Below are 276,512 nucleotides of genomic sequence, written 5' to 3'. Positions count from 1 at the left end.
GGGGCGTCACGTGGGTGGGACGTGGCGGCGGGTCATTGGCCCGCCCAGCCTGGCCCGCCGCAATCAGCTGTTACTGGGGCGAAGGGCAGGAGGCGGCCTTAAAGGGGCACCGCGGCCCCAGCACTCGCTGACCCCACTGGCTGAGCAGCCTGGTAGGGAACATCAGTGTAGTGGCTGTGCGCGAGACAGTAGGTGAGCCCCGCTGATCGGGCCGGGCCGGGCCGGGCCGGGCCGGGCTGTTGTTGCCCTGCGCTCTCCCTTCCCCCGCCGCCCGCGGCGGGCGCGGCCCCTTTAAAGAAGTTGTCCAGTCATCGCGCGGCGCTGCCAAGTCATCGGGGTCACCCGAGTCCTCGCGGCCACGCCCCCCGCGCCCGCCTATTGGCACGCGCGCCGAGCACTCACTTCTGATTGGTCCGAGGACTTGGAGCAACTTCTCGGAATCGGGGCTGTGTCACCGGCCCCGGGCGCTGGAAGGCGCCGCCCGAGGGCGGCCCCCACGGCAGCGCCGCACCCCGCCCGGGGCCCGCGGGAGGGTCAGGCCCCCTCTGGGGCCATCCCGTCCCCGCCGCCCCTTCCCCCCTCTTGAAAATGCCAACTCACAGCACGCGGGGCATGCCGGGAGCGCCGCGCCGCACTACAACTCCCGGCATGCCCCGCGGCGGCCCGCCCGTTTCCAAGGCAACCGCCGGCCCGCGAGGCGGGAGCCAGACTCTTCCCCAGCGCGGTGGGCAGGGCGGAGGGATGGCTTCCGCTCCCCATTGGCCGGGCGCCGGGTAGCGCCGAGCCTCCATTGGCGGGAGCGAGCGTCAATCGCGGCGCGGGGGCGGGCGCGGCTCGCGGCGGCGGTGCCGGCCGGCGATTGGCCTGGGGGCGGGGCCGGGGGCTGAGGGGCGGGGCCGGGGGCGGCTGCGTCATGACTCTGCCAGCTGATCCGGGACGGAGCCGGCGCGGCGGGGGAGGCGGCGGCACCGGCACCGGGAACAGGGACCCGCCACGGCCCGGCGGCACCGGTGGGACCGGACCCGCGGGTAGGTCCGCCAGCACCGCGCTGGGGCGCGCGGTAAGAGCGGCCGAGCCCCCCGCCGGTGCGCCGGGGGTCGAGGGGCTGCGCCCCACCGGGGACGGGAGGGGTCGGGAAGGGAAGGTGACCTTCCCCCCGGAGCAGGGCGGCGGTGGGGGCCCGGCGCGGCGCGTCCCGTCCCTCCCCTGGCCTCGCGGCGCCGCCCGGGCCGGGCGGCCTCGCCCCCGTTGGTGTCGGGGCGCGGTACGGGGGGGTTTGGGGCCGGGGCCGGTGCGCGGCCCCCGCGCCGGGGGGTGTCCCGGTGGGGCGGGCGGAGCCGCGGCCGGAGCTTCCCGCGACGGGCGGTGGCCGCCCCGGGGGTGACCTTCACTCCGGGACCGGGCTGGGCAGACTTTGACCTGAGGCCGCTCCCGCCGCGGGCACGGGCCGGAGCATCCCGGGCGGCGGAGGGGCGGGAGGGGCGGCGGAGAGTCCCGGGAGGAGCGGAGGGAGCGGCTTGGCCGTGGAGTGGCGGCGGCGGGGAGCGGTCTCGGTTAGAGGGGGATCGGGGGTGTTGGTTTTACCGGGAGGAGAGGCTCTGGTGGAGGGGGGTGACCCGGTTATACCGGCAGGGGGGCACCGGCTGTGGGCACAGCGGGTTTTATTAGCGGGGCGAGCTCCCAGCGGGGCCCCTCCCAGAGCCGATGGGGTCTGTCGGTGCCGAGGAGGGGTGGGTGGGAGCCGTGTTACCGTCAGCACCCCCCCTCATCAGCCCCCGGTGCCGGCGGGGCCGGTGGCTCAGCGGCGGGTGCTGATTCACGGGCCGGCGGGGGTGGAGCAGGGCCGGGACCAGCTCACTGGAATCCGGACCAGATGTACCCGGCACGCCAGGAATGCTCGGCATCCCCGCCGGGCCCCGCCGCCGCCGCTGCGCCCCGGCCACCGGCCCCGCACCGGGAGCCTCCTCGCAGCCCCGAACCGGGGTCCGGCCGCACCCGCCGCCCGCTGAGGCCCGGGGCCAGACAGGGTCCCCCGTACCTTTGGGGTGACGCCGGCGGGAGGATGTTGTGCTGGCCCCCAGGGAGTTTCCCGGTGTTGTCTGTCCCCCCACCGGGTCCGTCTGTCCACCCTGCCAGGCCCGATTGCCTGGGGGTTTTCCCAAAACTCAACCCCCAGTAGCTAAAACGCTGGGTTGGTGTGGAAAGGGGACTTTTCCCGGGCTGAAGGGGAAGCAGCGGGGTCTCACACCAGCCCTGGGGGTTGGCGTCCTTGCCCTCCAACAAAATGACTCGGGGTGGGAGGGCGGGGGGAAAAAAAAGCTGCACTCCCGAGAATTCCCCCACCAGTGGCTTGGCAGCAGCCGCCTGACAAAGTGTCTTCCCCGTCAGGAGGCTCCTGGCCTCTGGCCAGGTGGGACCCTGCCAGCGCCGATGGATGCCCGAGGTGAGCCGACAGGGAATGCCATAACCCCTACCTGCAGTGGCCTCCCTGCCCTGCCTGGAGCAGGCTTTCTTATCTCTTATTTTTCCAGCAAAAACGGCCTTGGGTTTCCCGTCGCTCGTGGTTTAGGGCCGGCTGCAGGTGCTGGAGCTCACGCACCACCTGCTTTGGGAGAGGGAAGGGTTGAGGTCGGAGCTGCCTCTGGATTCCACGCGATGGGGGGGATTTCAGCCCCGAGGAGCTTCCCTGGGGGGAAGACAAGGTGGTAGATCAGGACCTGGTGTTGGAGTGGGGGAGAGGAGCAGTCCTAGTGCTGTGGGTGATGGCTTGGTGTGGTTTGATCCTGGCTCTGATCCATGTATTTCCTTTCCAGGTGCTTCCATGCCCCCTTGCTCCTGGCTAACCAGCACCAGTTCTTCAGTGGCAAGCTTTATGTCCTTCTCCAGTAGCTAAAGCTGCCAGTTGAAGAACTGTTGAATGTAGCCACTCTCTTCTTGTCACTGGGACCTTGGATGCCAGCCAGACCCGTGCCCTGAGTGACCAGGATCAGCCAGTCTGAAGCGTCCTGTGGATTTGAGGGCTGAGGATGAGTCCAGCCAGGATGAAGAAGTCTCTCCACAGCCTCCAGACAGAGCCTTGGCTGGGGGATTGCCAGGCAGCCCTGTCAGCGGGGTCCTGCTGCAGTGGGGTATCACTGAGCTGAGAGGAGACCAAAAGAGGCATTAAACTTTCTGTTTTGCTCAACAGTTCAGTTTTAGGAAGTTTGTTGCCCATGGGGTGCCCGGACTTGCCTGGTGGGTAGATGATGGGGGTTGTAAACCCTTTGGGATTCTGGGGGGGCCACAGCACCAGAGCTCAATCCCTGATGCCCTGTTGGGGTCTGCAGGTGGAGGGTTGGTTGTTCAGGTCCCCTGGGTTTGCCCCGAGCCAGAGGTGAGCCAAGGCTGGGCGTAGCCCACAGGTTTGACCTGCTGTTGAGCTCAGGAGCTGGATTAATCCTGTGACATGCCAGGCAGTGGGATGGAGCCTGGGGAGAGGGCTGGCTCCACACCCACGCTGCCCTGGTGCGGGTCAGGGCCGGCTGCGGTGGGGCTGGGCCACTGGGAGAGGGTGACTCAGGTCCGAGTCACGCGCGGCTCTGGAGCCTCTGGACGTCTGTTCCCGGAACCACTATCTGTCCTGTGAGGCTGAGCAGCCCTGACTGTGGCTGGCCCTGGGGCAGCACCAGGATTCCAGGTATTTTGGAGCCAGCAGCACTGAGAGGGGCCCAGGTGAATCTTATGAGGCTCCTCCATGGTCCAAGCTCTGCCTCGTTGGTGGATAGAAGCAGAAGACTTCTCTGAAAGGAACCTGGAAGCTGCTCTCCAGGGATGGTGACCCCTCCCTGCCTTGCACTGAGTGAGAGAGAAGCTCTGTGTGGCCACAGCAAGGGCTCCAGGGAGCCTCTGCACTCCAGGAGGTGCCTTTCCCACGGGTCTGCCAGGACCACCACCCCCCAGGCTGCCTTGGTGGCTGGGAATCAGAGGAGTGTCCAGGCACTGCTGCTCGGGGCCTGCCAGGAAGAGCACAGCTCATCCCAGCTCTGAGGGCGGGCAGGGAGGAACGGCCTGTGCTGAAATGTCTGCACAATCTCAACTAACTCTGCCTGCCTGGGCTCCAGCCGCCCAAGGCAGGGCTGTTCCCAATTTTGGCACCCAGCAAAGCACAGAAAGCAGCCTGGTGTCCATTAAGTGGTAGAAGTGGAGCAAATCTGTTGTCCTGGGGTCTTTCCTTCTTACACAAAGCTGCTCTTCTTGGCTTGTGCTTCCTGATGGCTACGAGAAGCTGAATTTCTTTGGGGTGGTTGTCACCCAGAGGGAGTGGGGCTGCTGAACCCCCCTGGGATTAGTTCCTCCAGCTTGAGGCAGAGCCTGTCTCTTCCACCACGGCTGCCCTGCTGCAAGTCCATACAAAACAACTGGCACCTGCTCAGTGGCCAACACCTCCTGGAGTGCACTGAGGGGGCAGAAAAGCGTGGGGGTGTGGGGGTGTGTGCAGGGTGCCCAAGGGCAGGGAGGAGCAGCTTCCTGGGCTTACTCCCCTTCTTATGCAGCACAGCTTGATAGGGATGGGAGCTGGTGCTCTAGCCACCAGCACCTCTGCCCTTGTGTGCCTCGGGATACAGGGAATGCATAAATTTGTCATGAAGGAATAACCTGCACTGCTGAAACCCCATGGTAAGATGTGGCTATTTCAGGGCAGAGAGTTGCCCTGAGCAGAAGCACGGAGTCCACGGGGTCAGGAAATGCAAAACGTCATATTTCAGGTCAAATTCATATGCGAGAAGGTGCCAGAGGGCAAGTTTGTGTATTTAACACAAAACCAGTTCTGCAGTATCTCACCTGCTGAGCAGAGGGCTCAGGCTCTGGCTATCCTGCAGCTCATGTAAAACCAGAGGGGTTTTAGGCTGACAATAAGTGTCCCTGTGGGAACTTGCCCAGCTCCTGGGACTTACCCTTCCTCTTGCAAAGCCCCATGTGACTGCTGAGTAAGTGCAGGGTTTCCTGTAGAAAGCACAGCCTCGCTCGCTGTTGCCTTGCAAAAAACTGGATGACTCTTTCCTCCAGCATCTGTCCACCTCCCCGAAGCATCCAGCACGAAGGGACGTGGCAGGAGAGGGGATGCTGACTGGAGCTGGGATTTCTCTGCCGGAGGCTGGCTGCTGTCAGGGGTGGGAAGCGCTCGCTGCGGCAGCTAATGCAATATTCAAGACGGCAGTGACAGTGCCAGCAGGTGCTGCTGGCTCAGAGGTCGGGTGGCATTTTTGTTCTTAGGGGCAGGGTATTCCCTGCGAGTTCCTGCGCACAGACCACCCTGTTCCCAGCCGGGAGAGCAGCTTGTCTCGCTCACAGCTCCCCTTGCTGGGGAAATGTGCTTTTGCAAAGGAGAAGGTCAGCGTGACCGGTGTGCTGGATGAAAGCTCCCTGCCAACAGGGAAGGAACAGGAGGAGCTGGTTTTATCTGTGGCGGGTGGATGTGTGGTGGCTGCTGCCTGCACAGACTCCCAGCTAAGCCTCAGGCCACAGGCAACCTCCTCTTTTCCAGCCCAGCAGATCACTAGAAGAAGAGGGAAAGCTCTGCTGTGCTTTGCCCCAGCACACGAGTGAGGAGCGAATCTGCAAACGCAAAATGCAGGTGCTGATTTCGGCTTTGCTGATGGTTTTATTTCTCCAGGACAGGAGGATGTGGAGCTGTTAACCCTTGGGTATGTGCCCCTCACAGGGGCAGGTACCAAGCTCAGGTTTGTGCCAGCGAGGAAATGTTGCCGATGTCACAGGCCCTGCAAACAAGAGGAAGGTCGAGGATTTGCGAGGATTTGCCGAAACTCATCTGGGCTTTGTGTCTTTCAGTGGGCTCTGCCAGCATGGGGAGCAGCACAGAGCCACCCACCAGCTCAGCCAGGCTGTCACTTACTCTGCTTCTTCTTTGGAGATTAGTTTCCCCAAGTATAAAACTTCTGCAACGAGAGACACCATGGGGTCGCAGTTCAGGCTGGCAGCTGCTGTCACATGGCCATCCCTGAGAGGGAAAGAGGAAGAATGTGGATCTCCTCAGTGTACATAGCTCAGCACAGCAGCGTCCTCGTGGCACCCTGACTGGAGACCAGCTGTATTTCAGAGGGCTCAGGGCAGAGTGGTTGGTGCTGCAGGATGCACAGGGACTTGTGGCAGATCGCCTGGCACTGCTGGGAGCTGGGCACCGAGCCTTGGAGCAGCGGGGCAGAGGGAGAGGAGACGTGTCCCAGGCTCCCTGCCCAGCTGGTGTCTTCATTGAAGCTCATCCTCTTCTCCCTCCCTGCCCTGCTTTGGTTTTCTCTGGAACCATCTCACTGCTGGTTCAGCGCCCAGCAGCCACAGGAGGTGATGTGGAGCCTCTGCGGAATCTCTGCAGGCTGTAAGGGAGAGAACCTTGCCCTGTTCCCGCAGCAGTGCTGTGTCAGGGCATGGACTGGCTATGGATTCACTCACTTGAGGTAAAAGATCAGGAACTTCCGTTGCTCCAGGCTGCCCTTCACAACAGTGTCCGTGTATCCCTTTCCACAGCCTGTGAGAGAGAATGTCACAGCCTGCTCGGGGAGACCTGGCACAGCAGCTGCCACCCATCCCACCTCAGAGCCATCACAGGTAGGGACAGAGGGCACAGTGACTGGCTGGGGCAGAGCTGGGGAGCAGGCATGAAGGCCCTGGGCAAGCAGAACTGATGCAGAGCTGCACAACTGCATCATGACCCTGAGCCTTTCCTTGGCTCAGAGGGGGAGGTCCTTCCTCCTTTGTGACCTCTAAACCACTTGAGATCAGCGAAGAACAAGAGCTCTGGGTAACATTCAGGCCCAGAGCTCGAACTCGCCGAGGCAGCCAGTCCAAAACTTGAGCTGCTTCAGGTGAACTCTGCAACCACCGTGTTTACAAGCCCAGACCCAGCTGGTGGGTGAGCAATGGGCAGGGAAGAAGTTCTGCTGTTCCCATCTCTCTGCCCCCTCCTACCTGCATAGCGGATGCTTTTCCCAAGCAACGTGGTCCAGAAGAAGGGAACGGTGTGCAACTCCTTCTCTTTCTTCAGCATGTTTAAGGCAGCAATGTGACCTGTGACGAGCCAACAGAGGAAATATTTTTCTCGAAGGTGCTCAAAGAAGTGTTCTCTGCCTCTTGTTATCCTGCCCTGTCCCTTCTGCCCCATTCCCTCCTCCAGGGGAGCTGGAAAGTGAGGTGGCTGAGCTCTCACCGTGGGCCTCAGCCACTTGTTGGTGATGGATGCTGGACCGGTCCCCGTTGAGAAGCGCTACTGGAAAGGACACCACGTCCCCCGCAGCGAAGACATTTGGGATGTTGGTTTGCATGTGCTAAGGGGACAAAGAGCAGTTAGTGCAAGGATGAGAGTGGAGGGATGGGGTTGGCCTCGGAATACTCAGCTGGCACTCACCAGATCCACCAGGATGGCACCTTTGTCATCTCTGGCAATGGAGGTGCCCTTCAGAAATGCTGAGCTGGGGGTCGACCCTGCAGGGAGAGGAGCAGGGACAAAAGGCAGGGAGGAAATTTGGTCCCACAGCAAACATGTGCCCGTGCTGCCTGCTCAGCCTGCTCAGGGCTGAGCACTTGCTCTGTTCAGCACTCAGAGCACGAGCTGTGCTTGGGCTGGTGCTGAGCTAATCCAGGGGCAATAAAACCAGGGCCCAGGACACGGCACGCTCCAGTAACACAGCAGTGACCTATGGAGCTCAGCAAGTGAGCCAAAGGCACTCTGAGTGTAATTGGCTCCCTTCCTCCAAGGCCAAGTGCTTGTTCATGAACTGCTGACTTTCTGCAGGTGTTCGGGGCCAGGAGGAAGGGCTGGATGATAACAGAATGGGAAAGAGACTGCAGGGAATGGTGTCCTGGGAATGAACTGTGGTGTTCTGGGCTTGCAGACTGTTCTCCCCATTCCCAAAGAGCCTCACTCTCCCAACTGTGGTCTCTTACCTATTCCCACCACTACCACATCTGCAGGTAATTTCTCTCCGTTGGCAAGAACAGCCTCTGTGACCTAGGAGAGAAGGAAGAATCATTAATAAAGGGTTAAAAACACTGTCCTAATTCCGGCAGCCTCCCTGCTGCTTCATTCTTTGCTGTCTTTTTTCTTCCCCAGGTTCGGATCACCTTGTCCAACTAACGTGCGTTGCTGGGAATGTAAAAGAAAATCACAGTGCTGTCCCTGAGAGAGGAACACTTACTGGTGCCCTTTGAGCCCAGAGCTGTACTCATTGAAAAGAAAGGGAGGGTCTAGACATGGGAGAGGACAGTCGAGATGTAGACACTGGGTTATACCTCAGTTTGGGATTTTTTTTCCCCTAAAATTAGCAGTTCAGGGATCACAGAGGCATGACTGACCTTTCCATACTTTCCTTTCAGCTCACAGAGTTCTGATTTCATGTGGAACTTCACCCCTTTATTTTGCAGCATCTGAAAAGGACTGGTTTCAGTATTCATTAGGAAATTCCAGGCTGTACTGCTATAAAAACAGCTCTGCCCAGCCAAAACCCAGGCAGACAGCACAGCTGCTGCTCCAGGCTGCAGAGAGGTTTCATTTGTGTCCCTGGCTGTTGCAGGGACCCTGGAAGCCTGGCTTTTCTCTGCAGTCTCAGTCAGGACTGGTGTGTGCGGTGGGTTTGGGATGAAGCAGGGCTGGGGAGTGTGATGTGTGCGTGGGGAGGTTGGGACCAGCCATGTGTGAGGCTGGTGCTGGGCACACAGAGTTATGACTCAGCACAGGGGCGAGGTTTCCTGGGCTGTCGTGGATCACTGGGCTGCCTGGATAATGTGTGTTCTCCCTCCTAGAATTTAGTGCCAGGTTTTCCTAACCTTCATGGCGACTCCTCCAACCTGAGGACCCAGAGCGTGCTGGAAGGGGAACTCCTCTCTTTCCACCACTGAGATGGTACCAGCCTTGTCTGAGAGGAAGGCAGCCACCTCCATTCCTGCAAGGGAAAGGCATGCCCAAGGTAAGCCTGCTGCAAGCATCAACCTGTATCCTCCTGCTTGGAAATCTTTTCCCCTTCCAGGAGAGCAAATCTGATGTGTTGCCAGTGCTTAACTGCTTTGCTATGCATTTCTGGGCTGAGGTATTTAGCTCCCCACTGTCTTTGTTCTTGTGCACTACAGACCTGGATATTAGGAAATGCAAAGAGCAGCTCCTGGTTTTGAACAAAATAGCCCCCTTCCTGTGCCTTGCCTCCTCGCTTTCCCAATGCTTCTGAGGAATCCAGCTCCTCTGAAGGACAGTGACCTTTTATAAAGCACATTTCCCTCTGTCCTTGTGCAGGAATTGTTTATAGCTCTCAAAGTTTCTGGCTATCAGAGGAAAGAATGAGTGGGTGCTGTGTAATGCACACCCCCAGCAGCTACAGGGCTCCAGGGAGAATCCCAGCTGTGTAGAAAATGAACATCCCTTCCCTGAGGGCCTCTGGTTCATCTGCACAGGCAATAGAAGTGCTCACTGATAGCTTGATACCCACTCCAGCCTGCTACCTACGAATGAAGCTCCTACGATCACCAGATTCTTCCCGGTTGCCAGCTCCAAGATTTTGCTGGAGTCTTCTGGGGTTTGGAGAATGCACACGTTCTGCAGGTCTGCACCTGGGACTTTGAGGAAGCTGGAGCTGAAAGAGAGAAAATCCAGATGCATCTCATGATCAGAAATTAAACAGAAAGAACGAGGAGGGAGCACAAGCCTATGGCTGTGTCATCCCATCCTGTCCTTTCATCTCATTTCCTACCACCTCCCTCAAACAACTCCAATTCCGCGTCCCAGTGTTGACCCATCCTGTCCTGCCTCTAATTCTGTGTGTGGCAAATGCTTTGTGCACTCACTGGCTGCCTGTTGCAATGAGCAGCTGATGGTATTTCTGAGAGGAACCATCCATGAAGTGGACCTGCTGCTTCTGGAAATCCACCGACACTGCCTGCAGGAGAGAGGGGTCAGAGATCAGGCAGGCACCTCTGACCCACTGGTGTCCTGCCTGTCTTGCCTGTGGCTGTGTGCCTGGTTTCTGGACACTCAGGTGAGATGAGGGATGCTGGGGTCCTCTCTCCCACTTCCTAAAGGTCCATCCATGGGCTGCACAGACCAGTGTTACACCCAAGGTATGGACACCATCTGTAGCACTGGCCTGGGAATGCTGTCCCAGAAGATAATACATGTATTTAGGAGAGCTCTAATTTATAGTATCATAGAATGGTTTGGGTTGGAAAGGACCTCAAAGACCATCTCATTCCACCTCCCCACTGGGGGCAGGGACACCTTCCACTATCCCAGGTTGCTCCAAGCCCTGTCCAACCTGGCTTTGAACACTTCCAGGGATACAGGGGCAGCCACAGTTTCTCTGGGAAATCTGTGCCAGGGCCTCACCACCCTTATAGTAAGGAATTTTTTCCCCTCACCATGGCAGGAACAGGATCAACGATTGAAGACTAAGCTCAGCTGCTCTGGTACCTCTTTCTCTGTCCAGAACTCTATGCCCTGAGCATCAAGGAATTCAGGTTTCCTCAGGTAGATGTCCTCAGCTTTCAAGTCCATTTCCTGAAAACACAACAGAAATGTGAAATAAAGCACTTCTTACAAACAGCAATTTTCCTTCAGTGTTTACTGGTAAACCAGTTTACATAAGAGGTAAATTTCCCATTAATCAATCACAGCTCCCCACACTGCCCCATCCCCAACCTCTTGTTCTCCCTCAGAAAAACCATCAACTCAAACTCTAGCGGGAAGAACTCAGTAAAAGGAGAGAAAACCATCAACTTGTGGGGGACTCTGATCAAAGACTTCCTGGGAGGGAGAAGTGAGATGTTTTCTGGAATTTTTACCCCTGTTCCCTGTGAGTACCTCAGCACTCCTGCTTTGCCAGGACGGCTCACTCAATTGCTCAGCCTGGCCCTCAGCGTGGGCCACGTCCCACGTGGTGCCCAGGCACAGTCCTTGCCCTTGTCACACACAAACCTTGCTCAGTTTGGACTTGTCGTATGGAACATGTTTCTCTTTAGTGGCCATGATGATCCTGCCAGTAAAACCCTCCTGGCGAAGCGTCTCCGCGCACACCAGGGCAGCCACACCTAGAGGAGATGCTCATCTCAGCCCTCTTACACACCACCGTGGAGTAGGAGGAGCAGGTAAGCCCTCCCTGGAGAAGAGAGTGGCAGCTCACAGCGTGTGTGGAGAGGGCACAGCACAGACCCCTTCACTGACCTCCCCCCAGCAGCAGCTTCGTGTTCTGGTTGACAAGGCACCGCCTGCTTCTGTCCTTCACCCTCAGGCTGTTTTCAAGGTCCTAGAAAAAAATGAGAAAAGCTGAAGTCATGCCCAGCCCAAGGTGCTGCTCGTGCTCAGTGGCAGCAGGTAAGGTCAGTACCTTCTTTTTTGCTGTAACAAACACCTTTCCATCTTCCACTGTTACCTGAAGGGGGCAAGGAGAGGGCATTTAAGTGCTGCATCCATGGGGTTGTGGTAGGAGCTCACCTAACTCTGATCTTAGATGTCAAATGATGCTGAGCTTTCCTCCTCATTCCAAGAGCACTCAGGAAGAGGTGTAAATCATTTTTATTTCCCACAAGAGCTGTGCTGGCTGTGAGGGACACCAGGATATATGGCATCACCTTTGATTCAAAGGAGCTTTAGGGCAGGGAGTTACAAGATCCCGAGAAATCATCCCATGTGTTGTAGCTCTGTATGACCTGGACCACGGAGGGGTGGCCAGGGACCACTTTCAGTTGGTGTCAGGAATACAGAGCTTATGAGAGAGAATGAATGTGAGAGGTGCAGAGGACACAGCCCGAGACGGGAGGAGAAAAAGCTGAGAGGTCACCTTAAAGCAGGAGATACAGTCCAGAGAAGGGTATTCTTCGATGTCTCCAGTTCTGATGTTAAAGCAGGCGCCGTGCCAGGGGCAGCGCAGCCTCTCCCCTCTCAAGACCCCTGCAACAGAAACCCCCCACAGCTGGGCAGTGAGAACCAACCTCCTCAACGTGGCTTCTCCCCCTGCCCCGAGCTGGGGTTACCTTTGCTGAGCGGGGCACCATAGTGGGGACATTTGCTGCCCAGGGCGCTGAACTCCTTCCTGTTCCTCACCAGCAGCACTGGGTAACCAGCCACCATCACCTCCAGGAGCCTGTGGGAGAGGTGGGGAGGTGGGCACACAATCACCTGGCTCCCCACCACCACCACCAGGTACTCACTCTCCATCCCCAACGTCGTCCTCCCTGCAGACCTCGGCGGTGACGGTGTTGGTGTCATCGCTGTCCATGCCGGTGGCTGCTGGGAGCTGGTCAACACCAGGCACTTAAGGGGTCCCAAACTCCTGATACAGCATGAAAAAGCCCTCAGCTGGTGGAAAACACCCATTTCACCCCCTTTTTTAACTTTGTGTCCAAACCTGAAGTCCATTCCTCTGTCCTTTTCTCCTCTGACTTAACCCACTTTTTGTTTTCAGCCCTGTGTCCCATTAAACTGCAGTACAGGGTTAGTCAGGAGATATGATTAATGACTGTTGTAAATAAATGCAATTATTTATGGGGAGGTGCTGCTGCCTTATCCCCTGTCTCCCCCAAATTGGGTCTAAAGAGCCACTTCAGCATCTTGAAAACCTCTCTAAAATTTTTGCAGAGATGTTATTCATGCTAATTGCCATGAAAGCATTAATCCCCGCCCAAAATACCTCTTGGGCTAGAAAAGTGAGAAAACCCTCAGTCCTTAATGCTCTCCCTGCCTTAGCAATCAGTTGAGAGGCTGATTAGGAATCTCCCTCTCTGTTTCGGAGAAAAAAAAGCAAGAAATGGAGCAGAGTGGGGGCCATTTGAGGCAGGTTTCGGTACAGGGTGGTGACTTGCTCCTGCAAATCCCTGCTGCAACACTGCCCCGCTCCCAGGGCCCTTGGGAGAAGCATTGGTGGGTACTCACCTGGTCCTGCTGGGGGGGTTCTGTCACCTGTCCCCCGGCTCAGAAAGCCACCACCGCTGCCGTCTGCGACTTTCTCCTCTGAGGTGACACCCTGGTGTCTCACCACAAGTGCTCTGCCCGCTGCCAGCCCACGGCTGGTGATGCTCTCCCCGCGTTGCACAACGTCCCCATCTGTCAGGAGATGCATCTCCTGGAAGCGGCCTCCTGCCAGGGACTTTTATCTGATTTCTGCAACTGGTCTGTGCCTAATTAAGTGCATTTTGCTTGGGTTTAGAGTTGCAAAAGAACTGAGGACACATAGGAATTATGGTGCAGGTGTGGTGTAAAGACAGGGTGCGTCATGGGCAGCATGAACAGAAACTCGAGTGGATGCAGTGACATCCCACTGCAACTTTCCACTGCCCCTTCTCCCCATGGAAAGCACTCTAGCTCAACAAAACGTATTTTTGCAGCACTTCAGAATGATATTACTACTTTTTACATACTTCAGTAACATTTAAAATTCCTTAATTCGATATTTCAGTGAGATTTTTCTCCGCTGATTTTAAGGCACGTGAAGTGTTCAGCACCTTTGCACGTGCCTTATGGCCCAGCTCTGCTCCTGGTTCAGTCACCAGTGTCCAGGCACACGATCCCATCGTTGCATGGAGCATGAAGGATGGCATGGAGCAGGGTGCTGCTTTCTGTACTATTTTTTATAACAGAGTGGGAGTTGCAAAAAACCAGGAGTAACGCCTACGCTGTTTGTGTCTACTCTCGTTCTTATCTCTATTTCACAGTCAGTATGTTTCACAACTTTAAAATATGCCTTAAATATTAAGGGGGGGGGAAAGTTACCAACAGCGTGCTTCCAGCATCTCCCTTGCAGAACCAGACGTTCGCAGGGATCAGCTTTCTGCACGTGGCACATTCCCAAATCCAGCAGTGGGGGGGATAAAAATCCTTTGGTGGGCATGGCCTGGAGAAGATGGCAGGCACAGGTATGCTGGGTAAGTGCAAGCTGGCTTGTTTGGGAAGCAGGTCACTTTTTTGGACCCACCAAGCTGTGACCACCCTTCCTTCAGATCCAGGTGCTGGGACGCTGCCGGGTATGGATGATCCTGGCCCACGGGGGATGCACGCCCACGATGGGCACAGGTACAAGGTATTTTCTCACAGCACCAATGAGCAGCTTCTGGGCTCTGCCCTTCTGGCCAGGAGCCTGAATGTGAAGCAATTTTGGCTGCCAAACGTCCGTATTTAAACTCTCTGTAATTATTCCCCCAGAAGCGCGTTCCCACGTGGAGAAGCAGCAGCCCTGGTGGAGGCATTCTCTGACTCAGCAGAAATCGCTGGAGAAACATCTGCTCGGGGATGAAAGCTGCAGTGCACAGGCAAAGGGGCAGGTACAGAGGTGTGCAGCTTTGGGAGCCTTTGGGATGAGCCAGGTGGAGCTTGATCCTATATGATGGCACTGATATTACGGGGCTGGTTTGGCCGCTGGGTGCCCATGGATGCTGCTGGATGCTGCTGGATGTGGCTGGATGCAGCTGAGCACCCAGGGAAGGGCTTTTGTAAAATGCAAAGGGATAAAAGGCAAAACAAAAAGCCCTTCTCTGATGAAGGCAAAGATGATGGGAAAGGACAGAAAGTGGAAAAGGGCATTGCATGTCAGAGGGCAGGTTTGGGTTGGCTGCAGGGATGCTGGGTTAGTGTGTGTGAGAGCCAGCACTCAGGAACACACACAGTCCCCTCGAGGGATTCAGGCAGCGGGATGGGATTGGAGGCAGATTTTCAGGAAGATGCTCTGTAAGCATGTTTTGGCCCTCTGTTAGGTAACCCAGAGGTAATTGCTCAGAGTGATTTAGACCTCTGCTTGTAACACAGATCAGGATTAAACATAGGAAGGAAGAGAGCAAAAGGAAGTGGTGCCCTCAACCGCAAAGAGAGCCCAGGTGGGCATCGAATGTCTCCAACCAGACCTGCCACCCACATAGGTACTGACTCACATGGGCTGCTGAGCTGACTTTGTGTTTTATTAGATATCTTCATTTTTGCTCTCCAGTGTTGCCAGCGCTCCAGAAATTCAAGTTTAGAGGCGAAGATTTAAGGGGTGTAACTCTCCTCCCTTCAAGCCCCCTGCTACCTCCTCCCTGCTACACCAGCTGGTGTAGCACATTTTTTCCACGCTGTAAAGCAGTCGTGGTTCTGTGGATGTGTCCCTGTCCCAGCTTTGCCTGTCCCCAGCTCGCCCAGCTCAGGGCCCTTCCCTGCCCTGGCAGACCTGCCAGTTTTAATGAGCAGTACCCACAGAGTCAAATCATATGAGAACTGTGCAGTCACAGGAAGAGGAAGCGAAATGAAACCTGCAGCAGAGCTAAAATGATTAATGGGGCACTGCTCTCAGAACAGCTTGGTTTGTGATATTAATAACGAGAGAATTCAGGAGGGAACCTAACCTGTTCCAAGCTGCAGAGCTGGCAGCAGCAGGGATGCAGTTAGGAAGCTCCTGTGCTTATATTTGTAACACAGGGGGAACTGAGTGGGCTCAGCAAGGTATAATGCTGCATGAAGTGGGTGTAGGGGCTGGGACATGCTTCCACCTTGGAGGACTCATTCTGAACCTGTCTGAAATGCAAAAAAACCCATGTAATCATGTATACATCATGATGTAACCTTAAAGCACACACATATTCATCAAACATTACTTAAGCTTGAGACTAGTGAACAGGTAAAAAATGTTTATCCCGCAAGGGAAGAAGACAAGGGAAAAGAAATATTTAGTGGGAATTCATTTGCTTATAGGGTAAACATGTGGTGTTTCACATTCTCTTCCTAAGCATTCATGTCTGGCAATGGTGAGAGATGGGATACAGGCCTGGCAGACACCTGGCCCCACCACAAGGAAAGAAGGAACCCAAAATCTTACTAATAGCAGAAGATAAATAGTTCAGAAAGTAGACGAATCTGGGGCATGCCATCTACTGGAAGCAGAGGAGGACTGTAAGGATCTGCCTATTCTGCTGTGCTTGAAGGAGTTTTGGCAGTCAACGCATCTGCCAATGGAATTTTTTTCATCCCATGGCATACCTGTGCAACTGGAGTGAGGAGAGAGCACATCCTTTGTGCCACTGGATCATGACAGCTGGTGCAGCCCAAGCCCTTGAGAAACAGTTGAGCCTGCAGCATCCTCAGGGATGTGCTGCTGACACAGGTTTCTTCTTCAGGTCCCTCGTGTCCTGAGAAAAAAGGAGTTCCAGTCCTGGGAAAAAGGAAGAAGGCCAAACACAGGAGCATCCAGAGCAACCTGCCATGGGGTTGTTTATCACGTGGGTGGTTTGGGGGCCATTCCCACATGCCAGGCTGTAGAAGGCAGCTGCTGTGCCCGGTCTGCAGGTGGTATCTGGCACCAGAGCACCCCAGCCCTGCAAAGCTCCCAGGAGACACTGTATTATTCACGGAATGCTCTTGGGAAGGATGGCCAGCCTGGGCAGCAGAACACCTGCAGAGCTGGCCAAAACACTGTGAAAAGGAAGGGAAGAGACTTCCCTCGAGAGTTTGAGCTCACAGACTTGAGCAGGGTGAACAGATGGGCTGTGGTGCAAGGCCAGGTGATTTCTTCTGCCAGACAGGTTTAAGTCCTGAGGTCAGTGGTAAAGCGATGCACACCCTGGCATTTCTTGCATTAAATGCTGGAGCTGCTCACCACACTCACAGAGGCTGAAACCCCTTTTTCCTGTGTCTACAGCAAGTATATCCCCGGTTCCACCTGGAGAATATCCAGCTTCCACATCAGGAGAGTGCTGCTGGCTGGAAAGAGCGGATGCTCAAGTTTGCATTGATTTCAGCTCTCTTCACAGCTGCCTCTGCAATGCCTGGGCATGCTTTGCCATGCAGAACATGCATTTTGCACAGCAGATCCTTTCATAAGTGTGGAGTTACAGACTTCCTGAAAGAAGATGTGGATATCTCAAGAAAAGCATTCCTATATCATCTGACTTCCTATGGCCTAGCAGACAGAGTGGTTACACAATTTAGAGAGGGATGGAGACAACAGCTAATTAAAGTTTGGAAGCCAAGCTGTTTGATTTGTTTTGAGCTCTTGGACTCCTCAAATTATTTCAGGTGTGAGCCAGGTCTGGCATTAGATGAGCAGATGGGCTTTATGACTCCCTGGATGCAGAGAGGTAGATTAAGAGAATGAGGCTTTCCAAAAACAGGAGCATAACTTTTGCCTCGTCAGAAGCTCCCACATTTGCTGGCTGTGGAGAACCCTGGATGATGTTTGGGAGCAGAGTGGGCTCCTCCTTGTGTAAAGGGTGGTGGAGCTGCAAAAGCACACTTCAACTCTCATCCAAGAGTACTGGGGAGCATCTGGGGGGACACAGTTTGTGTGGAAGAATACATATGGTGGGTTATCACTAAACTGATGGCTCTTTATTGTGGAAAATGGGTTCTCCCTCTCAAATGTGCTGCAGAGAAACACCAGTCTGGGAGAGGGAGACAAAAGCCACTGTTTGGTTATTGAAAAAATTGCTGTACCCCTCGATTTACACCCTGGATGCTGCTGGAAAACCCCGCTATGGGATCAGCTGTGGTCCCCACGGCATTATGGGATGGACCTGGGCACGTCCTTGCTGGCGTCTGTAAGGAGTCCCCTGTCCTGCTGGGAACAGGCAGCAGCAGCGACCCGTCACCAGGCTGAGCTGCCTCCCTGCAGAAAATGAGGTCGTTTGGGGACGCTTGGAAAACTTCTCGAAATCTGGGTGAAAAAGGCAATATCTCCAAATAAGGTGTGAATGAAGAATCCCATCGGATCGGGCTCCCAGTTCTCCAGCGGGCGTGCAGGGACCTCTTGTGGCAGCTCGAGTCCCCGCTCTTCTGTGCGGGTTCCTTTGGGACAGGCCTGGACGACAAGCCTGTGGCATGTGGCTGAATATTTGGCCTGATTTGGTGTCAAGGGACTTGTTTGTAACTGGGCTTGGAAGTCTCCAGTTCCAAAACCGCCCCCGGTTAATGCCATTGCTGCAGAGGAAGGAAGACAAGGAGAAAAGGCTGGAAACAGGGCTTGTAAGAAACCACAGCTCAACGGGAAGTCCTGGTAAAATTAAGTAAAATCTGGGCTAAAATGATCCAAAAAGTACTTTGCATGTACTTTGCACTGTTGCCAGTGCTCCAGCAGTGGGATCAAAGTCCCTGAACCAGAGGCTCAATCAATCACGGTTTAAATTCCTTCCATGCAGAAGTGGTAGGTAAAAGCTCTCCAGTCTCCAGAAACATTTTAACTATTCCTGTTCGTGATCCGAGCCAAATGTTCATCTTTAGAACCACAACACTGCGAGTGGAGGAGCCTCTGGGGCAAACGGGGCCGGGCTTTCAGGTGCTCCACGGTCTGGGATTTTCCCTGAAGGCAGGTGAAGGGCAGAGCTGTCTCCACAGAAAAGGGCAGCCGAGAATTTTGAGGCTAAAGTACCGCAGATGACTTCTCATTCGGAAATCAGCTCTCTGCAATTTTATACTCAATTAATTGTGAAATGATTTTTCTCCTCGGTGCCCTGAGCAGCCCAGCACGTCTCCAAGGCATGTCTCTCTTTCCTCAGCATATCTTATGCTAAACAGAAATGTCTTTGCATTTGGTCTTCTCAGTAACAGATTAGCCTACGTGATCCTTCAGGTCCTAATACACGAGATTATTTATAATCCCCCGAGCACTCAGGGCTGCAGATTACTCCAGGCAGTGTCTCCCTGCCATGTAACTGTTATGAAATTACATTGTCTTGCTCGGCTTTTAAGCAAATTTCTGCAGCATGAACAGATGCTTTTCTATCAGTTGAGATTGTCATAGAATCGTTTAGGCTGGAAAAGAACCTCACCCCTCTCCTGATCTGATTTAATTATTCCCCTCCTCAGTGCAATTACTCGCAGATGTTTTAGTGTCCGTCACCCCAGAGCCAGGACAGCGACTGAAAGCTCAGGCACCACACGTTTCTGTTTCAGCAAAGAGGAAGTAGAAGATTTCATCCAAAATTAATACCTCAGAGGAGAGGCAGAGTTTGACATTAATCGGTGTGTACACGGTGACTCATCCTGCCGGCAGAATGGAAGCGAGGGCTGTGCAGCAGCTTCTGGTGGAGACATCAAAAAGCAACAGGGGAGCGATCAAATTACGGGAAGCTGGAAAAGCAGCGTAGTCGTAGGGTAGAACTAAAACTGTGGCTACGGGATCGTGAATTCCCACAATCCCCAGACGGCAGAGGTGGGGTATCCCAGGCGTTGGGGAGCTCCTCTCGCGACACGGGACATGGGGGATGGAGGATAACAGGGCTGTGGGCAGAGCATTATTTTGGCAGGGCAATCAGATATTTTTCCTTGCTTGGTGTGCGATCAGCCCCGGTAGTGTGGTCTGTGGGGATCCTGACTCAGGGTGAGAGGTTTGGAAACCTCCAGCCCAAGGAAACGGTGACGGGCATCACCTGTCGGGGATGCTTTGGGGTGAAGGACGCGGCCGCAGCACCTCATGGGTGAGACGTCTGGCCGGCCGGTGTCACCGAGGTGGAGGAGGAACCTCAGGGCAACGAGGAAAGTGTGCCCAGCTCCCGCACAGCGACAGGACACGTGTGCCCCGCTCCGTGCCACGCTCCCAGCCGGCTTTTGGGCTGGCGCCGCTTCTGCCGTGCGATGCCGGGGAAGGCTGACGCACCCCCGGGGGCTTAATTCCCGTCTCCCCCCTCCCCTCGTCCCACGCCCCGAGGGGAAGCGCTGCCGCCGCGTGTCCGCATCTCTGCCCGGGGGGATGCGGGAACTGCCAGCGCCGGCAGCGGGGCGGCCCCCGCAGCCCCCAGGCCCTTCCCCTCGGGGGTGATGCGCATCCCGGCCGGGGCAGGGCGGTACCGGCGGGGCGGTGCCCGTGCCCGGGGCGGGTCCCGGGGCTGGGCGAAGCAGAGCCCATCGGGCAGCGCGGCCGGTCCCATGGGAGCCCGGGGGTGGCAGCGGGCCGGTGGATGCCCATGGCTTTCAGCCCGGGGCTGCTGGTGGTGGCCGGCTCCTTCGCCGCTTTCCGCCTGCTGAACCGGGGGCTGGAGCGGCTGGTGCCGCCGCCACCCTCGGCCCGGCGCAACCGCTGGAAGTGGCGCAACATCTGGACATCGCTGGCGCACAGCGTGCTCAGCGGCGGCGGGGCGCTGGCCGGGTGAGCGGCACCGGGGGCCGGGGTGGGCACCGCGGGGCACCGGGGCACTACAGGGCGATGGGGACGTCGAGGGACCCCGACGGGAACCTGCGGCCGTGGGGGCACCGAGGGAGGTTGAGCCCACCGGGGAGAAATGAGGAGACCATGAGGAGTGTGGGGACGTGGAGACTGGGGGGCACCGAGAGATGGAGGAAGGTCCGAGGGACAGGGAGGCACCAAGCAGCGGGGGATAAGGAGATTCCAGGGAAAGCAAGAGGAGAGAGGTGGCTATGGGTGGACCAGCAGAACAAGGTGGGCACCGAGGGCACTGGGAGGGCACTGGGGAACCAGAGCCACTGCCCATCACTCCCAACTTCTCCGCAGGTTCTACCTCCACCCCGAGCTGTCCAAGGACCTGGTGGGCACACACCCGCCCGGGGCGCACAGCCTGGTCGCCGTGTCTGTAGGTGAGGTGGGGGGAGTGGGCTTCCCCCTCTTCTGGCCCCCGGGGGAGGTCTCCCTGGGCTCGTCGGTGCCTGACACCAGCCCCTCAAGCCACGTCGCAGGCAGCGATGCCTCAGGCACCTCAGACAATCGCCCTATTCTTGCAAAGGACAGTGGCTCCTTTCTGTCCCAGGGCACCCTCGGCCAGGAGGTACAGGGCACCAGGCTGCCCACCACTGCCCTTGGGGGGCAGCCAGGGCTTGGGGCATCCCAAAAGTGCCCATATGGTGTTGGTGGAGTTAGTTAGTGCCTCTTCCTAGAGGCATGTCCTACAGAGTGGTTGCAAGAGGGACCCAAACCACACTGATTTCCTTCTCCTGCTGTGTGTAATTGTGCTCTGTGTGTGACTCACCACTCACACAGCTCTGGCCATCACTTCCCCAGAGGGGCTGCCCAGCCCAGTCAGGTGCAGAGCCCACTGTGGCATGGGGGTCCCTTGGCACAGCCCTTCCTGGCCCCCTTCTTTGCTCATGGCTTCTCTGATCCCAGGTTATTTCCTTGAAGACTTTGTGGACATGTTGTGCAATCAGAAACTTCACCAATCCTGGGAGCTGCTCTTCCATCACTCTGTGGTGAGTTCACCAGCACATGCAGCACCAGGGAGGCTGGGGCTGGGGGACATGAGTGGGGCTCCTGCTGTTGTTAATGTGGGTATTTGCTGCCTGTTACAAAAATCTGACAGATTTTTCTGCCTGGGGAGGGGAGACCAGACTGCAGGACACACATACTCTCTGAGGATCTGCAGAAAGACACCCAGGGATTGGGTAGGAAAAGAACACGTGTACACAGCATAGGGTGAAGAGGGCTGGGTTGGGGGGGCTGATCCATAACAGTGATGTGGTCAGGCTGTGACCCAGGTGTCCACACTGGCAGCACAGCTCCTGTTGGCTCTCAGCCACTTGAGCATCTGCCAGGAAGGGCTGCACAGCCCCTGCTTCCACCTCACACTCCCCAAGGTGCTTTCCCATCATCTGGGGCTGGGGTGGCTGGAGCAGCTGTGGTGCAGGACCCCCCACACCAGCGCCTTCTGGCTGCACCCAGCATGGCTTTCTCTTTGATCACCTCTGATGTCCAGACACTGGAGTGTTTTTCCAACCTAAACAATTCTATGATTCTAAGACTGGGGGTGCTGCAGGGCAGGGGGGTGGCACAGCCTGAAGCTGAGCAGCAGAGACACTGCGGGGTATGGGGAGGCAGAGGGGTGTGCAAGGCCTGGGGTGGGGGACAGGGACAGCGCTGAGACCTACCTGGGATGAGACAGGGGAGGCAGTGGTCAGACCTGCTCTCTCACAGAGCCCAGTGAACCAAAAGTTCATCTCCACAATAGAGTTAATTCGAGCCAAGACAGTGACTTAACAGGGAGTAGATAATCTCATTACAGAGCCCGTACAGAGAACAGCATTAATGGCATAAACCAAAGAAAGGACTGAGTGTGCTGGAGTGTGGGCAGGCAGAGCCTGTATCCCTGCCTGCAGGGAGGGTGCGGGGCAGGAATTGTCCACTCTGCCCCCAAGAGCCCTGTCCTCTGCTGCAGCACCCAGCAACCCCAGGGTGCTTCAGGCCACCCTCAGGGCATCCCACGGGGCTCTCTGATACACCAAAGCCTCTTAATCCCTGCAGCATACCCGGGAGAATCCCAGAGCCAGCTCCAACTGTAGCCCTGGGCTACACGTCTCCCTTCCTGCCCATTCACTGTGTGTGGAAAAACCTGCTGGGCCACACCCGACTGCATTCCCTAGGCCACAAAACCAGGGTTAGGTCAGGCTGCTTTGTCTCCTCTGCCAACCTGGAGCTTATAGAATTGTTTTCCTTCTCCTCCCACTGGAACAAAAAAAATCCACTCAGGTTTCATGCAAAGGTCGAAAGGTTTTACTTTATTCCTGAGGCTGCAGCACTTTATTCCGGAGGCTTTGATGCTGCAGAGATGTGTGGGGTGATGACCAGCGGCCTGGCACTGCTGTGATAATCCTTTCCACCTCTGCTCCATGCTGTGCCCCAGCCTAGAAGGTTCCAGCTGTCAGCAGCCGAGAACAACCAGCCTCTCTTCCTCCTCCTTTCCAGGTGATTGTTTGCTTTGGAATTGCTGTGCTGCTCCATCAGTACGTCGGCTTTGCCCTCGTGGCTTTGCTGGTGGAGATCAACTCCATCTTCCTGCACCTGCGGCAGATCCTTCTCATGGCCAACCTGGTGCACACCACCTGCTACCGCCTCAACAGCATCGTCAACCTGGGCACCTACGTGGTGTTTCGCATCGCCACGCTGGCCTGGATGACCCGCTGGCTCTTCCTCAATCGACAGAACGTGCCCCCGGTGACGTACGCGGTGGGCACGGTGGGCATGGCAATCATGACACCCATGAACATCATCCTCTTCTACCGCCTGCTGCGGAGTGACTTCCTCAAATCCAGCCGGGACGTGCAGCGGGAGAAGGAACAATAGCCCCCCCTTCCCTGCGGGGTCAGGGGGATGAGCTGCTCTGAACCCACAGCAAAGCACAGTGGAGGGTGAATGTGGCTGTTTCAGTACCTTGTGTGGAGGGTCTGCACTAACAGAGCATCCAGGCTTTTCTTGTGGCTGAAGGTTCTGGGCCCTGCACGACAAAGAAGGTGCTCATGGAACAGGCACTGTGGCTCTGCTCCCCAAAGACCTTTGGATGACGTGGTTGAACAAGTGGGAGCTGCTCAGAGAAGCCTCGACAGCTCTCACAGCTCCCCGGGGCACCACTGAGATGAGAAGGGAGCAGTGGAGCACTGTTTCCTCACTGCTCCTCTGGACATCCAGACACCACAGTGTGTTCCTAACCCCGTCAGTGCTGCAGCCCCCAGCGTCCCATCAGTCACAGGACACTGCGTCCTTTGTGGCACTTCCCATGGGAGCACCACCAGGAAAGAAGGCCTTTGAGGCCAGTAAAAGCCAAATCCTGCACTGATGGACCCTCCCCGAGGAGATTGTCCCAGGTGGGTGATGGAGGGAGAGGCTGAGACCTGGCTGGGTGGGCTGCTGCCCACGATGGTGTCCAGGTCAGGGGGAAAACACTGGGCAGTGGGTGCTACAGCACCACCCTCTCGTGAAAACTGGAACATTTTTCATGTTGTTTTGTCTCACATAGTTGAAGTGCCCTTAAACAAGCTTGGGAGAGTGCAAGTTGCTGGAAGGATGATGTTATGTGATGGTCACTTCCCACAGATGTGGAGTTTTCAGGCATAGGCACCTTTAGGATTTAGACATCTGTTAGGAATGACAAGTTGTGCTGCAGAGCCCGACACTTACCCACCAGCAAAGGCTCTTACTAACACCAGCTTTTAATAAATGGCTGTAAATGAAATGGCTTGAGGGGAAGGGACTTAGAGGAAGAAAGGACTCAGCATCGCAGCCCACTCCAGGGGTGTCACTGCTCAGCACAGTCCTTATCCCATGTCTCCTTGCCATGGAGGGAAAATACACTGCACACTGGCACACTCTACCTCTCTTGGGTTTTTTTTCCCCCCCTCTCCTTTCTATGGAGGAAGATGAAGGCTTCTTCTGTTCCCGCTGATGTTCTCCTGCCCTCCTAGGCAAGGGAAGGCTGCGCTTTCCTTGGAGCTGGCAATAGGGAGGCTGGATGGTGGCAGGATGGGAGCCAGCCCTGCTGTGGCCCTGCCTTTAGCCCTCCTGCACCGAGTCACCTGTGGGGGTCAGGGTGGTGCTGGCTCTGAGCCAGGGCGGGCTCTGGGCTGAGCACCCAGCCCGTGGCTTCACTGCTTCCATTCCCACTGAGGGATGCTGGCTTGCAGCAAAGCTTCCTGCCTTCTCACAGAATCATTTAGGTTGGAAAAGACCTCTGAAACCATCGAGTCCAACCTATGACCAAACACCAGCACATCAACTAGACCACGACACCAAGTGCCACATCCAGTCTCTCCTTAAACACCCGCAGGGATGGTGACTCCACCACCTCCCTGGGCAGCCCGTTCCAATGTATAATCACCCTTTATGTGAAGAATTTCTTCCTTATGTCCAACCTAAACCTCCTGTGACACAGCTTGAGGCTATGTCTTCTTGTCCTATTGCTGGTTCCCTGGGAGCAGAGTCTGACTCCCACCTGGCTCCACCCTCCTGTCAGGGAGCTCTAGAGAGCAAGAAGGTCCCACCAGTCCCCCTTTTCTCCAGGCTGAGCCCCCCCAGCTCCCTCAGCCTCTTCTTACAGGAGTTGTGCTCCAGACCCTTCCTCAGCTACATTGCCCTTCTCTGCATATGCTCCAGCACCTTCCTGAATCGAGGGACCAGAGCAGGACACAGCACAGCATAACTATTTCCATTTCATTTGCTCTGCCTGTCCCTGGAGGCTCCCTAGGACAAGGAATCAGAATTTTTAAATGTATTTTACTCCACGTTTCCCTTTCACCACAAATTCTCACACACTGAACTGTTCCCTAGCAGCCCAGCACTGTGTATGTAACGAGATCATCCCACTTGGAGTTACGTGTACCAGTTTGGAGAAATCCACTGCATGAGTCGCGTTTCCTGTGTGGCAAATAAGCTTTAACACAAATTCCCTCATTTGGCTTGAAAAGCCTGGGGACAAGCTGGCACAAGGAACTGCTCAAGGGAGGGTTTTGAGGAGGGAGACACATTCCTGCTGGGCAGGGAAAGACGAGTGATCCATGGGCAGTGGGAGACAATGCACAGCCAAAGCTGCTTACGTTTCTATTTGAGGAGAGCACAGGGAAAGCTTCCAGGTGCTGCACACACCTACTCCACGTTTGGGTTTGTCACCTCAAGTGGTGTTTCGGTGCAGTGTGCTGCTCACAGCTCCCAGCTAGAGTGGAATTGTCATCCAGGCATTTGTTTTGACCTGTTTATGCCCAGTTTTCCCAGAGCTGCTCTGCTGATCTGTGCCCTGCCCTCCAGACTCTGCCCACACCAGGAAAGTTTCTCAAGGCCTGGATTGTGTTGCCACATTCCTGCTGTCACATGGATGTTGTGAACCCCAGGCACGTGGGGTTGGGGGTCAGGGGAGCCTGTTTTGGAACCTGTAATCCACCGTGATTTTCCCGCAGGGCTGAGGTGGAACAAGCAGCAGCTTTGCATGTCACAGAGGCCAGACATGAGGATACCCTGTGCTTGTCCATCCTGATGAAAAGCGCCACAGCCTTAGCTTGAAGGGTTTTGGGAAGGACCTACCCCTCCCTTGCCCTCATTCAGGGGATCATGGGGCTGGAGGGAGCAACTCCATCAGGGAATTAGTTGTCAGGGAGACACGCCCCAGCCTGCCACCCACTCACAGCCCCTTCAGCCACATCCCACGGGCCGATATCCCCCCAAAACAGCTCCCTGTCCCCATGGGGACCCCCAGGGGACCCTCCATCCTGGTGGGGTGTGAGTGCCCGGCTGCTGGGTGACCCGTGACAACACATTAAACCCAGTTCTGTGCCTACAGCGAGCTGAACCTCGTGTTCTCACAGACGAGGGGCAAGCTCTGGGGGCTGGGGGGCACGCATGCCCCTGGTGGGGGCAAGAAGGGGGCACCAAGGGGGGGTGGCTACTTGCTAGGGCATTAGGGGCCATAGTATGGCCATGGGGGCAGTGCTGGGAAGAGGGAGGCATCACTCCCTGGGGTGCAGCATCCTCCTGCCCGCCGGGGGTCGCGGGGTGGGGTTCAGCCCCTTGGGGGGGCGCGGGGGCTGGGTGAGGCGGGCTCTGCTCCCATTGCGGGGATGTTACAGGCCCCGTGGGGGATGTCCCACGATGAATGTCCCCGGGATGTCCTCGGAGGGTCCCCCCTGCCATAAGCCCCTCACGGGTGGGGTCCGGTCCCTCCCGTCCCGGGGCGCCGCACAGCGCCCCCTACCGCCGGGGCGGGGTGTGACGAGTCAGGCCCTGTCCAATCAGAGGCGGCGCCGCGCTGTCACGGCCGTTTCCCTCCGCCAATCGGAAGCAGCGAAGGGCGGGACCCACAACTTCCTCCCCTCTTCCGCCCTCCGTCCTGCCCAGGCCCCTCCTCCGCGCTCTGATAGGCCTGACCTGCTGTCTCTCAAGTTACCCGAAAGCTGATTGGGCAGCGCGCGGCCGCGCGTCCTGCCCACATCCGGGTCTCCGAGGCGCGGCGGCGGGGCCGCCATTGTGGTGAGGGGAGCGCGGGGGCCGCGGCCGCCGGTGAGGGCGGGCGGGGGGCGGCGGGGCCGGGGCGGGCCCGGGGCGGGCGGGGGAACGGCCGGGGGGCGGCCCCGCGGCGTTCCCACACCTCGCCCTGAGCCCCTCTCCACCCTCCCCGCAGGTGCGTCGCCATGGCCGCCGTGTTCCCGTACCGCGGCGGCTGCGCCCCGGTGCCCAACCCGATGGCTCCGCTGCCCGACTACATGTCCGAGGAGAAGCTGCAGGAGAAAGGTGGGTACGGCCCCGGCGCCCTAGAGCCTCCCCGGGGCGGGGGGGCCAGGCCCTGAGCCGCCGCCGCTCTGTGTCCCCGCAGCCCGCAAGTGGCAGCAGCTGCAGGCCAAGCGCTATGCGGAGAAGAGAAAATTCGGGTTCGTGGATGCGCAGAAGGAGGACATGCCCCCCGAGCACGTCCGAAAGATCATCCGCGACCACGGCGACATGACCAACAGGAAGTTCCGGCACGACAAGCGCGTCTACCTGGGGTAAGGGACCCCCCCATACCCTGGGATGTGGCACCTGGGGAACCGAGGGCATCCTCCTCTGATCCTTCTCTGACGCCTTGTAAGAGCTCCTTGTTAATGGTTTAAAGGGAGAGACCCTTCTCCAGAGGGCTCTTCCGTGTTAGTTGTAGCTCATCCGTTGCCCCGAGGATTTGGTGCAGAAGAGGATCAGCAAAGAGAGTTGTTGTTTTGAATTTATGAGAAAAAAATCTCTTAATTACCCATTACTCTGGATAATAACACATCGTTGAATGACCTGTTACCCTTTGGAGAAGGGGCTCTCCCTGTCAGTTGTAGCTCAGTGAGGATGTCCTGAGGTATCAGTGGAGGAAGCTGTGGCTTTGAATTTGTGAGGAAAAAGTTACCCAGGATAATACATCCTGGAAAGGAAAACCCCTTCTCCAAAGGCCTCTCTTTGTCACTTGTAGCTCATCTGTTGCCCTGAGGTATCAGTGCAGAAGAGGATCAGCAAAAAGAGTTGTTGGTTTGAATTTATGAGAAAAAACTTTGCCCTGGGCAATACAGTGTCTTAGAAGACATTGAGGGAGAGTTTGAAGTAGCTAACATACTTTTTTTCAGGATTAAAAAGCATCCTGAGTGTATCTTTGCTGTTTGGGTTCAGGGAGCTGTCTCGTGCACATCATAATCTGTTGCACTAACTTACCATTACCCATAAAAACTCCAGAAACTCCCTTAAAAAACTTAATCTTTGTTCATAACATTCTTGGAAGCCAAATCAGTAGAAAGCCTTTTGGTAGTGCAGTGCATGAAGCACAAGGATAGAGTGGGAAGTTCGTGGATTTGTCACTGGGAGCCTTTGTGAACAGGTTGGATGAGCAGCGCGCAGGAGGGAAGGGTGTGAAGGTTTGTGGCAGGATGGCTGTTCTCAAGAGCAATTCCAACCCTGGTTTTCCTTGATTTCTGACTGTAGAGCCCTGAAGTACATGCCTCATGCTGTGCTGAAGCTCCTGGAGAACATGCCGATGCCCTGGGAGCAAATCCGAGACGTTCCGGTCCTCTACCACATCACCGGTGCCATCTCCTTTGTGAACGAGATCCCCTGGGTCATCGAGCCTGTGTACATTGCTCAGTGGGGGTAGGTGCCTTCTTCCCTCATTCAGGGGGGTCAAACTCTTGTGCTTCCACCCTAAAAGCCTCGTTTAACCATCTCTGGGTTCCTGCAGGTCGATGTGGATCATGATGAGGCGGGAGAAGAGGGACAGGCGTCACTTCAAGAGGATGAGATTCCCCCCGTTTGATGATGAAGAGCCCCCTCTGGATTATGCTGATAACATCCTGGATGTGGAGCCCCTGGAAGCGATCCAGCTCGAGCTGGATCCCGAGGAGGATGCCCCTGTGCTGGACTGGTTCTACGACCACCAGCCGCTGAAGGACAACAGGAAGTACGTGGCTCTGGTAGCACAGTTCAGTGGGAGAGGGGAAAACCAAACACACCACGTGAATTACCTGTGCACAGCAGTGTGTAACCTTTGGTTGTGTTGTGCTGAGCTACCTGTGATGTTGGTGGGGAGAAAAAAAAACTTCCCTCAAGGATGAGAGAGAGAACCTGATTGATGTAAAGCTGTTATCTCTTGTCTTCAGGTTGCTCAGAGAAGCAGGGGCTGCCCCATCCCTGGAAATGTTCAAGGCCAGGTTGGGTGGGGCTTGGAGCAACTTAGTCTAGTGGAAGGTGTCCCTGCCCATGGCAGAGGATTGGAACAAGATGAGCTTTAAGGTCCCTTCCAATCCAAACCATTCTATGATTCATCATCCAGCAAGGGCAGATGAGGCCCCTCTGCTCCGGAGGGCTGCTGCCCACTTAAGTGCTAAAACTGGTGTTTTTTACCATGCCATAAAGATGACAACCTGGATTATCTAGTTGGAATTGGAAATTGATATTTGTTGAAGGTGCATGGATGTTCTGTGTCAGCTTGGACATGGAGGAGGAGAGGAACTGGAGCAGTTGGCATTTTCTGGGCAGGAGTCTGTAGTGGTCTCTTAACAGTCCTGCAGTCTTTCATTCAGGCTAGAGGGGCCCATGTGCTACCTGTCCTTGATATTTTGCACGAGTGAGAGTTATTTCTGGTCCCAGTTTTCCTCCACACACGGGATGTCCACGCTTTGTCCTTCACAGGTATGTCAACGGTTCGACGTACCAGCGCTGGCAGTTCACCCTGCCCATGATGTCCACCCTGTACCGCTTGGCCAACCAGCTGCTTACTGACCTTGTGGATGACAACTACTTCTACTTGTTTGACCTGAAAGCGTTCTTCACCTCCAAGGCACTGAACATGGCTATTCCCGGAGGTCCCAAGTTTGAGCCCCTTGTTAGAGACATCAATCTTCAGTAAGTGTTGGGTTTAGGAGAGAGAGAGAAGTGGTTATCTAGGAAAGGGTATTTTCAGGCACAAACTGCCTCTCTGTCCCCCTCAGTGCTTGTATAACAGTATATTTTTGTCTCGTTTAAGGGATGAAGACTGGAATGAATTTAATGACATCAACAAAATTATCATCAGGCAGCCGATCAGGACAGAGTACAAAATTGCTTTCCCGTACCTGTACAATAACCTGCCGCACCACGTCCACCTCACCTGGTAAGTGCAGCAGCCCCCAGAGCCAGGAGAGAAGGGGAAGGCTGTCAGGATGCTCTAATGTGTGTTTTGTGTTGTAGGTATCATACTCCAAACGTCGTTTTCATTAAAACAGAAGATCCGGATCTCCCAGCTTTTTACTTCGATCCGCTGATCAACCCCATTTCACACAGACATTCTGTCAAGGTGAGTCACTGGCCAGGAGAGTCTGTAGTGAACCCTACAGTGGGGAGGTGATGGGGCTTTAGTATCTCGTTTGTAACCTTGCTTCTGATAGGAGCACACACGCATAGATATTTCAGAAGGTCAAGCCCTTTGACAAACAACCCCACAATTGTCATTTGAGGCTTTTTCTATTTCTGGAGTTGCACAAAGATGTTTCCTATGGCCCCTGTAGGATAAAGCCCAATGCCTAATTAACAGTATTATTTTAGAGTCTTCTGACAGCTCATTTATCTGTTTGGTTGCCCTGGTGTAACCTTCATGGAGCTGACATCTCCCCGGAGTTACCTCTGTAGCACCTATCTCAGGGTCTAGTAGCCAGAGTTTGCCTTGTTGAGTGCTTTTTGCTTCTCTGATACTCAACACTGCCACTTCCATGAGAGCAAAGAATTGTTTTCTGCTTGGTTAACTCAGAAAACTGAGCTGAAGCAACCAGGAAACACGTTTGGTGCTTCTGAATTTCAGAGCCAGGAACCGCTGCCTGACGACGATGAAGAGTTTGAACTGCCAGAGTTTGTGGAACCTTTCCTGAAGGATACCCCACTCTACACAGATAACACAGCCAATGGCATTGCCCTGCTGTGGGCCCCACGGCCCTTCAACTTGAGGTCTGGGAGGACCCGGAGAGCTCTTGATATCCCACTGGTCAAGAATTGGTGAGTTCTTTCCTGGGCAAGGGACTGTTCTAGTGATTGTGACTTTTTGTCAAAGTGGTTCTTTGTTACTGGAAATGAAATAAATACATCCTGCTGTGACTGGTTTCTAGAGATTTTAGGAGAGTTTCTGGAGACTCATTCTGTAAGGAATGTGAGTTACCTGAAACATTGGAGTGTGGTTTATCCATAGGTACCGTGAGCACTGCCCGGCAGGCCAGCCAGTAAAAGTGCGAGTCTCCTACCAGAAGCTCCTGAAATACTATGTTCTGAATGCTCTCAAGCACAGACCTCCCAAGGCCCAGAAGAAGAGGTGAGTGGGGTCTGTTCAATGGGGGATTGCTGGTCTGTGTAGGGGTTTCAGCTGAGTGTAGTCTCTGCTCTCTCCAGGTACCTGTTCCGCTCCTTCAAGGCTACCAAGTTTTTCCAGTCAACGAAGCTGGACTGGGTGGAAGTGGGCCTGCAGGTGTGTCGCCAGGGCTACAACATGCTGAACTTGCTGATCCACAGAAAGAACCTGAACTACCTTCACTTGGATTACAACTTCAACCTGAAGCCCGTGAAGACCCTCACCACTAAGGTATCAGTCCATGTGCTGTTGTACTCAAGAGCAGAGTTTACTGAGTAGCTGGTGTGGTAAGACAGGCCACAGTGCTTCAGCTTGTTCAGTTGTTGTACGGGCTGATCAAGTTGGAGTCGTTTCTTCTATGACATTGTTACATAAATTCTGGATATTTTGTCTTATCCAGGAAAGAAAAAAATCCCGTTTTGGTAACGCTTTCCATCTGTGCCGAGAGGTCCTGCGGCTGACTAAGCTGGTGGTGGACAGCCACGTCCAGTACAGACTGGGAAACGTGGATGCATTTCAGGTAGGCTCTTTTTTTTTTATATCTAAGGTGATGAGGGGAAGTTGAGAGGAGGATTGGAATATCTTATATGGCAAGTGGCATATATGGGATGCACAAGGTGACTGAACGTTGCAGTGTTATGGAGAAGAGGGGAAAAAAACATGCAGCGTGGTGTGAAATTCTGCTTTTATACTAGTTTATAAGAATTGATCATTGTATGAGTCAGCATTAGGAACTTTGTATGGCCTAATACACTGCTCCTGGCTGCTGGAGCAGTGGATGAGGTGTTTATTGCTATCCCTGACTGTGCTCTGTGTTTCAGTTGGCAGATGGTCTGCAGTACATCTTTGCCCACGTGGGTCAGCTCACGGGCATGTACCGGTACAAGTACAAACTGATGAGGCAGATTCGTATGTGCAAGGACCTCAAACATCTCATCTACTACAGGTTTAACACAGTAAGTTCCACCTTCCCACGTAATGGTGGCCCCACGTAAAGTGATCAGCAAGGGGGGGATTCTGGAGTGTCAGTAATGACCTACCCTTACGGTGTCTCTCTTCTTCCAGGGGCCTGTGGGCAAAGGTCCTGGCTGTGGCTTCTGGGCTCCAGGCTGGAGAGTGTGGCTGTTTTTCATGAGGGGCATCACCCCACTGCTGGAACGCTGGCTGGGGAATCTGCTGGCCAGGCAGTTTGAAGGTCAGCATCCTTTAAATCCTGGATGTGGGAGGAGTGTGTGGTAAAGATTAATAGTGTTTACTTGCCAGCTTGTTTTCTATTCCCACTGTCTTTATCCATGCTCCATGTCAATCCCAAGAGCTATTGGCTGGTTTAGAGCTCTTAAAAGATCAGTTTCCCCAGAATAGATTCCAAATGGGAGTGGGATTCCCTGCTCCATAGCACTGTGGGGTCCATAGCCTCCTAATCATCTACTCCAAACTCATCAGTGATGTTGTGGCAGTGTAATTTCTTGAGCCATCCTGCACTTCCATGCACTCCTGTGTTAGGAAGAAGGAGGATCACTGCCCAGTGGTGTCAGAATTCCTGAAGGACTTTGGTTTTTCCAGGCCGTCACTCGAAGGGCGTTGCAAAGACTGTCACGAAGCAGCGTGTGGAGTCTCACTTTGACCTGGAGCTGAGGGCAGCCGTGATGCACGACATTCTGGACATGATGCCAGAAGGAATCAAACAGAACAAAGCCAGAACCATCCTGCAGCACCTGAGCGAGGCTTGGCGGTGCTGGAAGGCCAATATTCCCTGGAAGGTAAGTCTCTCGTTTGGCCTTTTGATTCAATTTAACGTGTCCCAGGTGGAACTGCTCTTGGGGAGGTTCCCACTCCTGCTCCCCTCAACTTACTGTCCCTGCCCAGGTGCCAGGTCTGCCAACTCCGATTGAGAACATGATCCTGAGGTATGTGAAGGCAAAGGCTGACTGGTGGACAAACACAGCTCACTACAACAGGGAGCGGATCCGCCGCGGTGCCACCGTGGACAAAACCGTCTGCAAGAAGAACCTGGGCCGGCTGACCAGGCTCTACCTAAAAGCTGAGCAGGAACGGCAGCATAATTACCTGAAGGTACTTCTGTCCTCCCTGAGGTTGCCCAGATTGGTGCTGTTTCCATGGGGAAGCTTTCACTGACTGACACTGGTGGTGTGGTTCTGCAGGACGGGCCGTACATCACTGCGGAAGAGGCTGTTGCTGTGTACACAACCACAGTGCACTGGCTGGAGAGCAGGAGGTTCTCCCCCATTCCCTTCCCCCCGCTGTCCTACAAGCATGACACCAAGTTGCTGATATTAGCCCTGGAGAGGCTGAAGGAGGCTTACAGGTAAGCAGTGGGAAGTGATTGTGATCTGCAGGGGCACTGGGAAAGGGTCCTGAAGCTGTTCTGTTATCTGTTCTCCTGAGATTGAATATGGTAAAATTTATCCTGATGGACTAGTAAAAGCTGTAGGTTATGGTACTACCAACTTGACTGGGAGTTCCTTGTGGACTCTCACTTGGGCAAAACCAATGCCATGCTTCTCAGCTTGGGGATGTAGATTGTGAAGAGTTACAGATCTTGTCTGGATCTGCTTGGTTGAACATCAGTTCAATGCAGTGGCCATTAGTCTGTTCATGCGTAGGTGCTGAGCTGCTCTTTCTTGCTTTCAGTGTGAAATCACGCCTGAATCAATCACAGAGAGAGGAACTGGGATTGATTGAACAGGCTTATGATAATCCCCACGAAGCTCTGTCCAGAATCAAGCGACACCTTTTGACTCAGAGAGCCTTCAAGGAGGTGAGTGTCTGGTGAAAGCCTGACCATGCTAAAGGTTATGCTGCATGTAGGAGCTGAATGTTCTCTTGTCAACTGTAAGCCTCAGTTTTTTCTCTTCTTTTTTATTTTTAGGTGGGAATTGAGTTCATGGATCTCTACAGCCATTTAGTCCCTGTGTATGATGTTGAGCCCTTGGAGAAGATCACAGATGCTTATCTGGATCAGTACTTGTGGTATGAGGCTGATAAGCGAAGACTCTTCCCTCCGTGGATCAAACCTGCTGACACTGAACCTCCCCCACTGTTGGTGTACAAGTGGTGCCAAGGTTAGTGGGGTCTTGGATTCCATGGAAAAATTATTTTTCCTATTGCAGGCTTTGTGTCTTATGAGTCCCCTTGGGAGCTGAGGCTTTATATTTGCAACCTGCAGTCAACAGTCATTACAATCACAGACTGTATTTTGTAGGTTATATATACATATATACTGGGGAAGGAGCATTCATGGTTGATTACATATTTTTGTTCCCATTTCTGGATAGACTGCAAAGTCCAGAGTCTGAAAAATCAGGCACTTGCAGGACCTGACCGTGCCCAGGGGATGCTTCTGCACTCTGATGTGACAGATAACACAACAAGCTTGTTTGTCTCCTCAGGCATTAATAATCTGCAAGATGTTTGGGAAACAAGTGAAGGTGAATGCAACGTGATGCTGGAATCTCGATTTGAGAAGATGTATGAGAAGATTGACCTGACACTGCTCAACAGGCTGCTGCGTCTTATTGTTGATCACAACATTGCTGACTACATGACAGCCAAGAACAACGTGGTCATCAACTACAAGGTGATGGTTGCTGTCAGGAAAGGGGTCTGTGGTAAAAGGGACCCATGGGTGGAGGATGTTTTGAACCCATGGGGGAGGAGGGAACAAAAGACCTGCCAGAGAAAGAAGTGATGAGGGAGTAAGAAGAGCCTTCTGCATCCTGCTAAAGAGCAGCTGCTCGGGTGAAAGGTCTCTGATGTGTTGTGACAGGTTCTCACAATTCCCCTTCATTTCCTCAGGACATGAATCACACAAACTCCTACGGGATTATTCGTGGGCTGCAGTTTGCTTCCTTCATTGTCCAGTATTATGGGCTTGTGATGGACCTGCTGGTGCTGGGTCTGCACCGGGCCAGTGAAATGGCTGGGCCTCCCCAGATGCCAAATGACTTCCTCAGCTTCCAGGACATTGCCACGGAGGTGGCCCATCCCATCCGCCTCTTCTGCAGATACATTGACCGGATTCACATCTTCTTCAGGTGAGATCTCTGGGGCTCTGCTTTCCTCAGGTGAACTTCTGTTCTGGTATCTGCCAGCAGATGCTGTGAAAGGGGGAACTGGTGTTCTCCTACTCCAGGCTTTTGTGCCCTTTGCTAAGGAAGATCAGGAATATTTGAATTGACACTTCCCAGAACAACTGTATGTCCACATGGCTTCTCTTGCTTTCTCAGTTCGCTTTTCTACAGCTTCAGCGGACCAGTAGAAACAACAATATCGACAGTTCAACTGTTAGAGATTTGATAAATTAGAGACTGGTGAAATAAGTTTTTTCTGGATTCCCAACAAGGGGACATAAAATTTAATGTCTGTTCATGGAAAGTTAACCCTGACAGTCTTGGGTTGCTCTATGCTAACAAAACTGAAGCTTCCTTTAGTGGGAGGATACAGAAATGTGATAGTTACCTCAAAAACGTTGTGATAAACAGCTGCCCATTAGCAAGTCCTTATCTGTCTGGCCAGACTGGTGTTCTGAGAAGTTAATGTAATTCCAGATCCTTTTCTCTGTGTTTCCAGATTTACAGCTGATGAGGCAAGAGACCTGATTCAGCGGTACCTGACAGAGCATCCAGATCCCAACAACGAGAACATTGTAGGCTACAACAACAAGAAGTGCTGGCCCCGGGACGCTCGGATGCGCCTCATGAAACATGATGTGAACCTGTAAGTGTTGCTGCCAGGAAAAAAAAGTGGTGGGAGGGTGGGAAAATTAGTTGTGATAAATAACTGCTGGAGGCTGATGGGTGCTCAGGATGAAGGAAGTGAGGGCTCTGTGCTGGAATTGTGACAGTGAGTGGTGGGCGTGAGAGACTGTAGTGTTAGGAAAGCTGTGAGATGTGCACATCTTGTTTTCCAGGGGCCGTGCTGTATTCTGGGACATCAAGAACCGTTTGCCTCGGTCGGTGACCACGGTGCAGTGGGAGAACAGCTTCGTGTCCGTGTACAGCAAGGACAACCCCAACCTGCTGTTCAACATGTGTGGCTTTGAGTGCCGCATCCTGCCCAAGTGCCGCACCAGCTACGAGGAGTTCACCCACAAGGACGGGGTCTGGAACCTGCAGAACGAGGTGGGATGAGGGTTTGATGGGGTGGGAGAGCTTGGGATTCCCTTACAGTCTCAGGAGGGAACTGATGGGCTCGTGCTCTTCAGGTCACCAAGGAGCGCACAGCTCAGTGCTTCCTGCGTGTGGACGACGAGTCTATGCAGAGGTTTCACAACAGAGTGAGGCAGATCCTCATGGCATCTGGCTCCACAACCTTCACTAAGGTAAGGTGGGAGAGAGGTGTGTGACAAGAGCTTCCTGCAGATGCTTGGGGGACAAGCTGAAAACTTAACCTTTCCTTTCCCTTCTAGATTGTCAATAAATGGAACACGGCTCTGATTGGCTTGATGACATATTTCCGGGAAGCCGTTGTAAATACTCAGGAGTTGCTTGATTTGCTGGTGAAGTGTGAGAATAAAATCCAGACTCGAATCAAAATCGGCCTGAATTCCAAAATGCCCAGCCGTTTTCCTCCAGTGGTGTTTTACACCCCTAAAGAGCTGGGAGGGCTGGGCATGCTCTCCATGGGCCACGTTCTCATCCCGCAGTCTGACCTGAGGTGAGCTGTGCTGCTCTAATGCCTGCATGGGTTGGGTGTTCTCCTAGATGCTCTTTCCCATAAAAATATCAGAGTGCTAAACCACAGCATGTTACAGAGATATGTTGCCTTTACAGTAACTCATGGCAGTGACCTGTGAAGCCCTATACCCCTTACCTCGCTCTTGTGCCTCTTTGCTCCAGGTGGTCCAAGCAGACAGATGTTGGCATCACTCACTTCCGCTCGGGAATGAGTCACGAGGAGGACCAGCTCATCCCAAATTTGTATCGTTACATCCAGCCATGGGAAAGTGAATTCATTGACTCTCAGAGGGTGTGGGCAGAGTATGCCCTTAAGCGCCAGGAGGCCATAGCCCAGAACAGGTGTGTTGCCATGTGTGTCTGTGTGTGAGGACAGGCAGCTGTGCTGTGTGAAGTCTTGTGCTGTCTGGGGATTTTGGAGCCCTTCAGGCCTTGTGGTACCAGCCACAGTCTGCCTGCAAAGCTGCTGCCTTGCCTCTAGAGGAGGTGTGGACTCTGCAAGCAGCAAGTGCACCCGTGGCACAGCTTAAGAGAAATGGTATGGCCATTGGTGCCAGGGAAAGCTGATATCAGACCCATTTACAGTTAGTTTTGTGCACTTACAAAGGCTTTCTCTTTTGCCTGTTTGATATCATTGTGCTCATAGTGATGGTTGCAGGCACTTTGCTGAGTGTTTGGCATTTTAGAATGTCCCCTGCCAGAGCCCCAAGCTCTGTGCTATTTCTGTAATATCATCAAGTGATGTTGTTATTAATAATTAATGCATTGCTGTAAAATTGAGAGTAACAAAGTGTGGGGACTTTTTTCTTCAGGCGTCTGACGCTGGAGGATCTGGAGGACTCATGGGACAGGGGAATTCCTCGTATCAACACCCTGTTCCAGAAGGACCGGCACACCCTGGCTTATGATAAAGGATGGAGAGTCAGGACTGACTTCAAACAGTATCAGGTACTGACTGGGGATTTCTCTTCACCTGAGTGTGAAGTTCAAAGATACCTCTTCCAGACGAAGTCCTTTCACTTTGCACTATTGCACGTGCACTTGTCTGTCTGCTGCAGGAAGAACTTAAAGCCATGTTGGGACTGGTAGAGGCTGTTGAGAACCAAATGCTCCAGAATTCGTAGCTACCCACTTTCGAAGCATTTGGATTGATTGCAGTGTTTGGGGAACATCACACTTAGCACAACTGCGTAGTAAGAAATCGGTTCTGGAGAGAGGAAAAAAATGGTCCCAAACCAAACATTCAAAAATATTAAATTTTAATAACATTGGAAAAATGCGTTATTTAAAGCCTCTAATGACAGAAGGCCAGTTCCTGAAAGATGAAATCATCACCTTAGATTCTACCCAGTCTGAATTGCATAGTTGTACTGACAGAACTCATGTTGTAGATGAGCTATGTCCTCCAGAACTGAGGGCATGAGGGTTTTTTACGTGTTCGCGGACATCATCGTCACCATCATCTTGGTTGCCACACTAAGTGCAGCCAGTGAAATGATGTGAACACCAGGCTGCTCACTGGTGCACTGTCATCTCCAGGTGCTGAAGCAGAACCCGTTCTGGTGGACACACCAGCGCCACGATGGCAAACTGTGGAATCTGAACAACTACCGCACAGACATGATCCAGGCTCTTGGTGGGGTGGAAGGAATCCTGGAGCACACCCTCTTCAAGGGCACTTACTTCCCCACATGGGAGGGTCTCTTCTGGTAAGAGAAAACTTCGATGTGGCCTTGTCTTGCAGTCTGGAGCTGCAAGACTGTGCTGATTCTGTTGAGTTATTGCTATTTTTCAGTCATCATGTGAGCACATTGTGTAGTTCAGTTGTGAGTGCACCTGGGATGAGGCTAGGGTTGAATTTCATTGAAATCCATGGAAATTTCTTTGCATGAAACAATCTTCTGTGCTCCCTGTGTGTTCCCTGTCTTTATTATATGTGGCACATGTCAGTCATCAGAGGTGAAGGACTGCTAGTGCAACTAATGGCCATCCTCTCTAGGGAGAAAGCCAGTGGCTTTGAGGAGTCCATGAAGTGGAAGAAGCTGACAAATGCCCAGAGATCGGGTTTGAACCAAATTCCAAACAGAAGATTCACCCTGTGGTGGTCTCCTACCATTAACAGAGCCAACGTAAGTACCTCCAGTTTGTACCTGTAGGAGCTTCCCCTGAAATGAGAGCGTTTAATTGTTCTAATTAATCTTCAGAACATCTCTTACAGATGAACTAAACCTCCTTAAGAGGAGCTGCTCCATTTTTTAAACTTCACCAGTTGTGCTGTTGCGTGTTCTCACACCTGCTTTTCCTTTGCAGGTGTATGTTGGGTTTCAGGTGCAGCTGGATTTGACAGGCATCTTTATGCACGGCAAGATCCCCACCCTGAAGATTTCCCTCATTCAGATTTTCCGAGCTCACTTGTGGCAGAAGATCCACGAGAGCATTGTAATGGATTTGTGTCAGGTGAGCAGTGTGGGCTTGGTTTGTTTCTGTGCTGTGCACAGGCTCTTCTTTTCTAGCAGGGCGAGTGCTTCTTCAACAATTTGACAGAGGAGGGAAGGAAATGGGATTTTCCTGGCTGCCTGTTTTATTTCCATGTTGAGGACAGATTCTTTAGCTGGGTTGCTTGAACACAACTCACCTTTGCCTTTTCCCCAGGTGTTTGACCAAGAGCTCGATGCTCTGGAGATTGAGACAGTGCAGAAGGAGACAATCCATCCCAGGAAGTCATACAAGATGAATTCCTCGTGTGCAGACATCCTTCTCTTTGCTTCCTATAAGTGGAATGTGTCGCGTCCATCATTGCTTGCAGATTCCAAGTGAGTGTTTCCCTTTTCCCTCTCCTTGATCTTGCTGGAAAGCAGAGCTGCTGAGCCTGTCATCCAGAGCCCCAAAGCCTATATCCCTTGGGCATTTAGGGTTGATTTTCTTTAGGGGACACTGGAGGAAACAGTCCTGCCTGGCAAAGTGCAGGGCTCATTTGGGTGGGTGGTTGCAGCACCTCCTGTCACTGCCCTCTGCAAGACACCAAGACTGTCTTTGCTCCTGTTCTCTCCTCTGGGTGACCTTTTCCCTGAGCCCATTGCTCAGGAGCTCTGAAGGTTCTTTTGGACACCCCACAAAGCTGAGCTGTCCCAGGGCCAGAATCTGGAGCGAATTCTCACTAAATCCTCACCACACCAGGAGAGATGACCCTCATGACTACACAACATCAGACTAACTACTGCTTTGTTTAAACCTGCAGCTGAGCCCCCTTGGTTCTGTTACCAGTCTCTGCATTTGCCGCATGAGGAGAGCAGCAGAGTCCCTTTCCAGGATGGAATGGGAATAGTAGCTGGCTGCAGCGTCCCTACTTGGTGGCAGTTACTCTGTGTCAAAGACACGCAGCAACCGCAGAAAAGTTTTGTGCAAGATTAACTTGTTCTGGCTTGCTTTCTCCCTAGGGATGTGATGGACAGCACCACCACTCAGAAGTACTGGATAGACATCCAGCTGCGTTGGGGAGACTACGATTCCCATGACATCGAGCGCTACGCGAGAGCCAAGTTCCTGGACTACACCACAGACAACATGAGTATCTACCCATCTCCCACTGGGGTGCTCATCGCCATCGACCTGGCCTACAACTTGCACAGGTGAGATCTGCACCTTCTCTGTTCTAGTTTGTAGTTTTGTCATTGCTGGTTCATGATTGTTGTTAGTGCATCTCCTAACCGGGTTGTATTCCAGGCAGGAGCTGGAGCTGTGCAGTGAGTTGGATAGGGCATTTCAGGTTGCCCAGTGTCTGCTCATTCAATACTAATGGTTCTGTTCCCTCAGTTCATTAATAATTTATTTTCTTAGATTTCTGGCAGACTGTTCTTGGAGCTGAAGGACAGGCCTTTTTTCAAGGCCCCTACAAGTGGCAACAGCTTTTTCACTGGAAAATGAGGGAGGAAGTCCCAGCAAGCAGCCCCTGCTGCAGTGTGCTTGTTAGAGAAGGTGCAGCTTCTCTGGGACTGCAGCATGTCTATGCTGTGGCTTCCCACTAAGGAGATGTAGGGAAAAGCCATAGGTGAACAGCTCCCAGGGACATGACAGAAGTCACACAGCAGTACAAGTTGTTGTACGTTCAGCAGGTGCAAAGGTACCTGGTTGCTGTGTGGAAGAACTTGTGTGTGGCTGTTGTCTCTTCATCTCACATCTAATGGCAACAACTTGGCCTTCTGTTTGTTTTCTTCTTCAGTGCTTATGGGAACTGGTTCCCTGGGAGCAAACCTCTGATCCAGCAGGCCATGGCCAAAATTATGAAAGCAAACCCTGCTCTGTATGTGTTGAGGGAACGGATCCGCAAGGGGCTGCAGCTCTACTCCTCAGAGCCCACGGAGCCCTACCTTTCCTCCCAGAACTACGGAGAGCTCTTCTCCAACCAGATCATCTGGTTTGTGGATGACACCAATGTGTACAGAGTCACCATTCACAAGGTGAGGCCAGAAGTGTGTCTCAGGGAAAGGACAGGGACTGTGATGTTTTTGGGGTGAGGGGGCGGGCGGAGGTTTCCATGCATGATGGAAAACTGGGAGTCAACACACGTTCCCAGATTTTTGCAGTGTGCACAGAGCAGCTCTTAAAAGTCCTGTACAGTTCCTGCTCAAAGCACACAGCGAGTCAGCTGTTATGTAAAGGTGTGGGCTACATTTATCTCCCTGTATTTCTCACTTCTGCTTATTTTCTCAGACTTTTGAAGGGAATCTGACCACAAAACCCATCAATGGAGCCATTTTCATCTTCAATCCCAGAACTGGACAGCTCTTCCTGAAGATCATTCACACATCTGTGTGGGCAGGACAGAAGCGTCTGGGACAGGTAGGGCCTGGCTGTGCTTTGGTGTGAGCTGGAGGTGGGCTCTGACTGCTTGGGACTAACTCAAGCAGAAAACACCATGAAGATCTTCATCTTCCTGCCTCTTAATGAGTTTGGGTCTCCAATTTCCAGTGTGTGACAAGTGCTCAGGCAGGCATGAGCATGGGATATAAAAGTGAAAGAACAAAGGCATTGCAAGGATTTGGAGGCTCTGAGGTGTAGAGACCCCACATCATCAAACAGGGCTTGAGGAACAGTGCAGTGCTCCTCGTTACACAAATCATGTTGCACTTGGCCGTACATCCAGTGCAGTGAGGAGACTCTCAGGTGGCAAATCCAGGGAGGTGGAGTAGCCAGCTGTTTTTGATGATCCAGTCAGGAGTAACTGAGCTCCAGGAATGGAAACTGCCCTCTGTGATCAGTAAGGAGGAAATGCTGGGCCTTGTCACTGGTCTGGAACAAGCCATAAATTCCAGTTGTATTTTTAGAATTTGGTTTGCATCTCTCTGATTCCCAGAGATGTGGGAGCACATGGAGACTGTGCTGTCAGCAGGGAGATATTTCTCTAACCCTGCTGTCTTTCTGTAGTTGGCCAAGTGGAAGACTGCTGAAGAAGTGGCTGCCTTGATCCGATCCCTTCCTGTGGAGGAGCAGCCGAAGCAGATCATAGTGACTCGGAAGGGCATGTTGGACCCACTCGAGGTAACAATACAGATCCTGCTCTGTGAGGATGTATAATATCTTTGGGAGGTGACAGGACACTTCTGCGTTCCTGTGATGTTCTGCAGTAGTTGTGAGCTAATTCCTCTTGATAAATTCCAGGTGCACTTGCTGGATTTCCCCAATATTGTGATCAAAGGTTCGGAGTTGCAGCTGCCCTTCCAGGCCTGTCTGAAAGTGGAAAAGTTTGGTGATCTCATCCTGAAGGCGACTGAACCCCAGATGGTTCTCTTCAATCTCTATGATGACTGGCTGAAAACCATTTCTTCCTACACGGTGAGCACAGATGTCTCTTCTGTAATTTTGCTTTGCTGCTGGTAAATGAGGCAGGAACCAAGGCTTCAATTATCCCTCATGATTTGTTGTTTGGGAGCACTTAGCTCTGAATCTGCCTGGATTTTCCTTCAGATCAATTTTGCTGGCACTTCCCATGCAATGTCTGCTTGTCCAAACAGAGGAGAGCTGTACTAGGGCCTTGTATATTTGGTTTCCTTCTGTTTAAGTGCATCTTTTTTTCATCTCCAAGGCATTCTCCCGTCTGATCCTGATTCTCCGAGCACTACACGTGAATAATGATCGAGCCAAAGTTATTCTGAAACCAGATAAGACGACCATCACTGAGCCTCACCACATCTGGCCAACCCTCACAGATGAGGAGTGGATCAAGGTGGAGGTGCAGCTGAAGGATCTCATCCTTGCTGACTATGGCAAGAAGAACAAGTAAGCCACTGTACAGCTGCAATAATCCTATCAGCCTTTCCTTCCTGCTCTTAAAACTGGGGCACCAGTACTCCTTGTGAGAAGGACCTGTGGTAATGAATCATCAGCTTTGTAGGGAAATTGGTTTTTATTAATTGCTTTCTAGTAAGGTATGCAAAAACATTTGCACCAAATGTTTTCTGATCGAAGCATCATGTGTTTTGGCCCCTTCTCTTGTTTAGAAAGTTGTGGTTTCATTTTTCGAAGCACCCTGAGTGGATGTTCTGAGCTTGTGCCTTGATGAGAAGGGTCCAGAATGTATTTTCAAGTGCCTGACTTGAGTGGATTTTCTCTTCCAGTGTGAACGTCGCATCCCTGACACAGTCAGAGATCCGAGACATTATCCTGGGCATGGAGATCTCGGCCCCATCTCAGCAGAGACAGCAGATCGCAGAAATTGAGAAGCAAACCAAGGAGCAGTCCCAGCTGACAGCCACACAGACCCGCACCGTGAACAAACACGGGGATGAAATCATCACCTCCACCACCAGCAACTACGAAACACAGACCTTCTCCTCCAAGACTGAGTGGCGGGTCAGGTAGGAAGGCAGGCAGGGCTTGGGGTGGTGGGAAGGGTCGGAGTGCTCAGGGAGGGTCAGTGCTCGGGAAGGATCTGTGCACCCTCTAATCATCACCTCCTCTTTGCAGAGCCATTTCTGCCGCCAACCTCCACCTGCGGACAAACCACATCTATGTCTCGTCAGACGACATAAAGGAGACGGGTTATACCTACATCCTTCCCAAGAACGTGTTGAAGAAGTTCATCTGCATCTCAGACCTGCGGGCCCAGGTGAGTGCTCAGCAAATCTCTTACAGTTGTGCTTCACACTGCTGGGCACACACCGGTCCTGGGCACTCAGGAACTGGTGGTGAAGGGCTGGGAACCTGCTGCTGTCCATGTGAAGCCTTCTGTGCTGGAGACAGGCACTGGCAGTACATCTGAGCAGCCAAGTTCTAGCCAGGTCCTGATGGCTCCTTGTGGCCCAAGACTGTGATGTTCTCTAATGAGAACCTGCCAGCCAGGAGATGTTCTCCTAGAGAAATAAGGAGTTCCCACTCTCACATGATTACGTGGAGATCTCTACTGGGCCTCTAAGGCATGTGTCTGTTCCTAGATTGCAGGTTACCTGTATGGAGTGAGCCCTCCAGATAACCCCCAGGTGAAGGAGATCCGGTGCATTGTGATGGTGCCCCAGTGGGGAACACACCAGACTGTGCATCTCCCAGGGCAGCTGCCACAGCACGAATATCTGAAGGTGAGTTGAGCTCCCAGGGTGGGTGGAAGGTCAATAACAGGGACCTGGCGTGGTGGGGCAGCTTCCCTTGGTCCCTTGCAGATGTGGGACTGAAAGGGCTTGGCCTGAAGCCAGCCTGAGTGGGGTCAGGTGAGGGGAAGCCTGCGGTCTCTGTGCTTTTTGCCAGGTTTGAAGTGGTCCTGTTTTGGACATCTTTGATTTCTCTCTAAACCGCTGCCTTTTTGTCAGGAAATGGAACCTCTGGGGTGGATTCACACCCAACCAAACGAGTCCCCTCAGCTCTCACCGCAGGACGTCACCACCCACGCCAAGGTCATGGCTGACAACCCCTCCTGGGATGGGGAGAAGACCATCATCATCACCTGCAGGTGAGGGACAGGGAGCTTTTCTGGTGCCCCTCTGAGGGGGGCTGTGGGTGCAGTGCTTGGGAACACGCTGAGGTCTCAAAATAAAATTTGGCAGAAAGGGAGTGTTGGCTCATCCCTGGTTTCCCTCCTCTGCCCCCAGATGAGTCTGACTTGCCCCATCCCTCCTCCCTTTCAGTTTCACACCTGGCTCCTGCACACTGACAGCCTACAAACTGACCCCGAGTGGATACGAGTGGGGTCGCCAGAACACGGACAAAGGGAACAACCCCAAGGGGTACCTGCCCTCCCACTACGAGAGGGTGCAGATGCTGCTGTCCGACCGCTTCCTCGGCTTCTTCATGGTCCCAGCACAGGGCTCCTGGAACTACAACTTCATGGGTGAGCTGCCCCGGGAAGGGGATGGGAAAAGAGGCAGCGTGAGTAGCCTGTGGAGGAGGAAATAGCTGCTCCTCAGGGAAACATTCCTTACCCACTCCAAAGCTTGACCTTCCTTGCAGCAGCTGGCAGGGATACCAGCACTGTGGTCTGACTTTTCCTTGGTGCCAGCACTGGGATGTCAGTTCTCAATGATTTTTTTGGTGGCAAGAGAACAAACTGATAGAGAGGAGAAATAGATACTGTGTCTGTCTGGATTGTAGTGTCTGGTTTGTCACCAATGAATAATTAATCCCTGTCAGGCAGAAGAGATAATGGAAAATGTAAGAGAGAAGCAGTTCCCAGTAGGGAAGTGAGGGGAAGTCCTGGCACGATGAACACCACAACCAGCTGGAGAAGGGGTCAGGAAATGAAAGTGACAGACAGAACATTCAAGTAGAGAAAGGGACTGTAGATCTCTTGGGGGGGGGTCCAAGAGGTGATAATTTTGTGGATTTAGAACTCTCCCTTCTAGCACGGCTGTGCTTAAAAAGAGATTCTGTGAGGGTAGGGAGCTTCAGGAGGATGGTGGAGGCAGGAGGGGCTCTCAGGTGGGTGACAGTCTCTCTCTTCCAGGTGTTCGCCACGACCCCAACATGAAGTACGAGCTGCAGCTCGCCAACCCCAAGGAGTTTTACCACGAGGTCCATCGCCCCTCTCACTTCCTCAACTTCGCGCTGCTGCAGGAGGGGGAGGTTTACTCGGCCGACCGCGAGGATCTCTACGCCTAATCCTGCCCGCGCCCCCACTCTTAGTACTGTTGATATTCAACAGCGTGTTTGTGTGTCCCCCGCGCACCCCACTCGCCCCCCGTAGCCCCCCCATCCTCCCCGCACCGTCCCGGGTTGTTGTACCCCACCTCCCCCGTGGCTCAATAAATTTTGTACGATCGGGAGGCGCTGCCGGTGAGATCCCGCCCCGGGGGCGGCCCCGGACGGGGCGGGCCGGGCCGGGCCGGGGCGGGCGGAGCGTGCGCGGGGCCCGGGCCATGGCGGAGCCGCTGTGGCGGACCCCGCCGGGCCGCCTGGCCCCGCCGCACGTCTATCGCATGGCGGGGGCTCTGGGCGCCGAGCTGCGCCGCCTCTCCGGCCGCTTCGGGCCCGAGGCCGTGGCCGGGCTGGTGCCGCCCGTGGTGCGGCTGCTGGAGCTGCTGGAGGCGCTGGTGGCCCCGGCGGGAGCCGAGGCGGGGGAGGCGCCGGCCGGGCCGCAGGAGGCGGAGGTGAGCGGGGCGCAGGGACCTTCCCCGGTGCCACCGACCCGCGCGTGTCCCCGCTGGAGCGTCCGTGGGGACGGCTCCGACCTGGCTGTTCCCGGGGGATGGCTCTGAGCCGGCTGTTCCACATCCCGTGGGACGGCTCCGACCCGGTTGACCCCATTCCCCGTAGGGACGGCCCTGTCCCGGCTGTCCCCTTTGCCCAGCGGTTGGCTCTGACTCGGCCGTCCCGCATCCCCTGGGACGGCTCTGACCTGGCTGTCTCTGTCTCGTGGGATGGCTCTGGCCCGGCTCTCCCACATCCCCTGGGATGGCTCCGACCTGTCTGACCCAATTGACCCCCCTGGGATGGCTCTGACCCGCTGTCCTGCTTTCTCGGAGTGGTGGCTCTGACCTGGCTGTCCCGCATCCCCTGGGACGGCTCTGACCCGGCTATGCTCCCCCCCTCCCCGTCCCCCAGGACCCGGAGCAGAGGCTGTGGGAGGCCGAGCGCCAGGAGCGAACCCTGCACGGCCGCCTGGCCTGCCTGGAGGAGCAGAACCGGCAGCTCCTGGGGCAGCTTGCGGAGAGCCAATCCCAGGAAGGTGGGTGTCTCAGCGGGTTTGGGTCCCCTGATGCCACAGGGTGTCCTTGTGGGGGATGGCAGGCTGGGTGCAGGGCTGAAGCTGCTCTCTGGAGCCTGGAGACCTGGTCTTCAGCCCTGCAGACCTGTCCTACCAGGGAGCATGAGTGTTACCTTGTTCTGCAAGGTAACACAGGGACCCCAAACCCCCAGAGCAGCCCCAAGCCCCCAGGACCAAGCTGGGACCACCCCCAGGAGGGTGGTGGAGGCAGGCATAGGGTGTGGGCTGCTTTGCCAGCACAAGGATGTGTTTGGAGTGGTCTAAAGCTCTCAGCTTCCCTCTTTCCACTGTTCCTACTCTGAGATCTACCTGGAATGTTAGTGTCTGCCAGAAACACTGAGAAACCTCGCAGTGTCGAGGGACTGAGGGAATCCATGGATCCTGGAGGCAACTCATGCCTGTGTCTGGTCTCAGATAGCACAGCACGGAAGGAGCGGGAGGTGATGCTGCGGCTGAAGGAGGTGGTGGACAAGCAGAGAGATGAACTTCGTGCCCAGGCCCACGAGATTGTTTGCAAGAGCCGAGACACGGAGGCGGTGAGGGGTGTGGGAGCTCACGGGTGTGGTGTGAAGGGCCTGGGCACCTGCTTTCATGTCACATCCCCCCAGGGCTGTCACGGCTGCTGAGCCTGCTGGGGTAGTGCCTTGCCCGGTGGCTCTGATGTCCCTGGGTGGGGACACTGCCTCACTTTTGGCTGCCCTGGGCCCTCCAGCTGCAGGAACAGCTGCATCGCTTCATGTCCATGAACGAGGACCTGCGGCACAAGGTGGCCGTGGTGCAGGCTCAGCTCAAGAGTGCTCTGGAGCAGAAGTCGGACCTGGAGGCTGCGATGCTGCAAATCCAGAAGGAAATGAGCAGGAGGAGCAGGACGGCCCAGGAGACCCAGCAGCCAGAGCCTGGCCTGGTGAGTCTGAGCCTGTGGCCTTGCTGCTGCCAGGCATCACTAACACTGACCTGACATTCCCAGCCCTGTGTGGAGCTTCTGGCACACCCAGAGCACCCAAATGCCAGCAGGACGTGGTTGTTCAAGTAACCCCACAGCTGAAAATTGAACAGTGATGCCAGTAACATCTTTTTCTGTAAAAATTGATAGAGGTGGAGCAAAGCGAGATGACAGGAGGAAAAACCAGGCGGGACTTGAAGGATGAGGAGGGTTTGCCACATGTGGTGATGGGCAGCAGGTGCTGGCCCATGGAGGGCTGCAGCAGCAAACTCATTCCTGAGACTTCCATCTCTGCCTGCACGTGGCACCCAGCCTTTGGGTGGGGGTTTCAGGGTCTCTCTTGCCTGCTGACTCTCTTTCCATCCTCCCAGGAAGGAGCCCCATCGCCCACGGAGGAGCCACAGCACCAGGAAGGGGACAGGAGCCCTGCTCAGTGCTGCTTCTCCAAGGAAGAGGTGCAGCAGATCCTGCAAGAGCGGAACGAGCTCAAGACCAACCTGTTCCTGGTGCAGGAGGAACTGGCCTATTACCAGCGGTGAGTCCTGCTGTGGTGGTGGGGGCAGTGAGCCGGGTCCCTCCCGTCCCTGCAGCCACCCATGGCCACGAGGCTGCTCGTGACTCAGCTGGGGTGGAATCTTTCCCAGGCTGTTGGTTAACCAATTGGCTGCTTTTTGCCAGGGAGCTGCTGAACGAGGAGAGAATTCCCGGCTTCTTCTTGAATGCGATGAAGTCAAATATCAAAAAACAGAGAAAAAAAATCAGAGCCAAAATGCTGGGAACGACAGAGGAGTCAGCAAGCAGGTGAGTCCAGCTGGCCGTGGCTGGCAGGAGCCTCCCGTGCAGGGTTGGTGCTGGCTGGCAGGCTCTGGTGTTTCCATGTGGTATGACACCCTGGAAGGGAACTCCCCCAGGCCCAGAGCTGCCTCCTCCCTCCAGAGATCAAAGGTTTAATGTCTTAGGTTGGTGTCTTGCTCAGGTGTAGCCCTGGGAGCACCGCAGGGCCTGAGCTCTTTGCTGCAACCCATGTGTCCCTGTCACCAGTCACACATGGCCTGGCCAAATGCCACTGTCCCTGTGTGTGTGACAAAAGGGAGGCGAGGTGGTGGCACTGGGAGCACTGGACAAGGCAGACTGGCCCCTGCACTGTATGGGTGCAGGTTTGTCCAGCTCCAGAGGGAGCCCTGGAGTGGCTCCAGCACTCACTGCTGTGGTGTGTCTGTGGCTCAGTGCAGGTTTTTTCCCCCTATTTTTCTGTCCTGCAGTGATGAAGATGAGGGCTCCTGGCTCCCAGCTCATGGCACAGACTGTGTGGATGCTCAGCCTCCTGAATCCAAAATTAGGAGCTTGTAAGTTTGCTCTTGTGCTGGGGTGCTGGTGGGGACAGACAGCTCTGCAAGTGAGGGCATTGGGGCTTAGCTGGGACCTGGCACTTGCTGAGCTTGGGTATGACGGGAAAGGAGTTGGGCTGCCCCGTGCAGGGCTGGCAGGGATGCTGCCAAAATGGGGGTCGTTGGTTTAGGGAGGATCTGCCTTGTCCTGGGCAGGGACAGGGCAAGCCTTGCTGCTGCCCCTGCTGTGCCACACACTCCCAGGGCCTGCAGCCAGGCTGTGTCCTCCTGCTGCCACCAAAGCAGAGAGAGGTTGGGATCCAGCAGCTTCCCTGGGAAGGTTCTTCTCCCCCATGGCCATTATCTGCTCTCTCTGCAGTTTTGGGCTGTGGTATCAGGGCAGCAACAAAGAGCCCCCCACATCCAGCTGCTCCGGCACCTGGGAAATCATCGACTCGCTGGACACGGAGGTGGAGCCAGAGGGAGAGAAGGAGCCGGCAGCCAGTTCCCCCAACAGAGCCACGGCACCCCTCTGACCCCACCGGAACGAGAGCTGATCTGACCTCACAGCAGCACTTCCTGACTTCTCTTCTTCTGGTGTCTTGGAGAGCAGCACGGCAGCCCTGGCCCCTTCCCTGTGCCGTGGTGATGGCGAAGCCAGAGCGTGGGCAGATTGCTGCAAACCCCCTGGGGCACTCGGGTGTGGGGTGCCAGCCTGGCATGGGACACCTCAGCACCTCTGGGCATCTCTGCCCATCAACCACCCTTTCACTGTGCCCATGACTTAACTATGGGGGGTCCTGCACAGCTGTGCCCCCCACACACACTTCTCCCTGCTTGTAGCTCGGTGTGGTGAGGGTCTCCACCACAAAAGGGCTCTTCCCCTCCACTGGTGGCATTTTCTGCCAAACCCCCCTGCTCAGAGCCCAGGATCCCATCGCCCGATCCTGCTCTGGGGGGGGGTTTCACTTCACCCCTTTCCATTCATACCTCCCCCATCCCTGCAATGTGAAGGTTGAGGTGGAGTGTCCTGGGGTCACCACACAGCTGGAAGGGGCTGAGCACACTGCACCAGGTGTCCAGGTGCTCCTGTAGCTGGGACAGCCAGGATCAGCACTGCCAGTGCCACTCCTGCACTTTTTAGGTATGGGGTGAATCAGTTTTGTACTGGGACTTCTTCCTGCTACTGCTGGGACAATCCTTGTGTTTGTGGGGGCCAATTGGTCCCCTCAGGTCAGGTACTTTATAGCTTTAAAACTGGAGTTGGAAATAAATTGATCACTTGTTTCTTCTCTGAGGTCCCCCCTGCAGCCTCTGCTCTCTCCTGGCTTGGGAAGGGGCTGGGTGGTGCTCCTGGGGTTCACTCACCATTCTCCAGTGTAACCACCATGACTGTGCTCTACCAGCCCCCCGAGCCCCCTTTGGTGGGTCAGCAGCGATGGGGAGGGGGCTCCAGGGGTGTGATGCTGCAGCTCTGGGCGTGGAGGAGTTAAATCCTGCATGGCCAGGGGAGCAGTTGTGCTTCCAGCCAGGAGTCCCCCCAGGCTGAGCCGGCCTTGAGTAGGAAAAAGGTGTTTCCTGTGCATCTGCTGACACAAAGCTCCTGGGGACATGGCGAGGTGGGACAGTGGCCAGCAGCCCTTTGAAGGCCAGCATAGGTCAAGCTGTGTTGCAGTGGGGGACATGGGGACCCCACCTTTGAGGCCCTGCCAGGGGTTGGCAGTGCCATGGGGTGGCTCATGGGGGTCGGGGCAGGGGGAGGCAGTGGATGTCCTGCTTAGGTTGGGGGGGCATTGGCTAAAACAGCTTTGGGGGTGACAGAAGGAGGCACAGGGGGAGCCAGGTGAGATGCTCAGGCAGGTACCAATGATTCAAAGAAACCTTTGAACAATCTGAAAAGCACTTTTATTACGGCCAGGGAATGCAAAGGGGCAGGTGTTTTTCCCCAGTGCACTCCGCTGAGCAAAGAAATACCATAGCTTTTCATACAGTTTGAAAGAAGCAAGTTTAAAATTATCTATACACACACTCTTTTTGCAGTCTGCCTTATCTAAATAGGCACTTAGTTTTACCTCTTATTCTTCCCATTATAGAGTAGTTACATAAAGTTTTATCATTTCAAAGAGTTTCAGGTTCCCCACCCCTCTCTACGTGCTAAAAAGCCTTCCCTATTCTCTAAGCCATTTTATATTAATTGCCCACAGTTTGGGCAGAAACTTTTAAGCAGTTTTACATTTTGCAAAGTCACACTTACATAGCTAAATAGCTAAATTTTATTTCATTTTCTATTTCACCACCCCCCCATGTGGTTGTGCCAAGCCCTTGGATGCCCATTTCTGCTGGCAGGGTGGCAGCAAGGGCCGAAAACAGCCCTTTAGTGGCATTCCCTGCTCCCCTCCCTGCCGTACTCCTGACGTCTGGATTGGGGTGACTCCTCCCGCGTTTCCTCAGGAAGAAACCCAAGGCTGGAGGGAGGAAGAGGCCGCACCACGGGAGGGACGGGACAGACGGACGCCAGCGTGGGGCTGGGGAGCCACCAGGACTTGGGCCCTGGTGGTGATGGGGAGCATCCAGCCCATCCTCTGCCTCCAGCTGTGGCTGTGGGTGCACAGCTCTGCCCAGGAGCTCGACCCCGATGGCAGGAACGTCTGCAGGTAGGTGCCATGGGGGTCCCCGCTTGTGCCCCTCCATCTCCTGGGCTTCTCAGCAGCCCCAGAGGTGTATTGTCCATCCGTCCTTCCACAGACGGAGATCTGCAGCCCGGCATCATGTGGGTGCAGAGACTGGAGTGATGCTGGGGACCGTGGTTGGGGCACTCGGGGGCACTTGGGGCACCCAGACCCCTTCTCCAGGGGTTATTTCTCATTCACCCCCAGTGCACAGGGCAATGGGGTGATACAGGACCCTTGGCAAAACTCATCGTGGGGAAACATTGGCATAGCAGACCCCAAAGGGCTTTGGGAGCTGATGTCCCCTAATTTGCTGCTGTGTTGCCTCTCCCATTGGTCTCCCATCAGCAGTGGTGCCTTTTGCTGCCTTTGTTTCAGTGCCTTATTTCTGCGTTTCTGGTGAAGCTTTGAGCCGTTCCCAGGGCACTGGGGACCCGTCACGGGCTCCATAGCGGCATTCCTGGCAGTTTGGGCAGGCCAGCCCCACCACCCACTCAGGCTGCAGGCTCCTAAATTTCCTTCTATTTTGCTGGTTTCCTTCCGGAGCGTTGTCCTTGTGGCCGCACTGCCATCCCACCGCTGGGGCGAGGGATCGCTTCGCCTTGGCTGAAGCCACAAGCAAAGCTGTCCTGGCCCCAGCACCCCCTGCCCTGGCTGACAGACCCTCTGGGTCTCTCCCACAGGTTCCCCACCGGCCTGGAGTGCTGCCCTGGCTGGAAGCAGGACGGGCGGGAGTGCACAGTGGGTGAGTGTTGGATGATGACGAAACCGGACACTCAGTCCCTGTTCTTTTCCAGGCAGCTCCTCCACAGTGCTGGGTGTTGGGGGGAAAGCCCTGCAGCTCTGCTCAAGGGACAGTGGTGGGGTGCTGTGCCATGGGGACCCCCAAATGCCCGCTGAGCAAGCTGCTGGTGGTACTGTGGGCTCAGGTGGAGGGATGGAGCGGGAAGTGGATTCCCCGGGAAGTCTGTCTCTGCAGCAGTGGGTGGCAGGTGGTCTGGCAGAGGGGTGTGAGCCTGGGGGTCCATTGTGTGCTGATGTTTCTGCCCTGCCATGACAGCACTGTGCGAGGGGAAGGACGCCTGTGGGGAGGACGAGGTTTGTGTGAAACCTGGAGTCTGCCGCTGCAAACCCGGCTTCTTCGGAGCAGACTGCAGTTCCCGTGAGTGTTCCCGCAGGGCTCAGCCAATCCCACCATCACCTTTGCCAGCCTGGATGCTCCCGGGGGCTGCAGGACTTCCCCCCATTCCTCACAGTCTCCTTCCCCCCGCAGGCTGCCCCGAGCAGTACTGGGGCCCCGACTGCAAACAGAGCTGCCCGTGCCACCCCAACGGGCGCTGCGACCCGGAGAGCGGGCACTGCACCTGCGACCCCAACCACTGGGGACAGGTCTGCCAGTTCCCCTGCCAGTGTGGCCCCCACGGCCGCTGCGACCCCCTGACGGGCGCCTGCCACTGTGAGCCGGGCTGGTGGGCACCCAACTGCAAGAAGCAATGTCAGTGCAACCTCGCCAGCTCCCACTGTGACCCTCTGACCGGCCTCTGCCGCTGCCTGCCGGGCTGGTGGGGCAGGAGGTGCAGCTTCAAGTGCTCCTGCTACCACTCTCCCTGCACCCAGGAGACGGGCAAGTGCGAGTGCAAGGCCGGGTTTTGGGGGCCGGCGTGCCAGCGGCGCTGTGACTGCGTGCACGGCTCCTGCAGCCCCGTCACCGGCCACTGCACCTGCGACCCCGGCTACCAGGGCAGGAGCTGCCGGGAGCCCTGTCCGGCGGGGAAATACGGGTCTCAGTGCGTGCACAGGTGAGCTGGGGGCAGCAGGGGGATCCAGTGAGTACCCCCGGGTGGCAGTCACACCTTGAGGGAAGTCATCACGGTAGTGTCTGTCTGGTCAGGGAGACCCATCCTGCGGGATTTAAGCATCCCTGGTTGGATGCAGCATCAGCATTGTCCCAAAAGAAACATCTCACTAATGCCAGCAGAAACCGCTGGTGCCACCCGAAAATTGCATTGTCCTTAGTCCTGCTCCCCAGGGTGATAAAACAGCATCTCCCTTGTCTCTTCCAACCAGAATATTCTGTGATTTTGCTCTCCTCCTATCCTCTTGCTACTACAGAGTGCTTGGCACTACACAGTATTTCCCTGTGGCCCAAACTGATGCTCAGTGCTGGTGTGGGGTGAAACCTGCTTTTTGAGGGGCCAGGGGTGGGTGTTGTGACTTCACTGCCCCTCTGCCCATGCAGCTGTGGGAGCTGCAAGCGCAGCCAGCCCTGCTCACCCGTGGATGGCTTCTGCCTGGCCTGCCAGCCTGGTTGGAACGGGACTCTCTGCAAGGATCCCTGTGCTCCCGGCTTCCATGGCGAGAGCTGCCTCCAGCCGTGTCCCCGCTGCCTGCGTGGGGAGCCCTGTGACCCTGAGACGGGGTCCTGCCTGCACTGTGATCCCGGCTGGACAGGACCCAGGTATGCCCAGGATGGAGTTACTGGTCCTCAGAGGGGTCTCTGCTCTGAGGTGCAGCTGGCTGATGCTTCGCTCTCTGTCTTGGCAGCTGCAACAACTCCTGCCCCACAGGCACCTTTGGCGATGGGTGCCAGCTCCTCTGCCCCGAGTGTGTTGCAGGGAGCTGTGATCCCGTGACAGGAGTTTGCATCTGCCAGGCAGGCTACTGGGGAGACAGGTAACGCCAGGATAATTCTGGGAGCAGGGCAGGGCTGGGGCCTCGCTCTCTCCAGGGGCATTTCCCTCCTTTCCTCTCTCTTCCAGCTGCAACGACACCTGTCCAGAGGGATATTTTGGAGTGAATTGTTCCGAGCCCTGCCAGTGCTCCCGCGGGACCTGTGACCCTGTAAAGGGTGACTGTGTGCTGAGTAAGAGCAACCTCAAATTTACTACTCGGCACTGGGCAAGGGAGGGTCACATCCTCACTGGAGAAGGTGCCAGGAGGCTGGGATGCAGCTTGGTCCTACCTGGTGCTTCCTGGCCCAACCATGAGTTGCCAGCTCCTGCATTCTCCATGCAGGGCAGTTCTCTGGGCTTCACAGCCACAGGGCATTCTGCACTTAACCCATGTTCTCCACACAGGTTTGAAGGACCACGGAGCCCTTGCAGCCGCCATCCTTGTCCCTCTCCTGCTGCTGCTGCTCTGCGTTGCCTGCTGTTGCTGTGGAGCCAGTCCAGCAGATGCTAGAGACAGGTATTTTTTCATATTTTGCAACCTTTGACACAAAGCCCATCTCCTGTGTCCCTTGATGTCCATCTCTGCTATGCAGGGCGGCTGTGCCGGACGACGATGTCGTGGCCAGGATGAAGCACCACGTGCAGGGGGTGCTGGCGAACCTCAGTGCTATGATGCCCTGCTTCAACCTGGGAGGCTCTAAACTCCCCAAAGTCACAGGTAAAAAAAGCAGAGCTGTCAACAGCACTTCCAGAGGGTCACCCCCACCCCGTGATCTCTGCAGTGTCAGGGAAGCTTCCAGCTCCTCTCCCAGCCCCGCCCTCAGCACCCTGGGGTGCCCAAGCTCAGCTGGGTGTCTTCTCCTTCCCAGTGTCCCACCATGACACGGAAATCCCCTTCAACCCCAGCTTTATCGAGTCGCCGTCGGCCGCGTGGGTGTCAGACAGCTCCTTCTCCTCCTTCGACACCGACAACGAGGGACCTGAGTACTCTGTCCCTCCCAGAGAAGGTGACATCCATGGTTGCTCCTCCTCTCCCTGGCCACCCGCAACCTATCCGGGCTGCCAGGGTCAATCCTGCCCCACTACCAACCTTGGCTGTCCCAGGGATGGGTGCTGGGCCCAGACAGTGTTTATTTCCATGCCCTTGTTTTCTTGTCTGCAGGGACACACCGGGGCTGTGCTTGACCTTGTGTGGCAGAACGTGCCCAGCGTGGGCAGTCCCATTTCACAGCCTCCTCCCTGGGAAACGATCCCAGGGACAATCCTGTTGCCCCAGCCCCTGTCCCAGTGTCCCCAAGTGTGTCCCTGGGCAGGGCAGTAGCTCTGGCAGCCGTAACTCTTGTCGCCTTCTCCCACAGGCATCCCGCTGCTGGGGGGGGCTGAGCTGCAGGATGGGGCATCCCCCCCTGGTGAGGTGCTCCCGGACCCGTCTGCCTTCGACTCCGAGGATGTGTCCCAGCCCTTCGCCATCCCTCGCACCTCCAGCATCGCCAAGGCCAAGAGACCCTCCGTGTCCTTTGCCGAGGGGACAAAATTTGGGGCAGTGGAGACCCCCAGCCCCAGTTGGAAGCCCAAGACCCCATGGGGCCCATCCAAGCTGACCCAAACAGCAGGGGATGTGGCAGCGGAGCCCCAGAGCGAGCGACCAGCCAGTGATTGCTACGAGAACCCCGAGCCCCTCAGCAAGGGGGAGGAAAGCCACCGGCCATCGCCACGGGCCACCCCGGGGGGACGCAGGAGGGTGGTCTCCAGCACCAGGCACGTGGCCCAGAGAGTGGAGGCACTGGAAGCAGCTGCAAAATCTGGCAGCTGGGAGGCAAAGGGGAAAGAGCCCAATGTCACCACCATCTACATGATGGTGGGAACGGCCGGGCAGGACCCCAAGGCAGAAGGAGGTGGTGAGGGACCGGTCCAGGCTGTGCTGAAGCGTCTGGGCAGCTTGCAGAGGGGCAAGTGGGCTGCCAAGGAGGAGCCCAAGGTGAGGAGGAGCATGGAGGCCATCCAGAAACCACCCCGCCGGGCCCTGGCGCAGCGCAGAGACTCGGTGAACAGCTGCAAGCAGAGGGAGAGTGTCCCAGGGGCTCCTGCCGAGCCATCCCCCAGCAAGCACCAGCATCTCCCTGCGAAGAGACTGTCCCTCCTTCTTGCAGCTCTCTCATCAAAAAGCACCGGAGCCCAGGATGGGGCCAGCGAAGCTGTGGGTGCCACTGAGAGGGGCAAAAGCCCTGAGTTAGTTGTCAGCCTCGAAACAAAGGGACAGGCTGCCATGGAGGAAGAACCCAAATATGAGAATGTGACCAGCAGTGGTGCCAATTCACCCTCCGGCCCTGGCAAGGAGCTGCTGACCACCCCTGCAGCCACCTGAGCCACGACTGCCCGGGCTGGGACAGTGGGAGCCCAGGGGATGCCTCCAACCCCATCTTGGGGGGAGCCGAGATCCCGCTCCGAGCTGTGAACTGGAGAAGCATCGAGCCTTTCCCTGACCCCCTCTCTTCCCTCTGTGCTGTGTTGCTGGACCCTCGCTGGCTGGCACAGCCGGTGAGATGGGTGATGCCAAGAGCCACAGTGGTGGCAGCCTGTGGGATTGTGGTGCTTCAGAGCTGCTTTCCTGCTCTCCCCTGCCTTACCTGCCACATCTGTGTCTGCAAAGCCTGGGGGCACAGCGATGCTCTGGGTGTGATGGTGACACCTTCAAGTCCCTGTCGGCAGTGGGCCTGGGGACATACATCCTCTTAAACAGGAGCAGGGCGGCTGGAGGCTCAGCTGGGAAATGCACAGGCAGGAAAGAGTTTCACCCCATCGGCTTTTGCTTTTCCCTGTCCCAATTCCAGCGATGCTGCTCGGAGCCTCCTGCTATAAAGGTGCCTCTCGCTGAAGGGGATTATTTTGTGGAGCTGGGCTGAGGAGAGATGATGGGCTGTCACGAGCAGCTTCAGAGAAAATTAATTTTAGCTGCTTATCTCAAAGGGTATCTGGGTCTGCAGGGGTTTATCTGTGTGGCTTCTGTGGCAGGCCCTGGCTGCCTTTGCTTCTACGTACTTGTGTAGCCCATGGAAAGGCTTGTGGCACAGCATGGGGTGTAGCCACGGCCTTTTAAACTGCACGCAATACCAGGCTGCAGTTGTGCAAGAGCAAACGTGGCAGCTGGGCAGTGCCCATCAACTTGTGCACCTGGCGCCGTGCTGGTCCTGATAAGGATGAAAGTTGCATGGAAAACAGGATTTCTACGGGTCCCCTGAGCTCCTGCCACCTCTCACGCCTCGTTCCTGCTGTAAAGGCGGTTGAGATGTCAAAGAGGATTTGCAGCCTGATCTGGTTTTAGATGTATCTAAGTGGTAGAAGGTTTATTGTATATTTTTCTGTTATTTCGCGTGGCGTGAAAGCCTTGGAGTGAAAATTAAATGTTACCAAACCCCTTCAGGAGATGGGTTTCCCAACCACCCTCTGAATCAAAGACATGGCCAGGAATATTCTCCAAAGTGTGGAAACAGTTGGCAGCCTTAGGCTTTTGGTTTTTTGGTGGTTTTTTTAACATGTTCTGGTTCTGCTGAGTTCTGAACTCTCACTCAGTGAGCCGAGTTCTCCACAGAGCTGGAGACAGGAGTGCAGGGGGAATGTGAGTGAGCTGTGAGCATCCAGAGCACCTACACTGCAGCCTGAACCTCACATGTGGTCTCCTTCTGATCTGGCACTGCTCAGCTGGGGTTCAGGGTTTGGGGTGTTTCAGAAAACACAGTAGGTTTTGCTTTTACCCTTTTGCTTTTCGTGGGTGCTTCTCCACAGTGCAAAGCACCGAATCCCCACAGTCCTGATTTTGGCTGGGAGGCTTCCAATTTTGCAGCCAGCATGAAGCACCCTTTCCTGCAGTGGAAGCACCCACTGCCACGATTGTAACACCAAATATTCCTGTATATAAGTAAAAATATTTGCTCATCCTGGCAGGACCGGAGCAGCAGCCTGGCCAGACCTCTGCTCTGCACAGGCTGGTTTTTGTTTTGACAGTTTTATTGCAGAGGCAGGGACAGTCCCACGTTGGATTTACAAGCAGCCATTTTTTTCCCTAATCGGGTGGATATTTTCAGCCTGTGAGCTGAGCAGTGTTGTGCCAGAAGTGAACGTCACGTGAGCTGGTTCGCCCTGGGTACAGCATGTAAATAGCTGACAGCAACCTGACAGCCTTCCTGCCGCTGAAAGGAGAGAACGCTGCCGCTGCGAGAACCTCTCGTGTTCAGGGGCTGAGCCCGAGGCTGGATGTTTCCCTGGCTTGAAGATGAAGCATCTTCGCCCTCCCTGGGCGGTGCAAGGGAAACGAGCTGTGGATTTCCAGCGTGTGGCTGCCCATGCACACACCGGCAGCGTGGCTGCGCTGGTGTCTTCTTGCCGGGGATGCTTCCAATCAGGCTTTGCCATGGTTTTAATCCTGGATGCGGGAGACCTGCAGAGCGGGCGGGCGAGGGAGGGTTTGATGTCTTCCCATGCTGGATCTCTGACTTTCCAAATCCAGCTGCAGTGGTTTTAAGCCAGACAGTGGGAAGTGATCCGTGTGCAGGGCCTGTCTGTAAGCAGAGAGGTGTCTGTGCTCTGCTGGGGCAGCTCTTGGCTCACAGGTAGGAACAGAGGCTTGAGCTGTACCTCATTGCCACAGGGGTCTGTCCCTTAGCCTGCAGCCTTGTTGTCTCCATTGCCAAACTTCCCAAGCATTTGAAGAGGACCATGTCATTTATTCCAGTGGCTCCATCAGAGCAGGAGCTGTCACCTCCCTTCCAGCCTGAGCTCATTCTTGGCCAGTTTCTACAAATGTGTCTCTGTGTCAGTACTGTTCTTCAGCTCCACTTTATTTTTTTTCTCCCCATGCTGTTTACTTAGTCCCTGGGGTATTTATGGCTGATCACGAATCACCTGATAGCTTCTTTTCTCCTTCTAGGATAGGACACCCAAGCCCCCTCCATGCTCTCACTGTGGCAAAGGGTTCCTGTGTCCTCAAACAGCCTCTGAGCCCTCCTTGTGCTCCCTCCTATCGCGGTTTGTGTTTCTTGGACACAGCAACCAGGTCTGGGTGCTCAAGTCTCCCAGGGTCTCGTGCTGCCTCAGCCTTCCTCTACCTCTGCTAAACACGTGGCACTGATCCAGGCTGCCTTGTTTTCTTTGGGCTTTTGTTTGTTTGTTTGCATTGGCTTAAATCCACTTTCCAGCTGCTGAAGCGTTTGACCCTTCTCCCACAGCCAAGGCTGAGGAGTTTCCTCTTCCCACCCACCCCAGCCTGCCCTTTCGCAGGGGTGCCGTGGTGGGTACACGTCCCTCTGCTTCCTCTGGGGTGTTTACCTGCCCCAAGTGCTATTTTCATCTCCTTTGGCTGAGAAAATATTCCCTGTAATGATTCTAGGGATACATGGACACCTCCTCTGGACCAGGACCTCACTAATGAGGGCTGGGCTTATGGCAGGACTAGAAATCCCACAGAAGGATGCTGTGAAAATAAATTTAATAGAAAAAGAGAGCAGAGCTCTGGTGAGCTCGGGTGTGAAGCTGCTCTTGTGGCTGGTGATGATTTTACTTTTATTTAATGAAATTGGGCTGCATCCCCAGCAGTGTGACCAGCAGGTCCAGGGAGGGGATTCTCCTCCTCTCCTCTGCTCTACTGAGGCCCCACCTGGAGTGCTCTGTCCAGCTGTGAGGAGCCCAAAATGAGAAGGACACGCATCTATTGGAGGAAATCCAAAGGAGGCCATGAAGAGGATCAGAGGCTGGAGCACCTCTGCTGTGGAGGCAGGCTGAGAGGGCTGGGGGTGTTCAGCCTGGAGAAGAGACTCCAGGGAGACTTTATAGCACCTTCTAGTGTGTGAAGGGACACCAAGGGAGCTCAAGAGGGACTTTGACAGGATAAAGGGGAATGGCTTCCCACTGCTAGAGGGCAGGGTTAGATTAGATATTGTGAAGAAATTCTTCCCAGTGAGGGTGGTGAGGCCCTGGCACAGGTTGCCCAGAGAAGCTGTGGCTGCCCCATCCCTGGAAGTGTCCAAGGCCAGGTTGGATGGGGCTTGGAGCAACCTGGTCTGGTGGAAGGTGTCCCTGCCCATGACAGGGGGCTGGAACTAGATGATTTTTTAGGTTCCTTCCAACCCAAACTGTTCTGTGGTTCTATGAACGAGCTGACTGGGTGCCTGCTCCCAAACTGGCCTTTTAACGAGGGAAGAGCAGCTTCTCTGCTCCCTCTTTGATCAAGGGAGCAGGACAGGTGGGATTTGCAGGACAGGTGGGTTCACAGGATGGATCCAGTGCCTGTAACCACGGCAGAGGAGCAGTAGCACAGGAGCTGTTACCGACACGGCTCCGTGTGCCCGGCTGGGCTGTGCGGGCAGGAGCCGCTCTGCTGTCGCGCAGTGAGAGCGCTGCGGCTCCTTCGGCTCCTCCGGCTGCCCCGAGGGCACCGAACCCCGCGGGGCCGGGCGGGGCAGCGGCCGGCGGGGCTCATCCCGCATCACCTCCCGCCGTCGCCGCCGTCCCGTTTCTCTCCCTTTTCCCTGGAAGGCGGCGGTGCCGGTGCGTGTCACGGTCCCCGCGGAGGGTCCGTGCGTGTCCCCCCGGTGTGTCCCGTGCCCGCCCCGCACAGCGGGTGTTGTGTCCCGGGGGCGTGTGGCCGTCCCGGGAGAGACCAGCTGCGGCCCGGGGCGGGGGTACGGGGCAAAGGGACCTGGAGGATACGGGAGGAGTGGGATATCGGGGAAGGTACCTGGATACCGGGTGGGGGGCACCGGGCGGGGGTACCAGGGGGATCCCGAGGGGTATCGGGGGAGATATCGGTGGGTATCGGGGGAGGGGGGGCACCAGGGGGGTACCGGGTGGGGGGTATCAGAGGGTACCGAGGGGGCAGTATCGGGGGGAGATATCGGGGGGTACCAAGGGAATCCCTGAGGGTCCCGGGGGCAGATATCAGGGGGTCCCGGATGAATCCCGGGGGTCCCGGGGGGGTTCCCGGGGGCAGGTATCAGGGGGTCTCGGGTGGATCCTGGGGGTCCCAGGTATCCCAGGGGTCCCGGGGGGGTTCCCGGAGGGTACCGGGGGCAGATATCGGTGGATCCCGGCTGGATCCCGGGTGGATCCCGGGGGGGTCCCGGGTATCCCGGGGGTCCCGGGAGGGGGGGCGCGCGAGCCGGCACGTGCCCCAGCGGCACCGGCGCGCGCCCCCATTGGCCGGGGCGGCGGCCAATCAGCGGCGGCGCCTGTTTTTGCCTCGGAGGAGGGATAAAAAGCCCGGGCGGGACCGGCGCGGAGCGGAGCGGGCGCGGCACCGGCGGTGAGCGGGCTCGGGGGTACGGGGAGACGAGGGGGGCTATCAGGGGGCGGGGGGCTCCGGGGGGAAGCACCGGGGCGCGCCGAGGCCTCGCAGGGGGGCGCGCGGGGTGGGGTTTGCACGGGGGAGGTTTTTGCGTGGGGTGTGATCGGGGAGGGGTTTGCACGGGAGGGGGTCGGTGGGTGCTTTGGGGGGGGAGGCTGCGGAGAAGGAGAGGGGGATTGGGGGGTAATAGGGTGTATAGGGGTACACGGGTGCATGGGGGGATTCATGGCAGGCAGCGGAGGGAGAGGGGATGGATGGGGAGAGCCGGGTGGTGGTGGGTGGGGGGGCTGCATGGGGAGCGGGATGCAGCGGGGCTGTTCGGGGGAGCTGGGGCACGGGGATGGTGCAGAGCATCAGTGGGGTGTGCTGGGGAAAATGGGGTGTGCTTTGGGGGCGGCTGGTAGGGGGAGAGCGGGGATGCACCTCTTGTCGCAGAGAGGGGCTCTGGGCCGGGGAAGGGTACTGGGACTGGGGAGGAGGCTGCGGGTGCAGCGTTGAGGAAGAGGAGGAGAGGTGATGGAGGAAACGCGTCGTGGGCTGCACTGGGGCCTGTGCCGTGGGTGGGTGGGTATGGGGGGGGCACGGCTGCAGACTGGCTTTTAGGGCAGGGGTCTTTGAGCCAGTTTCCGTAGCTGGAAGGGGCACCACTGCAGGGAGCTGGGTCAGACCCCCATCCCACCAAAGCACCTCGGGCTGGGGCCTGTGCCCCATGGAAAACCCTGGGAAGCTGTCCTGGCCGGGCGTGTGGCCAGCTGGTTTCCCCATTGTGCCGGATTGAGATGTGCTCAGGCTGGGAAAAGCCTCAACTTCTCTAAAATGGTCACGTGCCTTGTGACCCAATGGTTGCCCCCCACCTCAGGGCTCCCCAGAGCTGCCCCTTGGCCATGCAGGTCTGCTCCCAAATCTGCTGCTTGCTCCCATGGGACCCAGGGGCTGGGACAAGTGGAGACAGTTAATCAGGCCACAGCATCTGTGGGGCAACCTGGAGATGCCAGTGATCTGTCTCCCAGCTGGATGGTCTGGCAGGTAGCAAAAGGCACTCCTTGATGAGCCATGGGTGGTATAAATTGCATGTTTAGGACCCTCACTCACATTCCAGAGCAGATCTGTGCCCTATGGGGGGCAGAGCAGAGCTGTTGGATAGTTTAAAGCCACTATTAGGGATGTGGGGCTGTGTCCCAGCCTCTGCATGCTGGCAGCAGGGAGATTGGGGTGCTGGCTGAAACCCCCCCACTCTGGCATGTGTTTCCTCACTGCCTTATCAATGAGCTGCCTGCCCAGTACAGGTGATGGGGGGTGGGCTCGGGGCAGTTGCTCTTTGCTGCATTTTCATACCTGTTGCTCAGGAAGTGGAACAGAGTCCTTGAGCGCTCCTGTGTCATGTGGAGTGCCCACTGGAGGGGCTGTTCCAAGGGCACCTGTGCTCCCCCATCCCTCCAGGTCACTTGGCAAGCTGGTACCTGCAAAAACCAGTTTTACACCCGAGTGCCTGACACTCAGCAGGCAGGTTTGCTCGCGTGCTTCTAGAGAGGTTTCCTGTCAAACCGTACTCAATTTTAACACTTTTTGTGCAGCACGTGCTGTGTCTGTGGACTCACTGAAGGTTGTTCTGGTCCCTGCAGGTTGAGACTGAAGGAGGCCACCTCCCCAAGCAGCCATGGCCCCCACACTTGCCACGGCCCACCGCCGGCGCTGGTGGATGGCGTTCACAGCCATCATCGAGAACCTGCTCTTCTCTGCTGTCCTGCTGGGCTGGGGGTCCCTCCTCATCATGCTGAAGGCAGAAGGGTTTTATTCCTACCTGTGCTATGGGCAAGGTAAGGATGCTCTGGGGTCTCGTGTGAATAAGTTGCTGCTGAGCTTTGCTGGTGTGATTTCCCTGGTTTAGGGTGCTGCAGCAGGGCTGAGCTCAGTGTCAGTGCTGGGATAGAAGGAAGGGATGTGTGCTCTTTTCCAAAACCAGTGGCATTCTTGTGATGGTGCAATGTGCCTGTAGTTGCTCTTGCTCTGCAGAGTGATTGGAAAAAGAAGCTTTAATGATTAAGTAAAGCTTTTCTGGATGGCCTTTTCCACTTGACCGTGAGTTCTTCCTCTGCAGGGAAAGGCTGGATGGATTCTGGAGGATGATGATTGGTGGGCAGGGTGTCCTGAGTTTATAGGAGGAACTATACAGGCACTTTGTTCTTAGTGGTAGGGAGGAAAGTAGTGTGAGTGGCGATAAGATTAGAGGAGTCCAGTGCTGCTGTTAAGAATAATTTGCAGAAGTAAATGCTGCTGATGTTCTGTTCCTCTTCAAGCACCCAGGATGTGCTCAAACCAGGCTGTTGTCTCTGTGAGGGCTTGAGATTCACTCTCTGCCCAAGGCAGAGGAAGTATCTGTCCACGTTGCAGACACAGCCTGGAAGGGAAGAGGCAATAGTGGTGTGGGAAGGATAACCCTGGGAAAAACAACCTGGAGGTAGATAGATATCCCCAGCCTGGGCACAGGGAGAATTGTGGTCTGGGGAATCCCACAGTGTGGTAGGGTGGACAGTGAGGTTAAAAGGAGCTTGAAGGTAAAGGTGTGGTGTGGATTTGGAAGCTGCTGTACTGACTGAAGTTTTGCATGTGTTCAGAGAAGGGAAGAGCAGAGTGAAGAGAGGCAGGAGGAGTTTGGGTTCCGTCCAGAGATGTGTGGTGGTGGATTAGACTGGATCAGCCCCTTTGGGGCTGGAGGAGGAAGCAGTAGGGGAAGAAAAAGAGTTGGAAACAAGTACATGGACCCACAGTGGGTGATGGCTGAGAATAGTGGGGGAAACCTCAAGTGTGGGAAACAAAGTCCAAGCAAAAGGTGACTGTGAATGGCTGTGATGGTTCTTTGGGTTTTGCTCATTCATCAGCTGCTTGTTATCTCTCCTGCTTTGTGTGCCTGAGGGTGGCTGCCTAAGTCCTGTAGAGCCTGGTCTGGTGCACCTGGTAAACACATGTTTGAGTCTTCTACCAGCCATAGCTTGGCTGCTTGATCTCCATCCTGTGCTCAGCTCACAGTGCGGTGCTTCCAAGTGTGTCACTCAGGTCTCCAGTAGCATTGCAGACTGTGAGGAGAGTCCTCAGCAGCTGGAGGCTGTGTAGGGCTTCTGTTCAGAGCTGTGCTCTCCAAATCATGGAGACTTTGTCATAGGCCTGTGTAAGAGATCACGTTAAACCCATCAGGTGAAGACTCTCTGCCACCGAGATAAAGCACATGAGAGCTGATAAGCAAATGCTGACTGTCTCTGAGAGCAGGCATTTGCCTGTCTGCTTCCTGAGATGTGCTCTGCTGGCAAGAGCTTCACTTGGGGCCCACCTCCTGCTCTTTGATGGCTCTCAGTTCATCTGCCTTTGTCCTAAATGGCTGAGATTCACCTTGGCTTCTCACCCCTATTTGCTAATCTGTGGCTTTTCTGGCTCTCCCCGTGGGAATGCCCGAAGACCATAGGGAAAATGCAAATGTTTGGACTGCTGTGAAATTTCTGCCCTGGGGGTAATAGCTTCCTCCCAGTGACCAACTTGTGCCCTGAGGCAAGAGAACCTAAACCTTGAAAAGAAATTTATGTGGTCAAATTGTTCTCAAATATCTGGCCATCACTGCTGAACTTGTGATGAGCAGCACATTCATCCATGCTTACTCACTTTCCTTTCTCTGTTTTTGTCCTCATTATAATGATTTGGTGGGGTCCTGGCTCCAAGTGTGGGGAGAGCAAGCTCTCAATGACCAGCCTCAAGCTGAGTTTGACCTTTGCTGGGATTAGGATGCCCTAGTGGTTGCCTTTTTTCAGGGCAACCTATTGAATCCTGCAGCCAGTGGGTGCTTGGCTGGAAGGCTGGTGCAAACAAATTATAACTAGTAGCCTTTGGGCACTTGTTGTTCCTAATGCTGCTGTGTGCATGTAAGTATTGCAAAAAAAATAGACTTTTCCTAATGAGCCAAAGGTTCTTGGCAGGGCTTTTGGTTTGTCAGCAAAAGCTCTTGCACTTTGTGATGCTGTCCAATGAAAGGGAAAACTAGACCTTGTCCTTTCTGCAGGCTCTTCTCTGAAGGTAACAGCAGCTGCCCAGAAAGTGGCTGCAGTTCATGAAGGGCTCCTTGTCTTCATATTGAATCACCCACTTTCCCTGCTTGCCCTTAGCTTCTGGTGCTGGATTTTACTCAGCCACTGTACAAATGTGGGGTCCAATGGACTCTTAACTCAGTTGCCTGAGGGTGGAGGTGGACACCTAGGAAAAAAAATCCAAAATAACAAATATTTGTAAAGCAGTTGTGCAACAGGGTTTGAGTGGGGGGTTGTACCAGTTTGGCCACCTCCTGAGAGGTATGTTTGAAATTCGCTGACAAGGAGTCTGGTAGTAGCACTTTGTTCCCATTTTAATTTTACTACACTACTACTTGGCCTTTAACCAACTGATGCAGCATCTTTTATTCTGTGCAAGTGCTGACTCCACAGTCTTTATCGGGATTTGGGCTTTATCAGCTCTTGGGGAATTTGATCAGTTCAGGGTCTTGCATTGCTGTGATGTTTCTGGGATTGGGAAGCTCAAGGCTTGGGTCTGAAACATGTTTGAAAAAAAAAAAAGTCCTGAACTTGATAATCTGCTCACAAAGAGCAGAGATAAGGGGCACAGAGGGCTTTCCTCTAAGACAGGGCTGCAGAATACCAAAGGGATGATAAGCTAATTCACTTATGGCAAGTTAACGAGCTTTAACACAGGCATAGGGGGAAGGTGCTGCCTTGCAGTTCTTTCCTCTTATTTGGAATCTGTGATGGGGAATTTGCAGTCTGAAGGTCCCTTCCAAGCTGAGAAGATACAGCAACGCTTTGTGGAAAGGCTGCACAGGTGACCCCGTAAACAGGAAGAGAGAAAACGTGGTAAATGTTCAATTTGTACAGGAAACACACTGTGCCGATCAGCAGCTGCCGGGGGAGCTGCAGGGGAAGGTGCTGCAAAGAGGAAACCACAGCTGGGGAAGGAAGGGAGTTTGACTGGAGGTTGTGCCTTGGCTCTGTGGGGTTTTCAGCTGGGTGCCCAGAGTCCTGGAAGTGCAAGTGGAGGGACAGGGAAACCCGAATAAATTGCATTTGCAGTAGAAAGCAAGAACATCTCCTCCCAGTTCCCAGAAGTATGACACCATCCTGAAAAGACAAAACATGTTCTTATGTGGGCAGACTGCAGATCAGTTGTTTGCACATGTCTTTCATGGTGATATTTTTTTTTTAACCAGTACTCCCAGTTCTTTGGCCCCAATTTCTCTCTTTTTCCCTCCTTTTTTTTCTTTCTTTTTTTTTTTTTTTTAATATAAAAAAAGAGGAGGAAAGTGAGGGTGTGCAAGCTTGGTTCCACAGAGCTATTGCCAGGGTGGCTGGGGGTGTCTTCCCTGCTTGGCACAGTCTGATCCATGAAACAAGATGAAAGGAAACCTCCTCTCTGCCATCCGAGATGGCAGTCGCTCCTGAAAAAGCCAGACTTGTTCCTCTGGTAATGTGGTGTGTGTGCCTGAGATTTGAAGAGGTCAGTAAAGAGTAGTTAATGATTGACCCTCTCATGGAACCTACAGCACCTAATTTGGGAGAAAGGGTGACTTTAAATGTTCCAGCCTGAACAAATCTCAGCGATGATCTTGACATAAATGATTACCGAGGCAGCCTTGTTCTCACCTAAGCTGTCATTCCTTAAATAGTAACTTGAACTACTAATTGGGCAGTAGAAATCCTGCTGCTTGTATGGGGAGTGCTGTAAAAATAGGCAGCATGTTCTTGTAATTGCTGGTAAAGACTTGCAGCTTCTTCTGGCTTGTCGGTGAGACAGCGGTGAGCGTGCTCAGCCTCTCTGCTGCTCCTTGCCCGGGTGTCTCTCCTGCCTGTCAGACCTGGCAGGTGGACTTGGCAAGAGAATTTGGGGAGGGCACCACTGTGGGCACAGAGCCAGCCCTTCCCCAAAGCACTGCTGCAGAGGGAGCCAGGCACGTAGGAGACTTTCCCCAGGAGTGTGGCGTGCACTGATCTGGAACAGGATCTGTGATTGAAGGGAACTGCTGTTTGCTGTAACCAGGTGCCTTAGGTAGGTGAGTAGTTAGGCAGGTTCTCTGCCCATTAAACTCCTCCTGCATGTCCTGTGCTGTCACTCACTCTGCTGTGCTGATGACCTGCTGGCACCTGAATCTGTGCTGCTGGAAGAGACAGCTCTTGGCTGGACCTTGTGTGTGCTGCAAACACCTGCAGCCCCTCCAAAATGTTCTATTTATGGAGGTGGCTCCAAGGATCAGAGCATGTCAGGGTGCCAAGGACTGCTTGAATCATTTCCATTACGCCTCAGTGGATCTTCTCTTGTTGCTCAGAGGCTGATTCTATTTTCACAAACAATTTGTATTTCCACATAGCACTGTTGCCTGGCCCCTCCTTGGAGCTGGCACTGAGCAGCCGTAAACAAGGTGGTTGGTACAGGCAGGGACTGGAGTTTTGTGCCCTATTCCAAGCCTTCCTGGCTGCAGCAAGTCTTTGGAGAGGGCCAAGTTTCCTTGCTGTTTCTGAGCTGTGCCCTCTTCACCTCCTGGTGTTGGTGCCCACCGTGAGTGTCACTGGAGGGTCTGCAGGTGTGTGTGGGAGCTCCTTGGGATCATGTCACTGCTGTACACAGCAATACACTTTCAGGAATTCATATACTCCAGCTTTAAATACTGAATATTTCTGTTTTGAGATCTTTTAATGTGGAGGGTTACAGATGCTTTAACACACGCAGCCAGGAGTTAAAAGGTCACTGCACTGTTCATGGCCCTCCACCCTTCTTCCACTCCACAGCTGAGCTATCTCTGTACAGTGCTGACACAGAGAAACTGCTACTACTTTCTCAATTCTCCCTCTCCCCTTGTTTTCCCGAGTTTAACCTCTCACCCACATCTGTTTCCTATGAATTTATCTTTGTGGAGAGCCCAAAAAGCCTTGATGCTGTGGGTGAAGCTGTGAGCCTGTGCCTGCCTTACAGAGCTGCTGTCTCAAGTCAGTATTTAAGATCTTGGACCACACCAAGAGGAGACTGTGAGGGAAAGATGGATGAAAAAGATTGAGATGTAGCGTGAAAACTGCAGAGAGCCTCCCAAGTCTGTCCAGGACAGACTTCTAAGGATGTGACTTGGGAACCTCAGGCTGCAGTGCTGCCCTCCCTGCCAAAGTGATGCTGCTGGTGGGACATGTGGTGTTTTGGGGATATTTGTTGCTTACTCAGACTATCCACGAGTAGCAGGGCAAGAGAAGGGACAGATTAAATTATCAACCAGGAGCACATGGCAGTGGGAAGGAACAGTCATTGCTGCCTGAAGGCAGTTTGAGACCATCTTAGCAAAGATGTTGGTGGGAACAATGTACACGGAGAGAAATGCCTCTGCCTTCCCTGGAGTGCTGGGAGGGGACAGAGGAAGGTTTGCAGGCAGCTCAAAAGCCTTGGATATCAGCTGAATTCCTGCTGATACCTGATGGCTGGAAGGTGGAGTGAGGTTTGTTTACAGTGGACACAAAGCTGGGAGGGTGGTTTTGGGCAGCTGGGAGAGGCAGGGTGCAGCCAGTAACTGTAGTGGTGCTGAGGCTTGGGTAGAACAGGAGGAGTTGCAAGATGGGGCTGTGTGATCTCTAGAGATGGAGGGAGGGCAAGAGCAGCCAAGGGAATCTCCTCTACGAGCCACACCAAGCAGTGAATCTGAAATCACTTGTACGTGAGGGATTCCTGCTAATTAACTAACTAACCAGGGCTCACTGGGAATCTCTAGTCTCACTGCATGCTGATGGTTATGTAGGTGACTTCTCTCCCTATTCCTCCTTTAATATTGAACTTTGTCAGACGAGTTATTAAATATGGAGGAGAGTATTTTATATCACTGGCTTGCAGCAGCAAGAGAGCAAGTGCTTTGTCATACCAGCAAAGGTTACTTACGAGTCAGATAAGTGTTGGGAGAAGGAGAGGTGGAGTGCACTGGAGCTGTGGGTTGATGAGAGTCTAAAGGCACACATACTCACTCAAGGAGTTGTAAGCAGCCTTGGGATAGGCATGTAACAGGAGAAGAGTTGACATGAGGCAGTAAAAGGGAACTTCTTTCCTTTCATTTTTTTTTTTTTTAAACTGTCCTGTTTCTGTCTCGGTTACACAACGTGGGCTCTGTTCAGCGTGGGAGTTTGCGTGCAGAGTTCCTCATGTAAGGGCAAGAACAGAAGGCTGGAGTTATTATTGATCTGTACGACCTAAACCCGCTTTGAAAGAATAGAAAATGCTAATTATGGGGCAAGAGTTAAAGATGCATCAATCCTTTAACAAATGGAGAAGGCAGGTGAGCTGCCAGCCCTCCTGGGAGCAGGGTAGTTAAATCCAGGAAGGATTTTTCAGAGCCAGGGCAGCCAAAGCAGGGTGGCTACTGCAAAGCCATTCCTCATCCTGATGCCTGCAGTGAGGGTAGGAAGCTATTCATTTGAGCAGGCTGTTGCTCAGTGCCAGGCCTTGTCAGCCCAGTGTCTGGAACCAAAATAACTGATTTGACTGTAGCTGTCACTAGTTTTGTTAGGGAAAAATCTGTGATGAGAACATGACAGCTGTAAATTAGGAGGAACCTATTTTTGTGTTAGTCCCTTCAGGTTCTGCTGGGTTTAGTCCCCTGTAATTGCCAGGCCCTCGCTGTATAGTTGTTTCAATAAATTAATGAATCTCCATCGTTAGGTTTTTATCCTGCTGCTGCATGGGATGCCTATCCCCTGGGAGCCTGTGCATCCTTTTCCTGCTCAGGTTTCCCTTGTCCTTCTGCTGCTCTCCTTCTCCATTTCTCACTGATTATAATAAAAGATGGAATGTGGAGGCTGTATGCCCAGCGTGTTGTGCCACCCCGTGTGCGGAGCTTTTCTCTTCCCTCCTTCCTGAAATGCTGCAGACCCCATCCTAATGCACATTCCTCTCTCACCCCATATAGAGGACACCAACAACAGCTCTGAACACGAGAACAGCACAGCTTCAGAGCACAAGTGGCCTTCCTGCAACGCCCAGGATGAAATGCTGAACTTGGCCTTCACCATCGGGTCCTTCCTGCTCAGTGCCATCACGCTGCCCTTGGGAATTGTCATGGACAAGTACGGCCCTCGCAAGCTGCGGCTGCTTGGCAGGTGGGTGCCCTGGGCTCCCCGGGTGGGCTGAGGGGTGAATTCCCACTTTGTCTGGGTCAGATGGGTGCTGTTTGGGTGCTGTGCCTGTTGTGGTGTCCCTGCAGCATTGGGAAGAGTGTGAGGGATGGGATCTGCTGGAAGCTGGTGGCCGTGCACAGGGCTGGGATGTTTTCAGCCAGCACAGTGAATTGCTCCATAAGGGAAGGGCCTGGAACTCCATGTCCACACTTCTGCTCTCCAGTGTTGCTCTGTGATCCCCGTCCAGATGGAGCCTGGAGGGAGAGTCATTTGTGAGTCATGGAGGGGAGCTTTCTCCTTGAGCTGGGAGCTGTGTCCTGAGAGGCACAAAACCAAGATGTTACATCATTGTTTGCAGGCTGGGGAGTTAACTTGGGAACAAACAGATCCTGTTGCCTTTTCTAGGGCCCTTCTCTTCCATGTGGTGTATGTTGCTTTATGCCTTAAATAACAAGGTCTTAGCTGCTTCCATCATGGCATGTAGGGATTAGTGACTTGTTGGGCTCAGTGGACCCCAGCACTGTTTTAATTGTCACGATTTTAATGCAGTGAACTTGATCAGAACCCAAACTGGTCTGTAGGCAGAGTGGGAAAAACAGGGCAAGTCTCTGACTCAAACCCTACCAGAGAGGAGCTGTGAGTGCTGTGACCACAGCTGGGGCTCAAGACAAAGGCTGCTGCTGTCTTTGGTCACCTCGGGGTGAGGGCTGGCAAAGCTCTGCGGGGAATTTGAGTCCAGGCAGAGCTGCGTCATTACTGGGAGGAAAGGTTCCTGCCTCAGCCCTTGTGCAAGGCTTGCCTGTAATATTTGTTTGTCTGTAACGTTTGGGTATTTCCCTGGATTTTTCTTCCCAGATTGCCAGCTTCCCTCCCTCTCACAGAAATTACACTGCGCTTGCTTAACGAGGCGCTGAGGAGAAGGAGGCAGATGAATTTTACTGCATTTAAGGCTGTCTGTGAGAAACTCATGGGTCTGGTTCCCTTTCAGTGCCTGCTTTGCTGTGTCCTGTGTGCTGATCGCGTACGGTGCCAGTAACCCAGACTGTAAGTCAGTGTCTCTCTGCTGAGCCGGGAGGACTCTGGGGCTGTGGCTTGGGGTTTTTGGGGAAGCAGACAAGTGTGCTCGGGCTGTCACACCCCCAGTGCTGCACTAGGGTCTTGCTGAGGACACGAGCCAAGCCTCTGCCAGCCTGAGGGAGCCAAGTGGCTCTGGGGAGGGCTGATGTTTCACAACACTAAAGTGGAGAGCACAGTCAAGGGCCAAATGTCTGAGATACCCAGGTCTCTTAGCTTTGTGGTTGGGCAGGGACAGGTCCTGTAAAGGAGTAATTGCAAACAAGTTCATGGCTTTTTCAGGGTTGGGAAATAGGTAATAGCACACAATGTGTAGATTGTTTTCTTGCCAGGGATAGATGGAGCTTGCTCCTCAAGACCAGATAGTGACATGACACTTTGAATCCAGCTCTTTCAAGTAAATCTTCCTTTTAAGACCCATCAGACAAGCTGAATCAGCAATTCTTTTCCTTAGAGAAAAGAAACCCTTCCATTCTGGGGAAAGATGATCCCATCCTGAACTCTGTTTTGGAGGAAAGCCCTGTCCTTCCTGGTCTATGTGGCTGGGGAGATGGGTGCTGGGTCAAGAACAGCGTGACATGTCCTGAGGGTGTTGATCCGCTGGTTTTGTGTGTCAGGGCCAAAGCCCTCAGGGCTCTTTTCTCCTTTCCCTCCCCACCCTAGTGAAAGCTAAGGGCAGGTTTTTTATTGTTGCAGCTCTGTCTGTGCTGATATTCATTGCACTGGCTCTGAATGGCTTTGGTGGGATGTGCATGACCTTCACATCGCTCACGGTAAGTGAAGAGTTATTACCTGACTGTTCTGTCCCTTACTGTGGCTGTGAGCTGGGCTGGCAGGAAAGAGCAAAGTGGATCTTCTGCCCGTGGCTTGAATAGCACGTGTTTGTGTTTGGTACAAAGGGTCAGTCACCCTTGGGACTGAGAACTAGGTTGTTATTCTAAGGCTTGTTTTCCCCAGTCCTGTTTTTTCACCTGCCTCTTGTATCTCAGGTGAAGCTTGGGGAGTAAAAAGGAAGTGGTTTTTGTCTAGGACTCACACTGTCATATGCCTGTACATGCAGTGCTCAGCTACTTGGCAGAGGCTGGACATGTGTTTGCACTGGATTTAGCACTGACATACTGCAGGAGGAATCAGCAGGGCACAAACCCTTTGCAGCTGGGTATGACCAGCTTTCTGCAAGTGCAGTTTGCATCTTGCCTCAGGAGAATGGTTGTTCTTGAGCACAAAAAGCTTTTGCTTTCAGAAGGGTGAGAGTCCTTTGCAGGTTTCCTTAGAAATGCTCCATTGTTGAATGTGTCCAGCTCCATCTGTGCAGCCTTCTTGGATATGTTTAGTTTATGGATTGTATGGAAAGCTTTGGTCAACAACTGTCAGCTGGATCTCTACATTTTGGGGTTCTTTTTGCCTGGAGGCAGAAGCAGTATCATTCTCCAAATAACTGCTTTATTTTCTGCCTCATTACCCTGATTGTTGTCAGCATGGCTGAAACAGGGCTGCGTGGAAAGTCGCCCAGAAAACAAGTCTGGGAAGCACTGATGTTTTTTGAGCTGTGGTCAAAAACTTTCAGATGTGGACTGCGCTACCTTGAACTTTGCTGTTGAAGTAAAACTTCCTATTAAAGTTACCACTAATTTAATAGGGCTTAGGCACTGGCTGAACAAGGCTTAGACACTGGCTGAACTCCTGAGACCTAAATTTGGCAGAGGCTGGGTTTCGAGAGCACTCTGTGTACTGTGATTTTGCTGCTGCTGTTGCCTTCGTGTATTCAAAGCTTTCAAAACTCTGTGCAGATGTTGCTCTCTCCTTTGTATGGGGTGTTCTTCACTGTGGTCCCAAGGAACTGTGGGGCAAATGTCATCCTGCCACGCTTCAAATAAAAGCAAGGAAGAGAGGAGCACATCAGTACTGCTGTGGGAGAGGGGAGGATTCCCACCCTGCTGCTGCCAGCGTTGGTTATTGTCTCTCTGGGTGATTATGAAGGGGTCACAGATTATTTTAGAACCACTGGTGATGATGGGAGTGAGGGCAAGGATAAGGAGGAAATATATTGGATGTGCTGTACTGTGTGTACTTTTAGCACCAGAAGAAGTGAGCAAAGGCACTTATTAGTGCCCTCATTAGTGAGCCAGTTCCGCAGTGCTGAGGAACTGCAGGAAAAAGGTCAGACCTGCCCAGAAGAGATCCAAGCCTTGAGGAGGTCTGAAGCAAGTAGTGATGCTGTGAGATCACACAGGGAGGCCTCAGGTGGAGCCCACCCCCTCCAGACATCAGTGTGTTTTATAGAGAGCTGAGGTGGCTTCAGGCCTGCCTTCTCCAACCCAGAGTCAGATGTAGCTGCTCGTGCCGCCCTGCACAGCTGCACAGAGGCATTTTGGTACCTGAGGCGTGTGAACGTGGTTAAAAATAATCTAAAGTGGGAGGGAAGCACTTCTTCACCTGCATCACAGCGTAGCTGTGCTGGTGACGGTTGGAAGCAGCTGTAGTTTGGTTGTTGGCAGATCACTGTGTGGTTCTGCCTGCAAGCTGGGGAGCTCACAGTTGGTGTGCCAAGAGCCACCTTCTGTGGTGACACGGTGATACCTTGTGGGCTCCTTCCAGCTGTGGCCCACAGAGACAGGGAGTGTGACAAGGGAGAATGGCATGAAGCTGAGTTGGGAGGTTTAGGTTGGGTATCAAGCACCCAGAGGGTGGTTGGGCACTGAACAGGCTCCCCGGGGCAGTGGTCACAGCACCAAACCTGACAGAGCTCAAGGAGCATTTGGACAACGCTCTCAGGCACATGGTGGGATTGCTGGGGTGTCCCTTCTAACTCAGCATATGCCATGATTCCATAGGGATGACAGCTCCACGGCTTGCTGGCTGCAGGTGACGTGGCTCGTACACACTGTGCCCTGCGTTGTGCCCAGGAGAGGTTGGAGTAAGCACTGAAAGGGGGAGGCTCAGAGACCTTTGTAGGGACGTTCATTGCCAGGGTGGTGAGCCCTGAGCAGCTCCTGGTGCCAAGGGAGCTCGTTCTGGCTGACACAGGCCCTGGCTGCCAAGCACACACGTGCAAGTCACAGCAAGGTGACTCCCTTCCCCTGCCAGCTGCCAGTGGCCTGAAGTGCTCCAGGAAATGGGTCAGTCCCAGTGGTGCATGAGCTGATCTTCTGCCACCCCGGGTGGGTTACGGTCGCTGTTTCATGGCCGGGTGTCCACAAGGGAGCCCCTGCAGTGTGTGGGGTTGGGGTGCTCACCCGGGGAGCTTCATCAGGGGTTGGAACCTCCTGGGCCGCCTGCGTGGCGTGATCTGGTGGCAGGGCAGGAGACTGGGATCCTCAGTGCCTCTGCAAGAGATAAATGGGATCTCTGAGGATTAGAGCCTGGGACAGTACTGCACAAAGCTTTGCCTCTTGAGTTTAAAAGCCTTTTTCAGTGACAAGTCCCCAGGGTATCATGAAAGCACATGGCAGGCTGTGGAGCCAAAACAAGCTGCCGTTTCTGGGTGCCTTGTCTGTGGCTTGGGGAGGAGGGGGAGCGAGCAAACGGTGCAGTTCCCAGTTCTGGGAACAAGGTCAGACTGTGCCTGTTGTTAAAATGCAGAGGGGAGATTTCTGCCTCGTGACTTGGTCTTAGCCAATATAAGTGAAGATTGGAAATGGAAACAGATCTGTGTTGGTGGCTCTGACAGCAACACAGGGATCTGGCGCTGGTCCTGCTCCGCAGCTATTTCATGCAAAGAAATAAACATGTGTGATAAATTACCACAAAGAGCCTTTTATAGATTGTTCTCTGTCCTGTTTTCCTTTCAAAGAATTACAGCTGCTTTGCTCTTTATTTTCTGCTACAAACAACCCCCTATAATCAAGGCGGGGGGAACATCTCTGTATAGGGAATCTGCTTGGAAATATTAGGAAAACTTAGGGCTCTCTGAGCTTTTGTTTGTTGGAGAATGGGAACAAGAATTTCCATATGCTTTGAGCAAAGCAGGCAGTTTGAAGCTTTCCTGGAGAACATATTTTTAGTGTCTGTATAACTTCCAAATACACCCCCGACAGGGAAAACAAAGTTTAATTGAACAAAAATACCATTCTCCAGTAGTCAGGTTCTCAATCCCTTGACTTCTTCCACTGTTTTTCAAACAGTCCTTGCAAGAGAAGGGAAACTGGGTTTGGTAGTACTACTGTGGTATCTTCTGCATATGGATTATCTCCAGGAAAAAGCTGAGAAAATTATAAAAGGTGATCTCAAACTCACTATAGGGCAGATGAGAAAATAATCTGCAAGAGGAAATTATTTATCAGTGTAGAATTACACACCTGCAATAAAGGATTCCAGGAAGAGTTACATATGGAAACATTCAGTTAGTGTCTTTCTGACGGGACATGAAGTTAATAGTACATTGAGTGTTACTGACCTTTAAACAGGAGGCTGAAGAGTTTCTGTCGTCATAGGTCTTGCAGAATTGGAGCTGTCATACCAGAATGGGCAGAACTTAGTGGAGGAGTCACTCTGCAGAGATAAGACAGAATGAGGATCAGATCTTTTTGGTGGCAGAAAAACAAAGAACCCACTTGCTCTCTGTGGCTTGTGTTTTTTGTAGGGTTTTTTTTTCTTCCCCGTGGTTCATTTTTTCCAGTGCTTGCTACTATAAAGACAGCATGAAAAATGACTTGGTAAATACTGTGTGTTATTTTAGTAGCTGGTCTTTAGCTGAGACCTGCCCAGGCCCTGCCAGTGCTGGCATTCACAGTCTGAGAGGTTTTCTGTCTGGGTATGGACTACTTTTTCCCTTCACCTCCTCTCTGCCCCTCCAGGTAGTCTCATATTTCCTTTCCTTCCAAGTGCTCAGTGTTTGCAGTTTCTGTTTTGATAGGGTTGGATAAGACCTTAAATCTCTTCTGGTTTTTTGGTTTGTTTTTTTTGTTGTTTTTTTTCTTAAGTCTAGCTGCTTGCTTGGTGCCAAATTGGATTTTAGGAAATCTTTAGCCTTTCTAGGACTTCTGTCCCCGTCAAGGCAGAAGCAGACTTGGGTTTTCCCAGGCATAGTTGCCTGTTCTGTGTCTCCAGTAGCCCTCAGAGCAGGAGGATCCACCTGGGAATTGCTTGTCTGCTGTATGAAAAGGGCTTTTTGTGGTGTTTTGGGTCTCTGGGGAGAACCACCCCGAGCCAAGAAGCAGCTGTGTTTGTGGAGCCCTTGCCCTGCCCCGAGCTCCCCAGCAGGAGCAGCTGCTTGTTGTCATTTCTGGAGATCGTTTTAGGTGTGGGGTGTTCGAGGTGAAGCGAATGCCCAGCCCAGTGACAGCGACCAGCCTTTCTGCAGCCTGCAGACGCCGTATCCTCTGCAGATGCTGTTCCCTGGGGTGTGTATTTAGGCCACTGCTTCCAAGGAGAGATTTTTTCGAGCCTGGTAACAGACCTTTGGATCCTTTGCCGTTTCCTGCCTGCAGCTCCCGAGAGCAGCCTGTTGGCAGCTCTCCCGCATGCGGGGATCTGGGATGGGTGTGGGGATCCTCTGCAGAGCAGTGCAGCGTTTTCTGCCCGGGGTTCACCGGCACAGCATTCCTGCTGCTCCCTGGCCGGGGTTATCTGAGGACCTGGAGGCTGCAGTGCATAGGAAGCTCTGCAGTGGGACACAGGGATGATAAACAGCCAGATGGATCCTGGAGTGTGCCTGCACAGGAATACTTGCGTTGTAAACACGCCGCTCCTGCCGTGACACAAGCCAGATTTGCTTGCCTTATATGCTGCTCCTGGGAAAGATGGATTTGTTTTTCAGCGGTGGAAGGGGAATGTGATGGCAGCATTTGCTTGCTCAGGCTCGGTCTCATGTTCTCTGAATTGTTCTGTGCAGTGGCCTCTTTACACAGATAAAATGCTGGTTGTGCTTTCAGTCCTAGAAGGCATCTGCAGTGCCCTGCTTTGAGGTCCTCTGAGGCTGATGGGTAATGATGCTCAAGTGAATTTGGGGAGTAAGTGACCCAAAAAAAGGAGGTGGGAGGGAAATCTGCCTGCCTGCAGCAGAATCTCTGCCTGTTGACCAGATTCAGGAGGTATCAGCCGAGTTCTCTGTAGCCCAACAACTTCAAAGCTTCTCCCTGTAATTTTCAGTTTCCAGGGCATCATTGGTGAGTGATGGAAACTTTCTCATGGCTGATTGTTTAGGAAAACAGGGAGTTCCTCCTTTGAAAAGAGGTGGGAAGGTCTCCCAGCTCTTTCTGCCTTTTTCACTTTGCTTTTGGGTCCTGAGTGGAAGCAGGGGCTGGTGAACCAGCCTGGGAGTGATTTTTCCTGTTGAGGTGGCAGAAGTGGCTGCTGTGAGCTGCTTCTAGCTGTCCCTACCAAGAATCTGTCTGCTTTCCCAACAGATCCTTGCAGAACCAGCCTGGTCTGCTCCCAGCAATGCCAACACACCTGATGGGAGCCCAGGCAGTGAAGTGGGGCGGGTGGCAGGAATGGCAACATGAGGTGCTGTTGCTTGCTACAGAGTGCAGCAGCTGTGTAGCTGTGCTGAGCAATAAATCCTTGGATATCTAGTGTTTGTGATTGCTTTCCTGCACCTAGCTCCAATATAGGGTGCTTGGGCATCTGAGCCATCCAAATGATGCAGAAATTATCAGCTTTAGGTAGAGTCTGCTCTCACAGAAGGAGCCATGGAGATAGCTGGAAATGGAAATGCAAACAGCAGCACCGTTTGTGTTTGTCTCTGTTCCTTCTTGTTATAACAGGAACTTTCTGGTCTGCTGGAAAGATTTGGATGCTGACCCCAGGTGCATAAACAAACCTGGCAGTTCAAGGTGTTGCAGGGTGTGTTAGACTGTGGCAATCAGGGGCTGTGTCTAACAACTTTTGACTTAAAAAGAGGGCGATGCACAGAGAACTTGGGCTCGGGTTTTTTGGAGAGGAGAAGAGGTGGTGGCTGCAGACTTTGGGTAAGGAGCTCTTAAAGAAAGTGCAAGAGCTGGAGCACACGTTCCTGTGCTAAAGGTGACCAATGCAAACTATGCTGTCAGTCTGGAAAGAAGCAGTGTCACTGAGTACATAAATCTTGGATTATAGACATTCCCTGTCACTGGAGACACCAGTGCAACCTGCAGAGTAATATCCTAAAGAGCTAAGTCATTCCTGAGTAAAACTGGCTGCTTCACATTCTGGTATCCAGGAGCCTTAATCCTAAATGCCGATATTGTCCCAAGAAAGCCTCGTTCCCTTGGCACCAACCTGTTTCAACCGATTTTTTCTTTCCCCAGCTGCCCAACATGTTTGGTGACCTTCGTTCCACGTTCATTGCTCTGATGATTGGCTCCTATGCTTCCTCTGCTGTGACTTTTCCAGGAATCAAGGTGAGGCCATGGGATCAAGACTCGTGACTGGGGGTGGTGTGCTGGCGTCTTGCACCATTTAGCAATAATGTGGCAAGAAAGAGGGACTGTTTGCTAAAGCACTTTTTTAGAGATGTGCATTTGCAAGATTCAGTTCCTGTCTGTATTAAAGGCTTCCCAAGTGACTACCTCGAGAATGCAGCAAATAGGAAAATTTAAAAAGTGCTAAGTTGAAGTAACAAGTTTCTTAAAAAAAGATCTTAAATTTTTCAATCTCCGAGCCATGTATATGTATTTTTTTAAATCCACATATGTACACTTAACCTCTGTGATTGTCACCAATGGTTGGCTTTGAAGATAATTTATTGCTAGCAAATGGCACTGAGAAGACAAGAGACAGTCACCTGAGCTGCCTGGATAGATCACTACTGGTTCTGAACCAGAGATGTTTGATTGCAGGGTTAGCATAAGGGGGATATATAAAGGTAAACCAATCTCAGGTGTGCAGGGAAGTTCCTGATGGCTTTCCAGGAAGAAGGTTCTTGTCACAAAACTGTTTTTTTTGTTACCACCTGAGTTTAACCCATTTTAAATGTAGTATGTTCTTTCCCACCGGTTCCTCTCAGACCTCATTCAAAGAATATTGAAGGATCTTTCTACTCTTATAGCCAAAACCACTTTCCCTTGTGATTTCCAGGTTATATACGACTTTGGGGTCTCCTTCATCCTTATTCTGCTCGTCTGGGCAAGCTGTGCAGGACTTGTTTTCCTCAACTGTTTCTTCAACTGGCCCCTGGAGCCTTTCCCAGGACCAGAAGACATGGACTATTCGTAAGTTCCCTCTATCCTGGCCTTGAGGGCTAATCCTGTTCTTAAATCTCTAGAAAGTGCTGGCACAAAGAACTTGGAGGAGAGGACAGGGAACTCCCTTGCATGTTGTTTATTGCTGCCACCTCTTAGGCTGAGGATTTATGTCTGCCATTACCATTATGTCTTTATTGGTGAATACCAGTGGAAAGTGGAACTTTCCAAAGCATAGGAATTATGGAAAAATAATCTGTCCATAGTCATAAGCATTCCTACATTGACCTGTGCCAAATTGGCCTGGGGAAAGTATCTCTATGTGCTCTGGATCCAAACCATGTGTGGGTTTGTAGATGGAAACTAGTGCCTTAAATCCACAAACAGCCTTTCTGACTCTTGCAACTTTGCTGCCTCAGGTTCCTCACCCTGTGTTGCAGCTCTCATGCCCTTTGCTACCCAACAGGGTGAAAATAAAGTTCAGCTGGCTGGGATTTGACCACAAGATCACCGGGAAGCAGTTTTACAAGCAAGTGACGACTGTGGGGCGCCGTCTCAGCGTGGGGAGCTCCATGAAGGGCCCCAAGGAGCCGGCAGCCTTGCAAGAGAACAACAAGCTCTGCCTGTCTACAGTGGACCTGGAAGTGAAGTGCCAGCCTGACAGTGCAGGTGTGGTTCCCTCAGTGCCCCAGGGATGCTTGTGCTGGCACAAGCCCATTGGCCTCTCTGCTCTGCTCCAGACCTGTTTGTAAGAGTGATACGTGATCCAGGTGTTGCCAGGGCCGTGTGCCAGCCACCCTGACGGAAACACGAGTTCAGTTATATAAGGAATCCTGTCCTGGTATCCCTGCCTAAATACAACATATGGAGTAGCCAGTGGTGGGGACACCACCATGGCAATGGGTGTGGCTGCAGGAGGACAGGGCAGTTGGTCACTGCTGTCTCTTAGGTGGACTGTTGCCATCATAGAATGGTATGACTTTCAGGGAACCTTAAAGATCATTTAATTCCATCCCCCTGCCCTGGGTAGGAACATCTCCTACTAGCTCAGATTGCTCAAAGTCCTGTCCAACCTGGCCTTGATGGTGAAAGCAAATGGTTTGAAGTTTCCTTTTGTTCCAATCCACCGAATCAGGCAAGTCTTCTTTCCTGCTTCCTTGCCCCAGTTACTGGCACTCAAACTCCAAGCATCCACAGCTCTTCATTATGGAAGTTTGTAAGCTACCAGGTAGTTAACTATGAACTTCTTGGAGCTGCCACTGGCACACAGTGCTGGAATGACTATTGAGGAGAAGACTTGCTAGGCCAGAGGTGGAAGCCTCTTCTGAAATGGTAAATGTTTACCGAGGTATATTGCTTTCTTCAGACTCTGTTATTCCTTCTGCAGCTTCTCCCTCCTTCATGAAGAGTGTCTTCAGCCCTATCTTGTTGCTCAGCCTTATCACCATGTGTGTCACTCAGCTGCGGCTCATCTTCTACATGGGAGCCATGAACACCATCCTCGAGTTTCTGTCTGGAGACCCAAGTCAAGGTAGGGGGATCTCTGAAGACCTTTCTTTATCTGCTTCCTTGGAACTGGTTGCTGCCCCAGGCTTGGTCCTTACAAGAGGCCAGTGAACCTGATTACTCAGCAGATACACCGTGTGTGGTGTCCGAGTGCACTGGCAGCTACTGGGAGGGTCCAGCCGAGGGCTGGAACCAGCCCAGGACAGAGGGGCAGCGAGGCAGACACTTGAATGTCAACCTAATTTTAGCCCTGTGTCTGTCAAATACTGCTCCATGTTATTTCCCCGGGTAGGTTGTTGAAAGCAGCCTCTCAGGGTGGACTGTGATAATTTTTATTTTCACTGGAAAACCTATTTCATCAGGTATTTGCTCTCCTTACCCTAAGCAAGCACAGAGTGCAGAGCAGCTGACTCTCATGACTAATGGTTGGACTCGGTGGCTCAGCCCAGCAGCTGGGGGTGGGAGAAGTGAAGTCAGAGCTGTTTTGTGCAGCTTGGTGTGTGCTGGGGAGGCTCGGGGTGCTCCCTGCACTGGACTCGTCTGTATTTATAGTTCTGATGCAGCACATGGAGCAAACAGGAAAGAGTACATTAGTTTACTGTTGTTCAAAAGACCCAGGGTTGCAAAACAAGACTTAAGACTTTTTTTTTTTTTTCCTAAAGTTGTTTTTGTCCTTTGTAGTAAGATCCAGTTTGAACTTGTTCAATCTGGATTGCACGGAGCTGATAAATCAAGAGGCACTCCTCTGAAAACAGGAGTGAGCTTTGGGGGAGGGAAGGAAACTCAGGAAACTCCAAGTGCCCTGGCATTCCCTGAATTGCTTTGTTTCTTGAGCCTCTGACAGCCTGCAGCATTCAGCTCTTTATCTCCTGGCTCGGGAGCCAATTTAGACATTAAACAGTAAACAGGACAAACTTCACACTGCCTACCTTTCCCAAAGGTGCTTAGTTTTCTGCTTACCTTGTAACTCTGACACTGGGGGTTTTTTATTATTTTTATTTATTTATTTTTACCCTGGCTTGCTCCAGTTATTTCTCTTTCATTTTTTTTCCTCTCCTCCCCTCCTTGGAATTTTAGAATTAATACTAACTGTATAAGCTGCCAATTCTGTTTAGATCAAACTCTGTGCTAGAACAGGGGTTGTGCCCCTTGAGTATATTGCATTTTTTCTGTGCCACCTTTAAGATTTCTTCCTTTTTTTTTTCCCCTCCTCCCCCTGAATTAGCCTGGGCTCAATGCAGTGCAGTCGCTGTCTTGGTGTTTCCATGGCATCAGCAAAACAGTGGTATTGTCTACTCGCAGCAGTGTCAGGCTGCAAGAGCACTTCCAAGGCGCGTGCAGCTCCCTAGAAATGGAATCTGTGTGGATCAGGAGAGGATGGGATGATCTCCCTGGTCCTTCTCACATTTATTTACTTGAGTGTGATGTGCTGAGAGAGCTCCCTCCACCTGCAGCCGCCCTCGGGAGCACTGAGCAAGGGAAGGAGGGAGTTGAGTCAAATCCTGCAAGTGTTATGGTCAAAGAAAACTTCAGCGTTCCTGGGAGCAGAACAGGAGAGAAGGATGTGGGGGAAATCATGCAGATAGGTAGCAATGCCTTTAAGTTGCAGCGAGGCACAGTTCTGAAAAGCTGTGAAAGTTCTTCCTGTGCAGATTATGGTGACTTAGACCTGTCATGAAACCTAGAAGTGGAGAGAGCAGTCAGCCTGTGGCTGCTTAGCTTCTGAAAACCCTCAGAAGGTGAGGAAGAAGCTGAGGGTTCAGTAGCTCTGTAAATGACTGCCTAATTGTGTTGTGGGAAGGCAGGAGAGAGTAGACCTGTTGTGTCTTGAAATCTGGCTGCGCTTTTCATAAATTGTCACCTTGGTTTCAAGTGTGGTGATACTGGGAGACCTTGGTTAGAATCAGGGCTGGAAAAACTCAGCTGTATGAGGTGATTGCTTAGGATAGTTTTGAGGACAAGATGTGTAGAACATTAGATGTTAAGGATTGTGCCCTTGTGTGCTCCCTTTGCCGGGATAGAAGCTCTGTCCAGCCTTCCACTTCTGCCATGTCTGCTTGTGGTGGTATTTGATAGGTATTGTTCTGGCTTTTTCTCCTCAGGAAAGAATGTTCTTTTAAGATGATCAATAAGTTGAGGAGGCCCTGTTTTGTAGTAGCTACTGCCTTTCATTCTCTTCTCTTGCTGACCCCATAAATTTCATTCCCTAATTCAAGTTGGCCTTTGCACTTGATGTTTAGAGCCCAAGATTAAGTGTTCAGAAGAGCAAGAAGAGGCAAAACATGACAGAGTGGCTTGCTTCTTACCTTCTGTTAAAAAATAACCAGACAACAGTAAACCAGCTCCTGGAGTGTTCACAGAGGGTGATGCCACCCGTTTGTCTTGGCTGCAGCAGTTGCTATAATGAGAGGGGATGTGGGGTCACTTCAGGGTTTGCCTTTGTGGGAGTAACAGGGGTTAGTTTGGAGACTGGAGTTGGAAGTTCCTCTTGGTTCTTTTGCCAGCAACCAGAGCCAGGAAAGTATCATCAGGTGCCCTGCTGAGGTTTGCTACAACTGGATAGGAAAGAAAGGCTTGTTGGGAACTTGTCTCCATTACTAAGTTGATTTGGATGTAAATCCTGGCTATACTGCTTTGGCCAGACCTAGAAATGCTTTGGGAGGGACAAACTAAAATTTAGTTTAGTTGTTTTGCTTGCAGTGCTGTTACTTGTGCTCTGTGCTGAGAGGGGCAGTTTCAGAACTACATCCTTATTTCAGAGCTGTGGCACACCATGACTCACCAGCCCTTCTGTGCGATGCCTAAATCATCACATGGGCTGCTGAGAGGAAGTGGAAAAAGCATTGCAGGGTGGGGGAACTGCTCAGTAACAGGAGGGGACAGTTCTTCTAAGTCTGCTGGCATCAGCTTTCCCTTAGCAAACAATGGAGACACTTCTCTTGTCTTTAGCGTGTGGGAAATTTCATCAGTTTGAGTTTTTCATGATTGCTCTCAAATGCTGTGGGTTTTTTGCTGCTAATCTCCCCTCCTCCTCCCTCCATACTTGTCCATTCAGCACAAAATGGGTTAGTCCTCACCTTCCCAGCCTGATTGTCCTTGCTGGAGCTTCCCAGCTGGAGGGGATGTAACTGCAGCTCCCAGCAAGGCAGGAGAGGAGATGACTAAGGCAGGTCTGGCTGTGCAACACATACAGCTTGTGAGAACTTTTCCTGTCTGTCCTAGCCAGAATAAATCTCCCTGGCACTAAGAAGTTGCTGTGTCCCACTTTTGAAGCCCTACCCGCTGTTGAGCTGCTGCTGCTGCTCAGGGAATACTAGTGCAGGATCAGAAAGGCTGAAGGAAATGTGCCCAGTATGTCAAATCTCTGGGAGGCCAATTGATGGAGTGGGCTTTGGTGTCCCAGCTCCTTGAGCTCTGCCTGTCAGCCTGTGAGTCCAGGGGGTCTGGGTTCTTCAACAGAGAGGTGATCAATGGAGAAGAGCAGGACTTTTTTGTTCTTTTTTTTTTTCCTATTGCTGCTACGGTATCGCTTGGACTAATAATTATTTTTAATTTTGTTTTTTTCCCTGCAGTGGCTCTCTACACTTCCATTTTTGGGGTATTGCAACTACTGTGCTTGCTGACAGCGCCTGTGATTGGGTGCATCATGGATTGGAGAATGAAAGAATGTGATGATGGCTCAGAAGAGAATGAGGAGAGCAACGCTGAGCAGTGCGTAGTGTGCGCCACACGGGACATGCAGCCACGTAGCAGGCCCCCCCCGCTCTGCATTATGTGTTTTGTGATGAAAGACTGAAAAGAATATTGGCTCTTCAGTATAGAAAAGAAAGCCTGAAGGAAGACTTGATAATTGCAGAGGAAAGGAGCAAACTATCTTCCGTGTCTGCTAAGATCAGTCAAGAAGAGCGAATTTAAATTGTAGCAGGAGAGGCTCAGATCTCCCTCCTAGCCTAAGAGTAATAGTAACAGCACTGAAATAAGTACCCAGATGTTCCTCAGCTTCTACTGATGGAGATCCCAGCCACCTCCATAGGCAGACCTCTAGCCAAGCTGGTTTAGATAGAGTTGATGTGATATGTGGAGAATCTTGCTGTGAGTTCCAGTTGCTGCTGAAAGTGCTTTTGTAACACAGGTTTTGCTGTCCTTCCAGAAGTGACAAGAAAAAGAAAAAGCGTGATCGTCAGATCCAGAAAATCACCAATGCCACCAATGCCTTTGTATTCACGAATTTCCTGCTGGTTGGATTTGGAATCACCTGTCTTATTCCTAACCTACCGTTGCAGGTGAATGAGTGGAATGGATGGGGGTGCTGGAGGGGCTGGCAGAGTGGGGCTGGGCAAAATAACGGGCAGGACAGTGCCAGGAGAACGTGCTAGTGGCAGGAGGGCTTTCTGGCACTGCTGGGAAACTTCTGTACTGCTTGGGAACCCCAGGAGTTGAAGCAAATAGTACCATGCAGTTTACATACCCTTGAGAGAACCAAAAGAAGCAGCTCTAGTTAAAATGTCAGATTTGATCCAGAATTTATTCACACTTAGAAGCTTCTGCAGCTGAGCTATGTAACAACAAATACTTTCCTACCAAGATCCTCTTCAGCAGTGCCTGTGTGTTTAACCTGGGCTTGATTTAAGCTGCTGACAGTTGGAAAATTTGCTGCAAGAAGCACAGCACAGGGTTATATACAGCAGGTTATTTCTGCGTCAAATGCTGTGCCCAATGGTACATGTGGGATTGTAAACCTGTTAAAATATTTATTTTGTGGCACCACCTATTTTTGGCAGAGGAGTTTAGTGATTTTATGCTATACTTAAGCGTGCCTTGATGATATAGGCAAACAGATGTAATTTGCTCCTACTCGCGTGTTGTCCGCAATAACTTGTGGAAAATTAACTAAATTGGTCGCCATGAAAAACCACTTGTGATCCTGGTCACAGGTTGCTGGGGACACATCCTTGCAGCAGTGCCATCTGCAAATGAGAGAGGTCTTGTGTGTGGTTAACCTCAGGGGCCTCTGCAAAGAAAGGAAAAGCAGTGCCTTGAGACAAGTGCAGATTTCTTCCCTTGTGGTGATATTTTGGGTTTTGGTTCTGGGTTATCCAATCCCACCTTTGTACTAGAAAGAACAGCTTTTAGGAGTGGTTGTGTGTTGGGGTCTGGCACGCCTGGGTGGTATCTCGAATGTGATGGTTTTTTCTGCTTCTCTTTTCAGATTCTTTCGTTCATTTTGCACACAATTGTGAGAGGATTCATCCACTCAGCTGTGGGAGGCCTTTATGCTGCTGTGTAAGTCTCTGGTTACCTATCAAATGTGGCTGGCCAGATAAACTGTTTTGGGATGATAGGCTGTCCAGGTGAGAGGCAGATCAGGAAGTCTTCGTGGTCAGAGGGGAAAAATGATGCAACTTGTTTCCACAGTCACCACTAGACATGACAGTAACTAGTCTGAAGTCCCAGCTGGTGCCTTCCTTGTTTAGCAACAGCCAGTCCCTTTGGCATAGCTACTGCAGTGAGACAGGCACAGCTCTGTGTGGGCCTCAGGTGAGACTATGGTATTGACACTAAGGTTATATAGTAAAAGCTCAAGGCTGTTTTTGTCTTACAATGAGCAGATGTGTGCATGTGCCTGGGTAAAACATTAACGTAACTGAAAACATCGCCGCTGCTCTGCTCTGAAGTTACACTGGTAAAGCATTGCTCAAGATAGCATTAGTGATGCCTCCTCCCTTTCCCAGGACAGATCATCCATCCTGTTTCCACCTTATCAAAATTATCGATAGCTGAGTGTAAATACTCTCTTCCTTGTTAAGCAATGTGTTTGGTTTTGAAAACAGATCTGCCCCTCTGTCCTGAGCTGTTGGGACAGAGGAACAGAAAGGAGATGTTCTCTTTCAGGGAATCACAGAATCGTTGAGGTGGGAAGGGACCTCTTGAGACCGTCTAGTTCATCTCTCATGCTTGAGCAAAGTCAGCTAGAGCAGGTTGCCCAGGATTGCACCCGGTTGTGTTTTGAATCTCTATGGATGGAGACTCCACAACTCCACAGACTCCTTCTGTCAAAGGTTTTGGTCCCAGTGTCTGGGGAATCCAGACTAGAAAACCCATCTAAGACTCTGCTTCAAAAATGCATAAACTTTTGGTTTCCTGGCAGCTAGAAGTGAAAGATTTTGTCTTGGGCAAGGTAAATAAATGTATGTTGCTGTACATATCAGCTTGCTTGTAAACTAATCCTGTTTGGCCATTGCAACTCTCTGGAACTTCCTGGAGTGAGGTATTTTTGCTTTGAATGTGACTTATTTCAATATTTGAAGGTTTTGACCCACTTCTTTCTGTCCTCCCAAGCTTAGTTTAACCTGACCCTTTTTAAACACTGCTCAGTCATGGAAAGAGAAAGATGGTTTCTGAAATTTGTTTTTCCATTAGTATTATCTGATATTCATCAATTCAGTCAACAGTGTTATTTAGTTTGACATAGGATCAGACTTGTCCTCTAAAAAGGAAAACACATACCTGTTGTGCAGGTTTCACTCACTTCCAAAGGGAGCAAATTGTTGTAACCAGATAAAAACAATTGCTCAGCCACAAATGGTGTCATCTGGATAAAGAGGCCCTGCGTTCAGCTTATAAATATCAACACTCTGCTCCCTGTGCAATAGGAACAGTAGTTGTATAAGCACTTCCACCTGCCTACAGTACAGCTGCAAAACAAAACAAGTTCTGGATTTTATATTAAAGTTTGAGAGCTTAGGATGAGAACAGTCTGGAGAGGAAGGCTCCAGCCTTGGCACCAGGGCCACCATCGGGTATAGCCAAATACCCTGTAAAAAGGTAGCTATACCTGGATAAGTCCAGGAGAGAGAAGTCCTGCACATTATGACTGTCTTGACCATGCTCTCAAGTTAGTCTCTATAAATTAGTCTCTGTTAGTTGACTGGGAGTGTAATCTGATCTGGGTGATGTGAACAGTCAAGGTGACATATTATAATGCTCTTGCTCTCTTTGTTGACAGATACCCCTCTACTCAGTTTGGCAGCTTGACAGGGTTGCAGTCGTTGATCAGTGCCCTCTTCGCCCTTCTGCAGCAGCCTCTCTTCATGGCACTGACAGGACCTTTGAAAGGAGACCCCCTCTGGGCAAGTTCTTAAATTTCATGTGAAAGCTTGGGTGGTTAAGATGGTTTTTGGCTCGTTTCTTGAAAAACAAAAGGACTCCTGTGCATGAACCAAGGTTAAAAAACAGCTGGACTTTTACCTGTCCCTTAATCTGCTGTTACCTTGGTGCTGTCCAGGAGACCCTTCTCTGTGTGAGTAATGACTCACTGAGAGGGAAAGCCATTAACCCTTACGCTGATTTATGGAAAGGGGGAAAGGGAATGCTTTCCACTAACAGTTTATTCAGTGAGTCAAAATCTGTCAGGTCAAAGTGAGTGACTGTGAGGAGACCTCAAAATACGATAGAAATACTCTGACCCTTAAGAGCTCTTAGCTCCATTTACCAGTAAATTTTGGATTGCTGATGCTAATGTCCAAAAAGCCAAATGGCTGTTGAGGGGTAGGGGTAATGTAGTGTCTTGCTGAGAGTCTGGGCAGCTCAATAAAATAATGACACGGGTGGAGAGTTCTGGTCTCTAGGCTACATGTGCCCACGCCAGCAGCCTGTTGCTCTTCAATCAGCCAACTTGGTGTGAAAGAGCTGCAGCTTTTTCTGTAGAATGAGACTCCCACAGCCATAATCCTGAGCAACAAACTCTTACAGTGTGTAGCTTGTACACATGGTGCTCTGGGCACAGGAGTGTAAATATAAAAACAGTGGAGGATGTTGCCAATACACTGAGCAGGGCGTGTCCTGGTTTGCCCACAGCTGAGTGACGTGGGCTGGGTTCTGACACTGCAGGATGCGTGACTGAGCTGTCGTCCTCCCTTGCCTGCCTAATTTTGGTTTGCTTTTTTTCCTGCAGGTGAATGTTGGCTTGCTTGTCATGAGCCTCCTGGGTTTCTGCCTTCCTATCTACCTGGTCTGCTACAGACGCAGGCTAGAGAGAGAAAAAAAGCAGAAGATGGAAGATGCCAAACTTTTCTTCAAAATCAATGGCACTCCCACTGAGGAAGCCTTTGTTTAAACTGGTGCTTCACATACAACCTCCCCTGTACAGGTTCCTACCACATCCGTGGGTTCTACCTGTGGTGTAAGCCAGGATTTTCCTCCCCTGGCTCTGCCAGTCTTTGCTCACCACTGGAGTGAGGGCCGGACATCATGACTGAGATTTCCTCAGATATATGGCAGGAGGAGACTTCCTACTCCTTACTCCAAAACACGGGACACTTTTTCTTTTTTTAAAGGCCACACAGATATTGTGTCTTAAATTATCCCCTGATCACGCTCTCCAGCAGCAGAGAGTTTGCATAGGAGATTGGGGAGAGAAGGAATAGAGGGATGGGAGAAGAGGGAAGACAGACCATAGTTTGAGTTTGCAAATGTAACGCAGTGAAGTCTTTTTTCTCCCCCTCTTCCCCCAGCCTCGGCTGACAGTCTCAGATGCAAGCTGCACTCTCCTCCCTTCCTGAGGCTTCGTAATGGTCTTTCTGCTTGATGTGTAGCTGGACCCGGTGGTTTTACTGTCTATTCAGACGTACCCTAGACTGTTTCTGAGGCAGGGAAGGGGATTTTATTCCTATGTGTATGAGCACAGCTTCACTGTGTTGCTAAATGTTGGCTGCTAGCACTGACAGCTCCCAAACCTTTTATTACTGCAAACGACACAGACTGTGAGCAATGGATCTGCCTTCCATAAAGAAATGAAGAGCCTATAGTGGACTGCTGGTCCTAGACCAAGCCTTCAGAGGCCTGGAATTCTTCCTCTTCCTGGTTCACAAACCACCTGTATGTGTTTTAAACTGTCTGCAGTCCTGGAACCCTTGAGATAGGAATTGGATCTTGTTTACAGATGAAGTGCTTTTGAGACTTGTTGCCTTTTGCCTCTTCTTCCCTTCGACATGACCCTGGGAGGGGAGCAGCAATGTGTATTTAGTAAAGTGGAGAAACTTCTTGAAGCTGAGTTCTGGGGCTCCAGATACCTTGGTGTTCACGTGTTGTGAGCTGGTGAAAAGAATCAAGAATGCAGAACACTCCTTTGTGCCTGGTAACTGGATCCTGTGGACAGGGCAGGGTGATGTGGTGATGTAATTTTTCCTTTAGCCATAGCTTATTTACATTGCTCTGACAATAGTCACCAGGTTAGTGTGACTGACCAAAATGCTGCCAGTTTGGCTGTACTAGGAGCCTTTTTGATGCTCTGTCTGGACAGAGCACGTGGTGATTGATTGTATGGTGAAGCTGACTGTCAGAGCAATATGCATGGGTAAAGGTGCCCCAGGCCTGTTCACTAGGGAGGGAATACAAAGGGAATTTTTAACCTGCTTATTTTTATAGAGGTCTTGTCTAAAGCAGACTTTTCTGCCCTTAACCTCCTTGCTGAGGTCAGTAGCTCAGGCCCTGTAGCCTTGTGACTTGTGTTAACACTGTAGGACAGTGTTCACTGCTCGGAGCAGGACTGTGCAGGGGTGAGGATGAGCATCCCCAGCAGGCACACTGAGCTGAGCTGGTGGCTGCAGAAAGGTTGGGGCAGAAACAAAATTATTATGAAGATGTGGTGGTGTTTTACTGCAAAGCCTGGCAGGGGGTAAGTCATTCAGCTTCTCTGTCCGGTTGGAAAAGTACAAGACTCAGCTAAGCGGAGGATTAGAAACAACACCACGCTCAGACCTTCCTGAGAGAAATTACCTGGAAACCGGGTGTTAACTCCTTCTCCGACGGTTCAAAGCCTGCAGATGCTCAGCCCAGCCAGGGCTTCACCTTTCCTAAAGAGCAAGCGTGCACAGAGCCTGGGCAGGACGGCTGGAGCCCTTTGCCAGCGCAGGATGACGCGGCAGCTCGGTGGGACGGCAGCGCCATCTCGAGTCACTGCTCCTGCGAGCAGTTCCGATGCTGCTCCACGGTACCTTTCGGTCTTCAGCCACTCGTTTCGAAAGGACTCGCCACTTGAGCATTTGACACATTTGTGAATTATTTTTTTTTTTTCTTAATGTGTTGCCTTTATTAAATGTGTTTGTTCCAAGACAGCCTTATTGCCTGCTGTCAACGCTTTACTCTTCTGGAACTTTTTGTCTTTTGGTGTTGATTCAGTGATCTTCCCAGCTTTTCTTTCTTTTGTGTCGAGCAATAATTAAGGAGGCTGAGTTTTGGTTAATTTTCCTGTTCACCCGGCGTACATGTTCAGAGACCCACCTGCCTAGGTTTCCAGAGGGCTTTCTGCAGGTTTCTGCATTCAATATTACAATACTTCTAAATATTTTGAGAAGAGTCCTACTCTTGCTTCAAGGTATTTGTGACACGAGAATGACAGATTAAGTACCTTTTTTTAGGAATAGCTCAGACAGGTGAGTGTCTGAGCCACCATCCACAGTCTCAGTGTCCTAAAGCAGAGAAGCTGCTGGAGGGTGTCAGTGTGCTAAGTCAGCATTACTTCCACCTCTGTTTCAGAACATTGAATGTGATTGCTTCCACTCTTATGTCACTTGAATTCCTGTTATAAATGTCTCTGCAAAATAGTGGAATATAGAGTGGCATATTTTCATGAAGTCACAGTGGAGTTGCTGCTGCCTTTTAGTTTAGCTGCACATACTTCAAAGAACACCCCTTTATTTCTGCCATCTACCTCCCTACTGCAGTTCCCGGTCCCTGCCCTTTATTAGGAATACCTTCAAATCCAGTTTCATTTGAAAAAACGGTGGATATGTGACTTTTAGTGTCTCTGCTGATGTGGCATGGTGTTTAGAAGCTGCTGGTCAGCTGTGAGGAGCAGAGCTCATGCCTTGGAGTTGCAGTCCTAGTGGGTACACAGGGGAGTTTTAGCTATTCAAAGTTGAACAGACAAGTGGTGTCACCTTCTCAGGCCTTGCAACAAACTGTGGGAGTCATTGCTACAGAATGTAGTGGGGAACAGAAGTATAAATTATTTTTTTTTTTTTTAAAGGGGCTGGTTAAACAATGCTCTGCATCCACTAACTCAGGGAGATTTTAAGTTGCTGTAAATAAGAAAGTTGTGCCAAGGAAAGATTATTGTTCTGTCTACATATTCTGTCTTTTGAGAATTGGTCACAGATGAAGAAAACATGCTGGGCTAAGGTAAAACACTGGTCTGACACTAGTGGGGTTTAATTTATTCTGACAGTTGTGAACCAAACTAATTTTAAAGCAGTCTCAAATATATCTGCATGCAAGATGTGCAAATACTCTACTGATTGTGGCGTAACTGCTTCAGTCCTGCACCTCCTGCAGCAATGGGCTCTTGGAGGACAATATTCTGCCTTCAGCCTCTTTAAATGTTGTCATGCACAGTGCAGAAACAAACACTGTCAGGGTGGTCCTGTCACCTGGTGGATCAGGGGCAGTTTGCCTCGTTTTTTGAGGCTCGGGGAAATGTAACTGTGGATTATGTATGTTTGGAGTGGAAAACAGCATTGCTGCCTTCTAGCTGAGAGATGAAGGATCAAGAAAATTCCTGGTGCACTCCCTGTGTGCATGAGCCACCTTGTGGGAAAAATAAATGGGCTACCAAAGGCTGGAGAGCCCCAGCAATTTGAATCAATAATGTGTTTACCTTTATAACTCAAGTATAGGTCAATGTGTTTAACTACTTTCATAATTCCTAAATTATGAATTTGTAGGTCTTGGGGGTTTTTTATGCCCCTTGTACCCCCCTAACCCTCATTCACATGAGAAGTGCAAGGAGGGTGGTCGTGGGAAAGACCTCCATGGAAGTATCCCCAGTGGAATGTAATGAAGCAGAAACCTCATCTGTGAGTACTTTGCTGTTTGTAGGGGCCCTCAGAGTCAAGGGTGTTGCTGTGTAAAGGTGATTGCACCTTCTGAAAACGCTGCTTCTGACCTCTACAGACTCACATGCATTTAATGTGCATCCATGCTAAAAAAATACATATAAAAAATTAAATTCACAGAGTGGGGAATGGAGGATGACAGCTTTTTGCTTTCACTAATCTGTCAGTGCCTAAGCCCTGTTGACAGAGTCATTATAGCACTAATGCAATGATACTGTGTCAAAAGTAGCAGAGAAAATCTGTGCTGTTCTGCTTTAATAGGACACTTTACACTATGACAGTAACTGCATAAAGCTATATCTGGATCCTCGAGATGAAACTGGACACAGATGTATGCAAAAAAAAAAAAGAGCAAATCTTGCTGAGGCTCCAACTTAACTGCAATGCTGCTACAGCAACTAAAATGTTCAACTCCCACAGCAAAGCCTGGTCTTTTCATGCTCCATCTACAAAGGAAAATTGCAGGATAATGAGATTGTAACTAAATCAGTAAATCACTAAAATGTTTTCTAGTAGGAGATTTCCCTCCTGACATGCTGATGAATTTGGAAAATATGCTACAAAATTTGAAGCAGATCGCGTAGGGTAAAAAAGAAATCTTAAAACTACAAATTTTGTTACTTTTTTTCCCCCCTTTTGAGTCTTTTCTGCATCTGCAGAGCTTTTGGTATTCCCTGTGCCCCAATTTAGAACTGCAATGTACTTCTTTTCTAGATAATGGAAATGAGTATTACAGTAGGATTCCTGATGGGAAGGGACTGGTTTTGGTGGTTGTTTTTTTTTTCTTTTTTTTTTTTTTTTAATTTAAAAAAAAGCCACTTCTGATTTATAATTCACAATGTTATCTTCTCTGGAGTAGCTGAAACAATGATGTGTTATGTAGCTGCATTCTTACATGTTAATTATAAACCCCCGCAGCTCCTTGTTTTTCTGCCTGTGCTGCCAGCCTGTCTCTGTGCAATCTGTTTTTATCAGGTGTCCTCTACTCCACGTTGTCACCCTACTGCTGCCTGTCACTTCCTTGTGCCTGACCCTCTGTCACTCACTTTTTACTCTGGAGACAATCCCTTCTTTCAGAAAACCCCCTCTTTAACCCAAGAGCATTACCTCTCCCACCTTTTGCTGTCCACAGAATTTTTTGTGGTGTTTGTCAAAGTTGAATTGTAAGCTCCTCGGGGCAGGCCTGTGTCATCTTCTCTGTGTTTGTAAGGTGATGTGCACTCTTGCAGTACTATCTCAAAATAAAGTGATATTAAGTTAATCATTAGTTTTCCTTCTGAGGCTGAACACAATAAAAGCATTGCTTGCTTCCTAATGAGACTATGGAAGCGTGAATGCTTTACAGGGTGTCACCTGCCAAAGGCCAGGACACAGATTAAATGTTTCCTTGAATTTTTCTTCCCTAGGTTAGGAGCTAATAGCTAATGCCAATTAAGCTCTACTGGAGAATTAAAATTTAATCTCTGGAAAAAGTCCCCAAACCGTAGAGGGCAGGTTGAGAATGAGATCAAGCTCAGTTATGCAGGACAAATTAGTGTCAAATAATGAAAGATGAACAACTGACCTTAGGTGGGAATGGAGGTGTCAGCAGGAAAGCTGCACATCTCAGTTATCCCCTCTTGAGCTTGGTGATGCTAAATCTATGGTGGTTTACTTTCCCAATCCAATAATGACAATCCTTGCTCTGTGATTCCAGTGACAAAAGTGGTAAGATTAGCACTCCTCCGTGTTTTTTACTGAGTACAGGTCACAGAAAAGGGTTTTTGCTATCGCCTTCTAATAAGTATCTGGGGTTCCTCTTGATGCCAAGTGTAGCCTGGGTGACTGCAGCTCAGCAGTAATATTGAAAACTAAAGACTTGAAAACGCGATAAATCATGACCTGGTGACAAGGTGGAGCCCATTACCTGAGGACACTCACCCTGTCTGACTGTAGCACTGACTTATCCCCTGGATATTTGCATTAATACCCTGATCACTAGTCATTCCCTTTCCTCACCCTCCCAAAAGAGGGGGGTCAGGAGCTGGCAAGAGGGCTGGAACACCTCCCCTGGAAAGACAGGCTGAGAAATTTGGGGCTGTTCAGCCTGGAGAAGAGAAGTTTTTGTGGAGACCTCACAGCCCCTTCCAGGATCTGATGGGGCCCTACAGGGAAGGCAGAGAGGGACTCTTCGTCAGGAACTGGAGTGACAGGACAAAAATAATGGGTTCAAACTGAAAGGGGAAATTTAGGTTAAATACATGGATGAAATTCTTCCCTGTGAGGGTGGTGAGGCCCTGGCACAGGTTGCCCAGAGAAGCTGTAGCTGCCCCATCCCTGGAAGTGTCCAAGGCCAGGTTGGACAGGGCTTGGAGCAACCTGGGTTAGTGGGAGGTGTCCCTGCCCAGGGCACGGGGGGGTTGGAACTGAATGATCCTTAAGGTCCCTTCCAACCCCAACCATTCCATGGTATTATGATTGTAGAACCTCCCTAGTGGCAGGAGGGCTTCGTGGCACTGCTGGGAGACTTCTTGGGAACGCCAGCCTTAAGAGCTGAAACGATTAACACCGCGCAGTTTACATCTCTTGAGAGACAGACCCTAAAGACGCTGCTGTAATTAAAAACATCGGAGTCGACTCAGAAAAATCCGAGGGACTGCCAGCGGACTCCGGCACTGCTGGGAGACCGCTGTACCGCTTTGGGAACCCCAAAGTCTCGGAGAGCCGAAACAAACCGCACCGGTGCAGTATAGTTTTACACCTCTTGGGAGAACCCCTAAAGGAGCCACTTCATAGCCCAAAAAACCCCAAAAAAATCGGCGGGCCGCGCTCTCGCCGCGCTGAGGGGGGCGGTGGGCGGGGCCGCGCGGGCCCCTCCCCGCGCGCGGCGCGGAGGTGACGCAGCCGTTGCCGCAGAGACGAACCGCCCCGGCCCCCCCGTCCCGGCCCCCCCGTCCCGGTGCGGCGCGCTCGGCTCGGCTCGGCTCGGCTCGGCTCGGCTCGGCTCGGCTCGGCTCGGCTCGGCTCGGCTCGCTCGGCTCCATCGCCGTCCGGCAGCGGAGCGGCCCCCGGGGGACGCGCCTCCTTGTCACCTTCAGCGGGGCTGGCCCGGCCGGGAGGCGCGGCGGCACCGCCATGGTGCTCATCAAGGAATAGTGAGTGCGGCGGGAGCCGCTACTACCCCCCCCCTCCCAACCTCGGCCCCTCTTCGTCCCTCCGGTCACCTCCGGGCCTGGCGCGGGGGCGGCCGCGGGTGGGCGGCCCGGGCTGGTCCCCGCAGTGCGGCCGCGGGGAGGGAAGGGAAGGAGGGAAGGGGGAGCGCTGTGAGGGCCGCGGCGCCGGTGGGGGCGGCAGTGAAGGTCACGGCGGGGCGGGGGCCGCGGCTGCCGGCGGGCACCGGGTCCGCTCGGCCCCTCGGCGGCTCCGCGGGGCCCCCCCGGAGCCCTTGGCCCCGCACCGGCGGTGGGCTGTGGGTTGTTCCCGGTGCCCTGGTGCCGAGGGCCTCGCACCGGTGGAGTGTCAGCCCCGGTGGTTTCCGTGGGGGGGTCTGTGGGAGGCTGGGGCGTCTTGGCCCCTCTGCTCGTTGTAGCGGGGCCAAGTGCCAAGGCTGGGTTTGGTCCCCTCCCGCCTTCAGCTGTGGAGTCCCCAACGAGAAGCTCCTGGAATAAGGTAGCGCCAGAATATTTTGGGATGTTGGAAACCGGCCCTTGGAGTTCTTTGCTGACCCTGAGGCTGCTGCGGTTGTTCTGCCCCGCGATGGGGTTGAAGGGGTGGAAAGCAGGCGAGGGTGTGGAACTATTAGTCACAGTTGCTTTTCGAAGTCTTCGGTTCAGCGGCTTTGGGCTTGCTAACGTGGAATATGCTCTTGGAGCGGTGCACTTTGGTTGGGTGTCTTCAAGCTCTGCACGCTGCTGCACATAGTTCTTCCCTGAATTCTTAAGGTTAACTCAAGTGCGTTCTTAAGTTGAGTGCATTCCATCATTTTAAACTCCTTTTGGCTGATGGAAGAGGCTTTCTGTTTATATTTTCCTCTCCCCTTTGTAGGATATATCAGTGATCCCAATGATAAATTAGGTTTTCAGGTCTTCTCTTAGACACATTTACCTACATGACTGTGCCCTCTTTATAGTAATTACTTTGCCAGATTATGGACCATGGGTTGGATTTAAATATTAAAACTATATTGAGAGTTGTACTGATCCTTGTACTGGTCTTTAAACTTGATTAACTTTTTTCCCCCCAATCCTTAAACCCTTGCTATTTTTATCCAACAATAGGAGTGTAGAATTCAAGAGCAGCAGCAGGACTGCTCTTTGTAACACAGAGACATTGTTACCTTCTGTAGCCTTAAACTGGATAACAGACAGAAACCTGGGCTAAGTGCTTAGTTTCAGGTGCATGAAAATATAATTAACTCATTCTATAACCTCTGTTTTGTTGATATTTTCCTATGAATTTACTACTTTCCCTCTTACAGCACCTTGGCTCGTTTTTTTCTTTCTTTTTCGTGCTTCTGCTCACAGCCTCTTGCCCTGTACCACAGTAAAGCTCATTGCCAGGGAGCTGTGCTGTAAAGGTGGGATCATCTGTCCTTGGAATTTTCAGATTTCTGAGCATATGAACAGTTCATTTTGATGAGCATCACTTCCAAAAGTCATTTTACTCGGTATTATTTACCTCAGCAAATCAACACGTCTTGTGGTCTTTCACACTGCCTGTTTCAGAAACAAGATGTGAAGTGTAAACGTTAAGACTAGAGGTTAAAAAACCAGAATTCCTACATCTGTTTCTTTTTACAGGCTTCCATTTCTATTTTCAGAAGGGCCAACAAACCTTTTAAATGTTGTCATTAGTTACATTGTTCTGTTCCCTTTCTTCCCTTCATTGTGTCCTTAGTAAGACATATGTGGCTCTAAGGACAGTCAAGGTTGCTGCTGTGCTTTGAAATGAGCATTTATTTTTCACTTCTTGGGATTCCCAGCCGTCTCTAAGGGTTGCACATTCTGAGCTGTGTCACTGTATTGGTTCTGATATGTATTTCCTTGATGTTGTATGTTGAAGTTGCCCATTTTTCATCCTATTTGAGATGTTTGTTGATGAAATCTCCTGTTCCGGGAAGCAGTTGTTTAAGGCGTATAGAAACCACTTGTTTTTGGTGTGAGCTGGCTATTTGAAGTACTTTGCTATGACTGTTTTTGCTGTTATTTATATTAGTTCTGCTTGTCCAAACACTGCATACAGGTACCTTACAGCCCACCTAGTGTAGATGGTAAAAATATAAGTGGTCTGTAACTGCATGTCATCTGAACAGATTATTCTTCCGTCTCTGTGACCCCTTGTCACATTCTCCCTACTCAATCAGATGGGTTTTATTATCTGCTCCACAGGTATTTTAGGAGACATTACAGATATAGAGCAATATAAAAAAAACCTGATGTCACATATTTTATTGTCAGTGAGTCTGTATCATCATTTTTGTGCAGATTCCTGTCCTGATGGTTATGCAGTGATGGCTTTAACTTCTCGTTTGATGTCCTATCAGACTTTCAGACTTACCTTTTGTTTCTACCCATCCGTGCTGCAGATGAGCTGCATGGATTTTGTTCACTTGTTTGCATGTTTTTGGTTTCAGGGTTGGTAAATGCTGGTTGAAGCCTTGCTTGCTCTCCTTATTCTCCTTTAAGCTGCATCGGAAGAGCTTGAGGAGAATCAGAGTCTGGAGACTCACTTCCCTTTCCTGTGAAGTGATGATGATGGCACTGACCTTCTCTGCAGCTGTACTTCCCTTTGCTGCCATTTGAGACAGATTTTAATCTGAGAGGGATCTTAAATGTTTGTTCCTCACCATTTTCAGGCCAACCACATTGTATAATTTCTCATAAGTTGAGCGAGTTCTGTCTTAAACTTAGTAATTTTTGTTCCCATTGCTACTCCTGTGAAGCTTTTCCTCCAGATCCTCTTGAGAAGTCTTTCCTCCTGCTTTATTACTTGACTACCTATAAGTGTTATTCACTCCTGCGTTCTTGGCTTGCTGAACAAATTGTAAACCATTGAACTTGTTTGTGTTTCTGTTTCTTTGTTGATGAACATTGAAGTCTAAGATAAATATTCAGATCTAGTGTCTTCCTGTTTCCTAAATGGAATTTCATTAGCCTACATCAGTGTTTTTACACCAGGTTTTCTAAAGACAAATATTTTAACTCCATTCCAAAGCCACTGTTTTTTCCCTTTTTCTTGATCTTTCACCTTTACATATCATCCTGTCCTTCTTTTCATTCCTGCTACAGTTTTATCCAGGTAACTAACTAATGTCATGCTTGATGACAAGATCTACCTGTGAAAATCCGTTTCCTTTTTTTTATCCTCCCATATGTAAGGAACACCATACTGAACTGGACCAAAGATCCTCTTCCATCTTGCCTTTTAGCAGATATTTTCAGGAAACAATATATAATAGTGAGTACAACGATGGTTGTTCAGTGTATCCTACCAGTAAGTGGCATGTGGATTTCCATGACTTGATCAAATCCCATTTAAAAATTGCTTATACTTCCATGTCTGGCAAGGAATCCCACGACTTCAGTAGACATGATGTAAAGAAGTACACTTGATTTGGTCTAAAATTTGTTGCTTACTGATTGCTCTGTTGTAAGACAGCCACTGTTCCTTCTCCATTCACTTTTTCACACCATTCATGGTCTCTTGTGGTCCTTCATACCTGAACCCTTTAGCTGTTTTTGATCCCAAGCTGGAAAGGCCAGGTCTAACTGCTTTCTTCTCACATGGAAGCTTTTTCCCATTTCCAATTATCTTTTTTCCCTTCCTTCACTTGTTTTTTTATCCTCTTTGAGGTGAGGTGATCAGCACTATGTGCAGTATTCAAGACATCGATACATGAGAGATTGCAATGACATAGTTGTCTCTTTGTGTGTGTTTGTTGTGATGTTGGGTTTACTTTTGAACTGCCGCTGAGCTGATGTTTCCAGATGCTTTTTCATAAAGACACAAGATATTTGTTGGCAATAGCCAATTTGGGGCTCAGTAACTCCATGTGTTTGGTGAAAACAAGTGCCTGTAGTGCATTATTCTGCTTTTATTGACACGGAACTTCATCTGCAGTTCTCAGTAGCTCTTTCTGCAGTACTTTGCAGCCAGCATAAAGCATTGCTGTCATAAGTAATCTTACATAATCTGTAAACTTTTGCCTCTCTTGCAGTTTGTTCTTGTGGTGTCTTGCTGGCAATATGTAAAAAAATAATTCAATTTTCACCAGTACTGCTTTTTAAAAATCAGTTTGCTAATAAAGAGGACTTTTTTTCCTGATCCCATTATGTCCTAGTTTCTTTGAGGCTAATTCCCAAAGAATTGGGAATTCTTCCACCCACAGTAACTGTATCCATTTCATATCTGTATCTTACATTAGTTCCTTGTTCAGCATCAGAAGTTTAATACAAATCTAGTTTTTTAGACAGATACAATATTTTTAAAGGCCTCGACACATGTGCATTTTTGTCAGCTTTACATTCATTCTTTTTCAAAAAAACCTCAGTGTGATTTCTGGCAGTTTTTGCTCTGCTGTCCAGTCAGTCAGTTCTAAGAAGCATTCAGGAAACCACCAAAAGAAGTGACTCACGTACAGAAGTGGCAGCACCTTCCTGTGCAGTGAGCTCTGAGAAAGCCTTCCCTCTGCTCTCTCTTCAGGGCTGTTTCCTGCTGCTTTGGGACATGTGAGCAAACCGTGCAGTGCCTTGTGGCTGTGGCAGAGCTCAGCAGAATTGCTGAGGCCCAGAGCAACCCTCTGCAGCAGCTGGATGAGAAATAAGATGTGACTGCTGAAAGGATGGATGAGAGGGAACACACGACTGTGGTGGTGCTGCGTAGATTTGTAGGCCAGTGAGGTATCACCAGGGAGGGTCTGTTGAATTACAGAGTTTTAGGAGAGGGTTGCAATTATGCCCCATCTCGTGTTGGTTCTCTTTGAGGTTATTGTATAAATAGTCTTGGGATTAAAGAGTAAGGGCTAGGAATGGTAGCACTGGGTGGGTGCTGAAATACTGGGTGGAGGGTAGAGCTGTGCAACCATTGCTGTGAGGAATGTGCCGTGTAAATTTTGGGATATTTGTTAACATTCTGTTTCTGTGTTCCCTTTCAGCCGCGTTATCCTGCCTGTGTCTGTGGAGGAGGTAAGCTCTTTTCTTCTTGCCTCCTTTCTTTAGGACTGTAAATAAACTTGTGATCAAAGCAGTTTGTATGAACAAAAACTGGAACATGCAAGAGAAGGATATAACTGTCTTCAGGACCCCTGTGAGCTGTTATTCATTCGCTATCATTTTGACCAAATTAAAATCTGAGAGCACTGATCTCTTATACTTTCAGATATGCTGATTATAAATCTAGAGTTGACAGGCTATTTTAAAGTGCAGTTTCCTTTTGATTAGTACTATTGTTCTTTACTTTTCTAACATGAAGAGGAAGCTTCAGTACAATTTAAAGTTACCCTTTGAACTGTGTGTTGCTGGAGCTCTTTGTTTTTAAACTTGTAGGCAAAGATCAAGAATTTCTCCTGATTTATGAGGCTGGTTTAGCAAAAAAAAAAAGATTGTGTATATCTTTCCTAGGACTCTTTAAGACCTGTCCTCTCTAGCTCTTACAAACAGAAAACTTCCTTTTTGTTTAGGTAAAGCTCTAAATGAGAGAAGAAGTCTAGTTTATAATGGGCGTGGTGATTTTGATCACCAGACTGACCATGGAGTAGCTGTGCAGAGTCAGTGGCTGTTTCCCTGCTCTTTCCTCTGAGTTGCAGCTTGCCTTTCCTTCCTCCCTTCTGACTGAACACCACTCTTACAGACAATCTCACCATATAAATGTTTTGAATTTTTTAACCTTCATACTAGCAGAGTCTACAGGACCTCTGCAGTAGATTTCTTCTTCTGGATGTATTTTTTTGTTCTTATGATCCTTGGCTGTAAGCCTTAGGATTGTGAGCTCTGATCAAGAGCTTGTTCTAACTCTTGAGGAGAGCTGTGATAACAGCACTCTTGTTCATTTTTCTTTCCTCTGAATATAGCAGCTACTGTGGCGTAGACAGTGGTGGGCTGGCTCATGGCAGCACTGTTTTAAGCATATCCCTTTTATAACTCTCTACTCTTTCGACAGAACACAGTTTAGGAGTTGGTGTGGTGCATTCCTGCAGCCATGGGGCTGGCTAGTAAAACAAAAGCAGTGTCTGAACTGAGTTTCTTGTTCCTGTGGATCAGTCTGCTGTGACAGGCATCACATGCTGATGGAAAGTCTAGGCCTCTGATCAGAGAGTGATTTTAGATCTATGTTATAATGCCAGAAGTCTGTCTGTTGCCAGCTCCCTACCTGTAGCTTTTATGCTTTCTGCATTCATCTGTTTCAAGCAGTTTTAACAGAAGTCAGACTGAAGTGTTACAGTAGGAATGTTTGAGTCTTTTATTGTACCTGAGTGCTATTTATGTGGGGAAGTCCTTGTCAAAGGAAGGACTAACATGATAACCTTCACCAAGTAAGCAAAGGATGCAAACTTGCAGGTTAGACAAGGTAAATGGCAAGGTACTCAAGCCCAGTGGACAGAAGACCTCAGCCTGAATAACAGGAGCCTGCCTGGTAGTGATATGGCTCCTTGGTATCAAGCTGTGTAAAAAGAATATGCAGGTCAGTATAGAAATTGTTTCTTTGAGGGGGTTAGATTGGATGGAACCCAACCCAGGGTTTTTCTGAGTTCTCTGATACCAGGATTAGCCTTCATCCAGTTAAAGTGAGTCCCTGGCTGTGCTCTTTTCCCTCTGTGGCTGTTCAGTGCCAGGCACGTTTGAGCCTTGTGTGTGGGCTGCCTGGGTGGGGCATTGAGCTTCTGGGCTATAAGTGAATCTGTTGCTCTCGAGCAACCTCCTTGTGTGAGGGTGCCCCGGGGTTATCTGTTTTCAGGAGGTGTGTTCCTCTACCCTGGGTCCAGTGCTTGGATTGCAAATAGATCCCCAACTTGACCAAACTTAATTTCTCCCGAAATTTGTGTAGCGTCACCGTGTCCCTGAGTGATGCCTCATTTCAAGGTCTGGTGTTTTTCCCATGATAGACCAGATTTCAGGAGCCAGTTCCATGAGTGGAAAGAGTTCTAAAGTTCACTTACCTTTGCATATGTACTTGGGTGACCTGACAGTGTTAAAGGTGTGCTTAAGAAGAAAGGTTATTTCCAGTGTTGACTCAGAGGATGACTACTGCTCTGCTTATTGCTTCACTCCCTTCCTGTGTGGAAAGATGCTGACACATCTGTGCATCACTTGGTTACCACACTTATGTCTGTACTACAAACCAGCTGTTAAAACTTCATTGCTTTCAAGGATTTCCTTGTGTACAAAACTCTTAAATAGGGCTCTGGAGACTTGTTATGGCTCTTGACTGTGTGGCTGTTCATTAAGCATCTCTGGCTAGCAAGAGGACTTCTGATTTCACTTCAATATGGGCCATTTTTGCTCCAAAGACATAAGAGTTCACACCTTCTGCATGCAGATTGTTGACAGAAGTCTGATGCCAATGTGTAAAATAGGGAATGAAATTAATTGTAACTTTGGGGCATCATCAAAGGGTTGACAGAGCCTCCTGTGTGGTTCTGTGATATGCTGAGGATTCTGTGTTCAGTCTCCTCACCCCTGGCAAATGGAGCTTAACCAATAGTACGGAATTCAAGGGAAAACTAGTGATTAGGAGGGCACTGAGGAGATCAAAGCTGACTAGTTAGCCAAGTAACTGCTAAGATGGGAATAAAATAGGAGAAGAGAAGCCCTGGTGATGACTAAAACTTGAAGGCTGGGATGTAGGAGTTAGACTGTAGCAGACTGTCTTCTACAAGGAAACTCTGCCAAAATGTGGTCCTGCTCAAGTGTGGGCTGCAAGCTGCATTCCCGTGTTTTATACATTGTCCCACTTCAGGGACCAAAAGGAAAACACCTGTTGTATCTTGGGTGCCAACCTTTGCTCTGACCAACGTTGTGTTGTGTGGTGCCAACTTTGGGAGCGTGGACTTGAGCGGCTGTGTGGGTGTCGTGCCAGCTGCCACTGAAATTCTGGTATGGATTAGAGCTGTGTGTACACATTCTGTGCTGCCTCTTTGTTCCTTTCACATGGGAAGGAGCTTGCCAAACGCAGAGGAATCTTATTTATTAATTGTGTTCAAAGCTGCTTTTGGGAAAACAACTGTTCTTGGAGATGGCTGTGTTGAAATCAGGCCTTCTAAAAGAGTTTTGGTGTAATGAAGATATCCTGTCAGCTACATAAGAGGTGTTGTGACACAGATCAAGAGGGATGATTTCTTGCAGAAGAGAAGAAGGTTATTTTGGAGCTCTCAGATTTGCAAGGATAGGTCTGTCAGGAGCTGTCTGGAGTCCAGATTCATGGAGCCAGGATCTGTTTCTCTGTTAACCTTTGCAGGCAGATGCTGTGGGATTTGTTCATTGGGACAGTTTTATTTGGGCTTTTTTATCAATACGATTAAAGGCTCAGAAATAACAGGGAAGTTTAAACGGTGAAGATGTTAAACCAAAGGGTTTATCCTCTTAGTGTGTGAACTTTGACCCACATATTTGAAAGGGAGAAGGAATGAATGAGAGCTTGTTACTAAGAGGAATAAGTTTGTACCCCTGGAGACCTGTCCTGGGACCTGCTGCAAACCAGTCACAGCCATTCCGTCCTCCCCTCTAATACTGTATTTATCAAACTCATCACAAACTCTCTTCACTATGAATGTGTGACTCTAACCATGCTAAAGCAACTTTGCTTCTAAGGTTTCACAACTTTTCATGTTTTGCTCTTCTGGAGGGAGGTGAATATTCTTTTCTGTATGGGTGATATGTAGGGAGTCATAAGGAAAGCAATGTGGTGTATGAAATGTCAGAAGTCCTTGTATTGCAGCCCAGAATCCAGCCTGAAACCCAACCTGCTGTGCCAGTGCAGGAACTGTCCAGCCAAGCAAGGGCTGCTCATATAACCTGGGCCAGCACCTTCTGGAGAGATCCAGCAAAGCTACTCTTCCAGTAGGAATAAATGTTTCCATGGTCTTTGTTAGCACCAGATGGTACAAAACACCGGAGAGCTCGGGAGCTGTTGTTATTTTGGATACTCCGACAACAAAATTTAACGACTGTAGAAATCTTCCGTCGTTGCTGAAGATGTACCAGCTCAGTGGAGTATTTCTGGGTTGTATTCCACTTTTCCAGGCTGGGTTTCAGTGTGCTAAGTGTTATTCCTGACTCTGGTGCAGAGCTCTGTGCTGCAGAAGACGGCCTAAACAGTGTTCCATTGCTTTGTAGTTATGTTTTGGAGGTTTTTTTGATTTTGGTTGGGGTTTTTTAAGTCATTGCACTTCCGATGCCAAACACTTTGTGGATTACCCTTTCAGATTGCCTCTCTGTTCTGTTGCCTTTGGCAACAGTTGCTGTTTTGCTTGCTTAAGAGTTCTGAAGACTTAACTCTTTTAAGTTAGAACACTTCCTTTTGACTTAGTGCTGTAGCTTCTTCATCCTCAAACTTTGCTCATCTAACTCTGCCTCAGAGAGACCTGAGTGAATTTTCTTCATTTGATCATGTTTCTTTTGAGCTCTGCATCCCCTTTTGTAGCTACTAGAGGCAAGAGTGTATTAATCTTAACATCTTATGCAGAGAAGAATGTTCTTTTTTGTTCATGTTCTTGGTTTTTCTTCTGCTCTTCCCTGTGCAACATTTGTGCAAATTGCCTCTTATGAAAGCAACTGTATAGTATCAAGTGGTTTGAGTGATTTCTGGCAAATAATGTGCCAAGTGAGTGTCAGTAAGAGACTGAAAAATAATCTTAGGATAAAAATTTTACTGCATGTTGTAATTCTGTGCTCTCCCTGTTAGCGGTTTAAACTTGTGGTTAAGAGGAAGTGTGATACAGAAAAAAACCACAAGCCAAAACAAGGATCATAGGAAAAATAATAGGGGGAACAGTGACAGCATTTTGTAAAAAAACTTTGTGTGAAGTTCCCCAGGACTTTTGTGGATGCAGTACTGTGTGCTTATTGATTCAGGACTGGCAGTGCTTTAGTCTCCATTTGACTTGAACAACTGGGACACCTGTGCCAAAAAGAGTGAAAACAAAGGATTTTGCTACAGTATTCCTGAATTCATCTGTGTTTTCTTTAAATGTTATCCTGATGCTCTTTTAATCTTTTCTGCTTTCTCCTGATTTTGTGTTGGTTTGGAGCTTGAGATTTAAGGGATAAAGGTAACTATTTTATTGGCAGTGCTTTCCTCCTAACTACCACTCAAGCTTTCTGTATCAAATGAGATTAAATGAGCTTCTTATCTAGCTGTACAAGTGAGTGTCCTTTTCTCTGCCCTCTCCCTAGGTAATGAATTTGTCCTTGGCATCATCTGGTGAAGTTATTACTTCTGCTAAATTATAGCTGTCATAATACTGTGTCTTTAACTTCCTCAGTATCAAGTGGGGCAGCTGTATTCTGTGGCAGAAGCCAGTAAAAATGAAACTGGAGGAGGCGAAGGAGTGGAGGTCCTGGTGAACGAACCCTACGAAAGAGATGGAGAGCGTGGGCAGTACACACACAAGATCTACCACTTACAGAGGTATGGGAAGAGGAACTGGAAGAAGCTGCAATAGGGTTGCACCAACTGTAAATCACAGATTATGTAAAGGCTGAAAGACACGCAGGAGTGTAACAGCAGCTGGCAGTGAGCATCGCTGGTACACCTACCCACCCCTGTAAACGTGGCTGTTGTCCCAAGAAAATTTGGCTTTGAGCTTTTCAAAGCAAGTCTGATCCTGTTACCCCATGTTTTCATACTTGAATTTGGCTAAAGAGCAAAATACCTCCTAGATTTCAACCTGCTTTCAGCCTCTGATACTTTTTTTCTCCTTTTTTATATCCTTTATTATGTAAAGAAGGTTTATATTAACATGTCCAGTTTGGCATCTCTAGAAAACATTGTACTGGGGGTGGGGAGAACTCTACAAATTCCACCAATGTGCCCAAGTGCATATTTCTAGCATTTGCATTCCAGGTGATGTCCTGCCTGTCTCACAGTGTCTGGGCCAGAGCTCTCATTACATGAAGTCCTTATCAATGCCTTTCTTCCTATTTCCAAATTCTGCAGCAAGGTGCCAACATTTGTGAGAATGCTGGCCCCTGAAGGAGCTCTGAATATACATGAAAAAGCATGGAATGCCTATCCCTACTGCAGAACTGGTGAGTGCCTGAGGAAGGACTGTTGGATTCTGGCTTTTTGGTTTCTGAGGGTGGGGACGAGGGTAGGAGGGGATAAGGAAGGAAGCAACCAGTATGGAAGCTGTTTCAGCTCTTAAATCTTGGATTTCTGTTCCTCTACCACCTTTCTGTGGTCAGGAAAAGCAAAATATGAGGACTTAAAAGAAGTGCCCTTGTCTGTTGTGCTGCTACTGAGTGACAGGGGAAAAGAACAGACTGAGGAACTTATCAGTCCTACTAAGGGAACAGATGTGTAACACTAATGAAATAAATGTGAGGGATGATTTTATGTACTCAAGTGCAGGTGTAGCCAGGTGGGAAAAACAGTGGAAGATGCAAGAGGGGAACAGGGCAGATCTCAGTTGCCTCTTGCTTAGTGCAGTTTGAAGGGAGCAGGTGTTATGTGATGGTGTTTGCTCAGTTGCAGGGTCTGAGGTTGGTGAAGGCTGAGCAGGTAATGCTACAGTTGTCCAAATCTCATCCAACAAGCACGAAGTGAATCCATGTGTAAGGCAGGGGTGAGGCTCTGGAAGCTTTATAAAGTGGTGAAATAACATCAAACTCGTTTTCTACAGGAATGTTTAGTATTTTACTGAAGTTACCAGCCACAGTGTTTAACTACTACTGTTTTTCTGATCTTTGCTGCTGTAGGAACCGAAAATTTGACTTTGCCTCCAAACTTCTGTAGTGCTTTTGGCTGCTTTATGCTGTTTGTATCTTTGAAGGACTAATTTTCTGCTAGTTGGTAGTGGTACAGTTGCTATGGGAACTAGAAACCTAAAAATTCCAACTGTACTTGAAACTCAATATAGAAAAAAATATTTTTCGACAGTTTACTTAAGAGAATTTTAAATGAAGTGTTTTAAAAGAAGGAAAAAGCTTGCAGTGGGACAGGATGGTGTTACTTAAGTATGTGAAATTACATGTAGCAGTCTTGTGGAATGCATATTTCAAATACAAAATTCAGATACTGTGAGCAACTGCATGATACATTTTTAATGTGTCACATAATTCAAGATGTGGAAACAAAGTTATTTGCAACCTTTCTAATTTTTAGGCAGTTTTCTTGCTGCATATTACTTAAATGCTCTAGTAAATGTCTAGCTTCTTTCCATGTTAAGCACACTGAACTGATTTAAATGTCTGCTTTATCCTCCTCCCCCTCTTTTCCTTCTCCACCAATTTCTGAAACAAAGGTGTGGAGTTACTTGGTTTTTCACTCCTACCTGCTTATCCTTCAGTTACCCACTGCTAAAATTCTACTTAAGTAAAAATCAAAAGAAAAAAGCGATACTAAAATCAAGTACGAGACTTTCCAACACAGTCAAAGAAATTTCAGATTTTGATATGCTAGAAATGATAACAAAGCCCAAAAAATCCTCAACTGTAATAAACAGCAATATAATATGAGATAGAAAGGGCTTTGTTGTGGGGGTTGGAGCAGAAGGCAGTTTTGATGCGGAGGCTGATAAATCTGTTTAGAGAATCTGCCAGCCTGACATGAATCAAGAAAAGCTCAGAAAAGTTGCTGAAACCCTCCCTTGCTGGTATTGGGCAGGAGGGAAGAACCCATGGATGTGCTGTAGGATTCCTTGTGCTTTACCATTTTCCTTTGGGATGCTCTCAGGTGTTCTGGTAGTACGTGAGAAGCCCTTGGATGGCTTCATGTGAGTCTTTGGGCAGCACAAAATGCCTTTCTGGCTTACAGTGAGTGGCAGGGCTTTCATCCCTCTCACCAGTCTGGAATTTAAGGGCCAGGGACACAGTAAGAGCTAAGCCTGGTTTGAGTGTAGGAGTTCCTGGTGTTTGTGCCTGTGTCCTCCCAGATCAAGGGGGTGTCAGTGTGCTGCTCCCTGAGGCACTGCTTGCTTGCACATCAGCTATTACACAGAGCCTTCTAAACTGGAAAAAAGCAGCACTTTTAGTTAATTGCGCCTCATGGTATTTTGTTTTTATTATATAAGATCATCCTTCTTACATTTCCCAATATGTCCCCGAAAAGCTCAATTATTACTTTAATATGCATATTATGTGCCATTATCAAAGCAGTCCTGCAGATTGAGGGGATTTAAATGCCTAGTTTATAACTTCCTGCAATTCTGCACACTTGTTTGTGCTGTAATATGTTGTTTTTATGTGTTTCAAATGGAAGCCTTGCTGAGCTCCTTTGAGAGTATGAACAGTAAATGAGATTGTTGTTGTGTGCGTTCACAACTTCTACAGTAAAAAGTGATAAGGATTGTCTGATAGTTATACCTGTGGGCTTGTGCCAAGGAGAACAGTGTTCTTGGGTCTTTTCTGCAGTCTGATGTAATGTTGCTTAAATGTTTTTAGAAAAGCAATTTGATGTGTGTTCCACTCTTCTGAGTGTAAGTGTGGCCTGTGGCCAAATGTCGAGAAAGTGAGAAGTTACAAGTTCAGCTGAAATGTGTAGGAGCTGTTGCTGTAACACCTCAAGAGCAAGTCCTAATTTGTAACAAGCTGAGCATCTAAGTTTCAATGGACATTTCTAAAGAGATTAATTTGTTTGCTTTACAAATGAGGAGTCTTCCCCACAGGGAAGAAATTAAGAAGGTGAAGGAACCTGTTTTAAAGCAGCTGCGTAGTCATGGTACGTAGTCACGGGAAGGTGGGAAGGCCCTGATTTATAATTATTGCTGGTTTATGCATTATTTTGTTGGCACTAGCAGGAAAAAAATCCTACTTCCTGCAGAAATAATGTTCTTGGAGATTAAGTTCAGCCTTTTAAGAATTAGCCTCAGCTCTGCTTCCTTGTTCTCTCCCTCCACCCCAACTTGTCAGTCTAAATAATTGGCCTTCTGTAAAATTGCTGTAAAAAGCAATTTTCAGACTGCTGGGGGTTTGGAACAATCCAAGACCCAGCAGTAGGTAATTAAGGAAGCTGGATGTGCATGGTGGGTGATTTGGGATGGTAACTGTCTACAGGATGTTGGGTTGGAAACTCACAAATTGCAATCGTACCTTTAAAACCAAATTGCTCTTTAATAAAGCCCTCGTGTTAAACTTCAGAACAGAACAGTGAAGTTCCACTCCCGCTTCAGGCTTCCTTAGTCTTGAGTAGAATTGCTAACGTGCCCTGATGGCTCAGGTGGAACAGATGCTGACTGTTACAGGATCTTTAATGGCTTTTCTGTGTTGAATAATTGAGCCTCTCTGTCGGGGGAGTTTGGTTACCATGAGCAGTAGAGATGCAGAGGGTCTGGTTACCCCGTGCAGGAACAGTGAGGTCTTCATTGCCCTGAAATCCAGCATGTGTTTGCTCCAGAACTATGGGGAGGTTTCTTATCTGCAAGCTGAGAAAGGATTGGTAAAATGCCGTCAGCTGAACATACTTATTCCATCTTCTCATCCAGCTGGCTGGAGTCCAGAGAGCACAAGTGGAAGTGCATAATTAATTGCTGCTCCTCTGGGTTTCTCCAAGCCTGAGAATTTCCAGAGGAGAAGGAGGTGAACTTCACTGTTTTTTAACTACTTCCATGGTTTTTTAACTCAGTAGTATCTGCAGCCCCTTGGGAAGCTGAAGCTGCCCCTGTGTTGCTGATAATTGGGAGGAGGGCAGTGGTTGCTGTACAGTCTTTTTTCACTAAAGTACTGTATCTCTTTCTTTTCATGTGTTGATTTCTTGGACCAGTTATTACAGTAAGTATTGCTTTTACTAATGATCTATGGAATAATGTCTGAAATGTTCTGGATATAAGAAGCTCTTTAGCTAAAGGCACTTCAGCTTTTATCACTGTAAGATCACGTAGATTAACCCCCTTCCCAACACTTTGTGACCAGGGACAGGGATGTGTCTGTGCTGCAGCAATGCTCAGCTTTACAAATGGGAATGTACCACTGCCTGGGGAAACTGAGGAAAAGGCACTTAGCCCATGCCAGGATGTCCTTTTTGAGTAATCTGTCTTCTGAATTTGATATTTCCTTTTTACATGCTGAGTGTTTCACTGGCTTGTGCTTTTGTTTCTGCTCCCTTGAGGGAGGATTGGGTTACCTTTGGAAGTCCTTTGCCACTCACAGTAATAGTGAGAAATGGAAAGTTTTTTGCTTACTTGGCAGAACTGTGCTTCTTGTCCCTCCCCTTTCCAGTGTCAAAAGCTCTCAACACATCCGTTTAATATTGTTATTAATTTGAAGAATTGCATCAAAATATGTACTCAGTGCTAGATCAATAATCTCTTTGAAAAGATGGTTTCTGTCTAGTTAACTTATGTTATCCCTTCTAAACTATGAAAAGAGTGACAGATATTGTCCTTTAAAGAAAAAGATATTTGTAAACTCCAAATGTTTCACTAAAACAATGGAACTTATGTTTTTTCAGTGAACAGCCTGTGCTTTATTTGATCTTAGCAAAATTAATTGATCACTAATTCCTTAAAAGCAATGATGTGTTTACAGAGAATTCTGAAATTCCCTGAGACCCCAGTCAAATTATAATTCTTGGAGTTGACTCTCCTAATGCTTATCTAGCTAATAAGAAGACAAGTTACATATCCTGAGAATAACAAGAAGCTTTATTTTGATGACAGAATGAGTATATGAAGGATGACTTCCTGATCAAAATTGAAACCTGGCATAAATCAGATCTTGGAACACAAGAGAATGTAAGTACTCGTGTCATGTCATTTTACTCATCTCTTTAATGTCACAATGCTGCTTTCTGTGCTAGATTAGAGAATTGCTGCGTGGAACTATCTATTCACTGTGTTCCTGGATTTGAAATGCTTATCTCACTAGCAAGGCAGAGCCTCCTTCCTTTGGCTTCTCACATATGTGAATAAAATTGGCCCCCAAACACTTGTTCTGTGTGAGCACCTTTGCTTCTTTAGAAGATCTCTCACTGTGTGTTTACCACAGTGTCCTCTCTGTGCGTGGAAGGGGAGCTCTGGGTGTCTGCATCTCCTGCTGGCTTTTTATGATCTTAGAATGGGAATGTTCTGTAGTTGAACCAGTTAAATTGGTCTTGTTCTTTCACTGCAGGTCCATAAACTGGAGCCAGAGGTATGGAAGAGTGTAGAAGCCATTTATATAGACATTGCTGATCGGAGTCAAGTACTTCCCAAGGTATGGTAGGTGGGTAAGAGCTCCCTAGTGTGGGAGGCCTTGTGCTAAAAGAGGGATAATGTACAACTTGTGTTCCCAGGAATGGTCACAGGTAGCAGGACAAGTGAAGACATTCCTTAAAAGTTCCAGCAAGCTAGAGGAAGAGCTCTTGTAAAAGCTCTGTCAGCACTGTCTGTAAAATGTGTTGCCTTCTTACAGTGCATGTGACAGTGTAGTTCCACAGCACTGCAGCTGGCTGAGTGTTTGACTGGCAGGGAATGACACTGCCCTTTCCATACAGGATCTCTCTGAACCTGCCTCCTTTTTGAACCTGACCCATGGCTTCACAAGTATATCTTGAAGTCATGTAGCTAATACTTTGTTCTAAGAATCACTACAGTTACTGTAAGAAAGTGAGGGATATTTCTGTGCTGGACCGGAAAAAAACCCCAACTGCATGAAAATGGGATGTTGTTTGAGTTTCCCAACTTTAAAACAGTGTTTGATACCATATTTGGTACCTGTTCTCAAACTTGGTCTTGGGTATTAAACCAGAATGGGTTCTTATTTTAGCTTTTCTTTCCACTAAAGATGAATTGGTAGAACATAAATAGCATCTGAATGCTGCAAACTTATTTCCAGTGCAATAAGGACCATAACTGAAGCCTCTTTCTTTTTGATGGTGCTATGAGTTTGACTGTACTTGTCTTCTAGTGTGCAGCATGTGAGCATCACACTGATGCAGTGCTGTGAAAAATCCTGGATACCACAGCTCCAGAGTGTGTAGCTGTTTTCTGGAGCAGCAGTGTTTAGCTCCCAAAGAACAAGTGGTTACAGGAAACATATCCTGAGGGGTTACAGATCTTCTGATAGCCTTACAAAGGTCATATCAGTTTGATACCACTTCATATAGGTCTAGGACCAGCACAGGGGGAAGAAATATGTTTCCTTTAAGAGTGCCTGACCTAGTGTTGAAGTCTCAAAACAGTAGCTCTTGAGAAGAGAAGTTAGAGGTTAGTTCTTTGCACAGAAAAATACATCCTTTGTGAGAGTGAGTGGCTGGGTGACAGTAGATAACTTGTGTTTAATCCTGTGGGTCTGTCCAATAGGATTACAAGGCAGAAGAAGATCCAGCAAAATTTAAGTCTGTCAAGACTGGACGTGGACCTCTGGGTCCCAACTGGAAGGTATGTATTGCTGAGTTCAGGAGCTGTATCAGCTCTCATGACTGAGGTACAGATGCTGGGGCTTGGAGCCAAAGATATATCTGTAAAATGTTGGATCCACTTTTGTAGAAGGAAACAGGGAACTCAGCTGTGAATCCGTTCTGAAGTTAAAGGAATTTGGTACAAAGAATGAGTTCCAAGAAATCACCAGAGCTGTCTGGTGTTCAGCCCAAGGGTCCACCCAAGAGAATTCAAGGATGAAATAGCTGAGTAATGACCAGCAGTATTTAACCTTTCACTGAAATCCTTGGAATGGGAAGACTCTACAAGTGCAAATATGATACTAGTCTTTAAAAGGGACCCTGAATGAGATCTGGGGAGCTATGGGTGTGCAAGTCTGATCTCTAGGAGGCAAACTTGGCAGAAGTTGAGGCTGATACGATTCACTTGGGAAGAGTGTATATTGCTCCTGTAAAAGGAAGTAGGAAACCTTATGGAGTTTTCTCTAGGGCTTAATAATTATGTGGGTGACTCATGATATAATCTATTTCCAAAATGTTTTAGATAAGGACACTTTGTCAAGAGACTTTTAAGGAAACCAAGTCGTGTCATAACAATGAAAATACTGAAAGACATAATTTTAATTGAATTAAAAATGGACAACAGAGGAGGGGAAGGAATAGTCCACTCTCAAAATGCAGGGAAGGCAACCTGTGCAGAAAACCAGGGTCTCTTTTCATCATGCTCTTCTATACCCTGAAAAAGGGATGAGAGAAGATGTGACAAAACTAGTCAGTTAAAGATAAGCAAGGTGTAAGGATGCAAGAGGATTGTGAGGAATTGTGGAAAGACTTCATAGTTAGGACTGAAGGAGCTGCTTTCCTGGAGACACTTGGCCAGAGTCTTAATGTGAATATCTTTGTGTCTTTGCAGAAAGACCTGGGGAAACAATCAGATTGTCCATACATGTGTGCTTACAAGCTGGTAACAGTCAAGTTCAAGTGGTGGGGCCTGCAAAATAAAGTTGAGAACTTTATACAGAAGGTGAGTTATTTCATGAAGAGAGTTGTTGAAATGGGGCATGTTTCATCTTCTACCTGCTGTAGCACCTCAGAAGCTTCTAATATTGTGTCCTGCCTGGAGATAGTAACTTGAAATCCAGTCATATCACCTTAGGCAGTGTAGTCAAGGCCTCTGAAATCCTGCAATGAGTTAAACGTGGATTCAATTTGTTGCTAATGCAAGGGCAGGGCTGGCTGATTTTCTGTGAATTGGCTATTGAACCCTTTTGACTCCAGTGTATGAAGGTAAATTGGCTGTTTTGCAGTGTTTAATAGATCAGCCTGAGAATTGCAGTCACTTGGTAGTTGGTTTGTGAATGAAGAGATGATGCCATTTATACTAGAATTACTTTGCTTAGGGGCAAGACATTTTTGTGGGGGGATAGGTACAGCTTCAGCTATTTGATCCTGATCAGCTGAGGATCTTTCTGGCAAGTCCTAGCGCTGTAGTCATGTTTTCCTCTCCTAGTCTGCTGCTTGAAAAACAGGCAGAGGGTAGGAAACTTCATTAACTTAAAGCAAAATTGGTATCCTGAAAAGAGCTTTTTCTGTAGCAGAGTCCATAACCCATGAACTGCACCAGGATGCTGCACCTGGGAATCAGTGTGTGTGATTCTCCAGGCAATACCACGTTCATAAAACACCAGTGCCTTCAGATCACAGAGACTTCTCAGTGGTTAATATTGATAAACTACAGTGCTACTTCTGCAAAAGCAATTCTCTGGTGATATAATCTAAGGAGAACTCCAAAGGGGAAGGACCATGGTGCGACAGGATTTCAAATACCTGTGTAACAAAAGGCCTGAACAAAGCAGTGTCTTCAATCCCTTTCTTCTTATGAGCATCTGCAGGTTTGATTCAAAGTAGTCGAGCTGCTTTTGATAAGAGCAGGTTATCAGATATGAAACCATAATGGGTAAAACTGAAGTGCCCTTCCTTAATGAGGACTTTCCAAGAGGCATGTTATATCCCTGTCTAATATAATGCTTTTGTCTAGCTTATCTCCTATAAAATGGAAATAAATTGCTTCAAACCTGAAGCAGCTTGTGCACATTAGTTACCTCTGCACAAAGGTTTTCAGCTGTGGAAAACAAGTTTAGGCATTTTTTTTAGGTCAGTGTAAAAGAAAAAAGCAAGATAGGTGCATGTCAGCCCTTTACATTTCCTAACTTCCAGTTTTTAGCAAGTTTAAGGATTATTTTAAAAATACCTGTTTCTCCTGTTTTCTGCACCTTCAGGCCAGCTCTTGTGCTCTAAGTAAACCCAACTTGGAGCACTTTTTTCAGTCAGAACAATACTGTCAAGTCAAAGGAAATTACTAAAGCATTCACTAATTCTTTCAATGCAGTGTGCAGACTGCTGTCTAGGCTTGAGGGAAAAAAAAAGGCGTTTTCTCTGGGGATTCAAGGCTCTAGATTAGATATTCTGTTAAAAGAATAAAAATTAGCTATCTCCAGTTTCCAATTGTGGCAGCTATATAGAAAGGTGGGCGAGAGAGCTGATTCTTCAGTGTACACATCTCTGAAAACTGTAACAATCCGGGTAGATCCATGGTAATTGCCCTGTGACTAAGCTCGTTTGTGTTTTATTCCTCCTCTTTTTGCAGCAAGAAAAGCGTCTCTTCACAAACTTCCATCGGCAGCTCTTTTGCTGGCTTGATAAGTGGGTTGATCTGACTATGGAGGACATTCGTAGGATGGAGGAGGAGACCAAGAGACAGCTGGATGAGGTCAGTGGAAAAGCAGGGCAGGTGTGGGTTGTGTGAGAAAATGCTTCTCTCCAGTACAGTAGAGAGGAAAGACTGGTGCACTGTCAGAGCAGAGTGTGTACTGTCCTCCTGCTATCTGGGTCATGCTGTGTGTGGTTTGAATGGTTTTGCCATGACTCCATCGTGCTGGCATCTCCTTCTGATCATTATGGGCTTCTGTTCGTTGTTGAGCCAGGAAATGTATTGAACCACAGGTAATGAGGGTCTGAGTGTCAATGATTCATTTACTGCTTTAATATCTTCTGTTCGCTTTTACCCAAAGCTGAATGGTCAGTTTTGTCCTCCTTCATTGCCAAAAACCAGTTGAGTAAAAGGTTTTTTAGCTCTAAGTACTATAAGCAGGTAGTGAGGGTATGTAACAGGATTCTTACTCTAAGAAACACAAGTTAGGTAATAATGAGAACCTTGTTCTGTGATTTGTGTCCTGCACTGCACCCTTCTCTCCCTTCATGCCTCAGGATATTTCATTATAGTTTCAAGTACACTCTGCCCCTTGGATAATGGTTCCAAATCCTGTAGCCAGCCTGCAGCTTAACCAGAAATGGTGCCTGCCTGTGCATTTCACAACCACTGATTTGGGATGCTCAGGTATAATCCATGTCTTACATACAGGAGGTAGCTTAATGTGTTCCATCCTGATACATTTTGAGATAACGTGTGTGAGAATCACTACTCAAATATTGTTTCCTCTTTCAGATGAGAGAAAAAGATCCAGTGAAAGGAATGTCGGCTGCAGATGACTAATATGACTCCTTCCTTGTGCACTGTAGGTATCAAGGGAGTTTGACAAACTCTGTATTGCTCTATTATTTAATTAAAAAAAACCCCAAAAGTCTATGTAAGAAATGATCCTGTTTATAGCTTCTGACAGGCAAATCTGTGGTATTGATTGTTTTTATAGTGAACTCGTTTCACTGGCAGGTTGATGAGCGAGTTTACTGTCTCGTTTCAGATCTATTCTGAAGAAATGTCTGAGTGAGAAGTGTAAGAAAAATGTGTTAGAACATTTTGTAGATTTTGCTGCTGTTCTTATTTCTGTAATGCATGTGTTACTTTCCATGACTTGAAGAGAAACTTTTGTGTCTCAAAAAAAAAGAAGTTGGACCTGCAAATACTTAGATACAGTTGGAAATTGAACATTCCAAGAGTATTAGCAAGGAATTTATTTCTTGCATTGCTTGTTAGCAGTATTTACTAATGGGCCAAGGCCTGGAGCAACACTTCATGCTGCAGGAGAAGCAGCAATGACAGTTTTAATGCTTTTGACTTGTTCTCTTCCTATTCTGTTAAATTATGTCATCAATTTGGGGCTCGGTTTTGGTGAATTTTTCTTAGACACTGTAGAAGAACGTGGTATAGTGTTAGAGAAGTAAGAAGGCAAGGAGAAAGAAGAGATTGTCCATTTATGTTGAGAAGTCCAGGTAACTAGCCTCAACTTTTCTAGGGCAGTAAAATACCATCCTAGTTATCCCTGGGAAGAATGGGGTGGGGCAGAACCACATCCTCCTGGAGCACTGACTGTTTACCTCTGCTCATCCTCTGTTAACTACTGGTTAGTTGGTGGTAGGTGGTGAGCAAGGTGAGGGAGTGCCTGAAGGGGTGTCTTCTGATAATTTCTGATGAATTCTGATGATTTTTTTAATGCAACTTCAGTGTTTGTATTTCCTTCTTCGTTCACATTTACTCTGGGTTTGTGCTGCAATGTCATGATGCAGGGCTGTATTGCCATTGTCTGCCTGGTGACAGCGTGACTCACGTTTGCTCTCTGAAGGTTGTCTGACACTTCTCTTGGCACACTGCTCTTCCAGAGTTGTTCTAAAATGTTTCCCTGTTGTCTCTTTGTTTTAGTTTCAAGACAGTCATCAGGAAGGCCCAGGGAATCCACACTCTTGACTGACGGACCATCTCTGGATCAAGCCTTTCTCTATCCAATCGGCAGGCGATTTTAAACCTCCCATAGCTAATTCTAGATGCCCCTTAATATTGTGAGCAAATAGACCGTCTGGTACTAAGCACTCCAGTGTTAGCACGTGTATCCCAAGGAGGCAGCTCCTCGGAGACGTGTGACTTAGAGATCGCTGTATTTACAACTCCTCCCTCCTCTTTTTTTCATTGTGTTCAGACCAACTTCCATGTGGCCCTGTTTGATTTCCAAGTGACATTTTTAGCTAAAATAGTCTTGTGATGTGGTGACTTAGATTTTTTCTTTCTTTTTTTTTTTTTTTTTTAATTTTTTTTCCCATGTGGGATAAACTGCCACCTTTGTTTCTGCCCAGCCCTTCACCGTTCTTTGAATGTCTGTTTGGAGAGGGAAACTTGTCAGTATTTTAGAGTGCAAAATGATTCCACAAAATGCTCTGCTTTGGCTCTTGCTCCCAGGGGGAGATATTTAATGGTGGGTAATCTGAATACATAATGAGTAGCAGCCAGAGAGAGTTCTTGGTCTGTGATGAGTTGTGATCCATGGCTCCTGCCTGGCATTACTTTGTTCTGTTTTAGCATCCATGGATTAAAGACTGCCCAGGAGCTGTGATCAGCATCCCCGTGCTGGGACCTTCAGCACTTCCCTGTTGAGTTTCAACTTAAGGGGCCATGGTCCCTTTGGCCCATGTAGCTCTGCAGTCCTCCAGCTGTGTGTCAGTCTTACAGAATCTTTCTTGACATATGTTGCAACTTCCTGGTTCTTTGTTTACCAAGATTTCCCATAACTTACAAAGCTGAAGTGACTGACTAATAATAATGTGATTCTCCCTGGACCAATTGGGATGTTGCAAAGGCTGGTGTACAAGTAAAGTCTTGGTGTCTGGTTACATCCAGATGCCTGGGGTGGTGGTTCTGCTCAGCAATAATATTCTTCCCATTGCAAGACTGACTGAAATATCTGCTTTTGTGCTATAAAAAAATAACTTACAAAAACCTGCAGTTGTTTTCTAGGATATTTGTTGGTGATTATAAATCACAAAGGATACTGTTAATGTAAAGAGCTCTGGTTATTTAATGAACTCAAGTACTTACTGTAACTATCCTTATGTTGATAACAGCTTTAGACAATCAACTAAGCAGAACAAAGAAATGCTGCTTTCTTAAATATGAGAAATATGAGGAAAAAAATCCTACTTCTTTGCTAATGCCCTAAGGCACAATATTTGATTTTTCTTTTTTTTCCCCTAGTAGTAATAACTTTATTTTCCACTTCTGTATTTGGCAGCACTAACATGAAATACTGAAATGCCAAACAGTCGTGGGTGCACCACCACTTTTGAGGAGTCTTTTTAGCATTCTGTAATGCACCAACTCCTCCAGCCTTTCCTGCTCCTGCAAGCAGGAGATCCTGAAATGATCCCATGCCATGCTGAGCAAGGGCTGGGATCAGAACTGTTTGCAGAGCGAGGGAAGATAGGAATGCTCTGGAGGGAGAGGATGGCATTTGGTTTCTGGGAAGGGGGCAGTTTATCCCTTTATTTTTAGTTTGTTATTTTGCCTTACTCATGTCTAAGTGCAATAAGCTCTGAATTGTACCAGTAACTCTGGCAGGCTCTTCTCAGTGACCTCAGACGGTTCTGTGGGGTTGGGGTGGGGTTTGAGGGGTTTTTAGCAATCTCACCAGGCAGAAGTAAAACAAATTTATTGTAAAATAGGTAAAGAAATTAAATTTTAATCTGTGAGGCTATTTGGGACCAGGATGTTTCATGGCATGTTCTGTAGCTGTTCCAGAAGTTTTTTAGGAGTGTAAGCCCCAGTTAGAGTTCTTTCAGTTTGAAGTATTTTTAACTGAGAATTTATGCACTGACTTCTGTTCGTGTTTGTTGGTTACGTTTTGAGGGATTCTTACACTTGAGGGCAATCTGAGAATACACACAGCACACTTGTTCTTTCAGTTTGTGTTATCCAAGAGGCTTTCCATCCGATGACACTAATCGCCGTGGAAGCAGATTGTAACATTCCACCGTGCAATCCTTTTTTGATCCTCTGATTTCAGAGTAAGAGCTTTTACACAAAGCTTTCCTGATTAGTGGAAAAACTTGGAGGCGGGGGGAGGAAAACTGCAGGAACTTCAGCCTGAATACTCCCCCTCCGCCTCCCTTGCCCTGTGTTTTCTTTCCTTCCAATTTGATCCGAAGTGGAAGCATCCCTCAGCCTTGGGATAGACAAATCCTGTAAAGACCCTTCAGTCTCGATGCTTGGTTCCTGCTAGTGAGCATAGCGAAGATCACGCAGCGTTCCCGTGCCGTATCTCTCATCAGCTTTGGCAAGAACCCCTCGACCTGTCGGCTCCCAGCGGGATTGGCCCTGGGACATTGGCCCATCCAGGGGCGATGGATGTGCCGGGACTGTTGCTCCCATCTGCTGTTGGTCCATCCAAGGTGGATGTATATGCTGGGACCCTTGCTCCATCCTCCATTGGTCTGTCCAGGGGTGATGGATGCACTGGGACCCTCACTCCCATCCAGACCAGGTGGGTTTGGGGGTCTGGAGGCAGGTCCCTCACCCCAGCCTGGGTTAGACTGGTTTGCTGGCGGGGCCGCTCGCCCCCCACATCCCACACCCCTCTGGGTTCATCCCACTGGGCCTCCCGCCACGTCCCGATGGGTTCATCGTGCTCTTTTCCTTTGGCAACACACTTTGTAGAAAGGGTTAGATTATCTCGTCGTTTCTTTAAATGTGAGTTTGTGCCTTTTTTGTCTCCTAAATCTTCCAATACAGGCATATTGGAAACGAAATCTAATAAAATACTAGACAGAGCCTCCCGCCTCCGCCTCCTTTGTTTTGGGGGTTTGGATTTTGAGGAGGGGGGGAATGGTTCCCCTCGGTGCTGCCGCGGGTCCTCCCGCCCGCCTGGGGGCGCCCTGGCGCGGCGCTGTCCCGGCCCCGTCACGCGCGCCAATGGTGTCGGAGCGCTGAGGGCGGCGCGGAGGCCGCGGCCGGGCCGGGCCGTGTGAGGGGACCCGGGGGCTCTCCGCCGTCCCCTTCCCCGTCCCCTCGGCAGCGCTTCCCTGCGGGAACCCCCCGGGCATGGAGCCCGCTGGCCCTTCCGTGAGGGAGCTGAGGTGAGCGGTGAGCGCGGAGGGGCCGCGGGTCTGAGGGCAGCTCCTCCGAAAAGTGTAGCCAAGCGGTTACGTAAATTAGCCGAGAATTAGCGAAACTTGTGTTTGTGCTTATTAGCGGGGTGTGTGTGTGTGTGTGTGTGTCACAAAATTGGCGGCGTTGCGCAGTCATATGAAAGAGAGGAGAAAAGCTGATTTTCTGTTTTGGGAGGCCGGTGCTGGGGTGGTTCAGGGAGGCTTATGGGGCATTGCTGGGTCCCCGGGGCTCCCCAGAGCCCTCGTTGTGTGTAATGAGGGCACGGGCATCAGCGCTACATTATAGACATTATCTGTCCCTAACGTACCGGGCGTCTCGAACTTGTCGCTTTTTGTGAGGAAGAAGGAGCTTGAGTAGGTCTTTGGCTTCTGCTTTCACGATGTTTATATGTTGTGTTTTCCCCCGTCAGTAAGCGATGTCCTGTAGGCTCGGTTCGCTACAGAAACCTGCTTAGAGGGTAGTTGGGTGACTGTGACACGAAAATTAAAAACACCAACAAACACTGGCATTTGCTCAAAGATCCTAAAAATCATCTGAAGGTGGTATTATAAACACTCTGACCCTAAAAAATTCTCTACTGAATCATTTGAGGAGTCGGTGACTCTTAAATAACTTCAGTACGTTCCTTGTATTTAGGACAGTGTTAGCAGAAAGTGCACTGAAGCTTTGCTCCAGTGGGACTGGGAGCTTCCAGGATGGTTTCATAGAATCACAAGATGGTTTGGCTTGGAAAGACCTTTAAGATCATGTCCCAAACCCCTGCCATGAGTAAAATCCTCCCTGTGGTACAAGCTGTGTTTGTGACATCTGGTGGAAATGGGCATCACTCAAATCCCCCCTCCTGACTGAGGGCAGTGCTTGTATGGCCCCGCAGTGAAACTGCATAATTAAGGATGTTCTTAAAAATTTTACAAGTGTTTTTGCTTTTGGTGTAAATTCTGCCCCTGCAATCTGTGTTCTTACTGGTACTGTAGTCACTGGGCACTTTGAAGAATTGAATTTCTGTCAGTAATGACTGATGGCTTCAATATTATTTCGGTTTTGTTTAATCAGGTAATTGTCTTACAAAATTAGTAGCTAGAGAGCGTTCCCAAGTGATACTCTGATGGCAGAATTAGATCTGCAGTGTACCTACATTTTTTTTTCCCCTATAAATTCATTTTAGAATAGCTTTTGACTGACTTCAGCATAGTCTTACAAAGAGAAACTATTGGTGAGGGAAATTATAGACCATTTTAGTGTAATATGCAAGGTCACTTCCCAGCTCTTCCACATACATTGTGTGTCACCTTGAGCTGATTGGGGGATAAAAATACAGCCTTAATAATGGATGTATTGGTGGGATTCACTGTTTAATTATCAGTGTTTATAAGGTCCTTATAGGCCTTTAAGATGGATGGAAAATTAACATTTATTGTATTTTTAAGTCAGTCTGACATGTAGCAAGACTGATGGTTGAGTGAATCTCTTTTTATAAGCTCTGACATTGAAATCACCACCTCGTAAAGAAACCAACAGACGAGTTCTATGACCTGCAAATGTTTCTGACAGTGCTCAGGAGGAGCAGTAACTTTGCTTGGTTTTGGTCAGAAGTTTGTATGTTTGGGAGCCGAGGATTATATTTCTTCTTGCCTACAGACAGGCACATGATCGATTCAAATCAACAATAAATTCTTTTAAATCTCGAGCTTATATAATTAAACCACATTAAATCTATTATGAAGAAACAATTCCCTGTGTGTGGTAGGACGTGATTGCAGCTTTTGTAACAACCCAGTGAGCGCGGTGGCAAGGCCAGAGGTTGTTTTTTTTTCCAGCGTCGCTGCACCTACATTTGTCCTTTTGTGTTAGAAGCTATGCTGAATTCCACTTGGGTTTTTTATGCACTTGGGATTTTAATGGGCCAGTCCTTCCGAGGGCAGGTTTGATTTTGAGCAGATGGCATCCCTCAGCGGCGAGGATGCGTCTCAGCATTGCGAGGGGCTCTCCCTGAACGATCTGGAAAGCCTGCACAACTTCCGCAGCCGCTCCGGCAGCGTCGGCAGCACCGGCTCCAGCGGCCGCCTGCAGCTCCGGCAGAGAGTAGCCCACCTCATGGCCTGTGTGGAGGACGTCAGCTCGGACGACGAGATCCACAAGGAAGTGTCTCGCACCCTGGATGAAGCTTTCCTCATCTGCGGGAAAAAGCTGAAGTGGCAAGAGTTCAGGTTTTGTTCCCCCCAGCTGGTTGTTTCTTCTGGCGGCGCTGGGGTTTTTCTTTCAGGCTTAGCTGGCAAAGAGGTTTCTGAGTGATGAAAAGTGACAGAAAATCTTTGTTTTCCGCAGGCAGGAATTCTGTGGGGAAATCAGAGCGTTCTTAGGGTTGGTTGCCTGTCCACGCTTCAGTTTTAGCAATGGTTTTGTGTGATTTTTGTTTGTTTGTAGACTACACTTAGTTACCTGGAACGTGGGCACAGCTTCTCCACCTCCCGATGTCACAAGTTTACTTCAGCTCAATTCACTGGGCCCGACTATGGATATGTACGTTATAGGGTAAGTATATATTAAAGAACTTGCTTTGTAAGTTTATTGCAAAGCTGCCAAGTCTCAACAGGTTATGGTTTGTTTTGGGAGGACTGTGTGATGTGAATCGCTGTCTGGGAGATGGTTTAACACTATCACTACCAGAAGGTGAAGACTAACTTAGTCTAACTAACAGAGTACTAACTGACAACAAAGATGATTTATAGCAGGAGAAGCTTCTCTTCTTTATGCTCCTTTAACTTTGTTTTTCTTGGTGTTAGATGTGTTAGACCTGTGGGTGGGTTGAACTGCTTGTGAGTGAGAAACTGAACAGCAAGAAATTTCTGACTTAAGCTTAGGGTGTTGTGATCTGTGTTCTGCAAAGGTTATATGAATTGTGTTGAAACCAACTGGTACAGTGTGAATAATTGTGATGTATTCAGCTTACAGGAGGTGAACTCAAAAATCACCAATTTTCTGTCTGACTTGGCATTTGATGATCCGTGGAGCATTTTTTTCATGGCTGTATTGTCTCCCTTGGGATACATCAAGGTAATTATTTACATCTCTTCAGTGTCACAGCACTGAAGGAAAGTGTCTTTCCCAGCTCCATTCAGATTTCTTTTCCTCAAACTCTCTATAAAAGATTAGTTGACGGTGTTTTTTGCAGGTGTCGGTCACTTCCACATTTATTAGAAGTGATTTGTCATCACACTTGTGTTTTCCTGTTTTGTTGATAAGGGCAGTTTTAATTTTTCTCTATTAATACTAGTGTCCTTAATTTTAGCAGTAAAAACTGGACATGTGGTTTTTCATGTCTCACTTGGAACAGTTGGGCAGTTTTGATGCTTTTGCAGCTCAGATGACACACAACAAGAAGCTGCTCAGCTACAATGGCAAGGGCAGGTGCTGCAGAATCATGTGATGAGTAGAAATACTCCTGTCTTAGTAAGAACACACTCTCAAGGAACAGAGTCATGAAGATTATTTAAAATGAAATGTGATGTGAACTTACACTCAACAGCATATCTCTTGTGGCCACAATATCTCTGTCTCTTGTTGTAGAACGTTTTCTTGCTCTGTGCAATATTGGGGAACTCCATTGTGATGTTTCTAATGTAGTCTTGCACTATAAATATCCCAAGCAATGGCAGTGATTTTTGTTAAGATTGCTAAGGTTCCTTTTTCTTTTCTTTTTTTTTCCAACCTGTTTGCAGGTGAAAATAAATTGCATATATGTAAAACAGGATTTTAGTGGGTATGTGTATTTATCTGAGGACTTCAGATTTGGTTGAAGACCTACAACATTATATGGTAGTTTGAAGGACAAGATTTTTGGGTAATATCTGGGGCATAAGACCAGCTAAAGTGCTGCCTATTTTAATAGTGGAAACAATAAACATAGGAGGATATCCTGAATTTCTCTAATAAAGAGAAATTAAAAGCCTTTTGAATGTTGTCTTGGTTTTCTAAATCAAGCATTATTTCAGGGTGATTTTGCTGAGATGATTGTATTATCTGCATGCTAATCAGACTCAGCAGTCGTGCTGTTATTTTAATTGTGATTAAACAAAACAAAGGACCCATTGGGAATTATGAAAAGGAAGAAACCCACATTGTTCATTCTGGTTAAGTCACTGCTGATAAACATTCAAAATCTGGCTGTGGGCTGACATTCAGGCCCTGCATACAGACAGTTGAAAGAATTCCTAGTGGTATGCCTGGCTGATTTTGAATTCCAATTTAGAAATGTGGCAGTTTGGACACACTAATGAATGGATGCTGCCACCTAATGGCTTTCAGCAGGACTGGATTAGCTCCAATAATAGGAGGGAGCTGTCAGGCCAGGTCATAATCAAAACAGGCAGCAAGGAGAGGTTATCCTAGGACTTAGCCAGGAGGGGAGGAGCAGTTACCCCTTGGCTGACCTGTGACGAGATTGGATGCAGAGAGGTGGGTGTCATCCTTGGGACTTTATGTCCCTTCAATGACAGGGTCTGTTTTCCAAGTGTTAAGTTGGTCATAGTCAATTCTTTCACCATCCACAGGATCATGTTCCCTCTGTGCAAGGTCTTTGCTGGATTTGGCTTTAAGTGTTTGTGGGACTAGTGCTGGTTCCAACAGAGGAGGGATTGTTGTCTTGCAGTGTTCAAGACCTGGAGAGAGAGGTGGTTTCATATGGATCTTGAGAAATGTCTGGGGATTGGCCACAGCAGAGCAAAGTAAAGCAAATAACAACGGGACTGGCAGATCTTGGTGTCTCATGAATGCAATTATGGAGAGGAGAATGGTGGCTACTGAAATATTTATGCATCATCTAATAATTGCAATCCATCCCTTCAGTATACTGTTTAATATTTTGTTGGTTCAAGGACAATGTGAACATTGACATACATTCTGAAATCATTTAATTGTGTGGATATGGAGGCAAGGAAAGGAGGAATTCCGTTTTAAATTTTGGGCTGAATGTATGTACTTCTCCAGCAGTTGTATAGTCAGTGTTGTTCTTAACAGGAGGCTTTATTTTAAAGTAGGCTTTTTCTAAGTTAATCCAGCATAAAATTGAACTGCAATTAATATATTTCAATGCCTGTATTTTAAATTTAAATTAATTTAAAATCATTAAAACAAACAGTTAAAATGAATTTTGTGTCTCATGCCAGGAACATTGTAAAGTCCATAACTTTTTAATGAAGGGTATCTTTATTAGACTATTTCCACACACACACAAAAAACCCTAAACCACAAAAACCCCCCGTGTCTTATGTGCTCCCTGAGTGTTGTTGCTTTGGAAGTGTTTGGTAAATCAGTTTTACAGGCACTGCAGGCAGGGGTTGCTGCTGTTTGCAGCTCATTGTTTTTGCAGATGTCTAGAATTACCTGCTGTGCTTCTTAGGTGTTTTAGTGACATTTAGAATGTTTAGTGATCTGCTGAAGGATGGTTCAGTTTGAAAAACTTGCTGCTGTTGGAGGACTTGTAGGTGTGAGCTATTAAGATTACAGGTGAAAAGTCAAGGATTTGGTTCTTTATGAACAGGATTCTTAAAGATAGACAAGAGGCTGGGGAGGCAGAAGTAAAGTCTTTAAAGAGATTTGGGCAAGGTCAAATTCAGATTTGTAATATGATGTTCCAGCTGTGTTAATTAGTTGAGGGATTGATCAGATTTGTCTATAAGCAGGGAACGTGTTCTTCACAGCACTGGAACGTGCCTGTGTTTACTGTGTCCCAGGATCAAAGCCACGCTTGGCGAGGGAATTGCATGACTTCTGCTATGGTGTTCTTCACCTAAAAGCTCCTATGGAGTAAACCCCAGTTATTCCAAATGCCTCCCTGGAAATGACCATTCCCTCTTTCGTCTCTCTTCCAGCTCTCCTCCGTTCGCATGCAGGGGTTGCTGCTTCTGACCTTTGTGAAGCACATCCACCTGCCCTTCATCCGGGACATCCACACCCAGTTCACACGCACGGGCCTGTACGGATACTGGGTAAGGAAGTGCCTGAGACTCGGTTGCCCTGGTCACTTATGGTGGTGTGTGTGCCTCTAAATGGTTTCACGCTGGGAGAGAGGAGATAACAGTTCAATTAAAAATTTATAAACTGACAAGCAGCGAGACTCGTTTGTCTGAGCCGTGTGTGCAAGTGCACTGCACAGCCCATAATTCTGCTAGTTTATTAGCTGACGGGCAACAACTTCTGTAGGATGAAATTGTATTGATTTAAACCTAAGTAGCAAAGATTTAGGTGTTAACAGTTACGTTTGGAGGCTCTGAGTGTAGGTTCAGGGGATGTTGTTGATCTGCTGTCCCAGGGGAACAAAGGAGGAGTCAGCATTCGCATGTCCCTCTACGGCCACACGATCTGCTTCCTGAACTGCCACTTGCCAGCCCACATGGAGAACACAGAGCAGCGACTGGATGACTTTGAGAAAATCCTGGAAATGCAGTTTGAAGGAGAGAATATTCCAAGTACCTTGGAGCACGAGTGAGTTGTTCACCCACTTGGTGTTGGTTTTATCCGTTATATGGTGAACTCGTGCACTGAAGAGTTTTGGGTTTGGAATTTTTCATCCGTCATTTTTATTTTAAGTGTCCCTTCAACCTGAATCCTGGGGGGAAACAGATAACCTGAAAGGTGGAGATCTGTTTTACAAGGCTGTTTTCTTCCTGTCTTTAATTACATAAATTAGTTAGCATATAGACTGTACAAGCCATGCAGGAAAGCTTTAGGAAGCCTGTTTATACCAAAAATCCTTCTGATTGCTGTTCAATGTTCAGAGATGCAGATCATTAGGAGGCTCAGGAGAAGTTAATATTCAGGCAGTAATGAGCAAGCAGCAAGAGTGCAAGGGACTTAATTTACTGTTTCAATTACTTCAAATTTTTGGTGTAGCAGCAGGTTGTCCCTGTGTAAGCTTATCTATAACTACTTAATGTTTGTTTTTAAGCTGTTTGCATTAAGTAATATAAGTGATTAGGGCACCTAATTAGCATAATGGCTTTTATTCGGTTGAATTCTTCCCTTGTGTTAGTGGATTCCTATAAATCTTCCTTGGTTTTTTTGCATTTATTGTTTTTTCTTCTTCTTCTTAAGTGTTCTCTTCTGGTTTGGAGATCTGAACTTCCGGATAGCAGACTATGGCATCCACTTTGTCCGGGAATCCATCAATAACAAGCGTTACAGTCTGCTCTGGGAAAAGGACCAGGTACGTTGCCTTAGTCTGGGGGGGGTTTGGTTTGGTTTTTAATGCATACAAACACAACATGTTAGTTAACATTACCTCTGGAGTTTCTAATTTCTTTCAAAGAACACAGACTCAGAGCAGGCATGAGGTGGAACAGGTCTAGCTGTTCATTCTCTCACTTCTCTCGGTCATAAGCCCCAATTAATTGCCAACTATTTCTGCTTTTGTTTAGTTTCTTACTTTACAATGCTTGTGTTTGACTGGAGCTTTCTTAGAACTTCATGTCTTATCTTGATTTCTCCTCTTCTCCCAAGAATTATTTTTAAGAGAACCTTATTCTGGAATTTGTTTTGAGTATGACTGCCTCAAAACTTGTAGACAGATCATGTCAAGAGTTCTGGCAGTAACAGAGGCACTTCTGAACTTACCTTTCCAATTATGTTGTACTGACCGAGATGTTGAATTCTTGGAGGAGCTTTCCCAATCACCCTTTAAGCTCTGCATTTTAAACATGAACTTTATAAAAACTACTTTTTATTTCTGCAGCTAAATATGGCCAAAAAGACAGAAGCATTTCTTAAGGAATTCATAGAGGGTCCTTTGCAGTTTAAGCCCACCTACAAGTTTGACCTTTACTCGGATGTGTATGACACAAGGTAAAAGATGAGTTAAGATGTGGGATATGGGGGTGAATGTGGGCTTGGTGAGATATCACTGTAGTAAGTAAACCTGAATTTCCTGAAGGTACTGGTTGACTGGGGCTGTTGAGCTACTCTGTTAGGCTTGTTCACTGATCAAATCTGAATAAATTAATATTGCTGGCTGATGAAGCTGGAGTCTGCTGATTGCATGAGGGAGGTAGTGAAACAACCCAGCTTCCTTTTTGAAAAGACTGGATTAACAGAATAAATGAGCACTTGTTTAGGCCACTTCTGTTTTGTTGTTTACGGCTAAAAGTGCCCACTGGTTGTCAGAAAGGAGCAAAAGAACAAGAGTAATTGTCTGCAATTTTTGTTTTCCTTCTCTGTTTAAGCATTTTATTTGGTATGCTGGTATTTGAAAGTTAATGTAAATTTGTCTTCACTGATTATTTTAAGTTGAAAATGTAGTATCTTAAGTTTCTGAAGTTTTTCTCTGATGCTAAAGTTTGTTGTTAAGTATTAGTCTTATATTTTAACAGGAGGATAAGTTCCTGTCCAAACAGGGGTTTTGTACTGATCTTTTTCTTTACTTCCAGAGAACAGAAGTCCCTGTTTTGGTTTAAGTAAGAAGAGAACTTTCTGAATTTTGTAGTTTCGTAAATATTTCAGAATCAAAACAAGGCTCTTTTCTGAGCTTTTGATTTGATTTTTGTGAAATATTTGAAAATCAGACGACAACTGATTTTCTTTAGGGACTTTCTGAACCTGTCTGAAAGCTGTAGTGTTATCTACTCTGCTGTTGCACTTAACATTGGATGTTATTCCTTTATATCCAAAGACATTTTGCTCCCTAATTGAGTGTAAAGATATATAATGAGACCAACAGTAAATCCAGTTAACAAAAAAGACTTATAATAATCCGAACCCAGACATTCTACAAATGATTCCTAGCCTGGTAGTCTGTACTGGCTCATTTAAAGAACAGAAAGTGTGCTTACACATACTCTGTGTGATCTGCTGCTGTTCAAGCAAGCAGAGAGACTTTGCTCAGATGGGGGGAGATCAGCAGGCTTGAAAAGTGTGCTTTTAATGAAATCCACAGTGTTTTGTTACTTTTTGATACTTTTTCAGTGTGAATTTTGAGGTTTTGTTTCCCATCTAATCTGCCATTTTCTCTAAAATAGTGAGTGTATTAACTTAAGCTGTTTCTTTGGTATTTTCTTGCACAGCAGAGCAGACATATGGCAGCTCATAAAGATTTCTGTCGGTTTATATAATTACTGGAGTAAGTGGGATAAGGGCCCTTAGTCATTTAAAATCTTTCCACCTTACTAAAGATGAGTCAGACATGCATATGGGAAGGGGTAAAATAAAAATATGTTGAATATTGAACTAAATGGCATTGGTTTTGATATTCAGAGTTATTAAACTGACAGTTTTCCTTACACATCCTGCTCATTAACTGTTATAACTCAATCCAGTCCATTCTAATTCCTCTTCCATAGGGTATGATCTTTTCTCCATTTCAATTTGAAGTGACACATCCACACAGAGGAGTTGCTGTTAAGTCTTCCTCCCCCTGCAGAGGGAACCACGGAAGGCTCGTGTCTTCTGTTGTTACTGATATGGAATAGGAGGAAACTCTGCATTATGATTACAGTTTGATGTACAGCACAGTTGCAGGCACAACTTTCTTGATCATGGAATTTTGAAAGCCTGTTGTTTTAAGACCTGCAATGCAGGCTGGTACAATTTAGAGGAACTTTTAAATAAAGCATTGCTGTGGCACCTGTGATTACCATAAGCTACCCAAGTTTGTCCCCTTTTTTTGTTGTTAAAAGAAACTTGTCCTCAATCATCTTGAATAATTTTGAACATCATTCACACTCTTCTACATATTCCTTATGTTTATGCCCTCATTTCTCAGAATATCTATACATTTGAAGCTTGGGGCAGTTGCTGTATTATCTCAATGTTCTTGAATTTATTTTTTTTTTTTAGGAGAAAGTATCATTTCCTGTATGAAGTCGACTAACCCACTGAAATGCCCTTCTCCCCTTCATTTTACTCCTCTTTCAGAAACCCATGAAACTGGTCTGTGGTTAATGGAGTTCAAATTGAGGAAATGTTGGTTGTAAAGCATTTTGAATAGAGCTGTAAAATGAAGCTTGAATGCGATTGCCCTCTTTTATTGATACGTATCTGACTGTCTTTGAACTCTGAGTAGATTTTGCACAGCATTCTTAGCTTTTGCCAACTTGTTTTTCTTCTCATTTCACTTTTACCTTGCATTTTTGCAGTGAGAAGAAACGAAAGCCAGCATGGACTGATAGGATTCTTTGGAGAGTGAAACATCTCTGCCAGAATGCATCAAAGGAGGGCGAATTCTCTGAAGAAGAGCAGACAATTTTTGTTACTTTGAATAACTATGTCAGTCACATGAGCTATGGCATCAGCGACCACAAACCTGTTACAGGAACATTCGGGCTTGAGGTGCTGTCCCAGTTATGTTGTTAAGAAAAAGTTTGTTTTACCAGGTGTTACCTTACAGAATCTGGTTTTCTGAACCAAAATCTCTGTTTCCTTCTATTTATAGTGAAGGCAGCAAATTGGTGTCAGTTTATTTCCGCTCAGTTAGGAGTCCCACAGCAGGTGTGGCAGAGAATAACTTGAATAACTAAAAGAATGACAGAGTTGACTGACTTTAAAATCTGTTCTTTTGCCTAGTTGAAGCCTCTTGTCTCAGTTCCTTTGGTCGTGCTGAATCCTGAGGGTGAGTGGAGTGCAGAACACGATGTTATCATCCGCTACTCCGCAGTGCCTGAATTCCCCAGCAGTGCTTGGGACTGGATTGGGCTCTTCAAGGTAATGTTCTCATATCATGGTTCTTCAGCAAAGATGGTGAATAGGACTGGAGGAGGTAGTTGCTAGTTTTAGGGCACTGTGATTCTTGCCAGTGCAGAACTCTCTGATTTAGTTGTCTCTCCTTGATTATCGTTAGTTTCTGTGCCAACAGTTTAGCTCCATAGATGTGAGTTCTTTCACACCCTTAGATTCTCTGCTAAGATACTGTGGTGATTTATTTAAATAAAATGTTAAAGAAGCTATGGAGAGGAGTTGTCCTCCCCTGATGTCTGCAATTCAAGAGATTTATGTAGCAAAGAAAGAACAAAAATAAGTTAGTGGAAGGGTGAGAGAAACAAAAGTTATGTGCGTGCCCCTAAAATGTTTTTGTCCTAAAAGTGCAGTGTTTTAATTATGTCAGTGAAGTAGTAAACAGCTCTCACAACTTTGAGTTTTCCATGTAATATGCTTTTTGTTTCCTTCAGAAGGCTGATGGTTTGCATCTTTCTCTGCAGGTGACTTTCAGGCATATGAATGATTATGTTACTTATGCTTGGGTAGAAGATGATGAAATCTCTTCTAACAAAGACAGTAAACAAGTAAGTCAGTTGTATTTCTTTCTAATGTAGTTTCCCACAGAGTAGCATTGAAGGTCTGTTTGTCCCATATCCCTTTCCTCTGGGGGGTTCTGTATCCTCTTTCCCAGCTGAAGCTAATTGGGAGCGATATTATTGTTTAAAATCCCTCTTCCTAATTCTTAGTAATTTTCAGGTAGTCTGGCACACCTTCTCAGTGTGATCATGTAGCTTAAGGGAATTGATGAAAAAGCAATTTATTCCTGTAGTGACTTTTCACTGTACTAAAACTACTGTCATTTTATATTTTGATCTGTTTCTGCCACTGCATTAAGTAATGGACCATTTTTTCATCTGATTGTCCAACTTGCTCAATGTATCCTTAGTATTTATTATTTTGGTTACAGTTGTAAGTATTTACACAGTTAGTTCCAGGTACCTAATACAGCTCCAGATTGAGGTTTCTTAGACTTTGTGTTTTGACTACTGAATGTTTTGGTCCTTCTTTAAAAACTGCTGTCTGTTACAAAGCTTGCTAGTAGTGATTACCTAAAGTGATTGAAAACAAACAAACAAAACTTATTTGGAATACAGATGGTGTGTTGCCAGAGATATTTATCTGAGCAAACAGAAATTAAAATTTAATTTTGGAGACATGGCGAGTGCAAGGATGGATAAGATTTTCCAGACAAGGGAAAGCAGTTATTTCACATTAAAGATTTTGTAGGTTAGCGTCAAGTTTACAGCAGGAACCCAAATTGTATTGTGTAAATACAAAGCTTAGAAATCTGAGCACTGTGAATGTTGTTTTAGCAGGACACTGTGGGGTGCAGTCTGGGGACGGGAGTGGTTTCAGGACCGGAGCAAACCGAGGTGGTGCTTTGCTCTGCTCGCTGCCACCAGGAGGCAGCTCCGCTCCCTCCCTGCTGCTCCGTGGCCTTGTCCTGTCCCCTGCAACCACTCTGGGCTTTTTCTTCTGCCTTCTCACTGAACCAACTCATCTTGCTAACATGGTGAAGGATATTCCTTTTCCTCCTTGACTTAGTTTTCAGATGGTTTCATAAGTTATGTTTTAAAACCTGCTTATAAATAGTCAATACTGATTTTTAAGGTGTCCTGAATGGCAGAGAATGATTTTTTGTAAACTTCTTTTTCTGTGGAAGTTGCTCATTGCCTGTTCTTATTCTTGTTGCCAGGTTTACATGAGTGCTTCAGAAATACCTACTATGGGAGGAGAATTTTTGCTGTGTTATTATAGCAATAACTTGCAGACAATAGTTGGTATCAGCGAGCCTTTTCAGGTAAGGTATTTGGAAGCACTGATTAGTGTTGGTGTGATCTTTTCAGTTTCTTTTGCTTTCACCTGCATCTGAACATAGATGTGTGCAACTGTGTTAATACTGGAGGAGGTGGCAGCAGAAGGAATTCTAAAAATTATATGTCCTGGCTAACATCCCATAAAAGAATTTGCTGATGTGCTAAAAGACTCTTGAGTAGCTGTTATGGCAACATAGCAGTGAAATAAGACAGGTTTCTTCTCTCTCAGCTTTTACTTTTGGAACGTCAGGCTCTCATGTTAGGTCCTAGTTTCTATAAAAATGAGAACTCAAGTGCTGCCCAATTTCTGGTAGATTATAAGTGAGCTCTTTGTGCTCCGTTCTGTGATAGATTTGCACAGAAGTGTTTCCTGTATATTAATCACTTGAATTTGGGAAAGACAGCACAGCTGGAACTCAAGTTAATTGTTTAACAGGCTTCATTTAATTTCTGAAAGGATCACTTAACCTGCACAAGCAAGGTGAAGCGACCAAGCATTGCTGCTTCTACACAAGCGCTGTTTTTTCCAAAATAATTTTGTTTGTGCATAATTTTCCGTGCTGTCATAGCTGTGCTAATGTGTCGTGAAATGATTGAAATAGAAGTTCTGCACTGCTGTTGGATGAAGGGGTTTTAAAAGACTGTGGAGCTGCATTGCCTTAGGGGATACAGTAATGAAAGTCACTGGGCTGGCTGATATATCTCAGTGCTGCTGTTCCTGTTTTTCTCTCTGTTTTGGTGAGAAACATGGCAGTGTATTTCTGTTGCCTCTGAGCTTAATATCTACCAGAGACTCTGCAGGATGGTTGTCAGTTGGACATGGATACAACATCCAATATGCCTTTCTTTTTGCATGACACTTAATGTTTTGGTATCAGTTTAGTGGATTTTTACTAGATTTTTAAATTTTCTCAATTCTTAGCAAGTATGACAGACATCTTTATGTAATGGTATATTGATAGTGCAGAGCAAAACGGTGGTTTTGAGTTGTTAATTTGTTTTTTAATTTGTTTTTCTCCCAGATTCTGCCCAGCAAAACTTCAATAGAAAAGGATTTGACACAGGAAGAGAACAGCTGGATGCAGAAACCTGATGATCTGGAATCACGTGATGAGTCTGAAGACAGGAAGGGCATTTAGTGGTCCTGATTCAGGAGTCAGATGATTCTTTATATCTTAGTGATTGTAAGCTTTTACTCTTAGAAGATGGAGTAAGACAGGTAGGATTGTTCAGAAACTTTGTAAGCTCGTGGAAGATAATTTATTGTGGAAACAGATATTTTTATTATGGGGAGAGTAACTCTCTTGCACTGGATGAGAACTGTAAACATAGCACTTAATGAATGCTGTATGTTTTAAGGTGATAGACATTTCTAATACAATGATTTAACCTAAGGAAGTTGCCATGTTTAATAGATTTTTAGGCTCGTTCCCTTTTTTGTAGAGGATATTTTATTTATGATGCAATATTTACTATGCTGTAACCACTTAATAATTGATTTCCAAATTTTGAGTTTAAATGAAGTTATTTTAAAATATTTATTAGATATGGCCAGTTAGCTTGTTTTGAAATTTTATTTGACCTTCAAATGTAAGCTAATTACCTTTTGGGAAACATGTGTGACAACAGGTCACATGAAAACAAAATCCTTGGAGTGTGTAAGGTCTCCTTTGGTAGATCCTTTCCTTCATGCCTTACTGAGAACTCTCTGTAGGATTTTCCATTTTTAATTTTTCCAAATTGAAATACATTTATCAAAATGTATTTTTCCTGATTTTTTAGAAATTCTTCTTTTATAAAACAATTAAGCAATTTGCCTATTGCCTTTCTCCCCCTCATTAAAAAAAGTAAAATGACACCATTTTTATACCAGTCCCTGGCTCGGAGTTGACCAGGATCCCACAATTTCTGAAAGAAATGCTTTGGCATAGGTGAGGAGCCCATGATTGTGAAGAATTTGGCATAATCTGTGCTATAAAAATTGTAAATCTCTTCCATTTAGAGCAATCAGTCTTAAAAATTTCTGTTTTTCAAAGGGTGCTTAGACCTTAATACATCCTGTGCACTTGAGGGTGGAGATGCAATAAGAAACTTCATGTACTTTTAGGAACCTGAAAGGTAGTTAGCTTCAGAAATGGTTTTGTTTCTTGATGAGGAAATGGAGATATTTGGAAAGGATTGGAAGAAGCACCAACATTCCACAGAATCTGAGACTGCAGTGCTGGAAAAGAGCACTTGTGAGTCTCCCATGTTACAGATACAAAGCTTCCAGCTACCTACCGTGTGTGGTAAGTAGAGTTAGTTACTAATCACTGTCTTGGTGGTCAGGGATGGAAAAGAGCCAATTTGGTTCAAGTGGAAGAGCAAAGGATGTTGGTGTGTTTATGCTGGAATGCTGCTTCAGAAATGAATCAACTCCTTTTTGCTCTCTTTCTCAAAGCCTTATTTTTTTCAGGATTGTTTCGAGATAGAAAGTTAGCACCTTGGTGTTTGTTTGGCGGTTACTTGCTTGTATCATTCTCTGTATAAAATCTTTTGAGGGCCAGGTGTCTTTGTATGCTGTGGAAGCTCTAACATAGGTTATCTGGTTAGGTAGTTGCAGTGGGGGTTAGGAACACTTGGCCTCTGTAGGTTTTAGACATATTCAGCTTAAAGCTTGGTGTTGGGAACTGCTCCCAGTTGTGAGTAGTGAGGGCAGGTTCAGAGGATACTGTGTTCATTGCCTGGATTAACACTGCCTCGAGGTTTACAGTTTGTACATTCCTGTTACACTTTGGAACAATATTAGAAACAGTTTTCACATTTGTACCGGTCTCGCAACAATTTGTTTTGCACTGAATCTTTCAGGTATGTGACTTCTCATGGCAATTAGGGCACCAGACAAATCCCTGCTGAATTGCAATAACTCTTGCAGTTCTCGAGTTGTCCTCTGTTTCTGATTTCACTTGTGTAACCATTACCATACTCCATGCAAGGAGATTCTGTGGAGAGCCCAAAGAACAGTGGTCTTTGAATTCCAGACCACAGCTGGTGATTTATTGTGGACCAAGATCCAGTTTCTTCCAAGCAGGGTGCATCTGCTGTTCGGGAGCAGCTCAGAGGGGGAGCCACGCAGCCGCTTTGCTGGGGCGAGACACTCGAGAGCCCTTCTGTTGTGTGGGAGCTGATAACCCTCTGTCACTGGACACAGAAGCTGCATTTTGTAAACTAATCCTTTGAACCACAGGACTTCACTGAAAATGCCCACGGCAGCTGGGATTGGAACTGCTTGTTAGTAGGATGCTGCACAGAACTGTACTTCTTTCTTCAGTATTATGCACACAGAGGCACTTTTGTTTACTACTGTTACCTATGGTAGCTTTTCAAACTATTCCATGACCTGTAATGATGCAATTTCTGATGAAATTTATCTTTCTTAAAACACCTTTAATTGGATGTTATAATCACTGGAAATGTTTTTATACTCATGTATTTTCTTTTCATGTACCTCTAAAATAAATCCTGGCAGTGAAGTGTTGTACATGGCCTCTGTTGATTTGAGAATGAGCATATTGGTTTGGGTGGGGAGGATTAATTTGTGCACGGTAACCTTTCTCCAGGAAACTTTGGTCATGTTTGATGCACAGATACAACAGTGTTTTAGAGTGGAAATCAGTCAATAATAACATGGTGTAGGGCTTTGGGCTGCAAAAGAAGGGTAAGGACAGATGCTATTTTTCTTTTGGATAAAGCAGATTCATCTAATTTTTTTTCCCCTATTTCAATGAACCCAATATTAAATGAACTTGTCATTTTGCATTTCTGTCCCCCTTACCCCACTGAGGAGGGTTTGGTATTTTCCTTGTAAAAATGCACAAACATTGTGCATTTTAAATTAAATTGCTTTCTTAATTTTTAAGAACAGGTTCTTCTAATTTCACTTTTTCACAGAGAATTTTTCACGGTGCGATTAGAGGTGTCATTTTTGTCTTTGTGAGAGAGATCTGCTTCATTATGCTTCGTATTTTAAATTTTGCATGTTTTAATATAAATTTGTACTCAAGTAATTTCCGTCTACGGGTAACTTTTCATAATTCCCTGGTGTTAGAGAATTTATTTAAAAATAGGAAATATGTCTACCAAGGAATGTTGTCCAGTATAGCCTCGTTTAACTTCCATATATTTCTGATTCCTGGCTAACCCCAGGATGTGCAGTGTATCATTGCACAGAGATAGTACAGCTCTGTGTAAACAGGAAATATTTCTAAGATGTCTTGCGTGTTTGTTAGACCCTAAAAATACGTTCTGATAAAGACTATTGTTTCCACTACCACTGCTTCCTTCTCTGGTCTTGGACACCAAGTGACACTCAGATGAACTTGTCTTAATTAATATACTGCAGTGAAAAGGCCAGTTGAACAAAGCCTGAATTAGTTATTCCTTGAGAGAGGAAACGATCCTTTTTTTGAGAAATCTGCATTACTGACAGGAAGCTTCCAATGTCCCTTTCAGCCCTTGGATATAGGGATTCACTATTGGAATGTGATGGAACTGAAGCAATTTCTATGCAGTGCACAGTTACTCTGGAAATTAATCTGCTCAGGAGCTTCACTGAACTTGTCTGTTTAATTGCTTCAGCTTGAGAAAAATCATCGATTTGTGCGTGAACGTCCCACCTCTCTCTCTTACAGTGGACCTGTCATCTTCCACTTCCAAGGTCTCTGCAATCAAAAAGAAATCTCATTTTGCAATGAAATTAGAAAGTAGCAAGAGAATTCTGTTCGGGAACATTTGAGCACAGGTTGGAAGAATCATGGAGGAAAACAGTGAAGTCAGGGCAAGTGTGAGAACTGGGAATGCAGACTGGTGAGAGGAAATGCAGAGGTGCAGGGAAAATTCAGAAAATAAGAATATTGGCACCACAAAAGGAAGAAAAACAGAATAGCAAACATTTTAACCTGCTAACCATACTTTGAAACTGGCAGTTATTAAGTACAGCCATCAGCCCTGGTAGGGAACATTTCAGGATTATTTATCAAATACCACTTTCACTGTAGCTGTGTTTTCAGTGTAGTTAAAGTGGTTTTACAGTGAACTGCTTGAGCTCAGCAAAGACCACACTATGTTCCTCTCTTCCCTTTTTTATTTTGTTCTTACAATTTTTTTCTTCGGCTTCTTTCTACTTTCTTTATCCTTTTTTTTTTCTCTTGTCACTGACTTGTAGCCTGTTTTCAAAAGCTTTTGTGCACATAGTTCTGGTATCAGCATCAAAGGAGCCATTCCAACTACACAATTCTTGTGTTCTAGACAACTAATCCTTGTGATTTCTCTCCATAGGAAGGGGAGAAAGTACAGGCTGGGTATTGCTCCATATAGTGGGTTTGTTTGGGGAAGTGACAGTGGTGGGGTTTTTTTTAAATGTGATAAAATCTCTTTTTCAGTAGAACCCTGTATTGGCAAGTAAGTGCTCAAGGCAACGATTGCTGGAGTGGAACAATCTTGTGTGTAACAGCTAAGGGAAGCATAAGAATGATTCCAGATATGAAACACAGAACTGTGACAGGCTGTTTCTTCTCAGCTGCTGAGCAGAATGGTGTTACCTGGATCTGCTTTGGAGTGGCCAGTGGTTGTTAATCTTACTAACTAGGTAGGTTTTTTGGCAAGCATTATCCTTTGGACTTGGTTCTTAGTACAGTTGAAAATTCAAAATTGGCTCTTCCGAGAAGATAGAAGGAATTGCCTCCTATCAGCAAGTCTTAAAATACCTGAAATTTAGACTGATTTTCCCCCCTATCACAGGTGGGATATCTGCATCTTTTTTGGAGGGGTGTGTGAAGGGAGTGAAAGGTCTGGCCTCTCCATTAATGGATGGCATGACCATTGTAAAGCTCTGTAATTGCACTTAAACCGGTGTTCACCAGAGGATTTTTCTCATATTTGTAGGAGGAATTTTTGTGCAGTACCGTGCAAGTTAATTTCCTTTGTCATGATTAGTTAGCTACTCAAGGACTCAATTAATAATGATTTCGTTCTGCAGCAATTTGCAGAACTTCCTGTAGTTACCATGGGAGCAATCAGTATTTTCTATTGCTCTGCCTCTTGGAGGCAAAGATGAAGAATTTTTCCTACATAAAATCTCTTGGTAGGTTTTTGAAGTCTGCAGTGTGACTGTTTCGTGCTAATACCTTGAAACAGCATCCGCAGAGACTTGACTTGGAATTCTAAGTCCGCTGGGAGTAAAGTGGAACATCAACAAAGTTGGCAGCAATAAACACAAGCATAAATTTAGGCTTCTTGGAACTGTCGTGGCACATTGTAACCAGTGGAAACTAGTCTTGAACTTAATTGTTTCAGCTCACACCTAACCCTTAGTATAAATACAGAGGTTCATCTTTTCCTCTCACAACAGGGCTCTGAACCAAAGATTGCAGTTAGTCAAGTTCTGCTGCTGCTGCTGTGCACTGAAATCAGAACTGTCCGTAAAGAATAGAGAGATTTCCTGACTTCCCTTGGAAAAATGGAACTGCGGGTTGAACGTATCCCTACAGGAGAAATCATCCGCGTGGTCGGTCGCAATGGAGAGCACAAGACTGTAAGCCTGGCTTTTGTTGTTCTGTTTTCCCCTCTTGTAGTGTTTTAGTTACACAATAACCAGCTTAGTTCTGAACTGAGCGACTCCAGTGCAGGAATATGAGGGTTTGCAAGACTGGTTGGTCCTTGGAGTGACTGTAGCTGTGTTGTAAACAGTTTTCCCTCCCTAGGATGGAATTAGTAGCAATGAATGTTCATATGAAGTGACTGTGAGTTTAGAAAATTGTTAAAGTGTATTTCCTGTTGAAATACTATAGTGTAGCAAAGTTGGTGTGACTTGCAGTTGGTGTTTGGCCTGGCTGTATTAATTCTGTCATAATTCTGGGAGCATTTTCAAAGTACAAAGGAAGGGAAAGAGCTTTGAAGAGAGTGTTTTGATCCTCTTCAATATCGACTGTTTGTACTGTCACTGGGTTCATACCCTGAATGTTATAGGAAGGTTCACACTCTGAAAATTCAGAGTTGAGGGACATATTAACAGACTACTGTGAGTATCTCAAGGAATCGAGTATTCTGTTAACATGTGACTTTTATTGACTCGGGTTCAGGGTTTGTATGTGAGCAGATGGAAAATCCATGAGCTGATTATTTCTGGTTTGATGTGGTAGATGTGAACAGTTAAGAAAGACACAGTACTCCTCTAAAAATACTTTCCATTTTCTTGGAATGAACAGCCATTCTGTGTGGTTTGCTTCAGAATATTTTCTAACTGGATTTATATGTTTTTTAATTAAAGGAGTCTTTAGAGAAGAAACTGTAAAAACTATGTAAAATGTTTATAAAGTACCTAAATGCAACTGTGAATTTATATCTCTCTGTCATAGGTGCTTAAAAGCTGTTTAACAGATCTTCAGCTCTGGTAGAGCCATCTTGTACTGAAGTGCACATCTGTGCATGTTGCTCCCTTTTCCTTGCATTGTCTTTCTTGTGACTAATCTAAAACTCGATCTGAAAATTAGCTGAGACATCTACTGTGTGTGGTTACACAATTGTCAGGTAGAGACACTTTATTCCACAAAAACCTGAGAGCTCTTTCTGCCTTGTTGGAAGAGGAAATAGTGGCAATTCTGGTGTTGTTTGGTTTTCGGTAAATGGTCCTGAAATGTTACTGACTTACTTGTAGTGACAGTAGAGGACACTGGCGGGACTGAATTGTCTTTCCTAGGGGGAACTGTTCCTTTAAACTTTATCCCTAATAGCACGTGCCAGGGTCCTGGGGGAGACATCAGCGAGAGAAAAGGTATCAGTTCAGCTTGCTAAAAAGTTGCAAATACTCATTAACATGCCATAAAACGGCAATTTGCTACTTTGAGATCAGCAGCCTTGTCTGTGCCAAGTGCTGCCGGTGCTGCAGGAATGGCCAGAGAGAGGCAGTTTCTGATGTCCTGCGCTTTAACAGAGGCTTTACAGACACTTTAAACTGTTGCAGCAGCGGCAGGGGCAGAGCTTCACTGTTTCAGCTCAGTGCGGTTCAGCTTGTTGGGAGTTCGATCACGTGCAGAATTTCCCGTGGATCCCGAGGAAGGCTGCCTGCGGTATTTCCCACCTGTGTGGACGCGGATGAACCATCAGAGGGGACGGTTACCCGAACTTGGCGAAGTTCACTCTCTCTTTGGGGGGGGGGGGAATCGCTCCGGAGCGAACTTGTCGAAGGCGCGCTTTTGACGATGCCCCCGCACAGCAAAGCGGGGCGAGGAGGGGGCGGCGGGACTGCCATTGCGGGCGGCGGGGCAGCGGTGCCCGGGCAGGTGAGGGCGGAGCAGGGCCCGCAGCCCGCATGCCCGGCGCTCGGACATGCTCACTAGCGGCGCGGCGCGGGCTCCGCGGGCAGTCGCCGCCGAGGCGCTCGCGGAGCCGCCGCAGGGCCCCGAGCCGCGCGTCCCGCGGCGCCCAGCGCAGGTGAGCGGGGCCGGGGGGGCGCTCCGGGGGTGTCCGTGGCCACCGCCCGGCCCCTCCTCGGCGGCACCGCCGCTCTCGGCCACATGGCTCGAGGGGGCAGCGCCGTGCGGAGGGGAGGGGAGGGCAGGGCGGGCAGCCGCGGTTTGGCCGTGCCGCTCCCCCCGCGCTCCACCCCCCCGCCGGAGTCGGCGACCTTCCCGGAAACTCTAAAAATTTCCACGGAAGAAACAAATGAGCGTTCGAGAGCCAGCCGGCATCCTGGCGGCGGCACGGCGCGGGCTCCGGCAGCGCCGAGCGGTTGCTCGCTCCCTCCCTCCCGTTCCGTGACGCCGCCGACTCCGGTAACGCTTCCCCGAGCGCATCCCGAACGCCCAGGCTGGGACGGGCGGAGCGCTCGCGTGGGGAGCCCGAGCGCGGCCGGAGCCGGGCAGGGTGTGGCGGGGCGTGCGGCTGCTCCGCGCTGAAACGTGGCCGTGGCACGGCCGGGGGTCGGGGTGTCTGCCTTGCCCTGCTCGAGAGCGGCTTCCTGTACATCCCTGACTTTGAGTTACGGTTGTGTGCGCGCTGCTGATCCGCCCTGCTGTGCATGGCACTGACATTGACGTTGGAAGAATTCTCCCTTCTCTGCCAGTGCTTACACAGGTGCCCAAGAGCACTTGGGGAAGAGATCTCGCTGTATTTAGCCTCGTTTTACAGGTGGAGATGATGTCAAACTCCGTACTGCTTCAGCTTAGACCACAGGTCTGAATCCCCTGAGACTCGGGAGTCCCCATCCCTTGTCTTCTTTCTATGCCAGTTTTTCCCAGTTCTGATAGACCTGGAGTTAATTGCCTTAAGCGACAGTGATTCTTGGAAGGAATCTGACTCTGCCTGAATGAGCAACTCGTTCTAGTAACTTGAATTTTCCAAGTAAACTGGCTTGAGCTGCGTTCTTGTAGTTGGGAGGATTACAGAGGAAAAGTGATTCTGAGATACAATACAGAGATTATTCTGGTATTTAATCATTCTCTAACAGTTGCTGGAGGCAGAAGGCTTCTCAAGAACTACTTGTAGATGGCAGCTGCTTAGTTTTAGAAAGTGACAAATGAGAAAATATCCTTGGTTGGTGGGACAAGCCACGAAAACAGAACCACATCTTAGAGTACTTGGGAAGAAAGGCGTTTTTCTTTCGTCTCCTTTTGGGGCAATAGACAATTACCAGTTGTCAGCACCTTTTCAAAAATGCCTAAGGCTTATGGAAGTGATGAGTTCTTAATTTTTACAGTAGGCCCTGATATGGCAACCACTGTCATGACACTTCAGGGGTTTTGGTTTTGATAGTGGATATAATGTGTTTTAGGGAGGGGCTGTGTAAATATGAATCTTGTCTTCTGCCTGGCAGGGACCAATGGAGTGCTAGACTGTGCACATGCTCTCCTAATTTATCATGGTATAAAGGGTAGATATATTTTTTTAAGGAAAAAAAGATGTGAATCATAGTACTATAAGGGAGTGAGAGATCCTGTGTGACTCAGGATCCACAGGGTGTAATCTCTGTTCTCTTTTGCATAATTAATAGCAAAGAAACTTGTGATTGATGGTACAGGATTTATAATAATTATAAGAGAACTTATATATGGTGTGTCTTTCTATGAAAAAGCTCAAACTTTATGCAGAGGTAAAATAATCTTAGTCATGCTCAGATATTTGGGATTTTTCTATTGTTTGTAGTGTCATGTTGCTTATTACTTTGTTGGGAACCACATGCTTTCTAGGAACTGGACAAATTCCTCTACCCCTGTCAAAAGGGACAATCTGCACCAAATGCAGGAGAAACAAACTGCAGCAGCTGCCACAGTCCCAGGGCAGTGTTTAAACTACTGCTCTGGTGTTTCAGCCCACTGCCCCCTCCCTTGGCCCAGTGCTCTTACCTGGCAGGCTGGAGTAGTTCCAGCATGTAAAATATGGAGAATCACTGGGCTAGAGCACTTTGCCTCCCAGTTTGGGGAGTAACGAGTGAGGGCTGTTCACAGGGTGCTGTCAGATAACCAATACTTTCTGTAGGACAAATTTATATTTGGGAAAATATGATGTGTTACTGGTGGGGGAGGGAACTTAAAAGTGCAGTGGATTTTCCTGAGGTTGGTGTGTCCTACTGCCCTTTGTAAGCGATGCAAACGTAACTAAATCACTTGTCCTTTCATACAGGCTAAAGAACCCTTTATAAAGGCTCATTTGTGTGTTTCTAAAATGCTACTGCAGGGAAAACCATCTGTATTGTGCTTTGCCTTACCTGTATCAGTGACACTCAAATGTGGTTAACTTTTCAGAACTGATCCAAATCAAAGCTGAGTGGGCAAAACAAACAGGTGATTTGTCTGCAGCAGATTCCCAGCCCAGCTCCCTGTGTGAGCACACCAACATCTGCACAGAGGAAGGAAAGGCTGGGATCAGGTGGGGACAGCAGTGCTTTACGCTGGCAATTGTGGCATGTGTTTGTCTTTTGTCAGGGCCCTTCCTGTGTTATATACTGCTTTACTGCTGTGTAACCAACCCCTGAGTGATGTGGTTGGCCTTGCCTAGGATTACTATCCCTGGCTTCAACAGAAACCATACATCTAACCTTCTATCATCTCTAGTGGGTGAGGTTTGCATGGGTTGTGTTTCTCTGAGATTGTGTAACACAGTTCCTTTTCTGCCTGGAGGGAGCCACTGGTGCTGTGCCTCCTGTGCCTGGATTCAGTGATCTCTCTGCTGGAAAACATCCCGCTATATATTTTGTGCCTTCCTCTGCATATTTCTTGTTGATGCATTAGTGGGGTGGGTGGCCAGCTCTTCCCAGAAAGCATTAATAAAGCAAGCAACATAAATAAACGTGAAAGGTTAACAAAGCTTGTTATGGCAGAAGGTTCTGAGTGGACAAATACCAAGTAATTTGTTGCAACTGAGTCATGTTCTGTGGGGGAGGAAGGTCTGGTGTTCCTTGAAGCCCTGCCCTACCTTATTTAAATATTTAAACATTTAAATACTGCAAGGAGCAGCAGGGCCAGTACCTTCTCTATTACTATATATCTCCGGTGTAGCCTGTGCTATATTCAGTTCCTGTCCTGGAAGGTGATAAAGGTTGGTATTTAGAACTCCTGTGACATTCATGCACGCATGGATAGCTCTCCCTGGCAGTGGTTTTTCTTTGGAAAAGCTCTTGGTCATGTGTGAACGTCCAGCTAAGCTGTGCTTCCCTGGGACACTCACAGCCCTTTAACCGGTGCATTGACCTTAGTCCAGCTTGGCCCCCGCCCTTCCTGTAATTCAGTTCAGCAGCTGATAATAAATGAAGGTAGAATTTAGCACTTGGCAGTACCTTGGGAGCACTGCACTGTTTGCCTTCCGGGCAGTGAGGTCCTGGAGCTGGAAGGTACAGCAGGCTGCAGTCACTGGGAAGTTCTGTTACTGAATGGGCAGTGTCATTGTTGGTGGCAAAGAATGTCTTGTCAAAAATGTGTTGTGATATTTGCCAGGAAGTGGATAGTCCATGAATGACTATAAAAAGTCCTCCCTGACACAGTTATGATGGCACTCAGCCCGTTGGTTGGATGCAGGCTGGGCCATATAAGCTGTAGCTGTTTTAAAAGGCTGTGCCTTTAAATTTATTTTGGTAATTTCTTTTGGAGGCGCTTTTCTAGAACAAGTTTACCACAAAGTTTGCTACAGAGATGATGAAGGGCCTAGAGGGGAAGTCATTAGGAGTGGCTGAGGTCACTTAGTTTGTTCAGCCTGGAGAAGAAGAGGCTGAGAGGAGACCTCACCACAGTCTGCAGCTTCCTCAAGAGGGGAAGTGAAGGAGCAACCAGTGACAGGACCCGAGGAAGCTGAGGCAGGGGAGGTTTAGGTTCAGTATCCAGAAAAGGTTCTTCCCCCAGAGAGTGGTCAGGCACTGGAACAGGCTCCCCAGGGAAGTGGTCACAGCCCCAAACCAAAGAGAGCTCAAGGAGTGTTTGGACAACACTCTCAGGCACGTGGTGGGATTGTTGGACAGAGCCAGGAGCTTGACTTTGATGATCCTTGTGGATCCCTTCCAGCTCAGGATATTCTGTGATTCTGTTATTTGACTCTGTATTTCCTTGTGGTGCTCATATATCTGACCAGAGACTTCACCACAGAGACGTGCTCCTGATCTCAGACAGTGCACACTGGAGGCTGGAGAACAGCCTTTGCAGTGGGTTTAAGACTGCAGGGAAGCCTTTGTTCCTTAGCAGCTGAGGCAGTGTTTCATTAGCCAGAGTGATCCCCGGTGCCTTATGCCAGCTGACAATCACCAGGTGTATTTGGCCATTTTACTAATGAAGAGAAGGATTATGGAGGGAGCTGTAATTCAAGAGAACAGTGTTGTCAGAGGATTTTGGTGAGCTTACAATTGCATTTTTCTTCATTATCATATACTCAATATTTCATGGTTGTCTTTATGTCTGTTTTCATTGCCACCTGCTGCCTGGTCTGAATGGGATATTCCTCTCCAGGAAAGAGTCACTTTTACTTCGGTTATAGTGACAAACTGAGAACAGAAAAGAGGGTAAACTCAGCTCTCTCACTGTGCATGTTGTTCATGGCTGAAGGGTCCAGTTAAGTCAATGTCCAATTATATAATGAAGAGATAGTGATCTGTGTAGCCTTTTAGAAAATTAAATTCCACTGAAACAATATAACTGGAACTATAGAAGTAGGAGGAAAGCTATTTTCCATTCTGAAGCAGATCTTTGTGTAGTGTTGCGAGTTGGGTTTTTTAAACTCACTAACAGTAACTAATAACTTGTACATTATACAGCCCACACTGAGTCATTGTTTACTCAGGGAAATGACTTTCAACAGCCAGACTTGTTTGCTAACTTTAATAACTAAAATATGCAGTTCTGTGCTTTACAAGGCAGCACACTATAATCAACATTTTTTTAAAAAACAAAAGCTGATACATATTTGCAACACTACACAGTGTTGCTTTACAAGTAATGCCTCTGCAGTTCAGGTTTTGGTCTGCAGCAAAGGCTGAGGTGTCCAATGGTGCAGTTTGGAGAGAGGGAAAATTATTGCACAAAATGATTGTTGGGGTTTTCTAGAGTTTTATTGAACCTTTCAAATTAGAGACCAGAAAGCCTTGTTCTCTGTCCACACATCTTGTTCTTTTAAATAACAGGTTGTCTTAAACTCTTAGAACTTTTGGAGTCTGTGTGAAATTGCCTCTTGGGAGGGAAAACCACACCTTTGCACCAGGAAGCCAGGAATTCTCTCTCTTGAGAGAACTGGAACTTAGACAGCAAAACAGATGTTTCTTTTGCCTCGTGTAAGTGAGCACTGAAGTTCAGTTGTGAGCAGTTTCCTGCCTCTTCCTGACTATCTGCTGTTCTCTGTTAGCACAGGGTTTTCTCACAGGTGTTACAGGCAGCTTTCCTACCCACCCATTACACCTGTTAAGATTGTAACAGTAATGTTTGTGTACCTGCTTGGTTTTGGTGACTAAACAAACCATGCCAAGTGCACACAGTGCAATGTATCAGGTTCTTCCATCAGTTTGTTTGTGTGGGGTCGAAGTGGGGGCAGCTGAGCATGTCTGACACTCCATGTGAAGGGACGGGAAAGAGGGTTTGGACTTATAATTTTTGAAGCTATTTCAGATCTTCTTTTTGAATTTATGCATTTATGAATTTTGTGGTCAGTTCTCTTTCTTCTCCCTTCAGAACTAGTAAGTACCGTGTAACTGAAAAAATATTGCAACTTGAAAGAGGAGATTCAGAGTAATATGATTCCTGGAAAAGCATAGCAATGAGTAATGAAGAACTGCTTTTATATCTGTTTTATCTTTCCAAGAATAACCAAAAAAGCACCCATCACATTTCTCAGGTAAACCAAATGCTGCATTTTGACTACTGTATTCAAAATTATTATTTTCAATTTCTCCTAAATCACAAGCTTTTTTGGACACAGTTTTGTTTGAAAATAGAAAGGAAAACTTAGTCTTGTGTGAAAATGAAGGCAAATACAAAATACGTGACTTGCAAAATCCTTATTTTATTTGTGCATGGATTTGTTTGCTCTTCTGGTTGGGGGAGGGGATCAAAAGCAAGTTCTGCAGGGAAGTACAGAGTGTGTTTTTTGTGTGCCCGACCATAGCACTCTGTGGGAATGCAGATGATATTTAACTTCAGTTTTGATGATCTACCCAGAAAGCTGGTGGATGGGAACTGGGAACAGCAGCTGATGGAGCCATCAGCAAAGCTCAGAGCATCTGTGTGAGACTCTGATTTTAACCATCTCAGAATTTCTCATGTTTTACTTTTGTACCTCCATTGACACAATCAACTGTACAGAGCTGTGAGATTCCTAGCAGGATTGGGGTTAGTGAGAGAGCCAGTGTGTTTCCTTGGGCATAAAACTTGTGCTCTTGTGACTGCAAGATATCAGGATGGATGCTGGAGTGTTTCTGGCCAGCTGGGCTGTAGAAGAAGTTAGAGTATGAATGTACACATCAAGGTGAGACCTTGTTGTTTGCAAAGGGAATTTACAACTTCATAACCTTGAGGGGGTTTGAATATCATGTGCTGGATGAAGGGGTGGGAGTCTGAGAGAAAACCAGAGGCTGAAGACCTGTGGGAGGCCAGAAGGAAAAGTGGAGGCTGAAAAAGAGTGGAAAATCAATAAGAAAAGTAGAAACCAAAAAGGAGTAGGAGGCTAAAATGATGTGGGAGGTCAGCAAGGAAAGTAGTGGCCAAGAAGTGGAGGCTGGAAAAGTTTGAGAGAGATAAATGTGTGGGAGACAGAAAAGGTTATGAGGCCAAAATAAGCCTCTATCATAGATCTCATTGATCTTATTCTGCTTTCCCTTTGGTCTCTGCATCCTCCCAAAGTAGTGGATCTACAGATTATTTTGCTAAAGAAAATTAAAGCTCGGCCTTATGAACTTAAGGGACAAATGCTCATTATCTTGGCTCTCATATTATTTCAGATGGTGCTGAGTTTCAGCACTTAAAATTTTGGTTTCCAGCAGAAAGCATCTCTCTAAATGCAGATGATGCTTCCTGCTAAATGCTTCAGTTAAATGCTGGCTACCTTAAAATACTGTCCTTTAAGATCACCTAAATGTGTCTCCTCAATCCACAGAAGAAACACCACTCTCATGACTGCTTATGCAGGGATTGGAGAAAGCTGGGAGCAATTTGGGATAATAGAAGGGATAATTTATGCACATTCATGAGGTATTTCTAAACCAGGTGTGTTAAAAGTCCCTTAGAACATTTAAGAAAAACATGTGCTGACATAATGAAGAAGCACAATATCTTTTCTTTTTTGCCTGATGTACTTAAAGAATACATGGGCCAGTGGTTATAGGCCATATTTTTATATATATATATATATATACATACATACTTGAGTAAAGCTTTCAGATGTTATTTGACTCAAGTATAAACTAATCTGATTGAGGTATTTGTGTCTTGATACAAGGAAGAAGCATAAAGGAAAGGAGAGCAAAAAGAAAAAGAGTCCAAAATGAGCTGCACTTCCTGGAGATTGCTGTAGACAGAGCAGGGGATGGCTGGTGCTGGGAGCCTGGCAGGTAGTGAGTGTTGGGAGCCAGGGCTTCCCTGCTGCTCTGGCAGACTGGTCATGAGGCTCCATGTGAAGAGAAAGAGAGGAAGTGTTGCAAGAGATGTGGTGTTCTGTATGCAAAAAAACTTGCAGCGTGAAGGAGGCTGTTTGATCTCACTCTTCAAACTGAAACCTGACTGGTTGCCAAGTGTCTTGTTTCTGCTCTGAAGTTTCCGGATCTAGGTGGGGACAGGGGAGTTCCAACGGGTAAGCCTGAATGTGTTTCAAACTGGCAACTGCTGGCATCCAAACCACTTTTCTTAGCCCAGCTTGCACTGGGAGGAAAATTCCGCAGAGTGGTTCCGTGGTTCTGTGTAGGATGGGAATGTGAACTATGTCCAGGCTCACGTCCATGGAACTCCAAAGCCGCGCTCGTGTAACTGTTTACTTTTTTCTGGAGGCTTCAGTTAAGTTGGCTGTTTGTTGCTGAAGGCATTTTTGCTGGAATGCTCCTTGTCTGCCATCTGAATAGGAAGCACCTGTGAAAGGATTTCGGTGCCACCTGAGTGGAAATACAGAGGGGAAGAAGATCAGTGTTACTGCAGGGTGAGTGTACTCCTCTGGGAAGAAATCTTTGCCAAGCATTGTACAAGCAAGCTATTACCTTCCAAGGAAAAATTCAGTTGGGACAAATCTTGCTTTTTATTTTGGATAGACTGGAAAGGTAAATTCTGGTATATAGGTCTAAAAATAGCTGTCAGCTTGGTACCTTGCTGCCTGTTTCAGCAGTGAACTTCTCTGGTTAATCTGTGTGCTGAACTCTCCAAAGTGCTTTTCAGGCCACACTTTCTGGCCTCAAACAAATTATCTTAATTGCAAACCACTTATCTGAACTGATGGGTAGTTAACACAAATGTGACACAGTGCTCGTTAGAGTAGAAAATCAATCAGTGTTTAGTGTGGGCTGGATTGAGATTTGTGGATTGATAGGGAGTAGGGAGGTTCATTTGGGTCAATAAATGGCACGGTGATGAGTGTGTGAAGTGAGCTGCCCCCCTCCTGTGTGCTTGCACTCAGAGTCCAGCAGCATAGGCCCTCGTTTCTAAGGCACCTGCCAAAAAGTGTCAGTTGTTTGCAATCTTGTTGAATAGCAGAGCAGTGTTTTAGCTCGGCATGTTTCTGCTGGCAGATCGGGTGTGACATGGATCCCCACATGTGTCAGGATAGGTAATTTATAGTGCTGCTTCCCTGCTCATGGAACACTGCAGCTGACAGGCTGTAGCCTCTGGTGGCATTCCCGGGCTTGTCCCTGAGGCTGCCGGGGGTGATACTTGTACGTGCATCACTCCTCAAGGTTTTCAGTGTTTGGAGGCACGTGTATGTGCACAGGGGAGGGATGAAACAAGCAGCCAGAGAGTCTTAGAGTTCATCCACGTCACTCTCCATGAAAAGCCCTTCCTTACATGTCTGCCAGGAGGATGTATTCCCCCAGTATCTGAAATAAGCTTATACTGACATGAAGTTCTGTTTAGAATCATAGAATGGTTGGGGTTGGAAGGGACCTTAAAAATCATCTCTTTCCAACTGCCCTGTCATGGGCAGGGGCACCTTCCACCAAACCAATTTAAAATTGGTTTCATTAGTTCTCCACTCCCTGCCCTGTACCTGAAATAGTATCCATTTGACCCTTTGGTGAATGAATTGAAACAAAGTTGGGAGAACAATGATGAAGAAAAAAGTGTTTTCCTTTTGTTTAGTTCTTGAACTGTCTTGTCACAGAGCTGGACAGATCTTAGTCCAAGTGCAGAAGAGGGAGAGGGCCGGGACAAGCCCAGCTGGGGCAGAGGATGAGCTGTATCACAGTAATATCAGCTGTCTGGGTCAACTGACAGCAGCCTGAGACTGCACTCTGGCATCTCAGAGGACACTTGCTGTGCTCTTTTCACCTTGGACAAGTGTCTGTAATGTGATGATGTGGGAATGATGGTTTGTGTAACTGTTCTCTTCTTATGCTACCATGCTTTGATCCCCGAAGTCAGTGTCAATGAGGAGAAGTCTGAGTTTGCTAGAAGGTTCTGCAGTCATACTGGGGGACTTTTGTGCTCAGATGTGTGGGCTGATTGGCACTAAAACCTCCCAACACGTGGATGTGGAGCTAGGCCAGCTGTTTGGAACATAAATGGTAATTAGTTATTTTCTAAATGTTGGCTTTATTAAGATTTACAAACAGAATACACGATCTCCACCCCACTGCTTGTACTGGGGATTCACAAGCTCCAACAGTTATCCTACAGTTAGAGCTCCTAAGAAGTACAGGAACACCTCCCCATGCAGTGCCTGCACTGCTGTGCCCATTAATGTGGGATCAGGTCAGGAAGAGAGAGGCACTGATAAATCCTACCAGGGTACACACGCCTGGACACTGAACCAGGAGAAACTGGAGTCTGTTCTGCCTCTTGCCAAAACAGCACACAGAGTGTCCAGGGTCCAAAGTGGGGAGAAAAACCCAAGGCAGGGGTGTCCAGTTGGGCACTGATGTCAGTGTGTTTTGCTCTCTCTGGAGCAGATTCACCCCTGCCCCTTCCCAGAGCGTTGCCACCTGTGGAAGGAGGTTGGGAGAGCCAGTGCACTGGAGGGCTGGAGGGAGGATGTAGGGATGCCCACTTTTGCCCGGCTCTTCACCAGCTGTAGAGGTTCAAAGGACTTCTGGGCCCTGTGGGACTCTGACAAGGTGTGTGTATGTGGCAGCAGGACAAGGTTGCTGTGCTGTGTTATCTGGGCATGACGTGACCGACACAGGTAGGAAGGGTAAGGGAGAAGGAATTAATTTTGCTGCCAAAACCTTTTGTGCGAGGGGTTGGATCTGGGCTGTGAGCCCACTCTGGGCATACGTGCAGGTTCCTGCAATTTGTAGCTGCTGTTGCTGTCACCACCAAGTAGTGGCACCCAAGTAAACAAAATTTAGGAATGCCATCCTGCAATGGAGACTTCAAGAGGCTATTTCTAGATGGAATTGAAGCTCCGTGTGATTTAGTGAACTGCAGCCTCGTTGTGAGGGTAAGAGGCAACCAAAAGTGGTTTGAACTGGAATTCTTTATTGTTGCTAATGCTGTAGTGGGCAGCTGGATTAAACTGTTTTGGAGCTTTACTCCTTTTTGATACCATACCAGCACCCTGGGTAAAGAGGCTTCACAGCCAGCTGTCACCCAGCAGGTGAGCTGGAGCAGCAGGGGCAGTAACAGGTTAGCACTTGGATGAGTGAACTTTGGAATAGTGGGGTTCAGCCTTGTGGCTACCTGCATGTACCTACCTACTACTGTGACCCATCAGCTGTTGCAGGAATTCACAGGAACGTGGAATTTGTCAGATCACCAGACAAGTGTGTGCTGCCTGTCACACACACCAGGAATCCTGAGAATGTGAAGGACTCTCAAATTCCAGTTCTTTATGTCCCTTCCCCTCCTCCTCTTGGGGCTAGTGGAAGCAGGAAAGGAGGTCAGGCTTGAAATACAAAGTCAAAGAGGAGGAATTTGTGGATGTATAGCCGATAACGACCATCAGTCACTGTACTTTGCCACTCCCACTCCCCCCTCCTTTGTGGAAAGTGTGATTAAAGCCAGCCGCTCCACCCTGGCTGTCTGAGCCATACATCCAAGCACAAATGCCAGATTCTCTTCATTCCAGGCTGCTGACTTCAAGAAGGACTTGCTCTGACAAGCTGGAAATGAGGGCTGGCAGCTTCGTCTGCAACTCAAAGGCTTTATCTCTCTTAGACACTCTTCCTACCATTTCCCACAAACACTGCTCTGCTGGTAGGAGCTGTTGCACACAGAGGATCCATCAGGCACTTATGAATAAAGCCTTACCTTGTGTAACTCTCCTTAGAACAGGCGAGGAAGAACTCATAAAGCCGTTGGCACCGGGCCCACAGCAGAGCTTGCTCTCCTTGTGCTTCAGCCTCATTATTTGGGGAGCGGTAGGAAGAGTCAGCTCAGCCTTTGATTCTCTTGTCCCCCTCCTAAGCACTGGTGTTCTTTGCTTCACAAAAGTCCTACAGTCCAGCCTTCATCTCCCACTTGGAGCATTTCCATCAGCTGATGATGCCTCCATCTCCAGCTTCCACAGCATATTTCTATGGTTCATCACCTTGGCCTCTCTTTCCACCCTGGATTCCCACCTTCACTTCTTCCCCGCTTCTCCACGGTGAGCACAAGTTCTTTGACTTCTAGGATTGTTCTGGCTGCACCAGCAGCTGCTGTTTCCCTGATGTTGCCTCCCAGCATTGTTGCTTCACTGCTGCCTCTGCTCCCTGACGGGTGCCAACTGTGTCCACCTGTTCGGGTTGTTCAGCATGTGTTTTAAGCTGCCTGCTTCTGCTGCATATGCAGTCCTGCACTTGGAATATTCATACTCCCTGACCTATCTCAATCAGTTGATGAACTCAGCCTTCAATAAATGCTTTCCCAGAGTGAAACCTGTTTCAGAGATGTAAAAATGGTTCTAGAGAGCACTCTGTGCTAGCAAGTGCAAGATGGCCAAGCTCTTCTTTGATTGCTGGTTTTGTTTCAGAATCAGAGCAAGTACATTTTTACATTTACATAAAGTATTTAACATGTGAAATTGAGATAACTTTAAGCTTGATGCAGTAAGGTGTGCACCCTGTTATAAAAACTTATCATAAATCAAATTTGAGTACTCATTATGGTTGTGACACGATTTCTGCTTAAAAGGGTATCTTTGATGTCATCATCATATTGCTTCAGAAGCAGCTCGCCAGTGTTATTTTAGGTTGTGGAGGGTGTGTGCATGTCTATAGTTTCTAAAAACCATAAGACCAGTGTCAGATGTCTGCCCAGTACTTCACAGATTTCACAACTGGCTGTTAGTAGACAAAACTTTTTTTGTCTGATTTTTGGGTGAGGGCTGTTATCACAGGGCCTTGACTTACAGCCCTGTAACTAACCACGTTGAGCAGAAAAGGGATGCCACTATTCTCAGCTCCTAAAGCTCTCTCCTGACCGTGGGCCTGCGCTTTTTGGATATTGTATGAGAAAAGATTGGTGAAACAGAAGCTCCAATTTCCCTTTATCAAGGTTAATACATGCCCAGAACTCCAGAGCAGCGATATAAGAGAATTAGAGTCAGTGTTGTTGCAGTGAGGATTTTGAACAAGAAGCCTCATGAAGTACCCAAAGCATTTAACCACTGTGTTTTATTCATCCTGGAGCAAGTGTAATTTAAAGTGACACCTCTATAATTGATGAAGTATCTTTTTACCATTTGTTTAATTACCAGTTTCAGTGTCTAGAAAGCGGCGGATCAATAATTTACAGTGATGAGCTTCCCTGTGTCTCTCTTCTTCTACTTCAGCCGTACAAACAATAGCTCCTGAAACAAACCCTCAAGTTCTGGTGCTTTTCTTTAGGTGATATAAAAGAGCATAACCTGTTTTCTTGCCACAGGTGCACTCCAACACAAGTGAAGGTGATGGCAGAGCTCACGCTGACCTCAGCAAGGCAGGGATAATCTAGGGCTTGCCCTGCATAGTGGATGAGCTCTCAGCTTTTTGCAGCTTCTCTCATTGTTGTGGAGTGATGAAGGCTGGGCTCATGTTGTAGCTGTAACAGAGAACGATGCTGCCCTGGCAATATGAGTTGTTAGAACAGAACATTTAAGCAAAGGAACCCGTCGTCTGTGGTTTGTACGTATTTCTTACATTACAGGGTTTGATACATGTGTTGGCTTTTGTATGTGAAGTACCTATTCTTGAGACTCTTGGATACTTCTTTAAGGTTAGATCTCAGGTTCTGTCACGGTCCTGCAGCACTTGCTCTCCCCCAGGGGACCTACAGAAACTATACCTGTCAAATCAGAGGAAAGAAAGTGTTTCCTTCCCAGTGGGATGAGCCTTCTGACAGTTCCTGTTGTGGTGCTGGCTCCTCACACACCACCAGAAGAGAAGATCTAAAGATATGCAATTTCCATGAGATCTCCAAATCCGTGCATTTCTAGCAGGATTTGCCCTTATGTGGAAAGGACTCCCACCTACTCAATACCTTCTGCCTTTTTGAGGACGTGCTCTTTATCTGCATCAGCACAAGTGGATGCTTTCCTGTCTCTGACTCTTAAGGGTGCCAGTCTTCACCTTCTGATGGAGAACAGGATGCTGTGGGACAGTTGGTGTTTCTGGTAATGTCACCGCTGTCAGTTCCTTCAGGATCTCTCATTTGAGGTGGAGATCACAGCCCAGAAGCTTTTGCTTAAACAGTAGATGTAAAGGGCCACGAGGAAGATTCCTCGGCCTGGGACCACCTATAGTGTGCCTCAGCAGGGTTTGTGTAGTTTTGAACCACCCAATGCAGGACTATGAGTAAATCAGACAGAGAAAGAAAAAGGATTTGGACCTAACCACAGCTGGGGAAGGAATGTTTCCATTCTCTGCATCGCCCATGTTTATCCAGATGTGGAACGTGCGTTCCTGAGAACCACAAAGGGATGGACTCCCTAATTATTCTGTAGTGTCTTTGTTTCTGATTAAGCTGATGTTGCTGATAATGCAGAAAGTCTTGAAAATGCAATGAGAAGGACAAGGAAGTTCTCCCGAGTGAGCAGGGGGCTGAAACTCTTCCTTGGACATGAGCTATTCCTTACAGTCCAAAGGGTGCTAAGCTGCAAGCCAGTGGTTTATTTATTTATTTCTTAACATCAATGTGATTACTACTTCTTTTACTTTAAAAAAAAATTTGATTTAATGTAGTTTTGATTCAATAGGAATATACATTTTTAAACTGTTGGAAAACAATATTCTGGATTGTTTGATGAGTGCCAGCTGATGCAGGTGGATGTGGGATATCCTTCTGAAATGCTGGCTGTATTTTCCAGGCAGCCTGGAATATTTTTGCCAACGTGATGGCAACTCATCATTCCCTGTGTGCTGTTAAGTGATGATATATCTATTTTAGGGTAAAAATGTCTTCACAAAAGCGTTGAAGACTGTTCCGCTGTGGGCTCTTCGGGGTGCTGTCAGAGCGGTCAGAAGGAGATTACCTCACACAATACCCTTCATCTGGTGGCTTTTCCCCTCCTTTTCAGCAGCAGCAGGACAGGCAGGGGAAAGGGAAGCAGCTCAGACATCAGCTGCAATATCATCTGCCCACGTGCTCCGGGCGGTCGCCAGCCCTGGAGCCTGACACGCTGCCAGGGCCAGGCTGCACTGCCTGCCTGCTTCCCTCTCCTCTGCTTTTGGAAGCTGCTCAGCCCCTTTCTTTTAGCATAATCTGGAACTTCTTTAGATCGCTGAATATATTTATTTTGGGTTCATGATCTAGTTTTACTCCAGACTGTTGATGAAACTCGCCCCTTAAACTTTTCGTAGGGGACTCATGCCATCACAATAAATGTAAAATGCTCTTTGTTCCCTTACAAAGAAGGGTTTGAAAGAAGTTCAGTATCATGTGTGCCCCTAATAGTTTTATTAGAATTTATTTATAACTTTTCACTGTCCCAAAATAACTGCCTGCCTTGGGCCTCAGGCCAGTAAAGTCAGTTTGGGACAGAGTCAAAAAGAAAAAAGTGGTGGAAGTACAAACTGTGCCTGTAAACTCTTCACTTATAAATCATCAAATTAAAAACTGCTCCACTTGTTTGAATGTTTAAAGCATTGAAAATGCCTTTTTTTCTGGACTCACAGAACTTGCCTCTACTTAGTAACTTGTAGTTTGCTTACAGCACGGCTACGTTTGCATTAAAAAAGGGTCACACCCAGAAGGAAAATAAGAACTTGTTACTCCCAGGTATCACCAACTCCTGGCATCAGGATGGAGTGTTGCAAGAATACTTGCAGATTGCTGTTTCTTAAGGAACCTATAGATATTACATGGAACAACCTATGAGAGATGCAATTGTACCAATACAAAAAATTGCTCGTAGTACCGTTTCCCTAAATTTCGGGTACAGATTACACTGAAATATCACAGAAATTATGATATGTACATCTTCATCCTACTATAAACTCTCCATACTAGGGATTTGGGTATTACAGTAACAGGAGTGGGGATTAGGATTAGTTAGTTTTTGGGGCATCACTCATGTACAAACTATTTCATAAAAAACTCTCAGAATTTAAGGAAATATGTTCCATATGTGATCCTCTTTCCCATGCTTTTCAGGAAAGTATGAATCATTTGACCTTTATTTTTCTGACATTGGAAGCTTGAATATCCTCATAAAATCTAGATATTACCTCTGTTCCAGTCTCCATATAATAGAAAATTCATGGGTTTGGCAATAAACTAGGAGTTCACAATAGCTTTATTCAGGCTTGGTGAAAAGGAAAAGCTTCACATTGACTAAAAGAAACAAGTTCATTTGGCTATTTTGGAGGGAGGTATTTCCTTTTTAAACTTTTTTTCACAGTACCAATGATCTGGGTTTGGGTGTAGTTTGTTTTAATGCAAAACTGCATTGCTGAAAGTTGTCCATTAAAAGAAAAAAGGGCAGCATAGGACAAGTCAGTCAAATTTAGTTGTTTCCTATAAAGCAATCTGATATAGTAGGTAAATTGGGTATTTGGAGCTCTGTAAAATGATGTGTGTTGGCACAGTTAAGAATAATGTCATTCAGGTGGCCTTCCCTAGGTTTTGGATTTAACCCACTAAAGAAATTAAAGTAACTTAAACTTACTGTTTTAGTGTCAGCAGTTCTAAACAGACAATTCCTATATTTAGAGGAGAATGTTGCAATCATCAGTGATGGCACAGGGGAGACTTGGGATCCTGACAGTACATCAATAGGAGTGGCTGAACTCAGTTTTCAGGCTGCCAGTCTCATACCTGCGATTCTTCTCACTTTTTAGAGCCAAGACAAATATCTTATTTCTCCTGGAGCAGATTTTGAAACTAAACAAACAACTTAGTGACTGCATCCTTGGAGTTGGGATGAAAAATAAATAGGGAAGGCAACAGTGTTTAGGTCCAGGCTTAAAGCTGAGACTTCGTACTGACTTAAATCCACAGGGAGCTAGTTCCCAAAAATGTTTTTTTTCTAAATTTAACTTTCAGATGCCACTGACCACAAGCCATACCAGCACAGGCCATCTTTCTGAATTGCTTTATAATTGTTATGGAGCGACTGTTACATGAGACCAGAGGCATAAGAGTATTTGATATAAGCGCTTTCTTGTAGTTGTTTTTCTCCAAGAGTCACAACCGTTTGTTTTTACTGGTTCTGAAAAAAACCCTGCCTGTTGCCTGCACTTGTTTTCCCCCTTGTTGTGCAGTCAAGAATGTGGAGTCTTTAACAGGACAAAAATTAAAGGTCAGTTTAAAAATCTTCAGAAATCAAGATGTCCCTAAAGATAAGTCCAACGTGAAACATCCTCTTGGCACAGAATTGCTACATGCCCTGGAAAGCTTAACACACCCTTGAGTGCACACCCTTTTTTGGCCAGGTATTGTGGGGACAAGGGCCAGGTGTGAAGAACATACCTGAGAGCCTGGTTACACTGGAGCAATCCTGTGGAACAGTGGAGGGAATTGGAAATCTCAGCCGTGCTCTCCTGGGGGCTGTGAAGCGCCTGAGATGTAGAGAGTGTTCTGCTGTCAGATGTAAAGAGTGTTCTTTACTGTCTCATCAATGAGCCTTTCATAAGGGCAGCCTGGGCTGTCTTTTTAAGGCTCTCAGCCTAACTTTGCTGTGGCAAAGTGACCATTGCAGCTCAAGGAGGTCTCACCAGCTGACACGAAAATGTTGGCTGGGATTTGTCCTCACGTTCCACTAGGAGCTGTGTTTGGAGACAGACGTAGGATGTAGCAGAGCTACAGATACAAAATTGTTTGTACATTTTGTCATAAACATCTCTTGCTGTCAGGGGAAAAAAAAAAAAAGTCTGGGTGATAAATCTGTCTAGCAATTTATATTGTGCTCGTTTCCGTGGCAGCTCTGGGACTGTGTCAGACTGTGTTTGCTCAGCAAGTGTCCCTGCACTGGGAGCTCAGAGCTCCTGGCCTTTTCCAAAGACAAAGCAGAGATGGAAAGATACCCCTCGCTGGTGATCACAGGGAAACATTCCAGTTCCATCACTTTATCCAAACCAGGCCTTTGTGATCATCGTTGTAGGAACTCCCTTTCATTTGTATAAGAAGGAGGAAAGTCTGTCTTTAACTGGGCTTGCAGGTTTTGCTGAAGGGATGGTGAAAAGTGTGTGTTGGAGCTACAGCTTAACACAGGTCCCTCTTGGCAGCCTGCTGGGACATTCACAGCTGCTCTGTGCAACTCTTTGCTGCTGAAACTGTTGGCCTGCAAGACATGAACGCCTACAGTTCTATGGGAATGCTTGGAAAATGAAGTTGAATGGCTCTTTCCACAGGTGCCCAGTATCTTCACAGTTTAAAACTGTCCAGTTCACAAAATGCAGCAGCAAACCATTGTGCCCCTTGGATCTCTTGCCCAGGAAGGGGAGCTGTCAGCCTGCCTTCTGCATTAGCACTGCCCATGTCGTGCTTCAGGATGTGGCTGTGTCTTTTCCTGCCCTTTCCGTGTCAGAGACGTGCTCAGCCTTGCTTTGCAGGTGTTGTTTTGTAGATTTAAAAGTCTGTCTTTTTTGTGCCGTGAAAAAAAGCAAGGGCATGACAGAAGAAGGACATAAGGACACAGCAGCTCTAATTTGTACATTTAGTTTCTATTTTGGGCTGTGGGAGAGGACTCTGCTCAGCAGAGGAGTCACAGGTTAAATGCTGTCCCTCTCTGTGGAGGGGAGCCCTGGGTCACCCTGTGTGAGGAGCCCTGCTCTGCCCCTTCTGTCCCTCCTCAACACTCCTGTCCATCCTTCTCTTCCAGACTGCAAACAGTTTAGTGCTGATCTGGCCTTATATAGTAATTTCCTATTATTAGAAACATTTCCTTGGGATCTTGCTCAGGGAGTAGCAGAGGGAAATCCTGTTTCCTCCATCTAACATGCAGGCAAAGCACCAGTGTTCACTCTTTCCTTATCTAGTGTGCATGGAACAAGAAGTTTTTGTTATGATATGCTTTCCAGTCTTAAGCCCTTTCTAACACTGAGCCTCTTTTCAGAAATGCAGGAAAAGAAATGAGAAGGAATAGGAACTGTCAGTGTGAGCTGTAAAGTGTTGTCTACAGCTTATATGGTCCCTGTTCTTTTACATCATCTTTTTCTCACTCAGGTTTCCTTGTCTGATGCTTTGGAAAACCAATTCTCTTTTCGTGTTGCTTTGTGTGAAAAGTGGTGTGCTAGGATATTTCACCTGAGTGTGCCAGGGATGGCAGAGAGCCAGTGGCTGTGTTAAAAACAAGGAACAGCTTTTAATTAAGGAGGGAGAAGGTTTTGTTCTGCGTGCAACGAGAACGTGTTTTGAAAGGCGAGATTGGTCACTGAAAGCACAGAGATATGCACAGGCTTTGAACACTTAATTTTTCCTGTGAAAACATTTTTTCCCCTTAAAAGGAAGATGTAGGTCCTGCCACTGGGAGTGACTGTTTGGAAAGTCAGTCGGGAGGAATGCACATGAGCTGAACTGAGTCAGGCTGTTTGTATTAACAGCTCCCTCCGAGCTGCTCTTGGTGCTCTTGCCACAGACACTGCAGGGGAGCTGCTTAAACTGATCCTATCAAAGCACGGGCAGAGCAATCAGAGGGAATTAACTGTTGTTTTTAAACTTTACTGTTGAAGTTAGTGCAACAATTACTGTTGGAATCAGGATGGGCAGAGTGTGTTTGCAAAATCAGCTGAAGAGGTGACCGGTCTCACAGCCCCATAAAACACTGACGGAGCCGTAACATGCGTGAGCAGGAGCAGCCACAGGCATGAGACAAACTGGCATCACATTAAGGGCATCTGGTAATTATAAAGTGGGACTTTGTTCTGATGGTCACTGTCAAAGCCAGTCATCCCTTTCTGTTTCACTGGTTCAGCAGAAAGCAACAACAAGGAAAATTTATCTTAATTTGTTAGATTAACCCAGTTTCTGTTTTCGCTCACGTCACAGACCCAGAATTATTGTGTGTGTGCGGGAGCCATAACTAAATACGAGCCCTGCGTATGTGCTTTTTAATCTGCTGCTTCTCAAACACATCCATCACCAGGAGCATCAAAACAGTGAACAGCCCTCACAGAGAAAACGTAGGAATCCAAGGAGAGGTGTGCATCTCCATCTTCGTTTTTTGTAATATTCCTTTTTTGTTATTTATTTGCGAAAGAGTGTGCTTGGGAAGAAAAGACGTTTCGTGTTCTCACTGTCGAAGCTTCCTTGGAACAAACAAAACCAGTATTGACAGTTTTAGGCATTATAAAAGCATAAATTAGAATCCAAAATAATAATCTAAATATTCTTTGTCTTCTGGTTTTTGAACCCTTTTGGCCACACCTCACGTATTTTTAAGGTTTTGCCTGTAATCCTGCAAACACAGTCACACAGAATCGGAGAATTCAGTCATGAAGTTTGCAGTAAAATTAAGGAACTTTCACCATCTTGAAACACCTTTTGAGTGAGTATAATGGACTTTTGATTTAACCTTTCTAGGTGTGCGGTTTCATAACTGGCCAGGAATGTTGTCTCTCCAGGGACCAATGTCCTGTGTTCAAACTTGTGTTCCTGGCTACTTGTTTGGAGCACAGCTGGCTGCTGTCCAGGTGGGGAAAGAGGAGATGCATTAATCCAGATAAAAACAGGGTAGAATCCAGACAATTCTTAGCAGAACTAATGATATGGGGAGGAGGTTCTGCCTTGTTATCAAGGCTGTTACAATATTTAGCATTGGCTCTTTGGCAGGGCATTGATTTACCCAGCTATCCTGCAGTCACATGTTCATCCTTTGCTGGAACAGGGCTTTTTTCCTAAGCAGTGGGATACATGTCCTTCAGAACCTTCAGTTTCTTCTATAGGGTGTCTTAGGAATGTGAGGCATTTTAATCAGTTTTGGATCAGTGTAATCTGGACAGCAGGACGTGGGTGACAGGTTAAGTTTCTATTTTTTGGTGAAGATGTTCCTCTGACCTGTGAGAGGAAGGGCTCTCGAATTCCTGGCCTGTTTAGGGTGGTTTCTTTCCCATGGTATCTTTGCCAAGTGCTTTCTAATTATGGAATGCGTGTGATTCTGTAGTTCTTTTGCAAGGCAGAAATAATGAATATTATAAAAATCCAGAAAAAAAAGGCTGAACTTGACATCTTTTGCTTTTGGAATAATGTAGATGTGATCCACGCCGATTTTTGAGTAGCGTGAACCCAAGCCAGCATCTTGTACCTCTGGATTTCTATTGTGCAGTGCAATCTGCACAGCACAGGGGAAGACTGGTTTGTTGGTGTTGGTTTCATGAGGCCAAACTCTTGTTTTATTTGTCAGCAGAGCCACTGCTTGTGGGTGTAGCTCAGCAAGTCCCGCTCGGCTCTGGGAGCCTGTCGGAGCAGGGCTGACAGGAAAGGTTTCCAGGCCCCTTGCTTTGAATGTGAAATTGTATGCAGGGAATCAGCTGCTTATCAGCACCGAGCAGAGCAATCCCAGTGCTCTAATCCAGGGTTTATATGAGTCACTTCTAACTGGTGAGGCCTGGAAAACTTGATTCATACCTCTGCCTGTAGTTGCCTGTTGTAGTGATCCAGACCTTGCCAGCCATCCTCAGCAGAAATCACAGACAAGGGCTGGGCTCTGCTGCTGGAAAGGAAGAGTCTAGTTTTATCACCTTAATAATCCAGGATCAAGATCTTTTAAAGTAAAATTATGCTGGTTATCTCTGCTTTCCAACTATTTTTTTCCCCTCCTAATTTAGGCTAACATGGAGGAGTGTTTTCCTCGCCAACAAAAGGTGGGCAGTGGTTTGACTGCAGAAAAAAGCATTTTGAGTAAAGGTTTGACAGTGAATAAATAAATAAAAGGGTTTTCCTGCATTAAAAAAAAAAAAAAAAGCCAAGGGAAATGTGTAAAAAATGTACTTCTAAATATTGGGCTGTTGTATATTCTTCTCTTATGTGGTATTTCAGTGATGTGTACTGAGAAGTGTTAGGAGATGTAAACTAGGGGAAAGGAAGTTGCTTACATGAAGATAACTCTGCTAATACTTAAAATTGCAACAGGACTTTTACTGACTGTTTGGCTACAACTAGATGGATTTGAGGAGTGATGGTGGAGCACTGACATTCTCCTCCTGAAGTTTTAGAGCCACCAGGACACAGTTTTAATTATACCTGGAAAACTCCTGGCTCGGGGCTCACCGTTATGATTCAGTAATGGCTGATGTGGCTCAGTTTGGGAAATACAGCTTGTATTGCCTTTGATCTTACCTGTGCTCCTGCACTGAGATGGGCTGGGAGTATTATTATCCATTTCCTTCAGTGTTCTGACAGACCAAAGCTAAACCCACCTCTGAAATGTGTCCTGAGGCTGCCTCTGTTAATAACTCACCCAACTGATTGATGATAAGTGAATAAAAATCCTGCCAAACTGTTGTTGTGCAAGCACTGAGAGGTCCTGCGAAGGATTTTCAAAATGGAGTGTGGTGAGGGCAGAGGAGCCGGTGGCTCCCCAGCGCTCCCAGAAGCCAAACTCCATCACAAATCCTTGGCACATTCTGCCTGTGCCGACTGACACCCACGGCAGCAGTGTGGGATCTCTGGGATCGATGCCTTGGGCCAGAGCTAATTAGAGGGGAGTGCTGCACCCAACCACTGACAACATCTGCTACGTGTGCTCGGTTTTAAATAGCCTCCTGTGTGAGTAGTGGCCGTGCATGGCCTTGTAGTGCTTTGCTTGGAAGCTTTTTAGCTTTTTGCTTTAAGTCTTTTTAGTTTAGAGCTCGACTTTACCCTTTCTGTAACAGAACTTGAACAAGGATGCATTTTGATAAGAAGGAGAACAAACAAGCAAACAAACAAAACCCCTTTTAAGCAGAGCTGACTGCAGGTGATGCTAGTCACGAAACATCAGCAGTTAAACTTGAGAATGATTTCATGGCTCTGCCTGTTCAATGGTTAGAGAATCTGCCTGATAGCCCATAATGTGAACTACCTGGAACACCTGAAGGGTGGTACCCTTTGGCTGGGCTTTGTAACAGATCTATAGCTTTATTTGCTAGACTTTTAATTCATTTTACTATGACTATGTAGCTTAGTCCACCGAGGAACAAAATAATTAATAGAATCATAGAATAATTTTAGGTTGGAAGGGACCTGTGGAGACCTCTGGTCCAACCTCACTTCCAAGCAGAGCCAATTTAGATCAGGTTGCTCAGGCATTGTCTGGTTGAGTCTTAAATATCTCCAAGGATGGAGTTTCACAACTTCCTGGGCCCCCTGTTCCAGTATTTGACAGCATTCACTGGGAAAAAGATTTCCCAATAACTCACTGGAATTTCCCTTCTTCCAGCTTATGTCCGTTGTCTCTTGTTGTTTTACTTTCTACCTAATGCTAGCAAAGGTTGTATGTACAGTATTTTTGTCAGAATGCTCATATCTCTGAAGGGGTGGGGTGGGGTTTTTCACACTCTTGGTGTACCTGTGGCCATAAATAATTTCGTGTGAGACCAAACTGATGGACTCAGAGACAGCAAACTGTGCTGCTTGTGTTTGCAAGGGCTGGGGACTGAGGGCAGCAGTGGCTGGAGTGTGTCCTACGAGGAGGGTCTTACTTGGTAATGCAGGTTATTTTGAGATGGGGACCTCAAGGACCTCCATACACAGCGTGTGGTTTTTGGGGGTGGATGCCTCAAAATTTATCTGGAATAAATTGCTGCTGAGCCACTATGCTAAAGCCAGGCTGGACAGGCCCTGGAGCAACCCGGTCTGGTGGAAGGTGTCCCTGCCCATGGCAGGGAATTGGAATGAGGTGATCTTTAATGTTCCTTCCAAACCAAACCATTCTGTGATTCTAAGCCCTTACAAGAGCCGACAAGGCAAACTACATCCTACCCCTGGACGCTTTGTGATCCTTTGATTTGCTGAGAGGGTGATTACAAGTATAATTTTAAGTCCAGGGGTTTTACTGTGGTTGGGGTGGGGTGGGGAGCCCTCTCCATGCTGCTGTTTCAGTACAATGACTTGCTGTACCGGAGCATATCCTGTCTGTGTGCTGGGCTCTGCACCAGGTTTTCCAGCGCCTGTGATTACTTTTCTTTCCGTTTTTCCCTGTCATTGGGCAGCGGGAACTCCGCAGGCAGAGCACAGCTGACTTCTCTTGGACTGCCTCTGTCTGTGCACGTCGGTCTCTCCTCGTTGGGAGGGGAGGAGAGTTCTTCGCCTTCTCCTTGGAAAACGCCCTCTCCAGGATGCTCCAGTAGGAGCTGGTGGGAGGGAGGGAGTTCTGACTGCACCGAAAATGTCATGAAAAAAAAAAAAAAGGCAACTGACAGAAGAGAGAACTTGTCCTCAGATTGCTGCTTTTTGCAGCAGCGTAAACTAAGTGTCTGCAAGTGCTGCGGGAGCTGCAGGAGGCAAAAATGAAGTTCAGAGGCGGGGTAAGATTTATTTAACTCTTCTGGTGGCTTCACAGCTTTCAGATGTGTATCTGCTCTGAGAAGAAGGGGGAGATACATTTTTGGGGTTTCAGGACGTAAGTGAAATGCTTCAGCCTGCTTTGCAAAAGACCCCTTCACTGGAAAGTTATGTGAAAGGAGGTGAAATGGGATTAAAAATGCCAGGAAATACCTGCTTGGAGGAGGAAGCCAAGGTGGGAGTTGAGAAAGTGGGAAGAGAGGGAGAAAGTTGTGCTCTTAGCTAGGAGAGAAGAAAGGGTGGAGCTTTTTCTTGGGTGGAAGGGGTATGAGGATGGGAAGGTGCCGTCCTGGGGTTGGGCTCTGCTCCTGCCCTGCCCAGGGACCTGGGCTTCTGTCTCTGTCACTGCCATCCTAGGGAATGGCAGGAAGTACCTGCTTAAGGACTCGCTGCTGCTCAGTTCCTCCAGGAATTTACTTTAGGAAAACTTTGTCCATGTTTTAGCAGCAACCAGAACGCCTGGCTCTGTGCGCTGCATCTGCTGCAGCAGGACAACCTCGGGAGCTTGGGAAAATGAATTTGTGGCAAAAGATTGGGAGGACTAGCATTGTTACCTGGAAAAAGAGATGAGTAGGAGAGGAGGAAAAAAACCCACATATCCAGCAGTGCCACAGAGAAAGCAGCTTGTGAGTTCCCTTTTCTGTGTTGTAGCTTAGGAAGAGGGACATTCAGTTAAGTTAAAAGTTGCCAAAGAGATGCAAAGATTATTTTCATACAATGTATAATTGGGCCACGGAATTCACTGACTGTGGAAGATGTTGAGGTCAAGAATGAGGGAATGTTACAAAAAAGTGTGTGGGCTTTTTGCCTGCTCAAGGCTTTAATTGGTAAACTTACCAAATTTAGGAAGAGAAGGATTGAAAGCGTCACGTCTGTAGATTTAAGCAATTCTCTGTTGAAGGTGAGTTAGCATGGGGCTGGAATATCTTATACCTGCTCTATCCAGAGATCCTTGCATGTTTTCCTGCATAGTCTGGTGTTGACCACCACCTGAGAAAGGGTCTTAGTGATGAAGGGAAGGGGACAGAGCTGTTGGAGGACCTGCTGAGTCCCTCCCTACGACAGCACATCCAGAGGTGGAGATGACAGGGATTGAGAGGCCTGTGCTTGGATTTCTATTGGCAAGGGGGATGCTGGAGGCAGGAAACCTCCATACAGCTCTGGGCATGGAGAAAGGTTGTCAGATGTGATAGGTGAGAGTGTGATAGGCAGAGGTGTTGTCTGGGGTGGTGCTTGATGTTCTCCGAGGGAACATGTGGGTGTGGAAGTGCCCTTCACATGCCCCGGGAATGCACGGGAGGGCTTGTTCTGTTTGGAAAGTTTTACTGTCTTTGAAAGACATCGTGGTCTGAAATGGTTGTGTGGGGTGTGTGGAATCCAGTAGGGAAGGGGGGAGGGCAGAGTGCTGCAAGAGTGACGGGGTGAGCCCTGTGGTGTGGGCAGTGAGGGACCAAGTGCGGCAGAGAACGGGGGTACAGGGGTACCCCATTGCTGCAAGGGGCACGTCCATCCCTCGGCTCTTACCTGTGGAATAGCATCTGAGTTGCTGCCCCCACTCACCTGCTCACTCTGATCAGCATCAAAACTCACTTGCAAGGGCAACAAACTGAGGTTTTGCATTTTTTTGCCTTTTTTTTTTTTTGTTGTTTTGATGCTGTTTGTCTTCTGAAGCTGCTGTGGGATGCACAGGCCTGTGGTCACAGGTAGTACTGCCAAGCAAACTGTCAGCAGCAACATCTTGTAACCAGCAGCAGCTTGTGTCCTCTGCTCAGGAGCAAAAATGTCAGCTCCCTAAATATAGAAATTCAGTGTATTTGCTTTTCCAGCCCCGGTGATCTTTCTGGTTTGCCCTTGTTCATTTTTTGTACTGCTGTTTTATATTTAGCCTGTTGATTGAAATATCAACCTTCCCCATCTTAGAGGTAAACATTTTTCCTCTCCTTCAAATCAGTTCTTACAGCTACCTTTTCCTTTTCACTGCTAATTGCTTCTCTTCCTACCTTATCCCCCTGCAAAGTAAAATGTAGAAAATATAATTATGTTATTAACATTGGACAAATGATATCACCTGCTTACCATGCATATCTCCGTGGCTTTGTTTTGTTTCTGGCCCATCATAATTTGCACTTTTAATTTCCATTGGAGCTCCTTAGATGGATTCTTACTATTCTAAATCTTGCAGATGTCAAGTGTCATTGATTAATGTATTGAGTCACAATTAATTACAGCAACATCTGCACCCACCATTGCTGTTTTTCTAAAGATTAAATTTTACATTCATGGTTGTAACTCCCCACGTCCTACCTGTATTTGATAAATACTTAAAATGATTCCCACAATGTGATCCATTGCTCATATTTCCTATTCTGCTTTGCATTTTAGGGTGAGAGATTAAATGACTCTGTAGGTTGGAAAGTGAGGGAGGCAGAACTTTAACTTTGAGGTATTTTGCTATTGAGGATATAACAAATCTTCGTGAGAGCAGAATAAACTGGCTTCCCCTGTATTTCCAATTATTTTAGGTTTTAAAGTGTTTCAATTTGTCCCTACTTAAAATATGGAGGACTTCAAAATAATTACAAGAATTAGTCAAGGATGTAGCATTTCTATTTCTTTAATACAATTTTTGAATGGTGTATCCCATAGTTAAATCCTTCCAACATCTGGTTTAGGATGGGAAGGGAAGTATCAGGGAGGGAGAACCAGGTTCTGAGCATGGCAAGTGCTCCCTGACTCCAGACATTCCATTGTTGGTGATGTATTGCTCTAAAACAAGCAAAACTAAAATGTTATTCTGCTATAAATGGTCCTTGAGTGGCAGCTGCTGACATGGTAACTTTTTTTGCAAGTTAAAGTTGTTTCCTTTAACTCTGCTGGTCTCTGTTATCAGAGTCATTACCTGGTTTTGATCCCAATCCCTTTGACAGTTCTGATTTTCTCAGGCTGTCTTTTGGGAAATCAGTTAAAAAGCAAAATAAAACATTTCCTTCTGTTATTTAATTTTTCCAACTAAACAAGCCAAACGTGTCATATAAATAATTAGCTCAGCTCAGGTGGCTTCAGAATGGGCAGACAAATCCATGTGGTTGGTTGCAGAGGATTTTTATGGGAGAGCCAGAGCTGCCTATCTGGGAACCTTCTTTCCCACCCAAGCTGTTGACTAACAGAGTTGGTTGTGTCCAAACTGTGCAGCTGATTTTCAGTGTGGCAGGAGGAAGGAGGGTCCTAAGTGGCTGCACTTCAGTCTGTCAGGGATTCGCTGGCAGACAAGTGCTTGACTAAGATCCCTTGGTTCCGGTCCACCTCCGTTGTTTTCATTATTGCTTTTTCCATGCAGAGGGAAAGGGGAGCTATCCCATTCTGCACCTCGGGAATTGAGGCCCTGGATAAAACAGTTGATTTCTGTCTGCTCTGCTGTCTAGCCCAGGCCGTGTCCAAACCCTTTCCCGGACTGTAAAGTGGAGTAGAAATCAAAGGAATTTTCTTTCCTTCCTGCAGCTTTGGCATGACAGTGGAGAATGTCAGACTATCCAGGAGACAAATGTTTTTTAACTGCCACCTCCCCACAAGGAGTTCGTTCTTGGTTCAGACTTGTATTGTCTTCCAGAATCTAATCTGAATTTCCCTTCCCACTCACATTTGGTTCTTGCCTGTTCTTCCGTTCCCGGCTTTGTAACTATTTCTGGAACCTGCAGATCAATCATCTTTCACTTGATACCAAGATAAAGGTGCCTCTTTCCATATGGCACCCGCTTCCTGTGGTTATTTAAGTGCAAGTCTCCTAAATGGATACGATCTAACCTGTAAAAATACATTGCCAGAAGAAAATATTAAAAGATACATTTTTAGATGTTGGAGCAGAAATCCTGTTTACTTTGGGACTTTTCTTTCTAATTATGGAGTTTCCCTGCTCCATCCAAAACCATCCACTTTGAGAACTCCAGGTGTTTTCATGTGCATCACTCATGGATGCTCCAGGAAGGAGAGGGGGTTGCTGATGCTCCAGGTGCTGCCTGTTCTCTCAGTGGTCAGCAGCACTTGTGTTTCTGGAATTGCTGTGCCAGCATGGACTACCCAGGTACCCCTCTGGGAATGAGTCCTTCTTATACCCGTTGAGCTGGATCTTCCGTGGCCATGGACCAGCTGATGGACAAAGCCAGGGGGAACTTCTTGCTCTGTTCACATCAGCCCTGAAGCCCTGTGCTCATGGCAGAGTTACCCTCCATCTTCCAGCACACAAGAAAATTTCCCCAGTGTCCTCAGGCTGGCTGACTCGGACACTTGGGATTTTGTTGTGCAGAGCAAAAGGTCCTGTTTTTCATTGTTGAGGTGTATGAGCTCTCCAAGTCCTAAGCAGAGGAAAAACTTTATCATACTTTGGCATTTAGTTTAAAAGAAAAATATGTGTTTACACCTTCACAATACCATGTCAGCGATTTACTAGTTCAGTTTAGGAAACTCTTTGGTACAGTCTTGAGTGGTTTTGTACTCCCAGGAGCTCAAAGGTATTTTCTGGTCTTGTTGACTCTTGTATGAATACAAAGAAAGGCTGGAACCTCAGCCAATGTAAACCTGGCTCTGCAGGCTGCATTCAGCAGCACCAATTTACACCAGCGGAAAGTCTTTCCCAAAATTTAATCACAGGGAGGGAAAAGGCATGTGGAAGTAGTACCGTGTTGGTAATTGCACTGGCCTGGTCCCCACCATTCGGGAGTGACGGCTTTTCCCTTCCTGGCCGGGAGCCACTGTTGTGCTGACGGCTCTGGAGAAGAGATTAAAAGCAAAGAGTGGGTTAAAATAGTGTGGGAATGAGTCCCTTGAAACGGTACCATGGGGTGGGTTTGAGAAATGTGGTGGCAAGAGTCAGCTTGTGCACTCTCGGGTAGCAGTGACCAGCAGGACAGCGGGTTTAGTGCGGGATGAAAGGCGAGTTTGAGGGAAGGCACGGGCACTCCTAAGCCCACAGGCACCAAGATCACATGGAGATTGCTCAGATTTTTGCAATTCACTGTTTGCAGCCTGTGCTGGGTGTGGCATTAGCACTGTGTATCCATCCTGCAATGCTTGGGATCCTCAGCCTGGGCCTCCTTTTGATCCCTTTAGTCCGGGCTCAGCTGCACATGGTGGAGCTGACCTAAATAACTTACTGTCAGTGGGCACCTATGCTCCCTTTCCTCCTTTCCCTGGGTCTGACACTCACCCAACCCCACTGTAAGGTGATTCAACTCACAGCCTGGACAGAAAACCACCAGCTTCTTTTCCTGGTCCTTGTTTTGCTGATTTAGTGAGTTACATTAGTTTGGGTTAGAGGCAGGTCATTGTGTAAGCTGGTGCCGGGGAGGCAGCAAAGCCCAGAGGAGGGGACATATTCAGTTTGGTGCTGAGCTCTAGGCTGCACCTGACCTGCCTCTGAGGTGGTCATTTCACAAGCACTGAAAGACAGCAGGAACTGGCCTTGCAGCTGAATTCTTGCTCATCCCTGACTCCACTGTGGTTCCCCATCACCATATCTGTGGCCACTGTGAGCGATTACATGTGGAACCAGTGTGGGAAAATGACCTGAATTAAAGCAATTAAAAAAAAAAATCAATCTAAGTTTTAATGCCTGTCAGATTTCCAGTCTATCTTATTGCACAAGCCAAAGGATGCAGCTGCACAGAGGGCAGGAGGGATGGTCCCTCTGCCTGTTCTCACTGTCACGAGGGCTCGTCCACCACTGCGCTCTCGTAGCAGCTTCCAGAAAAACTGATTTTCACAAGGAAGGGTCTAATCAGACCCTCACAGTCTGTGTTCTTGTAATTATCTGGAATACATACCCCTGCCACAGGGCTTTTGGAGTTGTCCAAGCTGATCTCTTGCCTAGTACGGGGCAGAGGATGTTGTAAGGGAACTGTACGTCAGCCGGGGGAGGTTTGGCACAGAGAAATCTCCAAGGGAGCCAGGGCTGTCCATAGGCAAACTGCTTTAATGGTTAATTAGCCCCACTGTAACAAATTTAACTCCCCAGACTGGGTTTTCTAGCACTGATTTACAGCCACCATATTTGGTATCTGCCTGCTAACAGAAAATAACTAACATTTTAGTTATTTTAATTTATTCGGTGCCTTACTGTCACACTCATCATTCAGTAGAAACATATGGTCATCACTGTGATTATTTTTTCCTAACTAGTGTCTTCTTTCCCTGCTTCCTTCCTTCTGCATTACTGTTCTGTTTCCATTTTGCAAAAAGGATTTATTTTCACCTCCTTTTACATTGCATCTGTTGAAGTTATTGGCAGTCAAACAGTTAACACTGACATTTGAAGCTGGTGCTAGACTTGGACATATGCAATAAAGCAAATGAGCAAATGCTGGCACTGAGAAGTGCCTATTGCTCAGCTGTGGGTTATGGCTGATGTTTATATTTGCGTTGAACTTGGGCTTGGGAGGGTACAACACTGAGTAAAGTTTATATTCTGGAGAATCTGACTGCAGCACGTCCCCCGGTGGGTAACCTGGTCACATTTAATTACTGCTCAAAAGTTGCATTTAGTTGTGTTGTTTTTGGGGGAGGGAGGGGTCGGTGTGTTTTTTCTTTTTAACAGACTGAAAGAAAACTTGAGGTAGTTATTTTTTGTTCTCACAGAGAGAGTTGGAGTTGAATGGGAAGACAAAAGCGTGGAGGAAACCGAAGCTACTTGGCCTTAAATGCCTGTCCCAGGGGAGGCGGCCGGAGCGGGGCTCTGTGTGTTGTCAGTGGGGTGGGTTGGCTCTTCCCTCGCCTGGATGTGGACAGCTGGGATCAGTTTGTCCTGGGCTGAGGGAGTGGCTGATGAAAGAGCTGCTGAAACTGCTAAGTGACGTTTTCTGTGAAAGTCTTTAGGATTATATAAACTTGGATTAACTGTGCGAGGGTGGAAGTTTCTCCTCAGTCGTTTTTGAGGCAGCTGTGTTTTAAGGCTGTAGTTATAAACTCACTCACTTGAAAAGTAGTTATTTTCTTTTGGTTTTGCCTTTGTTCCCATTACCTTGTCCAAAACTTGCTCCAGGGCTGCACCACTCTGGCAGAAGAATTCTAATTTCTAGGCAGAGTTTATTTGTATGTTTATCTCTTTTTCTTTTGCTAGTGTTATCCTTTGTCTCACTACCTTCCTTCTCCAGGGGTTATCCTTTTTCTCTTCACCTTGGCTAAGAGGGTAGAAGAAAACAACAAAGCATTTTGCTGAAGGTGTGGAGGAATTAGCTTGGAAAATTTGGGGCATTTTAGAAAGATTACTTGATGACAGTATCTGTGAATCCCTCCCAGACTGGGTCTTTCCAAGCTTAGAACTCAGGCCTTCCAGACCATGAGACTAATTGGAAAAAAAGAAAAGAGGAAATCAAATGATGTTTCTTTGTGGTATTTGAGCCATTAGAGTGGATCTGGATTTGAGATTTCCAGAAGGAACTAATTTTCCTATCTGAAAACTGCTGGTTTCATGCAATCACTTCTGCCCAGGCACTGGACTTGTGGGGAGGAAGCCAGTTAGTACTTGTAGAAATAGGCAAAACTGCATTTACCAGTCATTTACCAAATCAAAAACATCTTTTACCAATAAATGATTGGTAAGTCAAAACAACTGCAGGCTGAGGGAATTTACACCCATTTAGAGCCAAATTTGTACTTCAGCAGCTCTTGCCTTTATTACTGTTTAACAAAACTTCAGGTAAATTTTCTTCTGACCAAGGCTGGTTTTGTTTTTTTTTCCCTGCACACCGTCAGTCCCTGTACTCTGACCACTGTTATATCTTGAGAAGGAGTGGAAGGAAGAAAACCAGACAATGTGAATCAGCAAAAGTCACCTACATCATTGTGTAGGGTTTTGGGGCTGGACGGCACTGTTGAGGGTCCAGCATCCCCAGTTCGTGATGCTGCTGCAGGAGAGGGTGTCCGTGTATTGCTCCTAGATGGGAACATCTGTGGTGTTTGTGCCAACAATGGCAACATCCCAGAATATAACAACATTCTCTGCAATGCATTAGTGCTTTAGGGAGATCATTTAGGAGAAGGGTTGCTTGCTGTGAGGAGTTTGCAAAGTAGGAAGGATTTCAGAATATGATAAGGAAATGCAGACAGGTGTGAGGCAAATGGTTCAACACGTTGTATCTCCTGTCTCTGGTTTCTGTGGTGTCTCTCATCTTGAACGCCTTGTACATCATCTCTCTGTTGTGTGGAGATTTTCCGGGCAAGCAGCAACTGAGTCACCACTCGGTGCACATTTCCCCTCCCTGTTTTAGTACGTGAGGCTGAGTGAAGTCAGAAGTCAGCAGACGAGTGTTTTCCAAAGATGGTTGTGTCTGAACCCACATCACATCAAAAATGTAACCTTTAAAAGAAGGTCGGGGAATAGAAGTTGCTTGATGCGTGTTAGTGTCACAGTCTAAATTCAGTGGCGTGGGATGCAGAAATGCCCATTTCTCCTTTCTTCTAAATTTTCGCCGAATTTTCCCATTGGTTGTCTTGTAACAGCTTTTAAATTGGTCAGCAATGTGAAGCTGTTTGCTTGTGAGATGAATCATCATTAGTCATAAAAGATTCCGTACCTCGAAACGGCTTCCCGTTGTAAAATGAGATAAGAGAGGTGGAGAGAACACATTTCAGTCCCACTCCTGCTACAGGATGCCTGGGAAAGGAAATCCAAGATTTATTCTCTTTATCAAATGCTTGTTTGATTGATTGATTTAAAGTTATTGGAAATCTAGCAGTAACTTTTCCCTCATGCTGTCTTGTCTTCCATCAAAGCAGTTGGTGTAAGCCAAGTGATCAGGTGTTGGTACACACCGAGTAGCGTTTTCAACAGTAGCGGTGGGATTGTTCTCATATCCATGGCTGTCCATGGATAATTGTGGTTCTTGTGGATGGGGAGAGCTGCTTGAAAACCACAGGTATCCCAACCTTCCTCTGCTCTTGGCTGCAGGGATTAGGAGCTAACGGCATCCGGCTGACCATGGAGAGCGCTCTGACCGCCCGGGACCGTGTTGGGGTGCAGGATTTTGTCCTGCTGGAGAACTTCACCAGCGAGGCAGCATTCATTGAAAACCTGCGGAAACGCTTCAAGGAGAACCTGATCTATGTGAGTAACAGTGACAGACACCAGAGTGTTCATCGCTGACCTGAATGTGGGTGTTTGGTGCAGAAGACATACCCAGCTCTGCTCTGCGGTTGGCTTTGGAGGTGGTGGTGTCAACTTTCACAGACCATTGCTTGTGTCAGAGCTAGTCTGGGATACTGTCATGTTGACAGATGTAGGGACTCCCTGCAGTGCTCCCGTTGAGGTCTGCTGGCATTTACAGATTTTGCCAGCACTGAAAATCTGATTTTCACCATGTTCTTCCACGTCATGAATTCACTCACTTCCAGCAACCCCAGACTTGAACTTGATCCTAAATGTATATCAGAAACAGTCCAATATTCTTGCTGTTAGAAGCACTAAAACCATTTGCAGGTGCTGTTTATCCAGCAAGGATCCAGCAAGGATAACATGTCTGGCATAACTCCAGCAGTGTCACTCTCACAGCACTAAGAGGTCACTGCCTCAGCACCCTTGGCCTGTTTGGAAGCTCCTCAGGAGCATCCCCAGGGCAGGCACTTGGCCTTCAGAGAAGTCTGAGCTCTCAGACTCTGCTGCCAGACCGTCTGTAACCTCCCTACTTTTTGTTCTCTTTTCCAGACCTACATCGGCTCCGTTCTGGTGTCTGTGAATCCGTACAAGGAACTGGAAATCTACAGCAAGCAGAACATGGAGCGGTACCGCGGCGTCAGCTTCTATGAAGTTTCTCCTCACCTGTGAGTGAGTGGCCTGTGGGTAACAGAGCAGTTTGTGCCATTCCCACGCAGGTGTGAGCAGCAGTGACGTGTGAAAACAAGCAAATAGGACTTTTCCTTGCGCTGAAAATCCTAGGGATATAAAGGACCCTCCGGAGGGTGTGGTGTGGGGCTCTTTCTATTCCTGTTCCTGTCTCCAAAGAGGATGAGTTGCCTTTGCAAGAGCAGTATTTGGAAAGGGAGTCAGTTCCTTCCTGGCTGGAGGAACAGAGTTGCTTGCCCCTGGCAGGACAGGAGTTCATTGTTCCAGGGTTACTTGGGGTCTCCGTGTCCGGGCCGTGAGTTTCCCCAGCACAGGGCTAACCAGGGGAAAGAGTGTGTCTGTTGTGTGTGGGTTTCTTTCCTACCTCTGCTGGTACTGCCTGACCAATATTTATCTGGTATTTCCCTTGTTGCTAAGATACCGTCAGCCTGTTGGAACAAGGAATGTATTTATTTACATGGTCTGGCCTGGTGAGTGTTCCCAATTTCCCATTTAAAAAAAAAGAAAAAAAAATTTGAGGTTTAAAGTTATTTTTGAAAGCATTTGAATTTTTTTGTCGGACTGAATGGCTGAGAGCTGAGGCCACATGGCTTCAGAATGTTTTCTTTCAGGACCAAGGGCCAAATTCTGAGCACCTCTTGGAGGGGTTTTTATGTTGTATTCTGGTTTGGGGGTTTTTTTTTAAGAGGTCTTGGAAGAGTAAATGATATTATTTTTGAGTGAACTATTTGGGTTGTTTCTTATTGCTGGCACATAGCCCAGGAGAGTAAACAAAACAGAATGCACTGCAAGCACAGAGAGGGGGAGAAACACCATTACTTGGGAAAGTCTAAATACTTGAAGTTGTATTTTTTTATGGTAAAAATGTGATTTTTATTGTGTGAACCTACATGGGGGAAAATTAAACCTGAAAAAACCCTGCATTCAAACCTCCTCAGTTCTCCCCTTGGTGTAGATGTTCCACTTTGGCCAGGGTGTTCTTGAAGGGCTTCTGTGTCCTCAGATGAGAGTTTTGGGACTCTCTGGATAATCCTTGGGACTGTGACTCTGTTTTTCTGTATGCAGTAGGTGCAGACTGAGGATGATGGCAGTGCTCATGGATTGAAGCATTAAGCAGATGTGCTTTAATTCCTATATGTGCTACACTTAAATCACAGGGCAGCTGATTATTTCTTAGGCTGTTCTCTTTTCTTTTAACTAGTCCTGTAAGAAGTTGTAAAACGTGCAGCTCATAAGTAAACCCTGGAGAACTGTAGTGCTGGATACCACTGCTGCTCCAACTGGGAAAACAGTGTTTTTCTTAACTGTTTTTGCCCTTCCATTAAACCTCATTGCATTATTTATTTACATTGCATTATCTGATGATGTATGCATTTAAAATTACTCTGAGGAGCATCGAAATGCCCTGTCTGCAGTGTGGTGCTCTGGGCTTCTCCTTTTACAGTAATTCAGGTGTCTTTTTTCCCCTCTTTCTCCTCTTTTAAACTGATTCTAGAAAGCCAGAATTGTTCAAGATGTCTGTTCCAGTGTCAAACGAGTTTAAGTTCTAGGCCTGAGCTCTGGGTTCTCTGGGAAGTGCATCACGTTCAGAGGAGGAAAGTTATCCCTATGGGCTTGGAACACAGCACACTTCCCAGGGATCTGTCACATCCTGTCCTCTTTATGGCCTGCCAGGGGGTTTGGAGATGGGGGCTGCAAATGGGACCATAAACATCTTTAACTGAAGTGATTCTGTGTGTGCTGTGCGTGACTGCTGGAGCTCACAGTGCCATAAACCACCCAATAAAGGCACGCAGTCTAGAGGCAGTTCTTCAAATTTAAATTAAATTTACATTTATTCAGCTGTTTTCAAAATGCTCCAGAGGCAGGGTTTGGATGGGAAGAGAAGGACGTGATGTGTTCAGTGGGGTAAGTGTGGAGTTGTGTTGCTAGGTAGCTCACTGGTGTTGCCTTAGCACCAAGTATTAATAGACCTGAGAAGGCCACGGCTGTTATTTTGCTGTGATTATTTCTAATTAGTTGCACAGCATGAGAGGTAAAGAAAAAAAAGAGGAAAATTAAAAAAAAACAAAGCTAGCAGAAGGTTGTCAAGCATATGAAGACAGGATATCTGCTTGATCACCACATGTAAGACAGCTGAAAATATTGTTATGGAGGTTGTCTTAGACGAGTTGTGAAGGGCTGATGCTTCTCTTTTACTCTCTCCCATTGTCCTTTCCCTCTCCCTCTATGAGCAGTTGCCACCATTGTCACTCATCCTCCTGCTCTCTGGTGTTCTAAGAGTGTGTATAACTGTGTAACTCTTGGCATGAAATCCTGTCTGGTCTGTGATGGGCAGGAAAAGAGAAGGGAAGGAAAAAGCAGCAAAGAGGAAGCAGGGACAGGGCCAGAGCTGGCTTGTGCAGGCAGGAGGTGTTTTGGGCAGTGCTTGGCCTAAGGTGAAGGGTAGCTGAACCTGCAGGATGCTCCTTAGTCTGTGCTGGCTCATCCAACTCTTCCCACCGTCCAAGAGAAGCTGTGAGAGGTTGGGCTACTCTGGAGCCACATTACAGGATCCACCCAAATAGCAAAGTGCAGCTGTGACCACCTGAGTGTGTCATCACCGAAAAGATAAGCAAGAATAAACACCACTGGACAACAAGGTGTTTCCTGAATGTTAAGCTTTTTTGTCCTGGGGGACCAATGTTGAGAGATCATGTATATTTAGAAAAGTTGATCTGCACCGTTTAGTCAACTTCTACAGAAACTTCTTTTGTCAGTTTGTGAAGGAATTTGGTAATTTGTGCTGTCATCCTGCAGAAACTGGGCTCAGTGGTTAACTTGTGAAAGGAGTGATCTCCTGTGTCTTCACCAGTGTGAAGGAGCAATGTGGTCTCACCCAGCCCATGGACTGGGGCAGATGCTTCTTTTGGGGTGTGTCTGCCCGGAGTTCTCAGGGTGGGATAACCCTCTCTGAGGGGTCTCTGCCCTTCACCCGAGGAGCCACACCAATGCCTGGCTGTCCTTGTCCCGCAGCTACGCGATTGCAGACAACTCCTACCGCTCCCTGCGCACGGAGAGGAAGGATCAGTGCATCCTGATCTCCGGGGAGAGCGGGGCTGGCAAGACAGAGGCCACCAAGAAGATCCTGCAGTACTACGCCGTGACCTGCCCCGCCAGCCAGCAGGTCGAGACCGTGAAGGACCGACTGCTCCAGTCCAACCCCGTCCTGGAGGTAACTCCCACGGGAACCTGGCGCTGAGTCACAGCAGTGACACTCACATTTTCCAGCTGAGGGGGTGGTGGAGGTGGGACCCCACGGGACATGACAGAGCGGAGAGCGTGTCCTGGGAGCGCTGGGTCATGGTGTGTGGGCAGATCATCTGCTCTGCACACCGGGGAATCCCGCTCTGATTCCAAGCCAAAGGAATGGCTGGCTGCTGCTGAGCTCGCTTGGCCCTTTCCACTCCACTGGGAGGAATTCTGGCATGGCCGGGGCTGCAGGGAGAGAGGGGAGTTTGGAGTGGGAAGAGCTCTGGTTCACTGGGTTAGGCTGCAAAGGCAGGAAGGGGCACACTGCAGTGGGCAGCAGATAAATGCGTTTGTGGGTTCATTTTCTGGTGCTGTGGTGTCCTCTAGTGTCCAGCCCCAGCTGTCTGTGTAGTGCCCGGTGATATTCCTGCTCCATGCTCAGCTGGGTGCTGTATCCTGGGAAAGGTGTGCTCCCAGGAGCAGGGAGAGCCCGGCAGGCCCTGTCCTGTTGGGATAGAGCCTGTTGTCAGTGGAGCAGCAGGTGGCTGTAACAAATGGCTGTGACGAAAGAGGAACCTTTGAAAAGACTGTCAGACATGACATATGTTGTCAACAGTGGACCAGCATTAAAATAAGCTTTGCTGAGGGGATGGAAGTATTTTCAGAGGATGTTCCATCTGCAGTGCTTGCACTGGGTATAAAGATCAGCCTTAGAATTTGGGGAGCAATCTGCTTCCTTCTTGTTTTTCTTTGCAGAAAGGAAAATCCTGGGCTTTAGTGGCTGTAAACAAATAACTGGCAGCTTCACCAAAGTGTTTATAAATAATCTTATTTGGTACTTATTTATTTCTCTCTAATCATTTTCATTTCAGGCCTTCGGAAATGCAAAAACCCTTCGAAACGACAACTCCAGTCGATTTGGGAAATACATGGATGTGCAGTTTGATTACAGGGTAACTTGAAATCTGTTTTGTACCTTGGAAGCTGTGCCAGTCATAGCAGTTTTCTGTTGCCTGTGTGTTCTTGTACTGATGTGTGCGTGGAGCAATTGTTTTGCATTTCCTTGATGACAGTGTGAGCAGAGTCTGTGGTAGCAAAGTTTACTTCCAGTGGGTTTATAGTACTCACTCTCCTTTCTTTCTTCCCTTATTTCTCTACATAAGGAGACAGTGAGATTAAATCCTCTTATTCCTAGGGTATATGTGCACTGTGCAAATGGATACTCCCGAACTAAATCCACATAATCCAGCTGTGATCTGAAGATAATCTCTGTCCTGTGTAACTTTGCACAGTGTTTGTTTCCATTCTGATCCCTGGTGTCCCACACAGTGCAGGATCTGAGGAGCTCAGCATTGCCATCCTGCAGTTCTTTAAACATCTCAGGATACAATCCCTCCACACTTACAGTTTTGTGAATACCTTCTGAGAAGGAATTTTACACAAGACAACATGCCATTCGGCATGTTCTGTGGCCAGGATTGGTGTTACACCATGTCATTGTCACTCAATAGCTCATTTTGCATGCACTTGAGCACCCAAATCACCGTGCTGGAGCTGAAATAGAGCTTGTGATACAAAATGACAGATGATTTTCTGTGTTTTTATGGGCTTTTGTTTCAGATCCTGTTTGTCTTTGAATAGACAACCAAGAAGCAGAAACATTTTCCTTTATGTTGATGAACTGTTTCAATGTACCTGGTTTGATTTAGGGGGCTCCTGTCGGGGGCCACATCTTGAACTACCTCCTGGAGAAATCCCGAGTTGTGCACCAGAATCACGGCGAGAGGAACTTCCACATTTTCTACCAGCTGCTAGAGGGAGGAGAGGAGGACTTGCTGCGGAGGCTGGGCCTCGAGAAGAACCCACAGCAGTATCATTATTTAGTAAAGGTGAGCATTAACCAGTAATTCTTATAATATTTTTAAATTATAGAACCAAGATATTCTCGGTTGATTTTGTCATTTCTTTCCCTCACTTCAGAAATAACCCTGAGATGACTGCTGTTAAAAAGAAGCGTATAACAGAAGTGTATTGAGCATGGATAACGTATCTTTGACAGTTACTTATTTATTTGTGTCAAACTGTGTCTTTTTAGGGTCACTGTGCAAGGGTCAGCTCCATAAATGACAAAAATGAGTGGAAGATCATGCGAAGAGCCCTGTCCATTATTGGCTTCAGTGACAGTGAGGTGGAGGTGAGACATGTTTGGAAGCACAGCTGATTTTCCTGCTTTTAAAGAATTTTTCTGCTTTGATTTGGGATTTCTGATTGCAATCAAATGAGAGTGAATCAATTCAGAGTGAATGTATTCTCTACCGAAATCCTGAAAAAGATACAAAATGTTCTTGTGAAATGTTAATTAACATAAAAACCTCACTGTGTGTTCGTTTCATCATCCTGACTTCTGCCTCTTGCTTCCATCCCAGGATTTGCTGAGCATTGTGGCCAGCGTTCTGCACATGGGGAACGTGCAGTTTGCTGTTGATGAGCAAGGAAATTCTCAGGTCACTACAGAGAATCAGATTAAATACCTGGCTAGGGTGAGTATCACCAGTCAGGGAGATATTACAGGAAAGGTGAATTGTGGCAGTTTCCTTATTTTGAACTTGATACCGTCATATAATTTTAGAATATGATTTAGAAGCTCTCATAAATTTTACTTTTGTTTGACCTAAATAAAATGCAAATATTATCATCAAAACCCTTTAATTGACATCCTCTCTCTTTACCACCTGATCCACCACTGCTTTGTGGTTTTCACCTTCAGGCAGAGAGATAGGAATAAGACTCTGGAGAAGAACTTTAAAGAAAAAACCACCTTTGTGGCTTTGCTTGGTCAGTTCTTTGTGCCAAAACCATCAAGCCAATGTATTTGTTAGGTCATATCACTGCCAGAAAGGAGGGGATGTGTGGGAGAAAAGGGAGGGATTGATGCTGCAGAAGACTTGCAGTGTGAGTGGGAAACAAAGGGTTGGTTCACTGGACTGGGATTTTAGGAAGCAGCCTTTCTGATGTCTTAAAACTATTATTAGTAAGTGGAACATACTGCTTCAAAAATCAATTTAATATCCCATTGCTTTGCAGCTTCTAGCAGTGGAAGGCTCTGTTCTTCAGGATGCACTGACCCACAAGAAGATCATAGCAAAAGGGGAAGAGGTAAGAACAGGACCTGGGGATGTGGGAGGCACATGGAATTAACACACCTTGAGCTCTCATACCAGAGCCCAACAGTCCCTTCTCACTTGTCAGAGGACTCAGTGCAGGAATCCCACAACCCGCTGGTGACTGTTCATCTGGGAGGCAGCGCCAGGAGCTGAGCCCAGGCGGGCTGTGGAGTGGCTGTTAATTAATAGTGATCCAGGGGAGTGGAATCTCTTGGTGGAGTGGATGTTGAATGGCTTTTGTCTCCTCCTGCCTGCAGCTGGTCAGTCCCCTGAACCTGGAGCAGGCGGCCTATGCCAGGGACGCTCTCGCCAAGGCTGTCTACGGGCGCACCTTCTCCTGGCTGGTGAACAAGGTCAACAAGTCTCTGGCTTACAAGGCAAGTGAACCTTTTGTTGATATCCAACCACTTGTGAAAGGAAATTCCAAATCTTTTAGCTGCAAAGCAGTAAATGCAAGTTCCAAGCCTTAGTGATTTATAAATTGTTTTCCAAATTAAGCAGTAAATGCTGGAACTAAATGATCAAGATCCGGTGATGGATCGTAGCTGTGAGTACAAATCTACATTTATTTTTTTCTCTATTGCAGGACGAAAAGTTTCCAGGCTGGAGAAGTACAACAGTTCTAGGATTGCTTGACATCTATGGATTTGAGGTTTTCCAGCACAACAGGTTTGTTTCAATCAAAGTCTCTTGAGTTTTGAGTAAACTCTGCATGACTTCATTCATTACAGTGTTTCTCTACTTTGTGATTCAAGACCTTATTCCATCTCTGGTTCTCTTAATAAGAGAAAGAGGTGGAATTTAAACTTCAGGAAATCAGTTGGAAAACTGATAATCACAGGGACTCTAACACCTGGGGCATCCAGCTAATAATTAGCATTTACAGCCAGGTCAGTCTGGAACCTCCCTGAGGGACAACAATGAACAGACTCTCAAATTTAAAGTGTTATTGGTCACTTATTAAAAGTTTCTGTGTTCCTCCATATTTCCATCCTTCATGTTCCATCCTTCCTGTTGTTTTTCCCTCCTTCTGTAGCCAAGTTTCACTAAATAATCAACTTACTATATTTATACAGCCAGTAAATAAACATTTCACAAAACCTCTTCCGTTTCTGTTGATTTACTATATTCATGCTGCTCCCACTGTTTCACTTGTGGTACAGTCTTAGTGATTGTTTTTCTGATTTTTGTTTGCAGCTTTGAGCAATTTTGTATTAATTATTGTAATGAAAAATTGCAGCAGCTCTTCATAGAGCTCACGTTAAAGTCAGAGCAAGAGGAATACGAGTCCGAAGGCATCGCGGTAAGAGCCAATGTCATCCCTTCACTCTCTCCTTCCCAGCACCTCCCCACTGAAATTTCCATGTGTTTTTCCAGCCTAGAATTGTTTTCACCCCCAAGTGTGATTTCTTGTCTTTGCAGTGGGAACCAGTTCAGTATTTCAATAACAAAATAATTTGTGATTTGGTGGAAGAGAAATTCAAAGGCATCATTTCTATTTTGGTGAGTCGAAAGCACCTTTTTATATGAAAAGTTTGGGGCAGTGTAGTGGCAAACAAGGCCAAGAACATAGAAATAAAACAGTTTTATGTTAGGACTGTTTGAGCAGGTGGGGAGAGCAACAATACACTGAACAGTGACACTATGAAAAGCCATTGTATCACCTCCATGGACTCTGGGGAAAGCAGCTCCCAATCCAGGCAGTCTGGAAGAAGGGAAGTGTTTTCCTTCTCAGCTCAACAATTCTTCACTCCTTGAAATCAGAGCTGGTTACCTGTGGAAAGGCCAAAGGGCCAAACTGGGGTGGTGTTTCAGTGAGACAGAGTCAGGGCTGGTCTGGGTGCCCACAGGCCCAGTCAGAAACCAGTCCTGGAACGTGTCTGTTTGTAGGATGAAGAGTGTCTGAGACCTGGGGATGCCACAGATACAACATTCTTGGAGAAACTGGAGGAAACTGTGAAAAACCACCCTCATTTTCTCACGTGAGTGTTCCCACAGCTGAGGGCAGTTGCACTGGTCAGATCCAAGTGTGTGAGAGAGCCCAGAGCTTTAGTTATTCCTAGAAAACATTGTGCTCATGGTGTGTAGAGCAGTAGCATCCTTGGTGTGCTGGGTCCCCCATAAAGGATGATCAAGTTTTCTTTTGCAGAGATTTGATTGTGATTTAAGATAATATAAAATAAGTTGGCAATACTGACTGCCTGGCTCTTCTCAGGCCTGAGCTTCAAAATACAATAGAGGCAGCAAAACTCTCATTACTGACTTGCCACTTCACCTTTCAGATTATTTACTTCAATTTTGGAGCTCCAAATGTCTTTTTATTGTGAATGTTCTGCTTATGCTCAGCTTAGAACCTGTACATGTGCACGCGTGTGCAGGCAGAACCCCTCTGCAAGGAACACTGAAATGCACCCCTTTGAAATAAACATAAATACATTTAATAACATTTTTATGATGTGCTGGTGGATAACTCTTGATTTACTTGTGATCCTGAAAATCACCAAGTCAGATTCCATTCCCTGTGTCCCCCTTCTGTGTTCGCTCAGGGACTGAACATCACGGTGCTTGTTGAAGTGACTCTCCCAGATGTTTGTTTCTCATGGAGCTTTTTGACTTTCCCCCCAGGCACAAACTCGCTGACCAAAAGACACGGAAGTCCCTGGGGCGGGAGGAATTCCGGCTCTCGCACTACGCTGGGGACGTCACCTACAGTGTGGCAGGTGAGTCTGTGCATCACCTTCCTCCTTTTCTCCTCCTCCCATCCCGTGCCCTTTGAGGTAAAACAGCTTCACTGTGTAGTAAAGAAAAATCTGGGCATAGAATTTTTCCTGCCCTGAAGTTCCCATGGAACAGCAGTGGGAGCCTGAGTGGTTTCTTTTTCTTCCAGGTTTTCTAGATAAAAACAATGACCTTCTCTTCCGGAACCTGAAGGAGGTGAGTGTGGACAGAGGATGTTTCCAGCACCCTGCAGAATGAGCAGTTGGGTTTAAAATGGGATGGACCTGAGGGAAAAGATTCTTCTAGACTCCACCTGGAGAACATGTGTCCATAAGTCTGTGCTATGAAAAGAGCAGTTGAGGTGCCCAACGTTCATTTTATTATTAAAAAGCAACACAAACCAAAAAAACCCAAGCAAAACCAGTTTTTGTCCCATGTTTCTCTGGTGGTTCACTGAGGAATGGTCTGTACTTCATCTCTGGAAACCTGTCTCTCTCTGCAGACCATGTGCAACTCAGAGAACCCCATCATAAACCAGTGTTTCGACAGGACAGAGCTGACAGACAAAAAGAGACCTGAAACGGTAGGAACACGAGAGCTGGAGAGAAATGGGGCTGTTTCCTCTTTTTAAAGACATGAGCTCTCTAACATGGTGATCCCAGTGAGAGCCCCTCACATTCAAAGCTGGGAGCCCGAGTTTTGCAGTCACCAGCTCTAAGTCATTGCTTCATACATAGTTTTCTTTTCTTTTAGGCAGCAACTCAGTTCAAAAACAGCCTCTCCAAACTCATGGAAATCCTGATGTCCAAAGAACCCTCCTACATTCGTTGCATGAAACCCAACGATGCTAAACAGGCTGGTATGACCCTGGGGACTCTTCTTTGGCAGATGTAGAGCACTAGATCCCAGTCAGTGAGGCACAGAAAGGAAGTCCTGCAAGATTTGTTCATTTTGGGTCTGTGCCAGAGCTTCTCACAGGGAGGTGGTGGCAGTGCCAGCAGCCAGGAATTGGAACGGGAGCACTGGTCTTGGGTGAAGTAGGGTCATGGTTAAAGTAAAGAATTATTAACCTACATAAATGCCCTTTAATGACCTTTATTCTCCCTCATTTTTTGTTCCTGTGTGCATGGAACATCCTCAAGGAAAACTTTGTCTTGGAACTAAATATAAATTATTAAAAAGGGATGGGGGGAAGGCAGGAGACACAAAGTTATGTGGGAATTGCACTGCAAGGGTGGGTTAGAGGTTAAAGATGATTGTGTAAGATACAACAAGAGCTGAGCACTCCCCTTCTCCAGGTGAAGGGGCAGCCACACACTGATCCTGTTTCTCTATTTTCCTGCTCCCTCCAGATCGATTCGATGAAGTTCTTATCAGACACCAAGTGAAGTACCTGGGGCTGATGGAGAACCTCAGGGTGCGCAGGGCTGGGTTTGCATATCGAAGAAAATATGAAGTTTTCCTGCAGAGGTAAAATTACCTTGGACTTCTTTCCACTGCTGCTGCCTCTCCCTGGTCTTCCTTCCACCAATGCCAAGGCTGGGGAGTCGTTCTCAACAGCACAGAGGCAGCCCTAAAACCTCACAGACCTATTTTCTTGAGGGGGCCTCTCTCCCTTCCCATGGCCTCTGTCCCTTCTTCTTGGATTGGAGTTCTTGGAAGAAACCTCTCCCTGAGGTTTCTTCTCCTGCCAATTTGCAGGTACAAGTCGCTGTGTCCAGAAACGTGGCCCACGTGGGACGGGCGGCCCCACGACGGGGTGGCCGTGCTGGTGAAGCACCTTGGCTACAAACCAGAAGAATACAAAATGGGACGGTTAGTTCTTCTGTGTTCTTCATTTGAGGTTATAAATCATCAGGTGTCCATGTGATGGCTCTTAAATAAGGCTTCTCTACCCAGTGGGCGAGAGAGGGATTACGGAGCCCAAAGAGGACGCCAAGGGTAGAAAGCAAACTTCTCCAGCATGTTAAATGTAATTCTGCATTTCTGTTTGTAGAACAAAGATTTTTATCCGCTTTCCCAAGACCTTGTTTGCAACAGAAGATGCTCTGGAAGTGAGGAAGCAGAGTCTGGGTGAGACACTCACACTGCGGTAGCTGTCTCCTTTCTCATTGGTTTTTTTGCTGTTTGTTCAGGGAGGGATTTCTGTTTAAAAAGTTGAGTCTTTTTCTACCAAAACCTGCTTGGCCACAGTCACAAACTGCTGTTTTGTCTTTCAATTTCAGCAACAAAAATGCAGGCCACGTGGAGAGGTTTCTACCGCCGGAAGAAATTCCTGACCATGAAACGCTCAGGTACGAGAGACACAGAGAGAGACGTTCCCCCAGCAGCCCCCACAGCAGTTCCATGTGCTGGTGCTTTTTACTGACATTGGTTTATATTTATATCCAATGGTTTATATTGTTAAAAACTTACATTATATTCTTTTCCCTGTGCCACGCTGAAGGCTGTTTATTTCCAGGGTGGGCTTTCCTGAGCACTCTTCGGTGCCAGCTTTGTCTGGAGTCAGTGCTGGGATGAAGGACCTCACTTAGTGCAAAATCTTTGTGTTTTTTTTAGCCATAATCATCCAGTCCTGGTGGCGGGGGACCTTGGGACGCCGAAAAGCTGCCAAGAGGAAGTGGGCAGTGGAGACCATCAGGAGGTGTGTAAAGAATAGCCCAAACCCTCAAACATCACTTATTCCCTGGTAATAAGATGCAAAAAATAAAACTTTGTCACTACAGTATCTGGAGCTTTTTAAAAATAAATTACAACTATTAAACAAAGCCTAGAAAATTGGATTGAAAAGGAGCTTTAAGTATCACAAGTTTTGGACATCACTTTTCAAAGTTTCTAATAATATCTTTTTCCTCCTCAGGTTCATTAAAGGTTTCATTTACCGGAACCACCCTCGGTGCCCAGAGAACGAGTATTTCCTCGATTACATCCGCTACTCCTTCCTCATGAACCTCAAACGTAACCTGCCAAAAAATGTCTTGGATAAGTCCTGGCCAACTCCTCCCCCGTCTCTCTCTGAGGTAGGAACGGCTGCCCTGGGATCTGGGGAATCACACGTGGGATGGGGGAGGGAAATGGCAACACTGGGGACCACAAGCCTGAGGGGACCCTCCTGCTCTGAGCAAGAGAACCAGGTTCCACAGTGCACCAGCATCCCTGCTGGTGGAATTAATCCAGACATCAGCTCAGGGGCGTAATCACAGCACATCCGTGAAATCATTAGTTGCGACACCATTTTCTGCTGGTTTTCTCACCCATTTCTGAAATTCTCTTCCATTTCTCTCTGGACAAATTCAGCTCCCTCTGGACAGTTAAACTGGTTGCAATGACAATATCACTGCCTGTGAGAACATATTAAATGTCCTCTATTGCCATTATTATCCTGCATCTGGCTGAATTGATTTATCTGATCGAAACAAAATATTGCAGAAAATCCCAGTTACCTTATCCAAAGGTCCTTGTTTGGATTGCAGGTACAGCTGGAAGGAAGGAAGGGCACAGCAGTGTAGAGTGGGGGGATCCTGGTATTTATTCCCCCTTCTAAAGCAGCTGGAGAACGTCACAGGGCAAACTCTCATAGAAAGGCATAAAATAAACTAATTATTTAATTCTAAAAGCAACTCTAAGTCACGAAACAGCATTTTAACCCAGCAGTGCATTCTCTGCAGTTGCTTCTCCTCTGCACTGTTGGGTTTGTCAGCAGCTCTGAGCTGTTTATTATAAATTTATTATCAATTCCCGTGTGATTTCCCCCTCAGGCGTCGCAGCTCCTGCGCCGGCTGTGCCTGCAGAACATGGTGTGGAGCTACTGCAAGAGGATCAGCCCCGAGTGGAAGCAGCAGGTATCCTTTAGGGTGTTTCCCAAACCACACTGACATTCCCAGGAGCAGAACTCAGCATTGTTGACTGCAAGGAATGAAGGAGAGGAGCAGCTGGATGGGAGGGGCGGGGGAGGCACAGTGGGGATGTGGAGGGGCTGTGAATCGCTGCATTCTGGGCTGGTGTTACAGCTCCACAGGAACACTGTCATTTATTTTCCCTTAGGTTAGAGACAAAGCACTAAAAGACTGGAATGTGTATGAAAGAAAACCCGTTCTATACGTATTTGAATACGTACTATTTAAACACTTTGTGTAGCCAAGCCCCTACATAATTTCTCTGCTGAAAGGCCCTGTTATTCTGCCCATGGAAGATAAAAATGTAAGAAGCTGCATTATTCTGCCTGTACCATGTAAAGTAGAGAGTAAGAGTGCTGCAGACACAAACCCAGTCATATTCCAAACAGAGAACTTACATGAACAGTTCCAGCTGCTGTTGCAACTGAAAAAATGATACTGAGATTTGATTGATCTTAATCATGAAACTGTAGGGGGAGGGAATTTTTATAAATATAAATTTTTATATTTTTATATTAAAAAAAAGGCTCAGTAAAGAGGCATAGAAGGAAATGTAGGCAACAAACCAGTGGGATGTAACTGTAATAGCTGCCATGAAGGTTTTTCATTGCACGGTGTCTCACCTTCTGAGGGCTGCAGTGCATCGACACCTGTAAGGAGGGGCTGTGTCTGAGCCCGTGATTAAGGACAGGGGATTAACACCAGCTCAGCAGAACACTTGCTTTCCCCCAGCAAACCAGACTCACTGATGATGAGGATCTTTTATCCCCATTTTTCCCTGTAAATCGTCTCAGGTCCCTTGTCCTGTGTCACAGCACCCACAGCATTTGCCCCAAGTACAGCAACGGGGTTTCCTGTTTCCCCAGTCACTGGTGGTGTTCTTGCTGTGAGGGCAGAGCACAGTGTGGGGTGACTGTCCTGGAACTCTGCCACCTCAGAGGGACTAAAGGCTTATGGTGACTAATCATCCAAACAGGAACTCCCAGGGCCATACGGTGCCTTAATGGAATTGTGCTGTTTGTCAGGATAAGGTGGGGAATATTGAGCAGATCAGAGAAGGTGTTACACAGCACTGATAAGGACATGACTTTTGTCAGTGCTTCAAGTAAAGATACTGCAAGGCTTCAGGGGGAAAGAAAAGTAAGTCTTAAGCATTAAAAAACCCATAAGGGATAGAGCAGAAGAGCAAACTGTGCAGCTTGAGGGGAAGAGGTTGAGAGAAGCTCTGCAGTGGGAGAATTCTGAGACTTCTTAAACATGGGCATTATTAAAATCCAGAGACTATGTGTCATGTCCAGATAAATTCAAACAGGAAGTAAAATATTTACTTAAGGAAGATAAAGGAAAAAAGGGTGAGAGATGTATGGAATATTGATGTAATTTTGTGACTGGTATGAGTCAGGAGGTCAGAACTAAATGACAATTGTTAATAAAACCAAAAAGGGAATATCTCTTTTAAGACAAATGTATCTTTTTAACAAGGAGAAATCTTAAACTAAACAAGAATTCATCTTTTGTCCTTGCAGTTGGAACAGAAAGTAATTGCCAGTGAGATTTTCAAGGGTAAAAAAGACAATTACCCTCAGAGTGTTCCCAGACTCTTCATCAACACTCGACTGGGTGAGTAGGTGTTGCCAAGTTTAACAGGAGGAAGGAAGGGGGAGATTCATCTACTCTTTCTTGCTAGAAATTTCTTTCTGACCCCCACCTCTTTGGTTTTAATACAGGTAAGGAAGAGATACATAATAAAGTCCTTCAGGCTTTAGAAAATGAAGCACTTAAGGTGAGAGATGTATCCCAATACTTTTGTCAAGCTTCTAGAGTTATTCAGCAGAAGAGATTAGATTTCTGAGGAAAGTACAGCAAGAACTTTACATTGTATTAAGCTTGTAATACTTTGGAGGATAGTCTGTGGGAAAAGCTGATGGCTCAGAAAGAGGAGATTTGGGCAATTTAATTGTGTCAGTTAAGAAGTGAAGGGATTGCAGCTGGAGAGGAAGGGAGAAACCTGCAGAGACTGACATTGGGGGTTTGCAGGCCCCCAGCCCTGACAGCTGCAGCCCCCACGGCACTGCTGGGAACTGCTCGGGGTCAGCAAGGAAGTTCTGCCCCAGGGAATGGGACTCAAAAGAATGATCTCCTCCATTCCCAGCTTCCCAAGCACTGGGTTGTTCCTCCTGGGCGCTCTCTGGGCTGCAGGTGGTTCCCCAAGCTGTGTTTTGGCCCTGCTAACCCTTGTTTCAGTATGCAGTGCCTGTGGTCAAGTACGACCGGCGGGGGTACAAAGCCAGGCCGCGGCAGCTGCTGCTCACCCAGAGCGCTGCCATCGTCGTGGAGGAGTCCAGGATCAAACAGAGGATCGACTACACCAACCTCACAGGTGGGAATGGGCACGGAAACAGACTCCCTGCACTGCACTCAGTTCAGTAATGCTAATACAAGATCCAGTTTGTCGGTCCTGGACAAGAACAGAATCATCCGATCCTGGACAAGAACGGAATTGTCTGATCCTGACAAGCATTTCAAGTCTGTAATATCTTGAAATTGAGTTTTTCTGAAATTAAATTCCGTAAAATGTCACAGAAATTACTCAATTCATCTCCCCTAAGTAATTTCCCAATTGCACTGCCCCAGCACAGGGGAGTTGCACCATTATTGCACAGCAGCTGCCTGGGACACTGCTGCAGCTTTTGGCACTCGAAATATCCATCAGGGACTTGATCCTTTTGGAGAGGGAACTTGGTCAGAGAGGGAAAACTGCCAAGTCTGGTGCAGTGTGGTCATTATAGGCTTTGGCTGAAACTTCTCACTTCAGCCCCTTGCAGCCCCCTCAGCCTCTCTGCTGCCTTGTCAGTGCCCTCAGCTGTTGGGTCTCTGTGTGGGAACAGTTGCTGCATTCCTGGGAGAGGTGGTGGGACACTCCCAAGGTCCCAGCAGTGCTGGTGCCACATGGCCTCTCTCTCCCACAGGCATCTCTGTCAGCAGCCTGAGCGACAACTTGTTTGTGCTGCACGTGCACTGTGAGGACAACAAACAGAAGGTAGGGGGGCTCCTCCATCCCTCCTCCAGCCACCTCTGGAAAAGGTTTGAAAGGCACAGAGAGCAGATCCAGCTGGGAGGAGGGGAGGGCTCACACAGGTGACAGGGGTGTAACTGTGTGCCAGCTCTAAGGGCCCTTTCACTTCTATTTACTTGTGCTCACGGGTGGGGTTCCCCACTGGTGGTTCCCCAGCGGGGTCAGTGCTGTCCCTTGTCCCCATCAGTGGTACCTGGTGGATGAATTGACTGCCACAGGTGCAGTGTGACCCACTGAGAGCCTCACCAAGCCTGGTCCCCTTGGAGGATTGGTTTTCCTTTCTCACCTGTGACGGAGATGGCTCTGTCCCTGTTCATTCCAGTGCAGTGATTTTGGTGCAGTGACACCAAAGCCATGATCCTAAACCATGGTCTCTCCTCCCAGGGAGACGTTGTCCTGCAGAGTGACCACGTGATCGAGACCCTGACAAAAACAGCCATCCTGGCTGACAAAATCAACAATGTCAACATCAACCAGGGCAGGTGAGTGACACCAAGGCCCTCCCGGGGCCCCCCTTGGCTCTGCTTCAGCACTAAAGGGCTACAGGAACATTCCTGTACCCCCTCAAAATGCACCAAATACACCTTAACTAAGGCTCCATTTCCTTGAACATACAGATCTGTTGCAGCAAAGCATCAATACAAAGCAGCCACTTACCATTTTTTGTGTGCACTCAGCAGAGCTGTTCTCACCTTTCTCTTCACAGCATAAAATTCACAGCGGGCCAAGGCAAAGAAGGGATCATCGACTTCATCTCGGGCTCAGAACTGCTCATAGCCAAAGCCAAGAACGGGCATCTAACAGTGGTGAGTAAGGGCTGGGCTTCACTTACACTGGATCCAAACCCGGATTTTGGCATGAAATCCTACCTGCACACCTGGGACCTGTGCCATGTGATGTTCTTGCCAACTGCACTGCCCTGGTCTCCCAGCCTTTCCCCCACTTGGAGCTGTGCTCTGTATTTCTGCAGCCCTGAGGGCCTGCCAGGTTTACTCAGGCTCAGCAAGTGACTGTCCTGGCACTCGCTTTGTATTTCCCCCCAATATTCAGGGCGTTAATACTTTACTCCAGAGCAAATCAAATTTTAAATACATTTAAAAGCACAGGTAGCAAAAAAAAAAAAAAAAAAAATCCTCTCCCTTTCTCAGCTTGTTTGTGGTTGTCCTGCCAGTCAGATACAGTCACACAGCTGATTTATGCACTGTCAGATTAAAGGTTATCCAGAGATAAATCCGGGACAAATCCACACTGCACTGACTCCCCTTCCAGTGTCAGAGCTGGGAGCTCCCATCAGGACCGCAGGCTGCTTGGAACAGCCTCAACTTGAAGATGTTTGGGAACTGAAGCTGTTGCAGCATTTCTGTTTTGAACACTTTCTAACTCATCCCTCTCCTGCAGGTTGCTCCCCGTTTGAATTCCCGATGATGATGAAACGTGTCCCTGTGCCAGGACCTTTCCCTCCATGGAATTGGCTGAACATTGTTCCCAGCAACCCCCCCTTCCTCAGCTTTGCTCTTTCTGTTTATCGTTACCAAAGACCTGCACTTTCAGAACCACCACAAAATACATCCTGCTTTGTCTTACTCTCAAAAGTCCCAAACAAAAGGCCTTCTCTTCTCTTCCTTTCCCAAGTGGCAAACACGGGGTCCAACGCAGCGGCCGCAGCTCGGGACATTCAGCTGGGCTTTGAGGGAGAGGGAGCTCTGACTCTGTTAACAGAGTTTAAGCCCCGATGGAAATGACCAAAATCTGTGCTTGTCGTCACCAAAAAGCACAGTCAGAAAACAAGTAACTCTGCTGCTTTCTCAGCCAAACCAATGAAATGCCAAACTTTGTATTCAGAATGTTTTATGAAGAATTTTGCTCTGAGATGTTTTAATGCTTTGTGTTACAATTTAGTGAAGCCATATTGTGTAAATGAGTAAAACCTGTAAATACTTTATAGCTGAGGATGAGATGCACTACGAGAGATGGAGTTGATGTGGAAACTTATGTAGATTTGGAATTTTTTTTGTTGTTTTTAGTTTATGGTTACAAGGTATTAACCTGAAAAACCCATCATGCAACTTCCTCACTGATCTGGATCCAGAGACTTTTACCTTTTTTTGAAGTCAGCTGTCCCATTTCTTGCTATTTTTATACCGTAGGAATTTTTCATATCCACACAAACACAGTCTAATACAAACTGCAGAGGTTACCACTGCTTTGTGTGTCTCCAGACTGGCCTGTAGTCCTTGGCCGTGGGATGGGCACAAGCTTTCCCTCCTGCCTGGGAGTCACCACTGCCCTTCCCCACCCAGCTCAGAGCAGCACGTTCAGGAAAAACAGCTTTTCCTCTTCTTTTTAGCGATAACTGGAAGTTTGAGTTCCCGCAGTATTTATGTCGATGCCTCAGTGCTGCCTTACGAGGGAGGGCTGGGTCAGCCCTGCTGCTGCTCCCCAGCTCCAGGGACACACTTGGAGCGCTCAGACCACAGCAGAGGTTCATCCTCAGCGCCTTCACTTTAAACCCAAACGGCCACAGGGTGCACAGCTCCGTGTGGGATTCCTGCTGCCTGCACACCACAGCTCCAGACCTCAGTGCATCCTGCACTCCACTTGCCTTAGGAATCCTTCCCATTCCACCTCTATCCTGACTCAGTAGCACAAACAGCTACAGCCAAGCCCTGACTGAGATCTAACCCAATGTGCTGCCCGTCGGCTCCTCCGCTCTGGTTCCTGACAGGATGCCACTGTCAGGCCTGGAATGCCGGATCCACTGGGGGCCATTCCCAGCCCTGTGCTGCAGTGTGTATATACAATGCTGTCTATGCTGGTCTATAACCCCTTCCAGACTACACCGAATAAATTTTTACAAAAAATCCAACACCCCTTGTCTCGGTTGTGGAAGTTTCCTCACCTGTTCTGCTGGGCAGGCTCTGCCCCAGCCCTGCTGCTCCTCTGGCTCTTGGGCCCATCTGTCTACACAGAGCAGTCCTGCTGCTGTCCAGGACAAGGCGCAGGTTATTCCTAGAGAAAAGTTTCTAGGACTTTGTTTTTCAGTCCTTTTCTAGGACTAGAATTTCCATCAGCTTAGCAGGATGGACAGCAAGATACACGATGGAGAAAAAGGAAACAGGGTAACTGGAATGGATGAGGAGTGCTGTAACAGCAGGTGAGTGGAAAGCACCAACCAGCTCCTGGGTTTTATACATTTAGGTAGGGAAAGGCTGGCTCAGGGTGTGCCCTGCAGGCTGTTCCCAGAGCTATTCCCACAGCAGCACAACTCCCACGTCAGACCAGCTCTTCCTTATCTCATGGCTGAAGAGAACAAGGCTGTCCCTGCTCGCTCTGTCTTCCCCCTCCAACTGTTCCTACCACGAGTAACAAAACAAACAAAAGTTACTCTTCCCAAAACAACTAAAACCTAAAAGAAAGCCATAATAATATTTGGCATTTTTAATTTAGGTTTGTTTTATTTAAGTTTAATGTTAATTCCATGCTGTGTTTCAGTAAGAACAATACAGATTCTGTATCTGTGGCTCCAGTCAGATATCCAGTAGTACAAATTAGCTTCAAGTTACACATACTGAACAAAAGAGGTTGAGCGAGCGAAGGGAGATGGGGAGAGGGGAGGGAGAAAGAAAAAATATTGAACACGCATGCAGGCTTATCAATGCCACCTTCAATGCTAACCTGCTTGGAGGGAGAGTAAAGAACAGGCAAGAATGAGCAGCCACGGATTGTTGAACTGTTACCAGCACCATGATTTTTCAGCAACATTTCAGCAGTTTGGAAACTTTTTGTTTTTATACAGTAAAACCACTACAATGTATGTCCCAATGCAACCTCGTAACTTCAAGCTAAATACCCAATTAAGTTGAAACATTGGTATAAAATTCAGTTTAAACAGTTATAAAAAGAAAAAAAAAAAAAAAAGGAAAGATGCCACCACGTGCACACTGCCTTGGCCAGGACAAATCTCTGCCTACGAGTCTAAGGGCCTTCAGGTGTCACCTCCAGGGCTGATGGCAATGTCACCACAGCTGGCAACACAATACAGTAATGCTGAAAGAGCCTTTATGCAGTCCTGTTAGTGTCTTAAAGAACCTAAAAGCTGGCACCAGTAAAATCCACAGAAATTCACTCTTGCCTTTAAGAACTTTTAAACTGTGTAAAAAAAATAAAAATAAAGAAACCCAACAGGGCAGGAACCTAAATTCTGAGACCCAATGTAAAAGTCAGATTTGGTGGTTCTCAGAGTGACACTGAGGGTTTTTGTGGGGAAAGGGAAGGGTGGTCAGAGATGGGTTCTCTTGTTGGCCTTTGTGTCTCACTGGTTTTCATCTTCCACATCCTGCAGCGCTTCTTTATTCTGTTCTTCACCTACAAAAGTGGGTAAAAGTAAGGAAAACGTTAACTTTCACAAAGGAGACCTGCAGAAAAGCTTAACAAGCATCAAGAGATTAATAGTTTCATGCAAGCACACACTCACTCTCACACCCAACACTGCCAGTTCGGGAGTGAAGCGTTTCCATCGAAATTAAGCCTGGTAATCACCTCCACACCTCACCCAGAACTGCAGCTCAGGCCATTAGAACAAGGACTGTGAGGACAAACAAAACCACCACTGCTGAAAACTGACACCACACAGGTGATCAGTCCTGCTGAGCAAGAGCTGGATCCACGAGAAATCATCAGAAGGGCTGTGGATCAACATCCTTGGATCGGGAAACACCTTCCCAAAACCCTCATCTTTACTCCAGAGAGCACCAGGGACACCTACTCACTCACCACAGAAATGAGACCTAAACAGGTTTTAGAAATTAGAACTTTTTTCTGCTCAAGTCCACTCAAGTCTCAACAACAGCAAAGTACTTTTACACAGTACCACTGATGGCAGGTTATTACCAAAGGTATGAAAAATGTCTCTACTTCAACATGACAAGAAATCTTAAATGAGGTTATTAAAGAAAAACATTTAATGGAAGTTAATTTCTCTTGAAAAACAGTCAGTTTGGGCATATTCAACCAGGCTGGGACATGCAGTGGGATGAGGTCTGTCCACAAGGACTCCTGTAGTTGAGGACACTCCAGCTGCCCCAGTGAGCCCCATGCAACACCCTCCACCCAGCTTGGCCAAAGTTCTAATGCAACAGGGAAAGTTTCAGGTACTTCAGCTGGTGCCACAACACATGCACAACTCAGTTAATTGATAAGAGAGAAAGTGTTTTCTTTAAACTTAATCACAAGAGGTAGTACTCTCTCAAGGGCAATAAACAGAAACTAGCAATTAAAAACTTGATTTGCAATAAAGTCTAATCAAATGAGACTAATGGCTTCCAGCAGATAACCAGGATGCCTGCTCAGAGCATGTCCAGATTCAGGATTACCACCAGGTACAACACAAGGTAGATTGTAGAGGAGGTGGCCTAGGAACACAGGACATCTGACATTCAACAACAATAAAATTTATAGACAATATTATGTGACAGATCATTTAAGAGAGGAAAGCACAGCCCTAACCCAGGAAGATGATTAAAAGATCTGAGCATGCTCTAACCAACGCACTGAAGCAAATACCCCTCGAACAGGCCATCGTGAAAGTACTTTTCAGGCCCAAATATTCTTAATGTCCAGCTCTGCAGCTCAGTTCCCAGAGGTGTGGGTTACTTTGGATCTCAGTCAAGCACAGGGGCCCCGGGCAGGTGCCAGCCCTGGAAGGGCAGCAGGGCCAGCGTTGTCAGAGCAGTGACAGAGGCAGGCACGGTTAGTGACACTGACACCGAGCACCTCGTGGAGCCACGACAGACACTTACAAAGTAGAGTTTTTAGGAAATGAACAGTTGGACTTTCCTTTAGGAATCTATACAGCAGGAAAGAAGGGGAGAACAGGAATCATATGGAGATGATGTTACAAGTGTGGAAATCAACTCAACACTCATCTATGCCATGGGAAAAGCTACAGGAAAGGGGATGGGGAGGGCAGCAGCTGGGAAAGGCCTGGTTTTACAGAGCCATTCCCTACGACCTGCACAGCTGAAATGGAAAGAGGGGAAAGCTCAAGGTGAAAGAAAAGCCCTTTTCAAGTCTCCCCCAGTCCTTGGGAAACTGGTAACTGTGCCACTACTGACTTTATCCTTCACAGGCTCTGCCCATTTAGGGAATATGGAGTTCTGGAAGCAGCAGTTTAAACACACTCACTGAGCATATTGGCCTGGCATGAGGACATGAGGGAACTTAACTTTGCACCCGTGTCTAAACATAAACACTTTTTTGAGGGATCTGAAGAATTACACCCCAATTTTAAGTAGTTCTGCAGTAATTTTGTAATCATCATCTTTCTGGCATACATTGTAACCAACAATGAGGATCTGAAATGTCTATTTTCTATGTTATGGAGCTAATTATGAAGCAAGAAATTCCAATCTATATTTCTTTTTGCAAAAATCTAAAGAGCCTTATAATAATGTTGTGGAACTTCTACAAAATAAGAGATCCATGAGACACATCACCCAGCTCACAGGCAAACTAAGAGCTTTTGGAAGATGTTCTAATGCTTCTGTCTCAAACAGTGACCCTGCCCTGATACTGCACTAAATGGTTCCACAGAGCACCAGGGTATTTGGCTCCACTAAAAATATGGTCATATCTTAATTGTGGGAATTTGAAACACATTTCTTTTTCCCAGTGCCTAACCACAGCAAGGAAGGCACCTAATACCTCCTGAGGTGTTTAGAGAAGAGTCTGTACAGATCCCTCCAGGATCCATCCAGATGAGATAACCCCACATCCTTGAAACAAGGCCTGTGCAAGAGCCTTAAGCACTGGGATGTGGAACAAATTAGGAGCCAAGATCCTACACATTTACAGTATTCCCAGTTCTGTCAACAGCCCAAAGAGCAGAGCCAGAAGCTACTGAGTAACAACACTTCAAACCCACGGGCCCTGCAGAAAAACAGGGAGTCAGGAGAGAGTTAAAAAATTCTGCACTGGCTTTCAGATGGACACTACACCAATGGGGTACCCCCAGGAATGCTGTGTGGCCACCACTGTGCTTCAAGTGACATCTCACCAAAAAATGTAAGACACTCCTGTATTTATATGAAGTTCAGCAGGGATGTTTCAAACCTCTGGGCATTTGTGGGTACCCAAAATAGTTTAAACAGGACTGATTTTTTTTTTCCCCCCATCCAAAGTAAAAGTAAAGAAAGTCAGCTTTTTCCACTTGTGTCTGCAGGACACGATTTTTGCAGAAGTAAACTTGAGTTTCATCTTTCTAGATAGAGATAATATTTAATTCATTACCAGTAATCAGTGAAACAGAAGGTGTAACTCAAAAAACCTAAAATGAGTAAATTTATACTCAGCATTGCAAGTGAAAGTGTAAGAGCTGAAAAAGCCCATTCAATATGCCCAAGAAACCCCACCCAAATTTAAATACTATCAAATCTTAGTAATCAGAAACAATCCATGCCTCACCCTCTGGTACTGTAGGGGACATATCTGGCATTTTCTCTGGCAATAGCCCACTTTGAGTCACAACCTGCCATTCTGGCAGTATTAAAGAAAGTACATTTCCCCAATCTCTTTTCTTTTTCCCATGGCAACAAAGTATTTTACAAAACCCTTCTTCTCTTTTCCTTGTACTTAATCCTTCATAAAAGATACAAAAGTGCCATAAGGTGAGTGATTAGTATAATGGCAGCAAATCATCCACTGAAATGCCAACAGAAATACAGAGTGACCTGGAAAAAGGGGGAAACCAGATCACCTGCAGTGGTTCCTCCTGCACTGGAAGTTCACATCTGGTTGGAATGACAACCAGAGATGAACATGACAAGGAAAGAAAAAAATGAATTAAATGAAGTCACTGCTTTTAGAACAAACACAGATGCCAGGTGGGGAGCCAGTGTCAGCCCTATCACCTCACCCAGTGTTAAGGCAGGACGGAAGTGCAGGAGGGTCAATTATGAGGGAAGACAGAAGTAAATCATCAAACCCATCTGCATTTCCACGCTCTGTGTCCTGGGCAGAGGTTGGGGGATGCAGCTTTCAGAGCAGGATTTACTCACCATCACCCTGCATGTCTGAAGTCCATAGTGTCAGGTTATCACGTAACAACTGCATGATAAGTGTAGAGTCCTTATAGCTTTCTTCACTCAGTGTATCCAGTTCTGCAATAGCATCATCAAAAGCTGCTTTTGCCAACCTGTAAGGGCAGAAGAAAATCAGAATTAACAAGTATTTCTAAACAGAATCCAGAAGCACAAGTTAACACAAGTTAAGCCTTTGCCTCAGCACACCCATCCTCTAGTCTGGCTGTGTGACATCCACAGCTCCTCCACAAATTCTGGTGTTGTTTAACAGTGTTTAGATGTTCATTCAAGTATCTGCCATGTTAAAAACCAGTCACCTTCTGTGCTTAAGAAACTTTTTATTCAAGCACATTGGTTTATTAAAAATTTCTGGATCCTGACAGAGGTCTGCTAAAAGCTCAAAGGAAGTGTAATACACAACCTGCAGTGACAGGAACAGAAGACAAACAGTATTTGTTTCAATTATCACTTTTGGGCTCAGATGAGCCAAAGCCCTACGGACAGGTGAGCCACTGTCACTCAATACACGCTCACAGGAATTAGTAGCAGGATCCCTCCTACCCTGTGCAATAGCCAACGGGAAGAGGGGTAAATTAAACCACCTCACACCTTTGGCAGATTAAGGGCATGCACAGAGTTAACCTGGCAAGCTGCTGAACTGCCATTAGCTGATCAAATCAAGGTTATCACTGTTCTGCTCCTCATACAACATCTACTCCCACACAACCACATGGGTCTGGACTCATAAGAAAGCCAGCCCAGTGTTCCCACTGAGGAAAAGCAGTTACCCAAGCAGCAGCTTCTGGCTTGTTTGGTATTCACACAACACTGCCCCATGTTCCCAGTCACCACATACCTGCAGGCACGATCAGGAGAATTAAGAATTTCATAGTAGAATACAGAGAAGTTGAGCGCAAGTCCTAAGCGGATGGGATGTGTTGGCGGGAGTTCTGTCATTGCAATATCACTAGCAGCTTTGTAAGCCACCAAGCTATTCTCTGCAGCTTCCTTCCTGTCATTTCCTGTGGCAAACTCAGCCAGATACCTATGGTAGTCCCCCTTCCTGAAAACAGAAGCAGCAGGAAGTCAGTAATCCTCATTTCCCCAGCAGACACTAAATTAACGGCTCCGTTCTGAGGCTGGTGTTTATGTATTCACACACCAAGGACCCGCTGCTGAATTACTGTCTAGACAACACTGTCTTAGGAGCTGAGGGAATTTTAAACCATCACTACATGACAGTTGTCTGTCTGCCTTGTTTTCTTCTCTTCAAGAGCAGAGCAGAAAACACTGAAGCAGGGATGTGATTTCTACATTAGTAGCTCAGTTAAAGGAAATTGCTGTTTCTTACATCTAAGAGCTGCACAACAGTTTACATTAAGTCCTCGTGGCATTATTCCAAACATCATCGTCTATCCCAAACCACACGATGAGGACATGGCAGTCAAGAAGGGATATTGGTTAGACACTGCACTGCCCTCTTTCTAGAAGGTACAGTGGCTGAGTGGGCAGAACACACATGTACAGCTCCTGCATTTGTCTCTATTCCAGGCCCAGGAAGAGGTCTTTTCCTCACAAGAACATACTTACATTTTGTAATAGAAAACCTTGGACTCGCCAGTGTTAGCTGCTGGAATGAGGTGTTTGTCCAGTACATCCAGAATGTCACAACAGATTAACTTCAGTTCAGTCTCAACCTAGTAATGCAAATAAAACCACAATTCACAATTAATTCATAATTAAAAGAGGGGGCAAGGTTAGCACATAAGACTAAGAGCTATTTCAAAAATATCAAATTGATAACATCATAAAGTTCCAAAGAGGAATTTCCAAAGGGAGAAAAATAAAATCCAGCTCCTCCACAGGTGCACTAAGCAAAACAGTTCTGCACAATTAGTTGGCACACACAAGAGGCAAGGACTGATGGATGATGAAATGTGTAACTCAAGGATGGAATTATGAATTCCCCAGAAGACATCTCGCTAGACTGCTGCATTAAGTTCGTCTCAGGATGTAATTCCTTACTGCAAGGCTTGCACAACTCAATTCCTTACATTTTTGATCCTGGAAGGCTGCTCCCAAAGTGGCAGCAGTGAAGGGGACAATTTGAGGGTAATTAACACAAATCAGCTAAACCCCATTAGAACCCAGAGTTAAATGGCACCTTCAGAACAGATTTCTAGTGACTACTTGGAGGGAAAGCTCTGACAGAAGAGCCTGAAGACAAAAATCATGGAGTATCAGAACAGAACAAAGATGTGCCAGCAAACAGGAAGGTCAGGTACAACATGAAAACAAACTCCAGAGGCAAATGAAAAAGATAAAGTGCAGCAACTCAGTGAAAAAGCAGAAACCATCGACTCTACCAGTGAGATCTGTGGCCAAAAAACCAGTATATAAAACCTTATTTAAAAACAGATGCTGGATTTTAATAGTCAGAATTGAAAATGTAGTCACATCACCTTCATTTTTTTCTAGTTTCGAATACAAAGCAAGGGCTGTATGAGGTTAGGTTTTACCACAGAGAGTTTCATACCTGAAAGCAAAGAAACCAAGCACACCCAAAAAAGCTGAAAACCATCCTGACATCAATATTGCCAAAACCTGAGCCTCCCATGTCATTCCAGTAGAAGTGGTTGGTTGAGTGCAGACAGACACCTATTGCTGCTTTCTCATGATTTCACAGTAACTTTCGTACCTGCAGCTGAAGACTGGCTCAAGCTGATTTCATATAAAGTAGAGATTTTTCAAATTACAAGAAACTATCAAAAACTGTATGTCTTGGCTCACAAGAGCAGCCCCACGGAGTCCACCATCCCTTCCTGTCCTCCCACCCAAGCAGTTTGCTTTCCTCCTTTAAGCATTTTTTTTGCCATGTAATACTTTTATCACCATTCAGCTCCCAGACTGTCAGGGCTTGTAACCACACCAGCTAAAAAGGTGTTACTAAAGAGGTGTTAAAATTACAGATCCAAAATAAACGCCAAACTGGCACATACACACACACAGGGATTTGTACGAAATAACAGATTTGCAGAAGTTCCTTTAGATAAATTAATCAACAGCAAATTTCATGTACAAACAATGTCAGAATGCCCTGACACTCAGAGGAACAATCAGATGCTATACTTAAGAGTTACGGGACAAAAGCTTAAGGAAGTTGCTGAAATATGGTCACTTGAGAAGAATCTACTTCATATATTCTTGGGCTACAATATAAAACCTTTGGCCAGCAGTCAGTTCCTGCAAACTTCTTTCCTCTTGATCCTCTTTTTCAATGACTTCTTTTGCAGAGAGATCTTCAGCAAAACTGCAAAGAATTAAATCAGTTTCTAATCCTCTTTAGTTAAATAACCATACATGTACAAACTTCTATTTCATCTCAGACAGAGCTTTTTTCAGCTTTGCCTAAAGGATCAGTCACACAAGTTATCAGAGATCAGCTCCTGTCCAGAGCAATGTAAATGTCCTCACCAAGCTTAGTTTAAAAAGATTTAATACAAATCAAGTTGATTAAGAACAAAACAAAACACACGCACAAAACCCTAAAAGCTCTGGTACAAAAAGGATCTGTTCTAGACAGAGTGGCTTAGCAAGCTCTGCAAAGCAGCAAACCAGCACAAGAGCCCACACTAAGCCTGTTCAGAGCATTCCTAACAGGCAGGTTTAGGGTCTATCACCATTCCAGCTCCAAATATGACATCTGGGATTACAGAATCTGACCAGCAAGGAAGGACTGCTCACCCCAGTGGGTGCACAGAAGCTGCCCCAATCCACGCTGCCTGTCTTTATGTCAGTGCCACTGCCAGCTCGATCAGATTCCAGGCTGTGTTCTCAACTCTGCAGACACAAAAGCTTCTAAAACACAGGTGATCAAAATAAAACAAGCAAACTTATTAATTGCCAAACCTTTCTAAGAGGAGGGCATGGAGGAGAGAGCCTGGCAGGTGCCCCAAAATACAACCCAGGCTTAAGTCAGAGCACTAGAAACAGCCATCTGCCACAAATCCAGGGCAGAAAGGGGAAGGTGAACACCTGTCCTACGCTATGGGAATGGATTTGGTTTGACTGCAAGGAAGTGAACTGCACTGTGTGCAGCCACACACCACTTCATGCTCTCAAGGATGAAGAACACAAGCCCCAGTGGAGGGACACATGGCTACAGATGTGTTTTGCTACATTTATCTGAAGTGGTTTGGGGAGAGGCAAAGCCTGGTGTCTTCCATCACCTCTCTGTTGCCTGGTTGATGCTTTATAAAAAGGCAGTCCAGCCCTGCCCTCTCAACACACCATCCCTTGAGCTCTGCCTCAAGTCAGGCTGGTTGGTAGCTCAAAAAAACCCTCCAAACATCAGCCATGAGCTAAGTTATAAATACTGATGGAGACCAAAGCCATTCACACTCTCCTTACAGCAGATGCCAATCCATAATAAGTTCTCCCAGCAGCTCCTAACAGAACATGGTCTTCAGCTACAGACAACACTCAGAAGCCTCTTGGAAAAACTCCCTCTGGAGCTGAGCAGACACAGCCAGTGTTTCTCCAGCACAGAACCACATGCCAGTTCTCACTGCACTCCTCCACCTCAGGCAGCTGTGAGAGCTGTTCCCTTTAAGGATTTAACAGCTGAAGACACTGTTGGCATGACTGCACTTCAGTGTGGCCTCTCTCTCCTGATGCCTCAAGGACTACAGACATCTATTTCTTGCACCCTAGTCCAGCATGGCCCTTGTCCTGTTTATAAAGAATAATGCCTATTTCTAAAGTCCTTTCAAAACAAAAAACCCCAAGTCTTTTCACCATTAAAAGATCTTTGGCAGAAGACAGAAACCACCCACAAAATCTTGTGCAAAAGAACCTGGAAGCACACAGTGTGAGACAAATTTAAACAATCATTAGACAGCTATTGTTTTATATGTTCTGTTAGAAAGATTGTAGACATCCATCAAGAAAAGGTATTTGGGACTGTATGTAACTGGCAGTCTCATTCTATCAACATGCCAGCATAAAATTAGAAACTCACAACTTTAACAATTCCATGGAGCAACAGAAACCCTGTGAGTCAACAGAAAGTAGTCCAGAGCCATTCCTGAGAGAAGATTTCCAAGCCAACATCATTTCCATTGGTGGTAAATGAATCAGTGCCAGGTGATATAATAGACTCCACTGTTTCTCTGGAAGTGAAGATGTGAAACACGTGGAGGCACTTGTCCTCAAATAATGGAGATTAAGTCTCTGCAGAAGTGTGTGGGATTTGAATAGTATGGGAGCATGCCTGCTCCATGCTAAACCATCACTTAGGGAAGGGGGGAAGGGGAAACAACAACTCCCTGTTCTAATAGCTGAAGGTTTCATTAGCCCTTACCAGTGGAAGCCAAAGCTTGCTCCAAGTTCTCCATTTTAGGTAAAGCTGCACACACTGACTAGTCACCATGAAGTTATGTGGATCAATTTTTCCCCCTCTCAAGAGAGAGAAAACAGCAAGGCCCTGGAGGTTGTTACACGTGCAAGTTTCACAGCTGAGATGACCAGGACATCTTAGCATCCACCACCCCCAGGAACACAGAGCAATAAGAGACAAGGTAAAGGAGCCAGGAACAGCACTGAAGATCCTTCCCCACTGGCCTTTCAACTGTCCGGATTTTGAACTTTGTAGGGCAGAGAACTGGAATTGCACAAAGTGGCATTGTATGATCCAAAGCAACTTTTATCAGAAGTGGAAGCTTAAGAGCCAAAGACCTCCTTTGACAGGGTTAATAAAAATAAATGGTGGTTGGGATAAGTCAGGTTGGAAAGAATAAGACCTCCTGAGTATGTGCAGCCTCACACTTGAGTAAGCAGGGAAGAGGAAGCACAGTTCATATTCTTGGCAGATCTGCTGATGCACTGAGGGAAAAGCCCTCCCTCTCTTCTTTGAGTCTACTGCCCTTTTGAGTGTTTACACAAAACCACCCAACCTCTCCCCTTCACCAAGGATATTTATTCTCCAGATAAGGAATAAACTCCAGCCTTTCAGGGCTGTCACCCTGTCACAGGTCACCACCCCACAGGCAATGGAACACCAGGGCAGTTCATGGCAAGGGTACCAAAGCTGGACCGTAACTCAGTGACCCGGCGCTGTCAGACCAACCCCATCTTACCATTTGCCGATATTCCCGAATCATTTTTAATTTGTCTTCTCCACCTTTGTTTTCTTCTTTCTGTTCAATGCTGCTGATTATTCTCCAGGAAGCTCTTCTGGCTCCGATCACGTTTTTATATGCAACAGAAAGCAGGTTCCTTTCTTCCACTGTCAACTCCACATCCATTCCAGCCACTTTCTTCATTGACTCAACCATTTCTAGGAGGAAGAGGTCAGGCAATTAATTCTCACAGCTGAAGCATCTTTCAAACCATTCAATACAAGTTGGATGTTAATGACAGCTCATGAAATTAGGTTTCCTCCTCCTTTCATCACAGTTACTCCTCAATTTTACACGGAGTGTTCCAAACAAATCAATCAGCACGTACACAAAGGAAGTATCTGATGCTCATTTTAAGGCATTTGACAACAGTCCCCCAAAATTGTTTAAAGTTAATTTAGCTTTTGGTTTTATTTTTTTGGTCTTTGGTTTGGTTTGGGTTTTGTTTGTTTTTTTAACAGGAAAAAAGGATTTAGGAGCAAGAACATTTTTCCACATAACAATTTTCCACATAACAGTTATCAGGACAATCCTACAGCAATGTGTGCTGTTCAAAGTGCTTCAGAGGAGGCAGTGAACAGTGAGAAAAGCATGAGCAAATGTAACCTGGCTCTTGGCACTGTCAGGATAAACTGAAAAATTACAGAACGCTCTGCCAGTTTGTCAACTGGAACACGGTGTAACATGGTAATTAACAAAAAAATAAAATCCAGACTTGAACAGATGCAGAGAAGTATGAGTACTGTTAACAGGGAAGAGAGTCAAAGTTGCAAGAGGAACCTCCAAAAGAAAAATCTGGTGCTTGGAGAAGTAACAAAACAGTAATCCTGAGGGTACCCAGACAAACATATCTACCCATGCCAAGCAGCCACTTACACAAAACATGAATTAACTTATATTTATATTTCAAGCCTGTTGGAAATGACTTCTAAACCTGAAGTTAAAATGATTATTACCAAGTATACTTTCCTACACTCCTGTGGAAACAAAAGACTGAACTACTTAAGGAAGGTCATAATCCTTTCCTTACCTAACCACGTTATGATTGCTTGCAACACATTAGAAAAGTAGTGTTAAATATACAGTGAGAGCCAAGTATGAGACATGCAGGGATCAGTGGTGTCCTGCCACCCAGGGCTTCAGTTCATTCACCAGTTCAATCACCCTCCAGCTTCCAGAACTGGTGGGAATCCCACAGACAGGAAACATGACCATCAATGAACGAGACTAAGCCCCAACTACCACACCTCCTCAAGAGAACAACTGTTTCACCACTACCTGCCAGGCACAGAGGGACACTCAACTGACACATTTTGCTTCTGCCAAAAGTACAACCATGTGATTAGGCTGTGCCTCCCATAACATGATGCCCTGCTGTTCTGTGGCCTATTTCCCTTGCTCACTCATCATCCTTCCCATCATTTTGCCTCCTTGTGTTCTGCTGTGTCATGGCAGCACAAGCAATGGCAAACTAATGAAGCTTAACTGTCATTTTTTCCCCTCAGGTGTCAAAATCACAATCTAAACAGGCATAAGCTATTTCAGCAATGGAGACTGTAGGCTCAATCTTCTCCCTGGTAGGAACAACGTTATCAGTCTCCAGCAGGTCTCCACATGTGCAGGACAAAATTTTATAGTGGCTCCCAATGGAAGTGGGGAAAAAAAAAATCTCTACTTCTACCAGTAGATTTTGCTTCTCCACAGAATCTTCACCAATCTGAAGATATTTGGTCTAATTCTTACACTTTAATCAAACACACATGGTTTTAGATATGTAGCAAGTTTAACTAACCAAGATCCCATCAAATCTGAAATTATGAAAGCCAAGGGAAACTGAGTAACACTAAAACCTTCTCTGAAACCTGCAGGTTCCTGAAGAAAACCACACTTTCTCAGGGACACTTGCAACCCTGTACTCTGACACCACAGAGCAACACAAGAGGGTACAGAAGATCCTGCCCTTCTTTAAAACAGTTTATATTACTGTGTTTTAAGCACTGGGATTAATTACAGAGCACTTTAGTCATACCACTGGATGCACTACAATGCTTCTATAAAAAACCTGCTTCTCAATGAAGTGAACAAAAAACTACTCACACCTGTCTCATATAATAAACGATACACATGTAATAATTAGTCCAGAAGTGTGGAGGTTGAGAAACATGTATGATAACAGCTTCCAAAATCTTCTGACTGTATCAGAAAATTGCAACAAATGGGGGAAAAATGGGTATGTTTTATCAACTCTACTACAGGTCTCCTTCTTTTGTAGAGGAATTTGTTTACTGTGGAAATTTAAAAGAAAAAATGATACACAGGACTTGCTGTTCCCTGTAAAGGAGTATCTGATTCTCAGAGTACATTCAAACCTATCATTACAGATCTAATCAACGGCTTGGCTTCTGCAGGATTTTATCCATTACTTGCCTAAACATCTTGAAACAAAGGTCCAACACCCCTGTGCACTGGGGGGCAAATCCAATACAAGCTGAGCAGTAGCAGAGGCACGTCCACGAGAAGCACCTCTGTCAGTACATATTAGCCCTGCTCCACCTCTTCAGTCTTCTGCAAAGGTGGTCATTAACTACCCTCTTGTACAGCCACCATAACCATGGAAACAATGGAGCCAAAGGAAAACAGCCACCTGCTCAGAACTACCGGTGTCATAAACCAGACCTTATCACCCCAACATTTTTATGACTGACTTGTTAGTAAGTCAAACATATTCTTTGCCAAGTGACAGCCACTGATAACAAGATGCTGGGGGATGGGGGAAGCACCTGAGGTTTTCTTCATTTATGCTGAAGCACAAAACCCTCCAGCTTCACCAGCTCCTCATACTGGGTACACAACCTCTCAATACAAAAGCAATTCCTGATAAAAGGAACTGAAAGGTCTTCTCCTCAAAATCTTAATCCTAAATTAACTACACAACCACAGATTAGAATCCCACCCATAAACAAGCATCTTACCCAAAGAGAAAACATTTATCAGCATACCCACAAAGCTGTTGGAGAAAGGTTTCCAGTTGAATAATGAGCACAATTTTACTTACAATACAAAAGTCTGGGCTGATATTTCAACAAGATAAAATAATATTATGCACATACCTTGGCCTCCCACAGTAAAGCCACAATCCAGCCCTGAAAGTTTAAGCCTGATGTATAATCTTAAGAACTCTGGTAGTAAAAAAGCAAGGGGACAACATATCTCTATCTCCTCCAACAGAAAACTAACTCTGTAGAAAAACAAAGCCATCTATGCCTGCCAAGAGAAAAAATGTTTTATATTCTAAGTGCAGCTTTACCTATCTGGAAGTTTCCACAAGGAGGTGAAAAGCTGAGGGCCCATTCAAGACAAAACACAAGTCTGAGATTACATTTCAAAAAGAGGGATTACTGCAGTAATGACAACTCACCCAGAGCCGCTTACACTGCATGATGGAGAAAGTGGTGTTATGCAGACTCAAAACTGTAGTTTAAGTGTTAAAGTTCCAGCCTGTCAGTTGATTGTGGCTGTTGACTTATTATGCTCCTGTCAGATCATGCCACCACCAGAGCAGGAAATCCCAAAAGTATAAACCGTGGAAGGAGAGGGGAATATTCTGGAGAATGACTCGCCCTAGATTTATATCCTTCCCCAAGCACTTGCTGTTGGTTAAGAAATAACACAATAAACGGATATTTGGTCTGATCAGATTTGTATATTCTATTGGAAAAAGGCATTTGATTGTGACTCCAAACAACTGCCTAAGATACTACGAAACTAAACCGATGCCCATGCAATTTTTTTTAAAGTTCCTTCATTCTGCTACTATGATTAAAATGCTGGCTCCTCACTGCAAACACTGCTGACTCCCCTCCAGCCACTGCTGAGTACCAGGAGGGACACACACGCACAGCTTGTAAAGCATAAGGGGTTTGGACAGTGGTCACCACCATACTGAGAGCTACCTACAAGGGGTTTTTAAAATCCCAAGGTACTTGGCCTGGGATTGGGGTTTTAATGTCAAAGACTAAGAATAAGCCTTACTCTAAAATGTAAAGGGGAAGTTTACAAGCGTTGAGAAGCACATGTTTGATAAACCATTTACCAGCAGCCAAGCTACAGGATTTGTACAAAGGGCACAGCTGATAAGGACTCCTACTAGGTCACAAAATAATGACTGCCTCTCCAACAGAGACAGATGGGAAACTAAGTATTTGTTGCTTCTCAAACTGCAGAATCAAAAAAAAATAAAAAAAAAAGAGGAACTACAATGTCCCTGTGTAAGGAAATACAGAAATGGGAGATGTACAACAAATTTAGAGGAAAGACTAAAAACCTTCCCAATATAGGATGCAAAACAAGAAACAGCAGACCCTATCAAAGGAATAGCCACTATCTGATAGTTCTACCAAAATTTGTGCTTGTAGCAGAAACCATCTGGCCCAAATAAAGGCTGATGCATTGAATAAGAGCTTGTTGGGGTAAAACTACAGTTTTGCAACCTCTAATTGAGGCATCACATAGTGCCTGAGTCTCCCTAATGGAGATGCTACAGTGTCAGATTGTTTGTTTTACAAAGCATCTCATTATATAGTGAACAACCCCTCCTCATCATTTCCAACATATACAGAATCTACTTCAACCTCACTGCTGAAATAACTATCCCTTGCCACCACACACTGGTTCATCATTACTCCAGCAGGAACAAGAGCTAGAAAATCTCTCAGTGGTGTGCTTCACTTCCAAAAGAGGAACTACTTCAGTGAGAAAGCTGGTTGAAATAAGAACAGAAAAAGAACTTGTTGAGTAAAGATGGGATGGAGATGACTTGATGGTCATCACAGTCAAATCAAATGAACCTTAGGAGAACCCAAAAGGTAGAATTCTTAAATATTTCTGAAGAGTAGCAGAACCACTATCTTAACTCTCCATTAAGACTTCAGTAGCAGCAGCAGAACATCAGAAAAAGGAAGCTGTGCTTTAAGTTTAATGCTTTCTATTCCCCTTATCTAAGGGCAATAAAGCAGACTGAGCTCTTTAAGTTTCTAAGCTGTTGCCCAGTATCTATTTCAGCATATCAAAAGCTAAAAGCTGAGTATCCAGTGTGCTGTGAGAACGTGATGAACACAGGAGAAAAAAAAAGTCTTCCCACGTGTCCACCATAGATGATCATGCACCATAACCAGTATTCAGAGAAGACGTAGTACAAGTATTAGTCTTGTACTTGTTCATTCTTGCAACGAACAAAAGATGATCAGCAACAAGTCTCAAGAACTCAAAGTATCTGACCCTAAACTGTAATCTCTCAGTGAAGTCTTTACCAGCAGCAGCAAACACAAAGTGGCCAGCACTGTTAATCTGAGAAGGGTTCCACCAGACACTCAACAGGAACTATAAAACCATTAACCTGACACTCACCAGGGGTCAAGTTAAAGGGAATTACAAAAAATACCCTGAATGAGTGGGTATATGCATAAACATTATGCTGTAGAACCTGGTCTTCTGTAAACTCAAGTAACGCCTCACAAATCTACTGGAATGCTTTGAATGAGTCAAGCACATGGACAAGGAAGACATGATTGAGATAGTCTACCTGGATTTCCCAAAGGCATTTGACAAGGTCCCTCACCCAAGGTTCTTTAAGGAACTCAACTGCCATGGGATAGGAAGGAAAGTCCTCACATGGATAAACACTTGGCTGAAAGACAGGAAACAGGGTATGAATGTAAGACTGAAGAGTTCAGAGCAGAGAAAGACCACCAGTGGAATCACACATGGATCTGTGCTGGAATCCATACTAACACTTCTAAGTGATCCAGCAAAACAGAAGCAAATATTGAGTACTGACTCAGTAGTAGCAGCAAACTGCTAAGAACAAACACAAAAGGAACTGAAGAAATAGGGGCAAGTGTGTTTTCTTCAAAGAGTGATGACTGTAACTGTGCAGACTAATGCCCTCAGATTGCATTCCCCAAAACTGCAGGCCTCCACCTGGCATCAGTGGGCTTGATGAGTTCCAGGAGAAAGTAGGTCTCATCCTTCCATCCATCAGGAACTCTTCTTCTAAACACTATTACATTGCCTGCACAAGGTTTTTCTGTTCTCTTAAGAAATCCAGCATCTGGCAAGGAAGACTTAAGGGATGGTTAAGCCCATCCTGCAGCTCACAGGGAGGTGAGTGGTTGGATGGCTTTCCCCCTATCCCTATCAATTCCCTCGTGCCAGCTCAACACCTCTCTGACCTCTCAACTGGCTGATTCAGGTCACCAGCTCAGACAACAACTACTCAGGGAAAAAAATTAATCTTGCTCTTCATTTAGAGAACTGAACTGGTTCTAAGGCTCAGACCAGAACCCAAATAAACATGAAAAGCATTTCACACTCACCATCACGTACAAGCTCTATGCAAATGAGTATAAAAGAACCTAACAGGTAGATTCCAAGAAGTTAAGACAGCCAACAGGTTAGGAGGAAAAAAAAATACAAAATAATACCCATCCTGCACAGTGGCTTTGATTATTATTTTGTGGACAAAGCAGAGGGTTATGCTGCTATTCCTTGTGTGAAGTTTGTAAAAGCTTCCCCCACGTGACTGTGTGACTCTGCAATACAGTCCTACAAATACACCTGGACCTTCACACACGTGGAGAAACACGCAGGTTAAGGCCAAGTTATCCGAGCAACTGTGGTATGTTCTACATAATCCTATGAACCACCACAAGACCTTCTTGCAACAAGAACATCATTTCTAAGTCATGACTATAATCTCTTCAAGCTGTCGACATAAATAAAGAGGGTTTCCCCAGTATTTCACCTCTAAAGACTGTGCCTCATCATACACATTTCTGCTACTAAGTCATCTTCTGACACAAGTACTCAGTGCACTGGACACCAATTCATCTTCTGGGCTCCTTGTAGAGAAACAAACCATCCAACTGTAGAATTTTGTCTCCTTTGGTTGCACTTGGTACCTCAGGAAGTTCAAGAAGGCCATTACAGACAAAGGCCCTCTCCCAACACAACTCCTCACCATCACAAGTCAATTTGTGTCCCAGTATGTACAAGTGTCACTCAAAAAAATTAAGTCTTATTCCTCCAACACTGTCTTGGCCATGTAACTCTTAGATTCCCACAATTATTAGGGATATGCTGAGATTTGATTGCCTTTTAGCAATTTCACATCTACCCAAGCCAGAGACAGTCATACCCCACCCACATCACTACAACACTAAGACTTCTGACAGACAGGGTAAGTGATGAACATTAACTGGGGGAAAAACCCAAAAAACTTAATTGTGCTTGACATTTGGTTGACACAGACCAATCATCTGCAAACTGAAATTAATACACAACCTAAAGTCTAGTTTCTTACTTAGTTTATTGATTCTTCATTAAGCTCTAAGCTGAAAAACTGCTACTATGAAGATTTTTCTAAAAGGGGTTCAAATCTTGACTTGAACCCACTGCTGCACACACTGCTCCCATAATAAAGACACATTTCCCTGACAGACAATTTATAAATACATAGGGTGCTGTACTGGGAGTCCAGAGATCTGTCAAATATGGATGGGTTGGGTTTTTTCCTTACCTGTACCTTGACCTATTATCTGGTTTTCAGGGGAGAAAACCCCACCTATTTCACCTCACCTTAGTCATGTACTTCAAGACTTGCAGTACAAAGTAGCTGTTTAAAGTATATAATTTTTTTAGTCTGATTAAAACAAAGATGTTACTCAGCTTCAGCAACAAGGAACAGGTTTCAACATTCAGCAGCAGTCTACAGCAATCCAGATCCATCCTCTCGATATAAAGAACTCAAATGTTAGGATGGTAATTTCACAAGCCAACACAATCTTACTTACTCCAATTGTTTTCCAAAAAAGGAGACCATTTAGAGTTATATATTATTCTACCAATGACAATGTTTGAAGGAATAGCAGTGAGTGAGATTTCTCACAAAGCTTCCTGTACTACAATTAAGCTTCCTGGCATTTTGTGATTTGCCATGACATGCCTAAGCAGATCTGTGAAGATATTAAGAGATTTGGGTGTCTGACTATCTCCAGAGATCAGGGTTTAAGTGCTACTTACACTGCAAAAGTACCTAGAAAGTTGCCCTCTTAATCTGGGCCAACACACTGGGGACAGTACAGATACAAGACTAGATTCCCAACCATTCACAAATGCAGTTCCCAAGGCTTCGTGAATTCCCTAAGTAGGTCAGGTAAGTAACACCAAAGAAGCCACAGTTGGATGCCCACCATAAGTGCTGCTATAAATGCCATGAGCTATACATAAATAGCAACCCACCACTCTTAGTCTCCAGGAGAAAGAAGATGGCACAGAACCTGACACAACCTAATGTTAAGCACAAAAAATTGTCAAACTCGCATTCAAATTACCCAAGGGATTTGTGTTACCACATATTTGTAGACAGTACTTACCATCACCTCATTTTATATGTGTCAATTAGTAAGTGTGACCTCATGGTTGTGTATCTCTAAGAGTGAACTGAGGAGCAAAAACGAAGTTTTGCTTAAAACTTACATTTTACCATACTGCTTCCCAAACCATTCTGTTCACAGAATTATTCAGCTATGATCTTGGCAGAACTGCATTATTTCATATAAACAAGAACAAATTATGCCAATAATTTTTAATTGTTTCAGCTGAACAAGAACACAGAATTAGATGATAAAACAGTATCTACAGTACATTTTCTTCCAGGCCATGGACACGAGCAATGTGAAGATGCATTCAGACTTGGCATAATTAGAGGGTGCACTGTAAATATGTTTACCCAACTTGATTCCTAAAAACTCTGCAAGTCTAAAACCCACAGCAGTGATTTAAACAAGGCAACTTTAAGTTTAGTGCTCCCTCCTAAACTGTAACAAGTCTCATTACCATTCAGAAGCAATACAGCAGAACGAGTCTACATTTTGCTCTAGGCAGCTTGTTTAGCAAACATTCACAGCACTGGTGGAACCAAAAGTCCATCAAGGGAAACGCTGCACCAAGGCAATAATCCCTACTAATCAATTTTTATTAGTTGACAGGAAGTTTGCATTGCAGATCTGTACCATGGGGGAGAGTCTGATTACCTTCTAAAGAACTGATTTACTGCTGACTTAAGAAAACCCCAGAAACACAGTAATGCCTCAAGAGCTCCCAAGGATGATGAATTCTCCAGGATGTTGGCCAAGCATCCAACTTGGGTTTCCACTCAAACCAAAGCCAACACTTCCAGTTGCACTGACTCATCCATACCAGGTGGAGAACCCTTCCCTCCTGCACTCTTACTGTGGAATATGGAACTGCATGTGTCCCTCTGTCTGAGTCAACCACACTGTACCCCAATACCTGGGTTTTGGGAGGGCATTTTTATTCCTGTAAGTCCTTCAGTTATTGTGGAAATTGCTTGACTGCTCTCATATAGTGGTATTATTTGTTCTACCACATTTCCCTATCAGGACTGTAACTTAAAAGAGTCTAACTTAGGCCTCCTTTTTGTTGTAGGTTCTATTTTCCTCTCCAAAACGTGCATTTTTCAGATGTTCTGCGATGGTGTCATCACAAGTTTTCTACGCATAACTCAGTGAAAATCTGTCATTTGGTGAAACCTTGGTCATGTTGCCTATGAAATTTATGAACAGAAAGTATCTGGAGTGTCTTCCTACCTCTAAATGAAGTGTAACTGCATTCCCACTTTCTACATGGAAGGGTGTTTATTTCACTTTAAATGAACAATCATAGCTCTTGGGCCAAAGTAACAGTCCCAGATGAGTAACACCATAGAGAAAATTAAAGGCCCTTTCTATTCTATGCAAGGGAACCATGTTTAAAAGAACAGTTGCAAGACAGACATTTTTGGGCCAAGAGACACCACCCAGGGTTGCCAGTTCCTCCCCTGTACCCATTTTTCCCCAGATATTAAACGATCAGGTATATTTAATGATCAGGCACAGCGCACAAGCTTAAAAAGGAAAAAGGATGAAAAGAAGGTGCTGGAAAAGCAAAACGATCCGTAATAATTTCTACCACATAATGAGAGCGTACGCGTTTTCTCTGGGCAATGAATCACGTCCCCGATCCCTGCAGGGCGAGCGCTCGCTCTCTCTGGGTTTGCCAGGGGCAGCGGGGTCTCCAGCCGGGGTTGAAGGCAGAGAAGGAGGCGCAGCCCCGTCCCCCGGGACCCCAGAGGAGCCCGGCGGGCGAGGGGCCGCGGGCCGGGCCCCCCCCCATGGGCGTTGTCTGCGCCGAGCCGCCCTCGCCCCGCGCGGCTCGGCCGGGGGAGCGCCGGGCACGGCCCGCACCGACCCCTCAGAGCCGCGAGGGGCAGCGGGGGCTCTTTGTGGGGTCCCCCGAGGCGGGGGCGGCTCCCCGGCCCCCCCAGGACTCGCCCTTCGCAGCCGCCATTTTATTCCCGGCTCCTGCCGCCACCGCCCCCCGCCCGGGGCCCCGCCCCGGCCCGAGACACCCCCTCGCCCGGGCCCCCCATCCCCGGTTCCACCGGCCCCTCAGGGGCGCTCCCCGTCGCCATTTTGTGTGCGCCCCCTCCTCCGCCCCTGCCCCCCCTCCCCCGCCCAGCCGCCATTTTGTGGCCGCTCCCTCTCTTCCCTCTCCCCTTGGCCGTGCACGGCCCTCCCGGAGCCCGCGCGCTCACCATCGTAGCGCTCAGCCTGCTCAGCCAACTTGGCCTGATAGACGAGGTCCTCCCGATCGTCCATGTCCTGCGGGCGGAGCGGCGGCGGGGCGGCGCGGGGCGGATGGCAGCCGATGGGTCCGAGGGGCTCGGCAGCTACCAGCTCGCTGCTCTCCGGGCAAATATGGCGGCAGCGCCTCCTCCCGCTGCATCCGGGCACTCCCGCGGGCGCGCGCATGCGCCCCGCCGCTGCCATGGCAACGGCGGCTCCCTGGCAACGGGCGGAGGGCGGGAGAGGGCGGGAGGAGGGATGAGGGAACCGGGATGAGGCGGCCGGGAATGGCCGGGACGGAGCCGCCGCTCCCCCGCCCCGTGGTGGCGGGGCCGTGTCAGACACGGCGCCGTGGTCGTGGGGCACCGGAGGGGGCAGCGGGCCCGGCCGGCGGCCAGGCGGGGGATGCTCCAGGGGGGTGGCATTTCCCTCAGGGCGGGTCTTTCTCTCAGTGTTTCTGCTGCCCTCAAACGCCGACAATACAAATAGTACTACTCCTCTGTGTTACATATAGTATACTAAGCCAAAGACATCAGCATGTCTTCACCAAGATGAAAATCAGGTGTCAAGTCCGGAAAAAAACCGCATGATTTTCAATTTATTGATATACTATCAGAAAAATGCTGACCCAAAAGGTCCCAACAGTGCAGAGTCACCATCCCTTCGTGTAAATATACTAAAATATGTGAGACTTGCAAGTCACCTCTGCACTTCATAGATCTTTACCACAAAAGTCCTATTTTTCAGCAACTGGGGCTTAGTTTTGTAGGCAAGTTGTGCACAATAAACTAGATTTCCACCAATCTAGGAACTTTTCTGTGATCCTCATGTTCAGCAAGTATCAAAGTTGTAGAGGTCAACAGTATAAATAAACCAGGACATATTTATTTGTCTAAAGTGAGGTGCATGCTTGATACATTTGCAGAATAATAGCATATTGTCCAAACACTTTAAATACTTGTGAATGCACTCATTACAGATGGCATGCAAATATTTGGAAATTGGTCGGGGATTTGGCAAAGCATAAGGAATAAATAGTCTAATCCAGGGAAACACTCACAGCACTATTTGCTGATGCAATCCTTGCTTGTCCCTTGCACCCTCAACTTTCACATGAATTCATTCAGTCACTACTGTAGCCAAAAAGCATGGCTGGAAGGAGAGGGAAAGGAAAAGGAAAAGCAATAGGTTTCTAACCTCATTAAATGGCACTTTTGGATTGCAGATCTGCTGCAGCCAAGCTGTGGGAACACTGGAGCAAAGCTGGGGGGTTTTACCCAAGAAAATATAAGGTTTTTTCCATCTGAAGGTGATAGAAGAATCTTTACTGTGTGGAGATACAACGGGAATCTTGCCATCGGGATTCTTATCCTTGGGGGCCGAAAGACCACCATCCCCTTGCAGTTTTTAAGGAATACAATGGCAAAAGTAGGTCTAATGCAGATTCATGTTACAAACATTCTTCCCCACGGGACACAGGCATTCTGATCCTCATTTTCTGTGCTGCATCCCCTGACAGCACCTGCACACCCTTGCCTTTCACTGGAATAGTGCTCTCCCACTACCACAGGGACAAAGCAGCTCTGCTGAACCATTAGTAGACTCCTGTAGGAGATTCTTACTGGTATCAATTTGTATAACTTGATGTTTTTACTGACATTTCTAGGAATGAATAAACAGCTTTTTACCTTCCCAAACATACACACCCCATCCAAAGAATCCCCAAACTATTTCCTGATACACCTGCGCAGGTAGAAGTGAAACCAATAGCTACAAAATCTCATATTAACATTCCTCACAAGTCCTCTTTTGCAATGACAATTCACTTTTCCCCAACCCCTTGACTAATCTGATTACAGAAAGCCACCTCATTTCAAAAAGCCATATTTTATTGGTTGATAAGTTATTTTAGTTACCTTGGTTTGTCTTACTTCTGCAGGTGTTATAATTGTCTTCATACAAATATGGCAAATTAAAAATGGCCACACCCACAGCTCTATTTTTAGATCACTGAATTCAAATATTACAACAACAGTTGATTGAGAATGACACCGAGTCAAAGTTTTGGCTATACTTTTATTTACTTCACGTACTATGAACATATACATTACATGCTACAAAAAAAATAAAAAAAGACTTTAACTGTCAAGAAAGTGGATAGTGTTATAATACAATGGCACATGTTTCATATTTTTCTTCAAACTGGTTTGGTTAGAATCCTTCCCCAAAACCATTAACAAAAATGAAGTGTTTTACTCTTAAAATGATTAGAAATATTTTCATTATTAACAAATACAATTCAAACAGATTAACAAGATTTAACCAGGTCCAATATTAGTAAAAAGGCTGGGGTTTACCAAAATGAAATATATATTAAAAAAACCATAGCAGCCAGTTGTACTTTTTAGTGTGATATAATGTGTAAATGCACCAGAAGAACACAGTGTAATTGAGCATTCTGCTTTCACGGTGTATTTCTAGAAATGATTATTCTAGTTCTAACACCTGCCTATGCACAAGAGACCAAAAAACACAGCCAAGTAGAGACAAAAGATTGTGACCAACATTCTTAGCAATGATTTTTTTGCACGCATCGGGGAGAAGGGAGGGAACAAATAGAAGAGGATAAACAAAGGCCACAAAAGGATTTAATCTACATGTTCATGAACATATGTTCTACCTATTTTCCTTTAAGAGCTTGACAAGTTGAAATGTCTACTTTGTCCAAATGCAAACATTTCTACCACCTATGAAACAAAACCACATTTTGGCTTAGAACTGAATAGTGGAAAACAGTTGCATTAACGTGTCAGTTGACTATGAAAAACTGCTTGACAAGAACTTGGGGTTCTAGTGCAACAGCGGCTATTAAGACTCCTCTAGTTTCTTTATTTTGCTGTTTCAAAGTGTACAAATATTTGCAATTTAGACGGTCTTAATAAAACCACATCTACAAAGTGTGCAGGGTATTTGCTAGTTAATTCGACTCACGTCTTTCCTATTAAAAGGGCAATATTTGCATAATAAAACTACCAGAAAAATGTTCTTTCGGTATCTTAAAATTTAACTCCCGATTGGAAAGGTACAAATATATGGGCTTTCATTAACTGCAGTTGGGAAAAATACTTCAGAACAGTGTTATTCTAAGAACACACCGTTCGTTATGTTTCTTTTGCAAGACATGAAGAAAAATATAAGCAAATATGGGCAATTGAAAAACTCAATATTAAGCCTGTTATTCAGAGTGCAGCTATTGAACAAAAAAACCCTGTTACAGTAAATATCAAGGTCAGAGAAAAAATACAAATTAGCCTTAAAGAAACCGATGAGTTACAGAGTCTAAGAGTTAGTTTGTCAATTTTTTTCCCCTCAATTTTGTACTGAGCTAGAAGAGATCCCACTATCACTGGCACATCACCCTAACCAGAACAGCAATCCAAGCTAGGACAGGACTGCAAGTCCTTTGTTTCCACTCCCACACCACTGTCCCAGCTGTCAGTTTTCTGACCATCCTCAGTAGTGCTCATGAGACTGGTGACGGACAGGTGTGATTAACGTACATCGGCGTTAGTGCACAGAAGTCATGAGTGCCCGTAACCTGAACATTAGTCAGACTTGCTGATGGATTAGTTCTGAAGTAAAACGACTAGTACTTAAATATAACAGAAATATTATAACTTCCAGCATGTTACAGAGTTCTGAGGTAAAGTGTTACCAGTATTGTTGTACAGGTCGGTGCAGTGCAGCAAAGGCCTTTGCAGCATGTGCGACCAATGAGCCACTCGAGTCACATGGTTTGTAGCAACGAAAACCAACATTTTCCATTTGATACTATTTAGAAAAACCGTTCTGTACGGATTACACTGTAGTCATAAAGTTACAAAATTTAGTTTGGTCACTAGAGTGCTGTGCTTGGAAAACAACCCAGGGTACAGGCAAGGGATAGTTACTTCAGTGTTTAATTTCAGTTTACAAAACTTACTGAATCCATTCTGATTTATATTAGAGAAAACCAGATAATTAGAAGAACAGACTACAAAAACAACCACCAAGCAGTGCATAATACTGCCTATTCAATGCACTGATTTTCATTATGAGCTAGGAAGCCGTATTTACTCTATTATGCCTTTTGAGAATCAGTCCAGAAGCACACAATTATTTTCCATTAGTTTATTAAAAATAAAATCCTCATGAATTCATTATCAAATATTTTACAGATGGGAATCAAACCAGAAGAGTCCCCAGAGTAACTTTATAATAAAAGTAATATTTGGTTTGTCAGTTCACCATGTTTGACACCGATTTGTACTGTAACAGTATTGTACAACAGGAGTATCCAAGAATTCTAGAAACATTAAACTAGCCCTACATAATTTAACTTTACTGGAAAGCAGTGTCAATATTTTAGTATATTTAGTGAATCAAACACTGCTTTAAAGCTACGTATTAAAGTGCTACGCACGTATTTTTCAGCACTGATATGGACGTTTACACTTCTATAAGCCTTGTATTTGTGGATAAAGAGATATTTGTGTGTTAACAAAAATCTTAATTTAATATCAACTGCTATTTTTGAAGCATCAACAGTACTGACGAAATCAATCTAGTGTCCACAAACTTCTAGAATTCTGAGGTTGATTTGATCTGTCATTTACCATCAAAATGGTAAGAACGTGTAAATCACAAGGGCTGTCCCCAACAGCACTACATAAATCTGTACTGTGCATAGTTAACTGACCATGCAGAGTACTGTATAGCCTTTCTAGGACAGAGAATTCAGGATGGAAAAAAACATGGAGAAAGCTCCAGGATAAATTGGTGAAATTTCTATCTGTGTATTGAATTGTCTACGGTTGATGTTCATTGCCTGAGGAAGAAGCAACATAAGCAATGGGACCGGAGAGAGCTATAAATGTCATCTGAACATCTACAGTCCTGCTCTCCCCGGCTGCTGCTGCTGGCAAGGTCCAGTCTGCCGTGCACATGGACATAAGCAGGCATTACAACCTAGAATCGTGGACTAGTTCTGCCACTTGACACACGAGTTATCTACTGTCGTACCCTGAATTACATGACCCTTGATTAAGGAATGGTGGTGTTCAGTCCCAGGGGTTTGCAGGTTATCAGAATGCTTATCCAAGCAATTCCGCTTTCAATCGGTCGGAACAGAGTCTTGATGGCATCTGCAATAAAAACAAGTTGAGATTGTTCCCATCTGTAAGCGCAACTGTTGAGCCACACTCAGCTGAAGTCCTCGTCGGGATTCTGTTGATCCAGCAGACGGACGTGTGTGAATGGAAAGTGACCCCGTCTGCCATTACATTCTCCTTCCCACTGACCACTCATGTTAATCTTTGTGACCTTTACCAGCTCACCGACCTGTGGGGCAAGAAATAAACACGTGTTACGATCCATAAACACCGGGATGAGCCGCCAGCCCTCCCCGCCGGTGTGTCCCCCAAGTGTACCAGACACACGTCCATACAAAGCAGTCCTGACCGTTCCTGAGACACCAGCCTGTCCCCCACGTCATTCACTCCTGAAGAAAGTATAGAGAGAAAAAGGCACGCCTAGATCAGGTGAGAACTACCTGAAGAGCCAGTAATCCAATACCAATCCCTCAGAGCACTCTTGGGACCTGCCATCAGGTGCCATCCCAATAAATGTGCCTCGCTGGACCGACAGAGGCTCGCACACTGCTGGTTCTCCACCGAGAACATCACCAAGGCAGGTTGGACCAAGTGAACACTAACCTGGAAGCTAAACAGCTCCTTGGTTTTGAAATTCCACTTCTCAAGTATTATTAAAAAGGCTCTGGATAAGTGGGGGATCTCTCTCCACAGACTATAAGACACTGAGACAATGTGCAGGTGTCTAAGCAGCAGTGCCTTAAGGCTGCTCTGTTCTTACTCTGAGCGTCCTCAAACAGCCACTACCAGAGGCAAGGCCAGATGACATTTCAGACTTGCCCACCACAGATTTCTCACAGAAATAAATCTCACTGAACCACAGAATTGTTTAGGCTGGAAAAGATCTTGAGGATCAGAGTCCAACCATTAACTCAGCACTGCCAAGTCCACCACTCACAGAAATATTAAAGAGAACTGATGCCCTCTCCCTCTTAGACCTGACTTTTTTTAGCTAGAAAAATAAAACAATGGTTGCTATGGACCAATGAAACTAGAACACATTGTTTCAAAGCATCTGATTTTAACAAAGTACACTACATAAAAGCCCAGCAATATATCTCCTATTCTCATCTCCACCCTGATATTCTCGGCACCAATTCTGTCTCCCTCTGACAAAGGGTCAAACTGCACAGCAGTCAATTCCCCAAGGCAGTGCAGTCAGGTCTAGGTCTGATCAGTCCCCAACTCTGTTGCATCTTCAAGGGTACTTTAAACAGCACTTACACAAGCTAAGAAAGCAAAATTTACATTGTAAAGGTGCTGGTGAATTAATAAATGCAACCCTGAAAAGCTGTCTACCCGTTTCTACCCCTCTGTAGAATTTTATCAATAATCTTATTTACAAGTAAAAAACAATGGGTTTTAGAATTCTTTAGAGGGAGGATGCTTTCTGGGGACAGATATACGCTTATTTTCTTTCATGTATACTGTAAATAAACTCTGCAGGCAAGGCCAAAGGCCTCACTGCATTTAATCCAAAAATTCACTGAATATACAGTTACTGGTTTACACAGATGCTCATCACCGTGTTCCAAATCCATCCTAACTGAATCTCATTATTCTCACTTTCCAGGCAGCAAATGAAGAACAAGGAAAACAATTTAAGATGCTACCAATCTCCATTAACTTTACAGGTTTTAATCACTTACGATCTTTTGCCAGAACAGCTTTTAACAGTTCATAAATTCAAACCACTTCATGGACATTTAATTAAGCTCCCCATACCTCTCATGATTACTTATCTGGTAATGAGAGGCCCACTGGGACTCTCGCTGTAGTTTTATTTTTTCCTTTTGTAATCATTAGTATAGACATTTTAATGAATCATATTTTGAAGAAAATCCTCTTATGTATTTGCTACAGGCAAAAAGGAAGCCTTCCTCGACTACTGAATGCAAGTTTCAGCTCTTTAGGAATTTAATCATGCAGTTTGTATAATTCTACTACTGCTAATAACCACTGGGGGGTTGTACCAATAAAAATACTCTGCTGACCAAAACAATACATCAGCTCTAATTTAACAAGGGGGAGATTAAATGTGACAATACTAGAACCGGAAAATCTTATTTCCCAATCACAACCGTTACAAGAACAATGTCCTAGATAATTTTAAACTCTTCAGACCTGGCTATAATCTATGTATCAGCCTCCAACACAGCAGTATTTAACCTCCAACCCACTAGGAAGGAAGAAACACAAGCTGCACTTAAGTTTGCTGTCTGCAAGGTATTTTTCTCAGACTGCTCTTATTGACTATCACACCCTAATTCATGTTCATACAGAGTTTATCTTGGACATCCTACAATCAACTCACCTGCAAAAGGTGAGTTCAACACTGCAAGGGCAGTGAGTTATAATACAGGATGCTTGTGACTCTCCCTCACTCCCAGAAGCATCCTGTAGCTGTTTTTTGGTTTTCAGGGGTGTTTCAGGGTCATTGCAGCCAAGGGACACCCATTTATGAATTCTCCTTACTATAAGAAGCTACACATGAAATCTGCATTTCAGTGATTGTGAAAAAAGGAAAGACCTCTGAGATAAAATACTCCTTTTTTACCATTGCAGTAATGTCATTCAGCAACCACTCTGATACAAATTTTCATTCACATTTCATCTCTCTATATCTTCCCACTTCATTCTTTTATATATCTCTTTACACCTGTCAAAGTAGGACTGACTTAAGTGAGCATGGATCATTTCACAAATGCTGGCTTAATAAAATGACTCCATTAGTTCCTCAATAACTTACAGATCTTTCTAGATCTGCTTTGAAACTCTGCCTATTAAGCTATAGTTCAAACAGTGTCCTCAAAATACAGGGAACTTTTCAAAAATTACCCATTATTACAAGTGCTGAAATTTTAAAACATTTAGATTAGAAGTGGATGTTCTCTTTGAATTCTCCTCACTTTTAACATTGACTTATGGTATCATTAGTCCATAGTGCATCATCCCACCAAGCACAGCACCTCAGGAACAACACTGTACCCTGCTAGAAAGTCAGGTTTGTCTCAGTCTTCATCAGAAGTTTTAAAACTAAATATACCCCATATGCTTCAAAGCAAAACTGAAGGTTCAAGTGAAGACTTCTGTATGCTGAGGTTTTATTCCAAGTACTCCTCTTTGGTGAGGTCAAGGTGGCAGAGTTCTGCTACTGTTACAAAGAAAAAAAATAAATCGATCGATCTCAGAGTCATTCACCAAACAGATCTTCCCTTTTTCTCCTCTATTTTCTCTTAAAATAGACTGACAACTCCTTGAATAGGTCCAGTTACATGCAAAATAAATGTTAACTTCTCCTGCTGAATCTTTTTTCCATAACACAGCACAGACTTTATTAGAACATTGCCTGCTCTGATCCTCCTCCCTCGAGCTCTTCAAAAGCATGTCAGTCTTAAAATAACAGAGCAGTACAGATATTCTGTTTGCAGTTTGGGCAAAAACTGTTTGATGTTAAGAATCTATTTTTCTAAGAGAAACAGTGGGATCCACCCCCACCCATGAATATTGCCAGATTTGAGGATAAGAGTTTTCATTTGGAAAGAATCCCACTTTCTGTATTTATAAAGAGGTCTGGGCAAAAATGGACTGATAAGATTTACATAATGCTTTCTACTAAGTTATCTAAGAAAGAGATCTCTAAATAACAGGGAAGGAACACCATGAAGTGAAAGGGAATGTGAAAAAAAGGAGACAACAAGAAACAGCACTTTGATAGACAGGATGAAGAAAAACTTGGGAGAAAATGAAGTGCATATTGCTATTTTTTCCCCTGTACAGACATTGAAAGCAACTCAGTAACATTGTGATTGCAAGTGGTAAAAGCTGCAAAGAAGCTCTGAAGAACACTAGAAGCAGTGATCAATGGCTCATGTTCTAAAACTAAATAGAATAAAGTTTATACAGAATAAAGAACCACCACTGGTACTGCATTTCTTAAATGCAGAGGTGTAGCAAGACAGGAGTGCATCACCCTAATCAAGAAGTTCTACATTCAACTGATAAGTATTTCAGTAAGTTTGTAAGGCCCACAAAGGCCAATGTTGTGCACCAGAAATCTTATATTGTCACAAAGATGAGCTGAGCTGACACTTCTCAGTTCCCCCCTCCCCAACACTTCAGCTGTCGAGCCTGTTACCATCAGTTAGTAAAAGGTACTAATGGTGTAAGGTAGCTCAGAGCAGAGAGGTATTCTCCACAACTACTCTTCCTAAAGCACAGCAACTTGATAGATCATGTGAGTTTTGGTGAAGAGGATTGAGCTAACACAAGATCAGCCACAGCACTCACAAGCTGTTCTTCGGCCTGTAAAGGATTTCCTTTCACTCTAAGTTGCTTATGATGGTCTGGATTTACCAGCATTTTCTCACTCTCCCTATTTCACTCCACGCTCCCAAGCTCTGCACAGGGCAGTGTTGTGGGGTTCTGCTTTAAAGTGGGAAGTTGAGGCTTGAGAGAACATTAGTGGCACACTGATAAATAACAGTAAAATAATATTATAAAATTAATAGCAAAATCCAGAAAGAAACCCAAAAGGTTTTGATAAACATGCCACAACATAATATCCAGAGGCTCAAAAAATATGTAACATCTGGTAATTACATAGTCTGCAATGCCATTCAGGAATATTCCCAAGTTCCAGGAGGTGGCTGGGTGAAAAGAGTGAGAAAAACAGGGAAAGAGACAGTATTTTAGGCTGTAGTAAAGGATGAAGGATAGAAATCTTCACGTTTCCCTAAAATCTGATGAGCTGGCATAAATTTCTATCCATGCTTCTCAACCCAAAAATAGTCACCTATCTAACAGAACGTATAGTAACTCAGAGTGCATTTACATTGCTCCCCCAGATAAATTTTTACCTACAATGGGGAAAAATTTCACATTTGCCAGGCTGCACATCAATTATCCATCTGTAGAATGTGCTGCATTTGCCAGTTCTGTACTACAGACACACACCTACAGCTGCCAAATCACTGGAGTCCTGAAGTGCCTTTTGTGCTATGCACAATTACACAAAGTATGTGAGAGTGAAGAGGAGATGCTCTGACTCAGCACAGAAACTGTTTTTTCCCAAGTACTTAAAATGTTATATAAACAGGAAGTCAATTAGGTATCAGGAAATTCCAGAGCCTCTGGCTCAAAGAAAGCCTAGATTAAAGGATACAATTTACATATCCTAAGGCAAAGGTCTGCCACTGGGAATACCTTAGTATCAATTTCCTCAAACTTAACTTGAGGGAGAACTATCTGATATAGAGAGATAGAGCACTCTAGTCATCTTTTAAGAGGAAAAAGAAAAATCAAAAAGGGCCTGTACAAGTACTTGATCATGTCAGGAAGTGAATCAACCTGAGGGAAACTCCTTGCTTTATTACAAATCCTGCTCCATCAATCACTGCTTTATGCAAGACCTCCCTAATAAATTGTAATGTAAATTGTAAAACACCCCCGCTTCACAATCTAAACCCAAAGCAATCTGCTTAAGGTGAAGATATTACAATAAAACCCTGTGTGTGACCATCATCATCTCAGCCTGGGTAACTTCAAAATGACTATCAATGTTTGCACTGATTGCTTTAAACTGCTGACAGACTGGGGGGGGGAAACCCAACACAACATAAGCCAACAAACAACCCAGCACACCTTGTACACGTTGGTGAGGCACAGGACAGCAAGCACAGACACACAACTCATGAACTGCTCCCTCTCCCTCCCCCCTAAAATAAACACTTGGGAAGTGAAAACATGGATGGGGAAACACTTGTGTTAGTGATGGCTGACAAAGACACAATACTGGTTCAGTAACCTAAACATGCTGTAATAATCAACAATAATCTAATCTACAAGTGACTTAAATCACTCATTTAAAAAAAAAAAAAGCCTTTATCCATAACTTATTAATCATGACGTAAAACCAGTATTACAATGCTTTTCCCTTTCTTATTCCTACAAAACTATCAATGTGATTGAAAGGGAAATCCCTTGAACAGATCTCTTCCTTCTAAATTTTGCCCATTATGTACCTCCAAAGCCAAGGCTGTCTTGTCGTAGGCATTAGGGACTCGCTTCTGGATAACCCGGGCATAAATAGGGCCATTCTGAAGGTTAGGGAGCGGAGTGTTGATGCTGGGCTGGGCATAGGGCCCTGGCTCCGGCCCACCCAGTGGTTGTGGGTGGGAACTATCCTGGTTACCTCCAATCAGAGTAGGGACTGAAGCAGAGGAAGGTCTATACTTCTCGACGTAAGGAACAGGTATCATTCCCCTCTTCCCTTCGCTGTCTTCTGCATTCCACCACTGCTCTTCAGGCTTATCCCAGATTTTCAGTATGTCTCCTTTCTTAAATGGAAGATCTTCCTCATCATTGCCATTAAAGTCAAAGAGAGCTCGCACATACTCAGCCTCCTCCTGCCTGAGGATAACACCACTATTCTGCCTGGACCGGGAGACTGGTTCTATCAAGGTCGTAGTGTCCAAATAGTGTATTTTGTAGAATTCCAGTAAAGATGGCAAAGAATCAAACTCTTGGTCACCTATTCGAAATCTGGTGGGATTCGACCCTGAAAAAAGAAGGCAACATGTCAAAGAGAGCATACAACAGTTAAAACTGTAAATAAAACATCTGAGAAGACATTTACAGAGAAGTATTTCTACAGTGAACTTGGTATCTTTACACCAGCATTCATCAAATTCAGCTTTTAGAGTATTTTTAATCTAAGACAGCACTATCGTGATCATGAGGATAGAGTTTTGTTCTAAAAGATTTTGTCAAAGAAGGAAAAGAGTAATTGTTTGGCACTGCCAAACTTCCTGAATTAGGATAAAAATATCTTTGTTTCTCTCAGTGTTATATGGACCCAAGAGATGAAAATGTTCAGTGCATCTTTCTCAGAAGCTTGTACCATTTTCAGCAACACATAATACCCTTTTTCCTGTTTTATACTCTAAATATAGGAAGTAAATGAAAATTTGGTACAATTTCAAGGAAATTATTTTTTTAAAACTCTCTTTTGCTGTTCAGATTTATTTTCAAAGGACAACAGTGCCATAATGGTTGTTTACCTGCTGTAATATACCTTGGGTTAAAGGCATGGACACTATGGAAAACTGCTTAGCACAGCAGCAAAAAAGTGATGGGAATGAGCAAATGAAGTTATTTTTCATTTTGATAAAAGGTACCATTAAAGAAAATTATCCATGTTTTATGCAATGCAAAGCAATAACATATATTTTCATAATAGGTATGACTCAGCCTTTTAATCTCAAGTCTTGTAGTTTCTTTGCCATGTTTGTCAGACAGAACCTAAGCTATAAATCCAAAACTCAAATACACTGAAATACAGATGATGTTCATATTCAAGCCATCACAAGCACCAAAGTGCAGAGTATCCATTCCAATTTTCAATCAGTGTGCTGTACTTTTTTTTCCATTTTATGTTCTTCTGGGGAAAAACACACACATGATGTTCTATTTCCACCATAGCCTGTGCAATCAGTTATGGGAAGCATCGTGGAAGGCTGGGGGAGGGTAGAGGAGATGAAAAGATTTATGCTTTAATGAGTAACTCTTTTAGCAAGAAAGAGATGCTTACTTTGCAAGTCTGTTTTCTCTGCAGGGAATATCTAACAGTTCCGAGACTTAGCTCTGGAGTACAAAGCAAACAGAATCCTTCAAACTGTCACTGATCCAAACCCCCCTTCAAAGTAGCACTGTCAGCATGGAAAGCTGACATTACAACAAGCTCTTTCAAGAGAGCAAAAAGGGGTTCTAACAGAGAAAAGGGCAGATTCAATAAGATCAACATAGACAAACACCCGATAAATAAGTTTTGAAGTATCCTGAAGGAACATAAACATTAGTGAAGCTGGTTACAGGAAACTCAAAGCAGCAGAACTAAAGCCATCGGAAAATGCACATTTGCATGCATTAACAGCCCTGAAAGGCTTTCAAAAGAAATGAATACAAACACAGGGAGCCAAAAACCAAAAGCAATACCCTCAAAAAAATTGTGAAAAACAAAACACAAACTGGCATCACCGAGAGATAAGGAAGTTAATGTAATTATCAGTATGAAATATGAACCCAGCATGGGAAGAGAAATAAGATTCCATCTTATTCTCCCAAATTGTAACGCTGAGAAGTTACAAAACTCTCTCAACTTTTGTTGCTGAGATGTAACTTACAGCTGTAGACTTTGCCAGAACTCTGGAATTTCATCCCAGTGGCCTCACAGGAGATGACTTCTGGCTGGACGGGCAGCATCCCTACACCACCTCCAAAGAGCTGAAGTTCACTCCATCAGGGTAGGATGTGATCTGGGAATGCTGCACTTCCCCTAGCTTTGGAAGCGGGAAACCAAGCTTGTAACTAGTGGTAAAGACATCAAGTTTCAGACCTGCCTGGTGACAGAAACATGAGCATGTATCTCCTATACTTTAGTTGTGAACCTTTAAGGATCAAGGCTTGCAGGGACACTTAGGTTAAAAGAAAAAGTCTAGAAACTTTAAGACGAGGGCAGCAAAGCACTCTGAAGTCATAGGGAAAAGACTGAATCTCAGGGAAGTTCACTGACATGGAACTTATTTCACATGACAATAATACAGAACCTGTAACTCTAATTTACATTTGTAAAAGCTGCTACAAGCTGACTCAGTCAGGAGGCTGAGCTCTGTCTCCAGCAACAAAAGTATTCCAAGAAAAATCTTACAAGTCATAGGGAACGAGCAGCTCATCAGTAACACTCATCAGCCTTGTCAGCACCAACAATCATCACCAGGATGAACAAGGTATTTTGGAGTGCCTTTTTTTTCTTTTGGAACAGGTTCACCCTCTTGAATTAATGCACAACAGCCCGAAGTAGCTGCCAAATGTACCTGAATACAAGTTGGACTTTAAGAAGGAAAGTCCACTGGAACATTATGTACAGGGAAGGAGCGACTGAAATCAGTGTACTGTATCCTGGAAAATCATACTCTAAAAGGCATTTGGCACAACTGAAGAACAGCCAGAGAACACAGACGCTCCAAATTCAAGGATCAGAAAGACAAATGCACTCCTTGAAGGGACAAAGAGACAAGCATCAGAAAGGAGAGACTCTATCTTCACAAAGAGCACTGCCAGAATACCACGTGCACTTCTGATGCTTTTGTATTAAAAAAAGTAAGGCAGCTACAAAAGGCTGGAAAGATCTCTTTGCTACAAGAAATCTACAGGCTTGATCCAAATTAATTAACAAAGAACACAAAGGCAGCAATCTCGTAATTGTCTGGAGAACTTGAACAGAAGACCTCTAAAATTCAGCTACCAGAGGCATAAAAAGGACAAAATAGTTCCAGGTCACAGTTGGTAAAATTGCAGGTTGGAAATAAAATACAAATCCACCTTGCCAAGGAAGTGGTAAACTTCCCATCAGTTCTTTTGTGGATACTCTTGTTCAGCTACAAGGTAATGAGCTAAATGATGCTCACGTGTAACAGAAATAATTCTACTCATTAAGGCTTCCAAGTTTTGTCATTTCCTGGTATAATGAAATTCAAAGATTAACGGATTTCAGGCTCAGAGAAATTCTTCAGCTTCTTGGCTGAACTGCAACACTGCTCATATCTGTAGGCCCATGGAATAACTAAGGCAAGATCTAACACAAGAAAGTTACAGCAACAAGGCAAGTGTTTTTTTGAGAATCAGAGCAGTTTTCCTTCATGATCCTGGGAGACAGTCTTCTTGAAGGCACAAATATGAGCAGCACATTGTCCCCATCTTCTGAGGGCTCTCAGGAAGAGCACAAGGCGTGGAAAGGTAAAGTCCAGCTCCTGGAGGAACTTTAGTCACTTCCTATGAAAGCTGGACAAAAGGAGGACTAAAAATCATCTTCCCTCCTCCACAGCCCTGCAGAGCTGAAGGAAGAAGAGCTGCTCAGTGTGCACCTCTAGCACCAGCACTGCTCTGCTGGGTAAGGTTACTCCTTTGAATGAGAAGCACAAAGGGCTGAGGATCATCTTTCTTACTTACTCCATCCTGCTCCATCTCCACTAGGACTTAACCTGACTCCAGCCACCCCAGAGTGTCAGAGCAGGTAATGAAACCCCTGCTCTCAGAAAGGCCAGGAAAAAGTTAAAATCCAAAGCGTTCCAGAACTAAAGAAAGCTTCAAACCTGGACCCTGCCTGTTCTCTGTTTATGATGCACATTCTCTCCTGACACGCTTTGGAACTGTGCTGGCTTCATGTCAATCTGGAGAAGATTGATTATATATGTTTTAAATATTGTACAGACACTGGGGAATGAGGAGTATAAAACACCCAATATTCTACTGCTTGAGAGTGTGGGCAGGTGGTGTAACCACAGAGCAACTTCTCACTTTCTCACACATCTCAGGGGTTTTACATTTCTCTCTTCACTCCAATTAACTGTTAGTATCACTAGGGAGTTTTCTCTTTATTCCCAAGCTTTGGAAAGCTTTCCCTTTCAGTGCAGGGAACACCTCATGCAAACACAGGTTTTCATGTTTGCATTTAGGCCTAATCTTTAAAGGTGGTCCCCTTTCCTAACTTACAAACCGTGTTTTGGGCCAGAGAAGCTGTTCTTATCACACAGGTACTGAGACACGAGGCTCTCATTCCCAAGTAAGATATCAGAGTGATGTAAGGCAGTTTCCTCCTGGAGCACATAGGAACCGGGCTCTGAAGGCACCACATTCCAGCCTGTGTGGTTCCCCCACCCCCACAGGGACACCTTTTTTCTTTGTTCTTAAGTACCTTCCTACTCACGCTGAGCAAAACAAACAAGCACCATGAACGCCCTATGAAAACATAAAAGCCCACTGAGTGGCTCCTGGCAGAGCTCTGAGCACACACAGGAGTCACAGACTCATTTCTGCAGACACAGGAGGGAAGAAGAGCAGATGTCTAATGCAGGCACTTCCCAAACTTCCACTACTCTGCATTTAAATATATTTTGATTTCAATATAAAAAAGGAAAGAAAACCAAAACCCAACCCAAACCCAACCCCCAAAATCCCAAGTGTCAGAGTTAATCCACACTCTCACCCACACCTAAAGCCGTTCCATATAGAGTGTGGAATATTATCCTGTATGTGTGGATATCATCCTGTAAGGATTCTATGATTCCAGGAAGTAGAGTCACAATGGAAGTGACTTAGAAGCCTAAGTTAAGCATCATGTTCCTAAAACTCACAGTGAAAACACCAGCTTCTGCACTATATTTGTCACACTTTCCTACTTCACACAAATTTTACTACACTATAAGGCTTCTGTCTCCATAATGTTGTACTCTTAATAGAAAGCATATCTTTCTTTGGGTATTTTAGGCATTTTGTTTTAGTGCATATCACACATTTTTATCCCAAAGCCTCATGTTAAATTGCAAACACATGATGTTTTTAGTATTTCTTCTATTGTCTGCTTCCCTGCATGGAGCACTTTGTATTGTTTGGGATTTCTTCAGCCCGTGACTGTGATATTTCATCACAAATTATACCCTAATTCTCATTCAGCTGTTAATCTCCATCTCCAGTGGAAACAGAGTGTTCTTCTTTCCCATAATTCAGTCATTTATCCTATTTTTTTTTAAACAGCCTTACAGCATTTCAGGAAGAAGTGAAAAGATCTGGTTGATTTTTCTGTTAAATATTTTTCTTATGATGAAAAATCACCTGCAAGAAGTTAAAAACTGCAGCATCAGGCAAAAGGCGAATTTAACAAGAAGTTCACAAGTTTATTTTATACTTTGGAAACAGAACAAAGTATCATGTTTTTGTGACATCATGGCTTTCAGTATGAGGGAAGCCAAAGCTCCTCATCTCATTCACTCTGTACTGAGGCTTCCCTAACTCTAAGTGCAGTATTAGAGCACTCAGGAATTTCACAAACACTTACTGAGATCAACAAAAATCAACCCAAGACCCGAACTGGCATATTCAGATTTCCCAGTGAGACCTGTGTGTTTGTCAACCAATAAACTGTACCATAATAAAACCCGTAGAATTGGTTTTCCTAATGTTTTAGCTTGACCACAATAAGCAAGCAGGACAATTTGCAAACATTCACCTCTTTTTACTGCACTGGTTTCCCTACCCAAACATGAAATCCTATTCAATCTTCTACCAAAGTTTTCATCTCCCTTCCATTGCAGAACAACCCCACACTTACTTTTTTCTGAAAGAACATCTTAATTACACTGTAATTTAATATACACACTACCAGCACCTTCTTGGGTTTAGTGTATCAGCATGGAGGCATGATTTAGTTAAAGTTACTAAAATCAGTGTAGGAGTGTCTGTAGTGCAGGAGGACAAATAAAAAGGAGACCAACCAAAACATAATTATACTTTTTAAGTTATATTAAGCCTACTGTGCCACCAGCTTGCACAGCTACTTTTTTAAAACAGATAAACATTTAAAACAAGATAATTACAAGGCATTTAGTGATTTTGACCAAACCCCACAATGTTTTAGCTCCCCTAACACAAGTCAGCCCATAGAATGTCACAAAATGAGCTTAAGGATGTACCCCAATAAAAGAGTCAGGATGGCTGTACTGAAGCGATACCACAATAACACGGAAACACTGTTTTTCCAGAGATCAGTTGCTCCCCCAGAAATCAACTGCCCAGAACTGACAGCCACAATCCAGTGTTTTTCACCACCACTGTCTTTAAAGTCCTGTTGGGCTGATTCCACAACAAACCATCCTGGTAACTTACTCTGCTCTACACCACACCAACAATCCACGGCAGCAATTATTGCACCAAACCTCTGCAAAGCTACAGCAACAGAAATGTCTGCACAGACGTGAGACAATCCAGCACACTTTGTGGCAAACCATTTCACTGCCCACAGCAGCAACGACTTACACTTGACTTCCAGCTGAATTCAACCACTTCTACCTGTGGAGCTTTGTGACTTGAGTGCACTCTGCAGTTCCTGGGGTAAACATGATGAGACTTTCCCAAATTTTCAAATCTGAAGTGTCCCCCTGAGCAAGGGAAATTACTGTGTAACAGTGCAAATCTACTGGCAGTAGTTTTGGTTTCTTTTCGATTATCTCCCTCTTAGTCAACTACTCTGTGCAGAGACTGAAAAATCTTCCCTATAACAAGTATTGCTACATCTTTCCAATCTTGGTCTCTTATTCCAACCACAGACCTACATCAGAAGTGACTGTCCCTGTAGAAATTCATATAATGTTTACTTTCTGCCACATAAGTTCACCAAATCTCTTATTACACAGGTTTACTAGACTTCAAAAATTGTCCAGTGGCTCTTTTGTGAGATGCCAGCAACAGACCCACATCATTTTGCAGGCATTAATATCCAAACCGGAGCAGTTCCACTGCCAGCTTCATTAATTCCCACAGGAGGGATATTGCAGGTTCTCACACATCCAAGGACTCTGCATTGCTGGGGGTTCATTTAATTGCATTAAACAGCAAAAACGCTGCTTCTCATGACACAGTTTTCCCCCGACACCATCAGTACCTTGTGCTCTCTAAGTATTACACTTAAACACGTTTTCATATTAGATGCTCGGCTGATGAGAAATAACATCAAACTTCGCCCTTCAAGGGAAAAAAACCCCTGAATTTCGCATCTGATTTAAAGCAACGATTGCCATTACATCCCGAGGAGTCCCCACTCCTTAAACTACCCGCTCGGAACTCAGCCTCACGCTCTCCTGACAGCGCAGCGCTGCCTTGTCAGAAGGCAGACTTTGGGATGACACTTGCACAGAACCATCTCCCGGCCGGGGTGACACGCAAACCCACGGGCTGTCGATAACCGCTTTAGTAAAACAAAGGCGGCGGGAGGCTGGAGCCGCAGGATCTCCCCGGCCGCCCGGCTCCGGGACGCGTTTCATGTGGCGCTGGGAAGGCAGGTGCGGGCGGACGGCTCAGCCCCAGCTGCGGAAACACGGCTTAATTCCACCACAAAGCGCTCCACGCCTTCCAACACCGCCCGGGCGCCGAGCGGAGCCGCCCCGGCTGCCCTGCCCGGGGCTGGGGGGCACCGCCAGCCCTGGGGGTCACTCACCCGGGGCCCCGGGGCCCTCGCCGCCGGCCCGCCGGGCTCCCGCCGGCCCCAGGCTGTTGACGATGTAGTGCGAGACGCGGGAGCTCTCGGACACCGACAGCACGAAGTCGCCGGGGATGGTGCCGGAGTCGCGCACCAGGAAGGTGCCGTGGCGCTGCCCCTGCAGCAGCGACACGGCCTCGGCGCGGCTCAGCCGCCCCCAGTACCAGCTGGCGCGGTCCTCGGAGTCGAACTGCCCGGCCATGGGGGCCGCGCTCCTCCCCCGCCCGCGGCCGCCGCCGCCCGCGGAGCCGCTTCAAAATGGCGGCCCCGGCCCTGACCTCACCTACCGGACGTGACCGCGCGCGGGGGCGTGACGTCATCTCCCCGCGCGCGCGGGAGGCGGGGGGGGTTCGGCCGTGAGGGCGGGCGGGGAGCGCGGAGGCGGGAACGGGCGGTGACCGATCGGAGCCGCGGAATCCCCGAGTTACAGACTCAGGTTGGAAAAGACCTCTGAGAGAGTCGAGTCCAACCTATGACCGATCACCACCTCGTCAACTGGAGCGTGGCACTGAGTGCCATGTCCGCTCTTTCCTTACCTTCAGGGACGGTGACTCCACCCTGGGCAGCCCTTTCCAACATCTAATCGCTCTTTCTGTGAAGAAATTCTTCCTGATGTCCAACCTGAACCTCCCCTGCCACAGTTTAAGACTCTGTCCCGCTGTCCTGTCTCCACCCTCCTGTCGGGGAGTTGAAGAGAGAGAGAAGGTCCCCCTGATGCCCCTTTTCTCCAGGCTGAGCACCCCCAGCTCCCTCAGCCGCTCCTGCTGCTCCAGACCCTTCCCAAGCTCCGTTCCCTTCTCTGGACACTCTCCAGCCTCTCCGTGTCTTTCTTCTTGTGAGGGGCCCAAAATTGAACCCAAGATACAAGGTGTCTCAGCACAGGGGGACAGATGGTCACTGCCCTGGTCCTGCTGGCCACACCATTTCTTGCTCTGTGGGTACCAGCGAGGGCTGACCACAACTGGAGGGGTCCACTCTGGGTATTTGGGAGCAGCAGTGACCACCACCAGCACCAGCCTCTCCTCTCACCTTCCCAGTGCTCCCACAGGGCTCCTCTGTGGCAGGAGGGTGCAGATGTATCCCAGCCATTGCCCCTGGAGCATCCCAATTCCTTCCCTGTTGCTGCAGATCACCTTGGGGGCTCCTGTGAGCACTGGCTTGGCTGCAAAGGCATCTTTCACTGAAGATGGTGAAAAGCCTTGAGGGGAAGCCTTATGAGGAGTGGCTGAGGTCACTTGGTCTCTTCAGCCTTGAGGAGACTATGGGGAGACCTCATCAGCTTCGTCACAAGGTGCAGAGAAGGGGCAGGTACCGATCTCTGCTCTCTGTGACCAGTGACAGGACCCGAGGGAGCAGCTGGAGCTGTGCCAGGGAGGTTTAGGTTGGATATCAGGAAACGGTTCTTCCCCCAGAATGTGGTTGGGCACTGAACAGGCTCCCCAGGGCAGTGGTCACAGTACCAAGCCTGACAGAGCTCAAGGAACATTTGGACAATGTTTTCAGGCACATTTCAGGATTCCTGTGGATGTCCTGTGCAGGGCCAGGAGTTGGACTCAATGATCCTTGTGGGTCCCTTCCAACTCAGGATATTCTGTGATCCTGCTTGTTAAAGGCTGCAGCTCACTGTGTGTTTTCCTTCAGGGCTGTGCCAGCAGTTCCTGCCCTCATCCTCCCTGCCAGCCACATGTTCCTACTCCATGGCTGTGCCAGCACAGCTGTTTTCATGGGACTACATGCTGAATTGGGCCAACGAGCTGTTCCGGGTTAAAAATAGCCCTGCAAAAGAAAAAGTTGAATTTTATTCAGGGCAACTGACTGCATTACCACAGAGGTCTGCAACAGGGAAGAGCTTAAGTTCCACTGGTGCCACAGATGAATGCATGTGTGTGGCTATGCACAAATCAAGAATTACATCTGTAAGAGCAAAGCAATATTTACCACTTTCAGATTGTTCTTCAAGATCTCTTAAATCCCAAAGCAATATCTGTGAGTGTGCATTGAACTCTGCTCCAGCTCTGCTCAATTCTGTGAGCTTTTTCCAGAAAGGAATGTGCTTTTTCAACTGTGCGGTCTCCATGTGGCAGCACTTGCATAAACAATGTTAGAGCACAGCTGTCCCGAACTGTGAGGGTGCTGTGCTCTTTCCTGCCTCACAGCATCTTGCTTTCTTGTAGGACACTTTGGAGCCCTGTAACTGTCTCCTGGAGGATGGGACTTTGGCACTGTGTCAGGTAACCAGGGTTGTATTAACCCTCACAACATCCCAGTGAGAAAATATTCTGTCTTACAGGTGGGAGCCTGTGGTTCATCAAATCCATAAGAAAACACCAGGTGCTTAATTTCAGCTTATCCGATGGTTTCACAAATGAACATCCTTCCTCTGCTGATCCTGTTCCCTCTCCAGATGGACTGTAGGTAGGAAGTCGTAATCTATTCGGAAGCCAGAGTCCCAGTTTCCCTGGTGATGTGTGGGGTTTGGGAGCCAGCTGCAGAAATAGCACACACACTTTCATGCCTGGGTTCTTCACAGGTTTGAAAACCTGCAGATTCTTGTTAAGAGCCCAGGACATCAGGAGAGTTAAATCAAAGCCGCAAGAACACGTGTCCGTTCTGTTCAGTGTTCACAGGCTTCAAACAAGCAAACAAAGGAACCAATCAGGACTTTTTTACCAGGGCAAAATTCACCATTTCTCTGATTCCTGCCAGACCTCGGCAAAAAAAGTCTCTTTTTGACTGAGGACCCACAGACTGTTCTTTCTCTTCCCTCCCTTCCAGTTCCCATCCGCGTACCCCCATCTCCTGCTTTCAGCCGAACCCCAAAATTACAGGAATCAGTGGAGTTTTCCATCAGGTTTGGTTTTCTCTCACTTTCGGAATCCTGTTGCAGGAGCTCCCTCTGGTGGTCAAGACCAATAAACGAACAACGCTCCTGCCCTAAACCACTCTTTTTTTGTATTTTTATGCTGGAATGATTTGATAGAATCACAGAATGGTTTGGGTTGGAAAAGACCTCAAAGATCATCCCGTTCCGCCCTCCTTCCATGGGCAGGGACCCTTTTCACTAGACCGGGTTGCTCAGAGCTCCATCCAACCTGGCCTTGAACACTTTCAGGGATGGGGCATCAACAGCTTCCCTTCTACACTCACTTTCTGACCTTCATTATTTGTAACAGCCTTTTCTTAGCGTTTCTGATAAAGACTGGTAGCCTTTTCCAAATTCCTTTTCCCCCCCATATTTAACCACTGAACCCTTCAGTAGTTTATTACCCTTAACCCACCCTTGCTGCACAAAGGCTACAATAAGGTAGAGCCCTTCTGCCCAAACCTGCTTCCTACAGGTTTGAAAAAAAATGAACATTTTGAGTTCAGGTGGACTTTCAGAAGCAGAGGCATTGCCCGAGAGGAATGTGAGAGAAAAACAGAGCTCTGAGGCACAGTCTCAGAGAAATAAAACTAAATCAGTTGTAATTCTAAAGAATTCACTGCTAATAACAAGATTCTGAAAGAAGTTGTAAAATCTTGTGAAAACATTCTATTCACCCACCTGGCAGTAAAAGCCCTCTTGGTATCCAGGTTTGGTTTTCCTCTCCTGATTTTATTGACCCTACCAATTACCAGAGCTTATTTTTTCCTAGGAAGCTCTAAAATTTTGGCAACCAGTCTAAAGCCACAGTTAATCAGTAGAAAGTCCCTTGCTGAGTTCAATGGCTGAGCCTCAAAATGCTGTCAAGCGCTGTAGTACAGCAACATTCTCTCTGAGGTGACATTCGGGGATGCTAAAACAAAATAAGGAAACACCTGGGTGAGCCAGAGGCTTCATCTCCTCTCTGCTGACAGCAGTGCAAAGTGACCTGGAGTCATGGAACCCAGCCCCAACCATTCCTTGGAATCTGGTCTAGATCACATGGAAATACTCCATCCTACTTATAAAACTAAAGCTAAAGGAGGAGAAGCTCCATCTTTTGGTTTCTTTTCCCCGTGACCTGAAGAAATAGAGTTTCTGCAATAGAAATGTGTTTCCTCTTGCAATTAGTTCAGACTCAGCTGCTCACAGGAGGTGTCTGTGTCCTGTTTACTCCTGTTCTTCATTCCCCTTATGTGTGTGTGGCCTCTGCCATAACTCTTCACACCTGGCTTGGAAGTATCACCTGTGTCAGAGGTTCCTGCCAGGTGCTGCTGTGTGATGTCAGCACCAAATGGAATGCGGGTGACATGAGCTATTGCATAAAAAGCTCTGCAGGGACTTAAAAATAAATAATCTTGGAGTGAGTGAGGAGTGGAATGAGCTATTGGATTTTGTGTAGGGAGGAGCTTTTAAGCTGCCAGCAGTAAAATTTCTGCATAAAAGTCAAAATTTAGGAAGTACCGTCAGTTCAGAGGGAAAGTGATGTAATGTAAGGGATGGACTAGCGGGTTTTTGTTTGGAAAATGTGCAGAATTAAGAAATGGAGCAGCCTGAACAGGAGGGAAGGGTCCTGCAGCTGGAGGAATATTTGGAATTCTTACTGGAATTGGCTGTGTGTGATGATAATTCACAATGATGATGAGATGTGGCTGTGGAGCCTGTCAGTTGTGGTCTCGAGCCAGGGATGGGGAAATAATGATGCCAAGGCAGGAGCAAACCCTCAGCTAGGACAGGGTTCTGGTCTGCTGTGTGCGAGGGGATGGAGCTGATTAGTGTAATTTGGGAAATGAAGAACTTGTCTCATGGGAACAGATAAAACCATGTGGTTTATTTAGGCCACAGGCCTCTCCTGGAACAGCCTGAACACCTTGGGACAAGGTGACAAAGAGAATGACTGAGCCCCAGCACAATGGGACACAACACTTCGGAGAACTGCAAGCTGGGAATTAGTTTGATTTTATCAAAGATGTAAAATTCCACTAGTATGGAGTGGAGGGGAAAACTGAACCTTGTAAAAGTTCAGATAGTTAAAAAAAAATAGATCATTGCAGGAAGCTCTGCTTCCTACACTAATACACGTAGGGACTTAGATCAGGGCTGGTTGTGTGTTTCTCCCCTCACCGTGTGCCTTTCCTCGGGGATGGGGGTACGCGGGGCACGGCGGTGCCACCCTCCCCGGACCTGTGGTCGTTCTCTACCCTGAACCCCTTGGCCTCGAACGGGCTCTGTCTTCCGCGGGCCCCGGGGGTGCCCCGGGCTGCGGGTCCGCCGGGTTCGGAGCGCGCTGGGCACCGCTGGGGTGCGCCGGGTTGGGGGTGCCCTGGGCTCGGGGGCCGCCGGGGCTGGAGGTGCGCTGGGCTGCGGGCGACGCTCCGCCCGCCCCGCCGGCCCCGCTGCGCCCGGTGCCGCTCCGTTCCCGCTCCGTTCCCGCTCCGTTCCCGCTCCGTTCCCGCTCCGTTCCGCCCGCTGCCGCTGCCGGTGCCGCTGCGCTCCGCCCGCCCCGGCGCTCGGTGCCGCTCCCGCGGCGCTCGCCCCGCCCGCCCCGCCGCTCTGTGCCTCGGCGCGCTCGTCTCGCTGGCCGCGCTGAGGGCGGGCCCGGCGGAGCCATGGCGGCCGTGCGGGGCCTGCGGATCTCGGTGAAGGCGGAGGCGAGCGCGGCCACGGCGGAGCCGCGCGGCGGGGAGCCCGAGCCCATGGAGGTGGAGGAGGGCGAGCTGGAGACCATCCCCGTGAGGCGCTCGCTGCGGGAGCTCATCCCGGTGAGGGGCGCGAGGTGTGGGCAGGGGGGCAGCGCCCGGGGCAGGGGGTGTCGGGGTGGGGGTGAGCGGTCTGTGAGGGCGTTTGGGGGGGGCACTCGTGGGGAAAGCGGGGACACGGGGCGGGGGCGGGAGGGAGAGCGGGAGGGGACTGGGGGGTGTCCGAGGGGAGCGTGGGGACGAGTCCTAAGAGGAAACGGGCGGGATGTGCGTGGGAAGGAAAGGAATAAAGGAGGCGGTGGAGAACGGGGTTTGGGGTGCAGCTGAGGGGTGCAGAGGACTCTGTGGGTGGGAGAGAGAGTGCAGAGGGAACACAGGCAATACCTGGAGCAGGGAACAGCGACTGACCGCGGGAGAGCTGGGCTGGAGCCACTGGGACGGTGGGCTCTGATCGGCGGGGTTTGAGGGTTTCCTTTCTGTTTTGTTTTTTTTTTTGTTTGTTTGTTTGTTTGTTTTGTTCACTTTTTCATTCTCGCGAGTTGTTTCTGTACAAGTTTTAGTCAGGATTAGGTTCACTAGCGAAAAATGGGTCGCTGTTCTAAAATCTTAAGTAGTCTTTTGCTCTCCAAACTTCTTGGAAATTGCTTTAGAAACTAATCTTTAATTAGCTGGTCTGCCAACGTGCTTGTGCTCCTACCGAACATGTGGCCCGAGACAGCACCCTGCTGTACTTCCTCGTGCTCCATGAGTCAAGCTCAGACAGTGGGGGTTTTCAACTTTAAAAATAACATTTATTTTGCCTTACTTTTTCTAGTAACTCTAAACATTTGGCGAACTTTGATGCTCTTACTAAGAAAAGTGGTTGGAATGTGTTTTCTGGTATTTCTAAACTGAGACTAGCTTGCACCTAAAAACGGTCCTTTAGCCAAAATAATTATTGCAGCACAAGTGCAAATAACACGTTTACTCCTAAAAAAGGCTCCACAAACTCTTGCCAGGTGATGGTCCTGAGTGTGTCAGAGTGAAGAGGTGCCATTTGTACATATGCAAGCAATGGAGGGGACAGAATTGGATCACTGGTGCAGGGGCTGTGGGATTTAGTACATCTCTGAATTCAGCAGTCTTGTCTGATGGATGGGAAACTTGTAATTTTTTTCCCCCCTATCGTTTTCCATTTTTATCCAGTAATGTTTCACCTCGTTATTCGGAAGTTGGGTTTGAAATAATGGTTAGGAATAAAAACTTACAGATGAGGCTTCGTGTTCTGAATGTTTGAGACTAAAAGCTTCAAACTGACACTTCAGGAGTCGGGTATCATTGCTAAATCTGTTCGTGTTTTACAAGGAAATTATACCCAAAACCAATATTGTGCAAGTCTTATTTAGGAAGGATATTTGATGACTTCCCCTGTATTGCTGAGAGAAAGTAAAAACTTTGGCAGCAGGTGACATGGATACTAAATTTTATCAAAGGAAAGAATCCTTACAGTAAAGGAAGTTTTTGGTTCAGTTCATGTACTTTTACTTTCACTGACATCAGAGAAGGTTCTTGCTTGTGTGCCTGTCTGTCTAAGGATGTAGCTTGGATCAAGGAAAAGAGGATGTATTTCTCATAGAAATGGTCAGGTTTTTTTCAGTATAACAAGTGTGTTGCTTTCGGGGTTCGTTGAGATTTCATCAGCGTTTTGCTTTGTTTCAGGACACTAGTAGGAGATATGAAAACAAAGCTGGAAGTTTCATTACTGGAATAGATGTAACCTCCAAGGTAATCTTTGTGCTATGGCTCTTGAACATGTTTTCATTTTTGCTGCTGGAAGGGAGGAACCGTTTCATTTCTTTCTTCTTCAACATGCACAAAGGCTTTGCCTCCTGCTCAGATAGCTGGCATGAATCACAGTTTATGTTCCAAATCTGACTTCAGTTACTAAGATCCAAAACCTATAATGCTTCCTAATAAAATCTGTGGAACAAGGAGCTTCTCAGTTTCCAAAATTGCACAAGATCCACACAGGCTGTTGCTCATGAGCTATGTAAAAGGAGCCTGAGTTGCCAGTCTAAATAAAATCTCTATAGCCAGCTTTTAAATTCATGTTCAGAGAGACAACTTTACATTTTTGTATATATTTAAAAAACAGATAGGGAAAAACCTCTATAATCTTAAAAAATGAATTTTTCCTGTGGTGGAAATACTTCTTTTAAAAGAGATTTTTTTTTTTTCTCTTTGAGCACAGCCTTTTTACATTTTATTGGGGAGGAGAGGGTAATGTTACTGTTCCATCATGGAGTCTGAGCATTGTCCAAGATACCTTGCTTCCCATGCATCTTGATTCCCACTGTGTTGCTGGACCTACATTAAAACTATTCTGTGGCACAGAAATGTTTTACTGAATTACTCCTACATTCTGAAACTCACAGGTCTCTTCATAATTAATGAAATTATTAATACAGGTTGTTGCCGGCTGGTAGGTTTTAAGTATCTGGTCCTTCAGTGCAATTTGTTTAGAGGGCTGCTGTGATTCCTGTTTTGACTGCATTGTTTTGTATTTTGCAGGAAGCAATTGAGAAGAAGGAACAAAGAGCAAAACGCTTTCATTTTCGAGCTGAAGTGAATCTCGCCCAAAGGAATGTGGCGCTGGATCGGGACATGATGAAGAAAGGTACGAGTTCATCCAAAAGTCAAGGAGAAAAGATCCCTTTGTTTACTTCCTCACAGTACCTCTACTTGATTTATCCTATATTTCCTGCTTTCCCAGAGGTTTTGCCAAGAGAAATCACTTTGGTTTTTTTTTCCCACATTTTCATTTTAATTTCGCTATTTTTTAAACCTACTTGACAGTTTTCAGTTCACTCCTTGTTTCACCAACCCCAGAAAGAAGAGGGCATTTTTTGTGTGCCTTATTTACTACCTGGGAACAGCACCTAGTGCTACATGTCCAGGATTCATCTCCTGGATCAGTGCTGCTTTAAGAATCTTTCAATTCTTTGGAAGACCAGCCCTGGAGCGCTGTGTGTGTACACGTGGAGGACTCCGTGTCCTGTGCACAGGGAGATCAGACTCTGTGCTGTACCCACAGTGAAGCTGCACTGATGGCAAGCTGGACATGTTGGGATACAGGCAGATCAGCCAGGGGATGTGAGCACAACAGATTGGTGCTTTTGGCACCCAGTTAGTTCTCCAGGCTTTTTTTCCAGCTGGCAGCTTGGACGTGCTAAGCTGTGGCCTGTTACAGCTCTCCATCAGTCATGGAAGTGCTTTGTGCACTGCCTTGTTAGTGTTCTGGCTCTCTAATACTTCATGATAACACTGTGTTAGTATTCAAAGAGAAAGATATCTTTTTAAGGCAGTTTGATTGCTGTGCAGTCCCTGCATCTACCAATGCTTGTAATGTAACCTCTTTTAATGCTCAATTTATTAAAGTTTTGCATTGGTTGGAAGAATAAATCAAGTTACTGTATTTAGAATGGCACATCAAACATCAAGTAGCTTCCCTTTAACTTATTTAAAATGTTTTGCTTTGTAAGCCCATATGTTACTAATACAAAAGATCAGAATAAGTATCAGTTTTGTTTCTCTTCCTCTTTGTAGCAATCCCTAAAGTGAGACTAGACACAATTTACATTTGTGGAGTGGATGAGATGAGTACACAGGACATCTTTGCCTATTTCAAAGAGTATCCTCCTGCTCATATCGAGTGGTTGGATGACACATCATGTAAGTAAACAGAGTCTTTGTCTGTAATTCTTACTGTTTTTTCTCATACTGGTCGTAGCTGCACCTCAGATGTCTCAGTGGCTTTCAGAGTCACAGATCTTTGCTTGACTCAGTTTCCCTGTCTTCCTTAGTCAGAAGAGATGTAGAAGGAAAGAATTAATAACATGGTGAAAATCAAACCCACTATCTGATTGAGTATCTATTATTGGGAAGAGACAGCCCAGAATAACTTGCAGCTCTCTAAGTGGAAAAAGTGAAAGGTCTAAACTTACGTTCTGCTTCCGTCTTGACGTAAATAGCAGATCTGAGAGAAGGTGATTGAGCTGTGCAGTTGGGCAGGTTGGGATGGTTCTGTGCTCTGAAGGAGGAGACTTGTTGCCATATTTGTGTAGTGCAGGCTCGAGGAGAAATTGGTGGGTGGAAGGAGATGGCAGCTGCATGTGATTTACATAGATGGGAAAAGGAATGTACCTGCACATGGCAGGGGCTGTTTTGGGGAGTGAGCCTGCAGGGAGATTGCCAGCAAGATAAAAGGTGGTTGTGGTTAACAGCTGTGCTTTCTTCAGTGACAATGAAGGCTGTACAAGAGCTACAGTTGGGATCATGGAACTGGAAGGATTGTCATGTAGCTAGAAATCCTGTAACTGAAATCATATAAAAAGAAATAGGAGCCAGTGCAGGTTTTCCAGTGGATTGCTGGAAACTGTTTTATTGACAAGCGTGGCTGAGACCTGAGAATTAGCAGCAGGGTTTCCCTGGAATGACCCTGAAGGAGTTATGTTCAAATGCAAGACAAAATATGTGGTATTCTCCAAAACACTGATAACTTTGAAGCCACTGTATGTGACAGCTTGATGTACTGGCACAAGCTGACAGAAGATTTGAAACCAAATAAAAACCCTGGGTGGACAATTGCAGTAAAGAGCTGCTAGATGGATCTATGGGGATGCATAAGCTTGGAAGTGCACAGCTTAACTCTCTATCCAAGGCTGCATTTCTAAGATTGTCTCTTTCCTTTTTCTTAAATGCTAGGTGAGTAAATTTAACCTGGAACCAGAGTGAACTTCCAGTCCAAAAATGCAAACTTCAGAGTTGTAACAATACTTTACCCAGTTATGGTTAGAACACATCTTTTTAGTGATTAATTTTCATGCTGTATCTGAGTTAGCATGCCAGCTACAGTTGATGAAAAGATAAAGGCTTTGTCTTTTCAGCATAGATTTGCATCACAGCATGGCAAAAACTTTAATGTTCCTGACTGAATTACATCTCAAGGTGACTTACTGCAAAGGTGCACTTCCACAGTGTGCTGTGGTTCAAACTGATGAATGTTAAATGATAAAGGCTTTGAAAATTTGGAGATGAGAAGAGGAGGCAGGCAAAAAAAAAAAAAAGAGAAGTTATTAACTACTCATTGCAGTTAATATCTGTGTGTTCTTCACCTTGTAAATCTTGTCTGAGTAACTGAAGAGAATTTTTTATTTTGGGTCACTCTGTAGTTTTCTTGATATCTGATTACACTCTACTTAACAGCAGAGCAGTGACATTTGTTGCTGTATTTGCACCAAGTGCATCTGTGCAGAAAGCTTTTGTTCAAATCCTGTTTCTAAGCAGTTTTAGCTCTTTGAACTTCATCTATGAAGTGCTTTTAATTGGCCCAATAGGTTATATTTTAGTACTATCTGTTGGTACTTAAGACAGGTACAAGGCACGTACTGAATCATGTTGACCTGTGTACACGACAATCTGTGCAAAGGGCCTGAGCAGACTCTCTTATTTTCCCCTATTTTCCTGCTTTTTGGAAAAGATTAACAGAATTCCACAGTAAAGTCCAAGGCTCTGTGAAGTTGCCAAAGGGAAAAAAAAAAAATCGAGGCTTCAGTTCCTCCCCCCTGCTGCTCCCTTAATCACATTTGTGTGGTAACACATTCATGAGTACACTGACCCCGTTCAGCAGCCTGATTTCTGTGCTCAGGAAGCCTCTAATATCTATGGTTGTGCATATCAGTGATTTTGGTTTCCATCAGTTGCTGTGTTTTGTAATATGCTTGAAAATTCCATGTTGTCCAGCTTATTGAGTGTGTTAAAGAATATGACTTTCCCTGCAAGAGGTGTATCTGCTGCCTCTTCTGTCATGGCACCATAGAAAAGCATTTCTGAGCTTCTGTCAGCAATTCCCCTGCAGTGGGGCAGGGAATGTGGCTGCTGGATTACAAAGACTACATTTGGGTTCTGTGTGTGTTTACATCTGTCACAGGTAACGTGGTCTGGCTTGATGAAGTAACAGCAACACGGGCTCTAATAAATATGAGTTCCTTGCCTGATCAGGAGAAAACAAAGACCAGAGAAAACAATGAAGAGAAGACAGCTGAAAAAACCAAGAAAGGTAGATGGAGATATCCATATATAGACATCATCTCATTAAATCAATGAAACTTTAAACTTATGCTGGGGTACTGCATAATCTAAATTACTGAAGGAGCTTCTATCATATAGTTTCAGGTAAATGTATTCTGCCACTTTAAAAAAGGCTTTCATCTTGGAAACCTTTTGAAGAAGCTGCTTCTTAAAAGGTGGGTTGGAACTGGACCAAAAGCAGTAATTCAGTCGATACTGAACATGTTGGATGCAGGGTCATTCTCAGATCTGGTATTTATAGTGGTGCGTGTTGCACAGAAATAAGTCTGTGTGATGTACAAAGGCAGTAAAAGGATGGATTCTAAGTGTGGAAAAAGCAGGTGTGAGAAAATGTCCTATTTTTGAAATGCCACAGTTGATTGCTTTTTTGATACACCACCATCCTTTAAGTATATCCTTCACACCAACGTGACAGTGTATCACTTCACCGCCCTGCGGATCTTCTCTAAATTTGGCCATTATACTTTTAAGAAAGAAGCACTGAAAGATTGGTTACAAAAGAGCAAAGCAGCAAAAGTACATCTCAGTGTCATGATAAATCTGGTACCTGAATGCCTGAACTGTAAATTTATTTTACTTTCTTGTGTGTAAGGTAAAATCAGCCTTTTGCTACCTGAGGACTCTCTTGCTCTTAGGCTGATGTGAGACATTGTTGTGGTTCCAAGTGGACCCTTCTAACTCACCCCCTTTTCTTGTTTCCTCCACGATGCAGTGGCTCCTCAACCATCCATGTGACTTTAATTTTTGGGCAGATGTTGATAATGCTTCAAGTAAGACTTGTTATGAAGGTTTTGGAGACTAGGCACTGTCTTGCTTAAGTGGAGCATGAATATATGTATTTAATCTTGTTTGCTGCGAATTACATATTACATTATCATCACACCACATCTGAAAATAAAAACTGTCATCTAAATTACTCCTGCTCATCTGGAAAAGTGGGATATTAGATAAAGTACAGACTGTTCAATTACATCTTAAGGTGTGAGATGCATACAGATACACTAGGGCAATCTGGCTTGGTTACATTCCTGTTTTTAGGATAGGAATTTGAGGACTATTTAGACATTTAGGGAAGCAAGAGACCAATCTTTACTGTGAGAAACATGAGAAGCTTCTAATTTGGGGGGGGGAAAGTACATGAATACTGTCCCTGATGAACCTTAATTATTCAGGTTTGAATTTGGGTAGTTTGGTTTCAGTCTGGTTAATTGTGTTCTTTTAAAAGTGTTACTCTTTTCACTTGGGAATATTTTCGGGATCTTTTGAACAGCTGCTGCTCTCTATTTTAGGTTTTCAAGTCTATTGTTGGATGAGATATAAGGAACTCTGAAGTATAAAAGAGGGGGTTTTTTTAGTCTGATGTCTGTGAAGTACTTTCAGATCTTTGCAAGTGGTATTGGTATATGTTGATAGCTGTCCATATTCACTACTTTTTTTTTTTAATAAAAAAACCAGTATAACTCTGAGCAAAAAAGAAACCCAAAAATCTGTGCAAGCATCTCACAATTTTAGTAGTTCTGGAAGCATGCACTCTTAGTTATTTCACATCAAAATTAAGTCACTAGGGTTGGTTTTTTTCCTCCTTCTCTCTCAGAAACCTTTAAGCTCTTGATTAACCTGTTTTACACTGTTAGTATTGAATACTTGTAGATACTTGTGGAATTTTAAAGGGAGACTGAAGGAAATGGGCTTTCAGCATCGTGGCCTTGCTGATCTCTGCCATACCCTGAAAATGCAGTGCAGTTTCATTTGCTTTCAGAGAATTAAATTAATAATCCATGTGTGCTGCAGGCAGTTCTCTGCACAGGGGCTCTCTGGTTTGCTTTCTGTGCTCACGAGTGCTTCTCATGTCCGTAGGCATTTGCTGGTTTGATTATTCTCTAGGCTGCAGAGGAGAAAGGAAAAACACCTTCAGGTTGATTTCAGAGGATGCAGGCAATCATAATCAAATGGGGCTGAAGCACTAAAATGGAGTTTGTTTGTTTTTTCCCCATAATTTGTCTTAGAAAAACAGGAGGAAAGCTCTGATGACGAGACAGAAGAAGGCGAGGTTGAGGATGACAACCCAAGTGACGTGGAGGTCAGTACAGAAGGGGAGTGAAAACACAGAAAGGTTTTGCTCTCACTGGTGTAAAGTTTTCACAGCATTGCAGGTTTAACCATGTAAGTTTGCAATGCACAGTCATCAAAGTAAATGAGATGGGGGATGAGAGGAGGTGCAGGTGTGCTGTTGGTGATAACACCAATGTGAGAGTGTTTTGTGAAGGCAGATTTTGAAGCATCCAGTGTGTGAGAGCGAGTCTGGCTGCTCTTTTCTGCTGAGAGGAGGCAATGAAAGAACAGTGATGGAAGGCAATGACCTTTCAGCAGTGAAGGCAGTGCTTAAAGAGACAAATGGGATTTAGGCTGCCCATAGATCTGTGGGAATCAGCATACACATTGATGTCCTGTAAGTAATTTAATCTTCACTGGCTGAGTATATAATAGGTGTGATTAGTATTTTCTTTAGGAATGGCTCAGTGAACACTCATACATCACAGAAGTCTGAATTTTAGTTTCTGCAAAGCAGCTATAAATGAAAAAGAAAGCTTTTTAGTCATTGTGTGAGGGCGTGAGAACCTCGTAGTAAAGCCATTTAGATAGGAAACGAGCAAAAAAAATCCATTTTTTCAGTGTCCAAGTTGTGCTATTTATTTTCTGCATTTCAGTCAGTAATATGTCACTTGACAATTGTCACTTGACAATTACTGGATTTAATAATCTGAGATAAAGTTATGAAGCAAGAGAAGGAAGTGTTTTAAATTTTCAGGGCAATTTATGTTAAAAATTCACCTTGAACATAAGTTGAAAAGTAACTTTCTTAATAATCAGTCGATTGCTTCTCTGCAAGCAATCCATTTTCGTTCGACAGTAATTTTATTTTTGAGTCCAAAATACCTTTTTTGCCCCCAAAGTTGGATGCCCTCTCCCAAGTAGAAGAGGATTCTCTCCTGCGTAATGATCTTCGCCCTGCCAATAAACTGGCTAAAGGAAACAAGCTATTCATGAGATTTGCTACTAAAGGTAAATGACCAGCTTAACAAGCACAGTGAATTAATTGCTTGTTGTAGTTTTATTTGTTGACTAATTAATGACTCAAAGTACCTACTCTGTATTTGCAAAACTGTTAGTTTTTTGCTAACCATTGGGTGTTAAGATTTTACAATAAATCCACATTTAATGTGTGAATTAAATCCAGTTCAAGTTGTATGAAAATCATTCTACTGGAAGCTTTATCTTGGGCTCAGGGCATTCTTCCCAATACCATGGAATAGGTTTTATGATGCCCTTTTCCAAAGAGGTAAATTTCACATTTTATAAATACGGATATGACTTGAGATGCTGATGAGGTATTAGGGGAACTTATTGCTAAATACAGTTGAGATATTAAATTATATTTATGAGTAAAATGAAAATCCATATAGTTTCTGGACCGTGCAGGAAGTGACACATCCATAAAGAAAGGAAAGGTGGTGAGTAAGGTAAGTAGAGCCTCCAGCAGTGACAGAGGGATGTAAAGCTCTGTTAAGCTGATATGTAGAAACTCAGTCTCCCTGGAATTAAGTTTCCAGACACAAATAAAACTGTGGTGGTAGGAGAAATTTCAGAGGTGTCAGCAAAACTGAATCCTTCATGAAGGAGGGTGAAGTAATGCTGATTTGTAAGATGTACTCAGCCTTACTTTCACTCTCCGTGTTTGGGTGGTTATTTATTTTTATGCTGTGCTGCAAGAGATATTCTAAGAGGGAAAAATTCCTATAGTTGATGTTTTTTTTTCAGATGACAAAAAAGAGCTGGGAGCTGCAAGGCGGAGCCAGTACTACATGAAATATGGCAATCCCAATTATGGAGGCATGAAAGGAATTCTTAGCAACTCTTGGTGAGTGTTGGACAGAGGAATTGGAACATTGCAGGTAATTGGACAAGATACTCTAAAGTGATTTTAATTGGTGGATTTTCTTTCTATTCAGTTTACGTAGATGCTTCTTACGTGTAAATAAATGTGACTTTGAATTTGCAAGGAGGTATTTTTGCATGAAAGTGAAGAAGGTTTATATTTAAAACGTTCAGAACAGATCTCTGACATAAATATGTGTCTGCTGGTAAAGTAGGTGACAACTGCATCTCCTTAATGCAGGACTGAGTGTAGCTCAGTCATTGTGCCCTCTCTGTGACAGGAATGTCATTCTTTTTGTGGTGTTTCAGGAAACGAAGGTACCATTCCCGCCGGATCCATCGGGATGTGATAAAGAAAAGGACACTGATTGGGGATGATGTGGGTTTGACTCCTCCCTATAAACACCGTCACTCAGGTAACTGGTCCCAGTGGGACAGCCCTGTAAGGGGAGGGCCTTGAGCAGAACCTCACCTGATCCCCCCTGTGTTGTGTGGTAGTTTTCTAAAAAAAAAAAAAAAAAAAATCTGAATCACATTTAAGAGTTTGCAGGGAATGACTGAGGCAGAGACTCTGTGCTGCTCATTGCTTACCAAAATAGCTGCTGCTCTTTATGTGAGATTTTTATTTTACAGATTTAGGATGTGAGGACTTGGAGCATCAAGGGGAAAAAGAAGGGATGACTTCTTAAAAATTCTGGGCAATTTGTTGTACTTGCTTAATCAGTTCTTCTGCTCTATGAGAAAGCAATCTCTAGATATAGAACAATAAATACTACAAAATTCTATTAATTAGGCTTGAATATCTTCATCTACTCCCTAAGGTAGAAAGATAATTCATATAAAAATCTGGAATGAAAGTGTCAAATTTTCATATGATTGGCCCGTTAAAATATAGCCATGGTTGTATCAAATCTCATGGCAGATTTTATGTGTTGGTAGTGTACTGCTTTCTGAAGAGATGCTTGCACACTGCTGATGACTAAATTTAAGTTCTTTATATTTAAATCAGAGTCTATGATGAATTCATAATAAAGATACATGCCTTCTTTTTGGCATTACTGCTTACAGGACTTGAAAGGATTATTGCAGAGCCAGCAGTTGGCACATTAAGCCCTGCCAAGATCACAGGAGTTGTTGTGCTTAGTTAAGGAAGTAAGAACTGCACCTTCTACAAGAGGCAGTTTTAGTTACTCTGCCCAGCTTTATTCCTGGACCTGAGGCCTCTGAGGTACTGAACACCAGGGACATTTTTGTCCTGTGGCAGTTTCCTTCCACTTAGGCTATTCTGTAATATCGATTCCACTTAGAATATTTTGCAAAATATTCCCTCTCTTTAGCCTTAGAGAACTACAAAACTCTTTAGTCAGGGACCACTCATTACAGCGAGGTGGGTTTTCTTTGTGTCTCGGTTTTGAAGTACTTCACATGGATGACAAAATTCAGTTTATCAGAATGGGTTTGCCTCGCTACAGGCTTAGTAAACGTTCCTGAAGAGCCTATAGAGGAGGAGGAAGAGGAGGAGGAGGATCAGGACATGGATGAAGATGACAGAGTGGTGGTGGAGTACCGGGATGAGCTGCAGGCCTTCAGGCAGTCCCGGGAGCGCAGCGCAGCCCGACGGCCGAGCGCCAGCGGGTCTGACTCGGATGAGATGGACTATGATCTTGAACTGAAAATGATATCAACACCCTCTCCCAAAAAAAGCATGAAGATGACAATGTATGCAGACGAGGTGGAATCACAGCTGAAAAATATTAGGTAAAGGTTTCTCGCTCTTTAAAACCAGCAGTGAAAAGGCATTCCGGATTTTAATCGGTGGCAGAGCTGTCAAAGCTTGAAGACAAGCTGTTGAAGAGGCTTTTTCAATCCTTAACGTAATTTTGTAGTAGATATTTTAAAAAGTAATCCAGAAACAGGCTTTTAATAAAATTAACATGATTTTAAATACGGCTTCTTTTGCAGATCTCTGAATTCTGCTCATTGATAATAATGAAACTTGAAGTAGAATCAATAGAAATTTATGCAAACAACCACAATGAACTTCATGCACTTCATAGCTAGGCCAGGGAGAAATAACTCTTTTCCCCTTCCTCTCTTCTCAGAAAGAAGAATAACCCTTAAGTGTTGATGACAAAAAGGAATTTATGCTCATTATGGGTTATTAATCAAAAATATAGATTATATAATTAAAACTATGTTATAGATTATTAAAAGAACTTTAATTAGTGTCCCTTCAGTAGTATGGTTATATTTTGTAATAATGTCAAGGCCTTGAACAATTTTGAGGCTGCTCATCAGTGCTGAATTATGACCCAGAGGCACAGCCTTAAGGAGACAAACTCAATACCTGCCTTGAAGTGGATACAGAAGTATTCATGGGATTATTGTTAAATTCAGGATTCTGACTGGAACATGTGCTCATCTAAGCAATGTTTTTACCTCTGTTTCTCAGTAGAAAAATCCTGATACTGTTTTTTTTCTGTGATGTAATCTTACTTACAAAGAGACTTAAGAACTGTACTAGTGTTATTTAATTTAAGGGACATTAAATCTATTTTGTAGGAATTCCATGCGAGCAGATAGCATAGCAACCAGTAACATCAAAAACAGGATTGGCAGCAAAGGATCATTAGAGAAAGTTGCAGATGTGAGACTACTGTTAGAAGAGAAACGTCAGAATAGCACTGGGCCACGTCAGCCAAACAGCACTGTAAAATCAGGTAATTTTCAGCTCCTTTATATATTCATTTCACATCTGTGCTCCACTGGAAATAACAAGCTCTGCATTCATACAGTCTTTCCACACTCAGAGATTGGGTTGGGGATTGCTTTGGGGAAATACATTGTAGTGAAAGCTTATTTAGTGATGTTGATTTTTATCCATTTTCTTTGCTTGTGTCTTTTTCCCCCCACTCAGTCTCTTGTGATTTGCTTGAGGCAGAGATTCGTACGACTCAAACACAGCACAGAGGGAAGGTCATGCACAAAATCCAGTGTGAAACACTAACTACAGTTATGTGAAAGAATATGTATTACATGAATATGGATGTTCTTTCACTTGGCAGGGTTTATTTCTGAGCTTACTTGCCTGTTGTTTTTTTGACTCAAGTGTGTATGATTTCATCTACGTCTGACTTAATATTCTGAGGATTATCTGACTGATAAGGGAAAGATATGCTTTTGTATCAGTGTAATGTCAAAGTTTTGTTAGTATATTTTACCCCTTCTGCCTATTTTGGACCTCTGACAAGTTGGCACAAAAGTTCTGTAATTCCCTTTGCCTTCATATTTTTGTTTGAACTCCCTGTGAGACAAGGAACATCTGGCTAAACCAAACTTCAGAATGCAAGATTCAAATCAAAGGCTAAGTGTCAATATATTTAGGATTTTTATATTCTGGTTTTCATTTTGTTCTGCAAAATATCAAGAAGTATTAGAATTCTAAAGCAAGGTATCTGTTATCTGAAAAGAATTACTGAATATATACTTATTTTCATGGAATCTTATCTCATGCTGTGCTGCTAAAGCAGAAATGCAGCAAGCCATGGAATAACTTAGTTTTCTGATCTTTTGGACTGAGCACAACCTGAAAACATTAAGTGTCAAATTTATTGCCAAAAATGAAATGAAATCTGGATAAATTGTACTGCAGACATTGCCAGGACTGAAATCTGATTATGAAAGACTTAAGTGAAAAGACCACAGAAAAGATGAAACTAGACAAATGCTGTGTTATTAAGTTGTACAAATTGTGAACAAGCATAAAATCAGCTGGCAGAGCTGGAGTAAATGCAACATGAGTTTTTGGTCATTTTAATCACTGAAATCATCCCTAGATGTGCGGCAAAGACTGGGAAAAAGGCCACATTCTCCAGAAACTAAACCTCCAAGTAGTACCTCTGCTCCTCGTCGGGAACCAATCTCAGATGTCCACAGCAGGTTAGGAATCCCCAAACAAGATGTGAAAGGCCTCTACTCTGACACCAGAGAGAAGAAATCAGGTTAGTTCTGTGGAGAAAGTGTAATAATGCAATTCCTTTGATTCTGGAGTATGAGAGAGATTCCAGCAGAAAGTCATGAAGGAGGTTCAGCTGAGTGAAATTCAGCTTATAAATTGGCAAGTGTTTGTTCAGAGCTTTGAAATCTAAATACTTCTAGGTAGGAGCTGGGAATGTTTCTGAGCAGTATTTTTATAGAGGTATGCTGAAAAGTCAAGGACCACTTTAAAACTGTGGTCAAAACAGGGCACTAAAACAAGTGTAATGAGTGCAGTGGCACTTCAGTGCTGTGTGTAGAATTCTCTGCTAGTGGGCAACAGTGAACATGAGTGCCCTGAGCCTCCTGTAGTTTAATTTCAACTCCTGCTTCAAAGCAGAATCAGTTCCATGGCAGACATTAAGGTGGAAGGAGTATGAGGGGTTTAAAGGGATGCAGCGAATTTAAGATTTGATTCCTTGACTCATCCAGAATTCCTTAGTCCTGTTTTTTTTGGGTTTTTTTTAAATGTTTGTTTTTCATCTGATCAGGTAATTTATGGACCCGATTGGGGTCTGCTCCGAAGACACAAGAAAAGACTTCAGATAAACCTGAAAACTCTGTGGCGTCTCCAGAGGAAGAGGATTCCGAGCTGCAGCGGGTTTGGGGGGCTCTCATTAAGGAAAAAGAACAGTCTCGGCAAAAAAAGAGTCGGTTGGATAATTTACCTTCCCTACAAATCGAAATCAGCCGAGAGAGCAGTTCTGGCTCAGACTCTGAATCATGATGGGTTTCACGTCCTCATCCTCAAAGATTGTGACTCTGCAGTGTGGCAAGATTTTCTTTGCCCAAAAGCTGGACACTGGCAAAGGCTCTGCAGTGAAGGTCCCAGAAGTGTCTCTGTTCCTTTTATACAAAAAGAGATGCATAAACCACTTGAAACCTAAAGCAATCACCTTTGTGTGGAGTCTGTGGTTGGCCCTGTGTTATGGAGGGCATTGTCATATATGTTTATTACAGCAAACCTGTAGTTAATTCTAGCAAAACACTTTCCCCCGAGCTCTGAACTTAAAAAGAAGAGGCAGAAATGCCCTGTATTTTTAATGAGACCTTTTTGTTCTTAATCTTTTCATCATGGAGGCTTTTAACAAAATGTTTTACACACTTCATCCAAAGAACAGGGCTCATGATCAAGATCATTGCCTTGCCCTTCTGGCTCTTACCAGCACCTTTCCTTTCCTCTTGAAGTAATAACAAAAATGCTTCCTGGGTGGGCAGCCAGCAAGGATAAAGCATGAAGGGATTGTCACATTCCCTTCCTCCAAAACACTGAATGTAAATCCAAGTTAAATAATATTTTAGTACAGTTAAATTTCATGTATCCCAGTGGTATGACCACTCTCAAGGAATTCTCATTTATTCTGGTGATACCACGTCCTGCTGTAGTAGGGATTGAGATGTTCAGGACTGCAAAGTTGGATGTTTGAGAATTGTGTAAATCCCCAGGGGGTTGGTTTTTCATTGTTGTTGTTGTTTTTACACGATGAGAAATTATATTTCTTCCATTTCACCTGGATTATGTTTTGCAGCACTCTTAACAGTTGGAAAGTATACATTTTTATATTTGTGAGAATTTTCCTGTTGGCCACAGTGAAAGCTCTAGTGGTGTTCTCCTATGTGCTGTTTATCTATATATATATAACTGAAAGAGAAAAGGAAAACTATAGGATCACTGTCTCATGTCAATACTTTTGAATGTTCTTCCTGTGTAGTACATGTGGATGTGGACATGGTTGACTTGTTACATTCAGCTTTTTTACCTGCACATTTTCCCTTCCTAGGTAGGAGAAGGGTTTGATCAGTGTGCATCTGCCATTTTTTTCTTGTTGCCTGTGGGCATTTATTTTGGTTGCCAGTAATTCTAAGTGAGGAATAATGCAGCACATCACATTCAGGTAAACAACAGGTAGCAAAAACATCGTCTGCTACATTTTGATAGTCTGAAAATTTGTTTGCATTGTCCCTATTTCCTCAGTTCTGTCAGTCCAAAAATGTCTATGAATATCTCCTACAGTTCCTGCTTTTTAACAAGCAAATGTTTTCTTTTTTTTTTTTTCCCTTTTTTTGTACTAAGTTGAAGTAGGTTTGAAGTTTCAGCAAGGAATCTGCAATTAACTTTTCTTACTGCTTTGTTATGTGTAAGAATAGCAGCATGTAAAATGAAAGGCAAAATGAAAGGTACAGTGACTAGAAGGGCAATCTGGGGGCTGACCAGGCTTCAAGCCTTACCATTTCCTTGTTTTGTGACACTCATCCTTGATTTTATATTTAATTATTGAATATATAAATGTCTCATAAAAGTACTGTTGAGAGTAAATGACTGCAACGTCTGATCACTGTAACAACTCATTTTAAACGTGTGCTTTCATTAATATCCCTCCCAAAGCTTTCCAAGAGAACCATACCTATACCATACCCATTTCTCAAGATCCTGATAAAGTTTATTTAACCAGTGTCTTTTTGCCAGTAAACCTTGTGTTGTGTTACTGCTTTAAAGCCATTGTGACCTTTCCTCTTCCTGAAAGGAGGTGGTAGATGGGAATCATACCACTGGTCTGTGAAGTCAGGCTTCTGCCTTGATGGGAACCCTTGCACGTCTTTTAAGATCAGCAGCTGGTTTGTGCCCCACTGTGTTTCTGTGTAAATACTCATAACTTGGGCCTGGTGAAGGATAAATTAACTGGGAATGGGAATAGAGAATCTGATAGAAAAGATCTGAACTAATAGATGTGTGAAATCAAAGAAGAGCCATGTAGGCACAGGCCTTTTGTTGAGAAAGAGGCACCTTGAACACCAGTTCTGCCTTCCAGGTTGTCCTAAACAGTGCCTTAAAAGTGCCTCTGTATTATTCAGGTCTGTTGTATTTATGATTTGGGGGGGTTACATGTGCTGTTGAGACCACAGTAGCTTAGCTGCAAGAAAAATAGAGGTTCACTGTTGAAGGTACGTAAAATAGGGTTTTACTGTTGAGGGAACCTACAGAGAGGGTTTTGTAATTGAGTGTTTGCATTTTGATGACGTACAAAGGAGCCTTGAAAAGTGTTTGCTGATACCAGGAATTCTTTCCAGCTCTGGTCTTCCTTAGTTACGTGAACAAGAGCTGCTGGGATTTGATAATTAAAAAATGAGCACTGAATCTTCAGCGAATGCTTTTTCCTCAACATTTTAAGTTAAATCTATTTGATCTGGGGAGAGATTGCAAAGAGAATTGTGTTCTAAGTCCTCTTTGTGCTCAGCAGTTTTGCCCTTACCTAACGTGTTGATTTTTCACTGAATTCTCAAATATTAATCACCTGCTAGAATTTGATGCAGAAATTAATGTTCTGACACTGAGATACCTGTGCAGTTTACTAAAATGAACTTATGTTGAAAATTGCAAGGAGAATCTTGGCTTTGGCTCTTGCTGGATGGATCTGTGTCTTGGAGGAAAAACTGGTCTGAATTTTAATTACAGGAGCACAGTAGTCCTTCTTGTAGGAGGATTTTGTTTTGAAAAGGTGTATTTTTGATAAATAGTTCTTCAGGCAGAATGAACACGTGGCGTTGACAGGGTGGTGGTTTTGTGTTTGTTTCTAAGGTGCTGGGATGTGCCCGACAGGGAAAAGGAAAGCAAACCCCCCCTTATTTTCAGTTCAAGATGACATAAAGTGAAGAGAATAGAACTTTTATTTCAACGGCCGTTCTGTTCTAAATTAAAAGTTGTCTGGAATCACTGTGACCGCTCCAGTCCTGCCGGATCGCCAAGGGCTGGTGCTGCCTTGGCTGCCCCGCGTGGGGCTGTGCCTGGCCAGGTCCCTGCCCACTCGTGCTGAAGGCGCTCTGCAGCTCTCCCCCGCGCTGAGGTGGTGCCTAAAGCCGGGTTTTAGAGGCTGAGGAAACCTCAAGGCTCCTCCCGCCACCTTCCCTCCTGGCCCCGCGGAAGGAAATGGAAGCCTCGGCTCACCCCCGCCTGGCTGGAGGAGTGGCCCAGTCCACCCCCCCGCCGCGGGGTGGTGCGTCCCAAGCCTTTATAAGCAGCCGCGTGGAAGCTTGCCGCCCTTTCGATCCACGCGCTCGGTGGAATGAAGGTGGTGCGCGTGACCTCCAGCTCGGGCTTGGGGCCCAGGTCGGGGCCGGCTGGGCGGGCAGCGGAGAGGCGGTGGCCCGGCGTGTATGTCGAGGCGCCCTTAACATTGAGCAGGCTGAAGGGAGGGCTCCCTCTCCCCGCTCTCTGCAGTGGTGGCAGCCGCCGTGCCTCGCTGGGCCGCGTGGGCTGGGCCGGACCATTGTGGGGGGGGAGCGTGGCGCCTGAGGCCGCTGTCCGTTCAGGCAGCCATGGAGGCGACACCGGGGCCGGGGCCGGGACACGCCGGGGCTGCGGATGTGCCTTCTCGGTAAGTCAGGAGGTGCTTGGCCTGGTCGGGGCCCTGGGAGGGCACTGTGTGTGTGAGGTACCGCCGGGCGGCGAGGAGGGGCTGGAAATCACTGCCCGGAGCTCCGTGAGGGCTCTGGGGGTAACGCTGCTGTGGCGGGTGCGCGGCAGTCAGTGCCTTCCGTGGATTTTTATGGCGCTGTTTCAGGAAATAAGTCTCTATTTTTATTTGGTTTTCGATGTGCCAGGCCCTTTCTGCACAACAGACATTACAAACTCAGAATTGGAATGTCTGCAATTTCAGTTTTTGAAAATTGCCCTAGTGGTAAACGCAGTCTGGCAAGCTGCATTTATATACTATTCTAAAGTTAGGTAGTTCTAAATCTCCTGACTAAAAACAATTTAGAGAGGATTGTCGACTACTACAACCTTTCTGATGTAAATATTTCGGTGATTAATAGCAACAGAAACACAACTGGAATTAAAAGCAGAGTGTTGGTCATGAGGGTCTGGTTTTGGTGGGGGGGGGGTTATTTTTTTTTTCCCTGTATAAACCAACTTTATACTTAAAATCTAAAATTACTGCTGAAAAGTATTCTAATAGTACTTCTCTTCTATCCCCACAGCAGGAAGATGACTTGAAGTAAAGAGTAAGTTAATTTTTTTTTTCTATTAAAGTGCACAAGCTGTTAAGTTCCAGGCCTTTACTTAACGCTAATGACGCAACTGGGACCAGTAGTCGAAAATAATCTTTAACAATTACGTCTTAAAGCAAGCTAAATAAAAACTCATTAAAACTGATTTCATGTACCCACAAGTTAAAGCGTTAAAGCCTCTTATACACAAAGGGGAAATTGTACAAGCCTGTAAGATAAAACAGGCACTGTTTTGTAAAGGATGGGATGCAGAAGCTGCTGGCTGTTGATGATGATAACCCTGAATAGGAAGTGCCGTCAGATGCGAGAACTGACGATACCCTTCTCACTGTCTGAAATACAGCTACAGGCATGCAGTTCGAGTCACAGAAACCTGTCTTCTAAAACTAATCAGGCAACTTTTATTTCTGCTTGCTGTCTGTGAAAAGAGCTCTTGAAACGTTTAACCAAGCTTTGTGTCCATCTGTTCCACTTGACCTGCAGAACCTGGTCTTTCCAGGCAGATGTGACACAACAGGATGGGGCCAGGTTGCTCTTCTGGGATGGCCCGAATCTGAAGGTAAGAAATGAATTTCACTGGAACACATAGAGCTTTATACCAGGGGAAATATAATTTGAGAATGAATGAGCTTCATAGGCTGTAAGGAGCTCAATAGGTGTGTTTTGTCAGCTTGACTCGATCTGCTTTCCCTCGTCTCTTCTTCACAGTTTAAAGCCTGATACTTACTCTTGATAACTCTGTATTTAGGTATAGCTTGCAGGTCTGTGCTGCCATGTGCTGGTTGTTACTAATGTCCATCCACTGATGTTACAGCTCTTCACAAGCCCTATGGAAGGTGGTGAGACAGCAGAGCAGGAGAGTCTCCTGGGTGAGTTTAATGGTTAGTGTGTTCTTAGTTTAACATGGCTACAGTCTCAGGGATGTGTTTCTGCATATTCTTAGCTCTAAATGTATAATTAATGAAGTTCTAGGCCAAAAAACCCACTTTCTTAGACTAAAATAGAGGCAGTAGAGGTGTAAGAACAGCTCTCCTGCACTGCAGTTTTACTGACAGCACTACATAGAGCAAAGAGACAAAGGTGTTGCTTCTGCCAGAAATGTATCAATTTACCCAAAGATATCATGTGATGAAACGAACCAAAAATTGCTGGAATTACCGGCAGATTGACTGGTGGTGAGCAAAGGTTTTCTGATGATATCTCCTGCATGAACAAATGAGTTAATAATGGTGTGGAGTGGTTACCTTAACCCTGCTGCTCTGTTACAGGTGGCGATGGTGCAAACAGCTGGTCTGGGGAGGAAGGAATCCAACAAACCACGTGAGCTTGGGGACTGGTGTTTGTAGACACAGTGGTTTTCTGTCTGAAGGTGCTAAGAAATGACAATGGTTACACTGTTCTGATTACACAAACATTAAAGTGATCTCTTTCAAAAAAACACTGGGTCTGTTTTCATCACTTCACTGATCATTAAGGAATGACTTTTTCATTACACAGCACGGTTTTAATAAACACACTGGGCACTCCTATAATTTGCTATAATATGATAAAGAAGATGTACACAGGGTGCAGATAATGTCAGTGGGGTTTAGCTGTGTAAGCATTTCGTATTTGTTTGGTAATTAACTTGTTTTAAACAGTTTGAACAAATGATACTAATAGTGCTGCTGTAATTACTGGAGTGAGTAGCCCTTAAATACTTAGCAAGAAGAGCAAATGCAGCTATTTCTGTAGCTTGTTTCCAGGCTCGCTGTTTCTTCATTATTTTGGCCTCAAACTTTAAATTAAGCATCATAATTTAACTAATACCTCATGAGCACATGCTCATTCTGTGCCAAGAAGGTTAACAGCAGTGTCAGCTGTGCAGCTCCAGGTAGAAGGTATCTTGTTACCTGGTTTGAAAGTGGTGGAAATTTTGCTGGAAGAAAGGCTGGGAAAAAGCCATTCAGGACAGCCAACAAAACAGTCAGAATGGTAGTTTTCAGTCAAAATGTGATGGGCAATATTTTTGCTGTAGTAACTAAAGTGAACAGATCAGGTTGTCATAAAACTAAAAGCAGGGATACAGTTTCACCCAGGGATTTCTGGCCCATAGAAGCAGTAGCTGTGAGCTTAGGGTGGGACAAAGAAAGAAGTGACAGCAGAACATAAATATTATTCCAGCCCTGGATCACATATAAGACTTCAGGGACTGCCCAAGCTGTGATTGCACTTCCCTGTGTAGTTCAGGTAAAGACCTGAATGTTTTAATTATTTCCTGACTGGAAGAAGATGCTGTGCCTTGGTGCTGCCTTGGTGGCATCACAGGGCAGTGTCCCTGTCCCTCCAGTAGCACAGGTGGGCTCTGCTGTCTGGGGTGTAAAATATATAGAATGTAGGATTTCACAGAGGTTGCTCTTACTGAAAAGTCAAGAGTTAAGTGCTCTGAAAAACAGGTTTTCAGAGAAATGTCAGAAAGCAATAGGGTGTCTGGTGCAGGTAAATTATTCTGGATTTTTCCTAGAATCACGACTAATACATACAGGGTTTAATAAAAACATTCAATCTGGGTAATGGAGTATGTAAAACTTGTATGGGATTAATTAGTTTCTTTTTATCTAAAGGTATTTGAGCAGTATGAAGAACAGGTTACTCCAATGTTTAATTAAAATCTTAGAGTTACATTCTGTTCCCAGTGTTTAATGAAACAAAACTTTTTGCCTGATTTTAAGAGCTTGTGTATTAGAACATACTGACATTTCTTATCTCATGTAACATGCATTGGAAATAAAAAGGGTTTTAAAGCTTTCAGAAAACAGGGGTGCATCTTTTTTGAAAACCAGAATCTGTAGGCCATGAATGATCATGGAGTTAAGAGTAGCCACGTACCCTCAGGCAACAGACAACTAAGCAAATTGTTGCTTGACTCTTCAGTGTGGTGCTTAATTTGCTCAAGAAATGTTTGCTGCAGCTCGTTTTTATAATTGTTCTTGCTTTCCAGTGTGTGTCAGAATTGTCTCATTAAAAAAGAGCAGAGTTGATCTGGGAAAACTTAAGTAAACAGGACATAATTTATCAGGGTTTTTTGAGGTTACAAGTTGGTATCTATTAGAGTTAACTATTCATGAGTTTCATTTCAGCAGTACTTGTTTATTGTTTTAATCAAAACCAAAGTTCCTCAGCAGGGATCATCCTCCAACAGGCTGGATTTTTTTCTAAGATAAATGAATGGAAAAAGTGTTATTTCTGTTAGAATATGGTGCCTTTCAAACAAAATAGATACCCTGAACATACCCTGTGATGTTACATGGGAGCACAGATAATTTTACTGTTTTTCTTACAGTCCTTCAGGGGAGGGGAAATAAAACCATTCTGTTTTGATTACATTTGGAGCACACAAAATTGAGTGTTGTGGAATGAGCAACAGACAAAAAACCTGGTTTTCAAACACAATTAATTTAGATTTTCTTAAGTTTTAAAAGAACAGTTGGCAGGAGTCCCTTGGCACTTAACAGCCAACAACCACAAATAAATCTAAAATAGATGAAAGGATTAAAGCAGAAATAAAATATGCAGTGAAGTGAAGAATGGCCGAGTGACAGCTTTTAGCAATCAGAGAGATGGCAATGTCATGGGGTAATTTGTGAGAGAAAACACACTGATTATATGTTATCCCCAAAATTCATGCTGTGACTGGACCTGATGGAGAAGGGGCTGAAGGGATGGAGGAGGAGAAGGCAGCAGTGGTGTGGCCTTGATGCTGACAGGGGACATGGCTGCTGGTCTCTGTTTCCTCACTGTAAAGCACAAGCTTCACATTTAACATAAATGCTGGTTATCATTATTTCTTGATTAGTATTATAAAGCCATTGTATCTACATCAGTATTAAAATCACTCATGCAAACCTATAAATTACTATCATTAATATATCCCAGCTATTAATGGAAATCTGAGGAGTTTTTTCTCTTGCTGGCTGCCATTTCAGCTGAGGCAGTTCTGGCTCTGCTGAATTAGAAGGGAGGAAGGGATATCCTGTGTATCTTAGCTTTTTATAATGAAATAAGTCCTTAATTTGGAAACTTCACTACTTTTCTCCTGAAGGCAGATGGAAGAGCAGTTAATCTTGCAGCTCTTGTCTCCCTCATTTCACATTAGTGAAGGAACTGAGGCACAAAGGAGCTGCTGTTTTCCAGCAAGGAACAATTAAGATGGTATTAGTGTCATGCAGGAGAAGTGTTACAGGTTTGTTTTCATCCAGGTGCCACCTTGGCAAATGCTTTGTGATGATTTCTCAGATGACTCAGGCAGCAACTCTGAGCAAAGAGTGAGGGCTCAAAACACTCAAGGGAGTCTTTGGCCTTCCTCAGGCTCAGCAATGTTCATAGCACCCAACTGACCCTGTGCTGTGAGAGCTTAAGCACATTTCACATGTTCCTGTAAAGAAGGACAAGGTTAACACATCATTTAATGGCCTGGTAGGACAAACATTGACCTTATTTTGTCAGTTTATGTAATTTAGTGCCTTAATTTTACACTTGAAATCAATTTTAACCCAAATGTTATGAACTGATCCTGGTACTGCTTAACATGGTAAGAATTTTACAGGTGGGATTTGATTTAGAGCGTGGCAGGAGGACATACTCGAAGAACATCAGCATTTTGTGCTCCTGTACTCAATTCACAGGAGGAATAACATCTGTCCTGCTTGAGCCCACAAGGTGGGGCAGTGACCAAGCTCAGAGATTATTGAGAGATTTAAAAGTGTTGGAAGATGATTGATTAGGGAAACATGGTTTTATTGCTGGTTCTTTCCCAGTTGTCTAATAAGATTTTCATCTTCCATTACCACGCAGAGAATCCCTCACACAGTGAAAATGTCACTGGCTAATTAGTTGCTAATTAATGTTGCTTAGTGTTGGACCAGCAAAGGCTCTGTTTTTGCTGCTGTGCAAACCTGTTGCAGTGATGGTTCCAGCCCCAAAGTGTTCCTGGTCTGAGCAGACAGCAGTGACACAGAGAGCAGGAGTAAACAGTGGGATGAGGAGCCAAAGGAGTTAAAACTTAATAAAAATGCTGTATGAAAAATGGTTCTCTCCAGCAGCCTCAGGACTTGCCAGCCTGGCTGTGCCTCCTCAGTGGTGGGTGTTGAGCTTCAACTCAGCTGGAGTCAATAAACAGCCCCCAGCCCAGCACCTGTGTGGAACTGAAACCTGAACAAAATACAAATGAGGAAATCACATTATGGAGCCTGAATTTGAAATCCCTGCTGTTTTAATCAAATGGAGATGTTGAAACTTTCATCTCCAATAATCACGACTTTTCCTGTGCGTGCTTTCTTTTCTTTTTGTGCACTTCCTGTCAGTTTTTGCAAGTCAATGCTTAGATTTTTTTTTTTTGTTTTGTTTTCCCCATAACAAGTTTTTTATTTGTAATGATTTGTGGTAAAATAATTGTGTGGCACAGCTGCAGCACGAACTCTAAACAAAAAATGATCGATATTTCTAAAGCTGCCTGTGGCTTTCTGGTGATCTCTCCTTGGTTTTCTTTATCACTTTGATTTTTGAATTACTCCTTTGCTTGTGCTTTCCCAGACCCTGTAGGACAGTGTCTGCAGGTTTGATTTTCTTTGTTTTTCTTGTTTTTTGTACACATGCAAACAGCATGTGATGTTTTGTTGGTGTGGGGTTGTGTCGGGCACTGTTATTAACAGAACGGTGGAACAGGTTTGAGGTTTAATAGCACATTCAGAGACAAACTTCCTGCTAACTCTAAGCTTATCACCCACAATAAAAAATAATAATTTTTTATAAACAGCTTAAATTCTACTAATAAATACCTGAGTCAAGGTAAGAGTGGTATCAAATACTTCTGATAATAATTTGGTTATCAGAGGCTTTATCTGACAGCAAGTGCAGTACTGGTGTTCAGGTGATCAGTGACCATGTACAGTTGTTTAATGCAGCCCACAACAGCAGATGAAATGTTTAATATAATGTTAAATCTCCTGTGTCTCCATCAGGTAATCTTGATTCCAGATTACCTCCCCATTACAGATGAAAAACTGGAGCTTGGAGTCTTGCTGGGGGGGGGGGATGAGAAGAGGGAAGGCAAATTTAGTCAGTCGTTGGATAAAGCAATTTTACTTAACTGTGTCAAATCGGATATTTATTACTTTCAACCATAGCAATAAATAATAAAATCTTTGTGCCAACTGCTCCTTGGGATGTGAAATACCTGGGATACCTGCTGGGAAGGTGATGAGAATTGTTTCAAGGCAAGGAGCAAACTGGGAGCTTTGAGATGTGCAGCGAATTCAGCAGGTCACGGGAAGACACTGTACCAAGGTACCTGCACTTTGAGTTGGATTTGATGTGTATCCAGTCAGCTCCCAACTGGCCTCTTTGCTGCTGCACTGGGGAGGAAGGTGCTCTGTGTTTGCAGGAGGTGAGACAAAGCTTTAGTGTCAGGGCCAGGCTGTTTGTGCTCCAAAACTGGAGGCTGCATCAAGGAGCAGGGATTTCAGAGGTACTGCTTTTATGCTTCAAAAAAGTCTTTGGAGATGACAGCGACACAGTGTCACTTGGAAGCAGAGTAGCAGCTCCGAGGCTAAAGCTGAGGAAAAAGAAGGGTTTTCAGGGAGGAGAGCAGGGCTGAGGGAACAGGAATGACACCAAAATTGGTTGAAGAACTGTTGTGATGAAGGAACAGCTCTGGTCTGATGGCTGCCCCTGCTCTGGGTGGCTCTTGGTGAAGTTCAGCCCATTTTAGGAGTTGGTTTTTTAAGTGGTTGTGTGAAGACCCATTAACTTGTGTCTTTGGAGAGAGTTTGTGGTGCAGAGGGAGGTAGATAGAGGAGGGAACTGCTTTCAAGGGAACTCCTCTTCAAGGGAGCAGCAGGGAGGTCACTGGGTTTGCAGATGGGACATATGAACTATGGGGAAGAAATTTGAGAGTGTGCAATTTAGAGGAAAATGGATAAAGAGAAGTAGAAAATGGCAGTAAAGTTATATTGTACTTGGGAAAACTTTTTCCCTCCAGAGCACCTTCAGGAGCCCAGTCATCATGGATGTGGATTTTTGGTCAGTTCAGAGGGGATATTTGTGCAGAATTGGAACAACAAAAGCCGTCAGATGCAGCAGAGACTTTTTCACTGAAGCCCCTGGGTTCATCCTTCCCAGGCACTTCTTGCTGCTGATCTCAGGGGTTACAGTTGCGTCCAATCAGCCTTGAAACTTCTCTAATCACCCCCCACAGCCCTTGATAATCTGATCACCTGTTAAAAAGCAAAGTCTGCAGGTCTTTGCAAGAAGGGGTTGTCCAATCTGTGTTGAACAGAGCTTGAATAGTCTTAGAGAAAGCCTGGAAGCTGCTCACAGGCTGCTGCAGGGCTGACCCTTAACGAGGAGAAGCTGGTGCTCGTTAGGGCCCCCAGGTGAGGCTCTTCAGATCCATCTTGTTCTAAACGTCCACCTTCCATTTTATGCTCCCCCTGATACCTCAGGCACAGGGCGAGGAGTTGGGGTTCTGTCTTTCTCTTTTTAAAAATAATATTACGCTTATTTAAGTCCTCTTGCTGCTCACAGGATGAAAGGGCAAACTCCTGGGCAGTGCTGGGTGGTTTTGGAGGCAGGTGAGAAAAAGCTGCATTTCTGATGGATGAACAAGCAAGAAGCCTTTGAATCTGTTAGACTGACATGCAGAAGGTCCCAGTTGCAAGAGGAAGAAGAGGTGGTGCCTACATCCACTAGAAGAGGAAATTCAGGTAGGAAAAATTATGATTTCCCAGAGAAGCTGGTGTCTAATCAAACCCTTGAGGTTTTCCTTGAAGTTAAGGAGGGAGAAGGAAATAAGTGGTGGTCATGGGAAAATATGATCCTGGTGCAGGGAGGGATTTCAAGAGAAGCCTGTTGGTGCCTGTTACTTTGAAAGAGTTTTGGTGAGCTTGGAGGTAAAGGGGGAAAAAACCAGATGATTTAAAGGAAGACACATTAAAATAAGGACAAGATAAGAGATCTTTAGACACTTACATATGTAAGAGTTGTACAGCCCAGGATATGGTTTTTGTGGGTACATGGCATTGCTTCCGAAATGTCCTGCTCTGGAGCTTACTTCCTATCAGGAATTACCAGTTGCTGACTCTTGCTGGGCAGTTACCATCTGCAAATGTTGCTTTAATCCCCTTTATGTGAGCTGTGCTGAATCTGGGGGGGTTGGACCAGAGGGGTGACGTTGCTGACACGCAAACCTGGGCTGCTCAGATCGGTCTGTGAGATGTGGTTTACATGGAAAGCTCCTAAATTCCAGCTGCAGTTCCACAGTGTGTGTGCTGCCTGTTGTGTAGGTGTGAGGAAAATTGACCCTGCCTTCTACCACTTCCTAATTAGTATTATCACTTAAAGAAGCAATATCCACTCAGGTTAATGAGCAGGAACGAGGACAGTTCCAGTGAGAGAGGCAGAGAAGAGTGAGTTGAGCTACCTCTGGGGTGGGAAGCTGAGTTTTCTCCCAGGGATGCTGGGAATTGGTTCATTTAGCTCATTGCAGACGTCTTCCCGTGCCCCCAATTCATTGGATGGGCCAGATGTGAGCTGAGGTTGGACCTGAGCTCTAGAAATGAGCTGGAGCGAAAGAGAACTTGTAAGAAATGGAGCTTGCACGTCCTGAAGTGTTGCAATGCTTTAAGCTGTTCTACTGCTCTGTTTTGTTTCTTGTTGGGGATTTTGGGGGCGTTTTGTTTGGTTCTTTTTTTCCTGGCTGAACAATGGAGTGTTTTTTACAGTAACTCTTGCCAGTTTTTGGGAAAATGTGTATCACCCAGTTGGCTCTAGGCTCAGCTGCAAAGTCTCTTCTTCAGTTGCTTGGAAGGGAGAAGTAGGTGCTTTGTTCTTTTGAAAATCTCCCTCTTATAATTTACCTGATTATCCTTTTTTTTTTATCCTTCCCTGAACATAGATGGTGGGTTTTCATGGCAAGGGAAGGCAAGTGAGGGGCACAAAAAAAGGACAAGGTTTGCATTGCAGCCCCCAGCTCTGTGCTGTTTCAGTGCATGTGGTGGAGGGGAGCTCTGAGCCTGCAGGAAAGCACAGCTTCCCCCAGAGCACTTGGGAAAATACTGAGTCTTTAAATTCATAATTTAACAAGCAGGTGGGCACAGTGAAGGAGATGAAATAAAGAAAAAAAAAATAATGGTGAAGTTCTCCTCCTCTTGGAAAGTGATATATAAAGGCACACAGCCTGAAGCTGCTGCCTTTTATGTTGTGTGTTTGAATCCTGTCCACCTCTGGGATTTTTCTGCCTACATCTCTACCTGCAGGATTCTCCAGGAGTTTGGTAAGAGCTGGGGTAGCAGGTACCAGAGCGTGATGCACGGAGATTGATTCTTTACTGCCTTATATTTAATTTCTATAAGCAAGCTGGAATTGCAGGGCTTACCTGGAGGTAGCAGCAAGACAAGGAGCAGCTGCCAAAGAGGAAAAGAGAGGATCATTCCTGTGGTGATGCAGCTGGATTCTCCATATTTGTTATAGCCAATGTCCCTTCTTTATTTTACAGTTTTCCACATATACCCGAGTCTCTGTATATCTAGGAGTTTATACAGGAGTATATTCCAGGAGTTTATACAGACATGTCTGTAATGAGGTGCTTTGAGGTTTAATCACATATTTTTATGTCGTGTTTAGCATTGCTGCCCCTGCTGCTGCTTGCCATGCAAAATCCTAATCTCAGAGCACCTCCACAAAGGTTTCCACAAGCCCAGGACAACTTTGGTTTCCCCTGGAGGAAGGACAGAGCTGACAGGTAGCCCAGGAGCCACGGGGAGAGGCAAAAATAGAGCATCCTCACAGCACATACCTAGAAACAACCAGTGATAAATGCAGGGGCCAAATCTGCAGTGAGTTATATATTGATCTTTCTCTCCTCCTTGTGCTTCTCTTTTGTAAACCTTAAAGCTATTTCTGCTTCCACTAACAACTCACTGAGAGATGCCACATGCAACAGGCTCACTGGCAGTGGATTGCTCATTCCACCTCACCAGATACAGCTAAACCAACCCTCCTTTAAGGATGTTTCACAGTCTCCACAGGTTTATTTTCTCCTCAGGCTGAGTTAATAAAAAAGCAAAGAAGAAAGATGGCACAGAAGCCACAGAATCAATAAGCTATTAGGATTCAGAAGAAAACTCAGAAAACTGCACATATAATTAATTATATGAACGGGTTGCATCTTTTCTGACTCCATGAAATCAGGTCTTCAATTTTATGTAAAACTGTAAACTAAGCTGAAGTTAAAAACTGCTGTGTCTCTGCATATTTACAAGGGAGAAGATAGAAAGTGCAAGCCCAAAACTGCCAGAAGGGACTATAAACAAAGCACCTCCAATTCCCCATCCATCAGGAGTAATTGAGCCATGGGCTTATGCAGTTTACAAGTAAAAAGCTGGCACTGTATCCCTAAATACCTGTGCTGCAGTGCCAACTTGGGATCCAGGGTTCCTCCCGTCCTTTCCAGTGAGCAAAGCTCTTGTGTTCGTCCTTGTGAACAAATTCACTGCTAATATTTTATAGAAACATAAATCACAGAATGGTTTGGGTTGGTAGGGAGAGCCCTGATCCTGGCCAAGACCTGCAGCATTGCCATAAACCTCAAACCAATAGGATCCATCAGCTGCTTTTTGTTAATTTGGTTGTGGTAAAAGGGAAGTTTCACAACGGGGCAGAGTATTTGCTCATTGAAATGTGGGAGATAACTGAGGGCCTGATCCATCCATCCCTGCTCCTGGGATGCTGGTTCTTCTCGGTGCTCAGGATTTGGTATCTGGCACTTTTTTCCTGGACCCTGGAGTATTTTGGCATTGGCCTTATCCCTCCACCAAGGAAAATGATTGCACCAAGGATTAGACACATCCCAACTGCAGTGTAATTTTGGTTGAGCTCCGTGACCAGCAAGAGCTAAAACCCCTCAGGTTTCTGACTGTGCTTGCTAAGTGTTTTGTATGTAAAGCAGGTAGTCCTTGAGGGATAATACTTCCATTACTTTTCCAGATGCTGCTGTACACATTTCCCCTATCAGCTGAGCTCGAGCAGGCTATTTTCTATCTCAAGGGCCTGTGTTAAACACACTGGCATGAGCTGCCAATAAATAATGCAGAAGATTCCCCTAGCCAGGACTTTTCCTTCTATTAGTAAGGGGAAAAAATACCAGACTTGAGGTAGCATGGGAGCTGCTGAAAGTTTTAACCTAAACTTCTCCTGGGTTTTTACATGGTCAGTTTTTTAGTCCCAGATGTTGTGGGTGAGATTTGTCCAGGTCTCGCCTTTCTCCCCTGTAACCCTCTCCAGAGCCACCTTCTCCAGGGGAAAACTGCATCCTGCAAACATCTTCTTTTAGCTCCTGCTGGTTTCTTCTCAATTTAACCAGCTGAAGCAGGAGCTGATTTTCCTCACAATAACCAGAGTATTCCTGTGGGTTTTGGTGTGACATGGCTCACAGGCTTCAAAAGCACTCCCCAAGTGTTATGTTTTAGGTGGAAAAGGCTTGGTTTTGTGTGTGGCCTGACTCATAATTTTAGGAGACACCCTGGGGCATATATAGGGCAGATGGACCTGTCTGCTCAGGAAAATGGCAGTCCAGCATATCTAAATTTTGGACTCTGGGATCTCTATCAGATTTTGATGTAGCTTCACTCGGGGCAGCTTGGGATGATCTTACCTTAGAGCAGGAACAGCAGGCTCTGCTCAGGAGGGTCCTCACTGAACATCTACCATGGCAAGTGTAGAAATCTTTCCTGGTCCCTTCCCAGCCCTCTTTGTGCTCCTTAAGTGCTGCATTTTCCAATAAATATCTATAATGGTGATAGAAATCAGCTGACCTGCTGCTCGCTGGGTTTTCAACCAGGTCAGCTTTTTCCTGTTTGAAAAGCGTGTTTTTCATATTGAACCCCCACCTTCTGCAGCAGTTGTGATTGATTATTCAGTCACCCATTCCCCCAAACCAGCCATTTCCTACAAACCTGCTTCTTGACAACCCAGAAGCTGAAAAATATGGATGTAAAAAACCCCAAAATAGCACGTACCCACTACCTCCTCCAGTTCAATTCCTATTTCAGTTCTCCCCTGGAGTGCTCTGCAATCCTGAGGAGCACATGGGAAATCCTCCACACACTGAAAATATGTATTTTATTCTTAAGGCTTGGAAGACAATGAAAATAAATACTACACAAGTTGGGGTTTCTAAGGCAGGGAGGAGGCTGCATCAGGGAAACCTCAGTCCAAAGCCCAGTCCTTTTGCAAGTACAGACAAATCCATTTGCCTGCCCCGCCCAGGCACCCTCCTGTGTGCCCAGTATTTGATTTTTTTCCTCTGAATAAAGAGCAGGAAAGATGAGGGAGGGGGGAAAAGATGAATTATCTTAAAGCTGGGCATGATGGGTGTAAGCAAAATGGGTGAAAATGTGAGTAGGCATCAGGGAGAAGGACTTGGTCCTGGTGGGGAAGGGATTGCACCTGTGTGGAGAAGCTTTTCTGGTACAAGCAGAGTGTGGGTCACAGAGGGGTGAAATAAGTGAGCAGCCTCACAGCCAGCCCTGCACTGAAATTTCTCTTTGTCTCTTCTGCCCATTTAAAGTCTCCCAGCTGGGAGTTTTCCTCCCTGTGACCCAAACCTGTTGTATTTCTTATTTTTTGGCCAGCTTTGTGTGACAAGCATCAGCCACGATGTGCTGCCTGGGTGTGTGCAACCCCATGTCTTGAAATCAGTGGCCATGGGGTGCTGTAAGGGAGGGGAGCAATCCCCATTGAGCCTTTAACTCCACACATCATCACCTTAGAAGGCCTCTGTTCCCCCAGGGCATTGAAGGAAAGGCTGGTCCTGGTGTCACAGGGTCATCAGCTCCTTTGCTGGCAGCTGTTGAGCATTTGAGAGCATTTCATGAAGCCGGAGCTGTGAGACTCACATCACTGGAGGCTGTTGGAGCACTGTGAGTGACACATCTGGTTTCCTGTTTGTCCTTCAGAACTTGAGGCTAAAGACATTTAATAGAGCTGGAAAGACCATCTCCTCTTGCTGTGTGCAGTCTGCTGGTGGAACACGGCCCCCAGGCAGATAAAAACTCAGCTGCCCCTGGAGCGAAGGAGGAGTGGGATCACAGGATGACATCCATGTACCAGAGAGGTCAGGGGGAGATTAAATCTGTTTCTCTCCAAGGAACTTTTCACTGGAGAGGTTAGGTCAGTTGGTTTTTTTCCCTCTTTATAAGCATTATTCCATGAATACTGCTAATAAGGTCAATTAGTTTCCTTGGCAATAGCGGCTGACGATGTGCTCCCAGTTAATGGAACATGGGAGTCTCTCTGCCTTTCTGAGGACATGAGTGGTCCTTGCACAAGGTCAGGAGTCTCCTCCTCTTCTGTTGCTGAAAAGGGGTGTGCTGAGCCACGGGAGAGCCCCAAAACCTTTGTGCCTGACTGCACAGTCAGTGGCAGTGGGATAACCCGGTGTGGTGCCATTGCCTGGGACAGCCCCGTGTCCCCCTCAGACACTGTAGCCTCCCCCCCTGTACCCTTAGTCTTTTGGGTCACTTTTTGGCCTTTCCTCTGCAGCAGTTTTGGGTTGACATTTGCAGCCTTCTGCTCCTCTGCCAGGGGCTGGTGAGCAGCAGCAATGCTTTTGGCCAAAGTATTTTTGAGCTTCTTGACGTCCCCAGCAGTGCTTTCTGTTGCTTTTGTGCTTTCCCACATGCTCCGTGCTTGAGGATGACCCTCCCCAGCCCTCTTGCCTGCTTCCAACTGTCCCCCAGGAGCTTAACCCTCATTTTAAATGAATAATCACCTTCAAAACCTGAACAGGGTTTGTGCAAACTCTTCAGAGATAACCCAGCTGCAGCGAGCCCTCTGGAGCGTGCGGCACCAGCCCTTTCATGCCTCTCTCATTCCTCTCTCCTTCCTCGCCTGCTGTTTCAATTCCCCTCGCTGTGGGCTCCTCAATCTGTGCAGAATGATTTCCAATTACATTTTTGTTGCTGAAGGCATAAATCTTCTCCCCCAGACTAGTTTGTTTCATGCCCAGGCAGAGCTGTGGTGCTGGTGGAGATCACTAACCAAACCAGGCTGGGGTGTTTTATGGACTTCTTTATTTTATGGTGGCCATTTCCTCCCCTCTTTGACAAGAAATGACCTCAGCCAACTTTAATGTTCTACCAGCAGTGATTTTTAGTCCTTGAATCCTTCTTCTAGGGCCTTTTAAAAGCTTCTAACCCAAAGCAGCAGCACAGGGAACATTGATTATATACAGAGTGAGCCCCGAGCTTGTTTTGATGCTGATGAGCTGAGAAGGGAAACATCTCACACTGCTTTCTTAAAAAAAAAAAAAACAACAAACAAAACCAAACAAAACCCACTCTTTACTGAGCCCACAGGATCATCATTATCCTGAAGTGCACTAAATGGATAATTGAACTAATCCACACTGTGAGGAAGGGACTGATTAGCCAAAGCCTCTTGCTTTTATAACCAGTAACTGTCTCTACTAGAGCTCTGTTTTTTTCCTTTTTCTATGAAAGTAATTTGGTGCATCCTTCAGCATATACAGATATATTGATGGAAGGCCCTTTCTAGTTCTTTCCTTGTCTCAGAGGGGCTGAATGCTCGCTGGGCA

The 276,512-nt window shown here is 46.7% G+C and overlaps 13 protein-coding genes, 4 long non-coding RNA genes and 2 other non-coding genes across 35 annotated transcripts in view; 14 read left to right on the top strand and 5 right to left on the bottom strand.

The window, feature by feature from the left end:
* The window catches only part of WDR81 (WD repeat domain 81), a 12,979-nt gene extending 12,450 nt beyond the window's left edge, over positions 1-529 (bottom strand). For both annotated transcript variants that reach the window (XM_027725884.2, XM_027725883.2), the window contains exon 1: positions 403-529. The gene's annotated coding sequence lies outside the window, so the exon portion shown is untranslated. The remainder of the gene's footprint in view (positions 1-402) is intronic.
* Positions 530-924: 395 nt separating this feature from the next.
* On the top strand, positions 925-3,186 carry LOC113990440. Its single transcript, XR_003541629.2, has 2 exons — positions 925-1,028; positions 2,814-3,186. It is a non-coding gene; the product is annotated as an uncharacterized LOC113990440 (long non-coding RNA).
* A 2,432-nt stretch (positions 3,187-5,618) lies between these two features.
* Positions 5,619-12,251, bottom strand: LOC113990489 (apoptosis-inducing factor 3-like). Its single transcript, XM_027725988.2, has 18 exons — positions 12,184-12,251; positions 12,007-12,116; positions 11,814-11,923; positions 11,361-11,405; positions 11,198-11,279; positions 10,952-11,064; positions 10,448-10,534; positions 9,826-9,917; positions 9,484-9,614; positions 8,818-8,933; positions 8,347-8,418; positions 7,939-8,002; positions 7,400-7,476; positions 7,202-7,319; positions 6,964-7,062; positions 6,448-6,523; positions 5,894-5,998; positions 5,619-5,759 (listed from the first exon to the last, which is right to left on the bottom strand). The coding sequence occupies exons 1-18, from the start codon at positions 12,249-12,251 to the stop codon at positions 5,717-5,719; spliced, it is 1,608 nt and encodes a 535-aa protein (XP_027581789.2). The 3' UTR covers positions 5,619-5,716.
* On the top strand, positions 6,221-19,803 carry LOC113990490. Of its 2 annotated transcripts, XR_005566485.1 has the most exons (6): positions 10,331-10,829; positions 10,996-11,121; positions 11,265-11,352; positions 13,969-14,048; positions 14,171-14,297; positions 15,724-19,803. It is a non-coding gene; the product is annotated as an uncharacterized LOC113990490 (long non-coding RNA). The 2 variants fall into 2 exon arrangements; XR_005566484.1 differs by lacking the exons at positions 10,331-10,829; positions 10,996-11,121; positions 11,265-11,352; positions 13,969-14,048 and adding an exon at positions 6,221-8,957.
* A 48-nt stretch (positions 19,804-19,851) lies between these two features.
* TLCD2 (TLC domain containing 2) lies at positions 19,852-24,018 on the top strand. The gene is made up of 4 exons (XM_027725987.2): positions 19,852-20,072; positions 20,436-20,518; positions 21,045-21,127; positions 22,617-24,018. The coding sequence occupies exons 1-4, from the start codon at positions 19,885-19,887 to the stop codon at positions 22,992-22,994; spliced, it is 732 nt and encodes a 243-aa protein (XP_027581788.1). The 5' UTR covers positions 19,852-19,884; the 3' UTR covers positions 22,995-24,018.
* A 2,623-nt stretch (positions 24,019-26,641) lies between these two features.
* PRPF8 (pre-mRNA processing factor 8) lies at positions 26,642-45,949 on the top strand. The gene is made up of 43 exons (XM_027725869.2): positions 26,642-26,660; positions 26,812-26,921; positions 27,004-27,172; positions 28,122-28,286; positions 28,375-28,593; positions 29,325-29,537; positions 29,659-29,784; positions 29,862-29,967; positions 30,469-30,659; positions 30,850-30,969; positions 31,047-31,236; positions 31,406-31,525; positions 31,827-31,961; positions 32,071-32,200; positions 32,569-32,765; positions 32,872-33,078; positions 33,168-33,331; positions 33,658-33,784; positions 33,896-34,088; positions 34,416-34,603; positions 34,822-35,060; positions 35,596-35,742; positions 35,936-36,146; positions 36,230-36,346; positions 36,434-36,681; positions 36,864-37,043; positions 37,514-37,649; positions 38,241-38,410; positions 38,701-38,830; positions 39,012-39,158; positions 39,354-39,514; positions 40,139-40,330; positions 40,921-41,158; positions 41,412-41,540; positions 42,126-42,239; positions 42,360-42,533; positions 42,784-42,977; positions 43,316-43,555; positions 43,665-43,806; positions 44,132-44,272; positions 44,501-44,640; positions 44,816-45,018; positions 45,631-45,949. The coding sequence occupies exons 2-43, from the start codon at positions 26,822-26,824 to the stop codon at positions 45,783-45,785; spliced, it is 7,008 nt and encodes a 2,335-aa protein (XP_027581670.1). The 5' UTR covers positions 26,642-26,660; positions 26,812-26,821; the 3' UTR covers positions 45,786-45,949.
* Positions 45,950-46,017: 68 nt separating this feature from the next.
* LOC113990445 (Rab interacting lysosomal protein) lies at positions 46,018-50,458 on the top strand. Its single transcript, XM_027725896.2, has 8 exons — positions 46,018-46,273; positions 46,728-46,851; positions 47,305-47,426; positions 47,603-47,794; positions 48,205-48,368; positions 48,512-48,634; positions 49,096-49,179; positions 49,541-50,458. Exons 1-8 carry the CDS (start codon positions 46,043-46,045, stop codon positions 49,695-49,697), a joined length of 1,197 nt encoding a protein of 398 aa, XP_027581697.1. The 5' UTR covers positions 46,018-46,042; the 3' UTR covers positions 49,698-50,458.
* A 540-nt stretch (positions 50,459-50,998) lies between these two features.
* Positions 50,999-57,990, top strand: SCARF1 (scavenger receptor class F member 1). Of its 2 annotated transcripts, XM_027725872.2 has the most exons (11): positions 50,999-51,815; positions 52,514-52,575; positions 52,891-52,992; positions 53,104-53,629; positions 54,070-54,288; positions 54,375-54,503; positions 54,590-54,693; positions 54,908-55,019; positions 55,096-55,220; positions 55,372-55,509; positions 55,861-57,990. In XM_027725872.2, exons 1-11 carry the CDS (start codon positions 51,721-51,723, stop codon positions 56,865-56,867), a joined length of 2,619 nt encoding a protein of 872 aa, XP_027581673.1. In that variant the 5' UTR covers positions 50,999-51,720; the 3' UTR covers positions 56,868-57,990. The 2 variants fall into 2 exon arrangements, with proteins under 2 accessions (XP_027581673.1, XP_027581672.1); XM_027725871.2 differs by having other exon boundaries at positions 52,891-53,629.
* A 3,791-nt stretch (positions 57,991-61,781) lies between these two features.
* SLC43A2 (solute carrier family 43 member 2) lies at positions 61,782-90,739 on the top strand. The gene is made up of 14 exons (XM_027725878.2): positions 61,782-61,796; positions 63,461-63,655; positions 70,798-70,987; positions 71,994-72,049; positions 72,776-72,852; positions 79,309-79,401; positions 80,078-80,211; positions 80,648-80,850; positions 81,569-81,712; positions 85,260-85,398; positions 85,838-85,970; positions 86,897-86,970; positions 88,694-88,817; positions 89,642-90,739. Exons 2-14 carry the CDS (start codon positions 63,496-63,498, stop codon positions 89,801-89,803), a joined length of 1,689 nt encoding a protein of 562 aa, XP_027581679.1. The 5' UTR covers positions 61,782-61,796; positions 63,461-63,495; the 3' UTR covers positions 89,804-90,739.
* A 3,068-nt stretch (positions 90,740-93,807) lies between these two features.
* On the bottom strand, positions 93,808-96,417 carry LOC113990435. Its single transcript, XR_003541626.2, has 4 exons — positions 96,160-96,417; positions 95,146-95,265; positions 94,689-94,812; positions 93,808-94,027 (listed from the first exon to the last, which is right to left on the bottom strand). It is a non-coding gene; the product is annotated as an uncharacterized LOC113990435 (long non-coding RNA).
* A 120-nt stretch (positions 96,418-96,537) lies between these two features.
* On the top strand, positions 96,538-121,620 carry PITPNA (phosphatidylinositol transfer protein alpha). The gene is made up of 12 exons (XM_027725898.2): positions 96,538-96,715; positions 101,713-101,743; positions 107,038-107,183; positions 107,712-107,803; positions 111,474-111,481; positions 112,369-112,443; positions 112,820-112,903; positions 113,992-114,069; positions 114,982-115,092; positions 116,716-116,838; positions 117,574-117,643; positions 118,726-121,620. Exons 1-11 carry the CDS (start codon positions 96,696-96,698, stop codon positions 117,619-117,621), a joined length of 816 nt encoding a protein of 271 aa, XP_027581699.1. The 5' UTR covers positions 96,538-96,695; the 3' UTR covers positions 117,622-117,643; positions 118,726-121,620.
* A 142-nt stretch (positions 121,621-121,762) lies between these two features.
* On the top strand, positions 121,763-138,039 carry INPP5K (inositol polyphosphate-5-phosphatase K). 3 transcript variants are annotated; one of them, XM_027725910.2, is made up of 13 exons: positions 121,763-121,925; positions 124,384-124,491; positions 124,905-125,013; positions 127,830-127,946; positions 128,270-128,442; positions 129,052-129,163; positions 129,689-129,798; positions 130,380-130,406; positions 132,084-132,276; positions 132,511-132,648; positions 133,143-133,226; positions 134,399-134,503; positions 135,542-138,039. In XM_027725910.2, exons 1-13 carry the CDS (start codon positions 121,891-121,893, stop codon positions 135,656-135,658), a joined length of 1,428 nt encoding a protein of 475 aa, XP_027581711.1. In that variant the 5' UTR covers positions 121,763-121,890; the 3' UTR covers positions 135,659-138,039. The 3 variants fall into 3 exon arrangements, with proteins under 3 accessions (XP_027581711.1, XP_027581712.1, XP_039245191.1); XM_027725911.2 differs by lacking the exon at positions 130,380-130,406; XM_039389257.1 differs by lacking the exons at positions 121,763-121,925; positions 130,380-130,406 and adding an exon at positions 121,944-124,166.
* Positions 138,040-140,915: 2,876 nt separating this feature from the next.
* MYO1C (myosin IC) lies at positions 140,916-195,818 on the top strand. Of its 7 annotated transcripts, none has more exons than XM_027725904.2 (32): positions 140,916-141,090; positions 175,977-176,132; positions 176,730-176,845; positions 179,883-180,081; positions 180,971-181,051; positions 181,808-181,987; positions 182,194-182,292; positions 182,525-182,638; positions 183,183-183,254; positions 183,520-183,639; positions 183,849-183,931; positions 184,460-184,565; positions 184,685-184,765; positions 185,153-185,244; positions 185,888-185,982; positions 186,150-186,196; positions 186,483-186,563; positions 186,734-186,839; positions 187,333-187,450; positions 187,682-187,795; positions 187,977-188,053; positions 188,206-188,274; positions 188,540-188,624; positions 188,841-189,000; positions 189,739-189,822; positions 191,403-191,496; positions 191,604-191,659; positions 192,121-192,256; positions 192,846-192,916; positions 193,337-193,434; positions 193,659-193,758; positions 194,351-195,818. In XM_027725904.2, the coding sequence occupies exons 1-32, from the start codon at positions 141,016-141,018 to the stop codon at positions 194,375-194,377; spliced, it is 3,192 nt and encodes a 1,063-aa protein (XP_027581705.2). In that variant the 5' UTR covers positions 140,916-141,015; the 3' UTR covers positions 194,378-195,818. The 7 variants fall into 7 exon arrangements, with proteins under 7 accessions (XP_027581705.2, XP_039245189.1, XP_027581704.2 ...); XM_039389255.1 differs by lacking the exon at positions 140,916-141,090 and adding an exon at positions 142,823-142,837; XM_027725903.2 differs by lacking the exon at positions 140,916-141,090 and adding an exon at positions 142,920-142,988.
* Positions 195,819-196,380: 562 nt separating this feature from the next.
* YWHAE (tyrosine 3-monooxygenase/tryptophan 5-monooxygenase activation protein epsilon) lies at positions 196,381-218,061 on the bottom strand. The gene is made up of 6 exons (XM_027725913.1): positions 217,864-218,061; positions 207,168-207,367; positions 202,621-202,727; positions 201,887-202,093; positions 201,007-201,143; positions 196,381-197,317 (listed from the first exon to the last, which is right to left on the bottom strand). The coding sequence occupies exons 1-6, from the start codon at positions 217,925-217,927 to the stop codon at positions 197,265-197,267; spliced, it is 768 nt and encodes a 255-aa protein (XP_027581714.1). The 5' UTR covers positions 217,928-218,061; the 3' UTR covers positions 196,381-197,264.
* A 1,889-nt stretch (positions 218,062-219,950) lies between these two features.
* On the bottom strand, positions 219,951-237,453 carry CRK (CRK proto-oncogene, adaptor protein). 5 transcript variants are annotated; one of them, XR_003541622.1, is made up of 4 exons: positions 237,131-237,453; positions 229,107-229,642; positions 226,072-226,237; positions 222,989-223,273 (listed from the first exon to the last, which is right to left on the bottom strand). XR_003541622.1 is itself a non-coding variant. In XM_027725865.1 (3 exons), exons 1-3 carry the CDS (start codon positions 237,372-237,374, stop codon positions 223,136-223,138), a joined length of 918 nt encoding a protein of 305 aa, XP_027581666.1. In that variant the 5' UTR covers positions 237,375-237,453; the 3' UTR covers positions 219,951-223,135. The 5 variants fall into 5 exon arrangements, 2 of the variants coding, with proteins under 2 accessions (XP_027581666.1, XP_027581669.1); XR_005566460.1 differs by having other exon boundaries at positions 223,187-223,273; positions 229,277-229,642; XR_005566461.1 differs by having other exon boundaries at positions 223,187-223,273; positions 226,130-226,237; positions 229,277-229,642.
* Positions 237,454-239,229: 1,776 nt separating this feature from the next.
* Positions 239,230-259,369, top strand: NCBP3 (nuclear cap binding subunit 3). Of its 2 annotated transcripts, none has more exons than XM_027725864.2 (13): positions 239,230-239,587; positions 244,472-244,537; positions 245,324-245,429; positions 246,359-246,484; positions 248,742-248,870; positions 250,909-250,982; positions 251,857-251,965; positions 252,722-252,821; positions 253,148-253,254; positions 254,311-254,596; positions 255,401-255,558; positions 256,675-256,839; positions 257,365-259,344. In XM_027725864.2, exons 3-13 carry the CDS (start codon positions 245,417-245,419, stop codon positions 257,598-257,600), a joined length of 1,503 nt encoding a protein of 500 aa, XP_027581665.1. In that variant the 5' UTR covers positions 239,230-239,587; positions 244,472-244,537; positions 245,324-245,416; the 3' UTR covers positions 257,601-259,344. The 2 variants fall into 2 exon arrangements, with proteins under 2 accessions (XP_027581665.1, XP_027581664.1); XM_027725863.2 differs by lacking the exon at positions 239,230-239,587 and adding an exon at positions 242,660-242,836 and having other exon boundaries at positions 257,365-259,369.
* Positions 259,370-260,920: 1,551 nt separating this feature from the next.
* On the top strand, positions 260,921-263,320 carry LOC113990427. Its single transcript, XR_003541624.2, has 5 exons — positions 260,921-261,246; positions 261,851-261,874; positions 262,364-262,439; positions 262,695-262,749; positions 263,149-263,320. It is a non-coding gene; the product is annotated as an uncharacterized LOC113990427 (long non-coding RNA).
* On the top strand, positions 262,145-262,218 carry LOC113990506. Its single transcript, XR_003541640.1, has one exon. It is a non-coding gene; the product is annotated as a small nucleolar RNA SNORD49 (small nucleolar RNA).
* On the top strand, positions 263,004-263,076 carry LOC113990511. Its single transcript, XR_003541644.1, has one exon. It is a non-coding gene; the product is annotated as a small nucleolar RNA SNORD65 (small nucleolar RNA).
* Positions 263,321-276,512: the final 13,192 nt, after the last annotated feature.

This window comes from Pipra filicauda, unplaced genomic scaffold, assembly GCF_003945595.2.
Source record: "Pipra filicauda isolate LSUMZ 115617 unplaced genomic scaffold, ASM394559v2 scaffold71_size5581439_pilon, whole genome shotgun sequence".
NCBI classification, from domain to species: Eukaryota; Metazoa; Chordata; class Aves; order Passeriformes; family Pipridae; genus Pipra; species Pipra filicauda.
Note: the sequence above shows the minus strand (reverse complement) of the source record. Positions and strands in the feature narration are given on the sequence as shown.

Bases quoted from the DNA above. Each gene is read 5' to 3' on its own strand.
- LOC113990489 (XM_027725988.2), bottom strand. From the start codon at position 12,251: ATGGACAGCGATGACACCAACACCGTCACCGCCGAGGTCTGCAGGGAG. The intron at 11,065-11,197 runs GTCAGTGAAGGG...CATCTCCTCTAG, and splicing joins GAAGCTGCTGCTGGGGGGAG to GTGTGGCTGCCCTGGTGTGC. The intron at 7,063-7,201 runs GTGAGAGCTCAG...GGCTCGTCACAG, and splicing joins ACAAGTGGCTGAGGCCCACG to GTCACATTGCTGCCTTAAAC.
- TLCD2 (XM_027725987.2), top strand. From the start codon at position 19,885: ATGCCCATGGCTTTCAGCCCGGGGCTGCTGGTGGTGGCCGGCTCCTTC. The intron at 20,073-20,435 runs GTGAGCGGCACC...ACTTCTCCGCAG, and splicing joins GGCGGCGGGGCGCTGGCCGG to GTTCTACCTCCACCCCGAGC. The intron at 21,128-22,616 runs GTGAGTTCACCA...CCTCCTTTCCAG, and splicing joins TGCTCTTCCATCACTCTGTG to GTGATTGTTTGCTTTGGAAT.
- PRPF8 (XM_027725869.2), top strand. From the start codon at position 26,822: ATGGCCGCCGTGTTCCCGTACCGCGGCGGCTGCGCCCCGGTGCCCAAC. The intron at 26,922-27,003 runs GTGGGTACGGCC...GTGTCCCCGCAG, and splicing joins GGAGAAGCTGCAGGAGAAAG to CCCGCAAGTGGCAGCAGCTG. The intron at 38,411-38,700 runs GTAAGAGAAAAC...CATCCTCTCTAG, and splicing joins ACATGGGAGGGTCTCTTCTG to GGAGAAAGCCAGTGGCTTTG.
- LOC113990445 (XM_027725896.2), top strand. From the start codon at position 46,043: ATGGCGGAGCCGCTGTGGCGGACCCCGCCGGGCCGCCTGGCCCCGCCG. The intron at 46,274-46,727 runs GTGAGCGGGGCG...CCCGTCCCCCAG, and splicing joins CCGGGCCGCAGGAGGCGGAG to GACCCGGAGCAGAGGCTGTG. The intron at 46,852-47,304 runs GTGGGTGTCTCA...GTCTGGTCTCAG, and splicing joins GGAGAGCCAATCCCAGGAAG to ATAGCACAGCACGGAAGGAG.
- SCARF1 (XM_027725871.2), top strand. From the start codon at position 51,721: ATGGGGAGCATCCAGCCCATCCTCTGCCTCCAGCTGTGGCTGTGGGTG. The intron at 52,576-52,890 runs GTGAGTGTTGGA...CTGCCATGACAG, and splicing joins CGGGCGGGAGTGCACAGTGG to CACTGTGCGAGGGGAAGGAC. The intron at 54,694-54,907 runs GTAAGAGCAACC...TTCTCCACACAG, and splicing joins AAAGGGTGACTGTGTGCTGA to GTTTGAAGGACCACGGAGCC.
- SLC43A2 (XM_027725878.2), top strand. From the start codon at position 63,496: ATGGCCCCCACACTTGCCACGGCCCACCGCCGGCGCTGGTGGATGGCG. The intron at 70,988-71,993 runs GTGGGTGCCCTG...GTTCCCTTTCAG, and splicing joins AAGCTGCGGCTGCTTGGCAG to TGCCTGCTTTGCTGTGTCCT. The intron at 86,971-88,693 runs GTAAGTCTCTGG...CTTTGTTGACAG, and splicing joins GGAGGCCTTTATGCTGCTGT to ATACCCCTCTACTCAGTTTG.
- PITPNA (XM_027725898.2), top strand. From the start codon at position 96,696: ATGGTGCTCATCAAGGAATA. The intron at 96,716-101,712 runs GTGAGTGCGGCG...GTTCCCTTTCAG, and splicing joins ATGGTGCTCATCAAGGAATA to CCGCGTTATCCTGCCTGTGT. The intron at 115,093-116,715 runs GTGAGTTATTTC...CTCTTTTTGCAG, and splicing joins TTGAGAACTTTATACAGAAG to CAAGAAAAGCGTCTCTTCAC.
- INPP5K (XM_039389257.1), top strand. From the start codon at position 123,898: ATGGCATCCCTCAGCGGCGAGGATGCGTCTCAGCATTGCGAGGGGCTC. The intron at 127,947-128,269 runs GTAAGGAAGTGC...CTGCTGTCCCAG, and splicing joins CGGGCCTGTACGGATACTGG to GGGAACAAAGGAGGAGTCAG. The intron at 134,504-135,541 runs GTAAGGTATTTG...TTTTTCTCCCAG, and splicing joins GTATCAGCGAGCCTTTTCAG to ATTCTGCCCAGCAAAACTTC.
- MYO1C (XM_027725904.2), top strand. From the start codon at position 141,016: ATGGAACTGCGGGTTGAACGTATCCCTACAGGAGAAATCATCCGCGTG. The intron at 176,846-179,882 runs GTGAGTGAGTGG...CTTGTCCCGCAG, and splicing joins TATGAAGTTTCTCCTCACCT to CTACGCGATTGCAGACAACT. The intron at 180,082-180,970 runs GTAACTCCCACG...TTTTCATTTCAG, and splicing joins AGTCCAACCCCGTCCTGGAG to GCCTTCGGAAATGCAAAAAC.
- YWHAE (XM_027725913.1), bottom strand. From the start codon at position 217,927: ATGGACGATCGGGAGGACCTCGTCTATCAGGCCAAGTTGGCTGAGCAG. The intron at 207,368-217,863 runs GTGAGCGCGCGG...TCTTCCTCCTAG, and splicing joins GCAGGCTGAGCGCTACGATG to AAATGGTTGAGTCAATGAAG. The intron at 202,728-207,167 runs GTAAGATGGGGT...TTGCATTACTAG, and splicing joins TTCGGGAATATCGGCAAATG to GTTGAGACTGAACTGAAGTT.
- CRK (XM_027725865.1), bottom strand. From the start codon at position 237,374: ATGGCCGGGCAGTTCGACTCCGAGGACCGCGCCAGCTGGTACTGGGGG. The intron at 229,643-237,130 runs GTGAGTGACCCC...TTCTTTTTTCAG, and splicing joins CGAGGGCCCCGGGGCCCCGG to GGTCGAATCCCACCAGATTT. The intron at 223,274-229,106 runs GTACATAATGGG...CTTGCCCCACAG, and splicing joins AGACAGCCTTGGCTTTGGAG to GTCGGTGAGCTGGTAAAGGT.
- NCBP3 (XM_027725863.2), top strand. From the start codon at position 242,684: ATGGCGGCCGTGCGGGGCCTGCGGATCTCGGTGAAGGCGGAGGCGAGC. The intron at 245,430-246,358 runs GTACGAGTTCAT...TCCTCTTTGTAG, and splicing joins TCGGGACATGATGAAGAAAG to CAATCCCTAAAGTGAGACTA. The intron at 254,597-255,400 runs GTAAAGGTTTCT...TCTATTTTGTAG, and splicing joins TCACAGCTGAAAAATATTAG to GAATTCCATGCGAGCAGATA.